The sequence below is a fragment of the Carcharhinus amblyrhynchos genome, chromosome 17 (genome assembly GCF_965287045.1).
Source record: "Carcharhinus amblyrhynchos chromosome 17, sCarAmb.v2.hapA, whole genome shotgun sequence".
In the NCBI taxonomy this organism is placed as follows: domain Eukaryota; kingdom Metazoa; phylum Chordata; class Chondrichthyes; order Carcharhiniformes; family Carcharhinidae; genus Carcharhinus; species Carcharhinus amblyrhynchos.
In genome coordinates, this window is record NC_137340.1 from 46255365 (window position 1) to 46489732 (window position 234368).

A 234368-nucleotide genomic window follows, 5' to 3' on the forward strand; every position below is an offset into this window, starting at 1 on the left:
CCCACATCTTGAATTCTATCTTGATTGAGATAGTCATTGTCTGGCATTTATGTGGCCACTTGATGACCCAGACCCGATTATTGTTCACATCTTGCTGCATTTGGACAAGGACTGCTTCAGTATCTGAGGATTCACAAATGGTGCTGAACATTGTACAGTCATCAGCAAACACCCCCACCCCTGAGACTATTATACAGAGAATGTCATTGATGGAGCAGCTAAAGATTCATTATTCCACTAATGCTGCCTGACTTGCTGCGTGATTCCAGCACTTTTAAGTTTCTGCTTTGGAGATCCAGCATCTGCAGTTCCTCATGGTCAAAATCCTGGAACTCCCTTGCTAACAGCACAGCGGACATTCCCGCAACACATGGATTGCAGCAGCGGGTCAAGAAGGTGCACGTGGAATGAAGGTGGCTGAATGCTGGCCTAGTCAGCAATGTCCATGTCCCTTAAAGGAATACCTTAAAAAAAACATAGAACACTACAGCGCTGTACAGGCCCATCAGCCCTCGATGGTTCCACTGGTCAGTGCAACAATCTAATGACCCTCTAACCTAAACTATTCCAGTGTTAACCATATGCCTATCCACTGACTATTTAAACGCCCTTAAAGTTGGCGAGTCCACAACTGCTGCAGGCAGGGCATTCCACGCCCTTGTCCCTCAATTTATCTTAAACCCTCCTCATGGCCATGTCTTAGCACAAAGCTGTATTCCAGAGTTACTTCACCATTTCACTGGGTGAGGTTTTCCAGCTCCTCCCTCCTGTGGCACATTTCCCAGCAAGAAGCCTCACAATACCAGATTAGAGTGCAACCAATTTATTTGATAGTCATTATCAAATAGATTGGTTGGATCTAACCTGGTGTTGTGAGACTTCTTACTGTTCTTACCCCAGTCCAACGCCGGCATCTCCACATCATGTTTCCCCAGCAACAGAGGCAGCTTCTCCAGTCCCGCTGGTGACATCAGCGTTTTGCATGGCTCACCCGTCCTCCTGCTGGAGAACCTGCCTTGGTGGACTGGCTTTGACAAGGCTGGAGGATTCTGCCGGCAGGAAAGGCCGGAAAATCCCACCAATTGTCTTTATTTCCCTCCAGGGGTTCACCTCTCAGTTACATCCTTTCAAAATGCCATAAATTGTAGTCGTAGAATTTGTGACGCTGACTGGGACAAAGTCACTGAGGAAGGCAAATAGCCAGTAACCACCAATAAGGCAGCAATGAAGACCAACAGGTACTTTGTGATGTTCCTGATTAATTCTGAGAGAAAAATGAGGGAAATTATGAAGAACTTTCCCTGTTAAATAGGTGGAGAAGGTACGTGGTTAGCTGCTATTTTCCTACTTCATATTTTAAGTGCTGTAGTTCTCGTAATTGAAATCGTGCCAGGCCAGCCTACGTATATAAATGTGTCAAAGTCTGTTAATCTAGAATTAATCCTCCGTCACACTGTTCCAATTAAGAATGTCTCCTGGCACTTGGCACCGAGGAACTCCCAAGGCCCAGCATAAAGATCAGGGCTGAGAAATTTCCATTGCCGATGCTCACTCAGTCACATGACATTCCTTTCTGTTACTTGAGCACAGACATTGACCTGTTTCATTTAATTGGGTCATTGCCTCTGCTCACAAAGCAAATGGGCACAAAAGGACACACAAAACAGGGTCAAGTTTAACTTAACCTGGCTGGTAGGGGACGGACGGTGTAGTAGCAAGTCCCTTTAAAGGGGGCAAGTGTCCAGAGGGTCACGTGATCTGATTACCCAATGGGGCAGGAGCACGTGAATCCCAGGGCTGAATCACAGAATCCCAAGAGTGCAGAAGGGAGCTATTTGGCCCATCGAGCCTGCACCGAACCACAATCCCACCCAGATCCTGTCCCAGTAACCCCACGTATTTATCCTACTAATCCCCTTGATACTAAGTGGCAATTTAGCAGAGCTAATCAACCTAGCACTATCCCATTTACCATGGCTGATCCATCTAACCTACACATCTCGGGTCACTAAGGGGCAGTTTAGCACATCCAATCCACCTAACCTGCACATCTTTGGAGTGTGGGAGGAAATCGGAGCACCCAGAGGAAACCCACGCAGACGTGGGGAGAATGTGCAAACTCCACACAGACAGTGACCAGGGGCTGGAATTGAACCCGGGTCCTTGGCACTAACCACTGCGGCCTCACAGCATGACCGTGGGCTTTCATCATCAGAATTGGACCTAGAACTGATTGGAGAAGACAGATATTGAAGCACTCTGTATGTAGTTTGAGTTGGTTAACAACAACAGAAACAACAACTACTTATTAACCAGATGGTCACCAGTCATTACAATAATCACACAGTTTGAGTGTTTAAACTTTACTTATTTCTGAACTCACCCCCCAGCCATTCACAGCTTTGACAAAGGGTCATCTGGACTCGAAACGTCAGCTCTTTCCTCTCCTTACAGATGCTGCCAGACCTGCTGAGATTTTCCAGCATTTTCTGGTTTGATCCCAGCCATTCACACACTCCCAAAGCCACCCAGTTACCTCCAGTTAAAATCAGGTCATTGCTTTCAATGTTGAGTACGAACGCAAGGGGAATGAGATGTGTTAAATGGAAAAGCGTTTCAGCAAGAGACATCGGAACAAAACATAAATCCCACAGAAATGATAAATGATTGATGGTGTAAAGCATTGCTCAGCGCGAGGGAGCACAGGCAGAGAGGGATTTGAGTCCAATCCCATTTAGTTCCCATACACACTTAGCTGTACTGAGAGAGGAATAAAACCCTGCATAAATGAGGACCTCACATGGGGTGGGGTTTTCCAGCCACGCTCGCCCCGAAACTGAAAAATCCCACCCAAGGTTAATGGATCTTTCCATGGTCCATTCTTCACCTGCTCCAATTCTCATGGTGAGTGAAACAGGAAAATTTGCCCTATAATGTTACTTTATTATCAGTCAATTTTTCAGTAACATCAAACTCAAATTTAAAGCTTATGAGCTTGCTTTAAGAAGCAGTTCATTTTGTATGCTTCTATCCAAATGCGGTTTCTGTTGTTACAGTATCGCTTTGGAATGTGCACATTGATCAGTTGTAGAGTCAGCGCAGGTGGAGCAGGTTTTTAAATGAAAAGTAAAAGTCACCGTTCCCAGTGACTCAACAGGTTTATCCAGTAGAAAGATAAGCCACGCAGAAACAAGGAAACCCCCCAGCTTCGATCTGGAGATACTGAATTAACCAACATACAATGCTTCATTAGAATCGTAGAGTTCCTACAGTACAGAAGAGGCCATTCAGCCCAACAATTCTGCCCCGACTCTCCAACAGAGCATCCCATCTCGGCCCCATCCCCAGATTCCACATATTTACCCCACTAATCCCCCCTAACCTACAAGTTTTGCTTCACTAAGGGGCAATCCAGCATGAACACTCCAGCTAACCTGCACATCTTTGGAGTGTGGGAGGAAATCGGAGCACCTGGAGGAAACCCACCCAGACAAGGGGAGAACATGCAAACTCCACACAGACAGTCACCCAAGGCCAGAATTGAACCTGGTTCCCTGGTGCTGTGAGGCAGCAGTGCTAAATCACTGTGTCACCATGTCACCGTGCCGCCTGCGAGCTTTATTCCTGAACTAAAGAGTGAAAATTCAGCTAGGGTGCCTGCTCCTGAGCACTAAAATAGAAAACAAGAACTTACCTTTATACAGAGCCCTTCACAACTTCAGGATGTCCCAAAACACTTTACAACAAGGAAGTATTTTTGAAATATTTTCGCTGTTGTAATGTAGGCAACACTGCAGCTAATTTCCACACAGCAAACTTCAATAAGCAGCAATATTGTGATTAGAGAATCAGTTTATCTGTCAGGTTAGCTGAAGGATAAACGTTGGCCAGGGCGTCACGGACAGCTGATCTACTCTTCTTTGAGACTGTGCCATGGGATCTCTCTTGCCAGTACTTCGGAGGGATGACAGGGTCTTGAGTTTAAACATTCATCCAAAAGACCAACAGTGCAGACTTCCTTCAGTGCTGAACAGCTCCTGTTGCTGTCACTAATGTCTAATAAATCTTCCATCTTTACACTGCCTGGCTTATATGTGACTCCAAACCCACATCCATACGGTTGCGTTTTAACTTCCCTCTGCAGAGGTACCCTCAGCTCAGGGTAATTAGGGATGGGTAATAAAAGCTACCTTGCCAGAAATGCGCATAGTCATCAAAAAGAGTGCAAGAAAATCAGTATAAGAGCCATTGGCAGACCCAGCTCTCATTGGTCAGCTGTTCCATTAAGGAGATAGTAGCACAACAGTGATGTTACTGGATTGGTCCTCCAGAGATGTTCAAAGATGTGTAAATTAGGTGGATTGTCCATGGTAAATTGCCCCTTAGTGTCCAAAGATGTGTAGGTTAGGTGGTTTGGCCATGCTAAACTGCCGCTTAGTGTCCAAAGATGTGCAGGTCATGCAGATTGTCCATGCTAAATTGCCCTGTACTGTCCAAAGATGTGCAGGTTAGGTGGATTGGCCATACTAAATTGCCCTTATGTGCAAGTTAGGTGGATTGGCCATACTAAATTGCCCCTTAGTGTCCAAAGATGTGCAGGTTAGGTGGGTTGGCCATACTAAATTGTCCCTTAGTGTCCAAAGGTGTGCTGGTTAAGTGGATTGGCCATGCTAAATTGCCCCCCTACTGTCCAAAGATGTGTCGACTAGGAGCATTGGCCACGCTGAATTGCCCTTTAGTGTCCAAAGATATGTAGGTTAGCCGGATCAGATACGCTAAATTGCCCCTCAACGTTCCGAGATGTGTAGGTTAGATGGATTAGCAGTGGTGAAAGCACAGAATTACAGGGATTGTGGGGAGGGGGAGGCACTTGGGAGGGATGCTGTCTCAGGTCAGTATAGACTTAATGGGCCAAAAATGGTCTCTTTCTCCACTGTAAGGATTCTATGATTCTCGACTAATGCTTTAGATGGAGGAGTTGCATCATGACAGATGGAGGAATTTAACTTCAATGAATTGAGAACGACTGTGAAACTCTCGGAATTTGCAATAAGCCATCGGGTTCACTAATTCATTTGGGAGAGGAATTCTGCTGTCCTTATCTCTGTGGGCCACAGTACACCAGGTATAGCTGACTCTCAGCTGCCCTTTGAGATGCCCATGAAGGTAGACTTACCGCCACCTACTCAAGAGCAATTCAGGATGGGCAATAAACATTGGCCTTGGCACAGCGCAAGAACAAATGGAAAAACAAACCAGCTCAGTTCGCCTGACTATGCTGAGACAGAGGATTTTTTTTCTGCTCACATTCTTTCGGTTTAATGCCTGTCAAAACTTTTCAAGGTCTTGTAAGCACAAGTGTTTTATCATAAGGTACCCAGCTCACCACGTGGCCTCTTGCTGCTGATTGTGGTTGGCTAGTCATGTGTATTTGAAATGGAATTCAACCTTTACACTGCCAGATCATGAAGAACACACATTAGCACACAGCTTACTGCTTAGAGTTGTGAAAACTGTGGGAATCTCTGAGGGTAGCTGACTGATCAATCCTATTGTTACAGTGGGGGGAAAATACCAACAGACTGCCTTAGTACCAACACAGACACTTCACCCCGTACATATCATTCTCTGCTGCTCCTTCTCATCTATGTGTAGCAAATATTAGAGTCACACAGGAAAGAAACAGGCCCTTCTGCCCAACCAATCTATGCCGATCATGGTGCCCTCCCAGCTAGTCCCAATTGCCTGTGTTTGGCCCATATCCCTCTAATCCTTTCCCATCCTTGTACTTATCCAAATGTTTTTTAAATGTTATGATAGACTCATATAGCGTCAAACTTTTATTCATCCATCTTGATCTCCGTAGTGGCTTGATCTCTCTACCTTCTCTCCTCCGCTCTCAAGTCCATTTCTCTCCTTGAATTAGTACAGCCTTAACGTTTCCCCATTGTGCTTCATCTGATTGAAGACTTTGAACAACTCAACCAGCTCCAGTCTAGTACAATAAGAGGTGGTCTCATTGGAGCAAATTTAAGGCGCTTGACAGATTAGATGCCGTGAGATCTCACTCTTGGCTGGAGATTTTAAAATGAGGGTTAAATTCAAACCCTGTATATTTATTGACAGCCCCGACATTTTTTAATTGCATGGGCCTTGTTGGCTGGTCAGCATTTATTATCCATCATTAATTGCCCTTGGAGGGCAGTTGAGAGTCAATTAGACTGCTGTGGATTTGGAGTCATGTAGGCCAGACCAGGTAAAGATGGCAGATTTCTTTCCCTAAAGGACATCAGTGAACCAGATGGATTTTTCTGACAATCGACAATGGTTTCATGGTCATCAGTAGATTCTTAATTCCAGATTTTTAAAATTGAATTCAAATTCCACTATCTGCCATAGTGGGATTTGAACCCAGAACATTAGCTGAGTTTCTAGATTAATGGTCTAATGATAATACCACTAGGTCATCGCCTCTCCCTGTTGAGCTTTTGAAACTGTGGCATAAATGGAAGCTGGTTAGGCTACTGCAAGGTTTTGATGTATTCAGCTCTGGAGATTAGATGGACAGAGCTGTGCAACAGAATCTCATCATAAGCTCCAAACTCCATGAATGGGGATTCAGCTCAGCAGTGGTTGTTGATACAGGGCTGTGAGCTTTGTTTATATTGATAGTTTTATGAGTGGCTAATAGAATTATGTTTTTGATTAGATATTTATTTGAAACGTGATCACCAATTAAGAGGATTAAGTTATTTCCTCAAGTGGAGTTTGAATGTCGATGAGTTTGATAGATTTATGAACCCATAAGATTAGTGAGTATGCTTGAAGATGTTTTGGAATGGTTGTTTGTTTATTTTAACAGTTTCGTGAGCACCAAATGCTATTATAGGGAATTCTGCCCATAATGGATATTGGGCAGAAGGGGTTTGGAGTAGGTATGCAGGGGGCGGGGGCTAATGTGCCTCATTTACAGGACTGAGCTAATGTCTCTGTAAATTGAGTCAGACATTCTAACCTTCCAGCCTCAGCTTCAACCTGCCTTCCTTTTCACATTCGGCCTGCATTCAGAAGCAGCAATCCCAACTCCAAAATCTCCCTGAAAATGACAGAACAGATAAAAGGATAAGACCTTGTAAATCAAGTAATGTTTTGCCTGGGATGTAGGTGTTTCTGAATTCTAATGGATACCTGAGCTTCCATTTATTTATTGAGGTTTCAAGTACTTGCAGTTTCTGCTTGTTGACGCATTAAATGCTCTGGGTGATTGACATTTTTATGGGGCTGTAGTAAAAGAAATTTTTATGCGTGAATGTCAGGTTTTCTTAAATGTTTTAACATATACTTTTGTCCTTGCTGGGTTCATTGCATCTATATGCAGTGTTAGTGGGTGAATGGGCATGGGAGTGGTATGGAGGATATGACAGGTTATCAGGTGGGTGAAGAGCATTGGGTAACATTGGTGGGCATGGGGTGTAGGAGTGAGGGGGCTGATAGTTGAGGCTTATGGGGCTTTTGAGTTTTTATTATAACTGGGATAAAATCCCAAAGCATCAAGGGAGACCATTTAAACAGCCTGCTTCCTCACAGCACCCAGCAGCTGATCTGGCTCCAGTCAGTGACACCCCCTGAAATGGAAATCCCATCTTTGTGTGTGCTTTCTCCTGAGGTAGCTGTGAAATTTTCTATTTCCCATCTTGAAGATGAAAATCCAGCCCATTTGGGCAGATGAGCGAATGTTTGGCCAAAGAGATAAGTTGTTAGCAGCGTCTTAGATGAGGAGAGATTGGTGCCAAGGCGGCGAGGTTTGAGGAGGGAATTGCAGAGAAAAATCATAGAACCCCTACAGTGCAGAAGGCGGCCATTTGGCCCATTGGGACTGCACCGACTCTCTGACAGAACATCCAACCGAGGCCTACCTCCTGCCCCATCCCCGTAACCCCACACGTTTAGCCCATTAATCCCCCTAACCTCCACATCTTGGGACACTAAGGGACAATTTAACATGTTCAATCCACCCAATCTGCACATCTTTGGAGTGTGAGAGGAAACTGGAGCACCTGGAGGAAACCCATGGATACACAGGGAGAACATGTAAATTCCAAACAGTCACCCAAGGCCGGAATTGAACCCATGTCCCTGGCACCGTGAGGCAGACATGCTAACCACTGTGCCACCATGGCCTGTAGGATTTCTAATGGGAGTAGTATAACATGTCATAGGTTTTAAGCAATGTTGCAATCTTCCAAATTCCAACCAGGGATATCTTTGGGAAAGCGTGATTGTATCCAGCAGAGAAGACCTAACATATAATTTAGCCAAAGGAAAACAAGGCCTAAGGAGATACTGTTTTTTTCCACTTAACACTGAGAGGAACTGGAAGTATACTGATACTAAACTTTCCCCTTTAACCCTGCCAGCAACGACTGTCAAAGCTTCGATTCAAAATGCACGCCACGCTCTATTCAACTAGTGTACTAACAAACTCAGCAAATTTATTTCCTCAACACACAGCTCATTAATGAAACATGACTAACGGTGGGACATCAAATCAGATGGTTTAAGGGCCCTGTCCTAGCCTAAGCCCCACAAGTGGAAATGCCTCAATCTATCACTTTACGCTTCAAATGTAAGCTCGCTTGTAAATCCCTTGTTTGTTAACATAGCTGGTAATTGCACACAAGTACTGGATCTTTCTGAGAAGATTTGTCATCTTGCTGATTCACCCAAGCTCTTAATAAAACATGATCTTTAGGACTTACTTTAAAATATTCGCTCCCTTTCTCATTCTCTGAACAGTCCTTGTGCGCTCATTAATCGCACATCGTTTAGCCTCGCCGTGTTAGCTTCAGTGTGCTTTATTAAATCATATTTAATGATGTAATCTTGCACCTTTTTAAAACTCTGTCATAAATAGGATGGGAGGTGGGCCTCGGTTCTGTCAGAGAGTCAATGCAGACCCAATGGGCCAAATGGCCTTCTTCTGCACCGTAGGCATTCTATGACTTTCTCTGCGATTCCCTCCTCAAACCTCTCCATCTCGCCCCCTATCTCTCCTCATCTAAGACACTGCCAACAACACATCTCTTTGGCCAAACATTTACTCGTTATGCACCTATTTAAAACTCTACCACAATGGGTGTTCAGCTCCATAATATTCCTCCCCATACGTGGGTGGCATTTTGCAATGAAATGCCAATTGAGGGAAATGTAAAATGTGCCACATTTGGGTTGGCACAGTGGTTAGCACTGCTGCCTCATAGCGCCAGGCACCTGAGTTTGATTCCCGGCTTGGGTCACTGTCTATGTGGAGTTTGCACATTCCCCCCATGTCTGCATGGGTTTCCTCCGGGTGTTCCACTTTCCTTCCACAGTCCAAAGGTGTGCGGCTTAGGTGGATTAGTCATGCTAAATTGATCCTTAGTGTCAGTGGATTAGCAGGGTAAGTATGTAGCATTACGGGAATAGCACCCCGGTGGGATTGTGGTCGATGCAGACTCGATGGGCCAAATGGCCTTTTTCCAACTGTAAGGATTCTATGACATCAACAAATATCACTGCTCTAAGGTAAAGCACTACATTTGTGACAGTCCAGGCAGCCATCAAATATTGAAGGCAGTTCCTTGGTTCTGCCTCTGAAAGATTTAGCTTTCTCTTCATTAGAGGTGTTAGTGTTTGACATTCTCTTTCCCAGAAAGCGGACAGGGATGGGTTGAGTATAGGATGTACTGGATGTTGAGTGTAGGGATATAACCCATTCAAGGATGGGTTAGACAGATTTTTGGTTGACAAGTGAGTCATGAGGGGAGCTGGTAGCAGGACTATAGAGCTAAGGCCACCATCTCACTGAAGGTGGAACTGGTTCGAGGGGCTGAATGGCCCACTCCTGCTCTTATTTCTTATGTTGTATCATGGCTACAACAATGTTGCCTAGTGGGGTATTCACCACTAAACATTGGAATTAAGGACATGCCTAGAACATGACCTAGTTACAGACTATGCTAGTTCAGAGGGCTTAGAACCTTGTTTTAATCCAAGGCTGTGGGTTCAAAACCCACTCCAGCACTTGAGCACAACTCTATACATCTTGGGACACTAGGGGTCAATTTAGCATGGCCAATCCAACCAACATATTTGAACTGTGGGAGGAAACCCATGCAGACACGGGGAGAATGTGCAAACTCCATGAAGACGGTCCCCCAAGGCTGGAATTGAATGCAGGTCTCTGATGCTGTGAGGCAGCAGTGTTAACCACCGTGCCGCCAATCACTGGAGACAATTTGGATAATCTGGGTTGGAGGAGGAAACAAAATCACCAGGCAACCCATGGCTTCAATTTCCTTATCCATTTTGTTTAAAAGCCTATCATCAATGGATGTTCAGCTCTGTGATATTCCTGTCCACACGTGGGTGGGTGTTTTACAATGATACGCAAATTTAGGGAAATGCAAAATGTGGTATGTTCCCTGTCATTTGCATCAGATCACAGGGCCTCAGGAGTGTGGGTTAGCCTTTAGCCTTGGCGCTGGGTCAAACCAGCAGAACAGTTTTACAACTACTTTGGTTTAATACCTTGCCTGATTAAACACTGAGGGCCAACCTACACTGCAGAGAAATCCATTGCCTTTCCATCGGAGGCAGATGCAGCAAGTATTTCATAAATGGACACGACCTCTACCCAAAAATACTTAGCCACCTCCCTGGCACTGGGAACTGAGCCAAAGAGTAGTGGAACAAGTTCCCAAGAGAGGGGTCTTGCCAGCCTAAATCTGTCACTGTTGAGGTACAGGCAGGATATGTAGGGCCTGTTCCCCCACATTCAACCATTAAACCTTTTTAAAAGCCAGTTACTGCAGGATTCTGAAACCAAAAGAGAAGAGCAGCTCTGACAGTGTTCATAAGGAGAGGAAGGAGTTGACGTTTCGAGTCCAGATGACCCTTCGTCAAAGCTTTAACAAGCTGGACTCGAAACATCAGCACTTTTCTCTCCTTGCAGATGCTGCCAGACCTGCTGAGATTTTCCAGCATTTTCTCTTATAGTTTCATTCAACCTTCTTCTTGACTTTGTTTCGCCTCGTTTGGACACTGGTGGCAGAATCCACATCTTCAGGGAGATTTCTGGGCTTTGTTTTGCACCCATTAGTCAGGATCAGTGAACACACTATGGCATTTTTGACGAAATGAAGTAACGTACACAGTGAGGGATGGAAACATCTTAATTTAATTCACACATGGAATTAAGCAACAGAACCGTTCCATGAATAAATTAAGCAATTTACATGGAATAAATGCCCATGCATTTAAACAGAATTATTTCTTATAATCTCCAACATGGGGATTAGGGATAAGTGGGCCCTCACTCTCAAGTACATTTGTCACAACTGAGGAGCATCACCCACCTCTAAGATTTTGTGCTCATTAATTCTTGACATTTTGTGGTTCGAGGCAGATTATCATTTCCTTATGAAGCAATCTTTCTTTTCCAAATTATTCTGTTCCCTCTTTCAATCTCGCTGTGTCATTTCTTCCCCGATGTTTCAATTGGTTGCCGATGGCAGTGTAGGGTTGCCTTGGTTACCCATTTGATAACCCCCCCCATTTATACATTACTATATTGCAAAGCCTTGGCCTGTCCTTCACTCCCAGGGGAACCGAGTTGAGATCAGGGTATCTTCAATCGCGCATCCCACCATCCAGCAACCAGGCCAGCTAGTCGAAAGAGGATGCTCTAAGTTAGATAGTTCATCTCAGTTTAAATAGTTTGTGAATTCAGAAATAAAAAATTAGGGCAGTAAAGAGGGGGTGTCACATTCTGCCCCAAAGGTGTGCGGGTTCGGTACGTTGGTCATGCTAAATTGTCCCTTAAATGTCCTGGGATGTGTAGGTTAGAGGGATTAGTGGGGTAAATATGTGGGATGATGGGGATAGGGCTTGAATGGGATTGTTGTCGGTACAGACTCAATGGGTCAAATGGCCTCCTTCTGGACTGTAGGGTTTCTAGTGCGAGCACTATATTGTCTACACGAGCTAGAACGTGTGGGTTAACAGCAAACTGAGAACAGGAGCATTAGAATTACCTGAGGTTACTCATCCAGGGGTCAGAGGTCAATTTAAGACATAAAGGAACTTGAATGTAGTGCCTGCAACGAGGCCCAGGCACTCAGAGGCAATATAAGCTCTGCGGATCTACCCATAGGGCAGGATTTTACAGCCTCTCTCGAGCGAGACTGGAAATTCCTGCCCGAGTTCAACAGAGATTTCCGTTGTCGGACATTCGCCAGCTCTGATTCTGTGGTGAGTTGGTACAGTCCCGGCCATAGTGTTTATTAAAACAGTCCTATCATTTCAATAGGCTGTGACCTGGCTTGGAGAGTGGTTTAACTAAGCCGTTGCTGACCAATTGACTCTGCACAGGAGAGGATGGTGTCGAAGGTGACTCTGTCAACAGCACTGAAATGGATACAGCTTTCAACTGAAGCAGACAATTCCTTTCTCCATGAACAGAAAGGAAAATGGTGCTGGATGGGATAGCGGGTGGCTAGACCCATTATCACCCACTCCTCGTCACTACCCTCCCTCCCACCACCACTGAATCTCTGGGCTTATTCTTTCTCTTTATGGATGAAAAGGGATTGGTTTAGGTTAGAGGGTCATTGTTTTTTAACTGGTCGGCGCAACATCGTGGGCTGAAGGGCCTGTTCTGCGCTTCTATGTTCTATGTTCTTTATTCTCTAGTGGGATGTGGGTGTCACCGGCAAGGCCCAGCATCTGTTCCCACAACTGATCCCCCATCAACTAAAATCAAGAATCAACCACATTGCAGTGGGTCTGGAGTTACATGTAGACTAGGCCTAATGTAAGGACGACAGATTTCCTTCCCTAAAGGACATTAATGAACCAGATGGGTTTTTACAACAATTAATAATAATAATATTATTATAATAATAATATTATTATAATAATAATTATTAATTGTTACTATTGCGGAGACTATCTTTATATTCCAGATTTATTAACTGAATTTGGAGTCCAATAGGCGTAGACAAAAGTCATAGGTAGAAGAGGGCACTTACAATGTTAAAATGGTGGCATGGGCTTGTTGGGCCGAAGGGCCTGTTTCCTGTGCTGTGTTGTTCTTTGTTCTTTGAATTTGATTTCCAGTGGTACAATTTGAACCAATGTCCCCAGATAATTGGGCCGGGCCAGCTAGATTACTAGTCCAGTGACGTTACTTGCCAATAACCACCGTCTTCCCAACAATGACCAAAATAAACTTTATCCAATCGCAGCAAAATAAAAATGCTCCTGCAGTTGCCATGACAACCTTGCCTTGGCAGAGGAGATTCTTTGGGGAAAAAAGTGCATCTTAAAGCTTTGAGTGGATTTTTTTCACAGAATGGAATGGAAATGCCCCATGTGGAGTGGGAGAAATAGAAGCAAGGATAACCAAAATAGCATTTAAGTCTCCCCCGCCATTCAAATAAGGTCATGGCTGATCGTTGAACCTTATTCCTCTTTCTCATCTAATACCTCAATTACCTCAAGAGTTCAAACATCTACTGATCTCAGTCTTGATTACTCTCAACAATGGCATATCCATCATCCTCTGAATTCCAGAGATTCTCAACCCTCTGAGAACAAAGAACAAAGAAAATTGCAGCACAGAAACAGACCCTTCGGCCCTCCAAGCCTGCACTGACCAAGCTGCCCGACTGAACTAAAACCTTCTACCCTTCCACGTCCCTCGGTTCCCATCCTCTTCATGTATTTGTCAAGACGCTTCTGAAAAGTAATTATTGTATCTGCTTCCACTACCAGATAAGATAATGGCTTCTCCTTAATTGCAAAAGGCAACCCACTATCCTGAGACTCCGTCCCCTGGTCTGCAACCAGTACCTTTTAGTATTCATCACGTCACACCCTCTCCTGAATCTTATCCTTTATAATAACTTCACCTCTCAATCTTCGAAATGTCAGAGACTGAATAGGGCCAAATTACTCAGTCTCTCATTATAGGCACCCTATTGATTGCATCAATCTAGTGAACCTTCGTCACATTTTAAGTCAAATATGTCCTTCCTTGGGTGAGGAGATCAAAACAGTACACCAGATGTAGTCTCACCAAAAACTGAGCAAGACTCCCTTACTTACTCCAATTCCTTGCAATAATTGCTTGATGTGTCTGCACGTACAAAGACACCTAAATTCACCTGAACACCAACATCTGATAGCTTTTCGCCATTGAAAAATATTCTGTTTCTCTATTCTTCCTCCCACTTCCCTGCACAGTATATCATCTGTGGGCCGAATGGTCTGCTTCTGTGCTACATAATTCTAGATTCGACAGCATTGAGGCCATCCTCCAGAAAGTTCAACTTCGATGGGCGGACTAATCTCTGGCGTGGATAACTACAAAACCCACAAGCAGATAATCTATTGGGAACTGACTCAGAGCAAACAACATCAAGGTGGTCAGTACGAATGGCATGAGGACTCCTTGAAAAAAAATGGCCTTACAAACCATTGCAGATCCCCTCTCTCGGGACAACCCCACAGCTGACCAGCCCACATGGAGGCAAGCACTGAAATTGAGTTCAGTGTGCTATCTATGCTAAACATCTAAGGTGCCTAGAGGTGGTGCAGGAACAGAAGGTTCTCCCAAGCACCAATATGAAGTGCTAATTCTGTGCATGTCCTTGCCAATTCGACACAGCATTCTTTAGTCCAGAGAGGACCCACAGTAGATGATGAAGTCACTTCCAGCTTGGATATGCTTGAACAATGAGGATTTGAGCTCTAACAATGCAGCGCAATTCTATATTTCCAGAGTTAGCTCGCTTACTCCAACCTGCAACTCCATTCGTAGCTAAGGTATGAGATGGGTGGCACGGTAGCACAGTGGTTAGCACTGCCGCTTCACAGCTCCAGGGACCTGGGTTCGATTCCCAGCTCAGGTCACTGTCTGTGTGGAGTTTGCACATTCTCCTCGTGTCTGCGTGGGTTTCCTCCGGGTGCTCTGGTTTCTTCCCACAGTCCAAAGATGTGCGGGTTGGGTTGATTGGCCATGTTAAAATTGCCCCTTAGTGTACTAGGATGCTTAGGTTAGAGGGATTAGCGGGTAAAATATGTGGGGATATGGGGGTAGGGGCTGGGTGGGAGTATGGTTGGCACAGACTTGATGGGCTGAAGGGCCTCTTTCTGCACTGTAGGGTTCTATGATCTATGGCTAGGCTTTCACCACTCTCAGAATCAACTTAGTGTACCCTGCACTCACCCTGTGGCTGCCCTTGTTGTGGAAATGCCAGTGTTGGACTGGGGTGGACAAGATGAGAGGTCACACAACACCAGGTTACAGTATAACAGCTTTATTTAAAATCACAAGCTTTTGGAGCACTGATCCTTCGTCAAGTAAAGTCTTCACCTGACAAAGGAGTAGTGCTCCGATAGCTCGTGATTTCAAGTACACCAGCTGGACACTAACCCGGTGTAGTGAGACCTCTCATCTTGTGCCTCCCTTTGTTACAGGGTTAAGGTCAAGTGGCCATCAGGGCCAAACTGTCAATCCAACATATCTCCAAATCTGTGGGCCAGCATTGAATCAAAACCCGAGTGGATTGTCCTAAGCACTCAACTGGTTCCCCAATGACCTCCAAGGAAGGTGTCCTAACACCATCTGTGCCCACTTTCCCTGAACTACACGTGTCTCTGGACAGCACAGTGAGTGCTCGACTTTTAAATACCTTGGGGCAACCATAATAAAAAACACCTTGCCAACAAAACTAAAGCTATACCCCAAGAACAAATGTCTAAATAGTGCTCCCCATCATAGAGTCTGCACCAAGCTCCTTCCCCTGCACACCACCCTAATCACCTCTGCATAGCAACCCACCCCTCACCCTCAGTCGGGGTATCAGCTTCTGCACCCCCTTCCCCTGCAACTATCCCCTCTCCCCTCTCCCCTCCCCCCTGCCCCGACCCCCCAACCACACCTTTCCCCATCCCACCCACCCCACCCTCATACCTGGGCCTGCCAGACAATAGGCCTCATCGGCCTATTTGTAATAAAAAAAAAATCCTTAACAATATACAAACAGGAAGTAGAATGATCAATTCAAACACACCCAGCTTTGACAAAGGATCATCTGGGCTCGAAACGGCAGCTCTTTTCTCTCCTTACAGATGCTGCCAGACCTGCTGAGATTTTCCAGCATTTTCTCTTTTGAATTCAAGGTTCTGGGCCAGCAGTGGAGCTCAAAGCAGGGAGTGGATAACTGTAAGAGATTCTTTATCCTCACGCACTCCTCCTTCACCACAGATCCTCTGGAAACACCCACAAGGTTGCTGCCACGAGGTGTAAAGGTTCAGGTTAAGCCAGTGCTCTGCACCTGAAGCGATATTCCCACTTCACCATCCGAAGTTGTTGCTGCGGCGTTCCTGGAATAACCACTTACCTCCGTGGTCCGCGTGAGGGTTAAACAGCTGGACGACAAGCGGTTTGCACCGACTGTTTTACCAGCATAAATACGTCTCGAACAAACAACATGTATTTACAGCTTGCTTCCCGCACAGCCTCCACACAAAAGTCAGATTCAATGTTTGACTCACCATCCTGATTGTCCTGCCGGTTTGGAGCAGCCTGCCTTTTTGTTTTTAAGAGGACTTTCTCCCTGGCTTTACACAGGAGCAGGAGTGGGCCATTCAGCCCCTCAAGCCTGTCACGCTTGGGGGACGTGACATGTTTGGCTGGCCAGCGTCGAAAGTTCACTCGCGTCTCCCGTTTTAATCGCCCTCTCAGCACTTTCTTTTTTTGTGGACTTTGTATAAAATCTCTCCTTTGAAGATCATCCAGAGTCAATTATATATTAAAGCTCAGGGGGGTATTTACAGAGGGTGATGTTCTCTTTTTTTTTATATATATATACACAAAATTTGATTTCTGAACTGTAAAAGGGCCTCAGATGTGAGGGGGGGGGGTGCGAGGTGGTGGTGGGGGTTGGTTTGAAACACTAAATAGGCTTCCGGTGGTGGATTTCCCTTCAATACTGACTGAGGTAGATTGTTTGGAGTTCTCGCTGGGAGGTTTCCACCACGAGCTCCTCCTGTCCTCACACGGAGCTCTCGTCCGGTTTCTCCACCAGCTGAGCGTGTTTCCGCTTTTCCAGCATCTTGCTCAGCTCCTCGGTGAAGGAGTGGTAGTGGGGCAAGGTGGACTCCATCTCGCCGGCCTGCCGCAGCAGGACGTAGCTGTTGCCGTTCATCTTCCTCAGCACGTGGGGCAGGCCGGGCAGCCCGTTGGGGGTGGCGCCGCCTGCGGGCTCGGAGGCGCAGGACGACGAGTCGGAGGGCAGCGGGAGGGGGGGCGGCGGCGGGGGCGGCGGGGGCAGCAGCTCGGTGCTGGGCGTCCGGTGGTTGCCCGTCGCGGCGCCCTCGCCGGGGATTATCTTCAGGAAGCGGTCGCCGGCGTAGTGGCCCGGCTCGCCCTCCTCGCCCGCGCACGTGCCCGAAATGTTCTGCAGCTCCACCGCCGACGACTGGGGGAGCCGCATGTCGTACTCGCCCCTCTTGGTGGGCGAGCAGGAGAGATAGATGGACAAGATGGACAGGACAAAGGAAATAGCAGCCAGGACAGCGATGATGATGAGATAGATGAACTCCCGGGCCTTGGAGATCTGCCGCTGAGCCGAGGTTGGAGGGGAAAACGGCGGGTTGGCTAAATGCTCCAGGACGCTGACGTTGTACGAGGCTACGGCAAACCTCACTCCGTTTTCCTCTGCGACGCAGTAGTATTCTCCATCATCGCTGACCTGGACATCTTTTATCACCAGGGAACCGTCCTTCAGGCTGTAATATTTTCCGTTGTTACCGAGGATATCACTGCCATTGATTTTCCATCTTGCAATGGCAATGTTCGAGGTGAGAGGGCATCGCAAAAAAATGTCCGTTCCTTTCTGGACTGTTCTACTCTTCACTTCCAAAGGAACTGTGGCGGGGGGAAAAAAAAAGGGGGAACGTTTACAAAGAACAAAGAAAATTACAGCACAGGAACAGGCCCTTCGGCCCTCCAAGCCTGCATCAACCATGCTACCTGACTGAACTAAAATCTCCTACCCTTCCGGGGACAATATCCCTCTATTCCCATCCTATTCATGTATTTGTCAAGATGCCCCTTAAAAGTCACATTTCTATTTGCTTCTGCTGCTTCCCCTGGCATGAGTTCTAGGCACCCACCACTCTTTATGTAAGAAACTTGCCTCATACATCTCCTCTAAAAACCATGCCTTTCACACCTTAAACCTTTGCCCCTTAGTAATTGACTCTTCCACCCTGGGAAAAAGCTTCTGACTATCCAAACTGTCCATGCCCCTCGTAGACTTCCATCAGGTTGCCCCTCAAACTCCGTCGTTCCCGTGAGAACAAACCAACCTCTCCTCATAGCTGATGCCCTCCATATCAGGCAACAACCTGGTAAATCTTTTCTGTACCCTCTCCAAAGCCTCCACATCCTTCTGGTAGTGTGGCGATCAGAATTGAACACGACATTCCAAATGCGGCCTAATTAAGGTTCTATAGAGTTGCAACATGACTTGCCAATTTTTAAACTCATTTACAGTGAGAGAAATATCTCTACCCAATTGTTGCAACAGGTTAAATATTATTGAGGACGACCAGGGAAAGGTTCCAGTTCTGAATGGACAGCAACTTTTCAGTATGTTGTTATGGAGTGCAATGTGTGTGGGCCACTTCTGAGATCAGAGTCTAAGGTGTTTCCTCAAAGGGGAACAATCATGTCTTTGCAGCTTCAGGCCTTTCAAGTAAGCTCCCCTCTCTTGACCCAGAATGTGGGTCTCACAAAAAAGGCCAATCCCTTCCATTAATCTTTCTGCCATGATTTTGGGTAATGCCATTGTGTTAACGTTTCCTATTGTCAATTGGTGTGGGCGACACGGTGGCACTGTGGTTAGCACTGCTGACTCACAGCGCCAGGGACCTGGGTTCAGTTCCGGCCTCAGGTCACTGTCTGTGCAAACTCTGCACATTCTCCCCGTGTCTGCGTGGATTTCCTCCGGGTGCTCCAGTTTCCTCCCGTACTCCAAAGATGTCAGGTTAAGTTGATTGGCCATACTAAATTTCCCCTAAATGTCAGGGGGACTAGCAGGGTAAATACATGGGGTTACGGGGTTAGGGCCTGGGTGGGATTGTTGTCGGTGCAGGCTTGATGGGCCGAATGGCCTCCTTCTGCACTGTATTCTATGTCAATATATCCCCTTCAATTCAGCAATGTCAACTGTCACAATGCAATTGCTGACCACTCTGCAATTAAGTGAAACCAATTTCTGGAGTCTCCCCACCAACTCTGCTACCACCGTACACATAAACTTTTCTTCACCCACTGGCCAAGAGGGGTAGTCGATGAAATACTTCATTAGGTGTAGTCACTGTTGTAGGAAATGCAATGGCCAATTTACAGCAATGAAATAGTCGCTACTTAATCAGCGTCACAAGGACAGATTGAGGTCAAGCTGGGTAAAACTCCCCTGGTCGTCTTCAATATAGTTCAACGGCATCTTATAGATGCAACTAAGCAGAGCCTCAGTTGCTCCAATAGTTCGCTGCAATGTCAACCTTGAACTTTGGGCTCCAGCTCTGGAGTAGCTCTTAACCCAGAGGCTTATGATTCAGATATATTGACTGAGCTGCGTTTGACACTCCACAAGAGAGAATGTCATTCTCCAGCCAAGTCCTCACTAGCTGCCCTGTGAGACACATTCCCACACTCTACAGACTGCTCTGTCCAACAGTAAGGATCACACGCAAATGTGGAAGTGAAAAGCTACATACCATCCCCACGGTTGTCCAAACAGCCGTTGTTCCCAGTCGCAATGTCTTGAATCAGCTGCGCCCTACAACAGAGAAAACAAAACTTGAGTGCAGTGTAGGAAATGGGAGCCTATTAGCAGCAGAGGGAAGATTCTCCACGGACTTGTTGCATCAACGGAAGGGCACCAAAATCCCAGGAATGGGATCATTTTAGTTCAGGAATAACGCCCAATTTTAAAACTCATTCATGGGATGTGGGCAACACTGGTTGGGCCAACATTTGTAGCCCATCCCTAATTGCCCTTGAACTGAATGGCTTGATAGGCCAATTCCGAGGGCAGCTCAGAGTCAACCAAATTCAGAGAATCCCTGCTGTGCAGAAGGAGGTACATCCAAAGGTTGTATGGGTTAGGTTGATTGGCCATGCCAAATTGCCCCTTAGTGTCAGGGGGATTAGCAACATAAGTTCCTTAATGTTTATTAATTTATTGTCAAAAGTAGGCTTACATTAACACTGCAGTGAAGTTACTGTGAAAATCCCCTAGTTGCCACACTCCGGCACCTGTTCGGGTACACTGAGGGAGAATTTAGCATGGCCAATGCACCTAACCAGCAAGTCTGTCAGACTGTGGGAGGAAACCAGAGCACCCAGTGGAAACCCACGCAGAAACGGGGAGAACGTGCAGACTCCGCACAGGCAGTGACCCAAGCCGAGAATCGAACCGGATCCCTGGCGCAGTGAGGCAGCACTACTAACCAATGTACTATTGCACCGTTACAGTAGGGGGAAATCCATGGGGTTACGGGGATAGGGTCTGGGTAGAATTGTTATCAGTGCAGAGAATGGCCTCCTTCTGCACTGTAGGGATTCTATGATTCAATGAGGCCATTTAGCCCATTAAATCGCTGTGGATCTGAGTCACATGCAGGCCAAACCAGGCAAGATTCCCTAAAGAACTTTCAATGGTTTTTTATGGTCATCATTAGTCTTTTAATTCCAGATGGTTACAGAACTCAAACTTCACCATCTGCCATGGTGGGATTCAAGTGGATGTCTTGACGAAATAATTAACTTCTTTAGGAGGAAGTTCTGACTGTGCAATGGTCCAAATCTAGTGATAGTGAATGGGAGGCCTGTTTAACATCTCTACCCATTTCTGTGAAACATTAATAAAATGATAAATAATTATATAAACTGCAGCAGGCGACGGTGCAGAGGGACCTCGGGGTCCTTGTGCATGAGTCGCAAAAACCCAGCCTGCAGGTGCAGCAGGTGGTCAGGAAGGCGAATGGGATGCTGGCTTTCATAGCGAGGGGGATTGAATATAAAAGTAGGGAGGTCTTGCTGCGGCTGTATAGGGCATTGGTGAGGCCGCAGCTGGAGTAGTGTGTGCAATTTTGGTCGCCGTACTTACGCAAGGATATTTTGGCCTTGGAGGGAGTGCAGAGGAGGTTTACTAGGCTGATACCGGAGTTGACGGGGTTGAGCTATGAGGAGAGGCTGAATAAACTAGGCTTGTACTCGTTAGAGTTTAGAAGAATGAGGGGAGATCTCACTGAGACGTATAAGATGATGAATGGGATGGATAGGATAGAGGTGGAGAGACTCTTCCTGCTCAGAAAGGACAGTAGGACTAGGGGGCACAGCCTCAAGCTAAAGGGGGGGCGGTTTAGAATGGAGTTGAGGAGGAACTTCTTCACTCAAAGGGTGGTGAATCTCTGGAATTCTCTGCCCGTTGAAGTGGTGGAGGCTGCCTCGCTAAATATTTTTAAGAAGCGGGTTGATGGGTTTTTGATAAGCGAGGGGATTAAGGGTTATGGGGAGAGGGCGGGAATGTGGAACTGAGCCACGACAGATCAGCCATGATCTTATTGAATGGCGGGGCAGGCTCGAAGGGCTAGATGGCCTACTCCTGCTCCTATTTCTTATGTTCTTATGAAAGGTTCAGTGGAGACGTGCTGCGGAAGTTTTTTTTACACAGAGGGTGGTGGGGGCCTGGAAATGCATTACCAAGTGAGGTGGTTGATGCAGTTACATAGCCACATTTAAGACTTATCTTGATTAGCATATGAACAAACAAGGTCTAGAGGGAGATAAGTGGTTGGTTTAGACAGGACAACATGACCGGCGCAGGTTTGGAGGGCCGAAGGGCCTGTTCCTGTACTGTACTGTTCTTTGTTCTTTTTTGAAAGAAAACCAGGCGAGTGTGAAGTGTGCTGCTGACTCAGTATCACCTATCTTACACTATCGCAACAAAAATTTATTCCAGCAACTTCTTTCCAATTATAGACTTTGCATCCGTATTCTTTCAGTTTCAGCATTTACTGTTCCTGGAACGTGTCTAATACAGAAACCGCCCAAGGCTGCTGTGTAAACTCAAACGTCTACCAAACAACTTTAAACACACAAGTCGCTGCCTGGGCTTCAGAAATACTTTTGGAAACCTCTTCGCTCATGTACTTACGCCGCTCCTCTCTCTGCCTGTGCCAAGCATAACGTTAGCAGCGTGTTGTGGAGGGTCAGGCCACACTAACCCAGCCAGAATTGGCTTGGATTCCCTCAAGGCACAGGTGCATGGGAACAGGAGGAAGCCATTCAGCCCCTCCAGCCTAGTCTACTGCCATTCAGTGTGATTATGGCTAACATAACTCCATACACATGCCTTTGCCCCATATCCCTTCACACCTCTACTTAACAAAAATTGGTCACAGTTTTAAAATTAAGAATTGATCTAAGATTGGCTTCCACTAGTGGAAGAGGGCCCCAAACTTCCGCACCATTGTAAAAACATTTCTATATTTCACACCTGGAAGGTCTGACTCTAGTTTTGAGGCTATGTCCCTTGATCCTAAGCCCTGCTGCCTACTTTCCCTCAAAGCACTAATCTCTCACCAGCTAATCATCTACTTATATTTTCTACTTATTTTCTACTTATATTTTATACTTATATTTTCTCCCTTCTTTGAAAGCATAAGGGGATTATTTTAACTTTAATTGATGGTATAACATGTGGAATATCATATTAGCCATCCATTCCACACCTGTCTCAATTGAGACAGCACGGTGGCACAGTGGTTGGCACTGCTGCCTCACAGCGCCAACAACCCGGGTTCGATTCCTGGCTCGGGTTACTGTCTGTGTGGAGTTTGCGCATTCTCCCCGTGTCCGCATGAGTTTCCTCCAGGTATTCCTCCACGCGCCAAAGATGTGTGGGTTAGGTGGATTGGCCGTGCTAAATTGCCCCTTAGTGGGCTAGCTAGGGTAAATGCATGGGGTTATGGGTGTAGGGCCTGGGTGGGATTGTGCCGAATGAGCAGAATGGCTTCCTTCTGCACTGTAGGGAATCTATGATTCTAAATGAAGTAGGGTGGAAGGAGGCTTGTTGTGAGTGTAAACATCGGCACAGACCAGCTGGGCCAATCTGTGCTGTAAAATTTTGCAGTAACACTGCTTAATATTGTCACGGGTTTGCCAAGAGCAACAAACTAGATTGTCAGACGAGAAATTCTTGTAAAACAACTTCCCCGCTTTCCACAATTTGCAAGTATGAGGCACTCTTCACAAATGAATGCAAAACATATTACAGGACAATGTACTGCTGTCATACAAGTGGAAACCTGTTTAATATTTTAAACATGTTGCCATCAGCCTCCTGACAGCATGAGAGGGAACTGTTGTTGTTGAGAGCTTTGCTAGTGATGCTGACTGTGTTATTTCTAATCAGCAGGGTCTCGGTGAAGAGCTCACTAGATTCAATAAACAAATTTGTATACGCTTTGGGTTTCTGATTGCCCCTGGAGCATCAACGACCAGCTACTTCCTCCCAATCCCGCCATCTTCCTTAAGATCTATACCCCGTAGTCAAATAATCTGACAGAGTCCAAAAACAAAAAATACCAGGGAAACTCCCAGTGCCAGTTCAGGGGAAAAGTACTCTGGAAAATCTCTTCTGCAGGAAATCAGGATCAATCCTGGAGGCCACAACAAGCAAGTTTCAGATACGATGAAACCTCGAACCCATCAAAAGCTAAAAGGGAAAGCGCTGGAAGATCTCATTAGATATGGCAGCATCTGTTAGGAGAGAAAAGGGCTGATTCGAAACGTCAGCTCTTTTCTCTCCTTAGAGATGCTACCAGACCTAATGAGATTTTCCAGCGTTTTCTCTTTCAATTTCATACGCCAGCATCCGCATTACAATCCATAGAGGTTTACAGATGGAAACAAGCCTCTTTCGGCCCAACTTGTCCATGCCACCTTTTTTTTTTCAAACCACTAAACCAGTCTCAATTGCCCACATTTGGGGCCCATATGCCTCCCATCTTACCCATGTAGCTGTCTAAATGCCTTTTAAAAAAACAAAATTGGACCTGCCTCTATTACTACCTCCGGCAGCTTGTTCCAGCCACTCACCACCCTGTGTGTGAAAAAATTGCCCCTCTGGACTCTTTTGTATCTCTCCCCTCATCTTAAACCCATGCCCTGTAGTTTTAGACTCCCCTATCTTTAGAAAAAAATATTAACTATCTAGTTGATCTTTGCCTCTCATTATCTTATAGAATTCTACAAGCTCACCCCTCAGCCTCCTACGCTCCAGAGAAAAAAGTCCCAGTCTATCCAGCCTCTCCTTGTAACTCAAACCAGCAAGTCCAAAGGTAACATCCTAATAAGTCTTCTCTGCACCCTTTCTAGTTTACTTGTTTTCATTCACTCGAAAGCTAGTTCTGCTTTGTGTTGATAATGTTTCATAACTTTCAGGAACTTTAAAGATAAACAGTTAAAGTGGTCCTATACTAGACAGGAATAGTGAAGAAGATTGTGCAGATTATCCTGAATAAACTGGCACTTAATCTGCTCCTATTAGTCTTCAAAATGTCCTTTTAGCTGATCTTCTTCCCAAGATACGCTGGTTCTCTGTGATGACTTCAATCAGGCCACTGAGGTCGGTCTATTGGAGTATGAGCTCCCTGATTAAGGATCCAGGGCCAATCAGGGAGTCTTTGCTTTGTAATTAACAGTTCCTCTGACACTCCTGGGGGCAGATTGCTAACTGCTAGCACTCTGTGTACTGCTGTTAGAGTTTGTAAATAAAAGGATTTTGATGACGGGACTTCTGCCTCCAAAGACTCATTACATTCTCCATGTTCATAGAGTCAAGGAAGGTGCCATTCAGCCCATCCAGCTATGCCAGCCCTTTCAAAGAACTATGCAATAAATTCTATTCCCTTGCTTTACCCTCATCGCCTTACAAATCTTCCCTCTGCTGAGCATGTATCTAATTCATCTTGTAAAAGTCACTCTGGAATCTGCTTCCATGACTCTTTCAGGCACAGCATTCCTGGTCACTATAACTGGCTGGCTAAAAGACAAATTCTCCCCGTGTTGAGCCACACGGGACCGTAACCCACCAATGGTCTGACAAAAGATCAGCATTCCAGCTAAGGATTCAGCAGAACTCCAGTACCTGTCCCGTTCCGTCGGAATCTCCCGGCAAACTCTGCCGTCCCAGCCACAGTAAGGGTCTCGAGCCAAGACGCAATCGAAGCACGTTGAGTACTTGCAGCAGCTTGCCACTGGGAGCTGAATCACGCCACTCTGTGAGCCGACATACAGCATTCCCTGTAATTAAAACAGGCACACCATCAAACTGTCATTCAACGCAGAGCATGGCTTTTGGTGAGCACTATTTTGACAATAATTCCCATCAGGTCAGAACTGCTGAAGTGTGTAATAAACATGTTGGAATAACAGTTTGGCCTCTTTCTTCCATTTTAATTGCACACTAGGCTTGAATAACAATGGCATAAACATATGGTTTATCGTGCCTCTCTTGCTGAGGCGACTGTTTTACTCGTATTATTAGTGTTCTGCTTCAGGAGCATCCCTTGGAAGTTCAAAGCTTACAGCCACTGCTTACTCAGCTATGCAGAGGTGCCCCTTAGCACAGTCCTCGATTTGGGTGTCATTGGAGTGGCAACAGAATGGATCATTGGAGATGGTTTGCGCTCTCATCTCTGCCCCACCAAGTCTGACTCCGCATTTTAATCACAGAATCTACCCTCCTCCACTTATAGTTTCACATGGTTTCAAAGTTACCTGGGTGCTGGAGAGGAGGAGGCTTTCTACAGGCTGGGGTTCCTCGTAAAGCTGGATCTCCTCGATGACCTGTACGCTGGACCCAATCTTCACGACCTTATGTAGCCATCCGTCATCTGTAAAAACAGGCGCCATCAGTCACTCAACAGACCAATGCACAAGATTCCCTTGCAGCTAAATGATATTGCTAGAATGAACACACAGAATATCTATCTTTTCACCACAGATTGATCTTGAGCAGAGCAGGAAGTCTTCCCTGCACCAGTAGGTAAAATAGATCAATTCCCAACGTCACGTGGCAACGTGGTTAGCACTGCTGCCTCACAGCTCCAAGGACCCGGGATCGATTCCCGGCTTGGGTCACTGTCCATGTGGAATTTGCATGCTCACCCCGTGTCTGCGTGGGTTTCCTCCGGGTGCTCTGGTTTCCTCATAGCTCCGTGAATGATTCCTTCTGAAGCATTTATCTGGATTTCTTGGGAAAACGATAATTGAAGTTGCTTCCAAGGATGTGCAGGTTCGGCACTGGCTGGCCGTGCTATATTTCCCCTTAGTGTCCCGTGCTGCATTCATTAGAGGGATTAACGGGGTAAATATGTGGGGTTACAAGCTTAGGGTCTGGGTGGGATTGTTGCCGGTGCAGACTCGATGGGTCAAATGGCCACCTTCTGCGCTGTAGGGTTTCTATGATTCTAAGCCTTGAAGAGGATGCAGGGGAGGATTCACTACATAGGTACATGGGATAAGGGCACATGGAGTGACTGGGGAAATTAGGGTTATTGTCCTTTGGAGCAGAGAAGATACAGGGAAGATTTAATGGGGGAACTGAGGACTATAGTGGGTTTCAGAAAGAAGAAATGGTTTCTACTAAAAGGAGGGGTGGCGACCAGAGGGAAGATGAGGAGAACTTTTTTTCCTGTATTCTGGAAGCTCTGCCTGGAAAAGCAACTCCAATTATCGCTTTCCCAAGAGATCTAGATAAATGCTTCAGAAGGAATCATTCACGGAGTTATGAGGGAAGAGCATGGGAGTGTGACTAATTGGGTCTCCCTTTCAAGGGGCTGACACAAGCACTATGGGCCAAATGGCCTCCTCCTTTGCTGCATAGCTCGGTGAGTGTCAACACTTGTCGCCAAACAAGGCCAATGTCTACACTGTTATCCGGAATAACACATCTCACAGTCTGTTCCAAGAGTGGAATGGTTGTTATTTATTAAACCCAGGGATTATAATGCTATCATAAAACTGGGAGCAAAGCAATTTGATCTTTCGGCAGGCAGGGGCAGGAGGAGATGTGATGAATTAGTTCTCTGTGGCCCGGCCTGCTTTGACTTCCCTTTTTATCCAAGTGCGTGGGGACGGTGGGTAGTGTGGGGTGGGGGCGGTGTGGTTTGAGGGATGTTTGGAAGGAAAACAGCTCCACACTCAACAAAAGTGAAAATGCTCGTCGCTTTCTGTCCAGCATTTCTGAAAGGCTGAGACAGAAAATATGCGGGTCAAATTTATATTTCACAGCCAGGAAAGTGGCTCAGTTTGTGTCCAGGGCCAATTAGAGACACAAACGGCTGTGCACAGTGCAGTAAATAAAGGACTCGCATTTTAACTTCATGTCTAATCGTGGCTCTCGCAAATAGTCCACAATATTTCATAGGGCGGGAACAGCTTTGTGGTGCAGTCACTATTGTTGTAAAAGCCTTCGAGTGACAGCCAGGGTCCCACAGACAGGGATAAGTCAAATCTGACCTGGTCCGTTTCAGTGGTTGAGTGAGGGAGGAAAAACAGGGAGTGACACCTTGCTATTTGTAGATTATACAGAGGCATCAGTAATATACACTGAAATCTCTAGTGCAGGCAGGGAGGGTTAGCTTTGTAGAAGGGTATGTCACTTCTGACACGAGACACTCACACAATATTCCACTGAAGTGTTGTTCTAAACACTTGTTACAATTACTATGATTAAACAGAGCATTGGTGAGGCCACATCTAGAGTGTGGGGTGGCACGGTGGCACAATAGTTAGCACTGCTGTCTTACAGTGCCAGGGAGCCAGGTTCGATTCCCTGTTTGGGTCACTGTCTGTGCAGAGTTTGCACGTTCTCCCAGTGTCTGGGTGGGTTTCCTCCAGGTGCTCCAGTTTCCTCCTACAGTCTGAAAGACATGCTGGTTAGATGCACTGGCCGTGCTAAATTCTCCCTCAGCGTAACCCGAACAGGCACCGGAGTGTGGCGACGAGGGGTTTTTCACAGTAGCTTCGTTGCAGTGTTAATGCAAGTCTACTTGTGATTCTAATAAATAAAGTTTAGAACACTGCGTGCAGTGTTACTTCCTTGGGCAACTGAAATTCACTTGACTATGGTGCCTGGGATGGGGAAATTGTCCAATGATAAGAGGTTGAGTAAACTCGGCCTATATTCCATGGAGTTTAGAAGAATGAGAGGTGATCTAATTGAAACACAAAAATTTCCTAATGGCCTTGAAAGTGTAGATGCTGATAAAATGCCTCTTGTGGCTGGAGAATTTAGAAATTGGGGTCTCAATCTCAGAATAAGGAACAAAGAAGAAAGAAAATTACAGAACAGGAACAGGCCCTTCAGCCCTTCAAGCCTGCACCGTCCATCTGAACTAAAACCCCCTATCTTTCTGGGAACCATACATCTCTATACCCATCCTATCCATGCATTTGTCAAGATGCCTCTTAATATCGTATCTGTTTCCACTACCTCCCCCTGGCAGCAAGTTCCGGGCACCCACCGCCCTTTGTGTAAAAAAAACTTGCCGCGTACATCTCCTTTACACCTTTCAGTTCGACCTTTTCGGACATGGATGAGGAGAAGTGTCTTCAGAGGATTGTGAATCTTTAGAAATCTCTCCCCAAGAGGCATTGGATGCTCAGTCAATGAGTATATCCAAACTGAAGCTAATAGATTTTTGGGTGTGAAGGGGTTTCAGGGATATGAGGGAAGCTGGAGTTGAAGTAAAAGATCAGACATGATCTTGCTGAGTAGTGGAGAAGGCCATCACCATTCATGACTGGATGTGGCAGGACTGCAGAACTTAGATCTGATCCTTTGGTTGTGGGGTTACTTAACTTTGTCTGCTGGCCTGGATTGAGAATTGGTTAGCAGGCAGAAAACAAATAAGGATAAATGATTATTTCAAAATGGCAGTGACTAGTGGGGTCCTGGAGGGATCAGTGCTTGGGGTTGCTATTCACAATATACATAGAATCCTTATAGTGCAGAAGGAGGCCATTCAGCTCTTCGAACCTGTTCTGACAACAATCCCACTCAGGCCCTATCCCTGTAACCCCACGTATTTATCCAGCTAATTCCCTGACACTAAGGGGCAATTTAGCATGGCCAATCAACCTAACCTGCACAAGTGGTGAAAAACTGCAGCAGGCGACGGTGCAGAGGGACCTCGGGGTCCTTGTGCATGAGTCGCAAAAACCCAGCCTGCAGGTGCAGCAGGTGGTCAGGAAGGCGAATGGGATGCTGGCCTTCATAGCGAGGGGGATTGAATATAAAAGTAGGGAGGTCTTGCTGCGGCTGTATAGGGCATTGGTGAGGCCGCAGCTGGAGTACTGTGTGCAGTTTTGGGCGCCGCACCTGCGCAAAGATATTTTGGCCTTGGAGGGAGTGCAGAGGAGGTTTACTAGGCTGATGCCGGAGTTGAGGGGGTTGAGCTATGAGGAGAGGCTGAATAAACTAGGCTTGTACTCGTTAGAGTTTAGAAGAATGAGGGGAGATCTCATTGAGATGTATAAGATGATGAATGGGATGGATAGGATAGAGGTGGAGAGACTCTTCCCGCTCAGAAAGGACAGTAGGACTAGGGGGCACAGCCTCAAGCTAAAGGGGGGGCGGTTTAGAACGGAGTTGAGGAGGAACTTCTTCACTCAAAGGGTGGTGAATCTCTGGAATTCTCTGCCCGTTGAAGTGGTGGAGGCTGCCTCGCTAAATATTTTTAAGACGCGGGTTGATGGGTTTTTGATAAGAGAGGGGATTAAGGGTTATGGGGAGAGGGCGGGAATGTGGAACTGAGCCACGACAGATCAGCCATGATCTTATTGAATGGCGGGGCAGGCTCGAAGGGCTAGATGGCCTACTCCTGCTTCTATTTCTTATGTTCTTATGTTTGGAGTGTGGGAGGAAACTGGAGCACCTTGAGGAAATCCAAGCAGACACAGAGAGAACATGTAAGCTCCACATAGACGGTCACCCGAGGCTGGAATTGAACCCAAGTCCCTGGTGCTGTGAGGCAGCAGTGCTAACCACTGTGCCACCATGCCACCCCACAATGATCTGAATGATTCATAGAATCATGGAACCCCTACAGTGCTGAAGGAGATGAAGCAACCCATTGAGTCCACATTAACTCTCCAAAAGCTGATCTTTCCTAGGTCTGGGTATCCTTGTACACTGAAAGCAAGCACGCAGGTACAGCAAGCAGTTAGGAAGGCCAATGATATGTTGGCTTTCATTGCAAGAGGGCTTGAGTACAGGAACAAGTGTGCCTTATTGCAAGTGCAGAGAGCCTTAGTGGGGCCCACACTTGGGCTATTGTAACCAGTTTTGATCTCCTCATTTAAGAATACTTGTCATGGAGGGAATGCAGTGTATGTTCATCAGGCTGATCCCTGGGATAGCAGAATTGTTGTGTGAGGAGAGATTGGAACTACTGGGCCTGTATTCACTGGGACTTAGAAGAATGAGAGGGAATGTAATTGAGACCTATAAAATTTTGATAGGGCTGGACAGACTGGATGCAGGAAAGGTGCTTCCCCTGACTGGAGGGTCTGGAACGAAGGATATGAAGTAGGCCATTTAGGACTGAAGTGAGGAGAAATCTCTTAGCTACAAGTGTGGTGAACCTATGGAATTCTCTACCACAGAACTCTGTGGAGGCCAAGTCATCAAATATACTTAAGGAGAAAACAGATATGTTTCTAGACTCTCCAGGCTTTGAGGGATACGGGGTGAGTGTGGGAGTATAGAGTTGTGATAGAGGCTCAGCCATGATCATATTAAACGGCAGAGCAAGCTCAAAGGTTCAAATGGTTCTCCTATTTTCTGTTTCTCTGTATACCTTGCATTGTTTGGCATGCAAGTAACAGCTTTTTCCCAGGGTGGAAGAGTCAATTACTAGGGGGTATAGGTTTAAGGTGCGAGGGGTAAGGTTTAAAGGAGACGTATGAGACAAGTTTTTTTATACCAAGGGCGGTGGGTGCCTGGACTCGCTGCTGGGGGAGGTAGTGGAAGGAGATACAACAGTGACTCTTAAGGGACGTCTTGACAAACACATGAATAGGATGGGAATAGAGGGATATGGTCCCCGGAAGGGTAGGGGATTTTAGTTTAGTCGAGCAGCTTGGTCAGTGCAGGCTTAGAGGGCCCGAGAAGGGCCTGTTCCTGTGCTGTAATTTCCTTTATTCTTTATCCTAGTCTTGTGCTTTGCCTGGATGACACTTCATTTTTAAGTGTGCCTGGTGTTGCTCCTGCCACGCTCTCTTCATTCTGCAGCTTGATTCCCTGGCTTAGCAGTAATGGTGGGGATATGTCTGGCCATCGGGTTACAGACTATGGTTGAGTACACCTCTGCTGTTGCTGATAGCCCACAGCACCTCATGACTGCCCAGTTTTGAGTTGTTAGATCTGTTTGAAAGACATCCCATCTCGCATGGTATGGTGGTGGTGCCGGACAACACTTCAATGTGAAGTCTGGCCTACACATGACTCCAGATTTGTGGGTGGCACAGTGGTTAGCACTGCTGCCTCATAGCGCCAGGGACCAGGGTTCAATTCAGGCCTCGGATCACAGTCTGTGTGGAGTTTCCACATTCTCCCCCTGTCCATGTGGGTTTCCTCTGAGTGCTCCAGTTTTCTCCCATGGTCTAAAGGTGTGCAGGTTAGGTGAATTGCCCATGCTGAATTGATACTTAGTGTCAGAGGGATTCGCAGGGTAAATACATGGGGTTACAGGGATAGAGCCTGGGTAGGATTGTTGTCAGTTCAGACTTGATGGGATCCTCCTGCACTGTAGGGATTCTATGAGATCCACAGTAATGTGGTTGACTCTTAAATGCCAATAAGGGCAATTAAGGATGGACAATAAATGCCATCAACACCCACATTCCATTAAGGAATTGGAAAAAAAAACTACACAATGACCTCATTCAGAGGTAAAGAGTTATGGAGGAAGGATCTACAACACCTACCTGTGCCAATGAACATCACATCATACTGTCTGTCATCCAGTGCTGTGACTGTGTCCACCACAATCTTTGTGTACTTTACATTCTTCTTCGTAAAAACCGGACGTCCTCCCATGGGTCTGACTTCTTCGTCCATGAGTGGATGCTTCTTCGCAAAGTCCAGAACAGTGTCGGGCAGGTCACGCGATGTCTCAAAGCCCTGACTCCTGAACTTGTCCGTTATACACTGTCAGGCAAGAGCACAGCGAAAAACAAATCTAAATGCCCCACGGTACAGGAATGTTGTTAGTCGGGGTTTGACATTGAGGCACGTAAGAAGACACAAGGGAAGGTGATCAAAAGCTCGGTCAAAAGACATGAGGCTGAATAAAAGGTGGAGGAGGGGATGCAGGTTAGAGCTCTGAATTAGTCATTCAGACTCAAAACATTAACTCTATTTTCTCTCCCCAAAGATGCTGCCAGAGTTTTTTCAGCGTTTTCTGGTTTTTGTCTCATATGATGACTCCTTGTCAGGATATCATTCCAGAGAAAGACTGGCGACAACCTGACATAGTCACGGAATCTACTGCCTCTTTGAGAATACTCCAAAGCCCTCCGGAGCCAAGGAAGCCCCTCTGAAATATCGGCAAACTGAGGGAGGGATAGGAGGAGGAGAGGAATCAGGGTGAAGGACCACACTCTGCTCATTTGACACATCTGGTTGGTTAGCTGCGTGAGAGCCAGACACCTTGCTAATATTCTCCTCCAAAAACAGGGAAATGTAGCCTTCAACACATACTGAGATCAGCATGGACTTGGGATCAAGCCACGACATATTTCTAGTCTGCACTTGCGGGATGAAGTCATTTTGTGCGATACAGCGAAACAGATACAGATGAACTGGTTTCAATTTCAATTTCCACTCGCCTCCCTGTGAGAGGTTGCTGCTCGCAAAATCCAACCTTCATGATATTTACACAAAACATGAAGATACGGTCGGGAGGATTTGTGTGTGAAAGGGGGGGATTGGAAACCACACACAGAAAGTGGAACAGGAGGCGAGGTGGTTACATATTGATTGATGTACATCTCCATTTGTAACCAAAATCCACTGCTCCATGTGAGCCTTAGGGCACAAAAATACCTCCCCTTCCCCCCACCACCCCCAGATAAAATGGTACCTTCAATGCAGAAGAGTCTTACCGATCCTGGCCGTGGTTCTGGAACCTTCCCCATATATCCTGCCCGCCATCGTGTTGATTCCTGGTCATCCTTATACCGCCCTTCAAACGCTTTCCGAATGTCAGCAAGGGAGTACCGGCAGACAGCAGACACTTGTATATTTTGCCTTCATTATTACCAAGAAGAGTGAATAGACATTAGTGAAAACAGAGACCTCGCACTTCACCACGGGGCATCAACTGTGCTAAGCATTCTCTTTCCCTTATTGCTTATAGAAATTGGTAAGATCCATATAATCATAGAGCCCTACAGTGCAGAAGGAGGCTCTTTGGCCCATTGAGTTTGCACTAACCACAGGCCCTATCCCCATAACTCCATGAATTCACCCTAACTAGTCCCTATGACACTAAGGGGTAATTTAGCACGGCCAATCCACCTAATCCACACATCTTTGGCATGGGGGAGGAAACCCACACAGATACTTGAAGAATGTGCAAACTCCACACAGACAGTGACTCAAGCCAGGAATGGAACCCGGGTCCCTGGTGCTGTGAGGCAGCAGTGCTAACCACTGTGCCGTCATGCAGCCCAGTGATCTTACATCACTCCTTGTTAGTGTCACACCTTCCCCCTTCCAGTGCACAATCGCTTGAGAGTTTGATTTCTTTATTTTCTAGGTGATTACCTGATGCTGCCAACTCTCAAACTTGTCCTGGAGTTGAAGATTCATACCCAGGACACTGCCACGAGCAAACTCAGAAGTCGCAGGGGTATTAAACAAAATTAGATTTTTTCCCCCCATTTTCTTTGAGCACTTTAGCTGTGAAAACATTGGCAAGATCAGCAACTGGGAGAAGGGACCTCCACTGGCAGTTAAGGTTAATCCAGTTGGGTAACAAAGAACTGTCTCCCTTTCCAATTGGCTGGGGAAGGCCGGGGGTAATGGCGGCAATGTGGGGGTGAGAGGTCATGTGATGAATGCACCCAATCAGAGCTGGACATCCATCTGTCAAAATAGCACAGAGATGTAATAACTCCATGGAGGCGAAAGTCCCATCACCAAGTTACTTTATTTACACCACACATTAGAACATAAGAACATAAGAAATAGGAGCAGGAGTAGGCCATCTAGCCCCTCGAGCCTGCCCCGCCATTCAATAAGATCATGGCTGATCTGAAGTGGCTCAGTTCCACGTTCCCGCTTTCTCCCCATAACCCTTAATCCCCTTGCCTACCAAAAACCCTTCAACCCGCGTCTTAAAAATATTTAGCGAGGCAGCCTCCACCACTTCAACGGGCAGAAAATTCCAGAGATTCACCACCCTTTGAGTGAAGAAGTTCCTCCTCAACTCCATTCTAAACTGTCCCCCCCTTATCTTGAGGCTGTGCCCCCTAGTCCTGCTGTCCTTTCTGAGCGGGAAGAACCTCTCCACCTCTATCCTATCCATCCCATTCATCATCTTATATGTCTCAATGAGATCTCCCCTCATCCTTCTAAACTCTAATGAATACAAGCCCAGTTTATTCAGCCTCTCCTCATAGCTCAACCCTCTCAACTCCGGTATCAGCCTAGTGAACCTCCTCTGCACTCCCTCCAAGGCCAAAATATCCTTGCGCAAGTGCGGCGACCAAAACTGCACACCATACTCCAGCTCCGGCCTCACCAGTGCCCTGTACAGTTGCAACATCTGTACACAGCCAGCTGTCCAGTTACTCCCTGCTGAATGCAGGCTGGGAGTCTGACATACCTGCTTTAAATAGTGAGCATGAGGCTCCCTGATTTAACCATCGATTAGAACTCATCATACTTCATATTCTAGCAAGCCAACCTCATTAGCCTGGCGGAAGTTGTCAGAGAGGAATGGCAAGTGACTGTGGTGTGGGTTTTACTCTGGGTTGACGCACAGTGTAATTAGACATGGATGTACGGACCATTGGTGCCTGCTGTTACACAATCTAAACAGGATGCTTAATGAACACAACAGCCAAAGAAGGAGAAAATAGGTGGGTCAACATTACGCCAAAGGACAGGAGTTTTGCTTTGGCGTGACACGCCCAGTGTCATTTTTGTTTGATTGGTCAATTAATGAGCAGTCGGTGGTCACTGACCAGCTAAGGCCAGTGAGCTCCTGAAGCTGGAGGGATTATAATAGGTCCTTCAGTACAATGGAAGGCCATCATTGCAGGTAAAGTGCAGAGAGGGTGACTCGACAGAGAAGCAACCTCGCAGCACTGTGCAAATGTTGATTATGAGCTCCCTGATTGAGGAATGATTGCCTGCCTGATCAGGGAGTCTCACCTATGTACACAAGTGTGGAAGTATCAGGTCTACTAGGTCTCCAGATTCTGACTGTGTACCTGAAACACTCTTAGGAATAGAGATAAGTTTGTAAATAAAGGGAATCGGGAGAAGGGGCACCGACCTCTGAGGAGTTATTTCACAAATGGCCAGAGCTGCCAGACCTTCTGTATGGAAACCTCTCTCCAAAGAAGATCCTGAGGATACTTCAAAGTGGACCAGGGAGGGGATATGGGTTGGTTAAATAGTGAAAGATCATTGTTATCCTCCCCCATGCCCTGGTTTGCTGAGCCCAGGCTTGTAATGGTCACTGTTTGCCAACTCTTCCTTACAGTGGGACTATGATGGCACACCAATATGCTGGCCAGCAAAGGGATAGGCGAGAGGGTGGGGGAGATAGGGGGGTGTGGGGTGGATTCTAGGTCTATCCGTCTTCATTCCTGCTTCATTTGGTTTCCAAGCCTTTTCCCATGAAACGGGTCCAATAAAACACTGAAAACTCCAAGTTTTCTGAAGCAGGGAGCTTTCAGGAATGCTCAGGCATCCCAAAGAAATAGTGGCAATTATGCATGAAGGAGTGGCAAACAAATCAAGTAACTCCCAGTTTGTTACACTCAAAGTAAAACAGTGAACCCAGCACCCAGTCGGAGCAGTCTGTATGAGGAAATGCACCATTGCTAATTCAATGGGGGTAAGTTTAGCTCAAGCAGCAATGTAAAATGGGCAACAATGCAGGAGGAAGCCATTCCACTCATCACATCTACACCGACAACACTCCCACCCAAGCCCCTATCCCCGTAACCCCACATATTTATCCCACTAATCCCTTTAACCTACACATCTTGGGACACTAAAGGGAATTTAGCATGGCCAATGCACCTAACCCGCCCATCTTTGGATCGCGAGCATGGCTGGAAAATCCTGCCCTTTCGGTGAATTCACTGGGACTAATTTTTGCCTCAGACATGAGTGTAAAACTGGAAGGTATCAGTTCACTGCCTGCTTTGCTTGACAATGCTCCTGAAAAGCGCCTGCTATTTTACAACATTAAAGATGCCATATAAATGTAGGTTGTTGCTACACGTCTCTCCTGATTTTGACTTCAGTTAATTTGGTGAAAGATACTCAGGCAGCTTAATGGGTGGCACAGTGGTTCTCACTGCTGCCTCACAGCACCAGGGATCCGGGTTCAATTCCGACCTTGGGTGAGTGCGTGGAGTCCGCACGTTCCCCGATATCTGCGCAGGTTTCCTCTGGGTGCCTCAGTTTCCTCTCTCAGTCCAGAGATATACAGGTTAGGTGGATTGCCCATGTTAAATTGCTCCTTCATGCCAGGGGGATTAGCAGGGTAAATGCTTGGGGATAGACCCCAGATGGGATTGTTCTCAATGGGCTGAATAGCCTCCTTCTGCACTGTAGGGATTCTACAACGATTCTGTGATTCTAACTTGGAGGTTAGAAAGTGGGAGAGAGAAAAGCCCAGTGGGATGACCCCGTGTCTCAAAAGATTGTATCATTCCTAAAATGACTCAGCTCTCTGCCATGTGTGAGCACTGCCCCTTCCTGGATGATTAATCATGCTCGCATTACTGACAAACACATCAGCAATCCATAATGGCTGTCCCAAAGCAGGCGTGACCAATCTAACAGAGAAACAATACATCTGATTCAGGTACACGTAATCCATCTCCAAGATACTGAAGTTTCTCATTTTCTAACCGTGAAATTCAATTCTCCTTTCCAACAGAGTTAATTGGGGAATATTTGCGCTCACATTACAGCCCATCGCTTTTCTTATTATTCCATTCTTATGACGGGGACAGGATTCGTGGGAAAATAAAGTTGCCGAGAAATGAAGAGACATCAAGACTCGAGTGGATAAAATGTTCCAAAAACTAACATTCTCCAAGTTTTTTTAAGTAAGCAAACAGGGTTGTTTTGTTAAAACTTCATTTATGGGATGTGTTCATCGCTGCCAAGCAATGTTTACCCTCTGAGCTGCACGCGTGCACAGTTCAGGAATAAGGCATCCACTCGAAAATGGGGAGTGCACACAACTATGCAAAATGGGTTGCCATGGTTAGTACTGCTGCCTCACAGCGCCAGAGGTCCAGGTTCGATTCCCGGCCTTGGGTCACTGTCTGTGCAGAGTCTGCACGTTCTCCCCGTGTCTGCGTGGGTTTCCTCCGGGTGCTCCGGTTTCCTCCCACAGTTCAAAGATGTGTGGGTTAGGTGTACTGGCCATGCTAAAGTTATCCCTTAGTGTCAGGGGGATTAGCTAGGGTCAACGCATAGGGATAGGGCCGGAGTGGAATTGTGGGCAGTGCAGACTCAACGGGTCTCCTTCTGCACTGTAGGATTCTATGATTCTGTGAAATATATAACTAAAAGTACTATTCACTGAAATAACATTAGAGGGGATTTTTAAAATATATTCTGAAGTAAAAGTTTATTTATTAGAGACAATTAAGGCTTACATTAACACTGCAACGAAGTTACTGTGAAATTCCCCTAGTCACTACAGTCCGGCACCTGTTCGGGTCAGTGCACCCTAACCAACACGTCTTTCAGACTTGGGAGGAAACCAGAGCACCCGGAGGGAACCACACAGACACGGAGAGAATGTGCAGACTCCACACAGACGGAGACCCAGGCTGGAAATCAAACCCAGCTCCCTGGCGCTGTGAGGCAGCAATGCTAACCACTGTGCCGCTGTGCTATTGCTGGCAACGCCAGCATTTATTGTCCATCCCTAATTGCCTTTGGACTGAGTGATTTGCTAGGCTATTTTAGAGGGCATTTAAGAGTCAACCACATTGCTGTGGGTCTGGAGTCACATATCGGCCAGACCAGGTGGATTTCCTTCCCTAAAGAACGTTAGTGAACCGGATGGATTTTTTTATAACAGTTGAAGCTAGTTGTTGTGGTCGCCATTAATGAGATGAGCTTTATATTCCATACTTACTTATTGAATTTAAATTCCCTCATCAGCTATGGTGGGATTTGAACCCATGGCCCCCAGAGGATTAGTCTAGACCTCTGCACTAGTTGTCCTGCGACAATACCAGCATCTCTCCATGGGATGTTGCGGGCAAAGTCAAAATTTATTTCCCACTCTTAATTTCCCGTAATTGGGTGGATTGCTAAGCTATTTCAAAGGATAATTAAGAGTCAACCACACTGCTGGGTCTGGAGGCACATAATCAGGTGGAGTTTTTAATGATAATCCAGTAGTTTCATGTTCATTGGAGAATATTCTAGAATCACTACAGTGCAGAAAGGCCATTCGGCCCATCAAATCTGCACCAACTCTCTGGCAAAGTATCTTACCCAGGCCCTCTGCCCCACCCTATCCCCATAATCATTACTAATGCAAACATTTTAATTCCACATACGTTTACAAACTGTAGTCAAATTTGGGATTGAACTCATGTCTCTACATCATTAGATTAAACTGATCTTTCTCTACACCCTGGCTATGACTGTAACACTACATTCTGCACTCTCTCATTTCCTTCTCTATGAACGGTGTGCTTTGTCTGTATAGCACACAAGAAACAATACTTTTCACTGTATGTTAATACATGTGATAACAATAAATCAAATCAAATCAAATAGATTTGGTCTCTGGATTATGAGTATAGTAAAGTAACGGTTATGCCATTCTCTTTGCAATGAGATTCAATCCACTATCACACAATGAGAAGTAGAGCACAGCGCAGGTATAACTGGAACTATCCAGCCACATTCCTTCTTTCTATTGTGAGCCACTGTTTCATGGGGCTAGATTGCGTGACAAAGCTGCTCAGGGACATTTCATTTTGTGCTCTGATAAATAGACCTGCAGTGCATCAGAAAGAGTGTGGTATTGGAGAAAGACATCGCCCTGTTGGAAGGTTAACGGCCTGCAGTGACTGAGTCCATGAGCAGGGATGCAGTACTGAATAGGTGCCACACTGTTGGAGGCAGCATCTTTTATAGAAAGATGGAAACATAGAATGTAGGAGCAGGAGGAAGCCATTCAGGTCTTCAAACCTGCTCTGCCATTCATCACAATCATGGTTGATCATCCAATTCAATAGCCTAATCCCCCCAGCTTTCTCCGATGGGATGTGAATTGGAGGTCTGCTCTCTCAAGTAGATGTAAAAGATCCGACTATTTCCAGGAAGAGTGTGGGAGTCCTTCCCGGTGTCCTGGAAAATACTCATCTCCCAAACAGCATCAATGCGTGGGATGCGGGCATAGTTGGCAAGGCCAGCATGTTTTACCCACACCTACTTGTCCCTGAGAAGGTGGCGGTGAGCTGTTTCCTCGATACACTGCAGCTTATATGGTGTAGGCACACCCAAAGTGCTGTTGGGAGGGAATTGCAGGATATTGATCTTGTGAAGTGATGCATTTCCGAGTCAGGAATGGTGAGCGAGTTGGAGCGGGGAGCTGCGTGTGCTGGCCTTCCCAAGTCTCTGCTGCCCTTGTCTTTTAGGTGGTAGAGGTCAGATTTGGAAGGTGCAGTCTGTGGGAGCTTGTTGCATGGAGATTGATGGCTGCGTTTCCTACACACCAACAATGACCACATTTCAAAAGTATTTAATTAATCTGCATGGGTTTCATCCGGGTGCTCCAGTTTCCTCCCAAAGATGGGCAGGTTAAGTGGATTGACCATACTCAATTGATCCTAGTGTGATGGAGACCAGCGGAGTAAATGAGGGTCACGGGGATAGAGCCTGGGTGAGATTGTGGTCATACAGACTCAACAGGCCAAATAACCTTCTGTACTGTAGTGATTCTATGACTATAGACGCTTGTAAAATATCGTGGGATCAGGAAAGGTGCTATATTAACACAAGTCCAATGATACTAAACCTCAAATTTCCTATACAAGCTTGTAAATGGATTAGTTTACCTGAACATTCTGCTGGATTTAGTTACTTAGAGAAACGCAAGCCCAACTTTAATCTGACCCATCCACTGGGAATAGGCTGGGCTTGGCCCAGATGCCTGTATGACACTTATGTTCATGAAAGGGCCATGCATATGTAAAGTTTTTCTTTTCTTCACCAAGATTACAATGGAAACATAAAAAAGGTCTGGTGCAGAAAGAGGCCATTCAGCCCAAGATGTACGAAGTTTACAATGAAGTTTAATTTTGTTCCTGACTTTAATCAGGCAATCAGAATATGAACTCCCTGATTAAGGACCAAATTAATAGGCCAATCAGGGACCCTTTTGCTTTGTACTTAACCAAGCATGCCAGTTCCTCTGGGACTCCTAGCGTAGACTGGTGACTGAAAGCATTCTGTATGCTGTTGTCAGACTTGTAAAGAAAGGGATTTTGGTGAAGAGACTTCTGCCTCCGAGGACTTATTACACAACAAAACATGCATCACACAGGATATTGTGTCCAGTATTGGACACCGCACTGTGGGATGAATGTGAAGATTTTGGATGAGGTGCAGAAGAGAGTTCTGAGAATGGTTTCAGGAGAATTCAGTTAGCTGGATAGCTTGGAGACGCTTCAGGGGAGGGAAGGTTGAGACTAGGTATGTTTGAAGTTTCCAAAAGCCGTGTGCATTCTAGATAGAACATAGAGATAAACTGTTCCCACTGTCAGAATTTAAGGCGATTGGCAAAAGAAGCAAGCTTGGCATGGGCTAAAATTTGGAATGCGATGCACAGGTTGAGGCAGATTCAATTGTGGATTTCAAAAGGGACAATAGACAATATAAAACAAGAGGTAAAATTCTTAAAGGGGCTGCAGGAGCAGAGGGACCTGAGTGTAAATGTGTGTAGTTCATTGAAGGTGGCAGGACTGAAGAGAGCAGTTAATAAAGCTTACCGTATTCTGGGCTTTATTAATCGGGGCATAAAGTACAAGTGCAAGACGGTTGTGCTGAATTTATACAAACACTAGTTAGACCTCAGCTGGAATATTGTGCACAGTTCTGGGTGCCACACTATAGGAAGAATGTGAACACCTTGGAGAGAGAAAAGGTTTACAAGAATGGTTCCAGGGATGAGAAACTTCAGTGCTGAGAATAGATTAGAGATGTTGGGACTGTTCTCCTTGGAAAGAAGAAAGCCAAGAGGAAATTTGTTAGAGATGTTCAAAACCATGAGGGGGCTGGACAGAGTGGATAGGGGGAAACTGTTTCCGCTTGTAAAAGGATCACAAATGAGAGGGCACAGATTTAAAGTGATTTGCAAAAGAAGCAAATGTGATGTAAGAAAAATCCTTTTGACACAGCGATTGGTTGCGGTCTAGAATGGTCTGCCTGGAGGTGTAGTGGAAGCAGCTTCAATCGCGACATTCAAGAGGGAATTAGATGATTATTTGGATAGAAACAATGTGCAAGGCTACAGGGAAAAGACAGGGCAATGGCACAAAGTCATGATGCTCGTTTTGGAAAGCTGATGTTGACAGGATGGGCCAAATGGCCTCCTTTGAGCCGTCACAGTTGGACAAGCAAGTGAAGGAAAAGCAATGTGTAGGAAGAACCAGAGGGAAACCTGAGAGCGAAACGGGATTAGATAAGTTCCTCTGACAAAGAGGTGGCATGAACTCAATGGATCGAATGGTCGCCTCTACGTTCTAACTATTCCAGGATTCAATGAGTTGATTGTTATGTTGTCCCTCTGGGCTGCAATCATACACCTGATTAAACACATTTTAGTTCATGTTACATATAACTGCAGCACTTCATCCAGCAGACTTCAGCTTGTTCCCTCAGGTTAAAATGCAGTCAGAAAGCAGAATGAAGACATGATTATTCACTGCAATCTTTGAGTTCCACATAAAGAACAGTCACCAAACAAGTCTCTTTAATACACTCCGCTGGGAGATTGAACTTAACAAGCGCTGACAAGAGTTGATCTTTTATACACTTGTGCATCCACACAGCGTCACTTGCCATGCTGCATCACTTACACACGACTACACCGGACATCCGCGCCATTCATTTACCCAACTCAGCACTGATGGGAGGACAATTGACAGACCTGTCGCTCAAGTGGGAACAAAGATAGACCTGATAAGAGGTCTACAAAATATCTGGCGGAGGTCTACAAAATTACGAGAGGCATAGACAGCGTGGATAGTCAGAAACTTTTTACTGGGGCGCAAGTGTCAATTATAAGGGGGCACAGGTTCAAGGTGAGAGGGGGGGAAATTTAAAGGGGATGTGTAGAGGAAGTTTTTCATGCAGAAAGTGATGGGTGCCTGGAACGCGCTGCCAGAAGATGTAGCGCAAGCAGGCACACTAGCAACATTTAAGAGACATCTGGATGGGTACATGAATAGGGCAGGAATAAAAGGATATGGATGCAATAAGGGCAGAAGGTTTTTAGTTAGGGCACCATGACCGGGACAGGCTTGGAGGGCTGAAGGGCCTGTTCCCGTGCTGTACTTTGTAACAGTCAGGGAACTAAAGAGAGAGAGAAAATTAGAGAGAGTAAGAAAGAGAGAAGGTTGGACAGACACCGATTTATACAGCAAAAGCTGCAATTATGTCAATCTGAAATGAAAACACAAAACTCTGGAAATGTTTTCCAGGTTTTATGCATTGCTTTTTAAGATCTCTGGCTATTCCCAAACTGCTTCCCAGCCAATGAAGTGCTTTTTGAAGTGTGGTCACTGTTGTAAATATAGGAAATGCAACAGGCAATTTAAACCCAGCAAGATCCCCCAAACAATTTCTTTCGTTCACAGGATGTGAGCGTCGCTGGTCAGGCCAGCATTTATTGCCTAATTGCCCATGAGTGGCCATTTTACATTGTTGTGGCTCTGGAGTTACGTGTAGAGCAGACCAGGTAAGGATGGCAGATTTCCTTCCCTAAAGGACCTGATTGAACCAGATGGATTTTTACTACAATGGTTTGATAGTAACCATTAGACATTTAATTCCAGATTTCTTTTTCAGTGAAGTCAAATTCCACCATCTGCCATGGTGGGATTCGAACGCAGGTCCCCAGACCATTATTCTGGGTCGCTGGGTTGCCAGTTCAAAGCTGTGCAGGTTAGGTGGATTGGCTATGCTAAATTGCCCCTTAGTATCAGGAGGATTAGCAGGGTAAATACTTGGGGTTAAGGGGACAGGACCTGAGTGGGTTGGTGTTGGTGCAGGCTCGATGGGCCAAATGGTCTCCTCCTGCACTGTAGGGATTCTATGATTCTATGACAATACCGCTACGCCATTGCCTCTCCTTAAATAAAATGAGAACGACCAAATAATCTGTTTTAGTCATGTCGATCTCAGGATATATATTGGGCAGGTCACCATGGAGAATGCCCCTGCTTTTCTTCCAGATATCATCCTGGGGTTTTTTTTACATCCAGCTGAGCTCTGTCAAGAGACAGTAAGGGAGTATCAGCCTAGATTTTGCGCTCAGGTCTCTGGCGTGGGGCTTGAATACACAAACTTCTTACTCAAGAGACAGAAGCCCCAAAACCAGAAAACCCCACCTGAGGTCAATGGTACCCCTCACACCCCCTACCCTGGCTGGGCAGGACAGGAAAATCCTTGGCTCTTCCTGCAGTGGTTTTCACAAATTAAAGAACCATTACTGCTACACTTAAGCCTCATTTCTACTTTCGGATTCACGGTCAGAGAATAACCACACGGTGGGCCCACTTGCCAATGAGTGTTACTGCTGAGCATGGGTATGCCTGGATCTGATGCCATGGAAGGTCAACAGTGCTCAAGCGGTCATTGTAGACAGTTGTGACCATCTACAGAGCGTTAGCCTTGCCGAATTACCTCTCATTGTTACGCAGCTGTCATCCTCTTTCAGATAATACCCTAGTTCATAACTAACTAGAAATAATTGTTCTATAAAACTGAAGAGACTGCGTACATATGACCCAGCACATTGAGAAGGCCCACTAAACGCGTCACAAGATCATCACACATACATTTCCAATTAAAGATGCAATTAAATTCTCAGCACCGATTAACAAACTTTGTAGAGAGCTTCGAAAGGTCACAAGATACACATGGGGGTGAAAGAGATTTGGTTCATCTGAGCTTAGCTATCCAGAAATAAATAATTGTTTCTCTCTCTCCACCTCCGCCTCCGCCCACCCCACCCCCCCAACTCACAATCCTTCACCTGCACTGCCCCGGCACCCGTGGGTTTCTTCCCAGTGCTCCGGTTTCCTCCCACAACCCAAAGATGTGCAGGTTAGGTGGATTGGCCATGCCCAAAAAGACATGTAGGTTAGATTGAGCCTGGTAAATGTGTGGGATTACAGGAGTAAGGCAGGGGGAAAGAGCATAGGAAAGATACTCTGTCAGAGAGTTGGTGCAGACTCAATGGGCCAAATGGCCTCTTCTGCACTTAGAGTTTCTATGAATCTCACGCTTTTGTACTGTGATGTTAGTGTACCTTTAAGAGATTTTTTTTAATTCATGCTCACAGCCTCAGGTAATGTCAGTGTTAAGTGGAGACAAACTGGGGGCAAGTCAGGTAACAGTTCATTTTCAGTTTCAGTTTTAGAAGGAACAGCAAGCTAAAAATAAGTGTTTTCCCTCTCTCTCCCTGTTATTTTTGAAAATTCTGTTGGTTAGCCGAATACAAAATCTTGTTTATCTAAATGATGAAAATGCTGTTGTTGGGAGCTAGACCAGAGTCTCTCTGGTGTTTTGGGAAGCTGTCTTGTCTTCAAACCGTTCGGAGTGAATCCAGAGAACTGTAGACTTCAACCAAAGGACTCAATTTCCATTATCACGTGAGCAGTAGATTTTGCTGTGGCGAAACTGTTTATAGGGTTTTGTCTAAGGCAAGGATTTTGGTTTGATTGGGACAAATATTAGAGATCTTTGTCAAGGGTTAAACATTATAGTGATTGTTTTGTTTCTTGTTTGTAATTGATAAAAGTTCTTGCTACGTTTCTTACTATACATGTTAACTATATTCTTAAATAAACTTTATTTGATAAAAGCTCCCTTGTGGGTCTTTTCAATCACACCTGAAATGGAACATCTCATGCTTATCCTAGACCATTTCAAGATGCAAAACATATGATTCAAGAAGGCTTCATAAAACACCTTGGCGTTTGTAACCTGAACCTTAACAGTACTCTGTTTATCAAGCTCAATGGGCCAAATGGATTCTTCTGCACTGTAGGGGATTCTATGATTCTAACCTGTAATCTACATCAAAATAACAGACTATCTGGTTATCCTGTTACTGCTTGAGGGAGCGCATTTGCAAAATGCCTGCCACATTTCCCATGATTACTTTCAGTTAACCACTGAATCGTGTGATGATTAGATGTTCACAGAATCCTAGAATCCCTACAGTGCAGTAGGAGGCCATTCGGCCTGTCATGTCAGCAACGACCACAGTCCCACCCAGGCCCTATTCCCGTAACCCCGCATATTTACCCTGCTAATCCCCCTGGCTCTAGGGGCAATTTAGCATGACCAATTCACCTAACCCGCACATCTTTGTATTATGGGAGAAAACAGGAGCACCAGGAGGAAACCCATGCAGACACGGGGAGAATGTGCAAACTCCACACGGATAGTGACCCAAGCCGGGAATTGAACCCGCTGTGAAGCAGCAGTGCTAACCACTGTGCCAACATGTCACCCCCAGGCTTGTATAAAGCAGCCCTAGACTGTGTCTTCCTTTTATCTCCAAGGATGACCATTAAAGCACCTGACTACGCTGCAGTGGGGATCGAGGAAAGGTTGGATATATCGAGATGTCATCATTTCCCTGGATCCATTGTTTAGTTGGTAGGACCAGCTGAGCCAGTCAAAATGTAATTTCCAGCATTTATTTTCAGAAATGAAATAAGCAGCTGCTGAGTGGAAGTGAATTATTTAGCAAGCAGAACACGTTACAAACTGCTTTCTGTTTTACTTTAATGAAGTGACTGCAAAAAGTGCACAGATGGACATTTTGGGTAGGCTTGCTCTACTTTCCACTCTCTTGTGACCCAAGGTCAATAGTTTCCGCAAGGCCATTCTATTTCCAAATGGGACTCAGCTTGGATCAGGATCGCTACAGTTACTGGATCAGGAAAGGCTAGTTATAAACGGTTATGCTTTCCTAGGTCTTGCCCTGAATATCTTTGGCCAAGCAGTCACATTAACAATGTCATTTTCCTTTTTCAATTCTTGTTTAATCACATAAACCTGAAGCAAGGACTCGATAACGCAACGTTCTTTCAAAAACAAAATATGCTGGAAAATCTCAGCAGGTCTGACAGCATTTGTGGAGAGAGAATAGAGCTAATGTTTCGAGTCTGGCTCTAACGAAGGGTCATCCAGACTCGAAACATTGGCTCTATTCTCTCTCCACAGATGCTGTCAGACCTGCTGAGATTTTCTGCAGATGAATGGAGATCTCCCTTGCCTGCTGGTTGTCAGAATCCGATGGGTGGGATTTTGTGACCCTTTCTGCCGGTGGGATCTTCCGGTCTTGTAGAAGGCGACCCCACCCCACCTCCGGTTTTTTTTAACCTTCTCCCTGGAACTTGGAAACATTTTGACGACTGATCTTAAGACCATCTATCTATTGGGCCAAGTTTAATGCCCCCCCTCCCCTCACTCACCCATGAGTTTAGTTGGTTGGGGGGAATTTAATCAGATGGGTGTGCTAGAGATCCCATTGCCTTCCTGCCACTGCTCCTGCCTTAAGTCTGGAATGGCCTGGGTTATGGATGGCCTTCCCACCCAACACCACGTGCTGCTCTCAAATGGGTAATTAATGCCCATAGTGAACTGTGTAGAACTGTGCACATTTCCCAGGGAATTGTTAATCGCTTGTATAAACCGTCAGGAAAATGTAACTGTTAATGGTACAGGTCTGCTACCTGGATGTACCCTCACACCTGCTCAGAGTGTGGAAAGTTACCTCTCTCTTCAATTTCAATTAATGTTATTTGAAATCCATTTATTCTTATCTTGGGGTTAGATTTTAAATGTGTGCTTTCAGTAGGGGATTTTTTTTATTTCTTCATGGGACATGGCTGTCGCTGGCTGGCCAGCATTTATTGCCCATCCCTAGTTGCCCTTGGAGGGCAGTTGAGAGTCAACCACATTGCTGTGGCTCTGGAATCACACGTAGGGCAGAACCAGGTAAGGACGGCAGATTTCCTTCCCTGAAGGACATTCGTGAACGAGCTGGGTTTTTCCAACAATTGGCAATGGTTTCCAGATTTTTTTTTTTATTGAATTCAAATTCCACTAGCTGCCGTGGTGGGATTCGAACTCGGGTCCTCAGAGCATTAGCTGAGTTTCTAGATTAATAGTCCAGCAATAATACCACGAGGTCATCGCCTTCCCGTGTACATTGTAAAGCGTGCATGGGCTGATGTCAAAGAGCCACATTTACAAAACAGTATATTTTATACATGGTTGCTTTCTGAATGTTGAGTCCGCACTCATGCCTTGTATTCAAATGGACCTAGAAAAATCCCCCCTCCCCTCCACCATCCCCACGACTTAGCATTTCACAAACGGCAGCACCTTTGGCAGGGCTGCACTCCCTCGGTCCTGTGCTGTCCACAGAAACCATATGGTATTTTTGCTTGTGTCACCGTCATCATTTCCTGAATGCAGTATTTATACATACCATTGCGATACAAACACCCCGTAGAATACGGTATTCTGCCAGTCTCCTTGCTCCAGAGCGTAGGTACTCTTCATGATGTTGAAATAGAAGCCAAACTCTGGGATCAAACACACAACACGGGCCTTCAGAAAAGAAGTCCACTTCCTCTGTAGCGTTCTCATTCCTCCCTCATCGCTCTGCAACACAAAATATTCAAGATGGGAAGATATCTATTTGTATGCGTACATATCGCACTGTTACTGCTAGCCATTGCCAGTTGCCGCCTGGCTACCTCCAGGTTTACTATGGATCCTGCGGCTTAAAGCAAAAATCAGCATTTTCATAGGATATAACGTAAGACAAATGGCATTTCAGAGCAGTGGGGTACTAATCGAATCATAGAATGGTTGCAGCAAAGAAGGAGGCCACTCAGCCTGTCATATCCATGTTGGCTCTCGTCAGGAACAGCTCAGCTCATTCCACTCCCCTATCATTTCCCCACGGCCCTGCAAATCTCTCTTCAAGTATTTAGCCAATTCTCTTTGGTTGAATCTGTGTCAACAATTCATTCCAGATCCTAACCATTTACTGCATCAAATTATTTTACCTCATGTTGCCTCTGGTTCATTTGCTATTCATTTTGAAATCAGTGACCTCTGGTCCTTCCATCACTGGGGACAGTTTCACTCTGTCTATTCTGCTCAGACCCTTCTTGATTTTGAGCTTCTCTATCAAATCTCCTCTCTACCTTCTCTTCTCCAAGGAGGACAGATCCAGTTTTGCCAATCTATTCATGTAACAGAAGTCTCTCATCCCTAGAACCATTCTTGTGAAACTTGTCTGCATTCTCTCCAATGCCTTCATGTCCTTCCTCATGTATAGTGCCCACAATTTGGACACAAATGCTTCAGTTGAGACTAAACCAGTGTTTTATTTATTAATCTTTAATTAAAGATTAATCTCTAATCTGTGGTTTGTGATTGTAGGGTTACAGGGATAGGGCAGGTGAAAACCTGGGTAGCTACACTGTCAGAGAGTTGGTGCAGTAATCAATGGGCTGAATGGCTTCTTCTGCACAGTAGGGTTGCTATGATTCTATGAATCTCGGGCTATAGTATTCTATGCTTCAGTTCATAAAGTTAAGGATTCTAATGCCTTACTAACCACTTTCTCAATTTGCTACATTCAACAAATATACCCTACAGTTCCTCTGTTCCTACACCCACTTTAGAATTAATTTTATATTGTTGTTCCTCATTCTTCCCACCAAAACATATCATTTTGCATTTTTCAGTGTTGAAGTTTTCCCATCTCATTTCCGACCATTCTTGGTTTCTCTCGCTATACTCCTCACGTCCCAAGTTTCATCTCGTCTACAGAATTGGAAATTTTTCCCTGCACTGCACCCAGGGTCACTAAGACAGAACAAGAGGTTCTAAATGCAGACCCAGGGGAAGTCATCAGTAATGTTCAGAGATCCCAGACATGCTCAATTTTGGGCTAAAGGGTGGGATTTTATGGCCTCAATCCAGCAAGGTCAGAAATTCCCGCTCAAGGTCAACGGACACTGGGGCATCAAGTTTGCCATCAAATAGACCTAATGGACTTTAACCTGGTGTTGTGAGACTTCTTACTGTGTTTAGCCCAGACCAATGCTGGCATCTCCAAATCACATCTTCCCTGTGCCATGTCTGTGCTTGTTGTAGACTCAGTAACTGAGACCCAGTTGTCTATGATTAGTTAGCAAATCCATTATTGCTTCCATCATGTGAGTATCAGAATGGTCAAAGGCAAATGAGATCTCAGCCTTTTTAGGATTTCCTATGCACTATAACTCATGCAAGGATGTTGCAAAGTCTCGATGTGGTTGATTGGCCCTTTGACTCTCTCTTTTGCCTTCTATCGATCCTGACTGCGTCAGTCAAATTCATATATTTGGCTTGGCAACTCCTCATTGCGGTGATTGATTCCCAAGTAGGCAGACGCATGGTGGCACAATGCTTAGCACTGCTGCTCACAGCGCCAGGGACCTGGGTTCAATTCCAGCCTTGGGCAACTGTCTATGTGGAGGTTGCATGTTCTCCCCGTGTCTGCATGGGTTTCCACCCACAGTCCAAAGGTGTGCAGGTTGGGTGGATTGGCCATGCTAAATTCTCCCTTATTGTCCAAAGATGTGTAGGTTAAGTGGATTGGCCAGGTTAAATTGCCCCTTAGTGTCCCAAAATGTGTACATTATTGGTGATTAACCAGGTAGATAGTGGGGTTACATAGAGTCTAGGCAGGATGCTCCGTCAGAGAGACGGTACAATCTCAATGGGCTGAATGGCCTCGTCCAACACTATAGGGATACCATTTTACTCTAAGACCTATCAGTCTAAAAGCCACATAAACTTTGCATTATCTTTCTTTTTCTCCCCGCCCGAACCTATGATTTAGGAGATTTTTTTTTTGTTCTCCTATTTTGGATCTGCATATGTGGTATCGGGGGTTATGGGGTGTCTGGGATTCTCAATGGGCAAGAGACAGCACCCACCCCAACCTCCAGTACGGAGAGTGGTCCGTACTCGAATAACCCACATGTGATCCTGCTAACTATTCCGCATGTTCTCTTATCAGCTCCTTGGACTCTGGTGAACACAGGCATTTCGGTGTTGACAGGGTTAATGCAGTGCAGTGGTGCATTTACAGCTTATTCAGATTACATTCCTCCAGTGAAAACAATGAGTGTATTCATCAGGCCAGTACCACTCCCACTTGAGAAGTCAAATTTCAATGTCTTAAATGACAGGTTGTCAGAAAACAACAACCCGCGAGACAACATCTCTCTCCAAGTACAAAGATTTTAGATTTGTCCACAAACTGGAATGGAAGGAGGTGAAACCATCAGCTGTGAATTTTCCACCAGGACCAAAGGTACATTGTTGAGGAACTTATAACCATGATGTGACTTTTCTCTTCTGAACAAAACGTCCATCAAGAGGCTGGGATTTTCCTCACCCGCAGCGGGTTTTCCAGCAGCGCGAGTGGCTCACCGCTGGCCGTCAGTGGGATTTCCGGTCCTGCCGAAGTCAATGCCATTTGTATGTCTCGCCTACCCCACCACCGAGGAACTCACCCATCTTCTACAGGATCTGTAGTTCCTGCCGGCAGGAAGGGCCGTGAAAGGCTCGCCCTGAGTCACTGAATCTAAATGCATAGAATCTAAATCTATAAAACATTTGGATAGTTACATGGGTATAGAGGGATATGGGCCAAATGCGGGCAATTGGGATTCGCTTAGGGGTTTCAAAAAAAAGGGTAACATGGACAGTTGGGCCGAAGGGCCTGTTTCCATACTGTAAACGTCTATGACCCTAATCCCTACAGAGCAGAAGGAGGCCATCCAGCCCATCGAGTGTGCACCAACCACAATCCCACCCAGGCCCTAATCGCATAACCCCACATACTTCCCCTGCTAATCCCCCAAACACTAAGGGACAATTTAGCATGGCCAATCAACCTAACTTGTACATCTTTGGACTGTGGGAGGAAACCAGAGCACCCGGAGGAAACCCATGCAGACATGGGGAGAATGTGCAAACTCCACATAGGCAGTGACCCGATGCCATAATCAAACCCGGGTCCCTGGCACTGAAAGGCAGCAGTGCTAACCACTGTGCCACCATGCTGCCGAATCATACAGAGCAGGGAAATCCTAGCCTGTGCAGACATGATGGGCCAACTGGTCTCCTCTTGCATTGTAACAGTTCTGTGTTTCACCAGGCTAATATCAAGACCTAAATGGTTAAATAAGGAGGACAGGCTGTACAGACTAGGCTTGTAATTTGCTTGAGAATAGAAGATTAAGGGATGTTATATGTTTAGTAGTTGCATGATAGCATTAAGGGTAATTAAATCTGTGGGGTTGTGGGGATAGAGCCTGTTGTCAGTGCAGACTCGATGGGCTGAATGGCCTCCTTCTGCACTGTAGGGTTTCTATGATTCTAGCCATAGTCTAATGAATGGCAGAAAGACTCAGAGATCTGAACATAAGAACATACGAAATAGGAGCAGGAGTAGGCCATCTAGCTCTTCGAGCCTGCCCCGCCATTCAATAAGATCATGGCTGATCTGAAGTGGATCAGTTCCACTTTCCCGCCCTCTCCCCATAACCCTTATTTCCCTTGTCTATCAAAAACCTATCTACCCATGACTTAAATATATTTAGCGAGGCAGCCTCCACCACTTCAACGGGCAGAGAATTCCAGAGATTCACCACCCTTTGAGTGAAGAAGTTCCTCCTCAACTCCGATCTAAACTGTCCCCCCCTTATCTTGAGGCTGTGCCCTCTAGTCCTGCTATCCTTTCTAAGCGGGAAGAATCTCTCTACCTCTACCCTATCCATCCCCTTCATTATCTTATACGTCTCTATAAGATCCCCCCCTCATCCTTCTAAACTCCAACAAGTACATACCTAGTCTATTTAGTCACTCTTCATAGTCCAACCCCCTCATCTCTGGTATCAGCCTAGTGAGCCTAACTGAATGTATTCCTCCTGTCACTATGTGCAACTGTTCACGTGCTTCAGTGTCTATGTGGCAGCGATCCCATTCCGGAGCACAATCCAGTGATTATTTTTGGAAAGTGCATCTGGATACCTGACATTGAATTCCCTCTCTTTCTTTCATGAGTTCACATCTGTTAATTTATGCATAAACATTTGTGTGCATGATGGGAAAAAGCAGAGAAGGAACTAAATCCACCAGCAAGAAGCATTGGGGCAGCCACAAAGCTTCATTATTAAAGCCAGGTTCCATCCTAACAGAACAGCAACAATAACTTAAGACAGTACAAACAATTCCAAGGTGCTTCAAGGGAGTGTTTAAATTATTCACTGAGCCAAAGGAGAATCATTGAATCCTACAGGGCAGAAGGAGGCCATTCAGCCCATCAAGTCTGCACTGCCCACAATCCGACCAGGCACTATCCCCATAAGCCCACACATTTACCCTAGATTGTCCCCCTACCACTAAGGGGCAATTTGGCATTGCCAATCGATCTAACCTGTACATCTTTGGACTCGGGGAGGAAACCAGAGCATCCAGAGGAGGTATCCGAGCAGACAATCAAAGACTTGGTCATGAAGGAAGGTTTTAAGGAGCCTCATAAATGGTTAGGGAGAGAATTTGTGAGTTTACAACCTTGGCAACCTAAGGCCTAACCACCGGCAGTGGAGTAGTTAAAGTTAGGGATGTCTGGAATGGAGGAAAGCGGAGATCGTGACATATCAGAGCTGGAGGAGATTGCAAAGACAGATGGTGGGAGAGCCATGGAGGGATTTGAAAACAAGGAGAAGAAATTGAAAATTGAAGCATTGTTGGATCAGAGGCAGGCGTGGGACAGTGAGTAATGACGTGATGGAACATTTGGAGTTCAGTTACAGAATTTTGGATTTACTTGCCCAAAAAGCATCCATAACTGAGGTACGCTAATGGGTGACAGGCCTGGCATTGAATCCAGACCTTCCTGTCTGTGTGACAAATCTCCACACTGAAACAGAGCATTAATCAAGTACCTGAGTTCAAAAATAATTGGTTATACAGACGTCATTCGGTGAGCTGCTGGCACTCACTGTCATCGCTGGCAATTGCCACATGGGCAAAATGCCAACAATGCTGCTGAAACCGCACTCCAATGTTAATCACCAGCCGTAGAACAAGGAAAGACATCGAAACTAAAGCGGCCTCAGCCCGGCAGCATGGTAGCACAGTGGTTAGCACTGCTGCCTCACAGCGCCAGGGACCCAGGTTCAATTCCTGGCTTGGGTCACTGTCTGTGTCGAGTTTGCATGTTCACCCCGTGTCTGTGTGGGTTTCCTCCCACATTCTGAAAGACGTGCCGGTTAGGTGCATTGGCCATGCTAAATTCTCCCTCAGTGTTACCCAAACAGGCACTGGAGTGCGGCAACTAGGGGATTTTCACAGTAACTTCACTGCAGTGTTAATGTAAGCTTGCTTGTGACACTAAACTTTAAACTTCTTTTCAAAACCCGAACAGCTAATAAAAGGTAAATGAGCTTTGATCTCTTTGTATTTTTCCACCATGCGCTCCTGTATATAAATACACTTTGGATTATTACCATTTAAATGGTGGCTGTCAAGGAGACATTTGCAGAATAGATACAAGACCTGACCTTACGAGAGGGCTGAATTAGCATCTGCGGTTGAGATGATTTAATTGTTGAAGCACGCTGGGTTAATAACCACTTCGACTGATGTAACCTCAGCTCCATTGCACTGCAGTATGAGGGACATTCATCCGCCTCTTCTTAATCATGCCATTGCTTAGTTTAAAATAAGAAGCAATGGAATCAGAGCAGCGAGGGCTGCGTTAAAGATAAAGATAGCTCTTGGGAGAGAACAAAGTGACACTGATGGTGAAGCCTCAAGGACATAAGTGAACCAGATGGAATTTTATGAGAATCTGGTAGTTTTGCAATCACAATGAATCGAGCATTTTAGTCCAGATCTAAATGTAGATAAATTGAATTTAAACTCCTCCAGTTACCAGGTGGGATTTGAACTCACATCTCCCAGAACATTAGCCCAGGCCTCTGGATTACATTACCATTATTACCCTCCAGAACTGTTGAGGGGACACCAGGATTTAAAGCTTTATCATCTGGAAAATGCCAGGCAAAGAAGAATCATTGAACAAAGAGACAGAAACAGGAACAGGCCCTTCTGCTCTCCAAGCGTGCATCGACCATGCTGCCCATCTGAATTAAAACCCCCTACTCTTCCTGGGACCACATCCTTCTATTCCCATCCCATTCATGTATTTGTCAAGATGCTCCTTAAAAGTCACTATCGTATCTGCTTCCACTATCTCCCTCAGCAGCGAGTTCCAGACACCCATCACCCTCTGTGTAAAAAAAAAAAAATTGCCTCATACATCTCCTTCAGGTGCAATGAAAGGCAATTTTTTTGCCTCCAAAGTTCCATAAAATGAAACAAAAACTTTATGTGCAGTGCTTGCCTTTTGTCTTGGCTGCAAATACCATCCTAACTTGGCAACCACCAACATTAGATAGCGCATTTCTGTTTCATTTTGGCAGATCTCAAAATACTTCCCAATCCGTGAGGGAAAGCTATTCTCCTGGATTCTAATTCTCTAACATCGTATTCTCCATTTTCATTCAGTGCAGGGCAAGGAGTCAGTTTAGATCTTCATCTTAAACTGTAAATCACACTGCCTACTCCACCCCCCACCAAAATACACATAAATATCTTCATTTTTCCAAGAAAAGAACAGTAGAAACATAGAAAAACTACAGCATAAATAGGCCCTTCGGCCCACAAGTTGCGCTAAACATGTCCCTGTCTACCAGGCTCACCTATAAACATCTATCTTACGAAGTTCCATGTACTTACCCAAAAGTCTCTTAAAAGACCCTGTCAAATCCACCTCCACCACCACTGCCAGCAGCCAATTCCACCCTCTGAGTGAAAAACTTACCCCTGACATGTCCTCTGTACACACTCCCCAGCACCCTAAACCCATGTCCTCTTCTGGTACCATTTCAGTCCTGGGAAAAAGCCTCAGAATCCGCTCTATCAATACCTTTAAACATCTTATGCACCTCTATCAGGTCCCCTCTCATCCTTCGTCTCTACAAGGAGAAAAGACCGAGCTCTTTCAACCTATCCTCATAAGGCATGCCACCCAAACCAGGCATCATCCTTGTAAATCTCCTCTGCACCATTGCTATGGCTTCCATATCCTTTCTGTAATGAGGCAACCAGAACTGAGCACAGTACTCCAAGTGTGGTCTGACTAGGGTCTTATACAGCTGCAGCATTATCTCCCAACTCCTAAACTCAATTCCTCGACTGATGAAGGCCAGTACACCATACGCCTTCTTAACCACAGCCTCTACCTACGAAGCTGCTTTGAGCGTCCTTTGAACCTAGACCCCAAGATACTTCTGATCTTCCACACTGCCAAGAGTCTTACCCTTAGTATTATATTCTGCCATCCTATTTGACCTGCCAAAATGAATCACCACCCACTTACCTGGGTTGAAGTCCATCTGCCACTTCTCCGCCCAGTCTTGCATCCTATCAATGTCTCGTTGCAACTTCTGACATCCCTCCACACTATCCACAACACCTCCAACCTTTGTGTCATCAGCAAACTTACCAATCCATCCCTCCACTTCCTCATCCAGATCATTTATAAAAATCACAAAGAGCAAGGGTCCCAGAACAGATCCCTGGGGAACTCCACTGGTGACCGACCCCCATGCAGAAAAAGACCCATTTACAACCACTCTTTGCCTTCTGTGGGCAAGCCAGTTCTGCAACCACAAAACAACGTCCCCTCGGATCCCATGCCCCCTCACTTTCTCAATAAGCCTTGCATGGGTCATAATCTTATGATTCACTTCCCATATGGCGTCTAATCCTACCCCTCACTATCCTGAACCCTTCCTCAGCTCTCCAAGTCTGTGAGGTCACGGCTCTCCACCAACTCCAACCTATTAGGCATCCCTAATTTTAACTGCCCCTCTACTGGTTGCGGCACAGTGGTTAGCACTGCCACTTCTCAGCTCCAGGGACATAGGTTCAATTCCAACAGTCTGTGCGTTATCCCCATGTCTGTGTGGGTTTCCTTCGGGTGCTCTGGTTTCTTCCCACAGTTCAAAGATGTGTGGGTTAGGTTGATTGGCCATGCTAAATTGACCCTAGTGTCAGGAGAATTAGCAGGGTAAATATGTGGCATTACGGGAATAGGGCCTGGGTGGGGTTGTGGTCAGTGCAGGCTCAATGGGCCAAATGGCCTCCTTCTGCACTGCAGGGATTCTGTTATTCTATAGTGGCCTCCTTACTGCTTCCTGTGTCCTCCTCCCTAAATCCTTTCACATGGGGCCAGTCAATTCAGCTGGCTAAGATGACCATTGCATGCAGCAGAATAATGCCAACACTTGTGTGTTCCACTGCTGTACCAGTGAGGTTGATCTTGGGACCTGTCTCCTTGCTTTGCCCATAGTGATATCATGGCATGAGCTGTGATTAACTATCCTGGGATAACAAGTATGCCACTTTTTTTTATTCATCTGTGGGACATGGGCATCGCTGGGCATCCCTAGTTGCTCTTGGAGGGGTGTTGGGAGTCAACCACATTGCTACAGCTCTGGAATCACATGTAGGTCAGACCAGGTAAGGATGGCAGATTTCCTTCCCGAAAGAACATTAGTGAACCACATGGGGCTTTCCAACAATCAACAATGGTTTCATGGTCATCAGTAGATTCTTAATTCTAGATTTTTTTATATCTTCATTTCCATGGTGGGATTCAAACCTGGGTTCCCAGAATATTAGCTGAGGTTCTGGATTAAAAGTCTAGCGATAATGTCACGAGGCCATTGCCTCCCCTTGTGCCTAGTCCTACTTCCTGCTCCTTAAAACCTACTTCTTTGACCAACCTGTTTTAATATCTCTTTCCCTGGCTTGGTGTCAAATTCAAATGACTGTGTGAGGCACCTTGGGAAGTTCTCCCATTTAAAAGCTGCTATATCAATGCAGGTTGTTGTTGTGATTATCCATCTTTCTGAACTGTCTCAATACAACAACGCCCCTTCCAGGGTAGAGAACGCCTAAACAAAATAGAGCAATCCAAGTGTAATCTTGCAAAGCTAAAGTAATTTGTTTTGCCTGATGACCGAATACGCTCGAGTTATATCACAGTGAATGCTTGGGTGGCACTGTTGCCTCACAGCACTGGCTTTACTTCCAGCTTTGGGTGACTGCGTGGTGTTTGCAGGTTCTCCCCGTGTCTGCGTGGGTTTCCTCCGGATGCTCCAGTTTCCTCCCACAGTCTAAAGATGTGCGGGTTAGGTGGATTGGCCAGGCTAAATTAATGTCGGGGGATTAGCAGGGTAAGTATCTGGAGGGTTATCGAAATGGGGTCTGGTTGGGATTGTTGTCGGTGCAAGCTCGATGGGCCAAAAGGCATCCTTCTGCACTGTAGGGGATTCTATGACTGCGCCCCCCCCCCCCCCCCCACCTCTTGCTTGCACCCCACCTCCCCACACTATCGAAATTTAAACTGATTTCAAGTGGCTAGATGATATTCGTTATAACATTCAATGCTCACAAACAAATCTGTTTCTTTGCCAGCTTTGCTGATGGGACTCATTCAGCCTGTACACAATTTTCCTGCTCAAAACACGCATTACATTAATCTACATTAAAATCCATCTGCTGTTTCACAGCTGATCTGCCTAACTGATTCAAATTCCCTTTTAGTAATCCTTTATAATGAGGTACAGGAGGAATTACAGGTGATAATTATGGACTCGGTAATGCAAAGATGTGAAATGAATTATTCCCAACGGGGAAAGGACTGCTGCAGTGTACAAGGCCTGTGTAAGCTCAGCATCGATGTGCTGCTGCCTGTGGGGATGCACGCCAGCAGTTTTATTCTTTTGCATGGTGCAAAAGTCACTATTATGGGCAGCGATGTACAAATGGACCTTTGAAGCCTGGAAAGATCCCTCCAAAGTGTGTGTGTGTGTGTGTGTGTGTGTGTGTGTGTGTGTGTGTGTGTGTGTGTGTGTGTGTGTGTGTGTGTGTGTGTGTGTGGTGGTTTCGAGTTAGTATAAAAGTGAACCACTAACAACCGTCTGGGTGGTTGCCATTTTGAAATGTCAACCAATGCATACATTAGGCCTGTCCCAAACTCCAACTCAGCCCATCAACACAGGCTGAATGGCTTGCTCAATCCTTTGTGCCCATTTATAAGCTACCAATCAGGGAAACGTGCATTAAAGGAGTGAGAAATTGACTCTAACTACAAATGCGAGTTATCATTATACACGGGTGGGAGAGGGGGAGAGGTCAATTTTTACACTGAGTATACACAAAAACTTGATTTTGGGGACCAGAAAAATAGGTTTGTTAAATGCTGGGTGTTTCCTGTACGCTGCATAAGGTGGACCCATACGCCGCGCAGGGTGGACCCGTACGCCGCGCATAGGGTGGACCCGTACGCCATGTAGGGTGGACCTGTATGTCACGATTTAGGGTATTCCTGCTGCTGCGCTTACATTTTTGTTGGTGGTCACTGTTGTTTTTGTCTTAGCTGCAATCTACTCCCCTCAACCTGAAAGCTGGCCAATTTGACCTCTGCGATCCCAAAGCTCCTTATCGTCACCACTGCAATATAGAGAAATGTGGCAGCCAGTTTGCAAAGCCTAAGCTGCGACAAAGAGTAACGACTGGGTTCTGGGGTGTACAGGTGGCCGAGCAATAAATACTTTGAGAGCTTCCTTGTTCTTCATCAAAATAGTGGTTTGGGATCTTTACATCCTCCCACCGAGAGAGCAAAATGGGACTCCAGAGTTTTTGCAGAAGTCCATCTTTTTAGTTTATTCATTCGAGGGACATGGCAGTCGCTGGCTGGCCACCCATTTATTGCCCATCCCTAGTTGCCCTTGTTCAAAGGGCATTTGAGAGTCAACCACATTGCTGTGGCTCTGAAGTCACATACAGGCCAGGCCGGGTAAGGATAGCAGATTTCCCCAATGTGTAGACGCCGGCAATGGACTGGGGTGGGCACAGTAAGAAGTCTCACAACGTCAGGTTAAAGTCCAATAATTTGGTATCACGAGCTTTTGGAGCACCGACAATGGCACATCAGCGAGACCATGCAGGCACTACAACAACGGATACCACTTGACAATCATCAGGCAGGAGTGATCCCTTCCTGTCGGGGAACACTTCAGCAGTCAAGGGCATTCAGCCTCCAATCTTCGAGCAAGGTGGCCTTCAAGACACACAACAATGCAGAGTTGCTGAGCAGAAACTGACAGTCAAGTCTCACACACATGAGATTGGCCTCAACCAGAATCTTGGGTTCATGTCACACTACATGTAACCCCTACCATTTGGCCTGGGCTTGTAAAATCCTACTAACTGTCCTGGTTTGAGACAATTCACATCTCTTCAACCTGTGCTGAACCCTCTCTCCACTCACATCGTCTGTACCTGTAAAGACTTAATTACCTGTTAAGATTCACATTCCAACTAGTATTAATTAAGTCTATGTCTCCTTATGCCCTACTTGTGAACCCAACTCTCCACTCACCTGACAAAGGAGCAGAGCTCCAAAAGCTCGTGATACCAAATAAACCTGTTGGACTTTAAGCTGGTGTTGTGAGACTTCTTACAGATTTCCTTCCCTAAAGGACATTAAAGTGAACCAGATGGTTTGTCCGACAATCAGCAATGGTTTCATGGTCATCGGTAGATTTTTAATTCCAAGATATTGTTTATTGAATTCAAATTCCACCATCTGCTGTGGCAGAATTTGAATCCAGATTCCCAGAACATTAGCTGAGTCGCTGAATTAATAGTCTGGCGATAATATCACTAGGCTGCCTCAGAGGCGAGAGAGCTACTACTGGGCTACAGCTGAAACTCCTCGAAATCAAACTGTTAAATAAACATGTTTACAGTTTGAAGAACTTGAATTTACAGGACTGGATGGTGAATGGCTGCAACTGTTACCGTTTGACATCACAGTAACTTTTTATTAACTTCAATTTCCAGAGACGTACAACATTAGAATGATGAATGTGACCTCTACACTCCAGTTCCCAAGGACTTGTCATGACCGTCATAATTCTTATGCTGAACGGTTACTGTGATTAGAGAGAACAGGCCGTTTAAAATGTCTTTTAATGACAGTGTATTGCTTAACACGGTGACATTACTCTCCATCGAGAGTGGGACTGAAATCAGCAGCAATCCCCCTTCTGATAAGAACATAAGAACATAAGAAATAGGAGCAGGAGTAGGCCACCTAGCCCTTCGAGCCTGCCCCGCCACCCAACAAGACCATGGCTGATCTGTCGTGGCTCAGTTCCACTTTCCCGCCCTCTCCCCATAACCCTTAATCCCCTCTCTTATAAGAACATAAGAAATAGGAGCAGGCACTATTCGACAAGGTCCTTCGCAAGCTCAAGTCTGGATAGCAAAGACAGTAAGATAGGCGCAAGATCCCACCAGGGGACAAAACCCAGAATCTCGTCGGCATAAACTCAACGCCAACGCCACCCCCCACCCCGCCCCCCCCTCCCCAATCCCTGGTCATCGACGAAATGAGGTTCCTCCTCAGGAAGCTCGGGGACCTCAATGAAACATATTTCCATCTCATTAGCAACCTTCCCCTGTGTATGCCCCCAACCTGCCCCTGGTTGGAATCCAGCCCCCTCACCAGTTTAACATCAGGGGGCAGTGCCAAGGGCGAGGGGGCAGGGATTCCTGGGAACGGTTCCAGGAGAACAGTTTTCCTTGTCCGTGGGGGGAGGGAGGGCGATGGAAGAGGGGGAGGGCCCTGTGTTTTTATTTTTAGTGCTGGATATTCCCTAAATTCAAACACCATTGGGTTCTTTCCAAGTGCATGATGGCAGGAGACATGCCTTTTCTAGCGAGAAAAGCCGGCTGTGTAGCTGATGTTTTGGCACTTAGACAAGAAGAAAGGGATAATTCCACCCCTATGTTTTCATCATTCCAGATAGTCGGTTTTACCTGAACAGACACCAGGTATCAGAGTGTGGCGACTCGGGGATTTTCACAGTAACTTCATTGCAGTGTTAATGTAAGTGTACTTGTGACACTAATAATTTTTTTTAAAAATTGGTAAAGTATTTTCATAAGTACAACAAAGATAAGACCCATTGAATCCCTACAATATAGAAGGAGGCCACTCGGCCCATCAAGTCTGTACCAACCACATTCCACCCATGCCCTATTACCGTAACCCCACACATTTACTCTGCTAATCCCCCGAGACTAAGTTAGAGCTTAGTATGGCCAATCAACCTAATCTGCACATCTTTAGAGTGCGGGAGGAAACCAGAGCACCTGGAGGAAACCCATGCAGACATGGGGAGAATGTGCAAACTCCACATAGACAATGATCCAAGGCCAGAATCGGACCTGGGACGCTGGCACCGTGAGGCAGCAGTGCTCACCACTGTGTCACTGTCCTGCCCTGTAAAACACTGATCATTTCCTACTATTTAGCATGACCCCCTTCACGAAGACAGGAGCAAAATAAGATGCATGCAAGCAGTTACATACCTACTGAAACTGCTGAGACCTGAAACCTTAAATAGATCATAAAGAGGCTATTTGGTCCATCAAAACTATGCTGCACGTGAAAGAGCCATTAAGTGTCAACCACAATGCTGTGGGTCTAGAGTTTCATATAGGCCAGACCAGGTAAAGACAACAGATTTCCTTCCCTAAAGAGACATTAATGACCCACAAAAACCAGTTTTCACAATCAATCAACAATGGTTTTCATATTTGCTATTATTAAGATTATCTTTTAATTGCAGATTTAATTAATTGAATTCAAATTCCACCAGGCTGCTATTGTGGGATTTGAACACCAGGCCCAGTAGATTAACCTGGGCCTTTAGATTACTAGCCCAGCGACATTACCACTATGCCACCAACTTCCCTTATCTGTCTTCCTGTTAAATATGTTAGAATGTAACTGGTGAAAACATTGGATCTGTTGTAATGTAACCAATGGTAACAAGCTGTAAAGGTCAGCTGACCCAGTAAACCATGTAACCAATGACAGAATGGCGTGATGATCAGCAGACCAGTAGAAATTAGAACCTGTTGGGAATTGTGGGGAGCTTGGGATGGCCCATGGCGAGGCCAGTATCCTCCACTGTACCCAACACCTCTCCCGTCACTCATGGCACCCTCCCGTGCAAGCACAGAAGATGGAAGACCTGTCCTTTTACCTCTTCTACGCTCACCATCCAAGGTCCAAAACATTCATTCCAGACTCACTTGCACCTCTTTCAATTTGGCATATTGCACTCGCTACTACTAATATCACAGTGTCCTCTATATCACAGAAACCAAAGGTAGACTGGGTGATCGCTTTGCTGAATACCTTTGGTCTGTACACAGTCAGGACCCTGACCTTCCGGTTCCTGCTCCCATGCCCACATGTATGTCCTTGACCTGCTGTAATGTTCCAGTGAAGCTCAACGCAAACTGGAGGAACAGCATCTCATCTTCCAGCTAGGTACTCTACAGCCTCTGATCTAAACATCGAATTCAACAACTTAGAGGATTTGCTCTACTCTACCTCGACCCCTTTGGTTTCATTCTATTTTATTTAATTTTTTACTGTTCTCCAACTTTTATTTCTTTCTTATCTCTCTTCATTTTTCTTCCCACTCTTTTCCCCGACTTTATCCCCCTTCGCTCACCTTTTCTCCCCCTTTGCTTCTCCTTTTCTGAATCTTACCTCTGTCCCATCCATTTTGATTCCCCACCCCACCCCCTAACCCTCCCCCCCGCCCCCCCCAAAATCTTCATTTCAGCTTCTCTGCCGTTTGGCCATTCGTACCCTTTATTCGCTCTGTGGACAGTTATTAATTGGTTTCTCTGGTTTTTGTGGCTATGACTTATCTTTCATTCCCTCACCCTGCAGTATAAGTACCTCCCACTTTCTACCATGCCTTTCAAGTAGACAAAAGGTCATCTGGACTCGAAACCTCAGCTCTTTTCTCTCCTTAACCGATGCTGCCAGACCTGCTGAGATTTTCCAGCATCTACTCTTTTGGTGAGGCCTCATGTTCGGAGTAATGAAGTTTCTTTATTAAACCTTTTCTTTGATTTATAAGTAGGAGTAGGTTCTGTTATATTTTTATTGTCGGCATCTGAAGAGTTCTTTCTGGATGAACAAAGTACACCTAGACGACTCACCTTAACCACTCTCTGTGCTAGTGTTAAGTTAAAGATAATTTGTTAGTCACTAGTACAGTCTTTATACTAACACTGCAATGAAATTCCCCTAGCCGCCACACTTCAGTACCTGTTTGGGTCAATGCAACTAAGAGCATGTCTTTCAGACTATGGGAGGAAACTGGAGCACGCGGAGGAAACCCACACAGACAATGTGCAAACTCCACGCAGACATGACCCAAGCCAGGAATTGAACCCAGGTCCCTGGCGCTGTGAGGCAGCAGTGCTAACCACTGTGCCACCCCATGCCACACTATGCCGTGAGGTCCACGTTCTCACACAATATATATAAACATATGAATGAGGAGCAGGGGTAGGTCTCTTTGGGTAAGGAAGTTCCTACTTGATTCTTTATTTGATTTGATGGTGGCTTATCTCATGGCCCGTTGAGGCCACTTGTGACAGATCTGGTGATGGCCCAGAAACGACACTGCTGTAACAAAGGGAGTGTGACTGCTAAAGCTGTAGAAAGTCTGACTAATCAATAAAGTTTCCACAGCGAGCCAGCTGACGTGAATCACAATGTTGAAGATTTGACATCGGCGGGGGGGGGGGATTATCAAGGCCGCTGTTGATGCAGAAGGAAACCACAGCATTGCAAACAAGCAACGTGATCTGCTTCTCACCCCAGCTCCACAATTACAGAGCCAGGCAAATGAAATGGGAACACATTATTATCCTTCAATGAGTGAACGTCATCACTGACTCTCCCTTCTATTAACTGCCAAGTAGGTGAAAAGTATTATTATCTTCAAGATACATTTTGTTCACTGTTGTATCCCTCCCCATCCTGTGGCTGAGAGGGTCAAGAAATTATTCTATTTATTAATGTCGCAACTAGACTTACATTAACACTTCAATGAAGTTACTGTGAAAATCCCCTAGTCGCCACACTCCAGTGCCTGTTCGGGTACACTGAGGGAGAATTTAGCATGGCTGATGCACCAGCACATCTTTCGGACTGTGGGAGGAAACTGGAGCACCCGGAGGAAACCCACGCAGACACAGGGAGAGCATGCAAACTCCACACAGACAGTGACCCACACTGGGAATCGAACCCAGGTCTCTGGCGCTGTGAGGGAGCAGCGTTAACCGCTGTGCCACTGTGCCACCCAGTTGGGCTGAACCCACGTCATAACTCAGGCTGCTGCTTTGTGACAAACAGGAGATGGACAAAGAGCCAGCCCATGGGACACCCTCGCTCTGAGAGCTGAGCTGTGCCCAGCACATTCCCGCTAGCCGTGGGGTTGGTATCGAGAATTTGGTGCAACACCAATGCTCTGCCCTGGGGGTCCAAGACATCAACAAGTCAGTATGTTCTGTTGTCCTGTAATGATCAAATTTTCTCTGCAGATCAGGGGTTGCTCGATCAAACCGCCTGTTCATGTTGCAGCGAGGCTGGAGAATTTGGCAACCAGCCACATCTCTGTTCACTGCAGGGGGATTTTCCCATGGGCTGCACGGTGGTACAGTGGTTAGCACTGCTGCCTCACAATGCCAGGAACCCGGGTTTGATTCCCAGCTTGTGTCACTGTCTGTGTTAACATAAGAACATAAGAAACATAAGAAATAGGAGCAGGAGTAGGCCATCTAGCCCTTCGAGCCTGCCCCGCCATTCAATAAGATCATGGCTGATCTGTTGTGGCTCAGTTCCACTTTCCCTCCCTCTCCCCATAACCCTTAATCCCCTCTCTTATCAAAAACCCATCAACCCGCTTCTTAAAAATATTTAGCGAGGCAGCCTCCACCACTTCAACGGGCAGAGAATTCCAGAGATTCACCACCCTTTGAGTGAAGAAGTTCCTCCTCAACTCCGTTCTAAACCGCCTCCCCTTTATCTTGAGGCTGTGCCCCCTAGTCCTACTGTCTTTTTTGAGCGGGAAGAGTCTCTCCACCTCTATCCTATCCATCCCATTCATCATCTTATACGTCTCAATGAGATCTCCCCTCATTCTTCTAAACTCTAACGAGTACAAGCCTAGTTTATTCAGCCTCTCCTCATAGCTCAATCCCCTCAACTCCGGTATCAGCCTAGTAAACCTCCTCTGCACTCCCTCCAGGGCCAAAATATCCTTGCGCAGGTGCGGCGCCCAAAACTGCACACAGTACTCCAGCTGCGGCCTCACCAATGCCCTATACAGCTGCAGCAAGACCTCCCTACTTTTATATTCAATCCCCCTCGCTATGAAGGCCAGCATCCCATTCGCCTTCCTGACCACCTGCTGCACCTGCAAGCTGGGTTTTTGCGATTCATGCACAAGGACCCCGAGGTCCCTCTGCACCGTCGCCTGCTGCAGTTTTTCGCCACGTAAGTAATAGTCCTTCCTACCATTCTTCCTACCAAAGTGGACCACCTCACACTTGCCAACATTAAATTCCATTTGCCATTTCCTGGCCCATTCGCCCAGCCTATCTAGATCCTTCTGCAGACTCTCCACACCCTCCGCACAATTTGCCGTTCCCCCAATCTTGGTGTCATCAGCAAATTTCGACACCCTGCACTCGGTTCCCTCCTCCAGATCATCTATATAAATGGTAAATAGCTGAGGCCCCAGCACCGACCCCTGGGGCACCCCACTAGTCACCATCCGCCAATCCACATTCTCCCCATGTCTGCGTGGGTTTCCTCCAAGTGCTCTGGTTTCCTCCCACAGTCCAAAAGACATGCTGATTAGGTGCACTGACCATGCTAAGTTCTCCCTCAGTGTACCTGAACCAGCGCCGAGGTGTGATGACTAGAGAATTTTCAAAGTAACTTCACTGCAGTGTTAATCTAAGTTTACTTGTGACACGAATAAATACACTTTAAACTTTACCAGTGGTAAGATTCCGGCCATGATCCACAAAAGTGCAAAGAACAAATCCTGACATGAACTCAGATTCAGGTGGGCTTAGCTAACCAAAACTTTCTTCTAATGAATAATAATTAAGCTAACCAAAATCAAAACACTTTCATTACTAGAAATAAGTCATGTTTATAATCTCATGTTAAAATATGAATAGTTAAAACTAGCTATTTGACAAAGATAAAATGATGCTAATTGTAAATATGGGTCTCTCTTTAATTCTGGTAACCTAACAAGGTTGTGCTAATTGAATATTACAAGACCACTTCAGGAGCAGTTGTGAGTCTCAAGCATGTTTGATTTGGAACTGGATTTGTGAGACTGTGCCCCTAAAGGAAACTGATCATGGTGGCACAGTCCCTCACAGCGCCAGAGACCCAGGTTCGAGTCCAGCTTGAGTTACTGTCCATGTGGAGTTTGCACATTCTCCTCATGTCTGCGTGGGTTCCCTCCGGGTGCTCCAGTTTCCTCCTGCACTCCAAAGATGTGCATGGTAGGTGGATTAGCCATGCTAAATTGCCCCTTAATGTTAGGGGACCAGCTAGGGTAAATAGTGGAGTCACAGAGATAGGGCCAGAATGGGATTGCGGTCGGTGCAGGCTCAATGGGCCGAATGGCCTGCTTCCGCACTGTAGAATTCCATGATTCAGTTGGGTTTTGATGATAACCCAAAGCTTTGTGGTCACATTTACTGAGAGTATTTCTATTTCCAACTGAATCAAAATACAGCGGGATCGGAACCCACATTCTCTGATTTTATCCGCACCTGACCCACTCCATTACTCCACCCAGAACCGGGGGCTCAGTGCCGTCCCTGCGGTTACAGTGCAGGTGCATTGCAGAGTCAGCACCCACCCCAGACACCCAGAACGGCAAAGAGGAGACAATCTCATAGAAATCATAGATACCCTACAGTACAAAAAGAGGCCATTTGGCCCATCGAGTCTGCACTGACTACAATCCCACCCAGGCGCTACCCCCATATCCCTACATATTTACCCAGTAATCCCTCTAACCTATGCATCTCAAGACACTAAGGGAAATTTTTAACATGGCCAATGAACCTAATCCGCACATCTTTGGACTGTGGGAGAAAACCAGAGTGCCCGGAGGAAACCCACACAGACATGAGGAGAATGTGCAAACTCCACACAGACCCAAGCTGGGGATCAAATCCAGGTCCCTGGAGCTGTGAAGCAGCAGTGCTAACTCACTGTGCTACCATGCCACCCATCTCACTCCACTTTATTTCAGAGCCGATTGTGCATTGAAATCTGACTTGCCCCAAACTGAACCAGTGTCAATCCAGAGCCGTCTGTGCTAATAGAGAGGCCTTGAATCTTCACAAGCAAGTGAAAGGAGAGGGAATCTTCAGAGGAAAATGGCAGTTTCTCGCCCACCTCCCACCATGGAAATCCAGCACCTTAGTGTAAGTCTAATTAGACCACGGGATTAGGTAAACACTCGCAGTGCGTTCACCTGGAGATTCAAGCTGAAGTTTTCCGGTCCTTCCCGATGGTGGGATCTTCCAGTCCCACTGACTCCCCCTCTCAGCACATTCTCTAGCAGTGGAAGTTGTGAGGCATGCAAAACCCCTTAGACACTGGCAGGACTGGAAGGACCCACCCCAGGACTGGAAAATCCCACCACTGGCCAATGGCAGCACCCCTCCATCGCCAGAAGATGGTGGGTGGAGGGGGGGGCGCAGAGAGGACGGGTGCTGAGTGGGAAAGGGATCCAGCTGATTTTATTAAAACTATGGGTGAAATTTTGGGTGGCACGGTGGCACAGTGATCAGCACTGCTGCCTCACAGCACCAGAGAGCTGGGTTCAATTCCCAGCTTGGATCACTGAATGTGTGGAGTTTGCACATTCTCTCCATGTCTGCATGGGTTTTCTCCGGGTGCTCCGGTTTCCTCCCATGGTTCAATGATGTGCAGGTTGGCCACGGTAAATTGCCCCTTAGTGCCCACAGGACTAGTCAGGTCAATGCATGAAGTTAAAGGGAGTGTGGTCGATGCTGACTCGATGGCCTGAATGGCCTCCTTCGGCACTGTAGGGATTCTATGATTTCCAGCTCTGTTGCAGAGGGAGAGCAGCTGTAAAATGTGGTGAGCCATTCAAATATTGACAGCAGAACTGTAAAATTCTGCCAGTGTAAAATTCCACCCTTTGCGAAGTTGCTTCCAATGAAATAAGGAAGAGGGCAGTATCAGAAACAGTGATGATGTTACTGGGCCTGGATTATTGATGCAGAAACATTCATTCAAATTCCTACCAGCCGGAGAATTTAAACCAAGTTAATTAAATAAAAGGCTAGCAGTTGTAACCATCGTGTAGCCAAGAGATTGTTGTAAAAACCCATCTGGTTCACTATGTGTCCTTCAGAGAAGGAAATTTGACATCCTTACCCAGTGGTCTGCCCTGTAAGAGACCCCAGACCCACAGCAGTGTTCTTAACTGCCCTCTGAGGAGACCACAAAAAAGGCACCATCTCCTGAAGGGCAATAAATGCCAGTAATGCCAACATCCTATGAATGATTTGAAGGAGAATCAGTCTTTCTAGACTCGTAGTTCTTGGGCCTGACATTTCTGATGATATATTATCAATTTAGATGGCAAAATGCAACTCTTAAGAAGAGATTTCTAAATTGTACTCAAGGGCACACAAGGCCATATTCTTAGATATTAATCCACATGCACAAGACCCATCAGAAGAAATAAACCTTCAGCTCCTGTGTTTCCCATTCCCATAAAATGCAGGAGGACTGTTAGATCATTTTCATTTATCACAAAGGCTGGCCCAGACTGCTGTAATCGCCCACACAGCTAACAATGCAAAATGCAAAGTTCATCATTCTCAAATTGTGTTCAGATTGTTCCACTTTTACGAGGTTCCAGAGTTCTTTCCAACAACATTCAAAAGGACTCTCACTTTGCATTTTCTCTGGGACAAATGATGATTTAAAGATTCAAATCGCACCCCATCCTCTTCCAAAAACTCAGAAGGCTCCAATTCAATTCCAAGACTGATTAATGTTCCATCAATTGCTCATTTTAAAACTGGTACTGATGGATTTCTGTTAACCCATGTGACTCAGGGATACGGGGCAAAAGTGGGCATAAGGGACAGAATTTTACCATTCCCCAAAGTGAGTTCTGAGGCAGGGTTAGGGTGGCAAAGAGCATTACATTGAATGGGCAGGATTCCATTCTCTCCCCCTCCCCCCGAGAATCCACCCACCCAAACCCAGATGCAATCTCACGCTTGGCCAGATAGGGCTTCAGACAGTAAACCCTCCGAGCTGGCTACTTAAGGCCTTTTTCCACCCAGCTTCAATTTTTAGACTGGTGGGCGCAGGTACAGTGGAAATGGGAAACGTTTTCCCATCTCAGGCAGGAAAGGGGATGCCTCACTCTGTAGACCCCTCAGAGTTGGGGCCTCTTCCCTTCCCCCACCCTCCCCAGATCTCAACGAATGGCGAAGCAGACTTGATAGGCCGAATGGCCTACTTCAACTCCTACATCTCATGATTATGAAATATTCAGTGTGTATTAAATGCTATTCAATACTATTCATGCGGGGGTCATGGCTAGCAAACATGCTCAAATTCAATCTTTCCGCCACTGATTTGCCCACTCACTCAACTAGACTGCCTATCCCTGGCTTTAAGCACAGTGGCACAGTGGTTAGCACTGCTATCTCACACTGCCAGGGACCCGGGTTCAATTCCCAGCTTGGGTCACTGTCTGTGCGGAGTTTGCACGTTCTCCCCGTATCTGCGTGGGTTTCATCCGGGTGTTCCGGTTTCCTCCCACAGTCTGAAAGATGTGCTGATTAGGTGCATTGACCCGAACAGGTACTGGAGTGTGGCAACTAGGGGAATTTCACAGTGTTAATGTAAGCCTTACTTGTGACTAATAAATAAATAAACTTTAACTTTTAACTCTATGTGGATACCAATTAGAGCAGAAATAATGCTGTTATAACAAGTCCTGTTCTTTAAAAAAAACACAGCAAGTTCATCCTTATTTGAAAGATATACAGCTAAGTCTTGGCAAGGTGGGTGAGTAGAGGGTGCTTCTTCTTATGGGAGAATCTGGGAGTCACTGTTTAAAACTAAGGTGTTACCATTGAAAATGGAGCTGAGGTGAATTATTTCCCCTCAGTGTTGTGGATCCTTGGGACACTTCTCCTGAAAAGGCGAATGGAAGCAGAGTCTTCAAAAATTTTTAAGGGAAAGATGGATAATTTCTTCAAGGTAAAGTTAAAGTTTATTTATTAGTCACAAGTAAGTTTACAGTAACACAGCAATGACGTTACTGGGAAAATCCCCTAGTCGCCACACTCCAGTGCCTGTTCGGGTACACTGAGGGAAAATTTAGCACCTAACCAGCATGTCTTTGAACTGTGGGAGGAAACCAGAGCACCCGGAGGAAACCCACGCAGACATGGGGAGGATGTACAGGCTCCGCACGGATTAGCGACCTAAGCCAGGAATCGAACCTGGCTCCCTGGCGCTGTGAGGCAGCAGTGCTAACCACTGTGCCACCATGCCACCCCCATTGGCGAGCAAGGGGGTGATAGGTTATTGGGCGGGATGCAGATTTGAAGTTATTATCAGGTCAGCCATGATTCCATTAAATGGTGGAGCAGGCTCGAGGGGCTGAATGGCCTGCTCCTGTTCCTCGTTATTCATTCGTGGCATCTGCATTTCAAGCAAATTGTCTTCAGTTAAACGTGAATTCACAACATGACGCTGGCAGAAGTCTTATCTTCCATGACATTTAAAGCCACCAGATCATAGCTGATTCTCACCAGCTTTTCAAATATCAGACGCGTCTTTATTACTTGGTGAATATACTGCAAGAGGACTGATCTTCACAATTCAGCAATAAACCACCCTCTCAAAAACACCTGAAGAAACACGGGTTGCTGAGGAACGCGTTAAACATGATCGTAGATTACTTTTATTGAACAGCTGATGATGAAATGTTGTCAAGCAATAAACTGCGTCACTGTCACAAGGTGAGACACAAGCCTGAAAACTCTAGGGTACAATACTGGGACAAAACACCCACATGAATAAGGGAACACTGAGGAAGCTGGAAATTCAAAATAAAAGCAGGGAATGCTGGAAACACGCGGCATTTCAACTGTAGCTAGAGAGAGAGAAATGGTGCTAACATTTCAGATCAATGACCTTTTAGAAAGGGCATCAGCCCAAAATGCTAACAGCAAATGGAACATAAGGTTCGGGAACAGGAGTAAGCCTTACAACCTCTAGGGCCTTCCCGATATTCAATAAAATCACAGCTGACCTTCAACCTCAACTTCCCAAACAAAGAACAAAGTAAATTACAGCACAGGGACAGGCCTTTCAGCCCTGCACCAGTCATGCTGCCCATCTGAACTAAAACCCCCTACCCTTCTGGACACCATATCCCTCTATTCCCATCCTATTCATGTATTTATCCAGATGCCCCTTAAAACTCACTATCGTATCTGCTTCCACCACTTCCCCAGGCAGAGAATTCCAAGCACCCAACGCCTTCTGTGTAAAAAACTTCCCCGACTCAATTCTCAGATTTTTTTTTCCATTTACAGGACGTGGGTATTGCTGACTAGGCTAAAATTTATCACCCATCCCTAACTGGCTTTGAATGGAGTGACAATTTCAGAGGGCACTTAAAAGCCAACTATATTGCCATGGATTTGGAGTCATATGTAGGTCAGAGCATGTGAGGACAGCGGATTTCATAGCGTCATAGAATCCCTACAGTGCAGGAGGCCATTCGGTCCATCGAACCTGCACCGACAACAATCCCACCCAAGCCCTATCCCCATAACTCCACATATTTACCCAACTAATCCCCCTGACACTAAGGAGCAATTTAGCACGGCCAAGCTACCTAATCCACACATCTCTGAATTGTGGGAGGAAACTGGAACACCCAGGGGAAACCCACGCAGACATGGGGAGAATGTGCAAACCCCACATAGTCAGCCAAGCTGGGAATCACACTCAGGTCCCTGGCACTGTGAGGCAGCAGTGCTAACCACAAGAGAGAAGATGCTGGAAAATCATAGCGGGTCTGGCAGTATCTGTAAGGAGAGAAAAGAGCTGACGTTTCGAGTCCAGATAACCCTTTGTCAAAGCCCTTTTTCCACTGCTAACCACTGAGCCATCCTTCCTTCTTTCCCTAAATTAGTGAGCTAGATGTGGTTTCACAACAATCAGCAATGGTTTGCATGGCCATCGTTAGACTTTTTAATTGCAGTTTTTGTTTCTAAACAGAATTCAAATTCCACCATCTGTCATGGTGGGATTTGAACCTGAGACCCCAGAATATTACCCTGGTCTTTGGATTGCTAGTCATGACAATGCCATTACACCACCACCACCCTTGATTCCAATACATTTGTTATTTGAACAGAAGTTGATTATTTCAGATGGGTTTGCACAATAAAGTAACAGGTAAGGCAGTGTCCTAGAAACATATCAAGCTCTCGTACCTAATATCGCACAGAGTTATTTCAGGACTGCTGTTCTATTTCTTGTACTACGTTCCCTTCATTCTTAATACAGAAATACTAAGCAAAACCAAACAAGGTGCGCTTCCAAAGATGACTTCAGTTGAATAAAAGAACTTCATTTACTTGGCTGCATCATGAATCATAGAAACCCAACAGTGCAGAAGGAGGCTATTCGACCCATCGAGCCTGCAACCACTCTCCTACGGAGCATCTTATCCAGACACAGCTTCCCCTATCCCCATAACCCCATGCAATCCCCCTAACCTTGGGATACCAAGGGCCAATTTAGTATGGTCAGTGCACTTAACCTGTACATCTTTTGACTGTGGGAGGAAACCAGAGCACCGGGAGAGAACTTGGAGGAAACCTGGAGGAAATGAGTTGTATACTTGCAGCTAGGCCACTGTACACTCTACTACTAGTATACCCCTCCCCTGGGGAGATTCCCCACAACCAAAGGGGAACTCTCTCCTTCTAAGACCGACAAACTAGCTTCTTTGGGTTAACCATTCTAACACACACTCCTACAAATCTCTCCTTTACATCAACGCGGTCGGCACAGTGGTTCGCACTGCTGCCTCACAGCGCCAGAGACCCGGATTCAATTGTAGCCTCGGGTGACTATCTGCGGAGTCTGCATATTCTCCCCATGTCTGCATTGGTTTCCTCCAGGTGCTCCAGTTTCCTCCCACAGTCCAAAGACGTGCTGGTTAGGTATGCTAAATTTTGCCTCAGTGTATCCAAACAGGCGCTGGAGTGTGGCAACTGGGGGGTTTTCACAGTAACATCATTGCGGTGTTGATGTAAGCTTGTGACACTAATAATAATTAAACATTTCGTATCTTCCTTACAGTGCAGTAGAGCCATTTGGCCCATTGAGTCTGAGCTGACTCTCTGACAGGGCATCTTACCCAGGCCTTCTCCCTCGTTCTATCTCCCTTAGCTAATCCATCTAATTTATACATTTTCAGTGGGAAGAAATTGGAGGAAACCCACGCAGGCACTGGGAGATCATGCAGACTCTGCGCAGACATTCACCCAAGGCCACTACAGTGCCCTACACTGTATCCTCTACAGAGCACTCACCAATCACACAAATCCAAGCTGTAAACTCCTCTTACCTTACAGACTCGAGCCACCCTCGTAACTAGCGGCTTCCCATTGAACGTATTCTCTTCGCTCAGCTTCTCCGTGAAGAAGAAATAAATCTTGTCGTCATCTCCCACGGAGCTGTTGACGCTTTCCGTCACCAGGAAGGAATCGACAAAGGTTACATCTGAAAAGAGGGAAAGAGCACTGACTGCACTGATGAACATGAGGACTGAAACACACAAGCAGCAGAAAGCCACACAGCCCATCAAACTTTGCCATTTAACCCTGACTGATCTCACCTCCACATCCCTTAATTCCCTGAGCGGCCAAAATTCTGCCTATCTCACTCTTAAGCGTACAAGTATAAAGTCTCACAACACCAGGTTAAAGTCCCACAGGTTTATTCCAAATCACGAGCTTATGGAGCGCTGCTCCTTCTCTCACCTGATGAAGGAGCAGCGCTCCGAAGGCTCATGATTCCAAGTAAACCTGTTGAACTTTGACCTGGTGTTGTGAGACTTCTCACTGCGCCCACCCCAGTCCAACACCGGCATCTCCATATCACTCTTCAGTGTAGTCAGTGATGGCATATTCTGGGGGAGGGATGCCAAAGGGCACAACATGCTGGCAGAGGTGAAAGCACCAAAGCTGAACACCCCACAGCTGGACCTGTGCAGAGGGGTAACAAGAACAGGAGAAGCTTAAATTAATCCATCTTTCCTTATTTAAGGGGCTGACCAATCCCAACTTTAATCTCCACTATTCTGTTTTAAATTTCCGATTCAAGACCCCATCAATCTTGCTCATAAGATATAAGAGCAGAATTAGGCCATTCAGCCCATCTAGTCCACTCCATCATTCAATCATGGCTGATATGCTCCTCATCCCCAATTTCCTGTCTTTCTTCCATAACCTTTCAATCCATTACCAATTAAAAATCAGTCTAACTCCTCCTTAAATTTACTCACTGCCCCAGCATTCACCGTACATTGGGTTAGCGAATTCCACAGATTCACAATCCTTTGGGAGAAGTAGTTTCTCCTCAACTCCGTTTTAAATTTGCTGCCCCTTATCCTAAGACTATGGCTTCTCGTCTTAGAATGCCCCACAAGAGGAAGCATCTGCTCCATATCTACTTTATCCATACCTTTTACCATCTTGTATACCTCTTTGGTCTCAAAAGTAACAACAACTTGTAAACATAGCACCATGCGGTTCCAATTTGTCTTCTCATGACCCAGACATCACTGGCATTTATTGTCCAGTATTGGTTGCCCCACCAGTGCCTCTACTTTCTCAGAAGACTAAGGAAATTTTGATATGTCAGTTATGACTCTCACCAACTTCCACAGATGCATCATAGAAAGCATTCTTTCTGGTTGTCTCACAGCTTATGAGGTTCTCCTGCCCTGCCCAAGAGCGCAAAAAACACGAAGAGTCATGAATGAAGCTCAATCCATCACGCAAACCAGCCTCCCATCCATTGACTTTGTCTACACTTCCCCGCTGCCTTGGAAAAGCAGCCAGCATAATCAAGAGCCCCACATATCCCGGACATGCTCTCTTCCATATTTTTCTGTTGGGAAAATGATTCAAAAGTTTGAGGTCACGCGCCAACCAACTCAAGAACAGCTTCTTTCCTGCTGCCAAGAGACTTTTGAATGGGCCTACCTTGTATTAAGTTGATGTTTCTCGACACCCTAGCTATGACTGTAACACAACGTTCTGCACTGTCTCGTTTCCTTCTCTATGAATGGTATGCCTTGTCATGTTTAGTGCGCAAGAAACAATACTTTTCACTGTACGTTAATACATGTGACAATAATAAATCAAATCAAATCACAGTGACTTGCTCAGCCAGTTCATGAGGAGGTTAAGAGTCAACCACATTGCTGTGACCTAGAGTCACACGTAAGCCAGACAAGACACCAACGGCAGGTCTCCTTCCCTAAAGGAAGGCGTCAGTGAACCAACAACAATCAAACAGCCTGAGTCGCTCTTACCCATCAGCTTCCAAAGGTCTAATCGGACAAGTTCAATTCAATCCGTCTTTTTCAAATGAGGTGAAGAGGATACTGAGAGTTGCCATGGGGATGAAGTTGACAGTGTCCAACTTCACTTCAGGGCAGTTTACGATCAGTTTGGAATGAATGAATTATTTTTCTTACCATTCAGTGAATAAGGAAGAGAGTCGTCCATCCTGAGGGAGCGCTTTTGGAAGTTCCTCTTTATGTCTGCCAGTGCGCCATGGAACCCGTACAGCGTGGCAGTGTAGATTTTACCGTCTGTGGGAACAGCAAATCATGGAGGTTTGTTTGGTTCGGAATTTTCGGCCAAAATATAATCTCCACCGCTAACTTAAAAGCAACCTTTGGAGAACATGATTTCCCTGATGAACGTGAGGAACATTTCCGGGTTTCAGGGGCTTCAGGAAAGAGACTGAAGAAAATTGTACTTGATTCCTTTGGCGAAGAGATAACTGAGCTGATTGACAAGGAATGGAAAGGAATTAAGAATGACTTTCCAACCAAACTGGCTGCTAATGCAAAGGTTCAGATAGCAGGGGATTCAAATTAAGATTTAAATAATATGTAAAGAGCAGCAGAACCTTTTTATCCAGAGGATATAAGTTTTTTTTATATATATAATGGAGTCTCTGAAAGTGCATCTTTACACTTTCGTAGAGGCATAGCATCCCTACAGTGCAGAAGGTGGCCATTCGACCTATCGAGCCTGCGCTGACTCTCCGACAGATCATCTTACCCAGGCCTTATCCCCATAACCCCACATATTTACCCTGCTAATCCCCCTGATCTACATATCTTTGGACACTAAAGGGCAATTTATCATGGCCAATAGCCTAACGTGCACATCTCTGAACTGTGGAAGGAAACTGGAGCACCCGGAGGAAACCCACAAAGACACAGGGAGAATGTGCAAACTCCACATGGTCAACCAAGGCCGGAATTGAACCCAGATCCCTCGTGCTGTGAAGCAGCAGTGTTAACCACTGTGCCACCATGCCATTATTACAGAAGTTCTGTAAAGCAGGATAGGATGCCATTCTGAGGATCTCAAGAAGGCCACACTTCTAGTCCCCATGGTGGTGAGCATCTTGACAACTGAGGGCATCGTTATGCCAACTCAGATTTCAGGCATTAAGTGTCAACCACATGATGTGGAATTGGAATCACGTAAGCCAAAGGCAGGAAAGAGGCAAAAGCTTTTCCTTCAAGGATATCCATAAGGCCGGATGCATTCCTACAACAGCTTCCATGCTCATTTCTTTCTGATGTTAAACTCCAAATAATCAAAGGTTTGTTGGAACAAAGTGATCATAATGGGTTTTTGAACTCAAGGCCGAAATTTTCCAGCCATTCTCGCCAGTGGAATCTTCCAGTCCCGCTGGTGACAAGCCTCCAGCATGGTTTCCCAGAGCCTGGGGATGCATAAAATGGGAAACCCCGTTGACAGTGGTGGGATCAGAAGATCCCGTCACTGGCCACTGGTGAACCCTCGCCGCAAAATACATGGCAGGAGGTGGCAAGGGTGCCAACAACAGGAAAGCCCATTGGCAGCGGCGGGACCAGGAGATCATGCTGCGGGCCACCTTCCCCACCACTAAAGATGGTGGAATCCCTCCCAAATGTTTCTTCACATTGTCACTCCAATGCTGAAATGTTAACTCTATTTCTCTCTCCACAGATGCTGCATGATCTACTCAATATTTCCAACGTTTTCGGTTGTTATTTCAGGTTCCTGACTCTGCAGTTTCACTCTCAGAAATTTAAGTGATTCGTCACGATTTTGCTAACTATTGACTTAGGTGGACACAAGCACTTCCTCAAACATCAAACAGTAGGCTTCCACTGAACCCAGTGCATCATCAGAAAAACGACCTTGATTAGCTTGACGCGAGTGCCACTGTGCAAAAAATTTACCAGTAGTGTCTAATAAGTGCTACCTACCTACAATGAGGCCTGTGTATCCAACCGTGGGGTCGTAAGGACACTTCTCCTTCCCTTCAAAGGTGGCTGATAAAGTGAAGTTCTCAATCTCCTGAACAGTGAGGGGAGAAAGCATAAATCAAAGTAGCACACATCTTGGTATGGCTCCTGATCTGACCAAGATTGCAAGAAACTACAAAGCGTTGTGAATAAAGCCCAGTCTATCATGCAAGCCAGCCTCCCATCCATTGACTCTGTCTACACTTCCTACTGCCACGGAAAAGCAGCCAGCATAATTAAGGACCTCACGCAGCCTGGACATTCTCTCTTCCACCTTCTTCCATCGGGAAAAAGGTACAAAAGTCTGAGGTCACTTACCAACTAACTCAAGAACAGCTTCCTCCCTGCTGCCATCAGACTTGTGAATGGACTTACCTTGCCGTAAGCTGACCTTTCTCTACACCGTGGCTACGACTGTAACACTACACTACATTTCCATCTCTATGTATGGTATGTTTTGTCAGTATAGCGCGAAAGAAACAATACTTTTCACTGCATACTAATACATGTGACAATAATAAATCAAATCAAAAACCGTCTGCAGAAGATATGCACAGGAGAACGCTTTAATTATCAATGCCAGCAATTGTAAAGAAATACTTACAACGTAAGCACAGTGAGGATGGAAAGCATGTGTCCCACACGTAAATAAATGAGTTTCATTGAATCTTTTCAGAAAGCGGATATAGTTGAAGCAGTTGACCTGCAGAGAGCAGATATTTTACAATCGCATTCAATCTCCAAACCATTCTTTCAGCAGCCAACAACAACTTGGATTCATGAAGTATCCTTGTTCAGATATGTCAAAGCATTTTGAAGTTTATCGAGCATCAGCACACGGACAATTTGGCACCAGGTGACATATTCGGACAGGGTGACTAAATTCAGTGTCATTTTTAAGGAGGAGGAGGAAAAGGAGAGGCAGAGAGGGGTCACAGGAGGGAATTCCAGAGGTTAGGGCACAGGAAGTTGAAGACTTGGGCATCAATGGTGGCACAGTTAAAATCGGAGATGTGCGAGAGGCCAGAATTGGAGGGACAGAACTAAAGTTTATTTAGTTATTAGTCACAAGTTAGGCTTACATTAACACTGCAAAGAAGTTGCTGTGAAATTCCTCTAGTCACCACACTCCAGCGCCTGTTTGGGTCAATGCAGCTAACCAGCATGAATTTTTGGACTGTAGGAGGAAACCAGAGCACCTGGAGGAAACCCATGCAGACACGGGGAGAATGTGCAAACTCCACACAGCAGTGACCCAAGCCGGGAATCAAATCCAGGTCCCTGGTACTGTGAAGCAGCAGTGCCAACCACTGTGCTACCGTGCTGCCAGAGTTTGAAGGATCGTAGGGCTTTCGGAGGGAGGGAGGAGAGAGAGTAAGGCAAGACCTTGGAGGGATTTGTAAATGGGGGGTGGGAATTTTAAAATTTGAGATGTCGTGTACACAGGAGGCAGGGGCATAGGGATGGTAGGTTAATAAGACTTGGGTCTGCATGAGCTCAAGAGATTTAATCCACTTTACCATACCTCAGTGCGACCCCGTTTCTCTAGACAATCGGTTCTTTCACTGGGAGAGACCTCCCAATGTATCTGTCAACAAAAAAAAGCATTCAAATACGTGAGTGAAACAAACTTAAGTCCTTGTAAAGAAAGAAGTGAGAGGCAGCAGTGAGAGTCTGCACATTATCCATCATTGAGATCAGGTTCAGTTCCTGATCAGGGACTGCAGGCCACACTGGAATTCAGCTGATTTGGGGGATTCTCAGTTGCTTTGTAAGATTGTAGAATGCCTGCCTGTGTCTGGCTGGGGGCAGAGCAGGGAAGGTCTGGCTCCTGAAGCTTCTGAGCTCTCACAGTCTTCCTACACAGGAGACAGGGAACTGCCAAGTTCCATAACAGCAGAGCAGCACGGTGGTTCGCACTGCTGCCTCACATCTCCAGGGATCTGGGTTCGATTCCCGGCTTGGGTCACTATCTGTGCTGAGTTTGCACATTCTCCCTGTGAAACCGGTGCTCCGGTTTCGTCCCACAGTCCAAAGATGTGTAGACTAGGTGCATTAGCTACTCTAAATTACCCCTTAGTCTACCGGGATGGGTAGGTTAGAGGGATTAGCAGTGTAAATATGTGGGATTATGAGGTTAGGGATAGATGTCGGAGCTGAGTCGATGGGCCGAATGGCCTCCTTCTGCACTGTAGGGTTTCTATAATTCTATGATTTCTACGCCAGCTCGTGGGGTGGCAGGGGTGTAGTGATAATGTCACTGGACTACTAAACCAGAAGCCAAGGCTTAATCTGAGGACATGGGCTCCTATCTCACCATGACAGCTGGAGGTCCAATTAATTAATTTAATTAAGTCTGGAATTATATATAGCTGGTCTCAATAACAACGAACAACACCGATTGTTGTAAAAATCCATCTGGCTCACTAATGGATTTACAATCATCAGGAAATCACACCATGGCTTTCACCAACTACAGTCTCCAACTCTGACCCAACCTTGTCCAACCCCAAGGTAGGATTTCCACCCCCAAGATCTGTCAGTCAATCCAGAGACTCACAGTTCTTGAATCCCAGGAATGTGACCAGGAGTAATGGACACTTCTGAGAGGCCCTGGGCTGGGAGAAGCCCTGGCGATCCAGAGTGAAGGTAAGTGAGATTCAGGGAAGAAAGAGGTGCAGGGGCCCTTCACACTTGGGGGTCAACCATTGCTTCAGTGGGACCACAAGGTGTCTGAACAGGAGGGGTCCTTGTCCACCCACCCTCAGCCTGAGCAGTCACCGCATTACCATGAGGCGCAGCAGCGAGGGAGGCTTCAAGTGGCCAAAGGACAGGCGGCTAGGATGCCTGCCACTTACCTTGCCAAATACCATCAGGGGTTAGTAGGCGACAGGCACAGCACCCCTGCCAAACCACCCAATTTGTAGCAATTCCCACCCCAACACATGCCTGCACATGAGATGATAAGGAATTTCTTCAGCCAGCGGGTAGCGAATCTATGGAATTCATTGCCACAGAGAGCTGTGGAGGCCAAGTCATTGAGTATATTTAATACAGAGATTGATATAATCATAGAATCCTACAGTGCAGAAGGCAGGCATTCAGCCCATCGAGTCTGCACTGACCACAATCCCACCCAGGCCCTATCCCCATAATCCCATGCATCTACCCTAACCAGTCCCCCGACACTAAGGGAGAATTTAGCATGGCCAATCCACCTAACCTGCGTATCCTTGGATTGTGGGGGTAAACCGCAGCACCCTGAGAAAACCCACGCAGACACAGGGAGAATGTGCAGATTCGGCACAGGCACCCAAGCTGGGAATCAAACCCCGATCTCTGGCGCTGTGAGGCAGCAGTGCTAACCAATGCGCCACCGTGCCGCCCTTGATTGGTAAAAGTTCTTGATTGGCAGAGGGATCAAAAGTTACGGGGAGAAAGCAGGGGAATGGGGTTGAGAAACTGATCAGCCATGATTGAATGGTGGAGCAGGCTCGAATGGCCTAATTCTGTTCCTATATCTCCTGGTCTTATTCCCAGGGTTGGAGGTTGGGAACATCAAACTGCGGGCGTGGGGTTGAAGATTTTGCACAATTTCCCTGTCGTTCACCTAGAAGGGAACTTAATGGTACAAGAATGTTCCCTTGGGAGCTCTTACAGTCAGAATCAATTCTGTTGCCAATGTTCAGTGAAATAACACACTCTATACAAAGTAAGTGCTGCTATGTTACGCTAAGGTTAAGAAACACTCTACCAGCTATGAAGTGTCCCTCAGTATATCTGAACACATGCCCGAATATGTGGCTAAATTATCATCTTACCCACTGCCAGGGCCTACAAGCGTGACATGCTATTCCTATAATAAATGTCAGCGTAGGAATTTATAATGGAATATCAAAAGACAGGGCGGAAGTTTCCCGGGACAGGAAAGGTCCATTGACTTTGGGTGGGATTTTCCAGTCTTGGGGCGAGCGCGGCTGGAAAATGTTGCCCAGAATGTATGGCTTAAACTGCAGACTGGATTATATCGGCATGCCGTGGTCCCATTGTCCCTGTTCTCCAGCCCTAATGTGGCTGAAAGCTACACTTTGGTCTGCTCTCCCCAAACCTCACCCCCAACCCCCATTTCCCCCAGCACACCCACCCCAAGAGTTCAACCAGTCACATCAACTTGCATTTCTCTCAGATATGTTTAAAGTTTATTTATTAGTGTCACAAGTAGGCTTACATTAACACTGCAATCAAGTTACTGTGCAAATCCACACTCTGGAGCCTGTTCGGGTACACCGAGGGAGAATTTAGCACGGCCAATGCACCTAACCAACATGTCTTTCGGACTGTGGGAGGAAACTGGAGCACCCAGAAGAAACCCTCACGGACACAGGGAGAATGTGCAAACTCCAGACAGACAGCCAAGAATCGAACCCGGGTCCTTGTGCAGTGAGGCAGCAGTGCTAACCACTGTGCCATCATGTCACATTACTGCGTACACAGTGGAATACACTGTCTCAAAGGGTGGCAGTTTCCAAAAGGGAAACTGGGCCAGTGCTTGAAAAGGAAAGGATTCATTCTATCGTGTTGGAGGCCATTCGGCCCATTGAGTCTGCACCGACCATAATCCCACCCAACTCTTATCCCCAAAGCCCCACATATTTACCCTGCCGCTCCCTCTAACACTAAGTGGCAACTTAGCATGGTAAATCAACCTAACCCGCACATCTTTGGGCTGTAGGAAGAAACCCGAGTACCTGGAGGAAATCCACAGAAAGACACAGGAAGAATATACAGACTCTGCACAGATAGTGAGCCGAGCCGGGAATCGAACCCGGGTCCCTGGAGTTGTGAGGCAGCAATGCTAACCACTATGCCACCCTTTACTGAGCTATGGGTAGGCAGCAAGGTAGAGTGTGACCATGCGGACAGTTCTCTCACTTGCACAATGGGCTAAGTTGCCTCCTTCAGCAATTTACAATCCTCTGATTCTTACCACTTTGGTGAAGCTGTTGTTGATGTTGCTTATATTTAGGACATAAATGGCTCCTCTTGCTCCAACATAAAGTTGTCCCAGAGTCTCCTCAAGCCAGAAGGTGGTGTAGTTGTACGCGGCTTGTCTGAATTGCTTGTGATCAAGTAAATCTACAAGAAATATAAAATGGAAGATTAATTTTCAGTGCATATTTCAGGAGGAGATACAGTAATGTCTTAGGGTTTATTCAAAGGTTAACTGAGCATAAAGGCTAACAGGCATTCCAACTAGGAACAGGAGGAGGAACCAAAAATGCCCTGAAGCCACTCCATTGCTCAGTTGGATCACGGGTGATCTGTATCTTAACTCCACCAAGTCTTAATACCTCTGCCTATCAAAAAACTATCAATCTCAGCTTCCAATTGTTGTCCAATGATGCATCAGGGTATTTTTGTTTAAGCAATGTGCTGATCCTCACTGTCCTGATTCATGTGATTAATTCACACTTAGGAAGCGATTATCAGAACGACAGAATCGTCACAGTGTAAAAGGAGGCCATTCGGCCCAGCGAGACTGCACTAGCTCTCTGAAAGAGCGTTCTACCCAGTCTCAATCCTCTGCCTGATCCCTGGGATAAGGGATAAGGACAACATGGTGGCTCAGTGATTAGCGTTGCTGCCTCACAGCACCAGGGACCCGGGTTCCATTCCCCGCTTGGGTCTGTGTGGAATTTGCACATGCTCCCCATATCTGCGTGGGTTTCCTCTGGGCGCTCCGGTTTCCTCCCACAGTCCGAAAGCCGTGCTGGTTAGGTGCATTGATCCAAACAGGCGTTGGAGTGTGGCGACTAGGGGAATTTCACAGTAACTTCATTGCAGTGTTGATGTAAGCCTTAATTGTGACTAATGAATAAACTTTGGGAAGCGGGGGTAGGTGAATATGGAGCCAGTAAATTTGCCAAACTCGCAACGAGCAGCCAGGATAGAAGAAGATGCGAGCTCGAGAGTCAGTGTGAGAATGTTGCAGGCAACCAGCGCACAGCAAGATCCCATACACAACAATGTGGTCATAGAATCATAGAGTTTGTACAGGCAGAAGGAGGCCATTCAGCCCATCAAGTCTGCACTGACCACAAACCCACTCAAGCCCTATTCCCGTAACCTCATATATTTACCCTACGAATCCCCCTTCACTAGGGCCAAATTAGCATGTACAATCAACCTAACCTGCACACCTTTGACCAGATAATCTGTTTCCATGATGTGGATAGAGGGATGACCATTGTCCGAGGGGAATTCCCCTGCTCCTATTCAAAACACTGCCATGGGATATTCTCCCGAGCAGGCAGATGGGCCTCTGTTCAATGTCTCGTGCTTGGAATGTGAACGAGAGTTTAAAATTAATCATGTTTCTGCGTTGATTCCAGCTGTGTTTTTTGAAACAGAGCAGGGGAGGGTAAGATTCAGCTGGAATGATGTGGCACTGTGTCAACCCAGCAAGAAGCCCTGATGATGCCACTCGAACAATTAGCTGGCAATCAGAAGCACTTTTCTGATCCTGACATGGATGATTACGAGTTGATGAATGATAATTTCTAGTTTGGTTTCAATTATTCCTGTAGGATGTAGGTGAAGATCCCTCATTGCTAATGCATAGAATCTACAGTGCAGAAGGAGGCCATTTGGCCCAGCGAGCCTGCACTGACAACAATCCCACCCATGTCCCAACCCCTTAACCCCACTCACTTACCCACTGAATCCCCCTAACAGGAAGGGGCAACTTATCATAGTCAATCAACCTCACCCGCACATCTTTGGACTGCGGAGGAATTCATAGAATCATAGAAACCCTACAGCGCAGAAAGAGGCCATTTGTCCCATTGAACCTGCACCAACAACAAAGATGTCAGGGTTAGGTTGATTGGCCATGCTAAATTAACCCTGGTGTCAGGAGGATTAGCAGGGTAAATGAGGGTTACGGGAATAGGACCTAGGTGGGATTGTGGTCAGTACAGACTTGATGGGCTGAATGGCCTCCTTCTATACTACAGGGATTTTATTCTATTCTATGTCAACAATCCCACCCATGCCCTATCCCTGTACCCCATGTATTTACCCTGCTAAACCCCCTGGCACTAAGCAGCAATTTACTATGGCCAATCAAACTAACCTGCACATCTTTGGAGTGTGGGAGGAAACCCATGCAGACATGGGGAGAACGTGCAGACTCCACACAGGCAGTGACCCGAGCCAGAATTGTACCCGGGTCCCTGGCACTGTGGGCAGGAGTGCTAACCACTGTGCCACCGTGCTGCCCTCGAGGAGGAGGAGGAGTTTGCAAGGTCGACGGTTGAGTTTGCATTCTCTTCCCCTGCTAGCTACACCCAGCATACAGATGGAAGATCTTAAGTTTAAGTTTATTTATTAGCGTCACAAGTAGGCTTACATTAATATTGCAATGAAGTTACTGTGAACATCCCCTAGTCACACACTCCAGTGCCTATTCAGGTACACTGAGAGGGAATTTAGCATGGCCAATGCACCTAACCAGCATGTCTTTCGGACTGTGGGAGGAAACCAGAGCACCCGGAGGAAACCCATGCAGACACGGGGACAACGCGCAGAGTCCACACTGGCAGTGACCCAAGCCGGGAATCGAACCCAGGTCAATCAAGCTGCGTGGGTTGACTGCACAAGAACCCAGGCCCTCAAGAAAGCAGAACATTACAAAGCTGTTCAATGAAGATTGAATCATAAAACTTAGCCAGAAGTAATACCACAAATTGCTTGTTAAGTCAGTGTGCAGAGAATGACTGTTCCTTCCTTGGCTAGCTTTACACTGGTCCAGGACCTAATTTGTAATGTAGCATTGCCAGTGGATTCATTATGACACTTGCAGTAAATGGTTTCTTTCTACTATTGACAATCTATGGATTCCATTCTTTTGTGATCAGAGCAGCTACAGTATTAAAACATAATTAGTTTTTAGTTTTCGAATAGAGACTGCGGCTATATTGTGTGTGCAAAAAAAATCAATAATGCATGAAGGCTCTTGCTTCTGTTTTGTGCTTCTTACAGGAGGCTGTTAAACTGGCAACTGGAACACACACTCACTTCTAGCAACCAATGAAACACTCCCAGGTTGATTACTGCACAGGTTGGGATGCTCCAGCTCGTTTCATTCCGTCTCTATAATGATAACATTTTCCAACCTTCAGAATAGCACTCACACTTCTCAGAGTGAAACTGCCAATTAAACAAATCCTCCCAGGAACACTGACTCTATTGATCCGTATTGGATTTCAACGCAGATCTGAGGGACACTAGGGCAGCTCGCCAACCCATTGTGATGCCCAGTCACCCACTGATACACTTGGCTTTCTATTTGTATTGTTGTTTCCATTTTGATGCTGTTTCTTCTACACCTCCTCCTCAATCTTTATTGGCCACTTACAGCTCAGTTATGGAGACAGAACCCAGAAATTATTTGGTTTATTAGTAAGTTTACAAGTAGGCTTACATTAACACCGTAAGTAGGTTACTCCCCCCGAGTCGCCACACTCCAGCACCTGTTCGGGTACATTGAGGGAGAATTTAGCATGGCCAATGCACTCTAACCAGCATGTCTTTCCAACTGTGAGAGGGAACTGGAGTACGCGGATGAAGCGCACGCAGACACTGGGAGAATGTGCACACTCTGCACAGACAGTGACCCAAGTTGGGAATCGAACCCAGTCCCTGGTGCTGGGAGGCAGCAGTGCTAATCACCATCCCACTGTGCTACCCTGGCATGTGCCACCCTGGAATGTAGGTGTGGAAGTGTAGAATGGTGAAATTCATCGTCACCTAGTGCACAGAGAGACTATTTTCCAGCTCGATCTTCTCCCTAGACGACATATGAACTTGATTAGTCACTTATTGTTGTTCCCACTTTTATGACGCGAGGATTATGGCCATCAATTTACACACGGCAAGCTCACACAAAGAGCAATAGGACCAGAGATCTGATTTTAGTGATATCGCTTAAGGGATAAATATTGGGCAGGTTACCAGGGAGAACTTCCGAATATTGAGATCTGTTATGCCTTTTACGCCTAGCTTGGTTTGATGTCTCATCCAAAAGGTGACATCTCCAACAGGACAGCACAAGATAGTGGACTTAAATTGCCAGAGTGGAACTTGAAGCGGCTACAATCAAGAGACAAGACTGCTTTCAACTGAGTCAAAAGTTGAAACCTCTTTAAATGGCCTCTGGATGTGGTAAGAGCAGCATTCTGCTTCCACAATGCTTCCACCATTACTGCCATCAGACAATCATCTGCCAATGGTAACAGGGTGACAAACCCTCATTATGTACCTGCTGTCTACCAGGCAATGGCTCAGCCTCAGCAAAGCAGCCAGCGTAATTAAGGACCCCACGCACCCCAGACACTCTCTCTTTCACCTTCTTCCATCGGGAGAAAGATACAAAAGTCTGAGGTTACTGCAGAAAATGTAGATGCATGGGATTGAGGGTGATTTAGCAGTTTGGATCAGGCATTGGCTAGCTGATAGAAGACAGAGAGTGGTGGTTGATGGGAAATATTCAACCTGGAGTTCAGTTACAAGTGGTGTGCCTCAGGGATCTGTTTTGGGGCCACTGCTGTTTGTCATCTTTATAAATGACCTAGATGAGGGTGTAGAAGGATGGATTAGTAAATTTGCTGACGACACCAAAGTCGGAGGAGTTATAGACATTGAGGATGGTTGTTACAGTTTGCAGAGGGACATTGATAGCTGCAGAGCTGGGCTGAGAGGTGGCAGATGGAGTTTAATGCGGAAAAGTGTGAGGTGATTCACATTGGTAAGAGTTGCAGGAGTACAGAATATAGGGCTAATGGAAGGACTCTTGGTAGTGTCGACGAGCAGAGAGATCTCGGTGTACATGTGCATAGTTCCCTGAAAGTTGGCACCCAGGTTGATAAGGTTGTTAAGAAGGCGTACAGTGTATTAGCTTTTATTGGTAGAGGGATTGAATTTCGGAGCTGTGAGGTCATGTTGCAACTGTACAAAACTCTGGTGTGGCCGCACTTGGAGTACTGCATACAGTTCTGGTTGCCGCATTGTAAGAAGGATGTGGAGGCATTGGAAAGGGTGCAGAGGAGGTTTGCCAGGATGATGCCTGGTATGGTGGGAAGGTCATATGAGGAAAGGTTGAGAGACTTGAGGTTATTTTCGTTAGAAAGAAGAAGGTTAAGAGGTGACCTAATTGAGGCATACAAGAAGATCAGAGGATTGGATAGGGTGGACAGTGAGAGCCTTTTTCCTCGGATGGTGATGGCTAACACGAGGGGACATAGCTTTAAATTAAGGGGTGGTAGTTATAGGACGGATGTCAGAGGTACGTTCTTTACTCAGAGGGTAGTAAGGTCGTGGAATGCCCTGCCTGCAGCAGTTGTGGACTCGCCAACTTTAAGGGCGTTCAAATGGTCAGTGGACAGGCATATGGATAACATTGGAATAGTTTAGGTTAGAGGGTCATTAGATTGGTTCCACTGGTCGGCGCAACATCGAGGGCCGAAGGGCCTGTACTGCGCTGTAATGTTCTATGTTCTATACCGTCTCAAGAACAGCTTCTTCCCTGCCAGACTTTTGAATGGACATACCTTGCATTAAGATGATCTTTCTCTATACTCTAGCTATGACTGTAACACTACATTCTGCACTCTCTTGTTTCCTTCTCTAGGAACAGTATGCTTTGTCTGTATAGCACGCAAGAATCAATACTTTTCGCTGTATGTTAATACATCTGATAACAATAAATCAAATTAAATCAAAATATTTCCCAACTGGGGGCCAGAAATATAAGACAGTCACTGATAAATCCAGTGAGAAATTCAAAACCCTTTCTTCAAGACAGTGGAACTCACAGCCACATGGAACAGTTAAGATGAATAGTGTAGATGAATTTAAAGGAGTAGAAGGTGGCTAAATGCATTATGGAGAAAGGAATAAGAGGGTGTATTGGATAGAATTGGATGTAGGAGGAGATTCAAATGCAGCATAAGCACCAGAATAGACATGCTGGGCCAAATGGCCTGCTTCTGTGCAATAAAACTCTATGTACTTCTACGTAATGTCTTCTGCAGTATCAAATTAATCTTCCCACATCCTTTAATCATGGTTGGCATGGTGGCACAGTGGTTAGCACTGCTGCCTCACAGTGCCAGGGACCTGGGTTCAATTCCAGCCTCGGGTGACTGTGTGGAGTTTGCGCGTTCTCCCCGTGTCTGCGTGGGTTTCCTCCGGGTGCTCCGGGTTCCTCCTACAGTCCAAAGATGTGCAGGTTAGGTAGATTGGCTATGGTAAATTGCCCTTTAGTGTCCACAAATGTGTAGGTTAGGGGGATTAGTGGGGTAAATGAATGGAGTTACAGGGGTGGGGTGGGCCTGGGTGGGATGCTTTGTTGGAGAGTCGGTGCAGACCTGATGGGCTGAATGGCCTCCTTCTGCACTGTAGGGATTCTATGAACAGACCATATTCAGGGTTTGAAAAACTGACCTTGGTGAAGGACAGATCATTTCATGTGATTTGGTATTCCTAATTCATCCTACAGTCAGTCACGTCCATAGAAGACAGATTTCTATAGATAATATTCAGTGCTGATGTTGTACATTACAATTACTAGCTCATATTTGTCAGGCTGCAGTTATAGTCAGAGCGGGAGCCATGTGAAGACTAGCTGAAGTGCACCACCACCAGAATGGATATTAACATTGGGAGTGCTATGTTACTGACATTCTAACAGCTTTCAGCAGAAGTAAACACTTGATAACAGTACAGAACTCCCAACAGTAGTGCCTACTAGAGTCAGCCAAGAAAGTCTCACCTTCTGTGACTCAAGAGATGAGAAAAAACATCTAATGAGCAATGACCGACAGGAGAGGGAAGCAGTTACATATGAGTCCAAAGCAACTGAGCTTTGCTCTCTAGAACAGTACAGAGCTATTTTTTGTTAGAGTGTATCGCCACCTCATAAACAGAGGTTGGACCTGTGCATGGGCTATAGACTACAGTTCCAAAGCATCAATTTGGTTATTCAGGACTATTCTAAGCTATGCAAAGTATGTGCAGTTGTGTCAGTACAGCACCATAAAATAACTAACCATCCTCCCTCGGACAGCCAATTCTTCCAGTTCAGTTACAACAACGAAGAATTGCCTGAGCAATTGAAAAACAGTGATGCACGCAAAGCAGGAGAGGGAATTGGCTCTGGCCGGTGTCTGTAATTACCGAGTCACCTGTAATAAATATATCATCAGTGTGTTGTTGCAAATGGCTCCGGGGTAAGCAACCAGTTCCGGACCTATCAACAAGTCATCAATAAGCCGCAATGAATGGCCCCATTTGTCAAAACATGCCTCAAAAAAAAAGGAATTGCTCTCCAGACACTTGTAACAATACAAATTGATAACAGGATAATAGAGGGCTTGAGATGCATTACAAGGCAGTGGCTGAACTAAGTAATGATGATGTGTGAGGAGTAGGATCAGATAACACTGTTAAATTTACTGCCAGCCATATGTTATCGTTCGTAACATGGATTCTATATTTTTATTTAAATAGGATTACTTCTCTGTTATGTACTACCGAAACTGAATCCAGTTGAGGCAGCAAAGCTGAGGTCATAGGATCCCTACTGTGCCAAAGGAGGCCATTCGGTCCATCGAGTCTGCACTGACCACCATCCCTTCAAGGCTCTATCCCCATAATCCCACATATTTACCCCGCTAATCTTCCTGACACTAGGGTCAATTTAGCATGGCCAATCCACCCAACCCACACATCTTTGGAGGTGTTGGAAGACCAAGTCAAGTATAGAACTTGGACCAAGAAACACCAAGTTCATTTGTCCTATGATGATCAGGTTTGCTGTTATCTGCAGTCTATATGTAAATTGTACTATTTATATCTTGCACGTAACAAGCAATTTTCACTCAATTCCTGCCATAGTCTTCAACACTGAACTTTGGATCTGGAGCTTCATGGTGGGCAACACAATAAAACCATAAGACATAGGAGCAGAATTAGGCCACTCAGCCCGTTGAGTCTGCTTCGCCATTCAATCATGGCTGATATTTTTCTCATCCCCATTTCCCTGCCTTTTCTCCATAACACCTTTGAGCTTCACCCTGAAACATCACCAAGAGCAAGTTTCAGGTTTCCCTTGCCTCTCAGAGGACATGGATCTCATTGCCTCAGCCAGCTTTTGTTCCCTATTCTGAACTGCTCTCGAGATGGTGCTGGTGAGACACCTTCTAGACCCACTACAATTCGTGAGGTGTAGGCACACCCACACTGCTACTAGGGAGGGAGTTCCAGGATTTTGATCCAGCGACCATGATGGAACAGTGATCTATTTCCAGCTCAGGGCGGTATGCTTGATTTGATTTGATTTATTATTGTCACATGCATTAACATAGAGTGAAAAGTATTGTTTCTTCAACAAAAGTATTGTTTCTTCAAAGCATACCATTCATAGGGAAGGAAACAAGACAGTGCAGAATATACAGTCATAGCTAAGCTGCATTACGTTACAACTTAATGCAATGTAAGTCCATTCAAGAGTCTGATGGCAGCAGAGAAGAAGATGTTTTTGAGTTGGTTGATACATGACCTCAGACTTTTGTATCTTTTTCCCGAAGGAAGAAGATGCAAGAGAGAATGTCCAGGGTGCATGAGGTCCTTAATTATGCTGGCTGCTTTTCTGAGGCAGCGGGAAGTGTAGGCAGTCAATGGATGGTCTGCGTGATGGATTGAGCTACAGTCATGATCTTTTGTAGTTCCTTGCAGTCTTGGGCAGAACAAGAGTGATACCAAGCTGTAGTACAACCAGAAAGAATGCTTTCTGTAGTGCATCAGTAAAAGTTAGTGAAAATCGTAACTGACATGCCAAATTTCCTTAGTCTTCTGAGAAAATAGAGGCACTTGTGGGTTTTCTTAAGTATAGTGTCAACACTGGGGGACCACGACACCTAAAAACGTGAAGCTCTCAATCCTTCCTACTTCATCCCCAGTGATGTAGACAGGTGCATGTTCTCCTTTATGCTTCCTGAAGTTGAAAACAATCTCTTTTGTTTAGCTTGGTGGGGAACCTGCAGACGTCAGTGTTCCCATGCATCTGTTGCCTTGTCCTTCCAGGTGATAGAGGTTGTGTGTTTGGAAGGTGTTGTCGAATGAGCCCCGGTGCGTTGCTACAGTACATCCTGTACATGATACACAGTGCTACCACTGTGGATCATGTTGGAAAGAGTGAATATTTGTGGATGGGGTGATAATCTATCAGGTTATTTTGTCCTGGATGGTGGCAAGCTTCTTGAGTATATGTTGGAGCTGCACCCATCCAGGCAAGTGAAGAGTATTCCATCACACTCCTGACTTGAGCCTTGCAGATGGTGGACAGACACGCACCTCAGTGTTTCAGCCAGTGATCATGAAATGACTAAAGCTCCACACTGCAGAAGTGAGATGGAGTAGGCAACTAAACAGGTTGTTGCTTTTGTCAAGATTGTGGTCAGGGATGTTTTCTCAGAGTGGGTAAACGCTTTTGTTGCTAATAGTGCACTGCACCATTTGAACATCTATCATTTAGGGCAAAGACGTACAAAGCAAGAGATTCCAAAGCTTTACATATGACATTGGGAGATTGATTTCATTGGCTGAATAATCCTTGCTAGGTCTTTACTTTTATTAGGTAAAGAGCTATAGAGTGAAATCAGCTATGATCTAATTGAACGGTGAGGTGGAGATGCCAGCATTGGATGTTGGACCTGATGAAGGAGCAACGCTCTGAAACCTCATGATTCCAAATAAACTTGTTAGATTTTAACCTGGTGTTATGCGGTTTCTTACTAATTGAACAGTGTGACTGGCTCAAGGGACCTGTTCCTACAGGTTTATGTCCCTGCTATGTGTTTCTGATCCAGCATTTGGCAAAGCAAAGCTGGCTAACCAGTTACTGTTACTCAAATGCAAATGTGTCATGGTCTCAAACTGATACCTACACATTCCCCTGACGCATGTGCAGGAACACAATCACACTGCTGCCAGTGGAAAATGTAACAAAACCAACTTGGTTGCAATGGAAGATGCACAGCACATTATAGAATCATTTACAAAATGCTGCCCAACAGAATCATATGAACATAGAACAACATAGAACAGTGCAGCACAGTACAGGCCCTTTGGCCCTCTATGTTGTCCCTTTGTCCAAAACCAAGATCAAGCTATCCCACTCCCTATCATTCTGGTGTGCTCCATGTGCCTATCCAATAACCACTTGAAAGTTCCCAAAGTGTCCCACTATCACAGTCCATTCCGCACCCCAACCACTGTCTGAGTAAAGAGCTTACCTCAGACATCCTTCCTATATCCCCCACCATGAACCTTATAATTATGGCCCCTAGCTACATCCGCCCAAGAAAATAGTCTCTGTACATCCACTCTACCTATCTCCCTCTATGAGGTCTACAGAAAAGGCCCAACATATCTGTGCTGGTCAAAGGCAAACCACCCAACTATTTTAATCCCATTTTCTTGCACGTGGTCTATAGCCTTGTATGAATTGGCATCACAAGTTCACATCTAAATATTAAATAGCCTGAGAGCTCAAATCCAGCACCAGGCTCATGGTCTACACAGCAGCCATGGTCCCCACCATCCTGTATGCATCAGAAACATAGACAATGTACAGCAGACACCCCAAATCCTTGGAGAGATATCACCAATGTTGCCTCTCCAAAATCCTGAAAATCTATGGTAGGATACCAATGTGAGCATTGGTCACACATGATCAGCTGCGATGAGTGGGCCACATAGTCCACATGCCCAGCACAAAACTCCCAAAACAAGAGCTCCACTCCGAGCTCTGTAATGACAAGCAATCACTAGGAAGGCAGAGGAAATGCACAAGGAAACTCTATGCCCCTCATACTTTTATACACCGCAATCATGCTCCCCCCTCATCTCCTCTGCTCCAAGGAGAACAACCCCAGTCTACCCAATCTCCCTTCACAATTAAAACTCTCCAGCTCAGGCAACATTCATCTGCCACTCCAACCAAATAAGGCAGTCTGCGAGGAGCTGCAGCTGGACACACTTCCTGAAGACAAACTTGTCAGGGAAACTAGATTGCTCCCTAATTTCCCACATCTGGCAGGAGGAGCATGCCACTGCCCCAGCTCCATACTGCCCTGATGCAGGTGAAAGGATAAAGTAATCTCAACTCACCTTTCCCCTCCTTGTGGTCCTCCTAATGACTTTTGTTTTGTTTTATATCCAATTCAATCCAATCAAAGTCTCAGCAAGTGAGACATTCCAGATCCAAGCTGACAAGATAGACACGCCTCTTCCTGTTGACATGATCCAAGCTGATTGGAGCAGGCATTGCACCTCCTCCAAGGCTTGATCACTTTTGCATCTTGGCCAAAAGGCCTAGATCCGCTTTAAAAAATTGCTTCAAATGAAGTCTCAGTTTAACCTCATGACTTCAACTAAGCACAAGACACCAGTGCTATACTTGATCTGAGACAAAACACTGAGAAGAGGAGGAGGTAGGGAAGGGTGGGGAACATTGAAATAGTGTTTGGGGTTTAACTGTCCCTTTACAACAGCTCCACCACAAACCACATTCTGGTAGCTGTGACTACACCTATGCAAATCTTGCCTGCAACAGCCAATCAGCATTGCTGCTCCACCGCCATCAATTGGATGCTTGCCTTCACTCGAAGATAGAGGGTGTCTTCCGGAGGTCAACGTTCTGGTAGCAGTGACTGCACCTATGCAAATCTTGCCTGCAACAACCAATCTCGCTCGGGCAAGGCTCATTATATCCCACCCAGGCCAATGGAGAATTCCGTTCTGTGAGCCTTGATTCTGGAGCAGCGAGGCAGTAAAATTCCAGCCCTAGAGTGGGACTTGAACCCACAACATTCTGACTCAGGGGCCAGTCAGAGAATGAAGTAAGTGGAGAACGATGCCAGACAGGATGGAAAACTTACTTTCCACCCAATCCCATGGGTTTCCCAAAAAAAAAATGATCTCCCTCGACACAGTGAATCCAGGAGTTCCTCGCTGTTGGCCAGTGCCACGGTACTCCAGGGGTCACTGGGCACTGAGCAGGAACTGGATCCAGAATCATGGCAGAGACTTTTTTCTCTCCCTAACCAGGGGCGCAGAGTTCAAATGCAGGGAATCTACCACCATCCCAGGTTGTATCACCAAACTTAAAACAGGCCAGGTGACTGACTTACAATCTCTCCAGATCTCAGTTCCAAAGCATATATTTACAAACCTGCATCGTGAGAGGAGCTTAGTACAAAAAACAAAGTACAGCGCAGGATCAGGCCCTTCAGCCCACCAAGCCTGTACCAATCATGATGCCCTAACTAAACTAAAAAAAGCCTGTGCCCTTACTTGGTCCATATCCCTGTATTCCCTATTCATGTATCCAACCAGATGCCTCTAATGTTGCTTTCACCTCACCTGGCAGCGCATTCCAGGCACTCACCACTCTCTGCATGAAAACCTTCCAGGTTTACTAGGCTGATACCGGAGTTGAGGGGATTGAGCTATGAGGAGAGGCTGAATAAACTAGGCTTGTACTCGTTAGAGTTTAGAAGAATGAGGGGAGATCTCATTGAGACGTATAAGATGATGAATGGGATGGATAGGATAGAGGTGGAGAGGCTCTTCCCACTCAAAAAAGACAGTAGGACTAGGGGGAACAGCCTCAAGATAAAGGGGGGGCAGTTTAGAATGGAGTTGAGGAGGAACTTCTTCACTCAAAGGGTGGTGAATCTCTGGAATTCTCTGCCCGTTGAAGTGGTGGAGGCTGCCTCGCTAAATATTTTTAAGAAGCGGGTTGATGGGTTCTTGATAAGAGAGGGGATTAAGGGTTATGGGGAGAGGGCGGGAAAGTGGAACTGAGCCACGACAGATCAGCCATGATCTTATTGAATGGCGGGGCAGGCTCGAAGGGCTAGATGGCCTACTCCTGCTCCTATTTCTTATGTTCTTATGTTCTTAAACATTCCCCCTCTCACCTTGAATCTGTGCCCTCTTGTAATTGACATTTTCACCCTTGGTAAAAAGCCTCTGATTATCCACCCTGGCTACCCCTCGCATAATTTTCCAGACCTCTATCAGGTCTCCCTTCAGCCTTCATCTTTCCAGTGAAAACAATCTGAGTTTATTCAACCTCTCCTCATAGCCAATGCCCTCAAGACCAGGCCACATCCTAGTGAACGTTTCTTTGCACTCTGCTGTCCAGTAGAACGGTCTCTGCGTCCCATCTTTTGAAAAGGAAGGAGAGCATTCATGTTCATGCTCTTGGTGGTTGTGGTGGGAGTTTAATCTGATTATGGACTGTCATATATATCCATGTTTGAATTGAATGCCACAAAAGGGGAGTGTAAAACGTGGTGAACGAATGTTAAACAAAATAAAAGGTCAGGCCACTGATAAACAGCGACAGGGCACTAGGTGCAGCAGCTATTGTACGTCAGAGTCATGTATAAACTGTGAACCACCCCACGCAAACACTGTTGTAACTTCATTCACGTGATAGGTCAAACCTTGTCACCTTGCAGCCTGAGCAATAGACAAAGTTCAATACACTCTGTTCCCAATCAGTTCTGAGATGCATTTTTAATTGAATGTTGAAATAGTTGTTCAGTTGTACACAACTTTGAGCATTGCTGTAAAAAGACATTTTGTCAAATCTTTTCAATTTTTCACTCATCAGATCAATTGGGGGAAACAACAATATCACACTGTCTGAGAAGAAAGCGTCGATTGGGTTGGCAAGCAGACTCTGATTGGTAGAGGCAATGCCATGGAGAGTGGTGACTGACAATTAACTGCTGAGCATTGTTTTAAAATTGAAACCAGGCAGCATGACTCAGATTAGTCAAGGCAGAGAAACGAACATTAATTTTAACTGATTGATGTCAATGCAGCTGCTTTTTTATGGATTTTTATTTGCATAACAAGACTATGTGATTGCAGCCACCATGGCTTGCACGTAGGGATGGGAGACCTTTCAACCCCTCAAGTTTATTCTGTCATTCAGTTAGATCATGGCTGGTCTATGTCTCAACTCCATTTATCTATTGGATCCATACCGCTTGATAACCTTAACTGACAAAACTCTTTCAGTTCTGAAACTTTCAGATGGCTCCTGTAGCCTCAACAGCTTTTTTTTGGAGGAACAGTTCCAGATTAATTTGCGTGGAAAAGTGTTTTGTAACATCACTCCCGAAAGGCTTGGTTTTAATTTTAAGGTTATGTCCCCTTGCCTTGGATTCCCTCACCAGAGGAAAGAGTTTTGCTCTATCTATCCTATCAATTCCTTCAATTGTCTTAAAGGCTTCAATGAGATCACCCCATAATCTGAGCCTGAGACTAAAGGACTGGATGGTATAGTTTTAAAGTTTATTTATCAGTGCCACAAGTAGGCTTACATTAACGCTACAATGAAGTTATTGTGAAAATCCCCCAGTTGCCACACTCCAGTGCCTGCTCGGGTACACTGAGGGAGAATTTAGCATGGCCAATGCACCTAACCAGCACATTTTGCGGATTGTGGGAGGAAACCGGAATGCCCGGAGGAAACTCACGCAGACATGGGGAGAACGTGCAGGCTCCACACAAACAGTCACCCAAGCCAGGAATCGAACCCAGGTCCCTGGCACTGCGAGGCAGCAGCGCTAAGCATTGTGTCACCATGCTGAGTTAGGGACTGACCTTTTGAATTCTAATCTGAAATCTCAGCCAGAGGTTTCATCTCATTGCTGACTAGGTAAATGGCCTGATCAATAGATGGGGTTACAGGAATAGGGCAGTGTGTGGGCTTGGATAACAAGCTCTTTCGGAGAGTCTGGTGCAGACTCAATGGGCCAAATGGCCACCTTCCGTACTGGGAGCATCCTATGGAAATAATTTTTGACACTCTTATACTAGAATCTCTTCCATATCCTCAGGAACACTGAAAGAGGTTCACAATCACGGAGTTGCTTCCGAAATGTAGTTGCTTCTGTAATGTGGGTGACTGGCCAGTGACCACCAATACATACACAGGAGAAGCAATGAAATAGACAAGTGGCTACACTTGTTTTACTGACCAATAAATGCTGGACCAAATCCAATTATCCTCTAACTTTCTTCTAGAGTACACCGGTCCCTTTAAATTTCTTTGCATGGTAATTTGAAAGGGCTGACTTGTTTACAGTCTCAACAGGAACTTTCAGGTTGCTGTGCAGACACACAGATTTCACGGAACGCTGGCTGGGATTCTGGGGAAAGCGATCCTCTTCTTCCTCAGCAGCTTTATTAACCATTAACGGGGGACAGACCATTGAACATTTGACCCTGACGTCAGTGCCTCCCACAGTACAACATTCGCTCATTATTGCACTAGAGTGTCAACTTAGATCACAGAATCATGCGGCACATTCACGAGATGTGAACATCACTGATAAGTCCAGCATTTATTGCCCATCCTTAATTGCCCTTGAGAGGCAGTGGTGAGTTGCCTTAAAAAGCCTGAGGTTGAATGACGTCATGCAGCCCATCGAGTCTGCACGGACAACAACCCCACCCAGGCCCTATCCTCGTAACTCCACATACTTACCCTGCTAATCCCCCTGACACTAAGGGCATGGCCAATCAACCTAGCCCGCACATACTTGGACTGTGAGAGGAAACTAGAGCACCCAGAGGAAACCCCCGCAGACACGGGGAGAACATGCAAACTCCACACAGACAGTGACCCAAGCCAGGAATCGAACTCAGGTCCCTGGAGCTGTGAGACAGTCGTGCTAACCACTGTGCCTTCTTGAACTGCTGCAGTCAACATTGGGTAGGTATGTCCATAGTGCTGTGAGGGTGGGAGCTTCAGGCTTTTATCTAGGTGATGATGAAGGATCGGCAATATATTTCCAAGTCTGGATGATGAGAGACTTGAAGGGGAACTTGTGGTGTTCCCACGCGTCTGCTGCCCTTATCCTGCTAGGTGGTTTGGCAAGTGATATTAATTAAGCCTCTGCAAGCTGCTGAAACATATCGCTGGCCCCCACTGGCTCAAGCTGGTTGCCTACTGTTTTGTTATTATGTACTACCCAGTCAGACGCAGGCGTGAAACATACGAAATAGGTTAGACCTGAGTGTAGGTGAACTTGTGTTACTGGACTGCACCAAACTTATCTGCGTGAGAAATGCAATTGAACGCACCAGTTCATTCACCAATACTGATGCTTAGACATGACTACAATGCTCAGTCCCAACCTGGAGCTGCTCAATTACAGCCAGGAGACTCAATGCAGAAAGTAGGCAAGAAAACACATTTGTCAATGTATTATAATGGAAATCTCTCCCGTCTCCATCCTCTCTAGCACTTTGAAAGACATTTCTTGGTCCTATGGGTTTAAGGTTCTAAGAATGCTAGGTATCTTGTCTTCATGTGAGTCTCGCATTGCTGCTGTCTCAAACTGTATTCCACCATCAGCCAACACAACAAAGCACATCAGTTGGCACTTTAGGTATTATGTTTTGGATCCTTGCACTTTGGGCAACAGAATCATAGTCACTGTGCTTTTAAAGTCATTTATATTTTGAGCAGTACTTTGAAGTGTGTTCTTGCTCCTCTTGAGAAAGGAACATCGCTGGCCAGACACTATTCACAGCTCATCTCCCATTACCCAAAAGCATTAGGTGTCAACTACTTGTCATGGAACTGAAGTCACATCTAAGTCAGAGTGAGGGAAGGATGTTGATTTCCTTCCTTCAAGGGCAGTAATGAATGAGATGGGTCTTAATGACATACCAGCAATTCGTAGTTATTTCTTAACGCCAGTCAGCCTTTCAATTATCGAATCTCCCATGATGGGATTTGAACTCATGAATCTCTGTCACCCCTGTGCACTGTGGCACGGCGGCACAGTGCCTAGCACTGCAGCCTTACGTCGCCAGGGACCCGGGTTTGACTCCAGCCTTGGGTCACTGTCTGTGTGGAGTTTGCACATTCTCCCCGTGTCTGCCTGGGTTTCCTCTGGGTGCTCTGCTTTCCTTCCACAGTCCAAAGGTATTCGGGGTTGAATGATTGGCCATGGTCAATGCATGGGGTTATGGGAGTAGGATGGGGGTGTGGGCCTGGGTCAGATGCTCTTTCGGAAAGTCAGTGCAGACTCAATTGGCTGAATGGCCTACTCTGCAATGTAGGGATTCTGTAACATTGAAACATCCTGAGGGGACTTGACAGGGTGACTTCTGAAAGGACGTGTTCCTTTATGGAAAAGACTAGGGCTAGGCAGCACAGTTTAAAAATAAGTGGTCTCCCATTTACCATGGGTTGTGAATCTTTGGAACTCTTTCCCCTATGGAGCGATGGGGGCAGGTTCAAAGAATAGCTTAATGGCAATGGTGGGTAGATTGTTGACTAAATAGCAAATCAAAAGCCATCGGGGTTAGGTGGAACGAGGAGATGAGACCACAATCAGATCAGACATGACCTTGCTGAATAATGGAGCAGGCTCGAGAGGCCAAATGGCCTTCTCCTGATTCATGGTTAGGCTGGCATTAGGTCTTGTATAAATACAAGATGTCTTCCATTTATAGAACCATAGAACCCTACAATGCAGAAAGAGGCCCTTCGGCCCATCGAGTCTGCACCGAACACAATCCCACCCATGCTCTACTCCCATGTCCCTACATATTTTACCCACTGTTCCCTCTAACCTACGCATCCCTGGCCACTAAAGGACAATTTCTTAGCACAGCCAATCGACCTAACCCGCACATCTTTGGACCGTGGGAGAAAACTGGAGTACTCGGAGGAAACCCACGCAGATACGAGGGGAATGCCTTATTGAAACATATAAGATGATTAGAGGTTTAGATAGGGTGGACAGTGATAGCCTTTTTCCTCGGATGGAGAAAGCTAGCACGAGGGGGCATAGCTTTAAATTAAGGGGTGGTAGATATAGGACGGATGTCAGGGGTAGGTTCTTTACCCAGAGGGTGGTGAGGGATTGGAATGCCCTGCCTGCTGCAGTTGTAGATGCGCCTAGTTTGGCGGCGTTTAAGAGATCCGTGGATAGGTTTATGCATGGAAAGGGATTGGTTTAGGTTAGAGGGTCATTGCTTTTTTAATTGGTCGGCGCAACATTGTGGGCCGAAGGGCCTGTTCTGCACTGTAATGTTCTATGTTCTATGAATGTGCAAACTCCACACGGACAGTGACCCGAACCAGGAATCGAACCCAGGACCCTGGAGCTGTGAAGCAGCAGCACTAACCACTGTGCTACCGTGCCATCCCAAAGTTAGTTAGAGGCCTCCACTTGGATAAGTTCTTTCTGCAGCTACTTTCCATTTCATGCTAAGTATAAAAATACAGAGATCCCTATAGCATCTAGCAAGTTCCAGTATAACCAGATGGATTATTTGAAATGGCCAGCTTGCTGGTCCACAGTGTCTGTATTGTGGCTCGGGTAGTGTAATAATACCAGCCAATTAGCTTACTAACCAGCTCAATTGCTGGTTAATTACCTTTTTAAACATGGCAAGCAATTTCAGTGCCCATATTATGGGGGAGGCAGCTCAAGAGTGAGTGGGAAGGCAGTGGGCAGCCCTTGCTGAATAATCCCAAATGTGCTAAGAATTACACTAGCAACAATTCAGACTCACGATTACACTAGCAACAATTCAGGATCGCACTTGCTAGAAGCCACAAGTATTCATAAGCAGGGGCCTGTCTGCAAGAAAAAAGAATTAGTCCAGGCAAATATAGGGAACAGTAGAGGCCTGGTGTATTCTCCACGGCAACACTTTGACCAATCAGATTTTGACTAGTAAACCAATCACCCTTTTCTCAGGTGGTATAAATTGTTGTTCCCTTTGAATATGGCATTCTTGCGTCCATCCTGATGAGTCCAAGACAAAAAGCTTCGATGGCATGTCTCTTTTTTTCCAACAATACTCAAGTACTGGAAATGGAACTAAATCACTGTTTGATTGATTATCAAACTCATTCAGCATGCTAATACATAGTCTATTTGCTTTTTAAGTGACGTGGCAAGGTTGGGCATTGTGCGAATGGGTGTGTCAGTCTGTGGGAGGGGGCCATTAGAGATGAGGCTTGTGTGATGAAACCTCCAGGAATGCACCCAACCAGAGTTGGTAAACAGAGCAGCAACCTGTCCTCAGCTTTCCCCAGGAATCGTGTGTCTTACTGGAGTTCAGCCCATAAACCACCTGTACCCCGGATGGTAAACCTGGGGGAGCCTGGTCTCCCTTCAACGCACAGTTACTGTACAGTGAGGGGGAAGTGGCAGAACACCGGCAGGTCAGCCGATTAGTGTCTAATTAACCAGCTTTCCATCTTTACTCACCGCACACACTTATCGTCCTCCACGTAGAGGACACGGCAAAGTCCAAAGTTTTATTTGTTCATTTCTAAGCAGAGGAAGATTGTGCAAACGGCGCTAATTGGTGACATGGGGGAAAGGTCCAGTGGGGCAGCGCTGCTTGGAAAACTAACCAAAAAATTAAGTTTACAAAAACTGGGGTGTTTCCATTCTTCCTGCAGCCTCTTGTGTGATACACATATCGAAAATCAAACCATCATCCAAACCTGGGCAGCACGGTAGCACAGTGGTTAGCACTGCTGCCTCACAGCGCCAGGGATCTGGATTCGATTCCCAGCTTGGGTCACGGTCTGTGTAGAGATTGCACATTCTCCCCGTATCTGCATGGGTTTCCTCCGGGTGCTCCGGTTCACTCCCGCACTCTAGAGATGTGTTGGTTAGGTGAATTGGCCACGCTAAAATTCTCCCTCAGTGTAGCCGAGCAGTGGCGACACAAGGATTTTCACAGTAACTTCATTGCAGTGTTAATGTAAGCCTACTTGTGATGCTAATAAATAAACTTTACCTCCCAAAAAATGCCAATTCGTTATAAATCGGTGGCTGCTGACAAGATTAAAATCCAGCAATTAAGTGCCTGTTTCTATTGTTTCGAGCTCTTGTGGGTTCGTGAATCCCTACTCAATTTAAAAAGTATTAAAGATTTTATCAGCGCAGGGTGTTTAAAGGGACATTGTCACCTCTTTTACAAGGTACTTGGCAAGTTTGTATTGTGATAAAATGGGTGACGCGTTCCGCTGTCACATGTTGTGAGCTTCCAGCTGTTCTAGCTTTTAGCTCACTGTGTGCGGTTTTGGTCTCCTTTTCTAAGGAAGGATGTTCTTGCTCTCGAGGGAGTGCGGCGAAGGTTTACCAGGTTGATTCCGGGAATGGCAGGACTGATGTATGAGGAGGCATTGACTAGGTTAGGATTGTTTCCGCTGGAGTTCAGACGAATGGGGGGGCGGGGGCGGTTCTCATAGGGATGTATAAAATTCCAACATGACTGGACAGGGTAGACGCAGGAAGGGTGTTCCCAGTGGTGGGGGAGTGCAGAATCAGGGGTCACAGTCTGAGGGTTCAGGGTAGACCATTTAGGACGGAGATGAGGAGACATTTCTTCACCCAAAGAGTGATAAGCCTGTGGAATTCATTACCACAGGGTGCAAAAACATCAAATGTGTTCAAGAGTCTTCTGGATATAGCAGTTAGGGCAAATGGGGTCAAAGGTTATGGAAAAAAAGCAGAATTAGGTGATTTGAGTTGGACAATCAGTCATGATCGTAATGAATGATGGAGCAGGCTTGAAGGGCCAAATGGCCTCTTCCTGCTCCTATCTTCTAGGTTTCTATGTCAGTCACAGCTCAGCATGCTTGCCTTGGAGTCAGAAGGTTCCAGGTTCAAGCCCCACTTCAGGGTGTGAGTGAAAACCCCAAGCTGATACCAATACCAAGATATTGCTGTATCGTTGATGTCTTTTCGATGAGATGTTTCGATTGAGGCAAAGGGGATCAAAGGATATGGGGTGGGGGGAAGGCAGGATCAGGCTGTTGAGTTGGATGCCCAACCATGATCATAAGGAATGGCGATGTAAGATCTAAGAGCCAAATGGCCTCCTCCTGCTCTGATTTTCTATGCTTCCACCTTAAACCTAGGCCCAATCTGTCCGTACAGGTGGATGTAAATAATCCCATGGTCCAATTCGAAAACAGAGCCAGTGAGTTATCTCAGCCAATATTCATCCCCCAGTCAACTTCAGACAATCAGAGTGTCTGGTCATTCTCACATTGCTGTTTGTGGGAGCTTGCTGTGCACAAAATGGCTGCCATGCGTCTTACATTACATAAACATGGAATTCTGAAAAGCATGTTGAGGCATCCTGAAAGCCAAAGAGAAAAGTTGTAGAAATTCACGGCAGGTCAGGCAGCATCTGCCAAGAGTCCGGAAAGTTCTACAGGAATGCACGTTTTTTTCTTTTTCCATTGAATCCCTACAGTGCAGAAAGAGACCGCTTGGCCCATCGAGTTAGCACTGACCACTGGGATTTGGACCTGGGCCATTGCTGCTTCCCATGCTGAACAGTTCAGTAGCTGAGTCTGGACTATAGGTTCAGTCACATTGCCAGTCATTGTGAAACTACAGGGCAACTTGTGATGTTTGTACCATGTCAAAGGTTACACAAAATGTCTGTTCTACAGCTAGCTTTACCTGGCAGCTTGGAGGCTTAAAAATACACAGTCACAAACCATACCCACATACACACACACACTCCCCATACATACACACACACACACTCCCCACACACACACTGCCCCCATACACACACACACTCCCCCCCACACACACACTCCCCCACACACACTCCCCCATACACACACACACTCCCCCCCACACACACACTCTCCCACACACACACACACACACACACACACTCCCCACACACACACACACACTCCCCCCCACACACACACTCCCCCACACACACACACACACACACACACACTCCCCACACACACACACACACACTCCCCCATACACACATACACACTCCCCCACACACACACACACTCCCCCACACACACACACACTCCCCCACACACACACACACTCCCCCATACACACACACACTCCCCACACACACACACACACTCCCCCCATACACACACACACTCTCCCCCACACACACACACGCACACACACTCCCCCCATTCACACGCACACACACTCCCCCCATTCACACGCACACACACTCCCCCCATTCACACGCACACACACTCCCCCCATTCACACACACACACACTCCCCCCATACACACACACACACACTCCCCCCATTCACACGCACACACACTCCCCCCATTCACACGCACACACACTCCCCCCATACACACACACACACACTCCCCCCATTCACACGCACACACACTCCCCCCATTCACACACACACACACTCCCCCCATACACACACACACACTCACTCCCCCCATACACACACACACTCTCCCCCACACACACACACACACACTCCCCCCATTCACACGCACACACACTCCCCCCATTCACACGCACACACACTCCCCCCATTCACACGCACACACACTCCCCCCATTCACACGCACACACACTCCCCCCATTCACACGCACACACACTCCCCCCATACACACACACACACACACTCCCCCCATTCACACGCACACACACTCCCCCCATACACACACGCACACACTCCCCCCATACACACACACACACACACTCCCCCCATTCACACACACACACACTCCCCCCATTCACACGCACACACACTCCCCCCATTCACACGCACACACACTCCCCCCATACACACACACACACACACTCCCCCCATTCACACGCACACACACTCCCCCCATTCACACACACACACACTCCCCCCATACACACACGCACACACACTCCCCCCATTCACACGCACACACACTCCCCCCATACACACACACACACACACTCCCCCCATTCACACGCACACACACTCCCCCCATTCACACACACACACACTCACTCCCCCCATACACACACACACTCCCCCCATACACACGCACACACACTCCCCCCATTCACACGCACACACACTCCCCCCATACACACACACACACACACTCCCCCCATTCACACGCACACACACTCCCCCCATTCACACACACACACACTCCCCCCATACACACACACACACTCACTCTCCCCATACACACACACACTCTCCCCCCCACACACACACACACACACACTCCCCCCATTCACACGCACACACACTCCCCCCATTCACACGCACACACACTCCCCCCATACACACGCACACACACTCCCCCCATACACACACACACACACACTCCCCCCATTCACACGCACACACACTCCCCCCATTCACACGCACACACACTCCTCCCATACACACACACACACTCCCCCCATACACACGCACACACACTCCCCCCATTCACACGCACACACACTCCCCCCATACACACGCACACACACTCCCCCCATACACACACACACACACACTCCCCCCATTCACACGCACACACACTCCCCCCATACACACGCACACACACTCCCCCCATACACACGCACACACACTCCCCCCATACACACACGCACACACACTCCCCCCATACACACGCACACACACTCCCCCCATTCACACGCACACACACTCCCCCCATACACACGCACACACACTCCCCCCATACACACACGCACACACACTCCCCCCATACACACACACACACACTCCCCCCATACACACGCACACACACTCCCCCCATTCACACGCACACACACTCCTCCCATACACACACACACACTCCCCCCATACTGCCCCCCCCACACACACACACACACACACACTCTCTCCCCACACACACACACACCCCATACACACACACACACAAATCATACACACGCACGTGCATGCACAAATCAGACATACACACTCACACAAACTAGGTACACAGAAACCAAACACGAGGGACACACAAACTACATGCACACACTCACACACCATACATAACCACACACGCATATAAACCATGGATTATATATACACCATACATTCACACAAACTTACACAGATTACACCACACAAACACCACTTCCCCCCCCACCGCTCCCCCACCACACATCATACATACACTCACTCCATACACACTCATGCCGTACACGACACAAACACTCCACACAGACAAAGCCCGACACCCTCCCCCCAACAAGTACACACACCCACCCACCCACACACACACACACACGTGATGGGGCTCAGAGAGATGCCGATGGGTTTAACAGCACCAACTTGTCTTTTACAATTCTTTAAATTGTGTAGCCAATCAGTCCCTCCCTTTAGCGTCCAAAGAAAAGTGGTCTGAAATCAGCTCTCTGACCATCAAACAGAGCTGTCCATTCGTTACAACCTGCAGCTTCTGTTTTGCCAAACCTCTGAATAATGCCAGAATCTTCCTAATGGCTTACACCACAAAGTTCAATCTCTGACCTAATTTACACAATGCAGGGACCAAACATGAAACCAATCCAATCTCCATTTAAAGTTACAGAAATCTCAAGGGAATAATATACTCATTTGTACCAATGCCAACTACAAGCCATGAGCAATATTTCTCAAGGGATCGCAGATATGAATAGGATGATATTATAATGCCTCAGAGCTAACAACTGACAGCTTTATTGCATACTCAAGGTCACTTTATCATTCCCTCGGGGCAGACCAGCAGAAAACTGTCAATATATTTTGATTGTTACAGCTTTGTTATAATAAACCTTATCAAAAACCTGCAAATGCTTCCAGTCACTGACTCTGCAGCTGGTTCCGTCACTGGGAAGTCACAGAGGGAAAGCAGCAAGTCACCTCGGCTGAAAGGAGACATCGGCACACAGAAAATAGAGGAGAGAGGCCATTCGGCCCTTCGAGCCTGCTCTGCCATTCATTCCGATCATGGCTGATCATCCAACTCAATAGTCTGATCCCATTTTCCCCCACATATCCTTTGACCCCTTCCACCCCCTCCGCAATATCCAACTCCTTCTTGAAAACACATAGTGCGGGATTTTACTGCCTCGCTCGGCCCGAGGCTGGAAAATCGTGCCCGAGGTCAACAGACCTTCCGATTGTCCGCCCCCTCCCGTTCCGATTCCCGTGGCGAGAGATGGACAGTGGTTAACGCTGCTGCCTCACAGTGCCAGGGACACGGGTTCAATTCTGGTGATAATATTTTGGCCTCACCAGCTTTCTGTGGTACTGGTTTCTCACAGCAAGAAGTCTCACAACACTAGGTTGAAGTCCAACAAGTTTATTTGATAGTAAACCCACAAGCTTTCGGAACACTGTTCCTTCACTAAGAGAATGAAAAGTTTCCACTCACCTGACAAAGGAACAGCGGTCCGAAAGCTTGTGGGTTTACTATCAGATAAACTTGTTGGTCATTAATCTGGTGTTGTGAGACTTCCTACTGTGTTTACCCCAGTCCAACACCAGGATCTCCACATCACTACTGGATTCTAATAGGCTTACAGGTCTCTGGGTGAAGAAATGTATCCTTGTCTCAGTCCTGAAAGGTTTACTCCATTTCCTTAGATGTGACCCCTAGTTCTGGACTCCCCCACAATTGGGAGCATCCTTCCTGCATCTATCCTGTCTAGTCCTGTCAGAATTTTATAGCTTTTTATGAGATCTCTCCCCTTCCCCTTCTGAATGCAAAAATTTTGATGACCAGAGAGGGAATGAGTTACAGTTGAAGATTGGACATAAGTGTTGCTCGTGACTACCACACAAAATGGTCACTGCAGTTCCTATATTACAACTGTGACTACACCTCAAAAGGGCTTCATTAGATATCAAGTGCTTCAGAATGACTTGTGGTTGTAAAAGGTGCTACATAAATGCAAACAGAATCACAGAATTGTTACAGTGCATTTGGCCCATCATACCTACACTGGCTATCCAAAAGAATATCATGACAGTGCCATTTCCCTGCTTTATCCCCTTACTACTGCACATTGTTTCTATTCAAGTAATCTTCTCATGCCCTCTTGAGTGTCTCAGATGAACCTGCCTCCACCACATTCCCAGGCAGGGCATTCCAGACCCCAATCACTCGCTATGTGAAAAAGGCATATTTTCTTCTTTTGCAAATCACTTTGAATCTGTGTCCTCTTGTTCTTAATTCTTTTACGAGTGGGAACAGTTTCTCCCGATCTATTCTGTTCAGCCCTTTGATAGAGATGATTTTAAACATCTCTATCAAATCTCCTCTCAGCTTTCCTTTCTCCAAGGAGAATAGTCCCAACCTCTCCAATCCTGATAACTGAAGTTTCTCATCCCTTGAGCCATTCTTGTAAAACTCCTCTGCACTCTCTCCAATGCATTCCTATCCTTTTTATTGTGTGGCACCCAGAACTGTACAAAATGTTCCAGCTGAGATCTAACTAATGTTTGTATAAGTTCAGCATAACCTCCTTGCTCTTGTACTCTATGCTCCTATTAATAAAGCCCAGAATACTATAAGTTTTATCAACTGCTTTCTCTACCTGTCCTGCCATCTTCAATGTTCACCCAGGTCCCTTTGTTCCCGCACCCCTTTTAAGAATTGTACTGTTATTTTATATTTTCTATCAATATTCTTCCTATCAAAATGTATCACCTAATGCATCATCTCTCATTCTTGACGAGACTCAACAAAGCAAACCTGCGGGGAGAAGAGGGCATCTTGGAAAGAACAAGTAAGAAAGCTCCAGAGAATTCTTTGCAATATCAAAGGCTCAGGAAATTTGACATGCCCGCTACAACTTTCACCAATTTTTACTGATGCATCATAGAAAACATTCTTTCTGGCTGTATCACAGCTTGGTATGGCTCCTGCTCTGCCCAAGATTGCAAGAAAATACAAAGGGTTGTGAACATAGCCCAGTCCGTCACTCAAACCAGCCTCGCATTCATTGACTCTACCTACACTTCCCACTGCTTGGCAAAAAACAGCAGCCAGTTTAATCAAGGATCCCAAGTACCCCAGACATTCTCTCTTCCGCCTTGTTCTGTTGGGAAAAAGATACAAAAGTCTAAAAACACGTACCAACTAACTCAAGAACAGCTTCTTCCCTGCTGCCATCAGACTTTTGATTGGACCTACCTTATATTAAGTTATCTTTCTCTCCATCCTAGCTCTGACTATAACACTACATTCTGCATCCTCTCCTTTCCTACTCCCCAATGTACTTTATGAATAGCATACTTTGCATGTATAGCTTGCAAGAAACAATATTTTTCACTACATACCAATATATGTAAAAAATGATAAATCAAATTAAATCAGAAAGTTTAACGCTTATTTATTAGTGTCACAAGTAGGCTTGCATTAACACTGCAAGTTGCCACACTCCAGCACCTGTTCAGGCACACTGAAGAAGAATTTAGCATGGCCAATGCATCTAACCGGCATCTACGAAGCAGAGGCAGCTTACACAGTGTGGACCCTGGACAGAATGATGTTAGTGTCCCTTTAAGAAAGGTTTTTTTTTAAATGATGCTCATTGCCTTAGGTAGTGTCATTGGTGGGAGGAGAAAAGAAAACGGTGTGCCAGTCAGGTGACAAGAGTTGTTTTTGGTTTTGTGTTGACTACAGTATTAAAAGCATAGCTGAAAGCAGTCTCTCTCTCTCTGTTTTTATGTTAAAAGTTTTGCCAGTTAGCTGAAAGTACATCTTGTTTGCCATCCTGCAGCAAAAAATCTGTGTTTTGGGGAGCTGAAATCTACGAGCTGCTCTGAGTTTTCAAGATCATTTGAAATCAGCGTTCAACCCAGGGAACTACATTCCAGTATTGTGAGCTTTAGCCTGCGCAGTGGTAAATCTGATTAAGGGGGTTTGTTTATTGGATTTTGGTTTTAATTGGAACACATTGGAGATATTCATTAAGAGTTATACATTATAGAAGTTGTTCTGTTTTTTGTTTGTAATTGATAAATGTTGTTGCTAATTTTCTTACTATATATATTAACTATATATAGTAACAAGCCTCAGAACACCAGGTTAAAGTCCAACAGGTTTATTTGGAATCAGGAGCTTTCAGACACTGCTCCTTCATCAGGTGACTCATCTGATGAAGGCGCAGCACTCTGGAAGCTTGTGATTCCATATAAATTTGTTGGACTTTAACCTGGTGTAGTGAGACTTCTTACTGTGCCCACCCCAGTCCAACACCAGCATCTCCACATCATATATTCTTAAATAAACTTTGTTTGATAAAAGCTCCCTAGTGGGTCACTTGAATCATAACTGAAGTGAAACGTCTCATGTTTATCTTAGCCAAATTCAATGTTAAAAAAAAACTTATGATTCAGGCAGGATTCATAAAACATTTTGGGGTTTCTGACCTGAACCATTACAACAGACTGAATTTCAGTCCATTTCTGATCTGTAAGACAATCTGATACTGATAATATTGTGACACACTCACTATGCCATATGAGAGGTTGACACGGAGAGGAAGATAAAGGCAAGAGGTGAGAGAAAGATTGACTATCACAGTTATGGTAATATTCAGTATAGAAACACGATAATAATCTTTACCATGATGGGAAAACATTGAATTGAAAATCACTGCCCATTGCTCTCAAATCAAATCCAGGCTGACTGCTATAATGATGTTTCCCCTCATGGGAGACAGAACTATTTTAAAAATAAGGGGTCTCTCGTTTAAGGTGGAAATGAGAAGATTTTTTTTAATCTCAGAGCAATGAGAATCTTTGGAAGTCTTTTCCAAAGGGAGCAGTGAAGGCAGGGTCACTGAATATTTTGAAGGCAGAAGGTTCTTGACTGAAAAAGGGTCAAAGATTATTGGGGGTAGACGGAATGTGGAGTTGAGGTAACGGTCAGATCAGCCTCAGTCTTATGGGGCAGCAGGCTTGAGGGGCCAAATGGCCTACTCCTGCTGCTCATTTCAGCAGCATTAACTCTTTTCTCTCTTCAATAAAATTACTGCACCTCCAACCCCTTTTTAATAATACTCACCTGACAGGGGAGAGTCAATGATCAGGTAGTGGAACGGATGTAGTTTGGAGAGACCAGGATGTGCATTAGAAACTGGAGCGAGTGGCAGTGGCATGGTGGCAGAGCGGTTAGCACTGCTGCCTCACAGTGCCAGGGGCCTGAGTTCGATTCCTGGCTTGGGTGACTGTCAGTGTGGAGTCTGCACGTTCTCCCCATATCTGCATGTGTTTCCTCCAGGCGCTCCGATTTCCTCCCACACTCCAAAAGACCTGCTAGTTGGGTGCAGTGGCCATGCTAATATTCTCCCTCCGTGTACCTGAACAGACGCCAGAGTATGGTGACTAGGGGATTTTCACAGAAAATCCATTGCAGTGTTAATGTAAGCCTACTTGTAACACTAATAAATATGCTTTAACTAAAGGCTAATATTCCCTTTGCTTTCCTGTTTTACCAGCATGTTAACATTGTTATTCAGGTAGGCAGGTCACTCTGCATACTAACATTTCCCAGTCTCTCACCATTTCAAATCTAATCTGCTTTTCTTTATTTTCTAGTGAAGTGCATCAATTCTCACATTATATCCCAACTGCCATTTTCTCGCTCGCTCACCTAACTCTCTTTACACCCTCCTTAAAGCTCATGTCCCCTCCTGGTCTGCCATTGTCAGCAGAGTTGGAACAATTTTGCTCATTTCAATCATCCATGTCATGGCTCAGTGTTAATGGGAGTTTTGTTTTTTGACCTGGATTCGGGAGAGTGAGATTTGTGAAGGAGTTCAGATGCTTTATTAAAGTAAACAATGATTCCAGCATCACCTTGGACAAAGTGTAATCATTAACCCACGTGCCGTGCACAAACATTTGACTGTACCAGGCAGCTGGTGTGTTTTGCTACACAGTGCCATTGTACCATAGCATACAATTCCAGCCTTGGGTCATTGTCTGCGTGCAGTTTTGCATGTTCTCTCCCTGCCCGCCTGGGTTTCCTCCAGGTGCTCCAGTTTCCTTCCACAGTCCAAAAGATGTGCAGGTTAGGTTGATTGGTCATGCTAAATTTCCCTAGTGTCCGGGGGATTAGCAGGGTAAATATGTGGGGTTATGGGAATAGGGCCTGGGTGGGATTGTGTTTGGTGCAGACTCAATAGACCGAATGGCCTCCTTCTACACTGTTGGGATTCTATGAAAAAGGGTTGAAGTTCAAACTGCCCGGAGTTTGTGCTGAGGCAGATTGCATCAGCCAGGTTGGCAACACAGATTCAGGAATTGGCTGCAACTTCCCTGGATTACACAGGGTGCTCCCAGATACCTCAGCCCTGGTGAGCACACACACGCTTCTGAATTGTTCGCTTGGCTTCGTCTTCTCACCTCAGTAAAACGTGGCTTTCAGCCCCACTCCACAACTGAAGCACCTAAATCCAGGCTGACACTTGAGTGAAGTGGGCGGGGGAGGGCGCCCACAGGGACCCAGGTTCGATTCCCGGCTTGGGTCACTATCTGTGCGGAGTTTGCATGCTCTCCCCGTATCTGTGTGGGTTTTCTCTCACATTCCAAAGATGTGCAGGTTAGGTGGATTGGCCACCTAATGTGAGGGAGATTAGCTAGGATAAGTGCATGGGGTTGTGGGGAAAGGTGCTGGGTGGGATGTGGTCGGTACAGACTCAATGGGCTGAATGGCCTCCTTCTGCACGGTAGGATTCTATGACCTGTCTGCCTTTGACACAGTAGACCACACCATCCTCCTCAATGTCTTGCCTCTGTGATCGAGCTGTGGAGGACTGTACTCATTCCATTCTTATCAACCAAATCGCAGCCACAGAATCACCTGCAATGGCTTATCTTCCTCCTCCCACGTGGTTACCTCTGGGATTCCCCCAAGGATTTATCTTCATCCACCTCTTATTTGTCATCTACGTGCTGCCCCTCGGCAACAACGTTCGAAAACGTAGGCTCCGTTTCAGACATACGCTGCTCACCCCCAGGTCCACCTGCGCACCACCTCTTCCACTGCCTCAAACTGGCAGGTTGCTTGTGCAGCATTCTCTCTGGGTGAGCGGAAATTTCCTTCAACTAAATACCAGAGCCCAAAGCCATTGTCTTCAGTCCCTCTCCCAAACCCCCTCCCTCGCCACAGACTCTGCCCCTCTCCCTGCCAATTGTCTGGGCTGAACCACGCTCTTTGCTTTGTACTTGACCCTGAGATGACCTTCTGACTATAAATCCAACCCACATGAAGAGGGAAGGGAGGCAGCGGCAGACAGTAGATTTATTTATTAGTGTCACAAGTAGTTGCACATTAACACTGCAATGAAGCTACTGTGAAAATCCCCTGGTTGCCACATTCCGGTGCCTGTTCGGGTTCACTTAGTGAACCAGATGGGTTTTTACAATCGACAATGGTTTCATGGTCATCATTAGACTTCCAGATTTTTAAACCGAATTTAAATGTCAACATCTGCTGTGGCGGGATTTGAACCCAGGTCCCCAGAGTATTATCCTGGTTCTGCGGCCAATGTACCTAACCAGCACGTCTTTCAGTATGGGAGGAAACCAGAGCGTCCAGAGGAAACCCATGCAGACATGGGAAGAATGTGCACACTCCGCACAGACAGTGACCCAAGTCGGGAATAGAACCTGGGTCCCTAATGCTATGAGGCAGCAGTGCTAAGCACTGTGCCACCGTGCTGCCCTTGCTATTGTTGTCACTGAACTAGTAATCCACAGAACCAGGATAATACTCTGGGGACTTGGGTTCAAATCCTGCCACAGCAGTTGTTGACATTTAAATTCAATTTAAAAATCTGGAAGTCTAAAGATGACCATGAAACCATTGTCAATTGTAAAAACCCATCTGGCTCACTAATGCCATTTAGGAAAGGAAATCTGCCACCCTTTGCTGATCTGGCCTACATGCGACTCCAGATCCATAGCAATGTGGATGACTCTTAAATGCCCTCTGAAATGGTATAGCAGGGCAATTAGAGATGGGCAATAAACGTTAGCCACATCCCATGAACGAATAAAACGATGGCATTTTTCAACCTTCATAACATCATCCAACTCCAGTCTGAATTTAATTTGAGGTGTGGGTTTGCTAGCTTCTCACAAGTGCAGAATTACGCCAGAAGGGGTATGAGTCAAAGATTGGCTTGAATTCACTCAGTGCTAATAGGATCCTTGAGGATTAACATGGCAAAAGAATGTCCTTTGAGGCTTTACTGAAGCTGCAGCATACTCAGACTGAAGCAAAGTAGAATGAATGATCAAACACATGGTCAGGGAGCAAGGTTTTAAGCAGTGATTTATTTCTATCTTTGCTTGCTCAGGTACAAGTGCAAAATTTGGGATTCCCGTCTTAAAAAAACAAATTCAGCGCTTGGTTACAGACTTTTGGGAATTTGCAGATATCCTGCAGTACTGAACACCGACCATAGAATCATAAAATTCTGCCCCTGTCTCACTCATCCATTACTGAAACCCTCATTCATTCCCTTCTTACCTCCACAGTCCATTATTCTAATGCTCCTCTGGCCAACCATCCATCTTCCACCGTCCATTACCATTGTCAATTATCAACCCAAATTCTGCTACCTATTTCCAAACTCACACCAAATCCAGTTACCCGATCACTCCCAGGCTCACTTACTGGACCCAGTTGAGCAGTGCTTCAATTTTAAAAATCTCATCCTTATTTTCAATTCCCTCCCTGGCCTCGCTCCTTTCTATGTCTGTAACCTCTTCCAGCCCTACAGCTCACCAAGATCTCTGCAATCCTCCCATTCTAGCCTCTTCATACCTCCTATTTTAATCACTTCACCATTGGCGGCCATGCCTAAATTCTTGAGTGTTCCTTCCCTCTCCACCTCTCCTCTTCCCTTTAAGTCACAGCTTGAAGCCTTACCCTTTTGCCCAAGCTTTTGGTCTTCTGGCCTAATATCCCATTAATGAGTGGTCTCAAATTTGGGTTTGATGATGTTCCTGCAAAGCATCTTGTGACATCTTACTATTTCAAAGGTGATGCATCTGCAGATTGTTATTGTTGCAAGCACCGATATCTCACTGCGAACTGTGCAAGCTGGTTGCCTGCAAATGAGTTATTATCGTCGCCTACACAGTGACAGAGGAAACATTTCCCAAGCCGTTCACTGGTTCCAAAACGTCCTGTGACTTCCTCAGGTTGTGAAAGGTTCCATATGTAAATGGGACTTCTTCCTTCCTTAAATAACCACTCCACCTTCAGTGATCAACCCTTATTGAGCCCCAGTACCCCGAGGTGTTGCTTCAGGGAGAATAAAGCATCCTTCAAACTGGGAGGGAAATCTCTGTTGGATTGACAGGTATGTAAATTAAAACAAATACAGCTGTAAATACAGAAGCTGACGGCTTTGCACGCTCGAGGGATTTCATTCTAATGAATAATCATTCCAAATCTTCTTCCCTTTAGACAAAGAGCATTGGAAGCCTCGTCTGACAGGCTGAAGACAGATTGTTACACGTCTGCTCATAAATAAATCACAACTGCAGTGCCCAAATCGACACCAAGGAAACGGTAATGAGGTTCTGACATCTGCACCGCTCCCCGGGAGCCTTATTTTATTCACCCTGAAAAATGTTTCTCAGGATAGTCACTTTGTGAGCGGCACGGTAGCACAGTGGTTAGCACTACTGCCTCACAGCGCTGGGGACGTGGGTTCGATTCCCCGCTTGGGCGACTGTCTGTGTGGAGTTTGTACATTCTCCCTGTCTCTGTGTGGGTTTCCTCCGGGTGCTCCGGTTTTTTCCCACAGTCCAAAGATGTGTGCATTAGGTTGATTGGCCATGCTAAATTGCCCCTTAGTGTCAGGGGGTCTAGCTAGACTAAATATGTAGGGATATGTAGGGGCTGGGTGGGATTGTGGCCGGCGCAGACTCAATGGGCCAAATGGCCTCCTTCTGTACTGTAGGAATTTTATGATTCTATGGTCGGTCTTCAGTACTGCAGGATATCTGCAAATTCCCAAAAATCTCTAACCAAGCGCTTAATTTGTTTTTTAAGATGGGAATCCCAAATTTTGCTCTTGTACCTGAGCGAGCAAAAGATGGAAATAAATCACTGCTTAAAACCTTGCTCCCTGACCATGTGTTTGATCATTCATTCTACTTTGCTTCAGTCTAATTATGCTCCAGCTCCAGTAAAGCCTCAAAGGACATTCTTTTGCCACATTAATCCTCAAGGATCCTATTAGCACTGAGGAAATTCAAGCCAATCTTTGACTCACACCCTTTCTGGCGTAATTCTGCACTTGTGAGAAGCCAGCAAACCCACACCTCAAACTAAATTCAGACTGGAATATCCAACAATTCTACAAGACAGCTTCCGTGCCCATTGGTGAGACAATATTTGGAGGACCCTAAGCAGCTCCTTTCCAAAAGTATCTTTTCATGGGATGTGGCATCGTTGGCAAGGCCAGCGCTTACTATCCATCCCTAATTACCCAAATTGAGAAGCCTGCTGGATCACTTCAGAGGTCAGTTGAGAGTCAACCACATTGCTGTGGATTTGGAGTCACAAGTAGGCCAGACCAAGTAAGGATGGCAGATTTCCTTCCCTAAGGAACATTAGAGAGCCAGATGGGTCTTTCCAACAATTGATGATAGTTTCTTGGCTCATCGCTGGCAGAACACAATGAGACTTCTTTTATGAATCTGGGCCAAAGGTCGAAAATCTGGGCCTAAGCTGGCCAAAATTGAGTTACAAGGAGAGGCTGGATAGACTGGGAATTTTTTTCCCTGGAGCGTAGGAGGCTGAGGGGTGATCTTATAGAGGTCTGTAAAATAATGAGGGGCACAGATCAGCTAGATAGTCAACACTTTTCCAAAGGTAAAACCAGAGGGCATACGTAAAAGGTGAGAGAGGGAGAGATACAAAAAGGTCCAGAGGGACAATTTTTTCACATCAAGGGTTATGAGTGTGTGGAACGAGCTGCTTGAGGTATTTGTAAAGGCAGATACAATTTTGTCTTTTAAAAAGCATTTAGACAGTTACATGGGTGGGATGGTATAGAGGGATAGAGTCATTGAATCCTACAGCGCAGAAAGAGGTCATTCAACCCACTGAGTCTGCGCCAATCACAATCCCACCCAGCCCCTATCCCCATAACCACATGCATTTACCCTAGCTAGTCCCCCTGGCACTAAGGGGCAACTTAGCATTGCCAATCCACCTAACCCGCACATCTTTGGAGTGTGGGAGGAAACTGGAGCACCCAGAGGAAACCCACGCAGATACAGGAGAATGTGCAAACTCCACACAGACAGTGACCCAAGGCCAGAATTGAACCTGCGTCCCTGGCACTGCGAGGCAGCAGTGCTAACCACACATTACCATCCTTTGGGCCAAACGCAGGCGATTGGGATTAGCTTAACATTGAAAAAAAAAGGGTGTCATGGACAAGTTGGGCCGAAGGGCCTGTTTCCATGCTGTAAACCTCTGTGACTCTAAATTCATCTCCCTTACAAAACTCCCCAAATTTAAATGGGAAATCAGACTCTGTGCGGAATGCAACATCATTATAACCTTTGCCCTTTGTGTGAGCTTGCTCTGTGCATAGTGGCTGCCACGTTGACTGTGCCTAATGTGGGTCAACCTACTATTTGTGTTGGAGGATCTCCATGCTTGGATATCTCGGGATAATTTTAATTCTTAGCGGTATTGTCCACATTTATGGTTTTAGGGTGAATATGTTTTGTGCCATTAACCCTCCTGATGCTTCTTCAGAAATAAATTTACTGTCAGAGAGACTAAAGCAGGCGGTATTACGTGCTACAGGTTAAGTTTGTCTTTTTAGGGCAAAGGATAATGGAAAGATGGTGTTTGTGATGTCGAAATTAGAAGTTGGATAGAGATTAACCAGCAGAAATTTTGTGAAGATGAACCCAAGCCTGTGACAAGGGAAAAACTCATTCGAGACTACATTCTATCCATGTCCCTGTGCACTGCAGAAACCGGGACAATAGTAAAGATCTGTAGAAGAAGCTAAAGACCTTTGAAATGCAGATATTACAATGTATGCTAAAAAAAATCCATACAAAACCACAAGACAAATGAAGGAGTGTGTGAAATTGCAAGAGCAATAAGAAATACTGAAAGAAAATAATGGCCTTGAAATGTGCATGTTGCAACATGTGCTAATGTGCTGCTTCACAGCATCAGGGACCCAGGCTCAATCCCAGCCTTGGGTAATTGAGAAGAATCATAGAATCCCTACAGTGCAGAAGGAGGCCATTTGGCCCATCAAATCTGCAATGACCACAATCCCACCCAAGCCCAATTCCCATAACTCCACATATTTACCCTGCTAATTCCCCCGACACTAAGGGACAATTTAGCACAGTCAATCCACCTAACCCGCACATCTTTGGTCTGTGGAAGGAAAGCAGAGCACAGACGTGGGGAGAACGTACAGACTCCACACAGATAGTGAACCCAAGGCCAAAATTAAACCCAGATCCCTGGCACTGTGAGGCAGCAGTGCTAACCACTGTGCAACCATGCCACCCCATGTCTGTGCAGAGTTGGCATGTTCTCCCCATGTCTGCATGGGCTTTTCCCAGGAGCTCCAGTTTCCTCCCACAGTCCAAAAGATATGCTGGTTAGGTGCACTGGCCATGCTAAATTCTCCCTCAGTGTACCCGAACAGGCACCGGAGTGTGGCGACTAGGGGATTTTCAGGAACATCAGTGTAAGATTAAGGTAAGCCTATTTGTGATTCTAATAAATAAACTTTAAACTTAACTTATTTTGGCCATTTTATCAGAGCTGAAAAGTTATAGAAATCTCTCCTGGAGGGCAACAGAAATAGGGTCAACCTAGACTGGATGATTGACATGACAGAATGCTTAAAGGCAAGTGCAGGAGGACAATGCAAGACAGACACATGATATACCAAGCAGCAGATTATTGTACGGGTACAAGCAGCAGCAAAAAAGATTGAAGAGACAGTTGTCATGATCACTGTTTCTCGATGATCTGCCACAAGGTTACAGGACGAATTCTGCCAATAGCTGGAACCTGGTGTTTTGTGACCCATTCAAAGCTACAACTCCTGGACTGCATGCCTCCCACTGCAGTGATATTGACTTTTCTTTCTGGATGTTGCAAGGCTGAAAAACACCCAGTGCCAACAGCCACGAGCGGGATCTGCAGTGGCCTCGCGATTTAAACAAAGGGAAAATGTTCTTCCTGAAGTGAGCAGCTGAGGCTCCAGTGTGGGTCCAGAACATTTCATATTGTTTCGCGAAGACAGTGCCAACAGCAAATTGCTTTAAGACATCCCCAAATCTGGGGCCACTGGCTGTCTAAGTTGGAATCTGGAAAACCAGAGCCGAAGTTTCCCATCCCGCCCGCGCACAGGATATGGACCGTGCAAAGGTCTGTTGAACTGAGGCAGGATTTTCCAGTCTGGGGGCTGAGCGTGGCTGGAAAATCCCCCCACACAGCCTCTGAGAGTCAGGTTTAACCTGCTATGTTCAATTTCGATGGTTGCAGATTTGTGAGCGCAATTCTACTCATGAATGTCCAGAAGCCAATTTTAAACCACAAAGCCATCAACCTGTCTCACGGCTGCTGGACTCCCTGAATCCAAGTTAAGCAGCCAATATTAATGTGGCTCGGGGCTGACATTTGAGCGCGTGACACAGTGGTGATGAATTTTGGCTCAGATCTCAAGTTGCACTTCCACAGTATTATTCAAAGAGAAGGGATCCCTCCTAGCCAACGTAAATAAAGCAAATTACTGCGGATGCTGGAATGTGGTTTCAAATTGGCTTCTGGACACTCATGAGTAGAATTGCATTCACAAATCTGCGACCATCGAAATTGAACATAACAGATTAAACTGACTCTCACAGGCTGCGTGTGTGCGTGTGGCGGGGAGCAGAATTTTCCAGCCCCAAAATCCTGCCTCAGAAACCAAAGAGAAAGCTTAGACAAAGGGTCATCTGGACTTGAAACGTCAGCTATTTACTTTCCTTACAGATGCTGCCAGACCTGCTGAGATTTTCCAGCATTTTCCTCTTAGCCAATATTCCTCCCTCAGTCACTAGCAGCCAAAAATCAGATTAGCTGACCAAGTCATGGCCGAGAGCATTTGCTGTATTAGTATTCTTGGATCTGAGTTAGAAGGTCGTGGGGATCAAGCCCCATAGCAGAACATGGAGCACATCAGAGTGGCACGGTAGCACAGTGGTTAGCACTGCTGCCTCACAGCACCAGGGACCCGGGTTCAATTCCCGGCCTCGAGTCACTCTCTGTGTGCAGTTTGCACATTCTCCCTGTGTCTGCTTGGGTTTCCTCTGGGTGCTCCAGTTTCCTCCCATAGTCCAAAGATGTGCAGGTTAGGTTGATTGGCCATGCTAAATTGCCCCTGAGTGTCAGGGGGATTAGCAGGGAAAGTACATGGGGTTATGGGGATAGGACCTGGGTGGGATTGTTGTTGGTGCTGACACAATGGGCAGAATGGCCTCCCTCTGCACTGCAGAGATTCTATGATTCGATAATAAGCTAAGCTGAGGGTGTGCAGCACTGTTGGAGGTGCCAACCTCCAGACAAGATGTTAAAATGAGCCTCCAGCTGCCATCATTTGGACATGAAGATCTAAAGACACTGTTCTGAAAAACAGGGGGGTGCTTCCTGCTGTCCTGGTCAATAATTATCTCTCAGACAACATTACTAAAGCTGACTTTCCGGTCATTTATTTGTCTGCTCTGTTTCCTACATTACAACAATGATTACCTTTCTCTCAATGCAAGTATTTTAACTTTTCCTTCAAATAAGTAAAAAGCTTCACAGTCCCCAATTGTCATCACGTTCAGAATATAAACTGTCCACTAGCAAAGTAACGTCTCGACAACTCTCTGGCACAGCAGAACATATTGTAGAATGCAATCACCCCAGGGGGGCTGTTAACACTTCAATAAAAGGGGCAAGTAGCAAAAGCAACCCCAAAGTATTTAAAGTTGCGATATGAACAACAAACAGCCTAGAATCCCATTTCATTCATTTAACAACTCAAACTTCAGCAGAAAGCATAAAGTCTTCCTTAGGCTTTGCCAGGACATTAGTTTTGGTTGTGACATTTTGGCAAAAAGAAAAGCGCCCTCGTTAACATGGACCCTTAACGTAAAACATCCTGAGGCTCTTGAAGGCAAAGCAAGTTTACATGTACAGCCACCCTAGGGTGTGCTCGACAGCGCAAATGGCCTCCTTTCGTACTGTAGGGATTAGAGTCCTAGAGGTTCACAGCATGGAAATAGGCCCTTCGGCCCAACTTGTCCATGCTGCCCACTTTTTTTTTAAACACTGAAATAGTCCCAATTGTCCGCATTTGGCCCATATCCCTCTACAGCCATCTTACCCATGTAACTGTATAAATGCTTTTTAAAAGACAAAATGATAACCACCTCTACTACTGCCTCTGGCAGCTCGTTCCAGACACTCACCACCTTCTGTGAGAAAATATTGCCCCTTTGACCCTTTTGTATCTCTCACCTTAAACCTATGCCCTCTAGTTTTACATTCCCCTACCTTTGATTTCTACGATTCTATGCCAGTAAGAGGAAACTAGAGTTAGAAGGAGATACTTTAGACACTGGGGCTCATGACAGTGGTTAGGATTAAAGGTTAAAAGGAGACTTAATCATTTTTTGAAATCACAAAGTGTTTTGATGGATCAGGACTATTTCCTTTAGTTGGCAGCTGATCACACAGAGCCATCAGTTTAAATTGATCACTGAGACAGCGAGCAGAGAGGTTAGGGAAATGTCTTTAACAGAAGATTGCTGAAACTTGGAAACTTTTATTTAAAGTAGAGGCCCTTCATTCCTTTAAGGGAAAATTAAATGGATATTTGAAACAGTTACAATCAGTTAAGAGACCAGTAACTCTCCTGTTGAAAGTAGACAATGTTTGAAACCCCAGTTTCACACTGGGAGAATAATGGCACAAAGTTCCATGGTTTTAAACCAACAAAATAAACTTTACTGCACAGAGTGAAAAAAGTAAAACTTTTACTTAAAAGTAAAAATAAACAGATTATCTATCTGAGAATCTAACATTGGGAATGAGCGTGAGATGAGAATGAATTAACGTGTAAACTGAGATCAAACACATCACACTCCTCATTAAATGACAGTTGTGACCAAAACAGATCCCATGGATTTCTTAGCAACCCACCCAGATGCCGATCACCACCGAGTCACAAAATCTCATTAAAACTCTGCCCCCCTCACAAGAGACATCAATTCCTCATTTTCAAAAAATCAACCTCAGAATTCCTCAGTTATTGCTCTGAATCAATGATTGGTCACATCCTGATGGTTCAATCTCTTCTCCTGAGACCGCACTCCATGGGACTCACCAAGCTGCACATCTATGCATGCTGTTGGAGGGGTTGATCTAAAAGCACTGTGACTGTGGTTAGTCAGTATACAAAATCAATGCTTTACACCCCATTCTATTACGGAGGACTTATAGCACAGAAATAGGCCATTCGGTCCAACTCCATATAAGCCTCATTTCAATCGACTTCAGCCAACCTTATCAGCACACCTTGCCATTCCTTTCACACACATGCTTATCTAAACTTCCACTTAAAAGCCCTCGTGCTGTTTGCTTCAACTAACTCCATTCCTAAACATTCCCTGGATAAAGAACTTTCTCTTAGATTTCCCTTTGGATATATTAGTGCCACCTTATAGTGACAGTCCCTAAATTTGGACTCACCCACAAGTGGCAGTATCTATTCTCCATCTACCCTACCAAAACACCCAATAAACATTAGACCTCTATTAACCTACCCCTCAGTCTCCTCTTTCCTAGTGAACAGAACTTGACCTGTTCAGTCTTCACTTCCTGTTAATATTTGTAAATGTTATGTGTGATTGTTGTTGAATCTTTATTTGCTGCATAACAGTTACACCTCCATTCTTTCCCAAAGTTTTAAGTATGGTTTTCATACAGCTCCTGCCTCCTTTCTTGTTCCAACTACTGATGAACTGAAACATAGTTAGGAGATTACACAGGTAAAGTTAATCAACAAAGTGTGGGATAAATTAAGAGGCAGCCCCTTTAAATGGATACTGCATCAAAGTAAACAGAATCTCAAGGGAGGCATCAGAGCTGAGTGTGTGTGCTCTGCTCAAAGCAAGAGTGAAACTAAGACTGGATCACATGACACATTTCCCTTCTAGTGATGGTCATTCTGATATCCCTTAAAGATATATTAGAACAGGACCTGGCTACCAATGGTGACCAATGTTAAGGCAAGAGGCTGGCCAATATTCACCCCTCAACCAACATCACCTGGTCATTATGACATTGTTGTTCATGGGATCTTGCTCTGTACAAAATGGCTGCTAACATTTCTTACATTTGAAAAATACGTCACGACCGTAAAGTGCTTTGGAATGTCCCAAGGTGCTATACAAATACACGTCTACCTGTTGTTTTACTTTTAAAGCCTCTGTTTTGCTGTGTAAACCACAACGATTCGGCAACGTCCTTCAGGAAAGAGACTGCCGTTCCTATCCAGTCTGGTTCACACATGACTCCAGCCACACATGGGGTGAATTTTCCTGTTCTGACAGGGGAAACATAGCGGGCAAGGGGCGGACCACGGAAAGGTCCACTGATCTTGGACAGGATTTTCCGGTTTCGAGGCAAGGGAGGCCAGAATATCCCGCCCATTATGTGGTTCACTCTCAGAGTGGAGTATCGATTCTACCTTGCCAATGCTGCCCACGTGTCAAGGGCAAATTCTTATTTTAAAAAGAAAGCACAGCTTACTTTATCAGTTATCGTTGTATCGATCGGGAATGAACAGAAAGTTGAGGCATAAAGGGCTTTAAAAATGATTTTCTCTCCGTGCACCCCCCACACCCTTGTGTAGATTATCCGTGCGACAGACACAAACTGGCTGAACAGAATCTCTCACTGAAAGATTTGAAAAGAAGGAATGCAGCAAGGAATGTGTGTGAAACATAGTGCTCCAAAGAATCAGGGGGGTGGGAGATGAGGAGAATGTGTTTTTAATCCATCGGATTGTTATGATCTGAAGTGCATTGCCTGAAAGGGCGGTGGAAGCAGATTTTCAGACTTAACGAGGTTACAAAAAAAATTGCCAGGCTGTGAGGAAAGAACGGGGGAGAAATATCAACAGTGACAAGGACTGGCTTCAGGCTCCAAACATCACAGAAAATAATGGGACTTGAGGCTATCAAAAGCAGAGACATATTACTTCAATGAGTATGGGGTAGCGGCATGGCACTAGGATCACAGGATTATCTTACATTTGTTCTCAATGTGCCGATATTTATTACCCATCTCCGGTGACCCTAAAATAGGGGCTGGTGATGCTTCCGCAGTGCTGTTCAAGTCAGAGGTTCTGGGCTTCCAAACAATAATGGCCAAATCCCGAGAATGAGATCATCAGCATAAAGGGGCTGAACTATACATGACCTTCGCTGGGCTTTCCCCATGAAGAGCCTGAATTTTTACAGCAACTTCTACAGCCTCAGGATGTCCAAAATGTTTTACAGCTAATTAGATAGTTTTGAAGTACAGTTGCTGTTTTAACATCATAAATAAGGACGGCACGGTGACACAGTGGTTAGCACTGCTGCCTCACAGCGCCAGGGACTCGGGTTCAATTCTGGCTTAGGTTACTGTCTACGTACAGTTTGCACATTCTCCCCGTGTCTGCATGGGTTTCCTCCAGGTGCTGAGCTTTCCTTCCACAGTCCAAAGATGTGCAGGTTAGGTGGATTGGCCGTGCTAAATTGCCCCTTACTGTCCAAAGATGTGGCGGTTAGATGGGTTGGCCATGCTAAATGTGTGGGATTACGGGGGTAGGGTGGGGGAAAGGGCCTGAATGAGGTACCCTGTCGGAGAATTGGTGCAGACGTGATGGGTTGAATGGCCTCCTTCCACACTGTAGGGGTTCTATTATTCTAATGTTTTCCTGTATGGGAGCCCAGAGTTAGAAAATGGCACCTTGCCGCTTCATCAGAGAAGGACCTGGAATAAGGACAAATGTTTGTTGCAGGAACCACCTTGCCATTGGTTGTTAGTTTCCTATTAGTGATCAATAAATTTATTTTTCAGATTGACTCTGTCTTTGGGAAACTGGGGGAGGCCCCATGCAGAGTTGAAAGATGACTGAACAAGAGTCAGAATGGGCAAGATTTTTGCAAGGGACCTTCTACCATATCAATGACACTCATCGTGGTAATGTCAGGAATGGACGCAGATGGACAGAATGGCTGCCACTTCCCTTTCAGATATCTGCATGAAGGACAAAAACAGCAACTGAGAATTCTCACCGAAACTCCCCTCTCCTCTTCATGCTCAGTTTACATGAATTTGCGAAGGGGAAAGTGTGACATCACCATGACTTTAAGAAATTTTTTTTATCATTTATCATGGGTGGCACAGTAGCAGAGTGCTGCTTCACAGCTCCAGGGACCTGGGTTCGATTCCTGGCTTGGGTCACTGTCTGCGTGAAGTCTACACATTCTCCTCGTGTCTGTGTGGGTTTCCTCCAGGTGCTTCAATTTCCTCCCACAGTCCAAAGATGTGTGGGTTAGGTTGATTGGCCATTCTAAAATGACCGTAGATGCATAGGTTAGAGGATTAGTGGGTAAAATATGTATGCATAAGGGGATAGAACCTGGGTGCGATTGTGACCAGTGCAGACTTGATGGGCCGAATGGCCTCTTTCTGTACTATAGGGTTTCTATGATTTCTTGTATGGGGTATGTTTAAAATTCAGTTCTGTTTTACAAGATGCCAATTTGTCTGCACTAGGCAGCCCACTTACTGAGAATGCAAGCTAATGATTGATTTTAGCTTGAGGTGTGTTTGTTTTAATCTGAGTTAATGCATTTTTATCTATTTTGGCTTTCCCCTGAGGTTTCAGCGTAGGGTTTTAATTAGGTTGATTGACAGAGGCAAAGTCACGTAAATGGACAGAGCTAAGCCTGCAGTTCTTCTTTTATTTTAGAATGGTCGGTTTCCGCGTGGTCCTGAAAGAAGCAAGAGTATGTTTCTGTCTGTCTCTCTCTCTGTGGAGGCTGCTTTTTGAGGCTATCAGAAGACAGGTGTCTCTTGGTCTCTCTCTCTCTCTCCAGAGGCGTTCAAAAGGCTATAGGACTGTTAACAAGTACAAGTCTGAGTGTCACAAATTGATTTTGAAGAGGGGTTTAAGTCTACAAGAAGAATATTGCTTGAATTGGAACTCATAGAGATAGGTAAGCAGCTAAGAATTGTATCCTGTCACGCTTTGAGTATTTCAACTGGTAAACATTAAGCTAATTCATTTGCTATAGTTAAACAGTGTTATTAAATAAAGTTTGTTTTGATAAAAGCTTCCTCGTGTGTCAAGAGATTCACACCTGGAGTTGAGCAGCTTATCCTCACACTAATGCCAAAATAGGAAAATTGTTGGGGTCTAATCGGGCTTCAGAACATACTTCAGGGATTCTGCACTTAACAAAGGTCAGAGGAATTTCAACGTTTAGACACTGGGTCACTCCAGGTCAGGCTGTTGAAACCTAAATGTGAATGGGCTGCAATATAATTAAGCAAAGAGCAAACAGCACAGAAACAGGCTCTTTGGCCCTCCAAGCCTGCACCAATCAAAATAGAGATGGGTTTTTATGACAATCTGGTTCGCTTCATGTTCACCATTACAGATACCGGATATCGATGCCTGATTTTATTTACCTGGGGAGGCAATGCCCTAGTGGTATCATCACTAGAATATTCATCCAGAAACTCAGCTAATGTTCTGGGGACCCAGATTCGAATCCACACCAAATGATGGAATTTGAATTTCTTTTAAAATATCTGAAATTAAGAATCTACTCTCAACCGTGAAACAAGTGTTGATCATCGGAAAGACCATCCAGTTCACTCATGTCCTTTAGAGAAAGAAACCTGCCATCCTTACCTGGTCTGGCCTACATGTGATTCCAGAGCCACACAATGTGGTTGACTCCCAACTGCCCTCCAAGGGCAACTAGGGATAGACAATAAATGCTGGCCAGCCAGTGACGCCCATGTCCCATGAATGAATAAAAGAGTAATAATTTTATTTCGTTTATTGGATTGACTCAAAGTTTTGTCAATCTCTTCATCAGAAATTTTTTTTTTATGTTCTGTTCTTCCCAGGATTTTGGTTCCGATTGGATTGCGTCCAACATTGAAATGCAAACCCACTTTCCCACGAACAAATTCAAGAAAAACATTTCACCCATGTGTGAAGAAGCAATAGGGTCAATGTCACTTTGAGATCAGTACTTCTGAAAATTTCTCACTGTTTATTGAAAATAGACTGAGAGCATGGGGAATATGTGAACAGGAGCACAATTAATTTGCACCTTATCTATAATCCCTGGGCACTTTGTATAGTAACTAAGGAAAAGCTCATGGAAAATTCACCAGATAGTAATGGCACCTTTTTATAAAGTTATTCATTTCACCATTTTAAATTCCTCCCACACATGAACTATCACCACATGAGATAATCTGTTGATCCTGAGAAATTTCTGTTAATCCTTTAGATAGCTGATCAAAAGCCAATTGTTTTCTTTTCCCTCGAAGGTCAACAGAAGACATTACACTCTGTACTGACAATAACCAGTTATCTTGTCCCCCTCCTTCCCATTTTCACCTACACCCACTTCCTTTCTTCTGAAAAGGACAACCCATGGTTGGTGGAGTGATGCCGTCAGATGTCATACCCATTTGTCACTGGGGACACCAAACTGGCCATGACTCAGCTGGTCACACTCTTGCATCTGAGTTAGAAGGTTGTGGACCGAATGCCCACTCCAAGGATTTGAGCACCAAATCTAGGCTTGCATTTCCAGTGCAGTACTTGAGCGAGTGCTGCACTGCTGGGAATGCTGTTTTTCAAATGAAAAGGTCCTTGTGTCCTCTCAGATAGATGTGAAACATGCAAAAAATAACTGCATGCTTCTCTTGTGGCCAATATTTATTCCTCATTCAACACCAAAAACCATTATCTCCACTGCTGTTTCTGGGAGCTTGCCATGTGTGAATTGGCTTCCACGTTTCCTGCATTGCAAGAGTAGTATTTTAAAAGACTCTCATTGGTTATAAAGCACATTCAATATGCTACATAAACGGGCAGCATGGTAGCACAGAGACCCAGGTTCCATTCCCTGCCTCGTCTGCACATTCTCCCTGTGTCTGCGTGGGTTTCCTCCGAGTGCTCTGTTTCCTCCCACAGTCTGAAAGACGTGCTGGTTAGGGAGCATTGGCCATGCTAAATTCTCTCTCAGTGTACCCGAACAGGCGCCAGAGTGTGGCGACTAGGGGTTTTTGCAGTAACTTCATTGCAGTGTTAATGTTAGCCTACTTGCGACACTGATAAATAAACTTTAAATTCAAGCCTCTCTTCCTAACATATTGCCAGATTATCTGATCATGCCTGAACCAATAAGAGTCTACGTTACCGTTTTCAAGGAGTCATTTTCTGACAGGGATTATGGGATTGAGATCAGGAGCATGACACCTGAATTAATTTGTAACCCTGTTCTAGCCTTGGGCTAATAAGATGATGGGGGTGATTCTCCCATCCTGCTGCGCTGATTTATTAGCACAGCGGGACGGGAGATTGGAGCCGGATTGGCGCGATCTGCACTGGGCATCTGGCCCCAAGTGTCTCCCAGCATCAGATTTCTGGAACCAACAGCTCTATGCCAGAAATAGGCATGGAGCTACGTAATGGACGCAGCGCCTATTTTAAATATGATTTAAATGGCATTAGCAGGCCCGGGACTGGAATCTCCGGGCCTGCTAGCCTCTCTGCAGCCCCCCCCAGAAATATTTCCCTCAACTGGGATTACTGTAGCTCACCACTCATGGGTAATTTTGCTGGCAGGAAGGGGGAGGTAATCGAGACCACCACCGCGCTGCCCCCCCCCGCTCCCAAGACAGTCAGGCACCATGGAAGGTGCCCCCTGGGCATTGACACCTTGGCAGTGCCAGCCTGGGACCCTGGCACTGCCCAAGGGTAAAGGTGCCAATGCCCAGTGGGCATCAGACAGTGCCAAGGGGGTGAGGCCTAATCTACAGTCAAGATCAGGGAGGGGGAGGGAGCGAGGGAAGCCAGTGATTGGGGCTGGCCATTCGGGGTGTGGGGTAATAAAAGCGGGGGGTGGGGTTGAGGCTGGCTCGGACACGTCCACGGGGGGCTCGGGCGGAGGGCATTGCGGAGATTGTGGGGTTGGCCAACAATCAAGTTGGCCAGCAGTGCGGGGAAACTGCGCATGCGCTGATCTTGGCACTGATAGATCAGCGCGTGCGCAATGGCTCACTTATTATGTTGCTGGCATCTCCAGCAGGAGTAGGCACCCACCACCACCACCCCACCCCCCCAACCACGAACATTTTAAAGAGAATGGGAGTGTGGCAGATTCCTCTCTAACTCCCACTGAAAAAAAGTGTGATTTACTCCCATTTTCCTGCAAATTCGACACTTAGAATGTTTTTGGGAGAATTCCCCACCCTTCCCAGTTGTTGGAACCCAACTGCTGTTTCGGAGGGGACTCGGAAAGTCTGGTCACTTGCATTAGCAACCAGTTCCTTTCCTCTGGTTTCCAAAGAAACACACAGTGCAAAAGTGATCATTAGTGAGACCAGGAAAGACAGTCACAGCTGCAATGAAATAATGAGAGATTTTGATTGCTTTCATTACTCTGTGAACTATATCACTGCTTGCTCGAGGCGACTTTACCACCTGCTGCTAGGCTGTTTCTGGAATCATGAATTTTACACTGGCTGTATTCTAATTGATTAGGCTTCCATGGACAGTGTTTGTGCTGTTCAAAGCTAAGCACATAATTGGATCCTCATTTATTAAATATTCATTAAGCACGCAGGACATGGCACGTGACGTCCTGGTCATCTTAACCACAACAGCAATCTCAGCAACTCACTGCAGATATGCGTTGTGCACACAGACAGGGAGTGGGAGGCAGGTTGCGTCGGAGGCTGATGCTAACATAAAAGACCACAGCAGCTTCGTAAGTAGGTCAATGTTATCTCGTTTCATTCCCTGCTTAGGCAGTGAAGGTCCACTGCCATCTTTCTTATAAAACAACGTACATCAGGCTATGGCTGGATTGGCTAAGGTTTTATTTTCACTGTTTGCAGGAAACTGGACAGAACTATGTGATGCGGTTCTTAAAATGAACTCCGCGAGAGAATCTGACCCATTTCCATAGAATCCCAACACTGCAGAAGGGGGCCATTCGGCCCATCGAGTCTGCACCAATCGCAATCCCACCCAGGCCCTGTAACCCCACATATTTACCCTGCTAATACCCCCGACACTAAGGGGCAATTTAGCATAGCCAATCAACCTAACCAATACATCTTTCGGACTGTGGGAGGGAACCGTAGCACCCAGAGGAAACCCACACAGACATGGGGAGAATGTGCAAATTCCACACAGACAGTGACCCGAGGCCGGAATTGAACCCGGGTCCCTGGCGCTGTGAGGCAGCAGTGCTAACCATCATGTTACCACGCCACCCATAATTCGTTTCTAATGGATTATTAATTTTACAATAGATTGCCTTGTGGCTATTCAACTAGAATACCCAAGTTTGAATTCTAGTCGAAATTAATTTGCAGCAAGTGATGGTGAGGTGATTATGGTCCATCTTGAGAAAATGAAAGGCTGTGAGTTCAGATCTTAGTACGACAAGTTCCTGTAAATCTGGTCAGTTTTGGCTAAGATAATGAAATCTATAACTAGTCAAGTGTTTCATTGTACCATAGAAAGCATTCTTTCTGGTTGTATCACAGCTTGGTATGGCTCCTGCTCTGCCCAAGACCACAAAAAACTACAAAAGGTTGTGAATGTAGCCCAATCCATCACACAAACCAGCCTCCCATCCATTGATTCTGTCTACACTTCCCGCTACCTCAGTAAAGCAGCCAGCTTAATTAAGGATCCCATGCACCCCAGACATTCTCTCTTCCACCTTCTCTGTCGGGAAAAAGATACAAAAGTCTGAGGACACGTAACAACTGACTCAAGAACAGCTTCTTCCCTGCTGCCATCAGATTTTTCAATGGACCTACCCTGCATTTAGTTGATCTTACTCTACACCCTGGCTAAGACTATAACCATACATTCTGCACTCTCTCCTTATTCTCTCTATGAACAGTATGATTTGTCTGTATGGTGCAAGAAACAATACTTTTCACCGTATGTTAGTACATGTGACAATAATAAATCAAATCAAATTTTTTTAAAAATCAAAGAGAACATGTTGTCACCCTTTCCCTTATACACAACCTTCACCTGACCCCAGTCAACAATACACAGTTGGCTCCTCTTGCTCTCTGACCCCTAACAAGCTCTTGAATTATTTAAAGGCAAGGTGTGAATTGAGATTTTCCCAGTATCGTCCACAAGTAGTAATCTAATAAGCTAAATAGGCAGAATTCTGCAATTCGAAATGATTCAGGTGGTCTATATAGAACTGGAAAGGTTCAATTTCAAATGCCAGCCTTATTTTTGATGCGTTTTCAGAAAACACGTATCACTGGCAAGGCTGGTATTTATTTCCCATCCTGGAGTTGCTCTGAACAGAGTGACCTATCTGCCAGGCCACATCAAGGGTCAACCATGTTGGTATGGGACTGGAGTCACATATAGGCAAAATCAGGTGAGGAGAATAGACTTCCTTCCCTGAAGGACATTAGTGCACCATCTGGGCCTTTACCTCAATCTGACAGCTTCACAGTCACCACTAATGACAGTTTCTTATCAAGAATCACAGAACAGTACAGGACAGAAGAGGCCCTTTGGCCCATCAAGTCTGCACCAATACATGAAAGGCCCTGACCAGCCCATCTAATCCCACTTGCCAACACTTGGCCCATAGCCTTGAATGTTATGGTGTGCCAAGTGCTCATCCAGGTACTTTTTAAAGTATGTAAGGCATCCCACCTCCACCACCCTCCCAGGCAGCACGTTCCAGACCCTCACCCCCTCTGGGTGAAAACATTTTTCCTCAAATCCCCCCTAAACCTCCCAACCCCTCACTTTTAAATTGTGTCCCCTGGTAACTGACCCCTCAACTAAGGGGAACAGTTATAAACCGACATCAAATCCCCAAGCTGTCATGGCGAGATTTGAGCTCATGTTCTTTACGATGGTAAGTTGGCCTTGGGTGGAAACGTGCCAAATCTGTGCCTCTTTTAAGCAGGACTGCTGGTGTCACCCCACGGTATTGAGCAGGGAGGCAGACACAGGCATTGTTTGTCACAGCATGAATTTGACACCAGCTTCACATCCCTATCAGCATAAACTTTCCCCAAGGTCCATAGTGCAATTACTGAAGTAGCAAGGAGCCAAATAATATCATTTGGAACCCATTCACAAAATGGTGTAATGAGAAACTCAGCAGAAACTGAACAAGCTATACTCTGCACAATTACAGCACTTCAAAATTTTACTGCTAAAACCCTGCTTTTAATTACACGACAGAAATTTCATAAGCAAATAAATGATGCGAGGGTGCAGTGCATTTTTACTCAAATTTCCATTGTTTAGTCCCTCCTTTATGAGGGCCGGGGACATAATCCATTTTAAAGTTGCATTAGGAAAATACAGGCTACTGCACAGTCTAAATATCAGTCAGAAAGGCAAGGGCTCTGATAGAATCTACAGTGTAGCAGGAGACCATTTGGCCCATCGAGCCTGCACCAGCCACAATCCCACCCAAGCCCTATCCCTGTAACCCCACTCATTTACAGTCCTAATCCCCCTGACGCTAAGGGCCATGTTAGCTTGGCCAATCAACCTAACCTGCACAGCTTTGGACTGCGGGAGGGAACCGGAGCAAACCCACGCAGACACGAGTAGAGCGTGCAGACTCCACACAGGCAGTCACCCGAGGCCGGAATTGAACCCGGGTCCCTGGCGCTGTGAGGCAGCAGTGCTAACCACTGCGCTACCAAGCCAGCTATGTCAATTTGCTAAAGCCGGCTACAAGCAGTGACAAAAGCATGCAACGCAGGCACTGCAGAATAATCTCCATCAAGGTCTTAGGGCATTGGAATGCCCTAAGACAAATAAATTCTGTTTCTGGGCTGGGTATTTTGGTGAAATACTTTATTTTGCTGGCTAGGTTTCTTTGCAGAAAATAACATTTTGGAACACGGCATATGAGCAATTTGAGACATGATATTGTGTGGCAAGCGTAGCATTCCTTGGGCATGAACAGGGGATATTTAACCCACGGTTCCTAAAGCTTGCCAACAATGTGGTTTTGCTCACCTCATGTCTGGGTCTGTTTAGACCAACTGGGAAAGATTAGTCAACTGTGATTAGTCAGCAACTCCATTACTGTTGCATTTTGTGACTACTTAGATGGTGGAAGGAAAACCCATTGCTCCTCGAGTCTACCTTTGACTAGCAAGTCTGAGATTTTCATTTCTGTGCACAGTCTATCCCATATACATGACTCATAGTGAGCGGGTGGGTAAGTGGAGCTGAGTCCACGAAAAGATCAGCCACGATCTTATTGAATGGTGGAGCAGGCTCGAGGGGCCAGGTGGCCTACTCCTGCTCCTAGTACTGAATGAGACAGCCTGGTCCCCAGGGCATTCATTGGGAGCTCTCTTCATGATCATCTGTGGCTGAATATCTCCATCCAACAGGATACTGCCGGAGATCCGACACGCTATTCCACACTGCCCTGCCCTCTGCTGAACGTATCAGCATAGACAGATGCAAGCGCCCACCCATCCCAGGACATGCCAGCTGGCTGCCAGCCCAGTTTATCTCAGTGAATGATGCCCTCTTGCAGACTGGCATTCTCCCCCCACAGAAACACTGGGTTTAGAATCCTTTTATTATTCATTCCCAGGATGTGAGCGTTTCTGGCCAACTCAGCATTTACTGGTGATAGCAATGTTACAGGTCACTAAGGGACACCAGGTTGCTGTGGTCACCTGCATGTTATGGTCTGGAGTTATGGATAGTGATGGTAGAGGTCCAATGTTCTTTACAGCACATGGATGACCACATGTCTCCCAACACTCTAACCGCCTGCCAGTGTTGCAAACCCTTTCAACGTGTGTTGAAAGGATTTGCAGGATAGTTATTCACCTGTTTGGTCGCGTTATGAACACACCTTCCTCAGCCATCAAGTTCTGAAGTAGGACTTGAACCCAGCTTCTGGCTCAGAATGAGGGACACTACGCACCACAAAGCATCCTAGCATTTATTTGATTTGATTTATTATTGCCACATGTATTAACGTACAGTGAAAAGTTTCTTGCACATTATACGAACAAAACATACCGTACATAGAGAAGGAAAGGATAGGGTGCAGAATGTATTGTTACAGTCATAACTAGGGTGAAGAGAAAGATCAACTTAATGTGAGGTAGGTCCATTTAAAAGTCTGATGGCAGCAGGGAAGAAGCTGTTCTTGAGTTAGTTGGGACATGACCTCAGACTTTTGTATCTTTTTCCCAACGGAAGAAGGTGGAAGAGAGAATGTCTGGGGTCCTTAATTATGCTAGTGCTTTGCCAAGGCAGCAGGAAGTGTAGACAGTGTCAATGGATGGGAGGCTGGTTTGTGTGATGGATTGGGCTATATTCACAATCTTTTGTAGTTTTTTGCGGTCTTGGGCAGAGCAGGAGCCATACCAAGCTGTGATACAACCAGAAAGAATGCTTTCTATGGTGCATCTATAAAAGTTAGTGAGGGTCAGCTGACATCCCAAATTTCCTTAGTTTTCTGAGAAAGTGGAGACATTGGTGGGCTTTCGTAACTATAGTGTCGGCATGGGGGGACCAGGACAGGTCGTTGGTGATCTGGATACCTTAAAACCTGAAGCTTTCGAACCTACTTTGTCCCCGTTGACGTAGACAGGGGCATGTTCTCCACTACGCTTCCTGAAATCAATGACAATCTCCTTATTACCCTTCCCTAATTGTCCATGAGAAGGTAGTAGTGAGCTGGCTTCTCGAACACAATCGTGTGGCTTCCGAGACAATTGCAGAGATCACCACATTGTAAACCACAAATGACATACATGTCAAACGGTGTAAGGGCCAGAGATTTCCTTCCCTAAAAGGTCACTCCTGAACCAGAAGTATTTCTAAAGCAATCTGGCACTTTCATAGTCACCATTATCGATATTAGCTTTTTATTTCAGGTTTATTTAATTAATTGAATTTCAATTCTCAGTTGCCCTCAGGGGGACTTTGAACCCTTGCCTCTGGATCAATAGTCCCGGCTTCCAATCATCCTTTACGTTCACAACTAAGTTTATTCCTGTGCTGTCTTGCAGTATTATCTTTGGAAAACACTTGTATTCCAGTGTTGTTTATGAATCAGAATTCACAATGCCAAACAGGCAAAGCCTAACCAATGTTAGTCCAGACTCTGGATGGAGAGAAAAGCAGCAGTGTCTCCCTGTGCATGAGATTATTTTATCCTCTTTGTGTGCTGTTTTAAAGTCTGCTATCCCAGTTTTCCTCACCTGAAAGAATTGTTGATATAAGTTGGTACAAATACCTGCTAACCTCTGAAAACCAACTCATCAGGCTTTTGAATGGACCTACCTCATATCAAATTGATCTTTCTCTACATCCTAGCTATGACTGTAGCAGTACATTCTGCACTCTCTCCTTTCCTTCTCAATGAACGGTGATGCACTTCAAGACTTCCAGCTTCCCGTCCTCTGTAATACGTACACTCCTCAAGACATCACTGTCTATTGATCCAACTGCGCTGAAATCTCTTCATGCCTTATTGATAGATGCTCACCTACACCCACATCCTCCTGAGTGACTATACTAGATTATCAACTAGACACTTGTTATTAAATTGAGATTGGGTCGAGACTGCCTCAGATCAGAATCAGTGGTGTAACGATGCCCTGAGGAGCCATCCCATAATTGTCATCTTTCTCGACAGAGGATTCTCCTGTATAATCTGCCTAAAAGATAATTATACTCAGTGCGCCGCACAGACACCCCTGCCCCTCTCACAGGAGCACCTTGTTTACCCGAGACAATGTTATAAGAGAAAATGTTGCGCTTAATGCCTTAACATAATCACAGTAATCCCAGAACATGCATGAACTGCCTGCCGTAGTTGGCCGTTCCTCAGGAATGCCACAGCTTGGCTTTTTTTTTTAAACAGGACTGTTCCAGTAAATACTTGTTATTCTTTTCCAGTCATCTGACAACGTGGGGCCGGAAAGGTGAGGATCTTGCAAAGGTGTAAATGTTGCCCGCTGTGAGGGATGATCAGTCACCATCTGCACAAATTGGCAACATTCACCACTCTGGAAGTAACAAGTTTAAGTGAAACAGCAGAGATGTGTCTCCTGTCTCCCCACCACACCCCACCCACCCCCGCTCATTCAAAATTAGCTGCGAATGTGGAAGTCAATGCTGTCGGTGTGGGCAGACTGTAGGAAACCAAGACTTGCACCTTCAACTTCCGTTCCAGTCTGACACCATCCTCCAGACATGAAGCAAAAAATCGGGAAAAGCCTTAAAGAAACAGTGTTTGTTGGAATTTACAACATCCGAATAGACTCGTTCACTCATTCATTGGGGCGTCACTGGCTGCAACAACCTATATTGCCCATTCCCAACTGCCCTTGAACGGTGGCACAGTGGTTAGCACTGCTGCCTCACAGCACCAGGGACAGAGGTTCGATTCCGGCCTTGGGTGACTGTACGTTTTCCCTGCGACTGCGTGAGGTTCCTCCGGGTGCTCCCATTTCCTCCCGCAGTCCAAAGGTGGGCAGGTTAGGTGGATTGATCGCACTGAGTTGTCCCTTGGTGTCCAAAGATGTACAGGTTAGATAGATTAGCCATGGGAAATGTGCAAGGATACAGGGATAGAGGGCAGGGACAATGGGCTGAATGGCCTCCTTCTGCATTGTAGGGACTCCAGGGATGACTTCCTCGACCATTTCAGAGTGTAATTAAGAGTCTAGTCACCACATTGTTGTCCTCTAGAGTCACATGTAGGCAATGACAGCAGAATTCCTTCTCTAAAGAACATTAGATGTTTTGTTATGACAATGACTTCATGGTCATTTTAAATTCAGATTTTTATTGAATTCACATTTCACTATTTGCCGTGGTGGGATTCGAATCCAGATCCCCGGAGCATTACTCTGGGTTTCTAGTCCAGTGATGATAGCAGCACCACCTCCACCCTAGTCCAACAGCTCCTATGCTGGTTTCTTAAGCACTGCATGAGCCTCCTCCTCTCTATGCCAGCTCACCCCTCAACAAACTCTTTATCCCTCATGTACTTACTGAGGCTTCCTTTAAGATGTATCCATGCCATTCACCTCAACTCCTCCCTGTGCAGTGAGTTCTAGGCAGGACAGACAAACTGGCGAACCTTTTAAAGATCTATTGATCTCAGTGAGAATTTCCAGTCACAGGGCAGGCAGGACTGGAAAGTCCACCCACCAACTCTATGTCGGCCCTCTCACACTCTTTCACAACCTGGAAACCTCTATTAGGTCATTCGGTCCCAAGTCCCAGCCTGCCCAGTCTGTCCTGATAAATATAAATGCTGAAATTCTTGTATAAATCTTGCTTGTACCACCCCCAGTCCAAGCTGTTTTGTAACCCTTAACCAGGACTGTTCTCAATACTTCGAGTGCAGCCTAATCTACCTTCTCTGCTTTCTAACTTGATCCCTCTAGAAATAAACCCCAATGCTTTGCAAGCTTTTTAAAGAAAAGCTTAGTCACTGGTGTTGCTACTTTTAGCGATTTGTAGATCTATATCTTCAGAACCCTCTGCTCTTCCATCGCATCTGAATGATTACTTTCCAACAAATTAGTCATCTTCTTATTCTTCCTCCCAGAATCCACTGCATCACACATACTGAAGTTCAACTATCAGCCGCTTTGTGCAAATTTATTGTGAACTCTTGCCATGGTTTGTCACAGTTCTGGACAGCACGGTGGCACAATGGTTAGCACTGCTGCCTTACAGTGCCAGGGACCTGGGTTCAATTCTGGCCTCGGGTCACTGTCCGTGAGGGCGTGAATGAGAATGCCTTAGTTTTCATTTAACATTGCCCAAGGATCTTTGGCACCCAACTAGTCGGGAGAAGATCCCCAGGTTAATATTCCTGTTCAAATTCCAACATCGGTAATGCAGTGTTCCCTCAGCAGCTCCCTGCTTATGAATTTGAGCTCTCTGAATAGGGTTTGTACTTTCAGTTTCTTAATCCAGAAGCCACGCCACTACCAGAGTCAAGTCTACGTGGGTTTCCTCCAGGTGCTCCAGTTTCCTCCCACAGTCCAAAGATATGCTGGTTAGACTGATTGGCCATGATAAATTGACCCTAGTGTCAGGGGATTGGCAGGGTAAATGTGTGGGGTTATGGGATTGGGGCCTGGGTGGGATTGTGATCGGTGTGGACTCGATGGGCTGAATGGCCTCCTTCTGCACTATGGGAATTCTATAATTCTCTGTATAAACTGTAACCTAATCATTACAAAGCCAAAGAATTGTGTTAAAAAGTAATGCTTTATCATATCTCTCTGAAGCATCTAAAAAAGTGATTCAGACACAAAAATAATTACTTTGAAACACAGTCACTGCTGTCAGGCGGACAAACACGGTGGCCACGTTACAGAACAAAGTCCCAATATTAGACCTCATATGAATGTACAGTTAATCAGAAGGTGTGAATGAGAATGCCTTGGTTTTCATTTAACATTGCCCAAGGATCTTTGGCACCCAACTAGTCAGGAGAAGATCCCCAGGTTAATATGCCTGTTCAAATTCCAACCTCGGTAATGCAGTGTTCCCTCAGCAGCTCCCTGCTTATGAGTTTGAGCTCTCTGAATAGGGTTTGTACTTTCAGTTTCTTAATCCAGAAGCCATGCCACTACCAGAGTCAAGTCAAGCCTAGTGTCATTGCTCACTAACATTCCACACTCTGTATGACTAATTGGAGGTGATGGCCTAGTGGTATTATCATTAGACTATTAATCCAGAAACTCAGCTAATGTTCTGGGGACCCAGGTTCAAATCCCGCCACGGCAGATGGTGGAATTCGAATTCAATAAAAAAAGAACTGGAATTAAGAATTTAATGATGACCATTGTCGAATTATTGGAAAAACCTATACGGCTCACTAATGTTCTTTAGGGAAGGAAATCTGCTGTCCTCACCTGGTCTGGCCTAAATGTGACTCCAGCGCCACAGCAATGTGGTTGACTCTGAACAAGGACAACTAGAGATGGCCAATAAATGCTGGCCAGCCAGCGATGCTCATGTCCCATAAATAAATAGAGAAATTCACTGATGGTGCGTTGGAGCAGACTGTTTCAACCATAGTGACTCGATCCAATGAAAACCGTACAGTGAGAGCAAAACAGGGGTAGGGATGGCATTTCACACGCTCTTTAACTAAAGGCAAAAGCCAGGAGAAGAATGATTCCTCTGATGGGCTTTTTCAACATAATTTATTCAGCCCTACAACTGTCATTAACTTACATTGACCTAATCATATTATGAATTTCCTTTTACTCTTTGATGGGATGTGCGTCCTGCATTTTAGGGAATATGTTGATCCCAAAGTTTGGAGACTCAATTTTAAGTTTTAAGTTCAATTTTATTTATTAGTGTCATGAGTAGTCTTACATTAACACTGCAATGAAGTTACTGTGAAAATCCCCTAGTCACCACTCTCTGCCTGTTCGGGTACACCGAGGGAGAATTTAGCACGGCCAATGCACTTAACCAGCACGGACTGTAGGAGGAAACCCGAGCACTCGGAGGAAACCCACGCAGACACGGGGAGAACATGCAAACTCCGCACAGACAGTGACCCGAGCCAGGAATCAAACCAGGGTCCCTGGGTGCTGTGAGGCAGCAGTGCTAACCACTGTGCCATCATGCTGCCCCAGGCTTTACCTTAACACAGTAACTACCAAATCTAAATTACTGTGTTAAATAGAAAAGAGCTCTAAGATGTCACGACAATCGAAAAACTGGAAGCCAATATAAGATGGTCATCAAGAAATCAAATAAGGAATTCAGAAGAAACTTCTGTACCCAGAAACCGATGACAATGTGGAACTCACTTGCAGCACAGATGCATTTATAGGGAAGCTACATAAGCAAATAAGGGAATAGGAAGTTATGTTGACATCCACAGGTTCATAGATTTTTTTGCAGTGCAGCCTATCGTGTTTGCACCAGCTCTCCGAGTCAGCAATGCACCAAGTCTCATTCCCTCAGCTTCTCCTTGTTACCCTGCACATTCTTCCTTTTGAAACAATAATTAATTCCCTCGAGTGCCACGATTGAATCTGCCTCCACCACACTCTCAGGCAGCACATTCCTGTTCCTAACCACTGACTGTGTGAAAAAGTTTCTCCTCCAGTCCCCTTTGCTTCTTTTGCCAATTACCCTAACAATTTGTGCCCTCTCATCCCTGGATCTTTCCAACATTTTTTCTCTGTCCAAAGCCCTCATGAATTTGAATAATTCTATTAAATTTCCTCCCAATCTTCTCTTCTCAAAGGAAAGTAGTCCCAACTACGACAGGTATCATTAGCTGGATTAACATTTAGAACATAAGAACATAAGAACATAAGAAATAGGAGCAGGAGTAGGCCATCTAGCCCTTCGAGCCTGCCCCGCCATCCAATAAGATCATGGCTGATCTGTCGTGGCTCAGTTCCACTCTCCCGCCCTCTCCCCATAACCCTTAATCCCCTCTTTTATCAAGAACCCATCAACCCGCTTCTTAAAAATATTTAGCGAGGCAGCCTCCATCACTTCAACGGGCATCCCTCATTTTCCTTGAGAAGGTGGTGCTGAGCTGTCTTGTTGAACCACTGCAGTCCCTTAGGTACACCCACAGTGCCGCCAGGGAGGAAGTTCCAGGACCCCGACCCAGCGACAGAGAAGGAATGGTGATACACCTCCAAATCAGAATGACGAGTGATTTGGAGGGGAACCTCCAGGTGGCGGTGTTCCCAGCTACCTGCTGCTCTTGTCCTTCTAGATGGTAGTGGTTGTGAGTTTGGACAGTATTGTCCAAGGAACCTTGGTGAGTTCCTGCAATGTATCTTGTAGATGGGACACACGGCTGCTACTGTTGATCAGTGGTGGAAAGCTTGAATATTTGTGGAAGGAGTGCAAATTAAGCTGGCTGCTTTGTCCTGGGTGGTATTGAGCTTCTTGAGTGTTGTTGGAGCTGCACTCATCCAGGCAAGTGGGAAGTATTCAATTACACTCCTGATTTGCGCCTTGTAGGTGATGGACAGGCTTTGGGGAGTCAGGTGGTGACTTGCTCACTACAGAATTCCTAGCCTTTGTCCTGCTCTGGTAGCCACAGGATAGTCCAGATCAGTTTCTGGTCAGTGGTAACCCCCAGAATGTTGGTTGTGGGGGATTCAGTGATGGCAATGTGATTGAATGTCAAAGGGGTGATGGTTAGATCCTCTCGTGAAAGATGGTCAGTGTCTGGCACTTGTGTGGCACGAATGTCACTTGTCAGCCCAAGCCTGGATATTGTCCAGGTCTTGGACATGAACTGCTTCAGTATCTGAGGAGCCGCGAATAATACATTGAAAATTATACAGTCATCTGCGAACACCATCACTTTTGACTTTATGATGGCAGGAAGGTCACTGGTGCAGCAGTTGGAAATGGTTGGGCCTAGGGTACTACCTGGAGGAACTCCTGCATTTATTTCCTAGACATGAGATAATTGACCATCTTCCTTTGTGTCAGGCCAACTTCTCTAAACTATCTACACAACTGAAATTTCTCCCTCTGGAACCATTTTTGTGAGTCTCCTTTGCATTCTCTCTCATATTTTCACGTCTTTCCCAAAGTTTGACATCCAGAACCGAACGCAATATTCCAATTGAACTCAAGCCTGTTTAAAACAACCTTTGACTTGAGGAAGGTGAGAAAGGATGGTGGGAGGCTCAAATGGGATATGAACACCAGGATGGACTGCTAGGATCAAATGGCCTATTTCTATGCTATCAATTCTATGTCTAAAAAATTGCAGGCATTATTTTTCACTGACAGCAAGTTCCTTGTACAGACAATTTGCATGAACTGGCTGTATCATGGTTAATAGAAAGGAATAAACCGTCTATTTTGCCAGCTCTTATTGTCAACGCCTGGAGGTTATGCAAGCAAACCAAATGAGAAGCCCATTTCACGTAACCTCTTCCTCACCACACACATGACTATCATATCATTCCTTACTGACCAGAATCTGAATTGGAACAAGCCACGTGAATGCCAAGTCAGGGGTTGGGTATTCTGCAGCGAGTGACTCAACGCTAGTCTACCCAAAGCCTACAGGGGATGAGCTGGAAGTATGATGGAATAGTCTCCAATTGTCAGGACAATTCCAACGCTCAAGAAGCTCGTCAGCATCCAGGACCTCACAGTCCACCTGGTCAGCACTAAATCACCCTCAACTTCTTCAAGATGCTTGTCGAAACTTGCCAAGGCTTCTTCCCCTCTACCTCCCAAACCCAAAGAACAGCCCCACTACCCAGAAACACAAAGGGCGGAAAACCATCACATCAAGTTACGCGCCACCCTGACTTGGAAATAAATCACCGGTCCTTCACCATCGCTGGGTCAAGATCCTAGAACTCTCTCCCTAACAGCACAGTGGGTATACCTAGACTACATGGACAGCAGCAGTTCAAAATGGGGGCTTACCACCCCCTCCACAAGGACAACAAAGGTCAGGAAATAAATGCCACATCCCAATTTGATTAATAAGACAAACTCCAATGAGTTGATCAAGTTACTTGGTTGAAACAGGTGGATTCGAGTGACTGGAATCCTGGAAAGCAATGATTCACCCCTGTTACCCGGCGCTCAAACTTGACAGAACTTTAATTCAGTTTTGGCAAATCCATTTGGTTTTATAAGTAGCTGCTCATGAGAAATCATAGGGCAGGAAGTTAGTGTCCAGAAGGAAGAGAATGCAGTCAGGATGGTGAAAATAATTGGGCTTTCAATCAACGTAGTCACTAACACTTAGAGCATGACCTATTTCACAAGGCCTCAAGACAAGAAGGCCAAGGGAGGACATGATTGAAGTATATAAAATTATGAGGGGTATGGACAGGGTGAGTAGAGAGCAGCTGTTCCCTTGGTTGACGGGTAAATCACAAGGGGGCATAGGTTTATGGTGAGGAGCAGGAGATTCAGAGGGGATTTGAGAAAATTCACTCGGATGGTGGTGGGAATCTGGAATGCACTACTTCGGAAGATAGTGGAGGCCAGAAACTTACAACCTTTAAAAAGTATTGGGATGAACGCTTGAAACATTCAAGGATATGGGACAAATGCAGGGAAATAGGATTAGTGCGCCTTTAGCGAGAGTTATTGTTGGTGCAGACGCGATGGGCCGAAGGGTCTTTTCTGTACCCTGTGATTCAAAGTCAAACTCTAGGACAGGAGATTGTGGTCAGATATTTCACAGTGCGAGATTTCTGCTCCTGCTTTTCACAGTCTCAGATCTGTGCCATTATCTACTCGAGTGAGTGAAAAAAAAAGTGACTCACTCCCTGAGTGCCAGGAATATCACCTCCTTAAATTGTATAAGGTTGAGACTTGAAAAGTTTACGAAGTTGAGCAATTTCCTTCGGAATAAATGCAGGATACGACTCACCTTGCAATTTCTTGGCATAAAGTAATCCAGAAAGGAGGGGTCTTGTACAAGGGGAAGCGATGGCGCTAGACTATTAATCCAAAAACTCAGCTAATGTTCTGGGGACTCAGGTTCAAATGTCACCACGGCAGATGGTGGAATTTGAATTCAATTTTAAAAAATCTGGAAATAAGAATCCACTGATGACTATGAAGCCATTGCCAATTGTTGGAAAAATGCATCTGGTTGACTAATGCTCTTTAGGGAAGGAAATTCGTTGCCCTTACCTGGTCTGGCCTATATATAACTCCAGAGCCACAGCAATGTGGTTGACACTCAACTGCCCTCCCCTTTATCTGATAGAGGTTTATATGATGTTGAGAGGTATAGATCGGGTGGATTCTCAGAGGCTTTTTCCCAGGGTTGACATAGTCGCTACAAGAGGACACAGGTTTAAGGTGCTGGGGAGTAGGTACAGAGGAGATGTCAGGGGTAAGTTTTTCACTCAGAGGGTGGTGGGTGAGTGGAATCGGCTGCCGTCGGTGGTGGTGGTGGAGGTGAACTCGTTGGAGCCTTTTAAGAGACTTCTGGATAAGTATATGGGATTTAGGGTTATAGGTAGGCCTAGTAGGTAGGGATATGATAAGCGCAACTTGTGGGCTGAAGGGCCTGTTTGTGCTGGGGTTTTCTATGTTCTATGTACACACCAGGAAAGCTTGATCAGTTTGGGGCTCTTTTCTCAGGAAGCGAAAAGTCTTTTAAGATTATGAAAGGATAGGATAGATGCATAGAGGAATAATTACCACCGTTCGGAGGAAGCAGAGATGAAAGCCACAAATATGAAACTAATAAATCCAACGGGAAATGCATGAGAAAACTACTTACCCAGAGAGTTGTTTGAATGTGGAAGTAACCACTGTATGCAGCGGTTAAGGGAAGTCGAGTATAAAGGGAAGGTGGAGAAACCCATGAGGTGAGAAGGGAAGAGAAGAATACTCTGCAGAAGAGGAGTTAGTGTGAGAGGAAGATGGCATGGAACATAAACACAGCACAGGTCCACTGGGCCAAATGGCCTCCATCTCTGCTGTACATTCTGTGCAAACGATGCACTTTCTTAGAGTTTTGCAGCTATTTCTGAGGAACATCAGGCAACCAACAAAGACAGACGCCAATCAATTCTTAATTCCTTTCATTGCTACAACCTAGCTTATTGCTCTGAATCAACAGGAGAGTGAACAGGACATGATATACAAGTGTGTCAGTGACAATCGTGGGATGGCACGGTGGCACACTGGTTAGCACTGCTGCCTCACAGCACCAGGGACCTGGGTTCAATTCCAGCCCTGGGTCTGTGAGGAGTTTGCACATTTTCCCCGTATGTGCGTGGGTTTCCTCCAGGGGCTCAGATTTTCTCCCACAGTCCAAAGATGTGCGCATTAATGCATTCACCCCGGCAAAATTGCCCTCTAGCGTCAAGGGGATTAGCAGGGTAAATACATGGGATTATGGGGATAGGGCCTGGGTGGGCTTGTTGTCGTGCAGGCTCCATGGGGCGAATGGCCTCTTTCTGCACTGTAGGGGTTCTATGATTCTTTGTGCATGTTAGACGGGTTGGCCATGCTAAATTGCCTCTTCGTATCCAAAAAATGTGTAGGCTTGGGGGATTAGAGGCATAAACACATGGGGTTACAGAGATGGAGTGGGCCTCTTTGGGATGCTCAGATGGAGAGTCGGTGCTGACTCAATGGGCCGAATGGCCTCCTTCTGCACTGTAGGATTCGATGAACAGGTCATATTCAGCACATGAAGAACTAACCTTGGTGAAGGATAGATCATTTCATGTGATTTTTTTTTAAAGGTATGGATAAAGCAGACATGGAGTCGATGCTTCCTCTTGTGGGGCATTCCAAGATGAGAGGTCATAGTCTTAGGATAAGAGGTAACAAATTGAAAACAGAGTTGAGGAGAAGTTACTTCTCCCAAAGGGTTGTGAATCTATGAATTCGCTACCCAAACTGCAGTGGATGCTGGGACAGTGAGTAAATTTAAGGAGCAGTTAGACAGATTTTTAATTGGTTATGGGTTGAAGGAATACAGGGAGAAGGCAGGAAAATGGAGACGAGGAACGTATCAGCCATGATCGAACGGCAGGGCAGACTCGATGGGCCAAATGGCCTAATTCCGCTCCGATAACTTATGAACAAAAGTTTATGGCATTCCTGATTCATTCTACAGTCAGTCGTGTCCCTGAAAGACATCGGCCATGGTCAATGCATGGGTTTCTGGGGATGGGACAGAAGACTGGGCCGAGGTAGAGTGCTCTTTTTGAGGGTCGGCACAGACTCGATGGGCCGAGTGGCCTCCTCCTGCACTGTAAGGATTCTAATCAGGCAGCTAACAGCCAAGATCTGGTGATGACTACAATAGTGGTCAAACTGGTGATCTGGAGGGGGAAATTGGCACACAATTTAAAAAAGATCCTAATTGTGAAAGAATCAGACGAGGAACAGAAACTGACATCTTGCAAGCTATATCCACGAGATTAATCATCGGGATGATAAAAACAAGAGAAACTATATTCAGCCTCTTTGAACATTTTCATCGACCAGTTATAAAAATATTGAAGCTGAAGGGAAAGGTTTTTTTTTGGGCTGGGAGGGGCAGTTGGAATTGGGGGCTTTTGCAAGACAACTCACAGACATCTGACTCTAACGCACATTCGTACATTCATCCTCATTCTAACAGGGAACACGGGACAGTTATCGGGGGCAGTGAGACTTACTGCAGCCTCAAAGTGCCAGAGACCAGGGTTCAATTCCCAGCTTGGGTCACTGTCTATGCAGAGTCTCTATGTTCTCCCCATGTCTGCGTGGGTTTCCTCCGGGTGCTCTGGTTCCCTCCCACAGTCGGAAAGACATGCTCGTTAGCTGCATCAGCCATGCTAAATTCTCCCTCAGTGTACCCGAACAGGCACCGGAGTGTGGCGTCTAGGGAATTTTCACAGTAACTTCATTGCAGTGTTAATATAAGCCTACTTGTGACACTAATAAACTTTAAACTTCTCAAATGATGGAAGTGTTTAGTCAAAGCTGTCTTTTTCCTTTTCTCCTTTGCCACATTGTCTACATTACAACACATCAAAATTCACTGGTTGTATTGCGATTTGAGACTTTTGGAGGCAGTGACAGGCACTATATAAATGTAAATCCTTTTCCTTCATCGTGCATTTTTCTTTTCTGATGCGATTCTTGGCTCTCGCAGATTTTATTTTACTGTCTCACTGTGACACGCCAGTGAGTCATGGCTTTTAGTCAAATCAGGGAGGCAATTTTTACAAGACCCAGCAATGCGTTGGGTTCAGCACTGAGGAACCTGAATTAAAATCCGTCCCGGGAGATGGCGGGGGGTGTGGGTAGCTCAGGGAGTCACATGTCCACTAGGCGCATGCTTTGTGAAGTGACCGGGCAGTTTCAATACAATTTCCAGTGAGCGTGGATCCAGCGCACAAGACAATAGAGAGGAGATGATGGGGCAGTGGTAACGTCACCAGGTTAGTAATCAACACTGGGGACAGGAGTTCAAATCTCACCACAGCAGCTGATGGAATTTAAATTCAATTAATTATTAAATTCAATTCACCAGCAAAAAAAAAACTTTGGAATTGAAAGCTAGTCTCAGTAACGGCAAGCATGAAACTATCATCAATTGTTGAAAAAGAAAATGTGGTTCACTAACTGGGTTGGCACGGTGGCATAGTGGTTAGCACTGCTGCCTCACAGCGACAGAAACCCGGGTTCAATTCCAGCCTCAGGTCACTGTCTGTGTGGAGTCTACCCATTCTCCCCACCATGTCTGTGTGGGTTTACTCAGGGCACTCCGGTTTCCTGCCACAAGTCCAAAGATGTGCAGGTTAAATGGATTGGCCATGCTAAATTGCCCCTTAGTGTCAGGGGGACTAACTAGGGTAACTGCATGGGGATAGGGCCTGGGTGGGACTGCGGTCAGTGTACAATGGCCCCCATCTGCGCTGTAGGGATTCTATAATGTCTTTAAAGAAAAGGAAATCTGCTGTCCTTACCTAGCCTAATCTACATGCGACTCCTGTTCTAATGTGGCTGGCTCTTAACTGCCCTCTGAAATGGCCACTCAGTACAAGGGCAATTAGGGATGGACAACAAATGCTGGCCTTGCCAGCAATGCCCACATCCCGCAAAAGTATTTAAAAAAACCTTATTCGGTACCAAGGTACCGAGTGAGGCCATGTGGCCAGCTTGTGGGAAATTAAAAGGATATAGTAGTGGTGGAGTAGGAAGTGCATTTCATTAATGATAGTGGAGTGAGATAGTTGCAACACACAGCATTAAACCTTTGCGTCCATATTTGGATCAAAACAATGTGTACCCGGAATCTTGCCGGAACGTCAGAGTTAGTAACGGAGAAGCAATGGCAATGGCAGCATCCAGGGCCTCAGGAATAATGGGATCAATGGTCAGTGTGGGCTTGGAGGGCCAAGGGGCTTGTCCCTGTGCCATAATTTTGTTCTTTGTATCACCTCAACCAACGGGAATTAAGGGGCAAGAACCAGAGCAATGATGGAGAAGCAAATAGGCTAAATTGGAGTTTAATCAGGTGCAGAACGAGAAGTGAGGCGTTTTAAAACAGGTGGGTTGAGGGTGGGTGGGATGTAAAATCTTTTTAAATGTCAAAGCCTCAGAGGCACTCATTTCCAACGACAAACCATAATCCCTATAAAAGCACTTGCTATACGAGTCATTACATAGTACAAGACACAGGAGCAGAATCAGGCCACTCGGCCCATCGAGTCTGCTCCACCATTCAATCATGGCTGATATTTTTCTCATCCCTTTGGCCCTCCAAGCCTACACCAATCATTGGTCCTGCCTTTTCCCCATAACCCCTGATCCCCCTTATTAATTAAGAGGTCCGAGTCCTATATAGAATCTGTTATACCTTTATACGGTGCCAGTTTTATAAGTTCCATATCATTCCCACAATATATAATTTCTTTATAATACTCACTACATAAAGTCAATATAGCACCGTATGTACCTCCACTATGGTAAGGGTAAAGTCGCCATAGTCCCAGATGACCATGGGCTGCTCTGGTTTGAACCTGAGGATCGCCACACCTTAGGTGAGGGGCAAGGTTGAGAAGGTGGGGCCTTCATGAATAATTGGGTACAGGAATTGAACCCATGTCGCTGGCATCGCTCTGCAGCACAAACCAGCCAACTGAGCTTATCAACTCTCACCCACTATATAAATTATAGCATACCATTGTAAACTGTAATGTAACATTATACAAGTCCTGTAAGAACTAACTGTATATAAACCATATACAGTACTCCCTGTACATGCCTATATAGTGTCTGCATAAGTGCCACATATATAAACCATATATCGGACATACAGTGGTACCGTCTGTATTGTGTATAGGGCATTGGTGAGGCCGCAGCTGGAGTACTGTGTGCAGTTTTGGGCGCCGCACCTGCGCAAAGATATTTTGGCCTTGGAGGGAGTGCAGAGGAGGTTTACTAGGCTGATACTGGAGTTGAGGGGGTTGAGCCGTGAGGAGAGGCTGAATAAACTGGGCTTGTACTCGTTAGAGTTTAGAAGAATGAGGGGAGATCTCATTGAGACGTATAAGATGATGAATGGGATGGATAGGATAGAGGTGGAGAGACTCTTCCCGCTCAAAAAAGACAGTAGGACTAGGGGGCACAGCCTCAAGATAAAAGGGGGGCGGTTTAGAACGGAGTTGAGGAGGAACTTCTTCACTCAAAGGGTGGTGAATCTCTGGAATTCTCTGCCCGTTGAAGTGGTGGAGGCTGCCTCGCTAAATATTTTTAAGAAGCGGGTTGATGGGTTTTTGATAAGAGAGGGGATTAAGGGTTATGGGGAGAAAGCGGGAAAGTGGAACTGAGCAGCGACAGATCAGCCATGATCTTATTGAATGGCGGGGCAGGCTCGAAGGGCTAGATGGCCTACTCCTGCTCCTATTTCTTATGTTCTTATGTTCTTACCTATTACGTAAGCCCTGTATACACATAAGCCCTACAGAGTATCTATTATATAAGCCCTAGACACTACCCACTGTAATAAGTCCTGTGCAGTACCTTCTTTATAAGCCTTATAGTGTGTCCGAGAAATAGACTCTATTCAGTACCTATTAAAACCCCATTATAATAACTGCTATATAAACCTATGCAGTGACTGTTATACATGACCAATTCTGCAGAATCCTATAGTAGAGGAGGCCATTTGGCCCATCGATTCTGCACTGACCACAATCCCACTTAGGGCTTATCCCCATAACCCCATGCATTTACCCTAGCTAATCCCCCTGACACTAAAGGGGCAATTTACCAAGGCCAATCCACCTAACCCGCACACCTTTGGACAGTGGGAGGAAACTGGAGGAAACCCACACAGACACGGGGAGAATGTGCAGACTCCACACAGACAGTGACCCAAGCTGGGAATCGAACCCGGGTCCCTGGCGCTGTGAAGCAGCAGTGCTAACCACTGTGCCGACGCGCCATGCATCCACGATATAAATCCTGTATGGTATCCACGATAAACAAGGCCTAAGCATTTATGAGGCAAATCCTGGTGATCCTGGAAATTCAACATGAAGAAGTGCCACATTACCATGAACTGGTACCGTCCTCCTGGGAATATTGTCCAAATCCATAGTGTGCGTCGTTGAGCAGAGCGTAACTCCGAGTATTAAGGGGACGAAGAGGTGAAGTTTGCGATCACAGCCACTCATTTTCTGCATCCTGTAATACTGTTGAAGTCAGGTTGTGTGAGATAAACTGAAGAGACAAGTCGTCTATTTTCCCTCTGGCATCACGTAGTTATCCTTCCAGTTTGATTTTCCACGCTGTTCAGTCATTGATTCATAATCACTGTGGGAATGAAGAATAGGCAAATCAAAATAAAAACTGATTCACTGCCGCACATCAAAGCAGCAGCAGCCAAGAACAATGACAATAACAACAAGGTACATCAATTGATGCTCTCATTCCACCTCCAAACATGTCCAAGTTTGCATCTGTTCACTCATGTCTCAACTCCCCCCCTTCGATTTAACCTGACACTCCTGTATCCTCACACAGTGGCTTTAATATCGTGATGGCTTCAGTGGCGTTTGCACAGAAAGAAGTGAAACAGACACCAAGGAGAGAATCACAGAATCCCTACAGCGCAGGAGGAGGCTATTCCACCCATCAAGTTGGGCAGCATAGTGACACAGTGGTTAGCGTCACTGCCTCACAGCGCCAGGGCCCTGGGTTCATTTCTTAGTTCGATTCACAGTCAATGCACAGTCAAAACACATTCTCCCCGTGTCTGCGTGGGTTTCCTCAGGATGCTCCGGTTTCTCCCTCACAGTCCAAAGGTGTGCGGGTTAGGTGGATTGGCCATGCTAAATTGCCCCTTAGAGACTAGCTAGGATATATGCATGGGTTATGGGAATAGGGCCTGTGGGAATAGGGTTTGTGGTCGGTGCAGATTCAGTGGGCCCAATGGCCTCCTTCTGCAGGGATTCTGTAAGACTGCACTGACAATAATCCCATCCAAGCCTTATCCCCGAAACCTCTCACATTTACCCCAGCTAAGTCCCCTGACACTAAGGGGCAATTGAGCATGGCCAATTAACCTGTCTCGCACATCTGTGGACTGTGGGAGGAAACCGGAGCACTCGGAGGAAGCCCACACAGACATGGGGAGAACATGCAAACTTCACAATCAACCGAGGCTGGAATCAAACCCAGGTCACTGGCGCTGTGAGGTGGCAGCATTAACCACTCACGATAGGAGGCATGGGAGATTGGGAGGAGAATTGGGGGGCGAGGTGGGGTGACTGAAACCAGACCAGTTCAAACCCATGACTTCTGAGGGGACTGCCTGTTACCAGGGGGTTAGGGGCAGGGGAGAGCTTATGGGAACAAGGCAACATGCAAAGAATTCATTTTCTTGTGTCAATTATTTTTGCAGTCCCTCTGACAACTGGCTGGGGGAAATTGACAAAACTCTTGTTCATCTGAAGATGCCTCATGAGATCTTACAGCTGGAAGACTCCCAGACTCATGCTGAGAATGCTCACAAACAAAGCCAAGAGCATATTTGTTCACTATGCTTGCTGAAGACTGTAAATTAGGATGTGCAAATAACATTGTAGGTTAAATAGGTGGAATTATGGTGAGTGAGGGCAGCACGGTGACACACTGGTTAGTACTGCTGCCTCACAACACCTGAGTTCGATTCCTGGCTTGGGTCACTGTCTATGTGGAGTTTGCACATTCTCCCCATGTCGGGGTGGGTTTCCTCCCAGTGCTCTGGTTCCCTCTCACAGCCCAAGCACGTGACGGTTAGATGGATTGGCCATACTAAATTGCCCCTTAGTGTCAGGGAGACTAGCTAGATTAAATGCACGGGGTTATGGGGACAGGACTTGGTTGGGATTGCGGTCAGTGCAGACTCAATGCAAGACTTCTTGAGAAGGTGAGAGGGCATGGGATCCAAGGGCCTTTGGCCTTGTGGATCCAGAACTGGCTTGCCTGCAGAAGGCAGAGAGTGGTTGTGGATGGGGCTTTTTCTGAATGGAGGTCAGTCACCAGCGGAGTGCCTCAAGGATCTGTTCTGGGACCCTTGTTGTTTGTCATTTTCATAAATGACCTGGATGAGGAAGTGGAGGGATGGGTAAGTAAGTTCGCTGATGACACGAAGGTCGGTGGTGTTGTGGATGATCTGGAAGGATGGCAAAAGTTGCAGCAGGACATAGATAGGATGCAGGACTGGGCGGAGAAGTGGCAGATGGACTTCAACGCGGATAAATGTGTAGTCGTCCATTTTGGCAGAACCAACGGGATGAACGAGTACACTATCAAGGGCAGAAGTCTGAGTAGTGTTGAGGAGCAGAGGGATCTTGGGGTCCGGGTCCACAGGACTCTTAAATCGGCCTCGCAGGTGGAGGAGGTGGTCAAGAAGGCGTATGGTGTACTGGCCTTCATTAATCGAGGGATTGAGTTTAGGAGCCGGGAGGTAATGCTGGAACTTTATAAGACCCTTGTCAGGCCTCATTTGGAGTATTGTGCGCAGTTCTGGTCGCCTCACTATAGGAAAGATGTAGAAGCTATTGAGAGGGTGCAGAGGAGATTTACAAGGATGTTGCCTGGACTGGGAGGCATGCCTTATGAAGTTAGGTTGAGGGAGCTGGGACTCTTTTCCCTGGAGAGACGAAGGTTGAGAGGCGACCTGATAGAAGTTTACAAAATGTTGAGAGGAATAGATAGGGTGGACTCTCAGAGGCTATTTCCCCGGGTTGAAATGGTCGCTACGAGAGGACACAGATTTAAGGTGCGGGGAGGGAGGTTCAGAAGTGATGTTAGGGGTAAGTTTTTCACTCAGAGGGTGGTGAGTGAATGGAATCGGCTGCCGTCAGTGGTGGTGGAGGCGAACTCGCTGGGGTCTTTTAAAAGACTTCTGGATGAGTATATGGGGTTTAATGAGATTGAGGGTTATAGATAGGTCTGTAGGTAGGTAGGTGATGTGATCGGCGCAACTTGTGGGCCGAAGGGCCTGTTTGTGCTGTAGTGTTCTATGTTCTATGTTCAATGGGCTGAATGGCCTCCTTCTGCACTGCAGGATTCTATAACTCATGGTGCCAGGAACCCAGGTTGAACTCTGGCCTCGGGCAACTGAGCAGAGCCTGCACATTCTCCCCGTGCCTGCATAGGTTTCCTCTGGGTGCTCCAGTTTCCTCCCACAATCCAAAGATGTGTGGGTTTGTTGGACTGGCCATACTAAGTTGCACCTTTGTGTTAGGGCGGCTAGCAGGCAGAAATACCTGATGCTATGGGATAGGGCCTGGGTTGGATTGTTGTCGGCGCAAGTTTGATGGACCGAATGGCCTCCTTCTGCACTGTAGGAACTCTATGAACCTACATTAGCGTATGAAGATCTTGTTGGCCTGCTCAATCATTCATCAATTCATTTTCAATGGGATAATACCCCGATTGAATATCACAATGGGGAAATTGCTACAAATGCAATAAGTGTTAAAATGGTGATATCAATAGTCATTGACACCTAGATTACTGTCTCCACCTCCCCTGCTTAAATCTCCCATTATCTACTGAAGAACAATTGTTGAATCCTGAATAGGTGCGCAACAATTTGCAAAGACTTGTACACAAATTGAACAGGATCTATCATGGCATAGACAATATTTCAAATGTTGTGTTGCCTTTTCAAGATTGCGTGACGCATTTATTTCTTTTTTTAAGGACAATTTTATTACTCCGAGTTTTCAAACTGTCTGCAATTTTTAGACACAGTAAAAACTTGTTATGACAAATCCTCCACTAAAAGCCTCGTTCGTCAGCACTCCTGGCAGATAATCTGGTTAAAGCAGCAGGTCCAGTACTGTAGTGATTTATCACAGCAGAGACAGGAGTCAGAGCGAGAGGGAGACAGGGACGGAGGGAGACAGTTTGATAAACAAGTGAAGGGAAGAGAGAGAGTTTTGACGGCGAGAGAGGCAAACTAGAGTTAGAGAAAGTGAGAGGGAAAGGCAAAGGACAGATCAAGGGAAAGAGGACTACATAAAAGACAGATGTAGAATAAAAGCAAATTACTGCGGATGCTGGAATCTGAAACCAAAAGAGAGAAAATACTGGAAGATCTAAACAGGCACGTGTAAGGAGAGAAAAGAGCTAACGTTTCGAGTCCAGGTGAGCTTTGTCAAATCATAGGATGCCTACAGTGCAGATGGAGGCCATTCACCCCATCAAACCTGCACCGACAACAATCCCACTCAACCCTATCTCCATAACCCCACATTTTTACCCTGCTAATCCCCTTGACACTAAGGGGCAATTACAATGGCCAATCCACCTAACCAGGACATTTTCGGACTGTGGGAGGAAATTGAAGCACCCGGAGGAAACCCACGCCGACACAGGAAGGACATGCGAACTCCGCACAGACAGTAACTCAAGGCAGGAATTGAACGCGAGTCCCAGATGCTGTGAGGCAGCAGTGCTAACCACTCTGCGACAGAAGGATTAACAAAGAGAAAAACAGACTGTGACAGACAGAGAAAGAGAACACATGAAATCCAAAATAAAAACAGAAAACGCATGGTTAGTTAGCAGCTTAAATGAAACAAAACCTGATGTGATTCTAATTCTGATGAAAGCCATTTAGAGACACGCTAACCTTTCCTTTCAGGTTCTCGCTGACCTGCTGAGTGTTTCTGACAGACCGAGGTGGAGAGAGAGAGAGAAAAATCACACAGATGAATGCAGAGGAAGACAGACGTGATAGAATCAATCTCCTGATGCTTGATCACAGATCACAAAATGGCACTTGCTGACATTACCCCTGGAAAATTCTGCAGCAAAGATTATCTCAGCATAAGAGAAACCTAACATCTTAAACATTAGCTATAAATACGGTGACCCAGATAAAATATTGAGCTTGATTTCACACTTTCAATGCACATTTGTGGGGGAAATAGAGAGCAAAATCATCAGCACAATATGCCGAAAAAAATGGAGTAGGCAGAAAATGTCTTGATTATTAATAGGCGGCTTCAGAAAGCAGGCTGCAGTGAGGCACTTTGTTCTGCTGTCTCTTCAGCCTCTGCACAGCAGAATGTGTCTCCATTTGAAGTTGGTCCTCATATACTATTCTCTATTAAAGTTGCTGAAACCTTGGCAGAGATTTAGGGCGGCACGGTGGCACAGTGGTTAGTGCTGCTTACTCACAACGCCAGGGATCTGGGTTCAATTCCGGCCTCGGGTCACTGTCTGTGCGGAGTTTTCACATTCTCCCCGTGTCTGCATGGATTTCTTTCGGATGCTCCGGTTCCTGCCCCATCCCATCCCCCTCAACCCCCCCCACCACCCCCACCCACACACACAGCCCAAAGACATGCAGGTTAGGTTGATTGGCTATGCTAAATTGTCCCTTAGAGTCAGGAGGATTAGGAGGGTAAATATTTGGGGTTACAGGGATGGGGCCTGGGTCGGTGCAGGCTCGATGGGCCGAATGGCCTCCATCTGTGCTGTAGGGTTCTATGATTTGAGCACTAACGATTGCTTGCGGAAAATATTACCGGTGGACTCTGCTACTGAGTACGTGGATGTGAATTTGGGTCATTAGCAATTACTGACGTAGACCTTTGTCCAACCTATGGACAGATTTTATTCAGAATATGCTCCTTTTTTCTTAAAGAAGAAAGCTTTGAGCAGCTGTGCAGCCAGTTCCTCGTGTGCTATTTCCCAGCTTACTTAATTCCCTTCCTCTTCTGAGATGCTGAATAATGCAGTAGTTGCATTTAACATTGCATAAGAAGCAATTTCTAAATCTGGGCCAGTGTGATTCCAACCTCCCCGCTCCCCCCGCTACTCCCCGCCTCCCCACTACCACCAAATGGTGGCTGACTGACTAAAACTGCCATTCCTTCTCCCAGATTCTTCTTAACTCATCTTTCATGCAGTGAGCACAGAGTGAAGCATTCATTCACCACGCTGAAGACAACTACTGTGTTAGTCAATCTTAGTGGGGAAGTGGGGGACACGGCAATTAGAGTTGCCAGCCATCCATGTTTGTCCTGGAGTCTCCAAGAATTGTAGGTTAATCTCAGGAAAAGCACAGCGGATGACCCAGGACAAAAATCGTGGGTCATTTCTGTTTTTGTCCTCATTTGGCATGGACGCTTTTGCATATTACTTATAAAGACATTGACGATATGGGTAGAGTGGGAGGGAAAGGTGGTTTGATTGACAGTCCAGGACATCCCGGGGTTAAATCTCCAGGAATATGCTCACCCAGGTTTGGCCACCTTGACAGTAGCAGACTCTCTGGTCAGTAGAAAAAGGGGAAACAGCCAGTCACCAGACTCCTGGGGCAGGATGTTGGGTATGGGTCAGGATGCGGGTGGCACGGTCAAAAGACCCTGCACTGGACCGGCAACAGGCACCCACTAACGATTGACCAATTAATAGCCAGGGGATGCATTCATTATCCAAATAAGGACAATGGGAGGGCTCTCAAAGCTGAAGGGCCAATAGGAGACCTCCATGAAATATTGGCACACTCCCGGCGGCCTCTGTGGAAATACTGGCATACCCTCGGGAGACTCCCTTGGGAACACTGGCACAGTCCATGACCCCCTCCCATGGAAATAGTGGCATACTCCCTGAGGCCCCCCACAGAAATAGTGGCACACTCCCCGAGGCCCCCCACAGAAATAGTGGCACATTCCCCGAGGCCCCCCACTGAAATAGTGGCACACTCCCTGAGGTCCCCCACTGAAATAGTGGCACACTCCCCAAGGCCCCCTCACAGAAATAGTGGCACACTCCCCAAGGCCCTTCCCTATGGAAATAGTGGCACACTCCCTGAAGCCCTTCCCCATGGAAATACTGGCACACTCCTGGGGACCTCCTATTAGCTGTGATAAGCATTGAGCAATAATGCAGTCGTGGAGATCCCATACAAACACAGACATTTCTCAGGAACCACATGAAAACAGCAGTAAACTCCCAGAAGATGATAGCCTCTCCTTTGAAGGATAGTGCAAAGCATCAAATGGAAGATTTTGGAATGGAATCAGTCAGTATTCTGACTTTGAGCTCCTAACGGGAGGAGAACCTCTGGGAACCTGCACTGAATATCCAAGCTCATGATTCATTGAAATGGTCAGAGGAATCACGGGTAGCGCAAGTCTGATTTTTGGCTTTGGTCGTGTTTCCAACGCAAACAAATCCATATTCTGCCGACATTTATTAACAATGTGATAATGACCCAGTAATCTGATTTTGAGATGTTGATTGAGGGATAAATATTGGCCAGGAAGTCAGGGATAACTTCCCTGCCCTTCTTCTAAGTTGTGCCATGGGATCTTTTACATAAAGTTTATTTATTAGTCACAAGTAAGGTTACATTAACACTGCAATGAAGTTACTGTCAAATTGCCCCAGTCGCCACACTCTGGCGTCTGTTCGGGTAAATGCACCTAACCAGCACGTCTTTCAGACTGTGGGAGGAAACCCACACAGACACGGGGAGAACATGCAGACTCCACACAGCGATCCAAGCCGGGAATCAAACCCGGATTCCTAGCACTGTGAGGTAGCAGTGCTAACCACTATGCCGCCCACATCCACACGAGCAGGCAGATGGGGCCACAGTTTAACCGTCTCGATGTAAGAGAGACGGGCGAGAATCTCCGGCCTCCCAGCTGGGTGTTTCCCGTTGGCAGGAGGTGGCTACTAGTGGAATTCTCTGGTCCTGTTACTATCAATGGGAATTCCCACTGACATCATCCCACACTGGAAGGAAACTCATGGGTGGGGGCGCACTGCCAGCCAGACAAGTGAATCCCACCAGCATGAACGGCCAGAGAATTCCAGCCGGCATCTCCAACAGTGCACTGCTCCCTCAGTACTGCACTGGAACATCAGTCTTGTGTTTCAATACGCTCGGGCCACAGAGTGGGACTTGAACCTACAACCTTGTGACTCAGATGCATGAGTGCTACCAGCTGAGCCACAGCTGACACTGAATGTGTTACAAACTAAAAGACAGGAGATACTGGAAATTCTCAGTATCGGTGAGGAGAAGAAAACAAGAGTTAATGTTTGAGATCCATGACCTTTGATCAGGATTGCTGAACAGTTTCACTCTGACCCGCAGAGTAACTCCCGCACTTTCAGTTTTTATTTCAGATTTCAGCATTTTGCTTTTGCATTATTGATTCTCTGATCCTCCCTCCCATCGTTATAGCTCGAGGCTCCCAACGGGAAGTTGGAAAATTGCCTATTTTCATGCTATCGCTTCCCTCATTTACATATGGCAACAGGAAAAAATAAGCCATAAAACATGGCGCCCTGTGTTGGGAAATATAGAACACCCAAAGAGACAGCGCTCTCGCGAGTGGATGGAACCTCATTCCCTGATGGCCACACAATAGTAAAATAAAAATAAAGTTTATTTATTGTTCACAAGTAGGCTTACATTAACACTGCAATGAAGTTACTGTGAAAATCCCCTAATCGCCACACTCCGGCAATTGTCAGGGTACACTGAGGTAGAATTTAGCATGGCCAGTGCACCTAACTAGAACATCCTTCTGACTGTGGGAGGAAACTGGGGCACCTGGAGGAAACCCACACAGAAATGGGGAGATTGTGCAGACTCCACACAGGCGGGAATTGAACGTGGGTCCCTGGTGCTGTTGAGGCAGCAGTGTTAACCATCTTGCTAAAACCTCAATTAGTATAAACGCACCAGTATATATAGCCAGAAATTTAGTTGCCAAGGTAACAGCAGATCTTTTTAACCGTGACAACAACGTAGCAGAAATTATCAGCAATTATCAGCCTCCCATTTAGTCCAGATTTATCATAAATTCCTTTTCTAATTCATATAACTCTGGGTTACCTGATACTCTATATGCTAGTAATCAGATTCCCTCTGTGTTACTGGAATGATAAGATGAATAGCCTCGGGTTGTGTATAACCATACATTATCTTTTCAATGATGAAATTATCTTTGCAACTTTCAAACCACTCAAGTAATTTCAGCTCTGTGACATGTGAAATAGAGGTGGCATTTCTCCGATACAATATTTAGAAAACAGAAATGGGGATGGGGCAGCAGCACTGTTGATGTGACAATATTTGTATTTCATACAGCGCTGCATCAATTCAAAACACCTCAAATTCTCACCATGAATCACTTCCTGACTGCAATGGCCGCCTGTAGGCAGATGCAACATCCATCTTGTGCTGGCGAATTCCACAATTTGAACTACGAAATGAGGAAATATCTCATTTGCCCAGCCTGAGGGACGAAGCACTTTCGCCAGAGCACTGGGTCCACAACACGGAATCTACAACATTCATCTGAACAGGCTGTGGTGAAAGAGCTTAGTTTTCATATCCCATCTAAAGTTGGGCAGCTCCAACAGTGCAAGCCACACTCAGAACAACACTGGAGTGCCAATTTAGCTAATGAGCACAAACTCTCATGGAAGTTCAACCTCAGAGATAATCTAGAAGTGATCTAATCATAGAATTCCTACCCCACTAATCCCCCTAACCGAAACATCGTTGGACACTAAGGGGCAATTTAACATGACCAGCCCTCCTGCACATAGTGCAGAAGGGGGCTAATGATTCTATATTAATTTGGCCCATTGAGTCTGCACTAACAACAATCTCACCCAAGCCCTACCTCCGAAAACCCATATATTTATCCTGCTAATCCCCCTGACACTAAGGGGCACTAATGGCACTAATGGCCAATCCACTTAACCCACGCATCTTTGGACTGTGGGAGGAAACTGGAGAACCCAGAGGAAAACCACGCAGACATGGGGAGAATGTGCAAACTCCACAGAGACAGTGATCCGAGGCTGGAATTGAACCCGGGTCAGTGGCACTGTGAGGCAGCAGTGCTAACCACTGTGCCACCGTGCCGACATAGATTAGGGTGGCATCGAACTGACAGTATTTATCTACTGCCTGACTTCCAAAGGCTCTACTTAGCAAGTTCTTGCTGTAAAGAATAACTCCTGATTCAAATAGCAACAAATTGGTAGATAGCCACAGCATGGCGAGGATATAGGTTGTGGGAATACCATCATCACAGTGCTTCAAGTATGTGGCTCATCACCTCCACAAGGGGCAAAGGAAGGTGGGCAATAAATATTGGCCTGGCTAGTTGTGTTCATACCAAAGAATGAGTGTAAGACAACAGGTTCCACTGTTGACTCTTGCTATACATCACAAATGGGTGTGGAGGGAGGGAGAATATGATAGGGAGGGTGATGATGCGCAACAAAAATTGGCATCTCTAGGGGAATATGTTACGCTGTTGGCAGTCACAGGAGGTTTATTGAGCTAATGGTGTGCGCTCTGCCCATGCAAATGATGGAACCGCATAGTTTCCTGGTATACACATCGGTTCTAGGAAGCAGAGGCAACGTAACCTGAAGTTATATTCCAAGGCACTCCCTCCATGATGTCAGTGCCACGTGTGTATCCATGCAAAACTGCAGAAAAGTACCACAAAATTTACCCGACCAGAAACAGTATAACATTTTTGAAATCTAACTGCTGGTGCCTTCCTTCATCCTTTCCCAGTTTTTTTTGCTCAGGCCTGTCGGGACAGGTGCTTAGCTCTGGACTGCCTCATAATTATGCCATTTGTGAGGCTGATTTCAGAGCCTGTCATTAATAACTTCCTCCGTCTCTCTGGGTTGCACAAGATTTAATTCAACCTGAAATAACTAAGCGTGGTGGGGGAGGCATTTGGGGGAGAGGGAAAGAGGTTTTCCACCAACCAGCTTACTCCATCCCTTCCCAAATGTTTAAATATGTCCACCTTAACTCAGTAATGGGCTCTTGTTCCCCCAGTGCTAGGGATGAAGACTCAACTACTATTTCTGCTTGCTTCAGTGTCCCTCCACCCCCATGGCAGCAGTTCAGAAAAGGTTCCTTCACCAGATCCTTGGAAATGAAGGTTATGAGGAAAGATTGGACAGTCTGGGCCTGGATCCACTGGGGTTTAAGGCAACGAAAAGCCATCTTATAAAAGACCTCGAGGGGACTTGCAGGGTGGACGCTGAAAGATTGTGACACAGACCAGAACTAGGGGACATGATTTAAAAATAAGGGGTTCTCCCAAGACAGAGGTGAGGAGAAATTCTTTCCCTCAGAGATTGTTAGTTTGTGGAATTCTTTTCACCAAGAGAGCAGTGAAGGCTGGGAAATTGAATGCTTTTAAAGCCATGTTAGATAGATTATTGATTGACAAGAGAGCCAAAGGTTATAGGGGGAGTAGACGGAAAAGTAGAGTTGAGGCCACAATTAGATCAGCCATGATCTTATGAAATAGCAGAGCAAGCTCGAGGGGCTTTCACTGCTCCTAATTTGTATGTGCTAAGGACACACGTGCCTGTGTTTGCATCAGATGAAGACAGGACCAAGCTTCACAATGATGTGTTTCACAGTCAATTAGCTTACAGTCACTGTCCACGCTGGGGCAATAGGAATGGCCAGTCTTAAGGACCAGATCAGAAACTCCAAGGTATTTTATGAAGGTAGCTAGACCCCAACTTTTACATTTAATTTCGCATTAAGATGATCAGGAGCTGTTTCATTCCAGGTATGATTCAACTAGCCCACTATAGGAAGCTTTTAGCAAATCAAACTTCATCTAAGAACACAGAAATAACAAAAAGAATTATCATAACTTATACCAATTAAAATATTTAAACATGGCAAAGTATAATTCTTAACAGTTAGCTCTTAACAGTTATTATTCCAAATTAGTTACTCCCCCATAAACATGAATCTCTTCTTTCAAACCAGTTCACACAGAAAACAAAATATGCTAACATTGGAACTAGATTTCTGACCTTTTAACACCTATGGAGTGATCCAGACAGACACTGATCTTCTAATTCTCATGCAGCAGCTTTCAGAGAAAGCTCTACCCCCAGTCAAATCTCAGAGAAAGAGATTTATTTATTGGCAGATTCCAATCTCCACTTCAAGCAGAGCAAGAGATACAGAGAAAGCAACCTCTCTGTAAACATCCCAAAAAGCAGCCTTGAGTTCTCTGTGTAAGCCTAACTTCACCCAGTCATATGATCTTAGCTGTCAATCAACCTAACCAAACCCAACTCTGTAATATCCCAAAGGAATAACAGAACCCTGCATTAGTTTAGGTTAAAACAAACACTGTAGCAATTTAGATCAATTATGCCGCTGCAGTAACAATATTGACAGACAGACTGGCTCTGATAATAAAAACAAACTGCTACAACAGGCCTTGCACAGAAAAACATGACAAATTCATTTCATAAAGGCACAGTATCACCACACCAGCTCGGTGGGGTATACAGAAGATGTTGGCATGTGAGACTATAGAAGCCCCAGACTTTAGTCTTGGCTCGGGGCTAGCACTCTCAACTTTTGGTTAGAAGGTTTTAGGTTCAGGTTCCACCATTTGAGGACAAGGCCTATCCCCAGTGCACCATTGATATCCTGAACAGCTGGAGATGCCAACTTTCAGAAGAAAAATTTAACCAAAGCCCACTCAGGTAGCTGTAAATGATCCCAGGGCATGATTGCAAGAGGAACAGGGATGGATTCTCCCAGAGTCCTGGCCAACATTCATTCCTCAAAAGGAAGCACTGAAAACAGATGATCTTGTGGATCATTTTGTGGGGTCTTGCTGTGAGCAAACTGTTAAACCCCTGAATTACTACACTTCAGAAAGTACTCTCATTGGCTGTCAGATGCTTTGGGATGTCCCAGGGTGATGAAAAATTTTTTGGAGAACATTAGTTCTGAAATTCCATGTGGGTGGTCACAGCTCACCCTGGCGGATTTCCCAATCTGTTCCCAGAACAATGGCAGGAAGCCAAGAGAAATGGTAAGGAGTGCAGAACAGGAGTCTGCTCCCATGTTACTGTTTGTAGCTGTAACCAGTGATTTTGCATATTGCTTAAGGATTATCATGAAAAGGTCTGACATGTGGTAAGTGTAGCAATAGCAGAGAGAAACATGTGACCCTGGGTCTAAGGTTCCCAAAACTCTCCACCCACTGAGGGTTTCCTCAACTCATGCCTCGATCAGCCATAGACAAATTGAGAAAGACTGATGGCTGTGACTCAACAATAATGGCAGATAGTGAATTGGATTGAACTTCTTTGTTTCCACATTCCTGCATTTAACAGAGCCAAAACTCAACTTGTAAATATTCAACTAAAAATGACCAAAACATTTGACAGCATCTGTGAAGAGAGAACAGAGCCAACACTTCGAGTCCAGGATGCTGTCCAACCTGCTGAGGTTTTCCAGCATTTTCCATTTTTATTTCAGATTCCAGGATCCGCAGTATTTTTGCCTCGACAAAACATTTGCTTGCCAAAAGAAAATTCTAGAAGGAGACAATTTTCCTATTTGATTCAAGTCAGTCTGAGGCAAATTCAGGGGAAGGGCAGTTTATAATATCACCGCCACCAGGCTTGTGGGTTCGACATGGTGGTGGTAGTGGGTCTGAAATAGTGGGCAAAACAGTCATTCCATCCGCTCTGATTTTCCAGCAATCCTGGTACTTGGGAGTCTGACCGGAAACAGGTATTAAAAGCCCAAATTCCATTCCCGTCCCTGCTCCCGGATTACCATCAAGGGAGGCAATGGCCTAGTGGTATTATCCCTAGTCTATTTAAGCCAGAAATGCCACTAATGTTCTGGGGGACCTGGGTTCAGATCCCACCACGGCAGATGGTGGAATTTGAATTCAATAAATAAAATCTGGAATTAATTATCTCCTGATGGCCGTGAAACCATCTGGTTCACTAATGTCCTTTAGGGAAGGAAATGTGCCTGGCCTGGTTTACATGTGACTCCAGACCCACAGCAATGTGGTTGACTCTCAACTGCATTCGGGCAACTAAGGATGGACAATAAATGCTGGCCAGCCAATGCGCCCAAGTCCCACCAGTCAATAGAAAAAAGTCTCTATTTCTGCTCAAAAAATAAGCACAAGATGGGAAGCAGCCATTTTGAGCAAACATCAACAGAATCCTTGGCAGCAGTTATCATCATAAAATCAGTAGCAGGAGGCCATTCAGCCCATTGAGCATGCGCCAACCACAATCCCACCCAGGGCCTATCCCCATAACGTCATCATCCACTATCCTTCATTAAGATAATGAAGGGGATGGATAAGGTAGAGGTAGAGAGATTCTTCCCGCTCAGAAAGGACAGTAGGACTAGGGGGCACAGCCTCAAGATAAGGGGGGGGGGGGGCAGTTTAGAACGGAGTTGAGGAGGAACTTCTTCACTCAAAGGGTGGTGAATCTCTGGAATTCTCTGCCCGTTGAAGTGGTGGAGGCTGCCTCGCTAAATATATTTAAGATGCGGGTAGATAGGTTTTTGGTAGGCAAGGGGATTAAGGGTTATGGGGAGAAAGCGGGAAAGTGGAACTGAGCCACTTCAGATCAGCCAGGATCTTATTGAATGGCGGGACAGGCTCGAAGGGCTAGATGGCCTACTCCTGCTCCTATTTCTTATGTTCTTACTAACTCTGCTAAACCCCCTAACACTAAAGGGCAATTTATCAAGGCCAATCAACTTAACTCACACATCTTTGGATTGGGAGGAAACCGGAGGACCCAGAGGAAACCATGCAGACATGGGGAGAATATGCAGACTCTGCACAGACTGTGACCCAAGGCAGGAGTCGAACCCAGGTGCTGCGGGGCAGCAGTGCTAACCATTGTGTTACCATGCCACCCTCGGAAGGAGCACACGAGCATCTCTGCTTTGCAGTCACATGTGGCTTTTGAGGTTTAAAAGACTTCCACAATCAATGTTACAAAGGTTGCCAAAATTGCTGCCTGACACTCCAGATTGCTGCTGCTTCCATTCACTCCCTCTGCCTTAAGGCAAGCCCATTAAAATCAACCACACGAAACTGGATTGCCACCTCCTGTGACAGGCGGGGGAAGCACATTCCACAATGGTCACTCTTCAAATTCAACATACCATTTGCCTCCTCATTGCTTAATGCGCTTGCATGCTAACATCCAGTATTTCACACACAACAATACCCAAATGGCTCTGAAAACTAGCATTACAAGGTGCCTCACTATCTGGAAACCTATTCTGCTTCCAAGGAGAGTACCCTCACTCTCATATTCCCAACATATCACACGTTGGACTCCTTGCGGTGGCACAGTGGTCGGCGCTGCTGCCTCACAGCAACAGGAACCCGGGTTCGATTCCCGGCTTGGGTCACTGTCTGCATAACGTTTGCACATTCTCCTTATGTCTGCATGTGTTTCCTCCGGGTGCTCTGGTTTCCTCCCACAATCCAAAGATTTACAGGTTAGGTGGATTGGCCATGCTAAATTCTCCCTCAGTGTATCCAAACAGGAGTGTGGCGACTAGGGGATTTTCACAGTAACTTCATTGCAGTGTTAATGTAAGTCCTCTTGTAACTAATACATTTTTTTTTATTTCTACTTTAGTTTAATTCCTACTCAACTTTGTAATGTCAGGATCCACAATCAGAATCATGGGGTCTCATATCACTGAAGGGGGAGACCATTTCGCCCATCAATGCTTAAGCTAGTTGTCCAATTCAGGCGCATAATTCAACTTTCTCTCCCCCAGAATTCTCAAATATTATCAATGTCAAATTTCCTTCCGAAGATGTCTGACTCCACCACCCTTTCAGGTAGTGCGTTTCACATCTTAGTAACCCTCAGCATACAGTAATTTCTCATTTCTACTCTGGTGCTGTTTGTCAAGTTTGCTGAACCCATTTCCTCTGGTTACTGATGCATAGTTGTCAGAGGAATAGTTGTCTATTTGCTCTATCAAAACCCCCAGGTTTAGGAATCCTCTTGACCTTTTATACTATAAAGGGGAACAGTCCCAACTTCTTTCATCCTCTCCACATAATTGAAGTGCCTCACCTCCAGTACCATTCTGCTAAAACTCTCCTGCAATCTGTCCAAGGACTTTCTAGAATATGGTGCCTGTAATCATACTCAGTACCACATCTGAGTGAGGCCCAAGCAGTGATTTGACATAATTGTAAGTTTTTAAAGTTTATTAGTGTCGCAACTAAGCTTACATTAACACTGCAATAAAGTTACTGTGAAAATCCCCTAGTCGCCACACTCCAGCACCTGTTTGGGTACACTGAGGGAGAATTTAACATGGCCAACGCATCTAACCAGCATGTCATTCTGACTGTGGGAGAAAACCAGAGCACCCAGAGGAAACTTACGCAGACACGGGGAGAATGTGCAAACTCCACACAGACAGTGATCCAAGCCAGGAATCGAACCTGGGTCCCCAGCTCTGAGAGGCAGCAAGACGAACCATTGTTCCATGTCACACAATCAAAGGCTCAAAGATGAGGCTACAGCATGCTGAGAGAAAGATCTACATTTACTGTATATGATTGTGTAAAAGTCATTCTCATGTAAATATCAACCCCATGATTTGGACTTAAAAGATATAATTATTTGGCATAGACCCCATCTTGTGTAAAAGTCAACCAAAGTCCAAAAAAATTCAGAAAAGGTTTAAAAGTTTACTTATTAGTAACACAAGTAGGCTTACATTAACACTGCGATGAAGTTACTGTGAAAATTCCCCTAATCGCCACACTCCGGCGCCTGTTCGAGTACACTGAGGGAGAATTTAGCATGGCCAATTCACCTAGCCAGCCAGTCTTTGGATTGTGGGAGGAAACCGGAGCACCTGGAGGAAACCCACACAGACACGGGGAGAATGTGCACACTCCACACAGACAGTGACCCAAGCCAGGAATTGAACCCAGGTCCCTGGCCCTGTAAGGCAGCAGTGTTAACCACGGTGCCACCGTGCATCCCAAATATAATTCTGCAAAGATGTTGAGATTTGATTGTGTATGTATTCAGAATTGTTAAACATGAGAATTGGTAAATAAACATTTAAAACATGCTCTCTAATTATATAGAGCTGTGGGAAGTTGTTAAAAGTTGGCACATCGATATCCAAGCGCTTCATTTCAGAGGGAAATCAGGAAGTGAAGTTTAAAGAAGAACACAAGAGATAGAATCAGGAGTGAAGCAGCCAAAGTCTGCTTCACCATTCAGTGTGATCAATGCTGATCCTGAGTTAGCATTGGCTTTCTTGTCTCCTTAAAAAACTGTATTTTTTGGAAAAAGCTGTAGATTCTAAAGCAGAGCCTTACTCCCTGGTAAAAATAAATTACTGCGGATGTTGGAACCTGAAACCAAAAGAGAAAATGCTGGAAAATCTCAGCAGGTCCGGCAGCATCTGTGAGGGGAGAAAACAGCTGACGTTTTGACTTGATTTATTGTCACATGTATCAATATGTAGTGAAAAGTATTGTTTCATGCGCGCTATGCAAGCAAAGCATACCTTTCATCAAGAAGGAAACAAGAGATTGCAGAATGTTGTGTTACAGTCATAGCTAAGATGTAGAGAACTTAATGCAAGGTAAGTCCAGTCAAAAGTCTGACGGCAGCAGGGAAGAAGCTGTTCTTGAGTCGGTCGGTATGAGACCTCAGACTTTTGTATCTTTTTCCCGAAGGATGAAGGTGGAAGAGAGAATGTCTCGGGTGCGTGGGAGACTTAATTATGCTGGCTGCTTTGCCAAGGCAGCGGGAAGTATAAACAGAGTCAATGGATGGGAGGCTGGTTTGCTACATTCTCAACCTTTTGTAGTTTCTTGCGGTCTTGGGCAGAGCAGGAGCCATACCAAGCTACGATAGAACCAGAAAGAATGCTTTCTTTGGTGCATTTGTATAAGTTGGTGAGAGACCTAGCTGACGTGCCAAATTTCCTTAGTCTCCTGAGGAAGTAGAGGCACTGGGGGGCTTTCTTAACTATAGTGTCGGCATGGGCGGACCAGGACAGCTGGTTGGTCACGTTTTGAGTCCAAGTGACCCTTTGTCAAAGCTAGAGGGCTTAGAAAGTGATATTTATACTGCAGGGTGAGAGAATGAAAGATGAGTCACAGCCACAAAAACAAGAGGAAACGCTGCTAATGGCAGCCCATAGACAGAATAGAAGGTGTGAATGGCCAAACAGCAAAGCTGAAATCAGAGGGTAAGATGTAACAGATAAAGATGTGTGGAGAGGGGAGATGAGTGGGAGAGACGCAAAAGAGAAAAAAAGAGGAAAGGGGAAGAAAACAGGGAGAAAATATAAGGAAAATGGGGATAAAATTGGGGGTAAAGTGGGGGGAATAAAGAAAGACAATAAAGAAATAAAAGGTAGAGAATTAAATAATATAATGAAAGATAGAGAACAGTGAGCTTGATCAGACAGCATCAACTATAATTGGCCACTTCCACTAACCACCCCCCATCCCCTGCGTTGGTGCTCTCAAAGAAATGGCAATCAGTGTCAAGTTAAATTAGCCGATCGAAATTCCTGGGGCTGAGGATCTGTGACAGAGTGAGGATAGAACCAGTTCTTGGAAAGGAGTATCCAGCAGGGCAGCTGCAAAAGAGTGACCCAGGAATTGACATTGAGTGCCGGCTGCCAGGAAGGCAGTGTTTGCTATTTGAGGTGTCAGCCGTGGGTAGTGTACTTGGCTCTGAGTCAGAGAGGTCACGCCACCCAGGTTCCACGTTGGAGACAATCGAGCACAAGACTGAATCTGACATTCCAGATACAGTGCCGAGGGAATGCCGCACTGCCAGAGATGCCACCTTGCAGATAAGATGTTATACCAAGGGCCAGTCCTCTCTCTCATGTTGATGTACAAAGTGGTTGGGGAGCTGTCCCCGGCGACCTGGTCAACGTTTATCCTTCCAACAATTTCACTGAAACACAGAGGGTGGAAATTCCCCCCGCCCTGGCATGTTTCCTAGTCACAGAAGCAACTCTCCATTGGTCGCCGGCAGGATTTTCCAGTCCTACCAAAGTCTAAGCATTATGAATGGCTCCCTGCCCCGCTGCAGGGGATCCCGCCGTGGGGACTCACTCACAGCGAGACTGGAAGATCCTGCCGACTGGAAGGTTCGGAAAATCCAGCCCAGATTATCTAGCCATCATTGCTTTGCTTCCTGGTGAGAGCTTACTGTGTGCAAATTGGCTGCTGCATTCCCCACAACAATGGCAACACTTCAAACATTCATCATTGGCTGCGGGATGTCCTAAGAATTCGAACATTATAAATTAATTATTCTGAGGGCAGTCTGTTACAAGGAAACGGATGCTTAGATTTTTAAAGGTACCTGTCCATTTCCACTTTGAAATAGATGGTGCACTTTGAACAAATAGCACTCTCATTAAACACTGCTGCCTTTACAAAGAATTAATCACACCACATTAAATAAAAGTTAGCCAACTTTAACAGCAAGCACTGAGTGAGGGCGATTAAAATATTCAGAACTGCATCAGCTGCACTCACACTTTGTCTACTTCAAACTGTAGAAATTTGCAACACAGAAGGAAGCCATTTGCCTCACTATCCCTGTGCTACCACTTTGCGAACAGCAGCTGTAACAGACTATTATCAAATAGGTAAAGATATGCAGAAAGAACATCAGTCTGTTTAAAACAGGAACTGCCAAATTGAACAACAGCAACTTGCATTTGTATAGCACCTTCGATGTGGTAGAACATTGATCTCATTGACTCACTGAATTTTTAAATCCCAAAAATTATGGATTTGGGGCCGGGTGGCACGTTCAGGTGTTAGAAACCTCAAATCTGAACCTAGCTCTTCTTTAAATCTTGAAAGAGGTGCAAGTTGGCCTTGCTAAATTGCCCCTTAGTGTTTCAAATTGTGTAGCTAAGATGGATTAGGGAGATCAGGTGGGGATGGGGGAGGGGGGGAGGATGGGGGCCTGGGTAAGATGCTAAGTTGGCACAGTCTCAATGGGCTGAATGGCCTCTTTCTGCACTGTAGGGGTTCTACGATTCTATGAAATCTGCCCACTTCTGGGTTAGCACAGTAAGAAGTCTCCAAACATCAGATGTCTCCACTTCTGGGTTTAACAGGGGGGATAATAGGGGAATGGGAACCAACTCATACCCAGCGGGCCAGTTGCTTATTTAGATATTGCGATGAGATGTTTACCTCAGGTTTTACCTCCATTTTAAAATTTAACATTGGCCAGCCAGAATCCCCAGGCCACTGGTTCTCCTCACTGCCACTTCCTGACCAGCTACCTTTCCAATGCTTTTAGTTCACGGCAGCTTTTACTTAAACTTGAAATACCTGATTTATTACCAAGCACCAGTTACATAAATACCTCGGGACATTTTACCACACTTAAAAAAGGTGCTATCTAAATGCAAGTTGCTGGTACCGAACATGGTGATTATTGTTAAAATAGGTCACGTCATAAAGCATTTCCTTGGCACATCTTGATCGACTTTTTAATAATCCTGCCCTCAGCTATTGTTTTTAAACATGGAAAGCATTAATTTTTTTTAACAATGGAGACACAACTCATTCAGAAATTGCTACAAACGTTCTTCATTAACAGACCAGTAACTCTCTGCAAAAGCAAGATGCACAATTTGTGCTAGGTACAAATCCACTGACTGACTGCACCAATTTTCCACTCAACGTACATACCACACCAACAAACACTTCTCACTTATACAAGGCGTCCCTTTATGGGGAGTGGGAGAAGTATTTTCACAAGAACATAAGAAATAGGAGCAGGAGTAGGCTATCTAGCCCTTCGAGCCTGCCCCGCCATTCAATAAGATCATGGCTGATCTGTCGAGCTCAGTTCCGCATTCCCGCCCTCTCCCCATAACCCTTAATCCCATCGCTTATCAAAAACCCATCAACCCGCGTCTTAAAAATATTTAGCGAGGTAGCCTCCACCACTTCAACGGGCAGAGAATTCCAGAGATTCACCACCCTTTGAGTGAAGAAGTTCCTCCTCAACTCCGTTCTAAACCGCCCCCCCCCTTTATCTTGAGGCTGTGCCCCCTAGTCCTACTGTCCTTTCTGAGTGGGAAGAGTCTCTCCACCTCTATCCTATCCATCCCATTCATCATCTTATATGTCTCAATGAGATCTCCCCTCATTCTTCTAAACTCTAATGAGTACAAGCCTAGTTTATTCAGCCTCCCCTCATAGCTCAACCCCCTCAACTCCGGTATCAGCCTAGTAAACCTCCTCTGCACTCCCTCCAAGGCCAAAATATCCTTGCGTAAGTGCGGCGACCAAAACTGCACACAGTACTCCAGCTGCGGCCTCACCAATGCCCTATACAGCTGCAGCAAGACCTCCCTACTTTTATATTCAATCCCCCTCGCTATGAAGGCCAGCATCCCATTCGCCTTCCTGACCACCTGCTGCACCTGCAAGCTGGGTTTTTGTGACTCATGCACAAGGACCCCGAGGTCCCTCTGCACCGTCGCCTGCTGCAGTTTTTCGCCACGTAAGTAATAGTCCTTCCTACCATTATTCCTACCAAAGTGGACCACCTCGCACTTGCCAACATTAAATTCCATTTGCCATTTCCTGGCCCATTCGCCCAGCCTATCTAGATCCTTCTGCAGACTCTCCACACCCTCTGCGCAATTTGCCGTTCCACCAATCTTGGTGTCATCAGCAAATTTCAACACCCTACACTTGGTTCCCTCCTCCAGATCATCTATATAAATGGTAAATAGCTGAGGCCCCAGCACCGACCCCTGGGGCACTCCACTAGTCACCAACCGCCAATCCGAATAGCACCCATTCACCCCCAGTCTCTGCCTCCTATTTGACAACCAATCCTCTATCCACGCTAACACCCTACCCCCAACTCCATGCCCCCTGACCTTCTGCAGTAACCTCTTGTGAGGTACCTTGTCAAACGCCTTCTGAAAATCAAGAAAGACCACATCCACCGGCTCTCCTCTATCCACCGCCCTAGACACATCCTCATAGAACTCCAGTAAATTTGTCAGACACGACTTCCCCCTAACGAAACCATGCTGCGTCTGCTCTATCAAGCAATTCCCCTCAAGATGCCTCGCTATTTCCTCCTTGATGACGGATTCTAACATTTTACCCACAACAGGCGTTAAACTAACCGGTCTATAATTCCCTGCCTTTTGCCTGGCACCCTTCTTAAACAATGACGTAACATTAGCCGCTTTCCAATCTTCTGGCAGTTCCCCGGAATCCAGCGACGTTTGGAAAATAACCACCAAGGCATCCACTATCACCTCCGCCATTTCTTTCAGAACCCTCAGATGCATTCCATCCGGTCCTGGGGACTTGTCCACAATCAGTCCCACCAGTCTGTTGAGCACCGCCTCTCTAGTAACAATAATGTCATTGAGACCCTCCAGTCCTACCACCTTTCCATCGCTAACACCCGGCAAATTATTCACGTCTTCCTCCGTGAAGACCGAAACAAAAAAGTTATTCAAGACCTCAGCCATTTCCCCATCCCCCACCACTAAGTCCCCCCTTTTCCAGATCTGTTTTCCCATATTTGGGCTGTGTCCTTATTCAGTCTTTCGCCTTTCCCAGGAAAGTGTCCAGTGTTGGGCAGATACAGAGCTGTGGATCATGATGCAGAGTGGGATGCAAATGGCCTAGTGGTATTATCACAAGACTATTAATCCAGAAACTCAGCTGATGGGCGGCGCAGTGACACAGTGGTTAGCACTGCCGCCTCTCAACGCCAAGGACCTCAGTTCAATTCCAGCCTTGGGTCACTTCCTCCCCGTGTCTGCGTGGGTTTCCTCCAGGTGCTTTGGTTTCCTCTAAAGATGTGCGGGTTAGGTTGGTTGACCATGCTAAATTGACCCTAGTATTAGGGAGATTCATGAAGGGGAGGTCATGTTTGACGAATTTACTAGATTTCTATGAGGATGTGACTAGTGTGGCTGACAGAGGGGAACCGGTGGATGTGGTATTTTTAGATTGCCAGAAGGCGTTCAATAAGGTGCCTCACAAAAGATTGCTGCAGAAGATTAGGGTACACAGAGTTGGGGGTAAGGTGTTAGCGTGGATTAAGGATTGGCTATCTAACAGGAAGCAGAGAGGTGGAATAAATGGGTGCTTTTCTGGTTGGCAGTTGGTGACTAGTGGTGTGCCGTAGGGATCGGTGCTGGGGCCTCAACTGTTTACCATATACATAGACGATCTGGAGGAGGGGGCTGAGTGTAGGGTGATGAAATTTGCTGATGACACAAAGATGAGTGGGAAAGTGAATTGTATGGAGGACGCGGAAAGTCTGCATTGAGATCTGGATAGGCTGAGTGAGTGGGCAAGGATCTGGCAAATGGAGTACAACATTGGCAAATGTGAGATTATCCACTTGGGAATAATAGTAAAATGGAATATTATTTACATGGTGAAAAATTACAACATGCTACTGTGCAGAGGGACCTGGGGGTCCTTGTGCACGAATCGCAAAAACTCAGTCTGCAGGTGCAGCAGCTGATCAAGAAGGCGAATAGAATGTTGGCCTTTATAGCGAGGGGGATAGAATATAAAAGCAGGGAGGTCTTGCTGCAACTGTACAAGGCACTGGTGAGGCCGCAACTAGAGTACTGTGTGGAATTTTGGTCCTGTTATTTGCGAAAGGATATATTGGCCTTGCAGGGAGTACAGAGAAGGTTCACTTGGCTGATACCGGAGATGACAGGGTTAGCTTATGAGGAGAGATTGAGTAGATTGGGCCTGTTCTCATTAGAATTTCGAAGGCTGAAGGGTGATCTTACAGAGACATATAGGATAATGAAGGGGCTAGATAGGGTAGAGGTAGAGAAATTCTTTCCACTTAGAAAGGAAACCAGAACTAGAGGGCACAGCCTCAAAATAAGGGGGCGGCAGTTTGGAACAGAGTTGCGGATGAACTTCTTCTCTCAGAGGGTGGTGAATCTCTGCCCATTGAAGTAGTGGTGGCTACCTCGTTGGATACGTTTAAGTCACGGGTAGATAGATTTCTGATCAATAAGGGAATTAAGGGTTATGGAGAGCAGGCGGGTAAGTGGAACTGATCCACTTCAAATCAGCCATGATCTTATTGAATGGTGAGGCAGGCTCGAAGGGCTAGACAGCCTACTCCTGCTCCTATTTCTTACGTTCTTATGAGATTAACAGGGTAAATGTGTGGGGCTACAGGAATTGGGCCTGGTGAGATTGTGGACAGTACATACCCAATAGGCCAAATGGTCTCCTTCTGTATTGTAGGAATTCTATGTTCTGGAGACCCGGGTTCGAATCAGATGGTGAAATTTGAATTCAATAAAAAAAATCTGGAATTAAGAATCTACTGATGACTATGAAATCATTGTTGATAGTCAGAAAAACCCATCTGGTTAGGGAAGGAAATCTGCCATCCTCACCCAGTCTGACCTACATGTGGTTGACTCTCAACTGCCCTTAGGCAACTAGGGATGGGCAATAAATGCTGGCCTGCCTGTGATGCCCATGTCCTCCAAATGGATATATGTAACAGAATAGGCGGATCAGTGGGTTTTTACATTTATGTGATTTTGTATCTTGGTCTGACAGTTGCATGAGATTCAAAGCAATGAACTTTGTTAATTTTTTTCCATAATAATATATTTTTATTAAATCTTATTAATAATTAATATTGGGAAAAACAAGAACAATGTATGGGTCTTGGAGAAATATCATTTGCCCTGGTATGTAGTTGATCGGGCTTAATTTTGTATTCTAGTAATATATGGGCAGCACATTGGTTACACTGCTGTCTCACAACACCAGGAACCTGGATTTGGTTCCGGCTTGAGTGACTGCTGTAGAGTTTTCTGGGTGCTCTGGTTTCCTCCCACAATTCAAAAGATGTGTGGGTTAGGTGTATTAGCCATGGTAAATGCATGAGGTTATAGGGAAAGGGCAGGAGATTGGGCCTAGGTAGAATGCTCTTTAGCGCAGACTCAATGGGCCGAATGGCCTCCTTTTGCACTAGGAATTCTATGGTAGTACATCATGTTCAAAAACCTTCCTGCATTTCATTGCAGAATAGCTCCACTGCATTGCTGGTATCACTGCATATCATATTTGTCTTAACTATTCTAGTCACCTACCCCAGTAAGACACTGACAATCTCACATTAATTCTACCTTTCCAGAACAGCAGACAGGCCAAGTGTCACACGTTTCTGCCGAGCTGCCTCAACATCATTAAAGGCATCCTTTTCTAAAAAAAAGAACCCTGTATTTGGACTTGAGTGGTGATGGTTTCTCACATAGCATCCCTACAGTGCAGAAGGAGGCCATTCAGCCCATCGAGTCTGTACCAACAACAGTCCCACCCAGACCTTATCCCCACAACACCATCCATCTACCCTAGCTAGTCCCCCTGACACTAAGGGGCAATTTAGCATGGCCAATCAACCTAACCCACACATCCTTGGAAACCGGAGCACCCGGAAGAAACCCACACAGACAGTGACCCAAGGCTGGGAATTGAACCCAGGTCCCCAGTGCTGTGAGGCAGCAGCACCAACCCACTGTGCCACCATGCAACATGGTGACTCTTATCACAAGAGTGGTGGGGGAAGGGAGGTGGACCAAAAGGTTCCACTTTGCCAAGGAATGCTAATTGGGGGCAACAATCACTCTTGGACGTTCGAATGCAAGTCTCGGCTACTGTTTACCAGAGTCATATCAATAGAGGTCCATACGCAAGCTCACAGCATGGAAAAACATCACCAGGATAATTAATTCCTCTGTTAGATTTTTATCAAGGAATTTCACATCATAAGTTATCGACTATCTCTCTGAAGCCTTGCTTTTAGCAGCTTAATAGTGTTTTTAGAATGGAGAGAGAGGGAGGGTGCTGGATTCTGCTCCATCTCCCTGGATGATTTATCAATTCAATTTAATTTCTGCACCCCTTGAAGAAAGTCACAAGAGAGACTAGGCTGAGATCCTATACGGAAAGGGGGAGTCCTTCCACTGGATTAAATCTGACTGCAATCTTCCAACACAACAGCAACCCCACAGGAGGACAGCAACAACAGCAACTAAAACACTAATGTCCGCACTGGACAGTTAAATAAGATGATTGTTCAACAGAAAGACCACTGTAAGACAACAAGAGATTGCTTCACCTCAATTATTCTAACAAGAAAACAGAAATTATTATAACTGGCATTATATCCCCCCCCCAAATGAATAAATGGTTCTAATCAATTCAGTTTTTTTGTATTTAGTTCAATTACAAATAAATAATCTAGGTAAGCTATGTTTCAGGCTGATTAATTTAATAGGTTGGCGTTTAAAAGTCTAAGATAAAGATTGGTACCAGCCAACAAGATAGCTAGAGAGAGAGAGGATAGCTAGATCATTCTCTTCTCAGCAAACCTCAAGACCGCTTTAAACCCAACGCAGGATGATATGAGAAGTCAAGTTTGATCTGTGTGTTACACAGGAGTGTCTAAACCAATCTATCGGACACAATCGTATGTGCGTTTGCCACCAAAAAAAATGGTCCTCCTCCCTGGTTTGAAGATGTGACACATGAAGGAAGGAGGCAGTGGGGACAAAGGGGGCAAAACAAACAGCCCCTGGCACCTTACTGACTGCCCCCAGAATAAAACCCAGCAGGATAAATTCGCCAGGTTAAGACAGGAACACAGCTCATTGTGGAATATGCAGAGAGGGATATAGCTATATGTATATAATCATGAAATGTATTTGATGGCTGATATTTATTGCAAATGTGCCTATTTATTAAATGCAGGTGAATATTTAATATGTGAATCATTATGAGTTGTTATAAATGATATGTCGTCCGCCGTTAACACACCGCAGTTACTCTCTGCCCCTGGAACACCCCCCTCGCTCCTTCCATGAAACATTTTCACTTACCTTTCCACTGGCTCATTCTCTCTCCGAGCCACAGTAAACAAACATGGTTTTTACTGAGGATTGTGATAGGAAGCGAGAGGCTTTCTGCTGCTCGGATTCTGCCGATTTCCCCCTCTCTCTTTCTCTCCCGTAAAACGTGACGGAATAAGTCAATGTCCCAGGTTCAATAAACTTTGCTCTTGTACACTCGGATCTGCCAATTTCTCCCCTGCTTGTTTTTCCTGCTCCTCTCTTTGAGCCGGTTCTGTAACGCACCTTCTTTACAACAACCTCAAAATCCTCTTCCTCTCGCGATCTGTTAAAAGGATAATAAAAGGAGAGGGGAAGGGAGAAGGTTTGTTACCTGCTTTCTGAACGCTGCTGCTGTACGGGGGAGAGGCACTAACTCCACGTCAAGAAGGCGGCGCTTAATCTATCTGAGGTTATTTAAACTCGCGCACTCACAGTGAGAAATAGTCTATCCACTCATTGCCGTCAGCCCAGTGCATCAATTCATAAATAGTAGTCTTAACAGGTCAGCACAAGGCCATTCGGCCCATCGTGGCTGTGTCAGCTTTTTGAAAGACCGCTTTCCCCCAAGTCCCCACTTGTTCCGTGTCTCAGTTTCTCTGTTTAATTCGTGGCACAGTGGTTAGCCTCACAGCGCCAGGAACCCAGGTTCAATTCCAACCTTGGGTCACTGTCTGTATGGAGTCTGCACAATTTCGCTGTGTCTGTGTACATTTCTTCCAGGTGCTCCAGTTCCCTCCCACAGTCCAAAGATGTGTAGGTCAGGTGGATTGGCCATGCTAAATTGCCCCTTGGTGTCCCAAGATGTGTAGGTCAGGTGGATTGGCCATGCTAAATTGCCCCTTGGTGTCCCAAGATGTGTAGGTCAGGTGGATTGGCCATGCTAAATTGCCCCTTGGTGTCGTGTAGGTCAGCAGATTGGCCATGCTAAATTGTCTCTCAGTGTCCAAAGATGTGTAGGTCACATGGATTAGCCATGGGAAATGTGTGGGGTTGCGAGGATAAGGTGGTGCTTAGGGCCTGGGTAAGATGCTGTGTCAAAGAATTGGGCAGTATTGATGGGCCAAATGATCTCTGTAGGGATTCTATGAACGTTTACTATTCAATCTCCTACTACCGTGCTTTGAGCCAATGCATTCCAAATCAGAATAATTCATTCTATAAAAATGTTTTTCCTCATCCCTTGTGGTTCCTTTGCCAATTATCTTGACTCCTGTGTCCTCTGGATATTGACACCCCGACATCCCCAACCCCCCCCAACCCAACATGCACACACCCCAACAGCCTGCAGAAAATTTCACATTTACTTTATTAAAAACTCATCATAATTTTGAACACCTCAGTTCAATTTCTTTGTAACCATTTCTGCTCCAAGAAGAACAATCCCTGCCTCTCCTGGCTCTCTATGGAATTGATACAACCATAGATAAACATATACAGAAAGATCTGTGAATTCAGTATGAGAAATATCTAGTTCATGGTTGATAGCAATGTTCTAGAGGGTTTGTTTAGCTCTGAGAAGGTTGAAGTTATCTATAGAAAGTGGGATAAATGCAATTAAAGCAGCTTGGAAACTGGCACCCTTAAAGGTTGGGGCCATTTTGGACTTAAGGGGTTAACAGTTAGAAAGGTGAGATCATTAAAAAAGATGGGTTTACTTGGCTGGAGAAGTGGAGACCAGATGTCTACACTACTGGCCAAGAAATACAACCCAAAGAGTTGTTTTGTTTTGGGAGCTAAAGCTACAATTAATTTAAAAGCATTCAGTGAATACTAGAATGTTACATCATCATGGGGATGGGTGGAGCTAAAGAAAGTTCAATATAGTTTTCCATTTGCTGGGGGAGTGTCTTCTGAAGCAGAGCAAAAGGTCAGACTAAAGTGATACTACTGTTTGCAGGCTCCCAGCAGGAAAAGCATTGTTATTAACTGGCTCTGTGTATTTGGGACTCCGGGGAAGTCAGGAACTTTGATAGCTCCATACAGTTTACAGCTCAGAAATCCAGGGGATCTATTAATAGCTATTTATGCCAGGGAGATTGAGCTTGGTGAAATCCAGACGCAGCCTAGTGAAGTTAGCCAGCCAATAAAAGCGCAGAAATTGCGCCAGTAAGTAGAGGCTGGAGTGCAGAAAGTCAGGGAATAGAGTCTCGATGGATGAGATTGGAACTCTGGGAAGTGTGCCGTCACTGAGGCAGTCCAAGATGGAGCAGCTTTGAGGGCATTCAGAAAGTGAAAAGGTTGGAGTTCCTCTTGAGAGAGGCAATTTTATGAGATTAGCTGACTCACAGTGTTTACTAACTTCTGGGTGGGCTGCTGAGAAATCCATGGACTCTGACTTGGTCACATTTATCATTTATTCTATTGTGTGGTGTGTTTGACCATAGTTTGCCTGTTAATTCACATATATATTAACCAATGTTAGAGTATATCAGCCATTCTAGTGTGCATGATAAATATTGTACATTGCTTCAGCTAGATTTTTAATTGGTAATGGGTTAAAGGGTTATGGGAAGAAGGCAGGAAAATGGGTATGAAGAGCATATCAGCCATGATCAAATGGCGGAGCAGACCTGATGGGCTGAATGGCCTAATTCTGCTCCTATGTCTTATGAAATTATGAACTTATGAACTTATCTTTCTGCATTTTAAAGTTTACTTTTGTTTGTTCAAAACCTGTGGAATCTTGTGGCTTTACTCTCTTAGTAAGTCTCTTGAATCTCTTTCTACTTTAAACAAAATGTTATTAGTCCCTAACCGGATCTTACCCATATTTGGGGGTCAGGTCCAGTTTCGAATTAGTGTTCAACTTAATATTCTTGTTTTATACATTCAGTGCACAGGGTTTTCCAGCCACGCTCACCCCAAAACCAGAAAGTCTTGCCCGGGGTCAACAGACCTTTACAAGGTCCACCACCCCCCCACACCCCCCCATCACCTGCTTCGATTCCCATGGCACGTAGGATAGGAAAACTCCCCCCAGTATATTTTTCAGTATTGCTGTTGTCCACTGTCATTTCTCAGGCAATTTTATCCTTCTTTCAATAAAATAAGAACAGAAGAATTAGGAGCAGGAGTAGGCCATCTGGCCCCTCGAGCCCACTCCGCCATTCAATAAGATCGTGGCTGATCTTTTCATAGACTCAGCTCCACTTACCCGCCCACTCACCATAACCCTTAATTCCTTCACTGTTCAAAAATTTATCTAAATTTGTCTTAAAAACATTCAATGAGGTAGCCTCAACTGTTTCACTGGGCAGGGAATTCCACAGATTCACAGCCCTTTGTGTGAAGAAGTTCCTCCTCAACTCATTCCTAAGTCTGCTCCCCTTTATTTTGAGGCCATGCCCCCAATTCTAATTTTACCTGCCAGTGGAAACAATTTGCCTATTTCTATCTTATCTATTCCCTTCGTAATCTTATATGTTTCTATAAGATCTCCCTTCATTCTTCTGAATTCCAATGAGTATAGCCCCGGTCTACTCAGTCTCTCCTCATAAGCCAACCCTCTCAACTCTGGAATAAACCTAGTGACTCTCCTCTGCACCCCCTCCAGTGCCAGTATATCCTTTCCCAAGTAAGGAGACCAAAACTGTACACAGTACTCCAGGTGTGGCTTCACCAGCACCTTATGCAGATGAAGTTTAAATGGCTTTGCCACTTGCGAGTTATCAGGTCAGTTCAATAATGTGCTGCAAATCATTTTGCTCAGTTCCACTTTGTGTTCTTACTCTCTCTGCTCTCGTCCACTGCCCTTGTCAGCTGCAGCCCAGATACTGCTGAGAAGGACTGACAAATCTATCCTCCCTCACCCTCAGAAGTATTTCCAATTGTGTCTTTGCCATTGCAATCTTCATTTAAGCAGCAACAGTAATATATGGAGTTCAATATGAAAAGTAGGTCGCTGTTGGATTTATCTCACTACTTCTTATCATTCCTATGCAGCAATCCTTAAGTAGGGACCCACAATGTTGTTGGAAATAAAGGAGTTCAGTTTGACACCACCTACTGGTGCAATAGTCTCTACACAACACTGAATGAAGGGAAACTGTCTAATTCATTAATTTAAATATTCTGACATCTTAGGGTCAATAAACTCTTCAGGATAGTGACATCTTCAGCAGTGGTTTAAAATGTGGATTGATTTGGACCTGTCCATGTAGCTTCCTGAGTTAGCTCCTGATCTGATTCTGATCTGGCCTGAATCTTTCCTTCTTTTTAAGATGCTCCTTAAAACCTACAAACTTTTAGGGTGGGATTTTCTGGCCACGCTCATCCCAAAACCGGAAAATCCTGCCCGAGGTCAATGGACCTTTCCATGGTCTGGCTCTCACCCGTTACAATTCCCGTGGTGGGTGGGATGGGAAAATCTGCTTCCTAGTTGCCTGTCCAGATGTCTCCTTCCTTGGCTCAGTGTCAACATTTGATCACATTCCAACAATGAGCTGTGGGTCAGTCCATTACTTTGAGTGATATATGAATGCCCGTGGTTGCTGTTGAATACACGAGGATCTCACATACCACATCATAGCCATGAGTGGAAAATCTCTCATGGGGAAGGTTGTCTCACATCACTGAGGTTGATCACAAGGCAAATATGTCATGCCATCAGGCTTAAGCATTACTCAGATGGCCCATTGTACATCCAGGGAACTGACTACACTTGCTGTCAAGTCTTTTTTTGAGTTCAATGTTTTATATCAACTCAAATTGGTATTCCTTCAGCTCCATGTTACAGCTGCCCTATAATCCTCTGACAATGTATGGATGCTGTTCTACCTCATGATTTCCTTTTTTATTTATCTAAAACAGAAAAATGCTGGAAAATCTCAGGAGGTCTGACAGCATCTGTGAAGACACAATAGAGCCAACATTTTGAGTCAGGATGACTCTTCATCAGAGGTGATCTCTACTATGAGGTACATATGAATTACTAGGCAAAACGTGAATACACACACCACACTATAGTGACCAAGTCAGAGACCATGGATTTCTCAGCAGCTCACCCAGAAGTTAGTATTTCTATTCTCTCTCCACAGATACTGTCAGACCTGCTCAGATTTTCCAGCATTTTTCTGTTTTTGTTTCCAATTCTAGCATCTGCACTAATTTGTGTTTATCCTGTTTCTTTATCTTCTCTTCATGCCAAGACAGAAAATTATTCAGACACAAATATAGTATTTTACCTGTTCCAAATCATGAGCAACATTCCCAAATTTGGTTACTGAGCCCTCCACAGATCAAAAGAGTTTAATTCCCAATCCTTCAAATATCCCCGAATGAAGGGGAGGGCCGTAATGACTTCAATCAGGCCATTGAGGTTAGCTGACTGAAATACGAGCTCCCTGATTAAGGAGTCAATTGATGGGCCAATAATGAATTCTTTTCTTTGTATTTAATGGGGAGTATCAGTTCTTCTGCCAGTCCTGAAGGTAGACTGCTGACTGGTAGCACTGCTGTATTGCTGTTGGAATTACAAATAAAGGGATTTTGATGAAGGGGCTTCTGCTTCTGAAGACTTACTACAAGGGCAACAATCAGCTGAAAGATTTGGATTCACCTGCTGTCCATTGATTCCTGCCGTGTCTGTGTGAATGTTTGATTAGAGCACAATTCTGATGCCCCCTGCACTCACTCCAAACCTGGGTTCACATACGAAGCATAGATACATATCAACCAGCATTGGTTGAACTGTATCACAGCATTAATCAATTTCAAAAGGAATTTGAAAGGCTTTAGAACATAAGAACATAAGAAATAGGAGCAGGAGTAGGCCATCCAGCCCTTCGAGCCTGCCCCGCCTTTCAATAAGATCATGGCTGATCTGTCGTGGCTCAGTTCCACATTCCCGCCCTCTCCCCATAACCCTTAATCCCCTCGCTTATCAAAAACCCATCAACCCGCTTCTTAAAAATATTTAGCGAGGCAGCCTCCACCACTTCAATGGGCAGAGAATTCCAGAGATTCACCACCCTTTGAGTGAAGAAGTTCCTCCTCAACTCCATTCTAAACCGCCCCCCCTTTATCTTGAGGCTGTGCCCCCTAGTCCTACTATCCTTTCTGAGTGGGAAGAGTCTCTCCACCTCTATCCTATCCATCCCATTCATCATCTTATACGTCTCAATGAGATCTCCCCTCATTCTTCTAAACTCTAACGAGTACAAGCCTAGTTTATTCAGCCTCTCCTCATAGCTCAACCCCCTCAACTCTGGCACCAGCCTAGTAAACCTCCTCTGCACTCCCTCCAAGGCCAAAACATCCCTGCGCAAGTACGGCGCCCAAAACTGCACACAGTACTCCAGCTGCGGCCTCACCAATGCCCTATACAGCTGCAGCAAGACCTCCCTACTTTTATATTCAATCCCCCTCGCTATGAAGGCCAGCATCCCATTCGCCTTCCTGACCACCTGCTGCACCTGCAAGCTGGGTTTTTGCGACTCATGCACAAGGACCCCGAGGTCCCTCTGCACCGTTGCCTGCTGCAGTTTTTCGCCCCGTAAGTAATAGTCCTTCCTACCATTATTCCTACCAAAGTGGACCACCTCGCACTTGCCAACATTAAATTCCATTTGCCATTTCCTGGCCCATTCGCCCAGCCTATCTAGATCCTTCTGTAGACCCTCTGCACAATTTGCCGTTCCACCAATCTTGGTGTCATCAGCAAATTTCGACACCCTACACTCGGTTCCCTCCTCCAGGTCATCTATATAAATGGTAAATAGCTGAGGTCCCAGTACCGACCCCTGGGGCACTCCACAAGTCACCATCCGCCAATCCAAATAGCCCATTGACCCCCACTCTCTGCCTCCTATTTGACAACCAATCCTCTATCCACACTAACACCCTACCCCCAACTCCATGTCCCCTGACCTTCTGCAATAACCTCTTGTGAGGTACCTTGTCAAACGCCTTCTGAAAATCAAGAAAGACCACATCCACCGGCTCTCCTCTATCCACTGCCCTAGACACATCCTCATAGAACTCCAGTAAATTTGTCAGACACGACTTTCCTTTAACGAAACCGTGCTGCGTCTGCTCTATCAAGCAATTCCTCTCAAGATGCCTCGCTATTTCCTCCTTGATGACGGATTCTAACATTTTACCTACAACAGACGTTAAACTAACCGGCCTATAATTCCCTGCTTTTTGCCTGGCACCCTTCTTAAACAACGACGTAACATTAGCCGTTTTCCAATCCTCCGGCACTTCCCACTAACATTTGAGACGATTGTTGCTTAAATCAAAACAAAGATAAAACTGTCCTGTTACAGGGAGTCACTCTAAACGAAAATACAACTGTAAATAGCCTTGTTACTATGATGGACAGCAAGCACATCCCTAAAACATGGATGTAGCTGCACATCTAGAGCAGAAATGTTCCATTTTGAGTCACTATAGATAATACATGGCAGTAATAAGGACTTCAGTCTGATACAACAAATCCAGGTAAGGCAGGAGGGATTAATTGATTATATGCATTATATCCACAAGAATTAACTCAGTTATTTAAACTCTTTCAAACATTTGTAATCTTCAGAAAGTCCATCAAGGTGGAATAGTACAAGTAGACCTGGTAGTTGTGTGGGCGGCACGGTGGCACAGTGGTTAGCACAGCTGCCTCACAGCGCCAGGGACCTGGGTTTGACTCCCAGCTTGGATCACTGTCTGTGCTGAGTCTGCACATTCTCTCCATATCAGCATGGGTTTCCTCTGGGTGCTCTGGTTTCCTCCCACAGTGCTGGTTAGGTGCACTGACCCAAACTGGCGCCGGAGACTAGGGGAATTTCACAGTAACTTCATTGCAGTGTTAATGTAAGCCTTACTCGTGATTAATGAATAAACCTTACTTTAAAAGTTTTGACCTTTTCATATCTGGCATCAAGGTCAATTTTGCCTCTCGATCCCTATTAAACATGGATGTTCCCTGAGCGTGAGAGGAAGTGGGAACAAAGAGAGGTCCCAGACCCAAGAGCGGAATCCTTTCGAGCTCAGGATTTAGTGGACATCTTGGAGAAGAGGAAAGGAAGATTTTTTTTTTAATTCATTCGTGGGACGCAGGCGTTGCTGGCTGGCCAGTGTTTATCACCCATCCCTAGTTGCCCTTGTTCAGAGCGCAGTTGGAAATGCTCAGCTGGCCAGACAGCATCTGTGGAGGAGGAGAAACAGAAGGAATGTTTCAGGTTAACTAATACAGCTTGAAACAGCCTGAGATGTGGGCGAGAATATTATGGTGTTCACCACCAACCCGCGCCCCCCCCACCCCCACCCCGCCCCACCCCTCCCCCCCGCCGGCCACTGCATGCAAGGATGGAGAATTTGGCGCTCAGCTAAGTGCCTGTTCACTGAAGTAGGAAACACAGTAAGAAGTCTCACAACACCAGGTTAAAGTCCAACAAGTTTATCCGATAGTAAACCCACAAGCTTTTGGAACACTGTTCCTTCGTCAGGTGAGTGGAAAGTTCTGCAGTGGAACCAGAGAATCTCAATGACGTGAACGCCTGGAAAATTCTGACCATTAGCCTTGTTTCTCCCTCCCACAGATGTTGCCTGATGTGTTGAGAACCTTCAGCATTTTTCTGTTTTAATTTAGATTTTCAGCATCAATAGTGTTTTGCTTTTGGACAAGGAAACTGACAGCTTGCTGGTACAGAACATCAATCTAAGAGCAAAATCCTTTCGACTTCAGGGTTCAGGAGACATCTTGGAGAAAAAGAAAGGAAGTGTTCTTTTAGTTATTCATTCGTGGGGCATGGATTTCACTGGCTGGCCAGCATTTATTGCCCATTCCTAGTTGAGAGTCAACCACCTTGCTGTGGCTCTGGAGTCACATGTAGGCCAGGATAGCAGATTTCTTTCCCTAAAGGACATTAGTGAACCAGATGGGTTTTCCCAACAGTTTGACAATGGTTTCATGGTCATCAGTAGCTTCTTAATCCCAGATTTTTTTATTGAATTCAAATTTTACCATCTGCCATGGTGGGATTCGAACCCAGGTCCCCAGAACATTAGCTGAGTTGCTGGATTAATATTCTAGCGATAATACCACTGGGCCATCATCTCCCCGTGTACATTGTATAATTTGATTGTTGTACTGGAAGCGATACTGGCTGAGCTTTGACTTGTCTCATCTTGATTGACATAAAATTAATACTATTATTGGTAAGAAAGATAATTAAGAATGGTTCTGAATTTTACAGAATGGCCAATTGTTTCCACAGGATTTGGTTGACTGACCAAAAATTTTGTCAGAGTGATTACTTGGAACAAATGAGTCACCACTTAAGTACTCTGAAGTCAAAGTGTTGAGTCACTGGAGACAAATGTCCCATGAGATGTCAGGAATGTGCTGGTATCAGGTTGTGATTACTTAGTAGAGGAAGAGTTACAATTGATTAAGGGTTGATTAGAGAGGGAGTAAAATCTCCAGATCACACTGTGATCAGACATCAGAAAAGCAATGCTGTTCTATCTGAACTAGAAACAGGAAACTCTCAGCAGGTCAGACAGCATCTGAAAGAGGCAAATTCAATCTTTCAGGTCAGTAATCGTTCATCAAAACCAGGAGATGTCAGAGATTAAGAGTTTTGAAGCAACTCTACACCAGGAACCAGGAAAATGGAGGGAGGCGGGCAAAGTGGAATTGGGCAATCTATACTATCAAGGAAGACAGATGAGAATGAAATGATGAAGCAAGGGCAAGGCCAATAATTGAAGTGTGAACACATACCGATGTTTACCAATACAACTGAACGTCAGTCTGAGCTCTGTTTCTCTCCTTGTTTTGGACTTTGACATCAGTCTTTTAATTAATCACAGGCCAAGTCACAGAGTTCTGTGTTAATCCGTGTTAATCAAATGATATAGCTCGGCCCCTGTAAAGCTACAGGCCACAGTCATAACTAGTCCCAGTATAGAATTCGGAAATACATAAGCAATTATGGTTTCAAATTTAATCACAAATTATTAGCATATACCTATCACATTTTAGAAATTATTTCTATCCACTCAGAGTCATTGATTAAGGTTACATCATTCAGATATTAAAACCAATTACAATCACCTTATGCTTACTTAATTATCATATCCAATTGGCATGAAGACTTAATGCACCATTGTTACAAGTTATCATTGTCCCAGCTTGTGCCTGTGTCAGTATATCACTCCCTTTTCCAGTTACAAGTTTCTGATTTAATGAATTTTCTCAGACAAATGGCCTTGGTATTTGTCTGTGCAGAATTTTATAAGAAGACCTTTTCTTTTCATAGCAGCTTATGTGATTTTTAAACTTGTGTGATTATTAACCCTTTCACTCCCCACGATGCTGCTTAACCAGCTGACTATTTCTATCTCTTTCAGTTCTTATGGCAGTAGAACTGTGCCGGAGGGTGAAGCAATTTTAGATGAAAATGAACCATGTTCTTAGAGAGAAAGAGGGATTGAGTGAAAGTTATAAATAGAAGAAGAGGAGGAAAATGTCAGATATGATTTGAACTGTATGGTTGTGCATGTTTGAATCTGTGGCCAGAATTTTACCAGTATCGGGGTGGGCAAGGTTCACAGAATGGAATTCTCTGTTGACCTCAGGTGGGATTTTACAAGCCTCGTTCGAGCAAGGTCAAAAATCCTGGAGTATATCTCAGCTTTACCTAAAATATGCTAATCACTATATGCTGAGTAAGGCTGAGATGATCTCCTTGCTAATGGGATATGCGTCCTGAGAAAGCTGGGTTATAAAGAGTGGAGGATAATGTGTACAGAAGTAATTACACAGAATTTCACAGGAACATGCAGGATGTTCACAGGAACATGCCAATCAGCTCCATGTCAGCGTTCATGCTCCAGAGAGGTCACTGCCTACTCTATTTACTTCATCTCACCCAATCACCATGTCCCTTTCTCCCTCATCCAGCATTCCCTTAAATGTGCATGGTGGCTAGTATTGCTGCCTCACAGCGCCAGGGACCCAGGTTCAATTCCCAGCTTGGGTCACCATCTGTGTGGTGTTTGCACGTTCTCCCCATGTCTGTGTGGGTTTCCTCCAGGTGCTCTGGTTTCCTCCCACAGTCCGAAAAACATGCTGGTTAAGTGCACTGGCGGTGCTATATTCTCCTTCAATGTACCTGAACAGGGGCCGGAGTGTGGTGACTAGGGGATTTTCACACTAATTTCATTGCAGTATTAATGTAAGCCTACTTGTAACAATAATGAATAAACATAGACATCTATGCAAACTGTCCCGACCACTCAGTTCATTTTAAAACTGTATCTTCTATCTTTGATTTTATATAACACCTGAACGAGATAGTCTTTATAATTAAATAGAATAACTTGGAGAAGTTTGGCAAGCGGTAGTTTCTCTGCATCATGGACTGAGAAGCAAGATTGAGGCACTGCAGCACCCCCACTGGTGGCACAATGTAATTACAGCATGGCAAGCTACAATAGGCAGCCGCCCTTACCAGTGTGGGTATCAAGATTTAGAAATGGAAGAAATCGAGATAAAAACATAACAGCAGGATGGAAGGATTTGTAGGCAATAAGTAATTTGGTGGAGCAGAAAACAATGGAATGAAAATCTGGTGGCTTCATTAACTCCAACTTTTACAGATGCGTCATAGAAAGCATCCTTTCTGTTTATATCACAGCTTGATATGGCTCCTGCTTCGCCGAATACTGCAAGAAACTACAAAAGTTGTGAATGAAGCCCAGTCCGTTACACAAATCAGTCTCCCATCTATTGACACTGTTTACACTTTCCACTACCTCAGCAAAGCAGCCAGCATAATTAAGGACCCCACGCACCCTGGACATTCTCTCTTCCACCTTCTTCCATCAGGAAAAAGGTACAAAAGTCTGAGGTCACTTACCAACCAACTCAAGAACAGCTTCTTTCCTGCTGCCATCAGATTTCTGAATGGACCTATCTCGCATTAAGTTGATCTTTCTCTACCCCCTAACTATAACTGTAACACTACATTCTGCACTCTCTCCTTTCCTTCTCTATGCTTTGTCTGTATAGTGCACAAGAAACAATACTTTTCACTGTATGCTGATACATGTGACAATAATAAATCAGATAATATCAGAAACAGGTACCAGGTTACCATCCACACAGGCAAGATAGAAATGTAATGCAACCTGTCACTAACCAGGGGGAGTAAATAATCCCATTCGATTTTACCAATTCACCAAAGTACGATAGAGGAAAGTGTGCCAGGGAATATATTCCATGGGAATTAAGCATGACATTCACCAGGAAGTACAGGCCTTTGATCCTTCTGAGCCTGGTGAATGTACTGGTTATAAATATACCCCTGTTGGCAGCAACTGGGGTAGCGAGAGGTGGGAAGTATTTTAGAAATATTGCAGTAGAAGTGTTCAAAATTAACAGGGGTTTTGATATAGTGAAACTGGCTGGAGGGTCGATAAGAGAAGGACACTGGATTACTGGATAAAAGCCAGAGGGAAGATGTTCTTTCCGATGCAGCGAGTTCTGATGATTTCGAAAGCATTGCCTGAAACCACATTGGAAGCAAATTCAATGGTAATTTTCAAAGGGGAATTGGATGAATAATTGAAGAGGAAAGATTTGCAAGGCTGTAGGAAAAAAAAGCAGGATAGTGGGACTAATTGGGCAATCTTTCAAAGAAAATCAAAACTGGGAAAGCTCAGCAGGTCTGGCAGCACTTGTGAAGAGAGGAAAACAGACAGGAAGGGTCTCCTCCACACCCCCCCACCCCCCCGACACCCCTCCCCCTGCCAACACCACCCCCCAGCATCCTTTACAGTGACAGAGGAGGCTGACCGTTGGCCGATTGAGGAATCTTCCAGTCCCACTGATATCAATGGCTCTTACTGTGTCTCCCACTCTCTCCCATTGCGGGGGGGGGGGAGGTCACCATTAGTGGGTCCGGAGCATCCTGCCAGCAGGAAGGATGGGAAAATTACAGCCAGATGTAACATTTCCAGATCACATTAACTCCATTTCTCTCTTCACCAATGCTGCCAGACCTGCTGAGCCTTTTTCCAGCATTTTCCATTTTTATTTCAAATTTCCAGCATCTGCAGTATTTTGCTTTTATTTTAGTGGCTCTTTCCCTGGGCATGATGAGCCAAATTGCTGCGTTCTGTGCTGCAAAATTCAATGAAATAGATGCAGCAGAAAAATATGTGCCTTACTCAGCAATACTGGACCTTTGAGTGGACCTCCTATGCCATTGTTTATAGAACATAGAACATAGAACATTACAGCGCAGAACAGGCCCTTCGGCCCACGATGTTGCGCCGACCAGTTAAAAAACAATGACCCACTAACCTAAACCAATCCCTTTTCGTCCATAAACCTATCCACGGATCTCTTAAACGCCCCCAAACTAGGCGCATTTACAACTGCAGCAGGCAGGGCATTCCAATCCCTCACCACCCTCTGGGTAAAGAACCTACCCCTGACATCCGTCCTATAACTACCCCCCCTTAATTTAAAGCCATGCCCCCTCGTGCTAGCTTTCTCCATCCGAGGAAAAAGGCTATCACTGTCCACCCTATCTAAACCTCTAATCATCTAATATGTTTCAATAAGATCCCCTCTTAGCCGCCTTCTTTCCAGCGAAAACAACCTCAAATCCCTCAGCCTCTCCTCATAGGACCTCCCCTGCATACCAGGCAACATCCTGGTAAACCTCCTCTGCACCCTCTCCAAAGCCTCCACATCCTTCCTGTAATGTGGGGACCAGAACTGCACACAATACTCCAAGTGCGGCCGCACCAGAGTTGTGTACAGTTGCAACATGACGCTGCGACTCCTAAATTCAATCCCCCTACCAATAAACGCCAAGACACCGTATGCCTTCTTAACAACCCTATCTACTTGATTCCCAACTTTCAGGGATCTATGTACACATACACCTAGATCCCTCTGTTCATCCACACTATTCAAAGTCCTCCCGTTAGCCCTATACTCAACACATCTGTTATTCCTACCAAATGGTGGTTATTTTCCAGACGTCGCTGGATTCCGGGGAAGTGCCGGAAGATTGGAAAACGGCTAATGTTACGCCGTTGTTTAAGAAGGGTGCCAGGCAAAAGGCGGGGAATTACAGGCCGGTTAGTTTAACGTCTGTGGTAGGTAAAATGTTAGAATCCGTCATTAAGGAGGAAATTGCGAGGCATCTTGAAGGGAATTGCTTGATAGGGCAGACGCAACACGGTTTCATTAAAGGGAAGTCGTGTCTGACAAATTTACTGGAGTTCTATGAGGATGTGTCTAGGGCGGTGGATAGAGGAGAGCCGGTGGATGTGGTCTTTCTGGATTTTCAGAAGGCGTTTGATAAGGTACCTCACAAGAGGTTACTGCAGAAGGTCAGAGGACATGGAGTTGGGGGTAGGGTGTTAGCGTGGATAGAGGATTGGTTGTCAAATAGGAGGCAGAGAGTGGGGGTCAATGGGTGCTATTCGGATTGGCGGTTGGTGACTAGTGGGGTGCCCCAGGGGTCGGTGCTGGGGCCTCAGCTATTTACCATTTATATAGATGATCTGGAGGAGGGAACCGAGTGTAGGGTGTCGAAATTTGCTGATGACACCAAGATTGGGGGAAAGGCAAATTGTGCGGAGGGTGTGGAGAGTCTGCAGAAGGATCTAGATAGGCTGGGCGAATGGGCCAGGAAATGGCAAATGGAATTTAATGTTGGCAAGTGTGAGGTGGTCCACTTTGGTAGGAAGAATGGTAGGAAGGACTATTACTTACGTGGCGAAAAACTGCAGCAGGCGACGGTGCAGAGGGACCTCGGGGTCCTTGTGCATGAGTCGCAAAAACCCAGCCTGCAAGTGCAGCAGGTGGTCAGGAAGGCGAATGGGATGCTGGCCTTCATAGCGAGGGGGATTGAATATAAAAGTAGGGAGGTCTTGCTGCAGCTGTATAGGGCATTGGTGAGGCCGCAGCTGGAGTACTGTGTGCAGTTTTGGGCGCCGCACCTGCGCAAGGATATTTTGGCCCTGGAGGGAGTGCAGAGGAGGTTTACTAGGCTGATACCGGAGTTGAGGGGGTTGAGCTATGAGGAGAGGCTGAATAAACTAGGCTTGTACTCGTTAGAGTTTAGAAGAATGAGGGGAGATCTCATTGAGACGTATAAGATGATGAATGGGATGGATAGGATAGAGGTGGAAAGACTCTTCCCGCTCAAAAAAGACAGTAGGACTAGGGGGCACAGCCTCAAGATAAAGGGGGGGCGGTTTGGAACGGAGTTGAGGAGGAACTTCTTCACTCAAAGGGTGGTGAATCTCTGGAATTCTCTGCCCGTTGAAGTGGTGGAGGCTGCCTCGCTAAATATTTTTAAGAAGCGGGTTGATGGGTTTTTGATAAGAGAGGGGATTAAGGGTTATGGGGAGAGGGCGGGAAAGTGGAACTGAGCCACGACAGATCAGCCATGATCTTATTGAATGGCGGGGCAGGCTCGAAGGGCCAGATGGCCTACTCCTGCTCCTATTTCTTATGTTCTTATGTTCTTATGTTCAAAGTGAATTACCTCACACTTCTCCGCATTAAACTCCATCCGCCACCTCTCGGCCCAGCTCTGCAACCTGTCCAAGTCTTCCTGCAAACTATGACACCCTTCCTCACAATCTACCACACCTCCGACTTTGGTGTCATCAGCAAATTTACTAATCCACCCAACTATACCCTCATCCAGATCATTAATAAAAATTACAAACAGCAGTGGCCCCAAAACAGATCCCTGAGGCACACCACTCGTAACCGAACTCCATGACGAATACTTACCATCAACCACCACCCTCTGTCTCCCATCTGCTAGCCAATTCCTGATCCAATTTCCTAGATTACCCTCAATCCCATACATCTGCATTTTCTGCAGAAGCCCACCATGGTGAACCTTATCAAACGCCTTACTAAAATCCATATATACCATATATGGTGAGTCAGAAGCTACAGCAGTACTGGGTGATGAATGCAGTTTGGTAGTATTGAAAAGGGGATAGACCTTGAAGTTCAGCAATCATGTAATAGGGAAAAGTTTTAGATTTTGTAATAGTAGGAGAGGGGAGGTCCTTGAGAACATCATCATTGGAGTGAAGAGTCCAGCAGTTGGCAGCGCTGAGGAGGAACAAGTCAAATCCCAGAAGGAAATTTATCTGAATGATCATAATCTTTTTTTGTATTCTGAGAGCAAAGAAAAATGCAATTGATTCCAGAAGTGTAGAATTCCAATTCCAATAGGATTTTTAAAAAATTAAAGGACCTACTTTCAAGAAAAGAAAGCTTAAGCACACAAGCTTAAAGTTTCATAGGTAAAATTGTCTTTAAAAACTTCCCCAAAAGAACCCACTTAATCACATGTCAACGCCTTCTTGGCTACACTCCCTTATAGATTTTTAATTCGAAGCATTTTACCCAAGGCAAAGCTGCTGTCACTTTAGTAAATGTATGCCACATGACGTCTCAAACCCCTCCACTCTGCTGTGGAAATCCAAGAAAAAATTCGGAAACAAGGCTGCTTTCTGAAACAAAGGTTTCTGGATGGATGCTTTAGATTTCACATGTTCCCTCCACACAAAGCTGGTCGCAAGACATCTCCCCCACATTTCAAACACACCTTAGCTCACCACTGCAAGAGGTTTTGAGTACAGGAGCAGGGATGTGTTGTTGCAATTATACAGGGCACTGGTGAGGCCATACCTAGAGTAGTGTGTGCAGTTTTGGTTTCCTTTTTTGCGTAAGGATGTTTTTGCTGTCGAGGGAGTCCCGTAAAGGTTTACCAGGACGATTCCAGGGGTAACAGGACTGATATATCAGAAGACATTGACTAGGTTAGGATTGTTTTTGCAGCAATTCAGGTGAATGAGGGGGGAATCTCATAGACACATATAAAATTCAAACAGGACTAGACAGGGTAGATGCAGGAAGGATGTTCCTGATGGTGGGGAGTCCAGAACCAGGGGTCACAGTCTGAGGATTCAGGGTGGACCATTTAGGGTGGAGGTAAGGAGACATTTCATCACCTGAAGAGTGGTGAGCCTGTGGAATTCATTATCACAGGAAGTAGTTGATGCCAAAACATTGAATGTATTCAAGAGGCAGCTGGATATTGCACTTGGGGCAAATGGGATCAAAGGTTATGGGGAAAATGTACGATTAGGCTATTGAGTTGGACAATCAGCCATGACCGTGATGAATGGCGGAGCAGACTCAAAGACCAATGGCCTCCTCTTGCACTTATCTCCAATGTTTCTATGTTTCTATCATCATTCCTTAAAGGTCCTTTTCCCACTTCATCTCTGATTTCATTGTCATGAGTACTTCTTTGAACCCAACTTTCCCAATATATAAAAAAAACTTTCATGTTGCCCTATTGGTTCTCTTCTTGGATCAAATAAAATTTAATGACCTTCCCTTGTTTACTATGAAACCTTAGTAAATTGTAAAAATCCGTTACAAAATCCTTTGAAATTTAACATGTGAAATGGCAAGTTCCTAAGTATCTCCGAATGCAAATTTCTAAACTCGGCCTATTTACACATAAGTCCATTTCAATCTGTCCTCTTCTTTCAAATACATGCATTTAGCATCTTTATCTCTTTTATCTCTCAACTCTTCCAGACAAGTTATCTCTATTAACTTTTCCCCAGCTTAATTAAATTATCTACACACAATAACATACAGATACACACATACATGCACACACACACACACACACACACAATCATATAGTCTCCTTTACAGAATAATGTAATATTAAAGTCATTCAGCCCCATATCTGTGTTAACCCCTATTAAAGCTTTGAACGAGTTTTGAACAAAAGGCGTTCACATCTACCACAGAATTTCCTTGCCTGGCAAAACTTTTCCTTTTCTCACAATGGTTCTCTGCATCCAGAAAACAGGACAACATTCAATTCACAACACTTTGTGTTATGAAATGGAAAGTTATCACAAGGATCTGTTCTTACTGCAACTTTACCGGTGTACCTGATTCTACAATTTTAGGTGGGATTGGCCATGCTAAATTGAGTCCCAGGATATGTAGGTTAGGGGGATTATTGGGGTAAGCAGATGGAGCTGAGAGATAAAGCCTGGATAGGTTCCTTTGTTGGAGGGACGATGCAGACTTGATGGGTCAAAAATGGCCTTCTTCTGCACTGTATTCTATGATCCTCTGGGATCTATGAGCTTCTGCACAGTGATTCTATGATCCTCTGGGCAGCACGGTAGCAGGATGGTTAGCACTGCTGCTTCACAGCTCCAGGGTCCCGGGTTCGATTCCCAGCTCGGGTCACTGTCTGTGTGGAGTTTGCACATTCTCCTCGTATCTGCATGGGTTTCCTCCGGGTACTCCGGTTTCCTCCCACAGTCCAAAGATGTGCAGGTTAGGCTGATTGGCCGTGCTAAGAAATTGCCCCTTAATGTCCAGAGATGCACAGATGAGAGGGATTAGTGGGTATAATATGTAGGGATATGGGGGTAGGGCCTGGGTGGGATTGTGTTCAGTACAGACTCAATGGGCCGAAGGGCCTCTTTCTGCACTGAGGGTCTCTATGTAATGATGACTCCCCTCCAAAACTAAACAAAAAGCAATTGTGTGAAAGGAAACTGCTCAAAAAAAAATCTCTGAAAATTTATTGTCCAATATGTTTTCACGACATTTTGGAAAATTGTCTCAGCACATGCTGTTCTGACATTTCAACCAAGAAAAATTGATGTATTTTCTGTAAACAATCATTGTTTATAATTTCTTAGTCTAACCAAAGGAAACCACAGTTGATACAATCACTCTCTTTCTCTCCGGTTCTCTTTCCTCCTAAGCTAGGCTTTCTCTCTGAAATCGATAAGCGTTTGTTAATAACTGGAATCTCAAACATTTACGCTAAAAAAAATCTTTTCTCTGAATTATTCAGAAAATCAGACACCAAGAAATCCTGCCATGCAAGAAATGATTAGCTATACGTTGAATAGCGAGTGAATCACAGTGGCACACATGGAAAAAGATTATACATGATTTCCTGGGAATTATGGGCACAGCTATTGCTGACAGAAAGATAGCTTCAGGGAAAAGATAAATTCCAAGCTTTCAAGAGAGGCTGCGTCCTCCAAATAAAAGCCTTAAATAGACAAAGACAATTTTGAAGCTTGCTGGTGTAATTTTTTTAATAAATGTTTTTAGAAACATGGAAACTAGAAGTAGGAGTGCAGGGTATCACAGTGGTTAGCTCTGCTGCCTCACAGCGCCAGGGACCCGGGTTCAATTCCCGGCTTGGGTCACTGTGTGTGCGGAGTCTGCACGTTCTCTCTGTGTCTGGGTGGGTTTCCTCCAGCTGCTCTGGTTTCCTCCCACAGTCCATAAATTAAGTGGATTGGCCATACTAAATTGCCCCTTAGCTAGGGTAAATGCATGGAGTTATTGGGATAGGGCCTGGGTGGGATTGTGGTCAGTGCAGACTTGATGGGTTGAATGGCTTCCTTCTGCACTGTAGGATGCTACAATCTATGAGTAGGCCTTTTGGCTCTTCAAGCATGATCATTTTGATCATGGCTGATCACCAAATTCAGTATCCTGATCCCCCTTTCCCTCGCATACCCCTTGATCCCTTTAGCCCCAAGAATTATACCTAATTTCTTCTTGAAATCACGCGGCATTTTGGCGTCAAACATCCTTAAGAGCCTCACATCTGTGGTGGGTAAGTTGTTGGAAGCTATCTTAAGAGACAAGATCTACAGGCATTTAGAGACCCAAGGACTGATTAGGGACAGTCAGCATGGCTTTGTGAGTGGAAAATCATGTCTCACAAATATGATTGCATTTTTTGAAAGGGTAACCAAGAAGGCAGATGAGGACAGCGCAGTTGATGTTGTCTACATGGACTTTAGCAAGGCCTTTGACAAGGTACTGCATGGTAGGTTGTTGCATAAGGTTAAATCTCACAGGATCCAGGGTGAGGTATCCAAATGGATACAAAATTGGCTTCTTGACAGATGCCAGAGAGTGATTGTAGAGAGTTGTTTTTCAAACTGGAGGTCTGTGACCAGTGGTGTGCCTCGGGGAATCAGTGCCAGGTCCACTGTTATTTCTTTTATATTAATGATTTGGATGAGAATATAGCAGGCATGGTTAGTAAGGTTGCAGATGACATTAAGATTGGTGGCATAGTGGACAGTGAAGAAAGTTATCTCCGATTGCAACAAGATCTTGGTCAATTGGGCCAGTGGGCTGATGAATGGGAGATGGAGTTTAATTTAGACAAATGCGAGGTGATGCATTTTGGTAGATTGAACCAGGGCAGGACTGACTCAGTTAATGGTAGGACACTGGGGAGAGTTACAAAAGAAAGAGATCTAGGGGTACATGTTCATAGCTCCTTGAAAGTGGGTTAGAGGTGGACAGAGTGGTGAAGAAGACATTCAGCATGCTTGGTTTCATTGGTCAGAACATTGAATACAGGAGTTGGACCGTCTTGTTGAAGTTGTACAAGACATTGCTAAGGCCACACTTGGAATACTGTGTGCAATTCTGGTCACCCTATTATGGAAAGGATACTATTAAGCTAGAAAGCGTGCAGAAAAGATCTACTAGGATACTACTGGGACTTGATGGATTGAGTTATAAGGAGAGGCTGGATAGACTGGGGCTTTTTTCTCTGGAGTGTAGGAGGCTGAGGGGTGATCTTATGGAGGCCTATGGGGCACAGATCAACTTGATAGTCAATATCTTTTCCCAAAGGTAGGGGAGTCTAAAACTAGACGGCATATGTTTAAGGTGAGAAGGGAGAGGGGCAATTGTTTCACACAGAGGGTGGTGAGTATCTGGAACAAGCTGCTAGAGATAGTAGTAGAGGCGGGTACACTTTTGTCTTTCAAAAAGCATTTAAATAGTTGCATGGGTACAATGGGTATAGAGGGATATTGGCCAAATGCGGGCAATTGGGATTAGCTTTGGGGTTTTTAAATGAAAGGGCGGCATGGACAAATTGAGCCAAAGGGCCTTTTTCCATGCTGTAAACCTCTATGACTCTATTTTGTTATGTTCAAAGTCTTATTGCAAGCTTGTAATCAGAAGGCTTTTGCAAATCAGTGATAGCCTGATATTCTTTTTAAAGTCCATGTTCCTTTCGGGGAGATCCTGCTTTCTTCCCTTTGGAAGATTTTAACTGTTTCACCCTTCCTTTGCTTTTCAGTTTTGATTTGTAAATTTTTAAAATTGTTGGAGTCTTGATTTGGTGTTGTTTTATATGAACACAGTAAGAAATCTCACAACAACATGTAAGATCACACTATGTGAATACAGAATTTAAGTGAATGCAGAAGGGTGACAATAAAACGTGACACAAAAGAATCAATGGTTGATAAGAAGAACAAAGAACAAAGAACAACACAGCACGGGAAACAGGCCCTTCGGCCCAACGAGCCCGCGCCGCCATCTTAACATTGTGAGTCCCCTCTTCCACCATGACCCTTGTCTGCGCTTATGGCACTCCACATTGGAAACCAGATTGAGGGGAAACTAATTTAGGGACAATTTGTTACACCAATCAACCTAAGGGCACATCTTTGGGGTGTGGGAGGAAACCGGAGCACCTGGAGAAAACCCACGCAAGGACGGGGAGAATGTGCAAACTCCCGCAGACACTGGCCCAAATCCATGTATCTGCACAGCAAACAGTGATAGTCACTGAGCTGTCGTGTTGCCCAGCATCTGGTCCAGTGTAAGCGTACACTAATGACGTGAAGAACTAGGCAACTCTCGAAGCAACATCCAAGAGCAGCCCTCACACGACCCACTGCGTGTATGCCCCTTGTTGGACAACAAGGCTGACTGAATCACCTGTGGATTAAAAGAGAAAAACATCAATAACATGCACATCTTGTGCAAATATTCAAGGGAATATCCAGAAGCTCAAAAGTAAAACAAGTGAGCCAGAAAATATGTTGGAAGGTCCATAGGAATCAATTGACTGCCAGGGACGTCCCAAGGCGCTTGATCCTTATTTAAAACAGTCTCCTATATTCCTCCATCTCTATTCCACTCATGAGCCTATCTAAGTATCCCTTAAACAACTCCAGCGTGCCTGCCTCCACCACCTTACTTGGCAGTGCATTCCATACCCCCACTACCCTCTGTGTAAAAAACCTTCCTCTAATATCTGAATTATACCTCGCCCCCCTCACCCTAAGCCCGTGGCCCCTCGTAATATTTGTTTCCAATCTAGGAAAAAGCTTACCACTGTTTACTCTATCTATACCCTTCATAATCTTATACACCTCTATTAGATCCCCCCTCAATCTCTGTCTTTCTAAGGAAAACAGCCCCAATTTACCCAATCTTTCCTCATAACCCAGTCCTTCCATACCAGGCAGCATCCTGGTAAACCTCCTCTGCACTCTCTCCAGGGTCTCCACATCCTTCCGGTAATAAGGCGACCAGGACTGGATGCAGTACTCCAAATGCGGTCTAACTAACGTTCTCTACAACTGCAACATTAGACGCCAGCTCTTGAACTCTATACCCCTTCCTATAAAGGCTAGCATACCATAAGCTTTCTTCGCAACCTTCTCCACCTGTACTGCCACCTTGGACACTGGATGTGACGATGTGGAGATGCCGGTGTTGGATTGGGGTAAACACAGTAAGAAGTCTCGCAACACCAAGTTAAAGTCCGACAGGTTTATTTGGTAGCAAAAGCCACTAGCTGTAGAGTGTAGACGCCGTGTCATGTGTGCTGTGTCTGAAGGCAGGTCAATGGCTCATTCTCTGTGATGAACCATCCTGAGCTGTTTGCTTAGAGGTTTTTAATCTGCGGTTTGCCTTTCTCAGGAGCAGGGTGAGGAGGTGGATCTCAAGTCTGCCTCAGCCAGAACAGGAATCAATCCCATGCATGTTGGTATTATTCTGAACCGTTAGCCAACTGATCTAACTGGCCTCCCAGAATGTAGGTAGGGCTTGTTAAACACTCTTGGGTTGAACCTCAATGTATTTAAATATCATCCCTAGAAATGAGGATTAAAGCCCAGAGAGTTGCCAAGATCGAATAAGGGAAGGCGATGTCCTAGTAATATTGGAGTTAAAGTTTATTTATTAATCACAAGCAGGCTACATTAACACTGCCATGAAATTAATGTGAAAATTCCCTAGTCGCCATACTCCTGTTCGGGTACACTGAGGGAGAATTTAGCATGGCCAATGCACCTAACCAGCGCGTCTTTTGGACTGTGGGAGGAAATCGAGTATCCAAAGGGAGAATGTGCAGACTCCACACAGACTGTGATCCAAGCTGGGAATCGAACCTGGATTCTGGCGCTGTAGGGCACCAGTCCTAACCATTGTGTCATCATGCCTCCCTGTTCACTAGACTATCAATCCAGAAACTCAGTTAGTGTTCTGGGGACCTGGGTTCGAATCCCGCCACAACAGATGGTAGACTTTGAATCCAATAAAATAAATCTGGAATTAAGAATCTACAGATGACCATGAAACCATTGTTGATTTTTATAAAAACCCATCTAGTTCATCAATGTCCTTTAAGGAAAGAAATCTGCCATCCTTACCTGGCCTGGCCTATATGTGAGTCCAGAGCCACAGCAATGCAATTGATTCTCAACTGCATTCGGGCAAATAGGGATGGGCAATAAATGCTGGCCAGCCGACGATGTCCCACAAACGAATAAAAAGAACAATGGTGCTTTCCAATCAGATGCTGTGATCCACTTGATCGCTAATCATGTGACTGACAATACCACTTGATCCCCGTGGACCAATCTACCCACTGGAAAAGCCATGAAATTCTCTGTGCAGGTACAATTTGGAAGTTTGCCCCCTCAAATTGAAAGCTGTTTTGCAATGCCAAACTACGCTTAACCTGACCGCCAATCGCATTAGCATCAGTAAAAATCAGCGCAAAAAAAAAGTGACTAAGAAAGACGTGGAGGGCACTTCACATATTCCTTCCTTCTGTATAAAAATTGAAGTTCCAGGCTACCAAGCCATCATTAATGCGCATTAGACGTAGCATGCAATCGCGAAAGCTTTTAAATTTTTAATGCAACTGATGCCATAAAAATGAATTCAAAAGGGAGAGAGCTTCAGATCTCAATGAAGATACACTGAGTCACTTAAAGATAAATTGCAATGGAACGGCTGACTCCTGCTTTGCCTAAATTTCTGAGCACAAATTTATAACTCATCTGAAGCAGTGTAATTGCAGGAAATCTGTGTATAAAAACCTTTAGACCGTGTCTGAAGCTATTTTAATGAGTCAAGATTCATCGAGGAGCATAAGTAAGTGTGTCATATCAAATACAGAACCAGTGACGCAGTAATGTTATTCCTTCTGGGGCGCTAGGATGTAACACAGACATAGATTATGTGTATCTTTCTGCTGTTTTGCAGCTACAAAGCAACTATAGATTTGTCTGAGCCCCCCAAGTTCAATCCTTTAGTCATTAAATTTGATCATCATTATTCCTCTTTTATGGGGGTCCAGCTTACGGAGGTGATTAGAAACCTGGGCTGCGATTTTCCCATCGCGAGCCCCAACTTTTCTGTTAGGTCAGGCCGGGGGATGTGCGTGTCGGCCGTTTCACGGGTTTCCCATGTCCATCTCCCAGCAGGAGAATATTGGCACCGCCAGGAACCCGCAGAAAACCGGCCGGCCACTGATTAGCATGAGTTTACATACCTTTACATGCCATTAGCGGCATACACGCGGCAATCTCCGCCCATGTCTGCGTCTCCCACCTCTTTGGCGTGATGTAATTTTGGCGCGCATCAGAATAGGTATTTAAAAGTCTCAACCTGGCGTGGCAGTCTTGAACTGGCGTGAGGCGGTAGGTGCTGCTCGTGGAGCGTGGGGGATGTTGCGGGCAGACCCTGGAGATGTCTGGTGGCCTTCCCTCCTGCTGCCTTCAGGTGTTGGCCCATGGACCAGTGATATCTGGGGAGTGGGGGGGGTGGAGCAGGAGGGGCTTGGAATGGCCCCCATTCCCTCGCAGCTCTCAGAGAGCGTTTCTGTCAAGGTCTCCCGCCTTCCCCACCGAGCAGCGCTGTCAGGCACTGTGGGAAGCAGTCTCGAGGGCTGCCCCTTCCCCCCGCACACTGGGATCCTGCCCCACTCAAGTCTGACTCCTACCTGTACTCCGAAATGCACGCTGCCACCCTGGCCCAGGTAAGGGTTGGGGACACTTTTTTTTGGCCAAGGGGGCCGGAGGGGGTGCAATTGCCCCAAGGGTCTGGTGGATGTTGGGGAAGGTAGGGCAGGTACTCTGGAACACGTGGCTGAGTCTGCAAGGCTCTGTGTTTGCTGTAAGCCTTTTCACGGCTCTATCCACTTGAGCGGCAAACCTTCAGAGACCCGTGGAAGGAGGTAATAGAAGGAGGCGGGCTGTGTGGTACATGCCAGTGTGTGGTACATGCCAGTGTGTGGTACATGCCAGTGCTACTTCAGTGGTGCTGTCCTCGGAGGATTCCTCAGTGCCTCCCTCATTCAGGGGGTCGTGGGCAGTCTGTTCCAGAACAGTGGGGACAGCGGCAACACCCAAAGAGCCGGGTTCCTCTGGGTCCAGAGCTGTAAAAACTAACACACATTAGGGGGAGCAATGGAGGCAAAATATTCCATGCAGCATCGCACTTACTCCAAGGAGGATCTAGGTTGGAGGTGCACTTCTGCTCACTTACGTGGTGGACGCCGACCTGTTGGTGTCCATTCGGTCATCACCCCCTGCCAGCTCCATGGCACGTCCCTCCATGCTGGTCAGCTGCCGCAGGTCAGGCACACCACCAGTCTGTGTCGTCTCCCGTGCTTTGTGGATTTTCTTTTCCGACGGGAAAGGTGGATAGCAAGCACTAACATATAGCAGCGCATGGTGCACTACGCGTGCCTGTGTCTCGGGCGTTGTGCTGGCAGTTTCGGGGAACGCGGTCAGCACTGAAGGGTGTTCGTTGAGGGGTGAGGGGAGGTGGTTACAACCCGTTCCTGAGGGAAGGGTAACTTGTCGCACGCCTAGGTGTCTAAGCAGGGTTTGAGATCCGTGCGGAGTTCCAAGTGGGATGCTCTCTCGACCTTACTGCTCGCAGAGGTCGTACATTTTTGTGCGGCACTGCCAGCCAGCTTGCGGTGTCTGGCTCCTGGCATTCACCGCTTCTGCCACCTCTCCCCACAATGCCATGGCAGATACACCCTTTGGGTTAGGGTCTTTGCCGGGGAAGGGACAATCACAGATCTCCTCCGTGGCATCGAGCAGCTGCTGCTGGTCTGTCTCCAACCATCAGGGAGCCAGTTCCCCGCACAGCCATCTTTGTGGCAGGACTGGCTGTGTGTCCATTCCTGCAGCTTATACACAGCTCGGGCTTATCAGGGGAGTGTGGGGGGCAGTGAGTGTGTCCCGTCAGGGGAGTATGTGGGGGACAGTGAGTGTGGGAGTGTGTCCAGTCAGGGGAGTGTGGGGGGGCAGTGAGTGTGGGAGTGTGTCCAGTCAGGGGAGTGTGGGGGACAGTGAGTGTGGGAGTGTGTCCAGTCAGGGGAGTGTGGGGGGCAGTGAGTGTGGGAGTGTGTCCAGTCAGGGGAGTGTGGGGGACAGTGAGTGTGGGAGTGTGTCCAGTCAGGGGACTGTGGGGGGGCAGTGAGTGTGGGAGTGTGTCCAGTCAGGGGAGTGTGGGGGGCAGTGAGTGTGGGAGTGTGGTCAGTCAGGGGAGTGTGGGGGGGCAGTGAGTGTGGGAGTGTGTCCAGTCAGGGGAGTGTGGGAGGCAGTGAGTGTGGGAGTGTGTCCAGTCAGGGGAGTGTGGGAGGGCAGTGAGTGTGGGAGTGTGTCCAGTCAGGGGAGTGTGGGGGGGGCAGTGAGTGTGGGAGTGTGTCCAGTCAGGGGAGTGTGGGGGACAGTGAGTGTGTCCAGTCAGGGGAGTGTGGGGGACAGTGAGTGTGTCCAGTCAGGGGAGTGTGGGGGACAGTGAGTGTGTCCAGTCAGGGGAGTGTGGGGGGGGCAGTGAGTGTGGGAGTGTGTCCAGTCAGGGGAGTGTGGGAGGCAGTGAGTGTGGGAGTGTGTCCAGTCAGGGGAGTGTGGGAGGCAGTGAGTGTGGGAGTGTGTCCAGTCAGGGGAGTGTGGGGGGCAGTGAGTGTGGGAGTGTGTCCAGTCAGGGGAGTGTGGGGTGCAGTGAGTGTGGGAGTGTGTCCAGTCAGGGGAGTATGTGGGGGACAGTGAGTGTGGGAGTGTGTCCAGTCAGGGGAGTGTGGGGGGGCAGTGAGTGTGGGAGTGTGTCCAGTCAGGGGAGTGTGGGGGACAGTGAGTGTGGGAGTGTGTCCAGTCAGGGGAGTGTGGGGGGCAGTGAGTGTGGGAGTGTGTCCAGTCAGGGGAGTGTGGGGGACAGTGAGTGTGGGAGTGTGTCCAGTCAGGGGAGTGTGGGGGGGCAGTGAGTGTGGGAGTGTGTCCAGTCAGGGGAGTGTGGGGGGCAGTGAGTGTGGGAGTGTGGTCAGTCAGGGGAGTGTGGGGGGGCAGTGAGTGTGGGAGTGTGTCCAGTCAGGGGAGTGTGGGAGGCAGTGAGTGTGGGAGTGTGTCCAGTCAGGGGAGTGTGGGAGGGCAGTGAGTGTGGGAGTGTGTCCAGTCAGGGGAGTGTGGGGGGGGCAGTGAGTGTGGGAGTGTGTCCAGTCAGGGGAGTGTGGGGGACAGTGAGTGTGTCCAGTCAGGGGAGTGTGGGGGACAGTGAGTGTGTCCAGTCAGGGGAGTGTGGGGGACAGTGAGTGTGTCCAGTCAGGGGAGTGTGGGGGACAGTGAGTGTGTCCAGTCAGGGGAGTGTGGGGGACAGTGAGTGTGTCCAGTCAGGGGAGTGTGGGGGGGGCAGTGAGTGTGGGAGTGTGTCCAGTCAGGGGAGTGTGGGAGGCAGTGAGTGTGGGAGTGTGTCCAGTCAGGGGAGTGTGGGAGGCAGTGAGTGTGGGAGTGTGTCCAGTCAGGGGAGTGTGGGGGGCAGTGAGTGTGGGAGTGTGTCCAGTCAGGGGAGTGTGGGGTGCAGTGAGTGTGGGAGTGTGTCCAGTCAGGGGAGTGTGGGGACAGTGAGTGTGGGAGTGTGTCCAGTCAGGGGAGTGTGGGGGACAGTGAGTGTGGGAGTGTGTCCAGTCAGGGGAGTGTGGGGTGCAGTGAGTGTGGGAGTGTGTCCAGTCAGGGGAGTGTGGGAGGCAGTGAGTGTGGGAGTGTGTCCAGTCAGGGGAGTGTGGGAGGCAGTGAGTGTGGGAGTGTGTCCAGTCAGGGGAGTGTGGGAGGCAGTGAGTGTGGGAGTGTGTCCAGTCAGGGGAGTGTGGGGTGCAGTGAGTGTGGGAGTGTGTCCAGTCAGGGGAGTGTGGGGACAGTGAGTGTGGGAGTGTGTCCAGTCAGGGGAGTGTGGGGGACAGTGAGTGTGGGAGTGTGTCCAGTCAGGGGAGTGTGGGAGGCAGTAAGTGTGGGAGTGTGTCCAGTCAGGGGAGTGTGGGGGACAGTGAGTGTGTCCAGTCAGGGGAGTGTGGGGGGGCAGTGAGTGTGGGAGTGTGTCCAGTCAGGGGAGTGTGGGGGGGGCAGTGAGTGTGGGAGTGTGTCCAGTCAGGGGAGTGTGGGGGCAGTGAGTGTGGGAGTGTGTCCAGTCAGGGGAGTGTGGGGGGGCAGTGAGTGTGGGAGTGTGGTCAGTCAGGGGAGTGTGGGGGACAGTGAGTGTGGGAGTGTGGTCAGTCAGGGGAGTGTGGGGGCAGTGAGTGTGGGAGTGTGGTCAGTCAGGGGAGTGTGGGGGACAGTGAGTGTGGGAGTGTGGTCAGTCAGAGGAGTGTGGGGGACAGTGAGTGTGGGAGTGTGGTCAGTCAGGGGAGTGTGGGGGACAGTGAGTGTGGGAGTGTGTCCAGTCAGGGGAGTGTGGGGGCAGTGAGTGTGGGAGTGTGGTCAGTCAGAGGAGTGTGGGGGACAGTGAGTGTGGGAGTGTGTCCAGTCAGGGGAGTGTGGGGGACAGTGAGTGTGGGAGTGTGGTCAGTCAGGGGAGTGTGGGGGACAGTGAGTGTGGGAGTGTGTCCAGTCAGGGGAGTGCGGGGTGCAGTGAGTGTGGGAGTGTGTCCAGTCAGGGGAGTGTGGGGGACAGTGAGTGTGTCCAGTCAGGGGAGTGTGTGGGGGCAGTGAGTGTGGGAGTGTGGTCAGTCAGGGGAGTGTGGGGGGCAGTGAGTGTGGGAGTGTGGTCAGTCAGGGGAGTGCGGGGTGCAGTGAGTGTGGGAGTGTGTCCAGTCAGGGGAGTGTGGGGGACAGTGAGTGTGGGAGTGTGTCCAGTCAGGGGAGTGTGTGGGGGCAGTGAGTGTGGGAGTGTGGTCAGTCAGGGGAGTGTGGGGTGCAGTGAGTGTGGGAGTGTGTCCAGTCAGGGGAGTGTGGGGGACAGTGAGTGTGGGAGTGTGTCCAGTCAGGGGAGTGCGGGGTGCAGTGAGTGTGGGAGTGTGTCCAGTCAGGGGAGTGTGGGGGACAGTGAGTGTGTCCAGTCAGGGGAGTGTGTGGGGGCAGTGAGTGTGGGAGTGTGGTCAGTCAGGGGAGTGTGGGGGGCAGTGAGTGTGGGAGTGTGTCCAGTCAGGGGAGTGTGGGGGGACAGTGAGTGTGGGAGTGTGGTCAGTCAGGGGAGTGTGGGGGCAGTGAGTGTGTCCAGTCAGGGGAGTGTGGGGGGACAGTGAGTGTGGGAGTGTGTCCAGTCAGGGGAGTGTGGGGGGGGCAGTGAGTGTGGGAGTGCGTCCAGTCAGGGGAGTGTGGGGGCAGTGAGTGTGGGAGTGTGTCCAGTCAGGGGAGTGTGGGGGGGGCAGTGAGTGTGGGAGTGTGTCCAGTCAGGGGAGTGTGGGGGCAGTGCGTGTGGGAGTGTGTCCAGTCAGGGGAGTGTGGGGGGGGCAGTGAGTGTGGGAGTGTGTCCAGTCAGGGGAGTGTGGGGGGCAGTGAGTGTGGGAGTGTGGTCAGTCAGGGGAGTGTGGGGGGCAGTGAGTGTGGGAGTGTGTCCAGTCAGGGGAGTGTGGGGGGCAGTGAGTGTGGGAGTGTGTCCAGTCAGGGGAGTGTGGGGGACAGTGAGTGTGGGAGTGTGTCCAGTCAGGGGATCGCAGGGGGCAGTGAGTGTGGGAGTGTGTCCAGTCAGGGGAGTGTGTGGGGGCAGTGAGTGTGGGAGTGTGGTCAGTCAGGGGAGTGTGGGGGACAGTGAGTGTGGGAGTGTGTCCAGTCAGGGGAGTGTGGGGGGCAGTGAGTGTGGGAGTGTGTCCAGTCAGGGGAGTGTGGGGGGCAGTGAGTGTGGGAGTGTGTCCAGTCAGGGGAGTGTGGGGGTGCAGTGAGTGTGGGAGTGTGGTCAGTCAGGGGAGTGTGGGGGGCAGTGAGTGTGGGAGTGTGGTCAGTCAGGGGAGTGTGGGGGACAGTGAGTGTGTCCAGTCAGGGGAGTGTGGGGGGACAGTGAGTGTGGGAGTGTGGTCAGTCAGGGGAGTGTGGGGGACAGTGAGTGTGTCCAGTCAGGGGAGTGTGGGGGGACAGTGAGTGTGGGAGTGTGTCCAGTCAGGGGAGTGCGGGGGGCAGTGAGTGTGGGAGTGTGGTCAGTCAGGGGAGTGTGGGGGGCAGTGAGTGTGGGAGTGTGGTCAGTCAGGGGAGTGTGGGAGGGCAGTGAGTGTGGGAGTGTGGTCAGTCAGGGGAGTGTGGGGGACAGTGAGTGTGGGAGTGTGTCCAGTCAGGGGAGTGTGGGGACAGTGAGTGTGGGAGTGTGGTCAGTCAGGGGAGTGTGGGGGACAGTGAGTGTGTCCAGTCAGGGGAGTGTGGGGGGACAGTGAGTGTGGGAGTGTGTCCAGTCAGGGGAGTGCGGGGGGCAGTGAGTGTGGGAGTGTGGTCAGTCAGGGGAGTGTGGGGGGCAGTGAGTGTGGGAGTGTGGTCAGTCAGGGGAGTGTGGGAGGGCAGTGAGTGTGGGAGTGTGGTCAGTCAGGGGAGTGTGGGGGACAGTGAGTGTGGGAGTGTGTCCAGTCAGGGGAGTGCGGGGGGCAGTGAGTGTGGGAGTGTGGTCAGTCAGGGGAGTGTGGGGGACAGTGAGTGTGGGAGTGTGGTCAGTCAGGGGATCGCAGGTGCAGTGACTGTGGTCAGTCAGGTGTTGTATTCAAAAATCTCAGATACTTTCGACCAGTTTGCTTACTTCAATGTTTTACCCCGGTGCCCTTATTTGCAAGATGAACAAAGGACAAACACAAGTAAAGGTTCAACAAGTTTATTAACAATAACACTATTAGTCCTTAAATTTCCCACATAAAAGAAGAGGATACCCCAAAATCAGATATACTACCCGCAAAGAAGGTTTGGTTAAACTGCAGGCTGGATTCTCTGAGTCCCTCTGGTCCGTCGTCACAAACGTGAGTCTCAATGCCAGCTTCTTCCTTCCTTCCTTCCTTCTCTGGTGCCTTCCGAATGGTCAAAGGTCGCCTCCTTCATCGAGTCTTCGCCTGGTGTCTGAAAAACGTGTTCCTTTATCCCCTGCCTGCTTGCCTTTCCAGAAACTTCTCTGGCTTCCGGCCAATGAGATCTCAGGAGGGGGTTCCAATACCCAGTGGGTTTCTTGATGTCTGCCTGAAACCTCGAAAGCTTGTGCGTTTACTATCAAATAAATCGGTTGGACTAAAACCTGGTGTTGTCAGACTTTTTACTGTGCCTGACAGAACACCAAGGTCCGCCCTCAGGTGTCCATCTCCATGCTGCTGCTTACATGTAACCCGTTATCAGATTAAGCCAACTGCAGGAACTGGTGGTGACAGAAAGTCTGGCCCAATCTGGGCTTCTAAGAATAGGCCGTTGCATTCCAATGGAGTGCAATGATCTCCTGCTAAGTATCAGTAGGGTGTAGCGACCTTTGATGGGAGATTGATAAATCAGGCCCAGACAGGTTTGTGTATTGTACAATTAGCCTGCCTGAGGTTTGACTGTGTTTGATTTTTAATATGCCCAATTCTTTAATTTAGAATATCCAATTTTATCAGCCTCAAAACTAGGCCCTGTTTATGTTACACTGTCTGTATGGAGTTTGCACGTTCTCCCCGTGTCTGCGTGGGTTTCCTCCAGGTGCTCCGGTTTCCCCCCACAGTACAAAGCTCATAGAATCCCTACAGTGCAGAAGAAGAAGGCCATTTGGCCCTTTGAGTCTGCACTGACCACAATCCCACCTAGGCCCTATCCCCACAACCCTATGTATTTACCCTAGCTAGTCCCCCTGACACTGAGGGGCAATTTAGCATGGCCAATCTACATGCTAAATCTTTGGGCGTGCAAGTTAGGTGAATCAACAATGCTAAGTTCTCCCTCAGTGCATCTGAACAGGTGCCGGCATGTGGCGACTGGGGGATTTTCATAGTAACTTCCTTGCAGTGTCAATGTAAGCCTATTTGTGACATTAATAACTAAACTTTACTTTAAAAGTTCCTTCACTTGTGTCAAGGCCAGTTTACAAAAGACGTATTTAAAAGATGTAGAAAACAATTTAATTGTTTAGTGTTGTTGATATTTGAGATAATTAGCTGCAAGATTGTGACAATCACACACCAAAGACCTTTAAATATGTAGATTGTTGGATTCGACTCATTGCAATTTTCTGTAAATATGCAAAACTTTTTATATGCAAAAAATACTGATAGCATGCAGTGAAATGTGATTTTAATTTTATTTAGTCCAATGGATGTCCTATCTTGGAACCAGTTTAATTAGATGATTTATTAATAGATTTACTTATTAACAAATGGAACTTGTAACAAATGGCTGATTATAGTAGCAATACGTTGAAGGTTAATGGGAACTAAAAGAACTGGGTGCCATAATTGAACACACTTCAGTTTTACTGATTGAACATTTCAACTCTACCTGGATCAACTTTGCCAGAAATATTTTTGCTCATGTTATTCGAACAAGCCAAATGTGTCAAAGACCAGATCCCTCCAAAGGTGCTATGGAAGCCTGAAGCTCAGGAGGCTTTTTGACCTATTGTGGCTGTGCCAGTTCTTTGAAAGAACTATTTAATTAGTCACACTCCCTTGCTCTTTCCAAATATCCCTGCAACTTACTGCCTGCCAAGCAGTTATTAAATTCCCTTTTGAATTGAATCTGCTTCCACCACCCTTTCAGGCAGTTTGTTCCTGATCATAACAATTTGCTCTGGGGAAGTACTAATTGATCTGTCTCTGGATCTTCTGCTAATTAATTTATCTTAAATGTGTGTCCTGTGGTTACCAATGCTCTCGTCAGGAAACAATTTAATTTAATTTGATTGGATTTATTATTGTCACATGTATTACTATTGTTTCTGGCACGCTACAAAGCATACCATACATAGAAAAGGAAACGAGAGAGTACAGAATGTACTATTACAGTCATAGCTAGGGTGTGGAGAAAAATCAACTTAATGTGAAGTAGGTCCATTCAAGAGTCTGACGGCAGGGAAGAAGCTGTTCTTGTGTCAATTGGTACGTGACCTCAGACTTTTGTATCTTTCTCCCAACGGAAGAAGGTGGAAGAGAGAAAGTCTGAGGTGTGTGGGGTCCTTAATTATGCTGGCTGCTTTGCCGAGGCAGCGGGAAGTGTAGGCAGAGTCAATGAATGGAAGGTTGGTTTGCGTGATGGATTGGGCTACATTCACGACCTTCGTAGTGGGCTACATTCTTAGTTTCTTGTGATCTTGGGCAGAGCAGGAGCCATACCAAGCTGTGATACAACCAAAAAGAATGCTTTCTTTGCTGCATCTGTAGGAGCTGGTGAGAGTCAAAGCTGCCAAATTTCCTTCGTCTCCTGAGAAAGTAGAGGCTGTAATGAAACTCTTAGTAATTCTGAACACCTCTGCTAAATCTCCCCTTATCCTTGTCTATGTTACAGGAAACAATTACAGTGTCACTGTTTTAAAGTTAGGGACTCAAAATTCCTCTGTTCGTGAAAATAAGCCTACATTTCTCCCTGATTAAGAGCGCCTTGGAATAAATCAAGGGTATGTTTTGAAGCAGGAATATTTTAGGAATATAATCCATTTGCAGATCATTAATTACAGAAATATATAAGTTCCGTAAGAGAAAATGCTGGAAAATCTCAGCAGATCTGGCAGAATTTGTAAGGAGAAAAAAAGAGTTGACGTTTCCAGTCTGTCCAGAAAAGAACTCCACCCCAAACAGTTTATTTCTTGACAGGTTCCACGTCAAACAGAGCAAGAGATACGAATGTAACTTTTCTCTAAAGATCTCTAAAGATCCCAAAAAATAGACTGCCTTGACTTCTCTGTGAAAACCTTGCTGTATCCAGCCATATGACCTTACCTGTCAATCAACCTAATCTAGCCCTACTCTGCAATGTCCCAAGGGAAAACACAAAATAACATCACCCTGCATTAGTTCAGGTTAAAACAAACATTGGAGCAATTAAGATCAATTATGCTGCTGCAGTAACAATACAGTGCCGTTGGATACAGACAGAGTGGTTCTGACGCCAAAAACAAACTGCCATAACAGCTCCTGCACAAAAACAAATACCTTTCATAAAGACACAGTATCATTACATAGTGCAGACTAGATGGAATAAATGAATTATTTCTGCATGGTAAAGATTCTATATAAAAGATTATTAACCAATCAGATTTCCAACTGGCGCTATCCAAAAGCCTTTGCTAGAAATACGCATGAAACTCACTTGGAAGGCCATGATGGAAAGGTAGATTAACACATTGGTCTACAGAATCCCAATAAACTGTACTCAGAGTAGCTGGGCTAAACTATTCAAAAAGGGGCAAGGCAGAGGCCGATATTTGTTACGATATATAAACTGACAGTTTGCCTTTAAATTCATGTTTGTGTTTTAATGATTGTGGGAATTGTACCAGGGGAAGTTCTTGGTGTCCAGGGCCCTGAGAATTCTGAAACGATTTCTACAAGATTAAGTTTAGTTTGACGTTGTCATTTCTTTCATTGACTAGCAAATGAAAGTGATACCAGGTGTGGTGACTCTGCGCTATGAATATATTTTATGTTTCATGCTTTAAGATTCAGTGTATTGTTACAGAGAGTCAATTTATCTGGAGGGAATACAGCAGGCACTGGAAAGCAGGCTGATTACTCATTTTACCCACATAAGTGTTTATTTTGCAGGAGGCTTAATGAGTTTTCGTATAACTGAGAAAGGATCCCTGTAGTGTTTTTTTATTAAAGTAATGGAAGATGCATTAGTGTATGCAGGCTTTTATAGTCATGCAATACTAAAGTTTAAAGTTTTTTTAGTTTATTTATTAGTGTCACAAGTAGAGTTACATTCACACTGCAATGAAGCTACTGTGAAAATCCCTTAGACACCACGCTCTGGTGCCAGTTTGGGTACGCTGAGGGAGAATTTAGTACGACCAATGCACCTAACTAGCACATCTTTTAGACTGTGGAAGGAAACAGAAGAGGAAACCCATGCAGACACGGGGAGAACGTGCAGATTCTGCACAGACAGCAGCCCAATTATAGCCGAGAGAAAAAGCTTTCTGAGTTCAGTTGGTGACTGGAGATATTCAGAAGAAAATGCTCTCTCTCTTTCTCTCTCTGAAAGCTCCAAGGCTATTAGCCAAATCAAAGCAAATATATCTATTTTGCTAACCATATTTAAAGTGAGGTTTAAATCTATAAGAGACATATTGCTTAACTGGAACTAAAATAGTGAACAGTTAGACTTGTTTCTTTCCGTGTTTAAAGATTGTTCAATGGTTAAGAGTTAAACTGTTTCATCTTGTTATTGTTATACTTCAACTGGGTTATGAATAAAACTTGCTTTGATCTTAAAAAAAATCTCTAATTTGTCAGTGGCATTACTCCTGGGGCAAGGCATACTTTCCCCAAATTATGCCAAAATAGAGAAGTTTTTGGGGTCTAGTCTAGCTTTGTAATATACCTCAGGGTTCTGGTCCAGGTTCCTAACACAGGGAAGGAGTAGTCAAATTGGGCAGGAAAATCAACAGGAAAAATACAAAATATAAGAACAACTATTCCAGTTTCCATAACTTTGCTCATGGTTAATTAGAGGAAATGCTCTTTCTGTATGTGTTTGGACAAATGGTAGTCAGATTCCTATCAGAGCATCAGTGAGAACTTCTTGGCACCTGTAATGAAAATGAACAAAACTGCTCTGTATGTCAAGAGAGAAGATGGTTCAGAACTAAAGTCCCAGTCTGGATATTCTTCCTTAGTTCAGCTCTTGGGAGCTTGCAGTTCTGTATAATTTACAACAGTGCTGGTCTTGACATCTTCTGCCATTTTGAGGAGATTCAGGGCTACACAGCAATCTCTGCTCAAGAGAGAAAAAGACTGATCACAGCCGACATTCATCAGCTCAAAGTTGTGTTTGCTGCCATTCCTTCGTAGTTCCAGAATCATGCCAGTAACCTAAAGGTGGATTCCTCCTTTGCTCTACAGAGCTGTGTGTCTGTTGCTTGTAGCCAGAGGCGTCTCAGCCACAGTCCATAACACCAGCTCCCCTATCTAAATTAAAATCTATGAGATGGTTATCTATCAAAATGTTCATTTTCTAGAATCTTTAACCTCATCCAGAGAGTGTGGCTGTGTGTCATCTTGGAGTTCAGTCTCACCTTTGGGTCTTCTGTGTGTTTGGATATTTTGGCCTTGTGCAGTTTGCCGAGTTATCCAATTCTGTTGCCTTGAAAGCCTTGGGCTGAAATTGCAGGACTTGACCTCGCCTGTGGGGGCACTTTGTTCCATAGCGCTGACATGGCCACTCTTCTGGTCAGTTAGAGTATTGTTTCCTTTCGCCTGGAGTGTCCCTGTTTGTGTGCTGTTTAACCGACTGCATTGTGAGGTTTCCTTCGTATCACGACTTACTTTCTCCTCTTGAAAATTGCTGCATATTGAGTTCAGACTGCCTAACAATTGGGATTGCACTCTCCAGATTAGGTTTTCCTTCCCTCACAGCACATCCAAGAGTGCGTCATCCACTTCTCCAAGAGGCATTTTATCCCTGTTAATTTCAGAATTTAGGTCTCCGTATTTAGGGCCTTAAGCTGTGGACATTAACGAATGAGTTGACAGATTTTCCTGACTGTTGGACAAGTGTTTTCATTTAGCTGTCGAGGATTACAGCATGGAAACAGGCCCTTTGGCCCAACCTTACCATGTTGCCCTGCCCTTCTGATGATTTTGTGGCTTCTGAGGATAAAATAAATATCAAATGATTCTAATACTTCTTCAAATTCAGCAGATGATTTGTTAATTCCTTGTCTAGCAATAATGTTGTCCACTATTGGGCCTACTGAATAAACAGCGTATTAACTTGTCCAGTTCCTGTTTTTTTTAATCCACATCTGAAGCAATCATGTATCTAAGGCATCTTTTTATCAAAAGTCCACAATTATGTGGATGTTCTGGGCCTTGGATACGTCCAAACTTTTATGGAAAAGTGGATTTCTGATCCATGTTACAGGATTTCAAAGTGGATTCAGCTTTAAGAAGTTGCTGAAATCTAAGATCATAAAAGCACCAAATCCTGGAATTTTTAAATGATTCTTTAGTTGCGATTCTTCTAAATTAATTAATTAATTTTCCATGTTCTGAGTGAGTGCGGATGCCATATGTTCAGGCACCGACTTGGGAATCAGGATTCTGATTTCTATGATGGAGTTTTTTTGAACAGCAATTTCAGACCACTGAACTGTTTAAACTTCTCAGGACTCACTGCATCTTGGAATTTAAAAGTTTTAGCTCACCACTGCTAGATTATCTGATTCTGTATTTGGGGAATTGAAGCTGTACTTCCTAGACATCCTATGGAGTTTTCTGCTACGGTGGGGAATTTTAAATTTCTGCCTCCAGCTTCCAAGTCTTTCTTTGAAGCTTTTCCTTGACAAATTTCCTCTGTGTGTCTGCTTCTCCTTTATCTTCTGTTTTTCTAAAGGCAGAATGATTCTTCAAATTTTTCTTTAGTGTTGCAGGATTTTAGTTTACATTCACTGCCACCATGTTGTAGGATGTTTGATATTACCTGGTAGACCTTAATGAAGTTGTTGCAGCCTTAATTAGGTTAACTGTGTTAAATATAATATGTATACAGCAAAGAGCTCAAACTAGGGACTGACTCCATCCTTTCTTGGACACACAGCTTTGTCCAATAACAGCCTGATCCCAAGATGCAGGTTATGTGTTCTCTTAAATCACACTGTAGGTGGTATTATGCTTGGTCACATGTTAAACCTGTACGTGCCAGACCCTTATACCACAGCTGTGAAGAAAGCAATTGAAAATCAGCCAAGTGATTCCCAATGTTCAGCAACCTTTTTGAAAAGCAATCATGTACGGAAATGGCATATTAGCTGGCTGTCTGCCCTCATGGGACTGCACATCAACACAGGTCAGTGCCCCAAGTTATAAACGATAGGACAGCAGGAAAATCTGGGTGAAACTAACAATGAAGTTGTTTTGAATTATTTCATTCAACGTGAGCACCACTGACAAGGCCAGACTTTATTGCCCATCCCCACTGACTATCGAGAAGGTGGTGATGAGCTGTCTTCTTCAACCACTGTGGCCCATATTGTGTAGAGAAAAGGGAGGGAGTTCCAAGGTTTTGACCCCAATGAGTAATAGAAAAAAAAGGCCCTTCAGCCCATCGTGTCATGACGGTGAAGGAATGGCAATATAGCTTGTGATCAAGAATGCTGTGTGACATGGGGTGGCGCTGCTCCCACGTGTTGCTGCCCGCGTGGATTTAGGAAGGTGCTGCCAAAGGAAGCTTGGTAAGTTACTGCAGTGCATCTTGTCGATGGTACACATTACTGCTACTAGGTGTCGGTAGTGGAGAGAGTGAATGTTTAAGTTTGTGGATGGGATGCCAGTCAAATCTGCTGCTTTGTCCTGGATGGTGTCAAGCTTCTTGAGTGTTGTCGGAGCTGCACTCATCCAGGCAAGTGAAGAGTATTCCACCACACTGTTTTTTCTTGTTATATCCAATCAAAGTCCAATTCAAAGTCTTAATCAGCAAGACATTACAGATCCAAGTTGACATGACAGGCTGCCCTTTTCCTGCCTTGAGCTTGACTGACATGATCCAAACTGAGAGGAGTAGGCATTGCACCCCCCCCCCCCCCCCCCAATATTCCCCCCCAACCCCCAACCATGCTTGACCTCATTTGTACCTTAGCCAAAAGCCCAAGATTCCGTTGTGAAAAATTGTTTCAAATGAAGCCTCAGTGTAACCCCATTGACTTCTATCAAGTACAGGACAGTAAAACGATACTTGATCTTAGCCAAAAGGCTGAGAAGCTCCTCACTGGGACCCTGTGGATGGTGGACAGGCACTAGGGAATCAGGAAGTGAGTTACTCTCTAACCCGCTCTCTTAACCACAGCATGGCTACACCAGCTACCTTTCTTGTCAATGGTAATTCTCAGGATCTCCATATTAGGGGATTCAATGCTGGCAATGCTGTTGAATGTTAGAGTCAGATTCACTCTTGTTGGAGATGGTCATTGTCTGGCACTTATGTGACCCAAAAGTTATTTGTAATTAATCACCCAAGCTTGAATGCAGCCCAGCTCTCACTGCATAAGGACAAGAACTGCTTCAGTATCTAAGGGGCTGTGAATGGTGCTGTAGTCAGCAATCATCCTTCATTTTATGGTGGCACAGTGGCACTGCTGCTTCACAGCACCAGGGACCCGAGTTCAGTTCTGGCCTCAGGTCACTGTCTGTGTGGAGTTTGCACATTGTCCCCATGTCTGCATGGGTTTCCTCCGGGTGCTCCGGTTTCCTCCCACACTCCGAAGATGGGTTATAGGTGGATTGGCCATGTTAAATTGACCCTGTGTGTCAATGGGATTAGCAGGGTAAATTTGTGAGGTCGCAGGAATGAGGACTGGCTAGGATTGTTGTTGGTGCAGGCTCGATGGGCTGAATGGCTTTTGTGCGCGCTGTAGGAATTCTATGATTCTGACATTGTGATGGAGGGAAGGTCGTTGATGAAGCAACTGAAGGTGGTTGGGCCTCGGACCCTAGGCTGAGAAAATCCTGCAACACTGACTTGGGACTGAGATGATTGGCCTCCAACAACCCAGAAGCAGCATCCTTTGTGCGAGGTGGGACTCCGCCTGGTGGAGAATGTTCCCCCCAGTCCCCGCTGATTTCAACTGTGCTCCGAGATGATGCCATGCTTGCTTGAATGCTGCCTTGATGTCAAGGGAAGTCATTCGCACCTCAGTAGCTGGAAGCACATATGTAAATACACACACACACACAACAAGGCTTTCCAAACATTAAACAACAGAGCTTTAATCAGGGATTAAACCAGAAGGGGTTTAACATTAGTAATTTAGTTGGGATTAATGTTATCCCCTTGGGGACTATATTAACATTATGTCTAAATCCTGAATTTTTGTTGTATAATGAAGGGGATTGATTTATTGTGCCCTTTTCACTGCGATCAGCATTGTCATTTTAAACAGCACCACTCTTTCAGCTGCGGGATTATATCCTTCAAGCCATTATTGCAACTTGCGAGGCACAAAGACGCTTCAGTTCATCCAAAGCTTTTACAGATCCACTTATTCAGCACCTTATTTTATTAATATGTCCATCCTTGTTGTGTCTCCGTAGCACATGACTAAGACGGTCTGATTCATAAAGGCCCAGAACAACAAAACAACAAAAATATCAGTGACTCATTACTTTTCCTCATAGGTACAGGGGTATTTATATGTGAGGTACAGGGATATTTGTATGTGAGGTACAGGGGTATTTGTATGTGAGGTACAGGGGTATTTGTATGTGAGGTACAGGGATATTTGTAGGCGAGGTACAGGGGTATTTGTATGTGAGGTACAGGGATATTTGTAGGCAAGGTGCAGGGGTATTTGTAGGTGAGGTGCAGGGGTATTTGTAGGTGAGGTACAGGGATAGTTGTAGGCGAGGTGCAGGGGTATTTGTAGGCGAGGTGCAGGGATATTTGTATGTGAGGTACAGGGGTATTTGTATGTGAGGTGCAGGGATATTTGTAGGTGAGGTGCAGGGGTATTTGTAGGTGAGGTGCAGGGGTATTTGTAGGTGAGGTACAGGGATATTTGTATGTGAGGTGCAGGGATATTTGTAGGTGAGGTGCAGGGGTATTTGTAGGTGAGGTACAGGGATAGTTGTAGGCAAGGTGCAGGGGTATTTGTAGACGAGGTGCAGGGATATTTGTATGTGAGGTACAGGGGTATTTGTATGTGAGGTGCAGGGATATTTGTAGGTGAGGTGCAGGGGTATTTGTAGGTGAGGTACAGGGATAGTTATAGGCGAGGTGCAGGGGTATTTGTAGGCGAGGTGCAGGGATATTTGTATGCGAGGTACAGGGATATTTGTATGTGAGTGTATTATGAGTGTATAGGGGAGCTGAATTGAGAAGTCTGCTCTGAGATTGTTTTGAAGAAAATAATCTTATTTCTTGGTGCTTAATGCTTCACAGATTTGAGATTTTTTCTCTCCATTTATTCACGACGTACCACCGCTGCTGCGGCAAAAGTCTTTTGAACCAATTGTTCTGGGATGGCAACCCTATACAAAGAACAAAGAACAGCACAGGAAACAGGCCCTTCAACCCTACAAGCCCGCACTGCCCATTTTAACACTCAGTGAGTGCCTTATTCAAGCCTTTCGTCGATCGTCGACGTTTTTGTCTACCTCTAGTGGAACTCCACAATAAAGGGGGTGAAAATTTAGGGAATTATACGTACGCCAGATTAAGGGAGATCCAATTCAGGGACAACTTATTGACACCAATCAGCCTAAAAAGCACGTACCTTTGCCCTTTTCCAACATTAATCGCAACTTGAAGAGGCAGGCACAGGACTTTCTCGCCCAGAATGCGGCACCTCTGACAATGGTACATTTCTTCCATGCTTCAGTGGGATTTGACCCCACAACCTTCTAACCTTGCACTCAAAGTGTCATCATCCAAGTCGGCCTGACACAGGTTGCTAACCTTAATGTGATGACACATTAGGATTTGGTGGGTGGGGCGAGAGGGTAGGGTGGGATTTTTAACTCACTAGTTTAGAGTAAATCTAATGTTGAGAATTAACTGTCCATGATAGTGACTGCCTGACCATCAATTTCCATTCCAGCTGATCTGGAACATTCAGACTATAGTCGATAACATATCCCAATATTTTGAGAAAGAAATCCAAGTACTGACTTGAAGTCATAGAGTCATAGCAAGGAAACAGGCCTTTTGGCCCAACTTGTCCATGCTGCCCCTTTTTTTAAAAAACCCCTGAGCTAATCCCAATTGCCCACATTTGGCCCATATCCTTCTATACCCATCTTACCCATGTAACTGTCTAAATGCTTTTTAAAAGACAAGATCGTACCCACCTCTACTAGTGGCTCTGGCAGCTTGTTCAAAACACTCACCACCCTCTGTGTGAAAAAATTGCTCCTCTGGACACTTCTGTATCTCTCCCCTCTCACCTTAAACCTATGCCCTCTAGTTATAGATTCCTCTACTTTTGTGAAAAGATATTGACTATCTACTTGTCTATGCCCTTCATTATTTTATAGACCTCTATGAGATCACCTCTCAGCCTCCTACACTCCAGAGAAAAAAGTCCCAGTCTATCCAGCCTCTCTTTATAACTCAAACCAAGTCCCGGTAGTATCCCAGTAAATCTTTTCTGCACTCTTTCTAGTTTAATAATATCCTTTTTAGAATACTGTGTACAGTTCTGGTCACCCTATTATAAGTGTGGCCTCACCAATGTCTTGCACAACTTCAACAAGACATCCCAACTCCTGTATTCAATGTTCTGACCAAATTCTAGTAAAGCTCTCTATGTCCTCACCTAAACTCCTAAGAAACCCTCAATTGTCACTAGCTTCTGTGTCACAAAGAGTTAGCGTTAATTGGTTTTTTGCTGTGTTCAATGCCTTTATAGTCTTCCCCCATCATATCACCTGCCCACCCATGCACTGTTGGGGCTTCACTGTGCCCATACACAGTCCTGATCCTCTATCAGAAGGGTTCTCCTTGGCCTCTGCTCCCTCTAGTGCCATCCCTGACCACTTCATTGCCACCTCCCTCCTTGTTTTCAAGAAGATTCCTCAAAGCCCCTTCCTCTTGATTCATGGTTCATCTCAGGTCACTTTCCCGTGATCCCATTAGTACTAAAACAAGGCGTTTTCCTTGGAATATTTGCCTTTGGCCTTTCAATCTCCATTAGTGAAGGCATAGAGCTCAGGAGGACATTCTGCCCGTCGTGCATATGCCAGCTTCTTGATAGAGCTGCCAATTGGCCACTCTCCCCTTGAAACCCCAAAAGTATTCCCTTTTTCAAGCATTTATCAAATCTCCTTTGAAATGTACTCATGAGTCTGCTTCCACCACTGTTCTCGGCAGCACCTTCCAGACCATAACGCAGTGAATAAAAATATTTCTCAGCTTGCCTCTGGCTCATTTGCTAATTAACTTAAAATTAACTTAAAACTGTTTACCAATCCTCCTCCCAAAGGTAACCAACTCCATGCAACCCTCCACCTTACCTGTAACCTGATCTATGCAGTCACGCAGTTTTGTACATCACTCCCCTTAGCCTGCTCTGCTCTGCAGAGAATAATCCATGCTTCCCAAAACTACGCAAGTAACATTCACAGCCAGTTAATTATGGAGCATCTTCCTGAGGGAAGTGTTTAATGCGATTATTTGGGCAATTGTTTCACTGAGAGATTTTTGCTCTACATAACTTCAGCTCAAAAGAGTCGTCGTATTTTTTTCTGACCTGTAATCTTTTTCAAGACCTGGCAATTTTGTGTTCGAGTCCTTTAATTCTGCACTCTCAGTTCAGGTTAATTGGCCCACTTACATCAAAGGCAACAATGTCTGTCTTTATTTCAAAATAGGAATCATGTCCCCTCTGATTTTGCTGTCTCGTTGAAATCAAGTTCACCTCTGGAAGCCTGCTCTAAGCCTTGGAATTATCCTCGCAATATATCAAAGGGCGTTTGTAGATAGATCACCCAAAACTGCACAGATAAGTAAAAGTGTGGCTTCAATAATAATTGGATTTGATTTGATTTATTGTCACATGTATTAGTATACAGTGAAAAATATTGTTTCTTGCGTGCGATACAGACGAAGCATACCGTACATAGAGAAGGAAAGGAGAGGGTGCAGAATGTAGTATTACAGTCCTAGCTAGGGTGTATAGAAAGTTCATCTTAATGCGAGGTAGGTCCATTCAAAAGTACGATAGCAACAGGGAAGAAGCTGTTCTTGAGGTACTTGACCTCAGACTTTAGATCTTTTTCCTGATGGAAGAAGGTGAAAGAGAATATGTCCGGAATACATGGTGTCCTTAATTATGCTGTTTGCTTTGCCAAGGCAGCAGCAAGTGTAGACAGAGTCAATAGATGGGAGGCTGGTTTGAGTGATGGACTGGGTAACATTCACAACCCTTTGTGGTTCCTTGCAGTCTTGAGCAGAGCAGGAGCCATACCAAGCCATGAGACAACCAGAAAGAATGCTTGCTTTGGTGCATCTGTAGAAGTTGGTGAGAGTTGTAGCAGACATAACGATTTTCCTTAGTCTCGTGAGCAAGTAGAGGTATTGATGGGCTTTCTTAACTATAGCGTCTCCATGGAGGGACCTGGACAGGTTTTTGGTGATCAGGACACCTGGTAACTTGAAGCTCTCGACCAGTTCTACTTCATCCCCATTGATGTAGACAGATGCATGTCCTCTACTACACTTCCTGAAGTCAATGACAATCTCCTTTGTTTTGTTGACATTGAGGGAGAGGTTATTATTGTTGCACCAGTTCACCAGATTCTCTATCTCATTCCTGTACTCCGTCTCATCATTGTTTGAGATCCGACCCAGTTTATCCAGTTTTTATAATAATTTGACATTAATTAAAAGCAACTGAGGCACATGCTTTAACCTTTGATTAATGGTGTTAATTCAGAATGGAAGTTCCTCCTATTGAACGGTCAGTAATCAGTCTTAAACTCTGTCTTGGGCTCACCAAGGGGATAAAGTGAGAGTTTGCTTGTCAAAGGACCACAGCAAACAGCCAGATGTGATGTCTACAGTAGGACACCTTTAACAAACAACGCCGTGCTATTGAATTAGATCCATGTAACTTTTCCACTCTGGATCTCAAGATTAAATCCAGGCCTGACAGTTTTGATGAAATTTTCACTCCGGTAAAACAAATCTAATTATTCCCGGTCTATTTCCAGTCACCGTAAATCAACAGCATAAAAATTGCCCATAATTTGACATTGAAAAGCAGGTAAATAGCATATGGCACACTTGTCTTTATCAATTGGGGTATAGGTTACAAAAGCAGAGAGATCATGTTGGAGTTATATAGAAATTTAATGAGGCTACAGCTGGAGTACTGTGTGCATTTCTCATCGCCACATTATAGAGGGGGATGTAAACACACTGGAGGGGGTACAGAGGAGATTTACCAGGATGCTGCCTGGGTTTGGAACATTTAAGTTATGAAGAGAGGTTGGATAGGCTTGGGTTGTTTTCATTGGAGCACAGAAGATTGAGAGGTGACCTGATTGAGGGTCCAAGATTATGAAGGGCATAGACGGACTGGATAGGGAGCAGTTGTTCCCCTTAGTTGAAGGGTCAGTCAGGAAGGGACACAAGTTAAAAGTGAGGGGTGGGAGGTTTCAGGAGGATTTGAAAAAAAGCTTTTTTACCCAGAGGGGTGTGATGGTCTGCAATGCACTGCCTGGGGGGGTGGTGGAGATGGGATGCCTCACATCCTTTAAAAAGTATCAGGATAAGAACTTGGCTATAGGCCAAGTGCTGGCAAGTGGGATTAGATGGGCTTTTCATGCATCAGTGCAGACTCGATGGGCTGAAGGGCCTCTTCTGCACTGCAGTATTCTGTGATTTTGTGAATTGACAATCTAAGTTCAGTGACTATGTAGATTGTGGATGGGCAATCACATGGGAGCAGAGGTTGGGTTTGAATATTGTGTCTTAGGGTGATTTGCTCTTCTTGATACAATGGACTCTGTAGTATTTTTAACACAAAAATGGGTCATTGAGCCCAACAGGTCTATGTTATAGACTCCCTATTGTGCAGAAGGAGGCCATTCAGCCCATCAAGGCTGCACCAACAACAATCCCACCTATCCCCGTAACCCCACATATTTACGCTGCTAATCCCCCTGACACTAAGGGGCAATTTAGCATGGTCAATCCACCTAACCCGCACATCTTTGGATTGTGGGAGGAAACCAGAGCACCTGGAGAAAACCCATGCAGACACGGGAAGAACGTGCAAACTCCACGCAGACAGTCACACGTCAGTATTTGTACTCTACAAGAGCCTCTTCCCACTTTTATCATCAAACTCTGTCAACATAGCCTTCTACTCTTTTCCCTGTCATCTGTTCTCGGCAACCTGCAATCCCATCTGGGTTCTGAGTGCAGCCTACGAGACATTTTGTGACCATTCCACAAGGTTACCACATTCCACTAGTTTTTGTCTGTGACTTTTTTTCTCCTACTGATATGACTGAGGTGATACACACATAAAGCAAGTGAAGCTGATGTGTTTGCCAATTGCTCACGACAATTGGCTGTGAGAGACATGCGTCCAAGGGAATCAATATAGTTTTTAAAACATCTTAAGTTGATGGAGGCTCTATTAATATGATTAAGTGTTTTGTATAGTTTGTTATGAAATATTCAGAGTATATTTAATCTTATTGATAGGGTCATGGTTAGTGAACAAACCCAATTTCAATCTTCTAGCCCACCGAGATGGAGGGTCACTCACTAGCCCAGATTGCCCATCGCTGTTTTAGACTCTCCCCCATCTTCTCTGCTGAATCCTTCACCATTTTATCATGAAAGGTTAGTATGCGGGTATAGCAAGCGATTCAGAAGGCAAATAATTGGATGTTGTTTATTACCAGGGGAAGGGAATGTAAAAGTAAGGATGCTTTGCTTCCAGTTTTATAAGATGTTGCTGAGGTCTCATCTGGAGCTCCATGTACAGCTCTGGTCTCCCTATTTAAGAAAGAATATAAATGCTTTACACACAACTTAGAGAAAGTTCACTTGACGAATGGCTGTAGGGTCCGGCACAGATCGGGTTAAGCCTCACTGAGTGAGTGATGGAAAACTCTGTACTTGAAACGTACTCCATTCCAGACCATAAGAATTCCGGATTAGTATTCGAGGAATGGGAGAAATCCTGGCCAAAGCTCAAGAGTTTAAAACCCAGCACTGTGCCGAGTGTCATTTCTGTAAGGAACCCAATTGCTACAAAAGCAAAGTAATAAATCAGTCTGCAGTTTTCTACCTGAACCCTGTCCTTGGTTAATCTCAGCATCCAAATGGAACCAGCAGATGTGATGTCTACACAACAGCTTTTGCACTTCAATCAAATGCATTGTGTGGAGGGAGCCTGTAAATGTTTGAGAGACATGTTAAGGCACCACATTAACGTGTGGTTCCGAAGAACCCCGCACATTTATCCGTTTCTCTACCTTTACCCCTTGCCCCATCTCCCCCCACACAATACCATATGGACAGCACAGTGGTTAGCATTGCTGCCTCACAGCGCCAGAGACCTAGGTTCAATTCCTGGTTTGGATGACTGTCTGTGTGGAGTATACACATTCTCCCCGTGTCTGCTTGGGTTTCCTTTGAGTGCTCCAGTTTCCTCCCACAGTCGGAAAGGAATACTGGTTAGGTGGATTGGCCGTGCTAAATTCTCCCTCAGTGTACCCAAACAGGCACCAGAGTGTCTAGGGGATTTTCACAGTAAATTCATTGCAGCGTTAATGTAAGCTTACTTGTGATGCTATTAAATAAACTTTAAACTTTATATTCATATACTGCCTTTAACATATTAAAAACCTCCAAAGATGCTTGCCCAAGAGGGAATGTAACTATACTGGTTCCTGGCAGAGGACTGTCCCATAAGCAGTGACCCAGTGTATATTTTCTGGCAATTAGAGGGATAAGAGCCAATTGAATTGGAACATATGAAATTTTTAAGGAGTTTGGGAGGGTAGGTGCTGAGAAAATCCTTTCCTGACTGGGAAATCCAGAACACAGGGGTCACTGTATCAGAATAAGAGGTTAGTCAGTTAGGAGCGAGATGGAGAGAAAGTTCTCCATTTAGCAGAGTAGTGAATCATTGGAATTCTCTGCCCCAGACTGCTGCACTTGATCCACCGCTCAGTATATTCAAGACAGATGCTTATAACCTTTTGGATGCTAAGGAAGTTAAGGGATTATGAGTGGGTGGGTGGGTGGAGTTAAGGTAGATGAAACGGCCATGAGTTACAGTCCAGAGGGGCAATTTTTTTTACACAGAGGGTGGTGTAACAAGCTGCCAGAGGTAGTAGTAGAGGCAGGTACAATTTTATCTTCTGAAAAGCATTTAGACAGTTACTTGGGTAAGATGGGTATAGAGGGATATGGGCTTAAAAAAAGGGCGACATGGACAAGTTGGGCCGAAGGGCCTGTTTCCATGCTGTAAACCTCTATGACTCTATGATCTGGTTGACTACCGGAACCCAAAGTATCAAATGGTTTACTCCCATATTTTGTGTTCTCAGACAAAATTCGACACCACCAAGCCAGAAGGTTTAGGACAAGTGACCAAAGGCTTTCTCAGAGAAGCTCGTGTGGCAGAGTACTGCTTTAACCCACAATGCCTCAGGCACTGTGTATACGCAAAAGCCTTTACATCCATTCACTGTCATGGTCCATAAAATTTTATAGAATCCCTACAGTGCAGAAGGAGGCCTTTCAGCCCATCGCGTCTGTACCAACCACAATTCCACCCTGGCCAAATTCCTGTAAACCCACATATTTACCCTGCTAATCCCCCTGACACTGGAGTCAGTTTATCATGGCCAAGCAACCTCACCCACACATCTTTGGACTTGCTACGTGATGTTACAAAAACTTGAATTTGTACCAGGTTGTAGGTTAAAAAGCAGGTGAACTTTTGCCATAGCTTTCACAGAGTATTAGCTTATTTACTCAGAGTGGTTAGATTTGGGACTTGCTGTCACATCCAGTGGCTGAGATAAATGGCATAGATACATTGAAAGGGAGAAAAGATAAGCAGATGAGGGAGAAATTAATTAAAAGATATGCTGTTAGGGTAAGGTGAGAGAAGGTTCATGTGGCTAATGAACACTGGCATGGACCTACGGGGCTGAATGGCCTCTTTCTGTGATGTATTTTCTATAGAGACTCACACAGATGTTACCTCTGTGTCCCAACAGAGATGGCGTAATCTTCATGGGACTCTCATGCCCTCTTGTGGCTGATTTGTGTGCAGCACTGGCAGAAGTCAAGGAATGCAAGTGGAAAGTACTAAATGTAACAAGATAAATAACCCCCAGCTATTGACTTGAAAAAGCATTGCTGCTCTGCTCACATCAAAGAAATATAGCCAGAGAATCCGCTCCTTCTTTAAGGTGCTCCTTAAAACCCACCTCTTAACCCTTCCTAACATCTCAGTATCAGAAATGTAATCATACAGAAATTAAGTGCCTTGGAACATTTTCCTATATTAAAGCTGCCATAAAAATTGTTGTTATTAAAAATGGACTCTTCAGAATAAATATTTAAGAAACTAAAACTTACTCTATTACTGAGATGGTGGGATTGTTCCAATATTCCCAATTAACCAGCAGCCTGAACAGCCCACACAGGCCATATACAAATTGGCCTCTAAGTTACCCTGCATAAGTGGCCACTCAAGAACATTCAAAGAGGTTGCATACCCTTTTTTTAAAAAAAAGAATGTCAGATTGTTCCTTTGTTTTATTTTAAAGTTAAGTCCTTAATCCAACCTCAAACATATAGCATTAATGCAATGTACTGGGTTTAGAATTATACAAATTCTTCCATGCAGGGGTGACACAGCGGCACAGTGGTTAGCACTGCTGCCTCACAGTGCCAGGGACCCGGGTTTGATTCCCGGCTTGGGTCACTCCCTGTATGGAGTTTGCACATTCTCCCCGTGTCTGCATGGGTTTCCTCCCACAGTCCAAAGATGTGCAGGTTAGATTGAATAGCTATGCTAAATTGCCTCTTAGTATCAAGGGGACCAACCAGGGTAAATGCATGGGATTACATAGAGCATAGAACGTAGGAAAACTACAGCACAAACAGTCCCTTCGGCCCACAAGTTGCACCGATGATATCCATACCTACTTGGCTTACCTATAACCCTCAGAAATCTCTTGAAAGACCCTATCAAATTTGCCTCTACCACCACCGACGGCAGCCAATTCCACTCACCCACCACCCTCTGAGTGAAAAACTTATCCCTGATATCTCCTCTGTACCTACTCCCCAGCACCTTAAACCTGTGTCCTCTCGTAGCAACCATTCTAGCCCTTGGAAAAAGCCTCTGAGAATCCACCCGATCAATACCTCTAATATAAATATCTCTCTATATATCTATATCTATTATGGAGATAGGGCCAGGGTGGAATTGTGGTTGGTGCAGACTCGATGGCTGAATGGTCTCCTTCTGCACTGTAGGATTTTATGATTCTGAGCAACTTTTTCCATAACCTCAATAGTTTGCTAATCCTCACAGAATCCTCTCAGTTTACACTTAGTTGGATTAGACTGAAAGTTCCTGATAATCAGTTCAAGCCTTGCCTGTCAAAAGTAAATGTGACAGGTTTACCACCAGATAGAGAAAAGATTAGAGGGTTTTATGTAGACCGGAGTACAAATATTATTCCATCGCACTCATTTAAAAATGCATTTGTTAAGTGCCTTATCTCTCAAAAAACTTCTTTATGCCTGAGTTACTTCCAACTGTAGTTGTGCAAGCAATTTATGCACAGCACATTCCTACCAGGGATAAATTTCCAATTGATCCACAGTGGCTGGCGTTGAGTGAACGATAAATGCTGGTCGAGACAACTTGAGAACTCTCATATCTTTATCAAATGGTGCCATAGGATCAGGAACATGGGGTAATTAATGTCACCTTCAACTAGATGATAAAACAAGACATCTGGAGGCAGTTCATCAGGAACAAGGTAGGCAACTTCAGAAAATATTGAGTAATACTAACTAACATCCATCAGAACAACTACCAGGACACATTAGCGCAGCCTGGCTTAACAATCCCAGCTGAAAAAGGGGGATCTTCAGCTGCACTGAGACAGCTTGTGCAATCAATAGCTGCTTGAAAAAAAGATGCATCCGTTAAACAAGGAATGAGACCAGTTTGAAAATTCATCAATTGTTACTGGACAAGATGGTTATGTTTTGAAATGTCTCATTTAACTAGAGATGAAACAGAACATGCTAAAAAGTGAAATGGCTGAGGTCATGTTGAACACTTCTGCCTGGAGAAAGGCCATGGCATAGAAACTCCAAAGGAAACCTTTTGAAATATCAAGTAATACTTTTCATACCTAAAAGGTTATTTATTTATTAGTCACATGTCAGCTTACATTAACACTGCAATGAAGTTACTGTGAAAATCCTCTAGTGGCCACACGCCAGCACCTGTTTGGGTACACTGAGGGAGCATTTAGCATGGCCAATCCATGACTTTCAGAGTGTGGGAAGAAATTAGAACACCCGGAAATTGAAACCCACACGGACATGGGGAGAATGTGCAGACTCCACATAGACAGTCACCCAAACCAGGAATCAAACCTAGGTCCCTGGCGCTCTGAGACAGCAGTGCTAACCACTATGCCACCTTGCCATCCTTTCAATTAAATACGATCGCAGAAAAGGGACAATTATTTTTTGAGACACGAGGAGACAAGGTGTTGGAGAAACAAGAGGACCGTTCTGTATTAACAACCAAGCAGGATGCTCGTAAGCGGTTATTTTCTGTTCGAAAGAGGACAAAATTAACAGGGCTCCTTAAGTGATTTAAGGCACAGGGAGTTGCTGAAATAGGCCTGGAAGATTTGGGCTAAGTGGGATAATTTTCAAACGACACAAAGTTTTAACCTAGCGTGGCAAAAAGCGAGTATGCTGGAGAGTTGGGAGTTACTTTGGAACTTTTCCTGTAAAGCTACATATCTGTCAGAAGTGCAGTGCACAACAAAAAGACATTGTAAGACACACCTTGAATGCAATAATTAGTTGAATGTAAAATTAGTTTTTCTTAGCTTGGTGTATTAGTTCCTATTGGTTGTTTGGTCTATGATTATTTCAGGTTGTTTGTTACTGTAAAAGTCTTAAAACATAGAAATCTTATCCTTTGGATATTTCCATTGGTCATTTGGAAAATTTGTCTTTTTAAAAGTTAGCTGTCTCCAAGATGGTAACAAATTGGGGGTTCCTATGAGATCAAAGCCAAAGGCTGCAGAACAGTTTCACTGGAATTTTTTCCAGAGTTATAGGGACAAGGTGACATTTTTACTTTGGCTGCATTCAGAGAAAATGTCAGTATGACTATGCCAATTTCTCAGATGTTTTTGGAAAGAGACTTATCTGCTGCTACCTTGCAGTAGTTAGTAAAGGCTAATTTTAAGGCTGTGGGAGTCAACTTGAAAGTAGGAGCTAAAAGGTAAAAAGGTAACGTGTTAAAATAATTTAATAAGTGAGAATTAAGACATTTACTAATGCCTTTCATTTTGTAGGATATGTCAACAAGACACAAATTGGACCCATAAGAGGATGAAACCCATCACAAAAGGAGATTGTCATCAACTTCAGGAAGCATAAAGGAGAACATGCCCCTGTCTACATCAACTGGGATGAAGTAGAAAGTGTCGAGAGCTTCCAGTTTTTAGGTGTCCAGATCATCAACAATCTGTCCTGGTCTCCCATATGCTGACACTGTAGTTCAGAAAGCCAACCGATGCTGTTACTTTCTCAGAAGACTAAGGAAATTTGGCATGTCAGCTACAACTCTCACCAACTTTTACAGATATACCATAGAAAGCATTCTTTCTGGTTGTATCATAGCTTAGTATGGCTCCTGCTCTGCCCAAGACCACAAGTGAATGCAGCCCAATCCATCACGCAAACCATTGACTGTCTACACTTCCCGTTGCCTCAGCAAAGCAGCCAACATAATTAAGGACCCCACGCACCGCAGACATTCTCTCTTCCACCTTCTATTGTCGGGAAAAAGATACAGAAGTTTGAGGTCACGTACCAACCAACTCAAGAACAGCTTCTTCCCTGCTGTCATCAGTTTTGAACAGACATACTTTGCATTAAGTTGATATTTCTCTACACCCCAGCTCTGACTGTAACACTACATTCTGCATTCTCTTGTTTCCTTCTCGATGAATGGTATGCTTTATCTGCATAGCGCGCAAGAAATAATACTTTTCACTGTATGTTAATACATGCGAATAATAAATCAAATCAAGACAAAATGCATATGCTGGAAATCTGAAAGACACTGACTGGGTCTGGCAGTACCTGTGGAGACAGAAACCCCATTATAGTTTCACATTGACTTAGTCTTTCTTTCCATAGATGCTGCCTGACCTGTTGGGTTTGAACCCCCTCCATACTTTTCCATAACTGGTCAATCTGATTTCTAGTTATTGATCAGGTTCCCTTTCCAGTCACCATGTGGGGTTATGGGAATGCTTTGTTGAAGAGTCAGTGTAGACTCCTTCTGCACTGTAAGGGTTCTATAAAAAGAGATTGATGAAGTATTGGCTGAGCATTGAGAAGTCAAAAGGGTGATCCCAATGAGTTAGCTAGAGGAAGCAGCATGGAAAACACCCTGAATTAGAAATCCATTGAGCAAGAGGAAAAAGGAAACTTAAATTCAAAAAGTGAAAAACTGGAATGAGAAAGAGAAAAGCAAGCAAGAAAATTTGAACTGGGCGTGGAAAAGCATAGGTTACACAAACAGGAGTGAAGGTACCACGATTAGCTCTTGGTTTGGATTTGGAGAATTTGCTTAGTGACTGAAGTCATTGAGGTTAGTACCATTTGAGAAAAATCACATGCCTGAATGCATTAGACTATTCCACTGCAAGAGTGTCTCTCTCTGTGGAAAATCTATGGAAGTGCTGAGTGTCTGTGGGAAATCTATGGAGGTGCTGTGTCTCTGTGGTACCAGGATGAGAGCTTCCAGTTTTTAAGTGTCCAGATCATCAACAATCTGTCCTGGTCTCCCATATGCTGACACTGTAGTTCAGACCAGGTGGTCTTCTAGAAGTAGATAGGAATCTCAGATTGGTGTAAAGAGAGGTTGAAGATGTCTGCAAATACCCCCACATTTCACATTACTCACTTTTTCATAATAGAATTGAATGTTCTCTTGTTACTGCACTCTGTATAGTGGAACCAAATGGCAATGCTCTTACAAAACTGCAGGTGATGCACACTTCTTTAACATTATTGGCTGAAGCATTACACAATTAAATTGGATGCAGCCTATCCTCTTTTACTAATTGTATACATGATTTTATGCAACATCTTCAACCTGAGAAAATTAAAGAACAAGAGGCTCCACTGACTAATTTTATGTAGTTTGGCAACCTTTCCTAGATTATTTTGAGAAACCACAGTTCTTTGCTTCCATACAACTAATTGGGTTCTACATATTATGTGAAACTCTGTTCTATGAGCATTGTTGATTTTATTATATACCTTTTTGGAGCTGTGGAGTTTATCTTTCCAATTTTTTTCCTCCAAGTTTTTTTTAAAGCTTATTTTGTTAGTGTCACAAGTAGGCTTACATTAACATAGCAGTAAAGTTACTGTGAAAATCCCCTAGTCGCCACACTCCGGCACCTGTTCGGGTACACGGAGTGAGAATTTAACATGACTAACGCACCTACACCTAACCAGCACATCTTTCAGACTGTGGGAGGAAACTGGAGCACCTGGAGGAAACCCGCACAGATAAAAGGGAGAACATGCAGACTCTGCAGGGACCAGGAATTGAATCCAGGTCCCTGGCACTGTGGGGTAGCAGTACTAACCACTGTGCCACCTTTTAACTAATCTTTTCATTTCCTTTTTTGCCTCTTCTCCAAATCTAAGTTGATAAAATTATTGTACTGCAAGCTATGGTCTGTACAATTATCCATTGCAATTAAAACTTAGCAGAATTTGGAAAACTATATTGGGCAATAATATCAGAGAGGTGCCTGCATTCCTTCAAAGCAGTGTCATGAGATCTTTACACATCCTCACCTGAAAAGGTTGATGGGGGCCTCCATTTAATGTTTCGTCTGAAAGACTGTGCCTCAGGCAGTGTGGCATCGGGGGAATGCACTCAGTCTCAATCACACAAGTTTCTGGAATAGGACTGGAACCTAACACCTTCAAAATCAGAGGGCAGAGTGCTCTGCCACTGAGTGGATGCTAACACCATGGCAGAACACAACAGATAATAAGGATGAAATTCCATTCTGATAAAGTGAAGTAAATAATAGGGAGGCGATGGCCCTGTGGTATTTTCACTAGACTATTAATTCAGATATCAGCTAATGGTCTGCCACAGCAGATAGCAGGATTTGACTTCAACAAAAAAAAATCTGTAATTAAGAATGGTCGATTGTCACAAAAACCCATCCGGTTCACTGATGTCTTTTAGGGAATGAAGTCTGCTCTCCTTACCTGGTATGGCCTACATGCGACTTCAGAGTCACAGCAATGTGGTTGACTCTCAGTTGTCCTTAGGCATCTAGGGATGGGCAATAAATGCTGGTCAACCAGCAACGTCCACGTCCTACAAAAGAATAAATAAAAGAATGACACGCGTGCAAATGGCGAATGATGGTGCCAGAGATCGAATTCAGAGCATATGCCAGCAACATTGTTACATGTTTTCCTTAAGGAAGGCATATTGCTTGATAAAGCTTTGTTACGTTCAACTGTTTTATACTACATTGTGTATTTTCAGTTC

At 45.6% G+C, this 234368-nt stretch overlaps 1 protein-coding gene across 2 annotated transcripts; it reads right to left on the bottom strand.

The window, feature by feature from the left end:
• Positions 1-16988: 16988 nt before the first annotated feature.
• On the bottom strand, positions 16989-178882 carry sema4gb (sema domain, immunoglobulin domain (Ig), transmembrane domain (TM) and short cytoplasmic domain, (semaphorin) 4Gb). 2 transcript variants are annotated; one of them, XM_080205893.1, is made up of 15 exons: positions 178526-178882; positions 151790-152049; positions 83439-83587; positions 79977-80039; positions 79056-79154; positions 78413-78503; positions 76613-76729; positions 74474-74628; positions 48166-48341; positions 33305-33449; positions 32126-32348; positions 25910-26025; positions 25278-25432; positions 19837-19898; positions 16989-17977 (listed from the first exon to the last, which is right to left on the bottom strand). In XM_080205893.1, exons 2-15 carry the CDS (start codon positions 151917-151919, stop codon positions 17103-17105), a joined length of 2556 nt encoding a protein of 851 aa, XP_080062019.1. In that variant the 5' UTR covers positions 151920-152049; positions 178526-178882; the 3' UTR covers positions 16989-17102. The 2 variants fall into 2 exon arrangements, with proteins under 2 accessions (XP_080062019.1, XP_080062020.1); XM_080205894.1 differs by lacking the exons at positions 151790-152049; positions 178526-178882 and adding an exon at positions 112407-112509.
• Positions 178883-234368: the final 55486 nt, after the last annotated feature.

Bases quoted from the DNA above. Each gene is read 5' to 3' on its own strand.
- sema4gb (XM_080205893.1), bottom strand. From the start codon at position 151,919: ATGCAGAAAATGAGTGGCTGTGATCGCAAACTTCACCTCTTCGTCCCC. The intron at 74,629-76,612 runs GTAAGAAAAATA...CCCTCTTTTCAG, and splicing joins TCTTCCTTATTCACTGAATG to ATGTAACCTTTGTCGATTCC. The intron at 33,450-48,165 runs GTATGTATAAAT...GTAATAATGAAG, and splicing joins GGGGTGTTTGTATCGCAATG to GCAAAATATACAAGTGTCTG.